This window comes from Hyperolius riggenbachi, chromosome 9 (genome assembly GCF_040937935.1).
Source record: "Hyperolius riggenbachi isolate aHypRig1 chromosome 9, aHypRig1.pri, whole genome shotgun sequence".
Taxonomy (NCBI): Eukaryota; Metazoa; Chordata; class Amphibia; order Anura; family Hyperoliidae; genus Hyperolius; species Hyperolius riggenbachi.
The window spans coordinates 103,678,054-103,966,411 of record NC_090654.1 but is presented as its reverse complement, the minus strand read 5'-3'; positions in this window follow the sequence as shown (position 1 = coordinate 103,966,411).

Sequence of the window (288,358 nt, the reverse complement as noted above, 5' to 3'; positions counted from 1 at the left end):
ATGCCCATCGCTCCCCCCGTTCTCTTCTCTGCCCCCCTAAAAGCTCCACGGGATACTCTTCTGGGTTACCGGAGTCAGGCTTTACTGCATAGGCATTGGTGACAGTATATGCCATTCACTAATCAGTCCACTAATGGGGGGGAAGCGACACATGAACGCACATGGGAGCGTGTGCAGTGGCCATTACGGTGAGATACATATATATATATATATATGCCCCTGGAGTTAAGATGAAGTCTCTATCACATACTGATAGATTAACTGAAAATGCAATATTAATAAAACATAAAATGTCGCCATGTAAGAAAGTGATCTAAACTGACTGGCGACCTTTGATTTTTTTATTGACAATATTGCATTTGCACTTTATTATGCCAGGATTCCTTAATGATAATTATCATGGTTGCTGATGTTTTTATTTGATGGGTACCGCTTTTTATATTATGCATAATATTACAATAATTATCATTGACCCCACTGTTCATACTAGTGTTTTCAGTTATTTTTAATATGCATATTGACAATAAACATTATTTGAATTGAATATTTTTAGTATGGTGCTGTGCTACGGTCCAGGAAATACTTTTATAATGATAATGGTAATGTTGCGTATACACCAAGAGGATATGGACTAGTTCAAAATCTGTCAGATCTATCAACTTTTACTGCCTACTGTACGTGATAGCAATATGGGGAAAAAAGTAATTTATAGAACATATTACACCGGAAGCAATGTACATTTTAAATGTATGCATTTTATATTTTTTTCACAATAGTAGTCCTTTAAGGATAGTTTTTTTGTTTTGTTTTTCGTACTTTTTGTACTTTTTTACACATTTAGCTGCCAGATTCTAGGCCACTGTATAAAGGCTGTCAGAACATGAGACATTTTGGATGTGCACAAATATATTTAAATGCAATGTTTCTTGATAGAGCCTATTACTAAATAAACACTTTGGTAAACAGCCTTTCATAAAAGAACAGATGATTTCTTTTGAAGTGAGTTTCTTTCTCTCTCTCTCTCTCTTTTTGGCTGCCTAACAAAATCTAGGGCACTGTGAGAAGGAGATGCCAGAAGTTTATTGACATAATGTTTTCCTTCACGTCTACGATGGCTTCCTCGCAATGGCAATCTCTCTGTACTTTGCATAACTCATCCACAGTGTGGTTATCAAGCAGAGTACCTCTCCTTCTTTATTTAGCCAGTGAGAATCCTGTCAGCCAATATCCACTCTACAAAGACTTACGCAGTATGCTACAAAGGCATACAAATATACACAAGTGTCCGCCAGTCCCTGCTACTTCAATGGTAAGTATGGCGTTTGATGCTCATATTGCAGACAGAGGCACCACTTTCATATATTGATCTGCACTGCAATCCAGTGCCTCCTTTCCTCTCAGAGAATTTCTATTTTAAGTCTTTTCTTTCAATTGTTTTCCTGTTATAAAAAGTCGGTATGCAAACTCCGCTCACAGCAAAACGGGTTACAAGGTTGATATAGTCGAGAGTGTGGAATAGCAGCCTGAAGCTTTATTCAAACTATTGATGAGTATAAAATATCACAATTGTCCTTTCTTTTTTTTTTTAATGGGGAATTTTAATCGAGATAAAAAGTGCAAGGCTTGTTAATTTGGTTTGAGTGCTATGTGATTTGTAGTAGCTATGAAATGCCCTTGATGTATTAACTTAATAGCTATTTTTAACACAGTGATGGTTAACATGTGAAGTACAGGGTGATGCAATACATGAAGATAGGCGCTCCCAGTCCATGAGTGCAGCTGCATAAGACAATGTAATGTGGACCCGAGGACGCGGGCAGTTCCTGAGAAACGCGTCATTCTTTCCTGTGTCCAATAAAATGATTACCCTTAAAGGGAATGTCCGAGCTCATAAAAAAAAATCTACTTACCCAGGGCTTCCTCCAGCCCCTTGCGGCCGACATGTCCCACGCTGCTCTCAGCCACCAGCCTGGGGTCCTCATCGGTGCAGAGGCGACCTCGCGAGGTCGTCTTCTAATGCGCCTGCGCGAGCACCACTGTCAATCAAGTCCATGTAGTTTGGAGTATACTGTGCAGTTGCAGGTTATCATCTGCACCGGCAGGGACACTGGTCTGGCGGTTGAGAGTAGAGCTGTGGCGTGGGACATGTTGGCAGCAAGGGGCTGGAGGAAGCCCTGGGTAAGTAGATTTTTTATGAGCTCAGACATTCCCTTTAAGGATAATAATTTTATTGAACACAGAAAAGGATGACGCATTTTGCAGGAACTGCCCGCTTCCTCACGTCCAAAGTACATTGTCAAATGCAGCTGCATTCATGCACTGGGAGCGCCTATCTTCATGTATTGCATCACCCTGTAGTGCACATGTTAACCATCACTGTGTTAAAAATAGCTATTAAGTTAATAAATCAAGACTGCAAGGGGCTGGAGGAAGCCCCAGGTAAGTACATTTGTTTTTTTAATGAGCTCGGATATTCCCTTTAAACCTCTTACTTGAGGTAAGACGGTTTCATTACCCACATTTACCCATTGCATACTGCATTGGGGTACCTCCTCCTATTCTGAATACATGAAAGACCACTTTTTTCCTAAGTTTTCTCCTAGGTGGTATTCGCCCACCTTATGAAATAAAATATCTTTCAAGGTACCAGCATATAAGATAATACTCAGAACAATTTTGACACACCTTTTCACCTACTTTGTGGTACTTTTTCAATTGCACAGTGCTGAAAAGTTATTTTAAACATGTACAGAAGATGAAAAAGGATCTCCTACGATCTCCTACATAAAAAAACAATTAAATAAGGGCCATAATGGGGTCAGGGACAGTCAAGGCCAGATTTATACATTTTGTGCCCCTAGGACCAGTATCTTGTGCAGCAGCACCCCTCCCATTACATGTGCAGCCCCCTCTTCCATGTGTATCATGCATTTAGTGTAGACCAGCCTTCCTTAAACTTTTTTAACCCTGGAGGAACCCTGAAAATAACTTTTGGATCTCAAGGAACCCCTGCAAACAATGTTTTGATCTCGAGGAACCCCTACATTTATTTTGCAGGAGGCATGGGCTTTAAAAGTAGGCACGACTGATATTTCACTATCCCCCTATTATAGTGTCCTTCATTATACTGTCTTCTTATTCTATTGCTTTTTGTATTAACGTGATCATTATTATTCTGACCCCTAATTTTAGTGCTTCTTTTTACAGTACCGCCTATTATAGTGTGCTCTGTTATACTCCCCCCACGATGGATGAAAATGCCTAGGAACCCCTGCAGAGAACTCAAGGAACCCTGGTTGAGAAAGCCTGGTGTAGACCCTCTCTTTCATGAACCCTTGGGTATCAGTTTCCCTTTTTCCAATGTTTTGCTCCCCATTTGCCTCCTTATTCCTATGTAGCAACTCCCCGTTTATGTTCAGGTGCCCCCTTGGGCTGCTGCCGCTCAAGTCCCGGGCCTTTGTGGCCTTTCCAGAAATCCAGCCCTGGGAACAGCCTTAAATATGAGAAGCCTATGTGGTCTCCAGTGGAATAACTAAAGAGCTATGGGCCTCAGCGCAAGTTTTATATTGGCTGCCCTCAACCACTCTAGACATAACAATTGATGTGGAGTACCGAAAGGACATCTGTAGTGTCAGAGAGGTATAAAAGTGAATGGAAATGGTATATTAACTGGTTGCCGACCGCGTCACGCCAACGGGCGTGGCTGCGGCGGCAGCCCCAGGACCGCCTAACGCCGATCGGTGTAAAGTCCTGGGGCAGCAGTTTGCAGGAGATCGCGCGCACACTGCGCGTGCATCTCCTACTTGGTGGGCAGGCGATCGCTGCTCGGAAGACTGTTACACTGCAAAACCGCCGTGTATTTACATGTACAGCGCTGCGATCAGCAGCAGCGCTGTACTGGGGACAGCCGTGTGACATGGCTGGCCCCCTGGGGGACAAGAGAACGATTGGCTCTCATAAGCAGAACCCTACAACAGCCGATCGCCGTGATTGGTCGGCTGGGGGGAGGGAGGGGTTGTAAAAAAAAAAAATAGTAATAAATATAAAAAATATATAAATATTTATTTAAAAAAAAATAAACACAGAGGGGGCGATCAGACCCCACCAACAGAGAGCTCTGTTGGTGTGGGGAAAAGGGGGGAGGGGATCACTTGTGTGCTGTGTTGTTGTGCGGCCCTGCAGCTTGGCCTTAAAGCTGCAGTGGCCAACTAAGTAGAAAATAGCCTGGTCACTAGGAGGGTTTAACACCATGGTCCTCAAGAGGTTAATGGTCACTACTATTCAAAGCCTATATAGAAGTGATACCAGCATAGCACCAATAAACAGCTAATACAGTGGCTGAAAAAGGGCAGACCAGAGGGGGGTCCAGGGTCCCTGGTGTGGTAACAACCCGTGCATCCCATATTGCTACCCCACTGCTTGTCTCAAAGCATAATGCCCTGTCAGCAAAAGGAGGCATCTGAAGCTAAAGGAGGCTATCAGGCCTATTTATAGTGACAATTTTGCCAAAACAACTTTTTTTGGAAACCTGCCATATTTATATGAGTGGGTATTTGTTTATTATCATTTTTGTTAGACATCATCACTTTCCAGCAGGTGCCACTTTAATATGGCAATCACCACATACATTATAAGTGGAGATTGCCATATCTGTAAAGCAATGGTCTGCATGATCATTACTTTATGACCAGCAGGTGACTTTCACCACTTTCCCCAAGGCAGGTACAAAAGTCTATAATGGAGATCAGTGGTACTGAGTCAAACATTCTGTTAGTTAGTTTGCAGGCTAAAACATGAAATAGTAGTGGTGCACGGTGACAATGCAAGTTGATGGGCCCGGTACCGCTTCTTATTTTATCAAGGGTTAATTACTGCTGCTGCTGGCAAATTAATGAAGCTGAGGCTTGAAACTTTAGTGTAATTATGGTAGGTAAGCAAAACCTACCACTGTAAAATAAAAAAAATTTAAAAAAAAGATTGCGTCCTTATAAATATGGTGATCTTAAAGTGTAGTGTGATTTTTCAAATTAGATAACAAAAAGGTGGCAACCCTGTTAATAGGTCACATCTTCTTTATGGCTGCTTTCACAGTGAGACGTTACAGGCGCACGTTAGTGCAGCCTGTAACGCTCCCCAACGCACAGCAATGTAACTGCAATGGGCTGTTCACAGTGCCCACGTTGCACTACATTGTAACGCTGCACGTCAATCTAAAGTGCAGCATGCTACGGCTTAACGCGGCTCTTTGCTAACGTCCTCTGCCACCACCACCATGTGTTGCGTTAGGTGCACGTTATGCGACCTTAACATATCAACTAACGCAACGTCTTAGTGTGAAAGAAGCCTATGAGTTGGGACTTTTTACATTCAATATTTTCAGAATGACTGTGCATATAATAATACATACAAGGTTTGCCTCTATTGCTTTTATCTACCGCTGCACCTGCCTACCTGCTGCCCAGGTCTTATTGGTGACATTTGTGGTACTTGTGTCTGTGGAAAACATCATCTGGAAACAACTTCTCATAGGAAGCCACTCCCATGTACCAGAATGTTCCTCTGTGTGCAACTTTGCGGGGGGCACACAGGGAGCACAATGGCTGGCTGGTGGGGTCCATTTGGATGATCAAATTTGATGTTTGCATGGTGAGCTTTAGATATTTTTTGCCTAACACAGGTGATAAAATTAAGGCTAACTAGTTCAGCAATGATAGGAACCAAATGTAAACATCATAAACAGAACTGAGAGGCTTTTAAGCAAAGGGTATTGTCCAAACGATAGTGCAATTGTTGAAGAAAAGTTACCTACAGATGTACTTGGCTAGTTTGCTAATTTGCTGGCATGCTTTAATCCTTTCTTGCTAGAAAGCTTCTCCTTTGTGGACAGATCACAGACAAAACATTCCAGCCCCCAGCCTGTGTCTCTCGACTCTACAAGCAAGGGGAGGGGGAAGAGGCAGGAGGGAGAGAAACACCGTTTGTGTAATTCCTTATCTTAGTAGCTAAGTATTGCTGGAGACTAGAGCTTGTATTTTACAGACAGGAGTTTTTGAATCAGGATTCAAAACTTCCTGTCTGTAAAATACATATATTAGTTTATTGGCTAATTTAAAAGAAAAATCAATAAGGTTTCAGCTTGTAAGCATTCTTCAGTCTCTATTCCTGTTGAATGACAATGTTAGAACATACAATCAGAAGGAGGTAGAGAGAATTTTTTTGCATATATAAGTGTCATACAAATACATTCATTATGAGGTATATTGCAAGGATTGTGCGTTTTTTATGGCAAATAGGACTTTTGGTTTACTCAACACCCACATAGACTCAGATTGACATGGAGAGTTTGTTACGGTCCCTATCCTGTTGATTGTACACTGCTGGAGCCTGAAAATAGTTAACTGTATGTTACTGAGCAGGAAGGGAGGGCACTGGGGGGTGGGGGTGCACAGTGATTCCCGGGGGCGATGGTGGGGGCTTGGCTTTTGTACTGACCACATATGCTATTGCTCCGTTGTTATTGCCTGATGAAGCGGGATCAAACCTGCGAAATGCGTTGTATTGACCCACGGATTATGTAAATAAACTTGTTGTATTTGTCAAACACATTGTAAATTTTTGTGTCTGCTTGGAAAAGGTAAAGTCACCACTGCCTCCTCATGTTTTAAACTCTTTAGGTTCTTTTATCCTTTTGGCGCCTCTGTATCCATACTGCACGTTTTCTGTATCCTTTGTACACACCCAGACCATGCAATGGCCTGCCTGTCCAGCTCTTGCACCTTCTGATGGCTAGCACTGAGGTCCAACAGAAGCACCTTCTCTTCTTCAGGAGTTTGTAGTCATGCCTCATTGCCGGTGTGTAACCGGGTTGTGGCTGGGTGGCATGCTTCTTCCTTCTGCAGTGGGATGCCTGAGTAAAGGAGGAGGAAAATGAGCTGGCCCAATGCTGCTTGCACTGTAGCAGAGGTGGGACCTGAGGGGAGACATATAGGATGTGAGGAGCCTCATTAACCTCCCTGGCGGTTTGTTAAAATCCGCCAGGGGGCAGCAAATACCTTTTTTTAATTTTTTTTTTTTTATGTAGCGAGACAATGTCTCGCTACATGATAGCCGCTGCTGAGCGGCATCCCCCCAGCCCCTCCGATCGCCTTTGGCGAACGGAGATCAAGAGATCCCGTTCAAAGAACGGGATCTCTTGGAGGGCTTCCCCCGTCGCCATGGCGACGGGGCGGGATGACGTCACCGACGTCATCGACATCGTGACGTCAAAGGGGAATCCGATCCACCCCACAGCGCTGCCTGGCACTAATTGGCCAGGCAGCGCACGGGGTCTGGGGGGGGGGCGGCTGCGGCGACGGGTATAGCGGTGGATCGGCGGGTAGTGGCGGCGATCGGAGGTTACACGCAGCTAGCAAAGTGCTAGCTGCGTGTAACAAAAAAAAATTATGCAAATCAGCCCAGCGGGGCCTGAGCGGTGCCTCCCGGCGGCATAGCCCGACCTCAGCTCGGGCTTACCGCCACGGAGGTTAAGGAGGTGTGACGAATTTTACGAATTTCACAATGGTTTCTCTTTAAGGACTGCCCTTTCCTCCTTCCAGTTGAAAGAATAAGAAAGAAAGGTCTGAGAGTGGCATATTAGATGCAGATAAGCATAGGCAATTAATTAAAGTTACATTGAGGATTATTTCAGCAGACTCTCAAGCAATATCACATTTTTCAGAGCGATGGGCTTTACAGGTTTGTGGGTTTAAACCAAACTCATATTTATTTTGAGCTCATTACAGAAGATTATTGAATTATTTTACATCAAAGTCACAATTTAATATCAAGTTCCACCTGCAGATGTTGCTGAAAGTGGAACTAGAAATTGAAGCTTAAATATCTGACAGTTTCTGGAGAGATACAGGGAGGCTGTTATTATTAGGAAATCTGAGCACACAGAGTTAAAGGAATTCTGAATTTGAAAGCATACATTCCAAAAGTTATGCAAAATTTAGTTTGTGTAGTACGTTAATGTTTTTCACATACAAAGGGAAAAATGTCTACTGAGCATACTCGAGGGACATGAAAGTGAAAATTCTCAGGATAGTTTCACAATGGTGCGTTGTGGTGCAATGCACGATTTATGTGACGTTCACAGTACGGCGGGTGCGTTGCGGTATAATGGCAAGCTGCATCTTAACACACTGCATGTAGTGCGTTACTGCAATATGCCCGCAATAACAGTGCAGAATACTTTTCATTGACTGTACTGTATGCTTTACTGTATGCAACACAGCGCACGTACAATGTGCGGCACTGCTTTCCTGCTGCGTCATGTTTCTGCTACTGCTACTTTGAACCTGGCCTAATTGAAAAAGCTAAAATCCTAACTGAAAAAGTAAAGACATTCTAACAGAACTTGTAACCTATTGGAAGCATATTTTTTGCAAATTTGCACAAACAATAAGGCTGGATTAACACTAGGGCCCCATTCACACTAGAGCGTTTTGCCGGCGAATTCGGCAAACTGCTCAAACGCTAGCGCTTTTAAAAGCCCTAGAGTAATAAAACCCTATGGGCCCATTCTTACTTGGGCGATTTGTGCTAATTGCCGCAAGTCGCCCAAAATCGCGAAACGCAAACGCATAGCCTGCACCAGTTTCAGGTGATTTTCCGGTGATCGTGTTTCTGTGCTATAGAAGTGCTAAACGTGATCGCGGAGAAATCGCTGCACGGTCCAGTGATTTTTCCGTGTGAAATCGTGGAAAAATCACTCCCACAAAACGCCGGCAAAAATTGCAGGTGTTTTGCGCTTCTAAGTGTGAATGGGGCCTTAAAGCTCTTTTTGTGAGCGCTTTTTTAAAAAATCACTTCCATTCACTTTCATTAAAATCGCTGTAAAAATCACGTAAAAATCACTGTGATCGTGCATATTGCATATGCAGCGATTTTTATGTGATATTTACCGTGATTTTAATGAAAGTGAATGGGAGTGATTTTTAAAAAGCGCTCAGAGAGCGCTCCGCAAACACAAGCGCTCAGAAAAGCGCTTATAGGTCCAGTGCACACCAAAACCACTAGCAGGTCCTCAAAACGCTAGAGGTTTTGGGAGCAGATTTCAGAGCAATTCTAGGCATGTTTAGAGACGGTTTCTAAACATGCCTCGCGTTTTTGGGAGCGTTTTTGTGTAGCAGATTACAAATATTGTTACAGTAAAAGCTGTTACTGAACAGCTTCTGTAACAAAAACGCCTGGAAAACTGATCTGATGTAGCGTTTTCCAGAGTGGTTTGCGTTTTTCCTACACTTTACATTGAGGCAGAAACACTTCTGCAAACCACAAATGTGCAGCAGGAGGCACGTTTGCGGTTTGCTAAAAAACATAAACTGCTGGTGTGCACCATCCCATTGAAATTCATTAGCCAAGCGTTTTCACAGGCGGAAGCGGTTTGCGGATCACTGCAAAAACCGCTCGGTATGCACCAGGCCATAGTGTGGATCCAGCCTAAATAATCATATGGTTTGTGCACACATATGTTCGCAATAAATTACAATTTCACTATTTTGCAATGCAAACTTGGGAATCCACAAAATTCAGAATTAATTCAGAATCCCATGCCAAATTTCAGCATTTTATTTGGCATTCGGCAATTCCAACCATCGCTAGTTATTAAAATGAATATCGCCATATATTTGTAAAGTAATACATAGTAATGTAGATGCAAACAAAGTGTTCAGATAACTAGTACTGCAAATTGATTTCCCTATCATTTAGTATGAAAACATATATAAAAATAGTTTCACCCACCATGTAATTGTAATAGCCGTGGTACACGCTGTTCTTGTGGTCACAACTTTATAAGCTATACTCTGTACAGCGCTGCGTAATATGTCGGCGCTATATAAATACTTAAATAAAAATAAATAAATAAGCAAATCTGTTTCTTAACACTTTATGTATTTATTTATTTATTTATTTATTTTTTTACCAAACGCAGCCAGACAATAATAATGGAGGGATTTTTTTTTTCGGGGGGGGGGGGGGGGGGGGACACATTTTAATTAGGGTTTTGAACATCTCATAAGCAGAGGTAGTCAACGAACTGCTAATTATTCCTTCTTATGCGCAAATGTAATGCAAAATGTATGTGTAACGATCAGTATCAGCACACAGAGAGAATCTGATTATTTATGATCTGCAGTATCACCAACAATACAGATGTATACCTGATTATTGACACCGATAATACAAGTATAGCTAACCTCTGGACACCTGAAAACATGTAAATGTTTGGTGCAACAGTAATGAGTAGAATCACCTGAGGAGTAGGTGACTCTAACCAAGGAGAGTCAGACTCTACTGCAGTCAAAGGACTCCTAGAGGACAAGTCCCTGACTGGTTTGCAGAAAGGTCCCTCTGAGAGACAGGGGGTCCCTGCAGATGGACTGAACACCCAGGGGGTGGGTGACAGCCAGAAGGGTCGGCCAGATCGGGTCGGCAACACACGAGCAGATAAGGTACAGAGACAGAAGGCTGATTCGGTAATCAGGGACAGGCAGGGTTGGCAACAGGTAATCAGATATGCGTAGGTACCGAATCAGAAAGCAGAAGGAGCGTCAGGAAAGCAATAGGTCATAACAGATATCAAACAAGGCCTAGTCTTGGGTGTGAGGTCCGAGGTCTCAACACCCTGGAACTAGTCTGAAGTATAACACAATAGTAACACAGTGTCCCTAGTCTTGGGTGTGAGGTCTGTGGTCTCAACACCCTGGAACTATTCTGAAGTATAACACAATAGTAACACAGTATCCCTAGTCTTGGGTGTAAGGTCCGTGGTCTCAACACCCTGTAACTAGTCTGAAGTATAACACAATAGTAATACAGTATCCCTAGTCTTGGGTGTGAGGTCCGTGGTCTCAACACCCTGGAACTAGTCTGAAGTATAACACAATAGTAACACAGTAATCTGGCTAAGTGTGGATTCCTAGGTCCTCCTAGTTCAACCACACTGAAAGATCTGACTAAGGTCTGAGTGCTAACACATAAGCATTTGCAACGCCAGACACCCAGCAACTGACAGGCAAGGAGTATATATAGCAAAGCGCTCCTCAGCGCCGCCCAGTTCCCTTCAGCTAATCCCCTGCCACGCTGGGATCAGCTGATCGTCCCGATCAGCTGACCCCTCTCCTATTGGCATAAAGAGCCTGTCTTGCAGCGCGCGCGCGTAGCTCTCCATCTGTGTGCACTACTAGGTTCAGACAAACCAGACGCATGCTGCTGCGGAGAAACCGCCAGTCTGAACGCGGAAACAGCCGCCTCACTGTCAGACCGCGTGGCGTTGTCTCCGCATTCCATTACAGTATGCAGCATGGAACTACGGCCCATCAAAATCAACAGGAAGTGCATTTGATTTGCTCAAATCCCTGCTGCATGCGATTTGCATAAAATTTGCACTTGAGATGGTTTAATTAGCATATCACTGACTATTCCTTCTCATCAGTCCTGAAAGAGAAATGTTACTGCATATAACTTAGCCTACTTTCCCACCAAGACGTTGCATTTTAGGGGACGATATGGTCGCATAACGTGCCCCTAACGCAACGCATGGTGGTGTTGAAGTTGGACGTCAGATTGAGCTGCGTTATGCAGCCCTCAAAGCAGCCGCTCCAGGTTAGTGATAGGAAGTCCGGATCTTTTTAAGGATTCGGATCATTTGAATCGGATCATTGAAAAGATCCGGATCTTTGAACCGAATCATTTTACTAGGGAAGCAGACTGGGTGTGAAATGACTAGCAGGACAGGACTTTCCCTGCACTGTACATTCTGTATGTTCCTGTTTCTTCCAGACAGACATCCACTGTGACCCGAATCTTTCATTGTGATGATCCGGATGATTCGACTAACAAAAAAGATCCGGATCAAATGAACGATTCGTTCATGATCCGGACAACACTACAGTCCCACCACGAGTCACCACAGTGCAGTGAATATTTATTAGCCATGTGGCTGGCCGCTGAAGAGGAGGAGAGACCTCCTCCTCCAACATTACTGAGCATGTGCAAACAGTCTAACGTGGCTTAGCCGAGTATAACGTACAGCATGCAGCACTTTGTTTAAACGTGCTGCGTTACTATGTAACACAACGTGGGCACTGTAAACAGCACATTGATTTTACAGTGCTGTGAGTTAGGCTGCGTTACTGGCTGCTGTAACGTGGGACTTTAACGTCCCACTGTGAAACCAGCCTCAAGGAATAATAAAATTGTTTATTTTTTATTTTTTCATTTATACATTATTTAGTCCGTGTTTGTCCATTGCAAAATCTTATATAACCCTAGTTTACGTTCTTAAAGAGAATCTGTATTGTTAAAATCGCACAAAAGTAAACATACCAGTGCGTTAGGGGACATCTCCTATTACCCTCTGTTGCAATTTTGCCGCTCCTCGCCGCATTAAAAGTGGTTAAAAACAGTTTTAAAAAGTTTGTTTATAAACAAACAAAATGGCCACCAAAACAGGAAGTAGATTGATGTACAGTATGTCCACACATAGAAAAGACATCCATACACAAGCAGGCTGTATACAGCCTTCCTTTTGAATCTCAAGAGATCATTTGTGTGTTTCTTTCCCCCTGCAGCTATCTTCCACTGAAGTGTCAGGCTGTTTCTTCCTGCAGAGTGCAGACAGCTCTGCCTGTATGTAATTCCTCTATATGTGAAAGCCCAGCCAGCTCAGAGGAGGATTTATCCAGCTTGTAAAAGATAAGAGAGAAGAGAGAAGCTGCTCTAATCTAAATAATACACAGGCAATGTGCAGAGAGGGGCCTGGATGGGGGAGATGCATCACAGAACCACAACACTAAAGAACTTGGCAGCCTTCCAGACACAGGCCTGACAAGTCTGACAAGAGAGAGATAAGTTGATTTATTATAGAGATGGTGATAGTAGAACGTGCTGCAGTAAGCCAGAACACATTAGAATAGCTTTTGGAACTTGTAGGATGATAAAAAACAGGATGCAATTTTTGTTACGGAGTCTCTTTAAAGGTTTTTTGAAGTGACATATGACATGATGAGATAAAAGTGTATGTACAGCTCTATTCACACCTGCGTTTTCAAAACGCTGGCAAAATTGCAGGAGTGATTTTTCCGCAATTTCACTCGGAAAAATCACGGAACAGTGCAGCGATTTTGTTGTGATTGCATTTAGCGCTTCTATAGCACTGAAATGTGATCACCAGGAAATCGCCTGAAAATCATTTTGCATTTGCATTTGGCGCTTTTGCCCGTTTATGGGCGATTTGCGGCGACCAGCGCAAATCGGCCAAGTAAGAACGGGCCCATAGGGTTTCATTACACTAGCGCTTTCAAAAAGAGCTTGCGTTTGAGCATTTTGCCGAAATCGTGGCAAAACGCTCTACTGTGAATGGGGCCTACAGTGGCATTCCTACGTAGAACTAGGTTTTCTTCCTGATCTATTTTTCTCACTGTAATTAATAAGAATTAATGTATGCAAATGACACTTTCTCTCTATCCAGACCTAGTCTGACTATGGTGTGAGGCCTGGTGCACACCAAAACCCGCTAGCAGATCCGCAAAATGCTAGCAGATTTTGAAACGCTTTTTCTTATTTTTCTAAAGCATTTCAGCTAGAGTTTTGTGGTTTTGGGTAGCGGTTTTTGTGTAGCAGATTTCATATATTGTTACAGTAAAGCTGTTACTGAACAGTTTCTGTAACAAAAACGACTGCAAAACCGCTCTGAACTGGCGTGTTTCAGAGCGGTTTGCTTATTTCCTATACTTTACATTGGAGGCAGAAACGCCTCCGCAATCCAAAAAATGCCTCAGCCCGGGAGTATGCGTTTCAGCAAAACGCCTCCCGCTCTGGTGTGACCCACCCCATTGAAATACATTACCCTAGCGTATCCGCTGCTGCAAGTGGCTGCAAAAACGCCTGAAAACCCGCTCGGTGTGCCCCAGCCCTGACTCTCAGTCTCTTACTAATAATTAATTACAGGCCATAAAACTCTTTTGTCTCAGAGAACAACTTTTGAGCGCAGGGAGGAGGTAAAAATGGTCAATGCAATAGTTCATAGTTTGTCAGCTGAGACAGAAAAAGAACTAAAAGGAAACCAGAGATGAACGCTTTGGCACAAAATAAGCATATCCCCCAATAGATTTTACAAAATAAATACTATACCTGGTATTTTCGCCGCTCTGGTGTGCTGTTTTTTGGGTTTTTTTTTTTTTTACTAAAACTCCATGCAAAACAGAGTTTATCAGTAAAGCATATTATTTAGTGGGCTGTGTGCAAAATGAAATCACCATTTCTAAAAACCTCTTATATAACTAAGAGGTATAAAAAGGTATATACATATATTGATTAAAAAACATTTTTCAATATACCCTTACATTAGCAGCTCCTCCCATCTCATCACAGCTCTCTGTGATGCTGCAAATATACAGAACAGGAAAGCAGAGCCAGAAGGGGGCAGCTTTGGGCTTGAAAAGACATCAGAGAAGATAGACTCAGCTATAATGATTCCTGTGCAAAGCCAGACTGAATGCTCAGTCTGGGATTTTATCAGGGCTGATAACAAGCAGGCTGAGCAGTGATGGATGAAGCAGAGAGCAGGGTAGATGTTTTATCTAATGTTCCCAATTATATACATGGTAAAATACATGACATGAGGGTGTTTCGTCTCTGGTTCACTTTAAGGAGGATCCTCCAAAGGAGGAGCAGAATTGATACATTTGTTTATTTTGTTAATGTATTTATTTTCAGTTCAGGATTGTTGCCATTTTTACTGGTGGCAGGGTGAATAGGCTAAATATCACTGGAGTACATACCAATTAAAGGGACTCCGAGCAGTGCAGAAACTATGGAAAGATGCATATCATTTTAAAGCTATCTTTCTCCTCTTTCCAATGATATATAAACCACCGCCCTACGCCTTTTAGTTTTCGCTATTTTCGCGATTGAAATTACCGCAGCCGCGATCTCAATCGCGAAAATAGAGAAAACTAAAAGGCGTAGGGCGACGATTTAGGTGTCGCCAGAAAGAGGAGAAAGAGAGCTTTAAAATGATATCCATCTTTCCATAGTTATATTGTATTACACAGGGCAACTTTTTCCTAAAGTCAGCAGCTACATTCTGCTGAATGGAGCTGCTGACACTGGGGAAAGTGTTGTCCTATGTAATACAAGTAACTATGGAAAGATGGATATCATTTTAAAGCCCTCTTTCTCCTCTTTCTGGCGACACCTAAATCGTCGCCCTACATCTTTTAGTTTTCTCTATTTTCGCGATTGACATCGCGGCCGCGGCAATTTCAATCGCGAAAATAGCGAAAACTAAAAGGCATAGGGTGGCGGTTTATATATCATTGGAAAGAGGAGAAAGAGAGCTTTAAAATGATATGCATCTTTCCATAGTTTCTGCACTGCTAGGAGTCCCTTTAAGATAAAAATGGGTATCCAGAATAATTTAATATGTTCTACTATATGTCATTACAATTTAATTTACAATACAATGTATTTTTATTAGTTTGGAACGTTCCACCTTATTTATAAAGACAAATCTGCCCCTTCTCAACATCATATTTAATTTAAACCACCTCTACTCTAGACATGCATAATAGCTTTGGTTTTACAAAAGTTAAACACTGAAAGTGTAACATTTAAAATGAGATTACACAATTCATTAAAAAAAAAATAAAAGAGGAAAAATGGTTATGGTTAGGATTCCCCGAAGAGAGTCATCCTGCTGTCCAGCCATTCAGATTGGTTTGGCAGAGGTTAGAGGTACCCTTTGTGCTCACCTGCCCTTCAGTTCACCGCCAATCAACTGACATAGCTTTCAACATAGGAAATTGCCTTGCAAGGGGAAGAGGGAAATCTCACTAGGGATGCTCATTCGAATTGAAATGTACACATTTCCAATCAGAAATTGGAAATCAGAAAACAGAATTTGGAATTCTGTGAAAATCTAATTTACTTCACAGAATTCGGAAGCATTGGGCCAATCAGAGAGTGCAGAACTTTTCTGCAAAAATCGGATCACTGTGGTAATTTTAGACTAATCACAAGGCTGATTTTTCCTATTTTTATTTTTGCATTCCCTGATGCAAAAAAATTAGTTATAAAATACATTTAAAAAATTGAAAATTAGCATTAATTTCAAATGGGCATTTCCTACCATCTCTAATCTCGCGCTTTCTTACAAATATATTTGTCATTTCTGTCTGCCCAAAAGATATGGGAGCAATATAGGGACACATTACAGTAATATACCTTTATATGGTGACTCAAAGTAACCTGGCTAGTTTTCTGTTAATAAATTGCAGTCTATCGATGTCTCAGCACATATTCTCTGTGAACCCCAAGTTTTCTTCCTCAAAGTACACGTGGGTTCTTATTCAATATTCTGATAGTTTTTACAGTACCTTTAGGCTAATTTCACACCAGGACGTTGCGTTAGAGGGGGCGTTAAGGTCGCATAACGTCCCCCTAACGGAACGCCTGGTGGTGCTGGATCTGGACGTCAGAGTGAGCCGCGTTGTGCAGCTCACTCTGGCGTCAGTGATGCCGTGATGCGCACTCTTGTGCGCATGCGGCATCACGTGGTCCCGCCGGCCAATCGCCGCACAGAGCGGCCGCTCCAGGAAGTAAACACTGCACGTCACAACGTGCAGTGCATATTAATTAGCCATGTGCCTGGCCGCTCTCCGCTCCTCCACAAGATTACTGAGCATGTGCAAGCAGTCTAACGCGGCTCAGCCGCGTCTAAAGTACTGCATGCAGTACGTTGTCTTGTGACGCAGCGTTACAATGTAACGCAACGTGGGCACTGTGAACAGCCCCATTGATTTTTCATTACTGTGCGGTGGGCTGCGTTACAGGCTGCTCTAACGTGCGCCTGTAACGACTCACTGTGAAACCAGCCTTAAAGAATGTTTTGGTACTTTTCAATTGCAGAATGCTGAAATGTTATTTTAAACAGAAATCTATGACAATCTAGGAGAAAACTTAGAAGAAAAGGTGAATAAATAAAGGCCCTTCTACTGCATTGCATGGATGTTGTGAAAATGGGGTATGTTTCTTCTTAATTTTAGCATTACATGCAGGTGTTTAACTAGAAATCACTGGGCCCCCCTGTGAAAATTTGAATGCCCCCCCCCCATAGTTGCCAAATAATTGTAATGGTGCAACGTTTCACCATAAAATAATCGTAATGCAGCAATGTTTCACCATAAAACAATCATAATGGGGCAGCGTTTCACCACAAAATAAACGTAATGCAGCAATGTTTCACCATAAAACAATCATAATGGGGCAGCATTTCACCATAAAATAATCGTAATGCAGCAATGTTTCACCATAAAACAATCATAATGGGGCAGCATTTCACCATAAAATAATCGTAATGCAGCAATGTGTCACTAGAAAATAATCTCAATGTGTGCAGCATTTCACCAGAAAATAATCATAATGCGGCAATGTTTTACCATAAAATAATCATAATGTGGCAATGTTTCACCATAAAATAATCGTAATGCAGCAATGTTTCACCATAAAATAATTGTAATGGGGCAGCATTTCACCAGAAACTAATCATAATGCAGCTATGTCTCATCATAAAAAACATAATGCAGCAATGTTTCACTAGAAAATAATCGCAATGTGTGCAGCATTTCACCAGAAAATAATCGCAATGTATGCACTGTGCAGCATTTCACCTGAAAATAATTGTAATGCAGGAATGTTTTACAAGAAAATAATTGTCATGTGGGCAGCATTTCAGAAGAAAATAGTGTGTACCTGTAAAAAAAATAATTTACTCACCTGGCAGAAGTCTCCCCTCTTGGCTGGCCTCTGGCATGCAGCTCCCCCGACGATCCTCCTGCAGCATATCTCCCGCACTGACAGGCAGAGAGCAGGACTACGGGAAGATGGCACCCGAAGCCCTCTTCTGAAGACACAAATAGTCTCCAGTGCAGGGCTTCGGATGCCATCTTCCCTTAGCCCTGCTCTACTTCCCCGAAGACTCCAGCAGGCTAAGGTGAGCTGCGGGCTGTGGAGAATGAACCGGCGCTATTAGTTGCTGTGGCCAGTTGAACACCTGGGGGGTCCCCCAATCCGGCGGCAGTGCTTTCCCCCCACACGACACCCCTGCTCCTCCTCCCAAAATGGGCCCACAGGGACCCCGGGCCCTCCCTCAGCTGCAGGGGCTGCAGCCCCTATAGTTACGCCATGATCACATGTAATTGATCCATCCACCAGCTAAATCCAAGAGAAAGAGCAATTGTTGCCAAACTCATATGGCCCATGAAACATGCATTCTTTCCATACTTTGCTGCTATACACTGTTTCACTCACCAACTCGACCAATATTAGAATGTACCTACAAAAAAGACAACCAAAACCAATACAATTAGAGTTATTGTCTATATTAATGATGCTATGAGCCAGTCACAGCTATGTCTCGGTTCAGCTACATACACACAATGGATTGAAATGGGCCATGGCAGCCCATGAAGATCGCCTCAACCGAGGACCTATCATGCATCCAGCATGGCAGCACCGACATGACGTCTGCTAAAAATGGCATGCCAGGACTTAAGCAATCCTGCCCACTCCCCTGCCCACGGGAAGGCGCTCCATTACTCACCACTCATTCACTCTTCAACCCCCTGCATAGTAACAGCTGGAGGCTACTCTTGCATCTGTACAGTGTTGGCTGTACATGGATGCACAAGGGACCAAGTACCAATCCCTGCTAGGTGACAGAAGTGACTCCTGGGGCCTGATTCACAAAGCTGTGATAACTCAGTTATCACGCCTAAAAGACTTTAGGCGTGATAACCTTTGCACTGCTGAGTTAGCACCGTTTTGTGCTCTTTATCACGCGCAAAGTCCCGTGCGCAGCGCCCATAGGGTTTTCGCGCGAGTTTCATTTTATCACGCCTAAACTGAGTTTAGGCGTGATAAAGGGCTTTTCACAGGCGTGCAAACACTTTGCACCGCTTTGTGAATCAGGCCCTATGTGTACTAGGCTTTAGTGCAGAGCCTTAAACAAAGCCTGTAACGGAAAAAACTTCCAGGGGGGGGGGGGTACTCACCTCCGGAGGTGGAAGTCTCTGGATCCTATTGAGGCTTCCCCCATCCTCCTCGGTCCCACGGCAGCTGCGATAAAGCTCCCTGAACAGCGGGGATGTAAATATTTACCTTTCCGGCTCCAGCACAGGCGCAGTATCGGCTCTAAACCTCGGAGATAGGCAGAAATAGCCGATCGCTGTTGGGCTACTCTACTGTGCAGGCGCAAGTCTGCTGCGCCTGTGCAGTAGAGCGGACCAGACAGAGATTGGCTATTTTCATCTATCTCCGTGCGGATAGCTGCAACAGCACCCCTGCTGGAGCCAGGAAAGGTAAATAAATCAGGGCTTGTCAGGCTTGTTGAGGGAGGATTCCGGGACACTTCGGGGGAGCCAGTGCTGGACTGCCTGAAGCTACAGGGGTGGGGGAAGGCTCATTGGGACCCTGAGGCTTCCCCCTCCCGAGGTGAGTACCCCCCAGAGGAACTTTTTTTTGTTAAAGGTTCTCTTTAAGAACAGGGCCAGATTTACCATAAGGCACTGTAGGCACGTGCCTACAGGCGCCTAATGATGGAAAGGCAGTTCACTCCCCTCCCCTAGTGCCTCCCTCCAGCCTTCCCTTTGCAGAGTCCTGAGCTGAGTGTAAATGAGGGATTGCTCACCTAACTCTAGTCATTCGGCTGATAAGATCTCCCTCCAGTTGTGGGACACCTCTAGCTACCTAATACTTGGGGCACCTCTAGCTACTTAAAGAGACTCTGTAACAAAATGTTGAGCCTTATTTCTTCTATTCTATAAGTTCCTATACCTGTTCTGATGTGGTCTGTCTTACTGCAACCTTTTCTAGTTGCACTGTCTCTGTAATAAATCTTATCTCCTTTCCTCTGTCGTGTCTGTCGGGCTGAGGCTGGAATGTGTGGAATGTGCAGCACTGCTTGTCATTGGCAGAAGCTTTACACACCCCCTCCAAGCTCTGCATGAATCACACAGTAAGCTGTTCTCAGCCTATGATACTGTGGTTAGAAGCCAGTCATTTGTTTGTAAACACTGCCTAAAACTGTTAATTACAAGCCAGGATTGCAGCAGGGAGTGACAGAAACAGCACAGAGGGGCACAGGGGAACATAAGGAATAGAATGGTATGCTTTTTATTGTACGAATATTAGAGTACAGATTCTCTTTAATACTGATGTTCCTCTAGCTACCCAATACTTGGAGGCACCTATATAGCTACTTAATACTGAGGGTACCTCTGGCTACCTAATATTAAGGGGCACCTGTAGCTACCTATGATGGGCTAGGGAAGTAAGGGAGAAGTGACAGCTGGGGCAGCCAGCACACTTGCTGTGCAGTTCAGGGGTTTGTAGGTTGATGGAGGGCGAAATCTAGGGTGCAAGGATATCTGTGCCTATGGGCTCCTGTGATGTAAATCTGGGCCTGCTTCAGAATTAACAATAAGTAAACAGACCAGTTGATTATGGAAAGACTTGTATAGCAGCTGATGCCATCCATCCATATCTTTTACCTTTTCTTTACTTTTTTCTTGACATTAGCTCATCTTTATATAACCAATGAGTGCTAGCTAAAACTTCAAACACAGCAAATAACAATATGTGACAAAATGACAACTGGAAAGAAGACAGACCATCTGAAGCAAGCTTAAAATAAACTTGCCAAAAACCTCAGACATCAAAAAGTAAGACTATAATAAAAAGAGATATACAGCAGGGAAAATACATATTTATCATATCAACATTTGTTTTTGTAAATATAATGGGGTTATTGCCGTGAACTCTACACCAGTGACCAGATTTACAACCAAAGTAACTCATGCATACAAAAAATCAAATTAACGAAGTACACAAATTAAGTTATGCTTAATAAAGTGGATTGACACAGGGAGCAAGTACTGAACTAGTACTTAATACTAAATAGAAAAACTTTTGTTTGTTCAAGATGCCTCCTGTATGAAGAAAGAAACTAGGCGCATTCATTGTTTAAGTGTGATTTTGACTTTCGGAACCTAAACCTCTTCAGGTTCTGGGGTATTTACCCCTTAAGGTCCCTGACAATTTTGGCTTTTCAGTTATATATATATATATATATATATATATATATATATATATATATACATACACACACACTTGGGGGGAAAGACGCAAGTGCAAAAAAATACACTTTTCTCCCTTCCTGTTTTTCACGACAAGTGCCACAGTTATAAAACACCTCAATCCATAATTTTTGGCTCATCTTGGTTAAAATTATACCATATATGCCATATTTTGATACTAGGGGCTCGATTCACAAAGCGGTGATAACTCAGTTATCACGCCTAAAAGACTTTAGGCGTGATAACCTTTGCACCAGCAAAGTTATCACCGCTTTGTGCTCTAACTCGCGTGAAGTGTACGCGTGTACGTGCGCGCGCAAAGTCCCATAGGGCTTAATGGGAGCTTCGCGCGAAGCGGGGGGCGCGGTTGCGCGCGTAAAATTCGCGCGAGTTTCTTCTTATCATGCCTAAACTAAGTTTAGGCGTTTAGGCGTGATAAAGGGGTTTTCACAGGCGTGCAAAGTGTTTGCACCGCTTTGTGAATCAAGCCCCAGTTGTGCATGTAGTGGACCATTATCTCCTGTGCGTCTGTAGCAATTGGATGCAATTGCTAGTTTGGGGACCTCAGTGCTACACAGATGCATAACTAGGCAACAATACAGTGATGTATCTATACAGCCTTGGGTCCCCAAACTGTCGCCCTAGCATCTGATCGCTACGGCCGGCAACCATTACTGGTGTGAACAGGTCTTAAAGGCAAGTATAGGTGACACATGGGAGTTAATTGGCTTGGTGGGGTTAAACTTCAATGCAGTTTTAAAAAACTATGCGGAATTTCGTCTGAATTTTTTGACCAATCAGAGCCATCGGAAATTAAAAGCCAATCAGAAGTGTGTAAAAGCTGCATTTATTGTTAGGCAGAATTTTTAAGCCAATCAGAAGGATCGAAAGGGATAGACCCATCACAGAAGCTTAAAACACGCTGATTTCTGCATTAAAATTTCAGCACCAGAGTCTTAATAAAAACCAACCAATCCTACGTTAGCAACCAGCTCCTAGCTACCTATCATCAGCTATCCCACCCATTTTGTATATAAGAGAGGTGTGACAGTCACGAAGCTTGTGGGTTTCAGTCTGGTGTTTTGGAGAGAGGAGAGACAGACCCATATTAGTTGTTTCAACATAAAACAATAGTCTTTTTAACCACTTTGTCCTCCTTGACGTATAAAAACGTCAAGGAGGACAGGCGCGCTCCCGCGGCCGATCGCGCGCGTGCACGCGCACTCCCGGCCGCGGAGTCGGTAGCCACGGAATCAATGTATCAGACTATGGAGCCCGATCATTGATTCCTCTCCCCCGCTGAAAAAGCGACAGCTTCTCTCGGAAGCTTCGCTCTTTCTGAAGCGGTGTCCCTCTAAGCGTACATTGTACGCTTAGAGTGACGTCATGTAAAAAAAATCGAGATTGCCATCTTGTGGCCAAAAAGTAAATCTACAAGTAAATGCCCAAAAACATTACAATACACCAAAATTTCCCCAAATAAAACACTTTTATATCCCACCCTCCCAAAAATGCCCACATAAAATGTTTAATAAAAAAAAACAAAAAAAACATTACTATAAAAAAAAAAACACATAAATATTTACCTAAGGGTCTAAACTTTTTAAATATCTATGTAAAGATGAAATATTTCTCTCTATTTTTTTTATAAGCTTGTAAATAGTGATGTATGCAAAACGGAAAAAATGCTCTTTTATTTCCAAATAAAATATTGTCGCGATACATTGTGATAGGGACATAATTTAAATGGTGAAATAACCGTGACAAATGGGCAATACCAATACGTGGGTTTTAATTATGGAGGCATGTATTATTTTAAAACTATAATGGCCGAAAACTGACAAATAATGAATTTTTTCATTTTTTTTCTTATTCTTCCTGTTAAAATGAATTTACAGTAAAGTGGCTCTTAGCAAAATGTACCCCCCAAAGAAAGCCTAATTGGTGGCGGAAAAAACAAGATATAGATCAGTTCATTGTGATAAGTAGTGATAAAGTTATAGGCTAATGAATGGGAGGTGAACATTGCTCGGATGCATAAGCTGAAAACGACTGAGATGTTAAGTGGTTAAAGACTGTATATAAAACAAAAGTCTTTTTAAAGACTGTAAGAGAGAATTAGACTGAGTGTGAGCTATTATTAGTAGTAGCTAGGTGTATTTGCGAGAGAGTGACAGTAGATTGTTAGTTTGAGTGATATATTGTAGTGTAGTGTAGTGTACTAGTAGTTGCTGTGTGGAGAGGGTTAGAGAGAGCCAGCCAGGCCGCAGGCTTAGTGTTTGACAGAGTGAGAAAATTAGGTGATTGATTAGTTGAGTGTAGTGGAAGTTTTTTTTTTTTTTGTTTGTTTTCTAAGTTCATTTTTTTTTTTTTGTTTTCTTTATTTTGTTTTTTATTTATTTTCTTTATTTCACTCCCTTATTTATTATCTGTTTTTAGTTCAAGTTAGTTATATTACTTTGGTTCTGTCACTCATACCCCTTCCCCAATAAACTTTTTTGGCCCCAAAACAAAGGAGCGAGAGCAGCAGCATTTCCCTCCACTCCTAAAAGAAAATGGAGTGATGGTGGTGTTGGTGGATCACGTCACGTACGTGATCAGGTTGAGGGTGGCAGCAGCAGCAGGAGACATTCCGTCCTGATCAGAGATATCTTCCCTGTGTTGGCACGCAGGAAAATTTTGACACAGCAGCAGGCGAACAGAGTTGTTGATTATTTCGATGAGGAACCCTCTACCCAGTCTGAGGAACTTGAAGCTAGTTGCAGCAGCACCAGTAGTGGCCAGGTTCCTCATGACCAGAACCTGACCACAGCTGCTTCTTTTGACGATGTTGCTTCCTCCCAGTACTCTGCTCCAGAATTAAAGCACACATATGTCGATGAGAGAGATGTGCAGAAGGATTGGGAGGAGGCATTGGAGGAGACCGTGGTGGGACCAAGCTAACAAGAAGTGGTGGGTTCTGTGGTGACAGAAATGGCCCCTGTGTTTTCTTCATCCAGTAATCCATCACAAATGGGAGCTTGTGACACCATCAATCAACATCACCACCAGTCAACTACAGAGGTGTTTCGTGGCCAGGTGGAGGGTCCAGAAGAGGGTTCCAGAGCTTTGGTTAAACTGGATGATGTTTTGGATGATGAGGTGGCTGATCCAACGTGGTCGCCGTCTGGTGCGTTAGGCACTAGCAGGCAAGAGCAGCATAGAGAAACAGAGCAGACCGTTGGCCAGCAGCCTGCAAGTTCTGTCGGTACCCACCAGTTCAATGCTGAGCATCAATGTGCTCAAAGAGGGCGCACCACTGTTCCACATGCACGCACGTCCTCTGCATGGAATTATTTTACTGTTCCTGCAGAGGATGAATCCAGGGCAGTTGGTTCTGTGTGCCGTAAATCGGTGTGCAGAGGCAAATCGGGTAGCGGACTTGGCACTTCATAGCTGATAAGCCATCTGCGCAACCACCACAGATGGGAGTTCAAATATGTAAAGAATTACAATAAGATGGGTAGAGGAAAAGCAGCAGCAAAAGGCTCCTCCTCTTCTTTTTCTAGTCGTCCTATCCCTATCCAACCTGATCAGTCCCATTCTACTTCAAATCCCTCTGCATGCCAGGCTAGAAGAGGGCTCCAGACCTCAGCAAGCACCTTATCATCACCCTTGTTCGTTTCCTCTGAATCACCAGTGTTCCAGCGTCAGGCCTCTGTGCCAGAAATGTTGCAGAGGAGGCGGATGCTCCGTGCAACTGATCCCTTTGTTGTCAAAAATAATGCACTCCTGGCAAGGCTGTTGGGCCAACAGCTGCTGCCCTACCAGTTTGTGGATTGTGCCCCCTTCCGCAGACTGATGAACAGTGTTGCTCCACAATGGCGGATCCCCAGCCGCCATTATTTTGCCAGGAATGCTATCCCTGCCCTTCACCAGCACATTGTGGAGTGTGTCGGGTGGTCTATAGATCACGCTGTCGGTGGCAAGGTGCACTTCACTATGGATGGCTGGAGCAGCAGGCATGGGCAGGGAAAGTATCTAACTTTTGCTGCCTACGACAACTCCTGCTGCTCCAAACAAGAATTGTAATCACTGCCGTGGAACCACCTCTAGGTCCCATGGTCTACAACAACACCTTCTGCTCCAAACAAAAATTGTAATGACTGCTGTGGAACCACCTCTAGGGCCCATGGCCTACGACAACTCCTGCTGCTCCAAAAAAAATTGTAATGAGTGCTGTGAAAAAACCTCTAGGTCCCATGGCCTACGATGTTTTAAAAACGATGTTTCAAATGAGCCTGTGAGTAATACCTCGGAAATTTGCAGAAATCCTTTTAAAGGGAACCTAAACAGAGAAGGATGTGGATTTTTCCTTTTAAAATAATGCCAGTTGCCTGACTCTCCTGCTGATCCTGTGTGTCTAATACTTTTTGCCACAGCCCCTCAACAAGCATGCAGATCAGGTGCTCTGACTGAAGTCAGACTGGATTAGCTGCATGCTTGTTTCAGGATTGTGATTCAGCCACCACTAAAGCCAAAGTTATCAGCAGATTTCTTTTTTTTTTCTAAAACCTTGCGCTCCTATCTGAGAGTGACAGGCTATCTCAGGCCCTTGTTATCCTCTTGTCTTAATGCACGGTGCTGCTCCACTTGTGGTTGGCAAGGGTAGGCAAGTCTAGAAGAGAATGAAGCGCTCCATTGTGCATTACCAAAAGAAAGTTTAATCGCAACTTAAAAAGATCTACTTACAAGATCCAGTAAAACAACTCGCTTATTCAGCGGCACAGTCCACCGCTAACCCGCATGCAGATGGGCAACAACGCGCTGTGGCCGGCAGCGCGTTCTCCGATGTCCGGGATGGCCGTCTCGCAATGGGTGTGGGCGTGGCTGTCAGTTAGCGTGCGTATAGCGTCATTACGCGTTTCGGCGCTCTGCGCCTTCGTTAGATGACGACTATACGCACTGCACGCTTCTTAAATCCATCCTCACGGCCGTAGTCATGGCTACGTGGGTGGAACGCTTGTAGATTTGAAAAACTTTATTGACAAATGGACAATTAAATGTGTACAGTATTATTTCAGTACACCTGGTATTAGGTTTCTTGCGCATAAAATAAAAGGACTTATACAATAGAAAAACATTCTCAAAAATGAATTGTCTTTAGTTAAAAAATGTAATTATAATTATACAAACAATTAAGGGAAAAGTTAAAAATTAAGGGGGATTTAAAAAACAGGGGATGATAAAAAAGGGGGGGGGGGGGTGGATAAAAAAGTGGAACGTGATGCGCCGGCTCACAGCGCGCTGTAGGGCTTATTAAAATAACATTGTTATAAGATTTTATTTATGTACAACCCCCCCCCCCCCCCCCCCCCCCGGCTGTAATTAAAAGTTTAAACAGCCTAACAAAAGATTTTATTTCTATATGTGAAATGCTCATTTCTATACATAAAACCCCTGCTGTGATTGGAACTCTTGGTAACCTAGCACAACTCTACAGCATGTAGTTTCAGGACACTGGGGATAATTATATGATGCATCTATAGACCTTACAGAAAACCTATATTCCCAGTTTAAATAATGGGATATCTGGGTGAATGTACTGTAAATACATGGTTAATAGACCTTCCAGTGGGGTAAGGGGCAGGGGGGGGGGGGGGGGGGGCAGGGGAGGGAGGGGAAGGAGAAGGGAAAGGGGAAAGGGATTTGGTAATGGGGAGGATGGAACAGGACGCTTCAATTGGACTGGGATTTTTGTGCATCATTCCTACATGATGCACAGTATGTGCCCTATCAGGATTTTTAACAGGGATGCATTAGGAGACCCATATTGTCTCACCAAGACCAAAGTTATGGCATGGCATGCTACTATGCAAAGCTCTGCCTAGTACATGAAACTGTTATATGTTACTACTGATCATTACACTGAAATGGAAACCCAAAAATTTCCAATCAAGGGTTCGCTTAGGCTCCATGTTGTTTGTGGGGGGGGGGGGGGGTGGCCGGGAGAACGGGGAACAATTCCAAGGTTGGGGGAGAGGGTGGTTAGATATACGGTAATGGATATCTTAAACCTACTACGGACATATTCTATCTTATGGTATACTCACCACCCTCGTCTAATGTGGAAATCTGCTAGGGGGTATAACATCACTGTGGAAAGAGAAGGGGAACAATGTTATAGCTTTTGTATGAATAACCAAATGATGAGCATATCACGTCACAAATATGTTGAGGCCTCTAGACTCTCATTCATTCCATTTGGTTTTAGTGCATTCATCTTAAAAATCCAAAACGTCTCTCTTTCGCACAGTTTTTTGTATCTTTCACCTCGATGGAGATTTTTGGAAATCATTTCAACACCCATAATCCTAAGTGATTCGACTGAACTGTTGTGACACTCTTTAAAGTGTCTGGGGACAGTGTGTTTTTCAGTCCCTTCTAAAATATTGCGCTTATGTTCACCAAGTCTCTGTCTGAGTGGTCGAGTAGTTCGGCCAACGTATACTTTAGGACAACCGCAAGTTAGTACATAGACCACATGATCACTCCCACATGTAATAAACTCCTTTATCTTACATATACTTTGGTTGCCATCCGCTACCTCTAACACCCTATGTTTGAAGAACTGGCAACAACCACATCTCTTTACATGACATCTATAGTTACCCACTATTGACGGAAACATACTTCGGGGTTTCTCTTTAATTTTTCTTATATTGCTCGGTGCAATGGTGTTTTTGATTGATCTTGCTTTCTTAAAAATCACCCCCGGATGGTCTGGGATTATATCCCTCAGTATGGAATCTTGCTTCAGGATTGGCCAATTTTGTGTTATAATTTTCTTTATTTTCCTGTGTGCCTCTGAAAAAGGTGTAATAAATGACACCTCAGAGTGATTTTTATCTTCCATGTTCCCCGTCTTATGGCGAGGTGGCCTAGTTCTGAATTCCTCCAGGGTAGCCTGTATTTGATCTGGTGTATACCCTTTTTCTAAAAATTTGGCTCTTAATATCTCTCCCTGCTCATCATAATCGACATTCAAAATATTCCCAGAAGCCAGTTCTGCAGGTTAAGACGTAATTGTACCTCCGATGTTCTCCCCACCAACAGAGAGCTCTGTTGGTGGGGAGAAAAGGGGGGGGGGATCACTTGTGTGCTGTGTTGTGCGGCCCTGCAGCTTAATCTTAAAGCTGCAGTTGCCCATTTTACTAAAAAATTGCCTGGTCACTAGGGGGGTTTAGCACTGCAGTCCTCAAGAGGTTAAGTAGTAGAGGACATTGTCCCAGTCCTGCCATCAATGTTGTATTCCAGTAACCAATGTGCCATGTTCTTCCTCCCTTAAGACTAATATTTTGGCAAAGTGACTAGTGGCTGTAACATCCACACCTACCCTCTACTCTGCAGCAAAGAGAGAGAGAGAGAGAGAGAGAGAGAGAGAGAGAGAGAGAGAGAGAGAGAGAGAGAGAGAGAGAGAGTTACTGCAGGAGGAAGTGAAGGCAACGGACATCTAATTGGAAGGTTTCGAGTGATTTCATTAATTGGATGTTTGGGGGGCCACATGAGTATCATATTTGCTTTTGTGCACAAGTATTCATTGTCCATTTAAACATTACTACTTCCCAAGTACAGTACAGTTTATCTGCTCTGAAAACTGTCATTGCATGTTATTGCACATCTGCTATATGTATATATTATAACTTATCCAGTGAGTTTCTCTCCTTTTTTAACTTCTGCTAACCATGCAAGCTGATGCACTGCTAGTTGTGGCTGATAAGGAAACATAACAAGATACTGTAATGTAATTCCTTGGCTAGAAGCTTTCTACTGAAGAAGAAGGTGCTGTTTAAATGTTTGAATGCTATTCTGCTACTATTTTTTTTCTGGTAATAGGTTTTATGTTGTAAATCAGGGTTTCTCAACATTCGATGCGCGTACCCCCAGGGGTACGCAAGACCACTGCTGGGGTACGCACAGTGAAGTTGTTACCCGAGAGCAAATAGTGTGGTCCGCACCACTTTTACCCGGAGGGGGGGCGCAAAAATTTCATAGCTTACAAAATACATATACTAGAATCAATCTATAATTCCCTCCTTCTTAGTGCTGCTATTTACAGCTCCCCCGCAGCTTCATGTCGATTCCGACTGCTGAGCTAAGCTTATAATAGATAACACAGTTTTATCAGAGGTGAGAGGTATTACTGCAGCACCCCTCTCCACCAGCAAAATGAACACGTCCAGTACCCCTCCCTCAGGAATGTGAGGAGGAGAGGAGGAAAAACGCACACACAAGCAACACGGGAGTCAGAGTGAAGGAGTGTGAGTTGAGGGTGCTGACTATATGTGTCTGTATCTATGTATAAGTAAGTGTGTGTGTGTGTGTGTGTGTGTGTGTGTAAATGTATGGGGGGTGGGTGTATGTGTGTGTGTGTGTGTGTGTGTGTGTGTGTGTGTGTGTGTGTGTGTGTGTGTGTGTGTGTGTGTGTGTGTGTGTGTGTGTGTGTGTGTGTGTGTGTGTGTGTGTGTGTGTCTAAATTGCCTGTGTGTGATATTTATCTTGTACATATACTTATAGAGAGAGAAAGAGAGAATGTGCTCACCACCCATCACCCTCTGCCAGCCTCAGCCAGCACCACCACCTGTCCCTCACCACCCATAACTTTCTGACAGCTTCAGTCAGCACCATCACCTGTCCCTCACCACCCATTACTTTCTCCCATCCTCAGCCAGCACTATCACCTGTCCCTCACCACCCATCACCCTCTGCCAGCCTCATCCATCACCATCACCTGTCCCTCACCCCCCATCACCCTCTGCCGGCCTCAGCCAGCACCATCACCTGTCCCTCACCACCCATCACCCCCTACCAGCCTCATCTATCACCATCACCTGTTGTTCACCACCCATCACCCTCTTCCAGCCCCAGCCAGCACCATCACCTGTCCCTCATCATCCATCACCCCCTACCAGCCTCAGCCAGCACCATCACCTGTCCCTCACCACCCATTACTTTCTCCCATCCTCAGCCAGCACTATCACCTGTCCCTCACCACCCATCACCCTCTGCCAGCCTCATCCATCACCATCACCTGTCCCTCACCCCCCATCACCCTCTGCCGGCCTCAGCCAGCACCATCACCTGTCCCTCACCCTCCATCACCCTCTGCCAGCCTCAGCCAGCACCATCACCTGTCCCTCACCACCCATCACCCCCTTCCAGCCTCATCCATCACCATCACCTGTCGTTCACCACCCATCACCCTCTTCCAGCCCCAGCCAGCACCATCACCTGTCCCTCACCACCCATCACCCTCTGCCAGCGTCAGCCAGCACCATCACCTGTCCCTCATCATCCATCACCCCCTACCAGCCTCAGCCAGCACCATCACCTGTCCCTCGCCCTCCATCACCCTCAGCCAGCCTCAGCCAGCACCATCACCTGTCCCTCACCACCCATCACCCTCTGCCAGCCTCAGCCAGCACCATCACCTGTCCCTCACCCCCCATCACCCTCTGCCAGCCTCAGCCAGCACCATCACCTGTCCCTCACCACCCATCACCCTCTTCCAGCCCCAGCCAGCACCATCACCTGTCCCTCATCATCCATCACCCCCTACCAGCCTCAGCCAGCACCATCACCTGTCCCTCACCACCCATTACTTTCTCCCATCCTCAGCCAGCACTATCACCTGTCCCTCACCACCCATCACCCTCTGCCAGCCTCATCCATCACCATCACCTGTCCCTCACCCCCCATCACCCTCTGCCGGCCTCAGCCAGCACCATCACCTGTCCCTCACCCTCCATCACCCTCTGCCAGCCTCAGCCAGCACCATCACCTGTCCCTCACCACCCATCACCCCCTTCCAGCCTCATCCATCACCATCACCTGTCGTTCACCACCCATCACCCTCTTCCAGCCCCAGCCAGCACCATCACCTGTCCCTCACCACCCATCACCCTCTGCCAGCGTCAGCCAGCACCATCACCTGTCCCTCATCATCCATCACCCCCTACCAGCCTCAGCCAGCACCATCACCTGTCCCTCGCCCTCCATCACCCTCAGCCAGCCTCAGCCAGCACCATCACCTGTCCCTCACTACCCATCACCCCCTACCAGCGTCATCCATCACCATCACCTGTTGTTCACCACCCATCACCCTCTGTCAGCCTCAGCCAGCAACATCACCTGTCTCTCACCACCCATCACCCTCTTCCAGCCCCAGCCAGCACCGTGACCTGTCCCTCACCACCCATCACCCTCTGCCAGCCTCAGCCAGCACCATCACCTGTCCCTCACCACCCATCACCCTCTGCCAGCCTCAGCCAGCACCATCACCTGTCCCTCACCCCCCATCACCCTCTGCCAGCCTCAGCCAGCACCATCACCTGTCCCTCACCACCCATCACCCTCTGCCAGCCTCAGCCAGCACCATCACCTGTCCCTCACCCCCCATCACCCTCTGCCAGCACTCTCACCAGTTTCTCCCCACCCAGCATCCTCATCTACCTCTCCCCATCCAGCACCCTCATTCTCCCAAGCGCAAATGGCAGCATCTTTACTGCTGGGAAGGAGCATCCCTGTGGAATGTGTGTTGTGTGTTCTGATTTGAGCAGAAATAACACCTGATCCCCCAGAGTGCACTGGGAGGAGACAGCTTTATGACATTAGTAGGAAGGCAGGGCTGCATACCAATATACAGCAATATTTAGATATAGGAAGAATTTCTGATGCTGAAACCAGGATAATTAACGTAATATTGGGTATCCTGAATAATGCATTACATTCTGCTAGTTAGTTACAATGCCTCATTCAGCTCCTTCTTTTTTACTGTAAATGTATTGATTGTAGACTTATCTTTTAATTAAGTCCATACAGTAATGTATCATGCATAAATTCTGTCCTGTGTCCTAATCCCCAGAACAGAACAGCTTCCATTTTGTGTTCTGATCAAAGCAGGCCTCTGGAAATAACTCAGTAGAACATTTTACATTCATGTAATTTTTTGTATAATAAAATAAGGATTTCATTTTCTGCCATCTTCTTGATCCCGCTACTTCCTGTCGCACACAAATTTTCATTTTGCCACTTAGAGGCAGGTGAGAAAGTCTTCAGCAATATCAGCATAAATATTCACATTTTATGTCAAGCTCATTCTGATGAATCAGCGGAAGGTACAAGCAACACTTAAGGATTATTGTGTGATGTACATGAGGAATTTACAAAATATAGCAGTCTTACTTGATTATGATGCAAAATGTACAAATTCCTGCAAAAAATGACTTTAATGATTAAAACTCCTACATTTTATTATCCTCTCCTACTTTATATGTAAATTTCTGACTACTCCACTCACTGATTATTTTTATTTGCATTTCTGTAGTTGCTTTTTACTGGATTTAAAGGGGTTTTCCGCTTTTAGCAGTGACGGTATAGTGAGGGATATCATGCCTTTCGTATTGGGGATGTGGAGTGGACAGCTCGGGGATTAGAAGAAATCTCAGAAATGAGTATCTGAACATCTTAGGTCAAAATGTTAAAAAGGCAATTAAAGAGTATGTCTGGTAAAAAACACAGACCCTGATGACACGACAGCCTCTGTCCTAATGATGATAGATCGAGGTGGGGTGTCTCAGGCTTCAATACTCACCTGATCAAATGTCATCAGGTCACTAGTGACGCTCTGTCCCCCTTCTTGGGAACACAGTGGTGGCCATGTTTCCGAAGTCTGCTCATTTTAAACCTTTGCCTACATTGCAGCTGCCCGCCAACAGCTCTGCAGCTACCAATTAACCACTTGAGGACCTAGGGCTTTCTACCCCTTAAGGACCGGCCACTTTTTTCCATTCAGACCACTGCAGCTTTCACGGTTTATTGCTCGCTCATACAACCTACCACCTAAATGAATTTTGCCTCCTTTTCTTGTCACTAATAAAGCTTTCTTTTGGTGCTATTTGATTGCTCCTGCGATTTTTACTTTTTATTATATTCATCAAAAAAGACATGAATTTTGGCAAAAAGATTTTTTTAACTTTCTGTGCTGACATTTTTCAAATAAAGTAAAATTTCTGTATACATGCAGCGCGAAAAATGTGGACAAACATGTTTTTGATTAAAAAAAACCCATTCAGTGTATTGGTTTGGGTAAAAGTTATAGCGTTTACAAACTATGGTGCAAAAAGTGAATTTTCTCATTTTCAAGCATCTATGACTTTTCTGACCCCCTGTCATGTTTCATGAGGGGCTAGAATTCCAGGATAGTATAAATACCCCCCAAATTACCCCATTTTGGAAAGAAGACATCCCAAAGTATTCACTGAGAGGCATAGTGAGTTCATAGAAGATATTATTTTTTGTCACAAGTAAGCGGAAAATGACACTTTGTGAGAAAAAAAAAAAAGTTTCCATTTCTTCTAACTTGCGACAAAAAAAAAATGAAATCTGCCACGGACTCACCATGCCCCTCTCTGAATACCTTGAAGGGTCTACTTTCCAAAATGGGGTCATTTGTGGGGTGTGTTTACTGTCCTGACATTTTGGGGGGTGCTAAATTGTAAGCACCCCTGTAAAGCCTAAAGGTGCTCATTGGACTTTGGACCCCTTAGCGCAGTTAGGATGCAAAAAAGTGCCACACATGTGGTATTGCCGTACTCAAGAGAAGTAGTATAATGTGTTTTGGGGTGTATTTTTACACATACCTATGCTGGGTGGGAGAAATATCTCTGTAAATGACAATTTGTTAATTTTTTTACACACAATTGTCCATTTACAGAGATCTTTCTCCCACTCAGCATGGGTATGTGTAAAAATACACCACAAAACACATTATACTACTTCTCCTGAGTACGGAGATACCACATGTGTGGCACTTTTTTGCACCCTAACTGCGCTAAAGGGCCCAAAGTCCAATGAGTACCTTTAGGATTTCACAGGTCATTTTGAGAAATTTCGTTTCAAGACTACTCCTCACGGTTTAGGGCCCCTAAAATGCCAGGGCAGTATAGGAACCCCACAAATGACCCCATTTTAGACAGAAGACACCCCAAGGTATTCCGTTAGGAGCATGGTGAGTTCATAGAAGATTTTTTTTTTTTGTCAAAAGTTAGCGGAAAATGACACTTTGTGAAAAAACACAATTAAAATCAATTTCCGCTAACTTGTGACAAAAAATAAAATCTTCTATGAACTCGCCATACTACTAACGGAATACCTTGGGGTGTCTTCTTTCTAAAATGGGGTCATTTGTGGGGTTCCTATACTGCCCTGGCATTTTAGGGGCCCTAAACCGTGAGGAGTAGTCTTGAAACGAAATTTCTCAAAATGACCTGTGAAATCCTAAAGGTACTCATTGGACTTTGGGCCCTTTAGCGCAGTTAGGGTGCAAAAAAGTGCCACACATGTGGTATCGCCATACTCGGGAGAAGTAGTACAATGTGTTTTGGGGTGTATTTTTACACATACCCATGCTGGGGGGGAGAAATACCTCTGTAAATGGACAATTGTGTGTAAAAAAATCAAAAGATTGTCATTTACAGAAGTATTTCTCCCACCCAGCATGGGTATGTGTAAAAATACACCCCAAAACACATGACACTACTTCTCCCGAGTACGGCGATACCACATGTGTGGCACTTTTTTGCACCCTAACTGCACTAAGGGGCCCAAAGTCCAATGAGTACCTTTAGGATTTCACAGGTCATTTTTGTTTCAAGACTACTCCTCACGGTTTAGGGCCCCTAAAATGCCAGGGCAGTATAGGAACCCCACTAATGACCCCATTTTAGAAAGAAGACACCCCAAGGTATTCCGTTAGGAGTATGGTGAGTTCATAGAAGTTTTTATTTTTTTGTCACAAGTTAGCGGAAATTGATTTTAATTGTTTTTTTTCACAAAGTGTTATTTTCCGCTAACTTGTGACAAAAAATAAAATCTTCTATGAACTCACCATACTCCGTACGGAATACCTTTGGGTGTCTTCTTTCTAGAATGGGGTCATTTGTGGGGTTTCTATACTGCCCTGGCATTTTAGGGGCCCTAAACCGTGAGGAGTAGTCTTGAAACCAAATGTCGCAAAATGACCTGCGAAATCCTAAAGGTACTCATTGGACTTTGGGACCCTTAGCGTACTTAGGGTGTAAAAAAAAAGTGCCACACATGTGGTACCGCCGTACTCAGGAGAAGTAGTATAATGCGTTTTGGGGTGTATTTTTACACATACCCATGCTAAGTGGGAGAAATATCTCTGTAAATGACAATTGTTTGATTTTTTTACACACAATTGTCCATTTACATAGAAATTTCTCCCACCCAGCATGGGTATGTGTAAAAATACACCCCAAAACACATTATACTACTTTTCCTGAGTACGGCGGTACCACATGTGTGACACTTTTTTGCAGCCTAGGTGCGCTAAGGGGCCCAACGTCCTATTCACAGGTCATTTTGAGGCATTTGTTTTCTAGACTACTCCTCGCGGTTTAGGGCCCCTAAAATGCAAGGGCAGTATAGGAACCCCACAAGTGACTCCATTTTAGAAAGAAGACACCCCAAGGTATTCCGTTAGGTGTATGGCGAGTTCATAGAAGATTTTATTTTTTGTCACAAGTTAGTGAAAAATGACACTTTGTGAAAAAAAAACCAATAAAAATCAAATGCCGCTAACTTTTGACAAAAAATTAAATCTTCTATGAACTCGTCATACACCTAACAGAATACCTTGGGGTGTCTTTTTTTCTAAAATGGGGTCACTTGTGGGGTTCCTATACCGCCCTGGCATTTTACAGGCCCAAAACCGTGAGTAGTCTGGAAACCAAATGTCTCAAAATGACTGTTCAGGGGTATAAGCATCTGCAAATTTTGATGACAGGTGGTCTATGAGGGGGCGAATTTTGTGAAACCGGTCATAAGCAGGGTGGCCTTTTAGATGACAGGTTGTATTGGGCCTGATCTGATGGATAGGAGTGCTAGGGGGGTGACAGGAGGTGATTGATGGGTGTCTCAGGGGGTGGTTAGAGGGGAAAATAGATGCAATCAATGCACTGGGGAGGTGATCGGAAGGGGGTCTGAGGGGGATCTGAGGGTTTGGCCGAGTGATCAGGAGCCCACACGGGCAAATTGGGGCCTGATCTGATGGGTAGGTGTGCTAGGGGGTGACAGGAGGTGATTGATGGGTGTCTCAAGGTGTGATTAGAGGGGGGAATAGATGCAAGCAATGCACTGGCGAGGTGATCAGGGCTGGGGTCTGAGGGCATTCTGAGGGTGTGGGCGGGTGATTGAGTGCCCTAGGGGCAGATAGGGGTCTAATCTGATAGGTAGCAGTGACAGGGGGTGATTGATGGGTAATTAGTGGGCGTTTAGGGTAGAGAACAGATGTAAACACTGCACTTGGGAGGTGATCGGACGTCGGATCTGCGGGCGATCTATTGGTGTGGGTGGGTGATCAGATTGCCCGCAAGGGGCAGGTTAGGGGCTGATTGATGGGTGGCAGTGACAGCGGGTGATTGATGGGCGGCAGTGACAGGGGGTGATTGATGGGTGGCAGTGACAGGGGGTGATTGATGGGTGATTGATAGGTGATTGACAGGTGATCAGTGGGTTATTACAGGGGAGAACAGATGTAAATATTGCACTGGCGAATTGATAAGGGGGGGTCTGAGGGCAATCTGAGCGTGTAGGCGGGCGATTGGGTGCCCGCAAGGGGCAGATTAGGGTCTGATCTGATGGGTAACAGTGACAGGTGGTGATAGTGGGGGATTGATGGGTGATTGATGGGTAATTAGTGGGTGTTTAGAGGAGAGAATAGATGGAAACACTGCGCTTGGGTGGTGATCTGATGTCGGCTCTGCGGGCAATCTATTGGTGTGGGTGGGTGATCAGTTTGCCCGCAAGGGGCAGGTTAGGGGCTGATTGTTGGGTGGCAGTGACAGGGGGTGATTGATGGGTGATAGGTGATTGGCAGGTGATTGACAGGTGATCAGTGGGTTATTACAGGGAAGGCCAGATGTAATTAATGCACTGGCAAATTGATAAGGGGGGGGTCTGAGGGCAATCTGAGCGTGTGGGCGGGTGATTGGGTGCCCGCAAGGGGCAGATTAGGGTCTGATCTGATAGGTAACAGTGACGGTTGGTGATAGGGGTGATTGATGGGTGATTGATGGGTAATTAGTGGGTGTTTAGAGAAGATAACAGATGTAAACAATACATTTAGGAGGTAATCTGACGGCGGGTTTGCGGGCGATCTAATGGTGTGGGTGGGTGATCAGATTGCCCGCAAGGGGCAGGTTAGGGGCTGATTGATGGGTGGCAGTGACAGGGGGTGACAGGGGGTGATTGATGGGTGATAGGTGATTGGCAGGTGATTGACAGGTGATCAGTGGGTTATTACAGGGAAGAACAGATGTAATTAATGCACTGGTGAATTGATAAGGGGGGGGTCAGAGGGCAATCTGAGCGTGTGGGCGGGTGATTGGGTGCCCGCAAGGGGCAGATTAGGGTCTGATCTGATAGGTAAAAGTGACAGGTGGTGATAGGGGGTGATTGATGGGTGATTGATAGGTAATTAGTGGGTGTTTAGAGGAGAGAATAGATGTAAACAATGGATTTGGGAGGTGATCTGATGTCGGATCTGCGGGCGATCTATTGGTGTGGGGGGGTGATCAGATTGCCCGCAAGGGGCAGGTTAGGGGCTGATTGATGGGTGGCAGTGACAGGGGGTGATTGACGGGTGATTGACGGGTGATTGACAGGTGATGGACAGGTGATTGACAGGTGATCAGGGGGGATAGATGCATACAGTACATGGGGGGGGGGGGTCTGGGGAGAATCTGAGGGGTGGGGGGGTGATCAGGAGGGAGCGGGGGGCAGGGGGGGGATAAAAAAAAAATAGCGTTGACAGATAGTGACAGGGAGTGATTGATGGGTGATTAGGGGGGTGATTGGGTGCAAACAGGGGTCTGGGGGGTGGGCAGGGGGGGGTCTGATGGGTGCTGTGGGCGATCTGGGGCAGGGGGGGGGGGGGGAAATCAGTGTGCTTGGTGCAGACTAGGGTGGCTGCAGCCTGCCCTGGTGGTCCCTCGGACATTGGGACCACCAGGGCAGGAGGCAGCCTGTATAATACACTTTGTAAACATTACAAAGTGTATTATACACTTTTTATGCGGCGATCGTCGGGTTAACATCCCGCCGGCGCTTCCGTATGGCCGGCGGGATGTTGCGGCGGGTGAGCGGCGCCAGGCGGAGGCGGAGGATCGCGTCACGGATGACGCGATCGCTCCGCCCATGCCCATACAAGGACCGCCGCATTTTGTCAATACGGCGGTCCTTGCGGCGTCCACTTCCCGGCCGCCAATTGTATATACGGCGGTCGGGAAGTGGTTAAGCCAGCGGCCGAGCTGGGGGTGGGACACAGCAACACAAATGGGTATGGCCAGAGCCTCAGCTTAGATTTTGTAAAATACTCAACACAGCCCTAATATTGAGGGGGCGGAGAGCTTACCTGCATGGAGGGATGATGTCAGAACAGGTAAATATTTAAACCCCACCCCACCACCACCACCACCAATCTACTATCATTAAGACAGAGCCTGTCATGAAGGGCTACAACAGCAGAATCCATGGCCAGCGGCTGCACTGCCTCCTGCTCGCCGGACAAACTGCTCCAACTGCCAGGCCACCTGCTCCTCCCGCACACTGAGTCACGTCCTACGTCCACGTCACTATGCGTTTCGGGGACCTTCCCCCTTCTTCAGGACTAACCTGACCTGATTGACTCACCTGATGAAGAGGGAGGGTCCCCAAAATGCATAGTGGTATAGGACGTAGGACACACTATCGGTGTGCGGAAGGAGGAGGCGACCTGCCAGTTGGAGCATGCAGTTTGTCTAGCGATCGGGAGATAGTGCAGCCTCTGGCCATGGCTATTCTGCTGGGACATTACTCGTTGTTGGCACACACAACCCCATATACTTCCACCGGGAGTTAAATACAGGGTGGGCCATTTATATGGATAAACCTTTATAAAAATGGGAATGGTTGGTGATATTAACTTCCTGTTTGTTGCACAGTAGTATATGTGAGGCGGAAAACTTTTCAAGATGGGTGGTGACCATGGCAGGCATTTTGAAGTCGGCCAATTTGAATCCAACTTTTGTTTTTTCAATAGGAAGAGGGTCATGTGACACATCAAACTTATTGGGAATTTCACAAGAAAAACAATGGTGTGCTTGGTTTTAACATAACTTTATTCTTTCATGAGTTATTTACAAGTTTCTGACCACTTATAAAATTATAAAACTATATTGCTTTTGTGTGCAGTGAAGCTCTTATTAAAATGTAATACGCTATGTATGCTCGTTGTTTCTTCGGTTTGTTTTAGAGTGCCTCTTCACCTAATTCGCAGCCTGATACATAGTGTATAGTGAGAGGTTGATCTCACTGTGTGGGCATTGGGCCGGATATTATTGGATTGACTCTGTGGGTCATTATGTAAGTGCTGATCCCTATGGTTGTGGCTTACAGTGTGCATATTTTCAGTATGTCCTTTATATGTTACAAACGGACTCCTGGGAAAGAATCTATATAAAGATGTCAGTCAGCATTCCTACTCTTTTTCACGCTACTTTGGCAGTTGGACTGAGTAACTGCAGTTTCCTGATTGGCTGAGTGGCGTCTGCTGGCCAGATAGAGGCAGGATATTGCTCTAGCTGGAAGTTAGCAATTGTGTTTGTTGCAGTTGGCATTCAGTTTAGAGGTGGTGGGGTGAGTTCCCTGGAGGTGAGAGGTCCAGGGCTTGCCCACACTTCCCTCTGGGTGTCGCATAGTGGTTTGGGGGCCCCAGCGAGTGAGAGAGACCTGGGGCCCCGGGCTGTCATGTGGACCAGTGTTTGTAACTGCAGTTTAGTAAGTTCTTTTGTAAATGAAGAAATATTTGAGAATCCCACATGAGGAGTAGTAGTCCAAAACATATCAGATTTTCACTGCCTACTATTAGTGGCAGCAACATAGGAGCCAAAAAATTGCAATGCATTTCTCTCTGGCAGAAATGTACATTTACGTGTATGCATTAAATTTTACATTTTGGGGCGATAGTTGTCCTTTGAAATATTTTTATAAAACGTTTACTAAAATCCTCATCAAATAAAAACTGAATATGCAAATAAAAGCCATAAGTACTTAAATTGTAAAAAAAAAAAAAAACTGAGCAAACCTCTGTCATGATTTACATATCCAAATATTGCTTTTTTTCTAGTACAATGTCACCATACCTCAATGGCTCTTTATAATGGGGGCTGTTGAACATTAGGAAGCTAATCTTGGAGTCATATTAGCATCTGCAGGTCCCCTATCAGAAATGTGTTTCCGCTATAGGGGCATATCAAGGTCAAACACTCCCAATACTTTCACAGGAACTTACAGTAAGTCTCAGTCCACATTTGTGCGGATGCAGAACGGAAACGGAATGCGCATCAGTCCATTCTGCACCTGCTTTGTGCAAATACACTACATCCGTTCGGTGTCTGAATTGTTGCTTCGTCGGTCCGTACGCATCACCGCACCACTGTCTCGCTGTCGCCACTCGACCCACCACTCGTCCCACGATTGGTCCCTTTAGCAGCCCAGGGGCCAGCAGAAGCATGGCTCTCCATAGGCTGCAACAGGCCAAGTTTCCCTAGCAACAGGGAGAGTTCTCATTGGTCTAACATGAACCAATGAGAAGTCTCTGGGTTGCTGAGGATTTCCATTGGTCTGCTGCAGCTCCACTCAACGATGGGGACATCTGAGTAGAGAGGGAAGCCTTAATAGGATCCTGAGGCTTCCCTCTCTTAAGGTGAGTATCTGATTTTGATCCTGAGCTTTGGCTTGGTATCGCTTTAAGATTCAGGTATGTCACATGCAATCCACAAACACTAGCACAGCATTCCCATATTTACTTCTCTGAAAGGGAAACAGACAGTTTAATTACATTTCAGTCAGCTTTTGTTAGTCTTATACACCAGCTTAGGCACCCCAGTCATCTTCCTCCTGCTTACTATTTCTGGCACTGCTACTGTTCTTGAGTCCAACTTTAAAGCAAACCTGAAGTAAGCTTACATTTGTCCTTATTGTAAATGATTGTATCTGTAGCACTAATGCTGAGTAGAACTTTCCTGGAGTCCCGAATTTTTATTTGAATGTGAACATTGGAAAACCTAGACCTGACGTTAACATACAATGGCTCCAGTTCCTTCAGCTGAGCTCTTACACGGGAGAGGAATGGCCTTTAAAAAACGTGTTATCACTTGCAAATTGGAAATCGAATTTCTGCAGAAATACTGCAATTTAGCCTAATCACAGAACTAAGAAGCATTGGATCAATCAGAGAATGCAGAGTCAACTTGGAAGTATTTAGCCAAACAGGAAATTCAAAAATGCCCCCCCCCCAAAAAAAAAAAAACTCATCCGAAATCTGATTTCTGCCGAAATCCTGCATCACCACAACTCAGTATTTTTAGACCAATCACAGAACTCAGAAGCACTGGACCAATCAGAGAATGAAGAGTCAACTCTGAAGTATTTAGCCAATCAGAAAATGCAAAAAATGATCAAAAAAAAAAAAAAACCTTCAGAAATCAGAACCGCAAATCCGCGAATTGGTAATCAGCATTGGCAGAAAAAGAAATTTCTGTGGAGTCAGAAATCAGCATTTACCGACCCTAATAAACACTGTTTTGTTAGCCATTGGAATAAAAAATAAATTAAATAAAAAAGGAACACAAGCAAGTTCTAGGTAGGACTGGTACTATGTGTGCACATCTCATCATGACACATGTCAGTTCAGGTACACTGAGGTAGCCTTTCACTGCTCTTTAGAGTTTCTGGTGAAGTTTGAAATTGTTATCATCACACTTTTTCGAAAGCTGAATCAGCTTATGGAAGTCTCAGAATGTACCTCTATATAAGTGTAGCATTCAGAACATAGTGTATTAAATACTTAAACTTCAGCCTTTCCATTTCTGTTGGCTTACCGTCTCCAGCTCATCTTTTGTGCTCATCTGCAATAATGTCTCTTTTCCATTTATCTTAGTCTCATTCTGTATAATTTGCACAATGCCTGAAAGAAGTCTAGACTGCTGGTTGTTCTCTTGTCATAGCTCTGCGTCTCTAACATATATTTTATAGTATTCTCTGGTGCGGTTGATGCCCAGCAAAGATGGTAAACATCAACATTTTATGTTTAAATTGTGAACTAAAACGTTGCACTTCCATCATCAAAATAGAGTGCCGGACTGCACAGAGTATAATTGTAACCCTCTCAATATCGGTAGGCTCTGGGCCCTTGAAGTGAGAAACAGGAAAAAAGGGCGCATGCGGCAAGTGGACTAATCTCACCATCATAGGCACTGATGCAAAATATCAGTATTTTGGCGCTGATATTTGCGCACCCATTAAATATCGGGCACTGCTAGAGCACCAGCTATATATCGGGCACTGCAGGTGCCCAAAAGCCAATATTTTGCGCCCTCCGACATTTTACCTTTTTTTATGTGTGGTGCGATCATGGCATCACACCGTGGCTAGTGGGGGGAGGGGCGCTTTTAGGTTGGTAGTGTGTGCTGGGGGAGTTAAAGGAAACCAAAAGATTTCAAACTTACTCCAGCCCCATAAGCGCATCTGAGTGCCTCGCTGTCTTCCCGTGGTCTGCGGTTCTGCAATCAGCTACGGTAACTGGCCCGTCCCCTCAGTTGGGGTCTTCTGTGTATGCATGCCCAAATTTCAAGGCGCCTGTGAGGATCCGCTCAGCTGGCTGCACTGGCAGACAGCTGTTTGACCATTCCTCTAGTCTGTGGGCTGCAGGTCTCTGAAAGAGAGACCTGTCTTCCCATTGCAAGTTTCTGGTCTGTTCTGCTGCTGAGGAATTTGCATACATTCGTTATGCAAAACCCCTACCTGCCTCCTTTGATGACTGGCAGTATAAAGAGCTATGTTTCCCAGAGTCCTTGGCTGGTCATTCTTTCAGGGTTTGTAGTAAACACTCCTAGAGTGTCAGCCATGCTACTTCTTGTTAACCCCCTTGGCGGTATGAAAAATACCGCCAGGGGGCAGCGCAGTAGTTTTTTTTAAAAAAAAAATTTTTAAATCATGTAGCGAGCCGAGGGCTTGCTACATGATAGCTGCTGCTCAGCGGCATCCCCCCAGCCCCGCCGATCACCTCCGGCGATAGGCGGGATTTCCTGGAGGGCTTCCCCCGTCGCTGACGTCGGGGGCGTGATTGGGAGACCCGATCCACCCCTTGGCGCTGCCTGGCACTGATTGGCCAGGCAGCGCAGGGGTCTGGGGGGGGGGGGGCGCGCGCCGCACCGGATAGCGGCGATCGGGCGCGCGGCAGCGGCGATCGGGGTGCTGGCGCAGCTAGCAAAGTGCTAGCTGCATCCAGCAAAAAAAAAATTATGTAAATCGGCCCAGCAGGGCCTGAGCGGCACCCTCCGGCGGCTTACCCCGTGTCACACACGGGGTTACCGCCAAGGAGGTTAAAGTTAGCTTAGAGTAATTCATGGGACTGCACTAGGTCGTTTCCCTAGTGCAGTTAGGATTGCACATCTGTTTGTTTGTTTGTTGCGATTGTCCTGTCCCAGCGGTGGTCGACAGGAAATCGTTCTGTGTGTCTGGGTGCTAACCAGAACAGCGGTTGTTACTGGTAGCCCCTTCTGATCTGTCTTGCCTGGATCGCACTCGCCTTGCGCTAGTGCTGTGGATCCTTCTGTTCTGTCTTCCTGGATCGCACTAGCCTCTAGCGCTAGCGCTGTGGATCCTTCTGATCTGTTTTCTTGTTCCTGAGTTTAGATCGCACTAGCCGCTAGCGTTAGCGGCTGTGAATCTTTCTTATCTGTGTTCCTGCTTGGATCACACTTGCTCTGGCGGAAGAGCGGTGGATCCTTTCTGCCTAGTTCTTGTTTCTTGTTCGTCTGTCTTGTCTGATACGGGCGCTTGCTGTAGGCTCGGTGAGGTAACCGTTAAGCAAGCGTTCACGTTCTTTCTTTCGTGTTTGTCTGTCGGTGGTTAGTTAGGCGTGCTTGTCTCTGTTGTGCTTAACACGCGGAGACCGCGCATAAACGCGTTCGCTGTTGCGAATAAGTGCGGTGTTCGCGTTTAGTTAGCGTTTGTTATTTTCTTTATCATTCTCATTGTATTATTTGCTGTGCCTTTGCTCCTCTTGTGTTCTGTTCTAGTCTAGTCTTGTGTCACTTCTGGGGATCGCCTTTCTCGCGATCACGTTCCTACTTTTGTTTCTGCTGATATGTGTTCACCGTCGCAGGGTCGCGACTAGATTGGTGAACACACATTCGTCCTGTCCCTGTGCTCTTTCTCTTTATGGGCTCTTCAGCCCAGCATTGTCTTGATCTGTACAATCCCCATCTGGCATCTGTGGCCGTGCAGCGATTGTGCTCGTCTGCACTCCACAGCGCCATCTGCCGGTGGGAATTGCCCTCTGCTGGTGCATTGCACCTAGCCTGGGTTCACCCAATTATACGCTTGTGGAAGGTTTTCGCTGTGTCAGTGCGCATCTCGTGCGCTGACCACGAAAACGATTCTGCAAACGTTACAGAATGACCAGCCCAACCGAAATTCCCAGGGCAGAGGGAACCTTCGATTTGCTTCAGATGTCGTTGCCTAAGACAAAAGCATATGTGGATCCTATTATAGGTAGGATCGCACACTATATTAAAGCAGTTAAAAAATCGGTGCTCGTCCCTGACCCCCACCCATATGGGGATTATCTTGATACCGGGTTGTTTGAACCTCCATTTGCCTCATGGGAAATTGGGGCCTTGTTGGAGGAATTTGATTTTGATTGGAAGGCCTTTTGCGATTTTTACAGCGGGCGGAGTGAGCTCCAGTGAGCGGAGGAGGCATGGGGGGCTACCTACCTAAAGGCCCGTATACCTACCTACCCATCTACCTACCTAAAGGCCCCTATACCTACCTACCTAAAGGCCCCTATACCTACCTACCCACCTACCTACCTAAAGGCGCCTATACCTACCTACCTACCTACCTAAAGGCCCCTATACCTACCTACCTACATACCTACCTATACTTAAGGCCCTATACCCTGCTACCTATACTGAAGGTCCCTTTACCTACCTACCTAAAGGCCCCTATACCTACCTACCTACCTACCTAAAGGCCCCTATACCTACCTACCTAAAGGCCCCTATACCTACCTACCTACATACCTACCTATACTTAAGGCCCTATACCCTATATACCTATACTGAAGGTCCCTTTACCTACCTACCTACCTATACTAAAGGCACATGTACCTTACTACCTATACTGAAGGCCCCTATACCTAGCTACCTACCTATACTGAAGGCACATATACCCTGCTACCTATACTGAAGGCCCCTATACCTAGTTACCTACCAATACTGAAGGCCCATTTACCCTGCTACCTAAACTGAAGCTCCATATACCGTGCTACCTAAACTGCAGGCCCATATACCCTGCTACCTAAACTGAAGGCCCATATACCCTGCTACCTAAACTGAAGGCCCATATACCCTGCTACCTAAACTGAAGGCCCATATACCCTGCTACCTAAACTGAAGGCCCGTATACCCTGCTACCTATACTGAAGGCCCATACCCTGCTACCTATACTTAGGGCCCTATACCTTGCTACCTATACTGAAGGCCCCTATACCTTGCTACCTATACTGAAAGCTACCCATATTGAAGGCACCCATACCTAGCTAGCTATACTGAAGGCACCTTTACCTTGCTACCTATGCCTGGGTACCTATACTGCGGACAACTATACCACGGATCGCACAATTCTTATGTGCAGGATTCGTTAGATTCAGGATTCGAAAGGTTCGAGATATTCGAGAACCTTTTTAGATTCGGATCCGGATTCGGATTCTAAGAAATTGTGGATTTGTCCCATCCCTACTATGTACCTTCTGATTAATTCCGATGAATGTGACGAGGGTGATGTGGATCTGGTGATTTATGTATGGCAGACGATCTTGGATGAATTGTGCACACACACCAATCTATTGATCTCAAGAAAGAGGTAAAAAAATTCCCTTTCTGTTTCTGCTCCTGTTCCATCTGCAGACTGTGCTCACTATGGTTGTTCATCCTTTGTTAAGTGTGCATGGGAGCCCCCGTTTGAGAAATGGGAGATTGAGGCCCTGGTCAATGAATTGGAATGTGATTGGAAATCGTTTTGCAATCATTACGTTTCTAAAAATGAAGCAGTTTTCCCTACCCATTACACTACAACAACTAATTAAGGTATGGTCATACGCTCATAAACTCTTGACTGTCACCGGTCCCACTACACAAATTCCACTGTGGGAGAATGCCAGGCTGCCGGAATTTGGGAAACTTGAGGGCCACAATTTCTGGATCAAGAGGGGAGTCCTGTATCTACATAACATTATACAAAATAATTCTATTAAATCATTCTCTCAAATGGTCACAGACTATAATTTACCCACCACTGCATTTTATAAATACTTACAACTTAAGCACGCCTTATTTACCCAATATGATAATATCCCTGTCTCCCCTGAAAACTCTGACATTCTCAAAATATTGCTAGGCCCTTCCCCCAAACAGCTCATCTCTGCATTTTACCACTCACTTATACTACCTTCTGCCCAACTTAAGGCCCACAAGTGCAAACTGCTTTGGGAAGCTGACATAGGCAACATTTCCGCTGACGACTGGGATGAAACTTTAGAAAAGGTTACTCAAATTTCACCCCACAAACCTGACCGGCTACAATATCTCTATGTTTTGCATAGAGCTTATCTCACCCCAGTTCGTCTTGCCAAATTCAGAATGAGTTACTCGCCCCACTGCCCCAAATGCATAGTGTCCCCGGGCACCTTTTTTCACATGATGTGGTCCTGCCCTAATATCAACACCTACTGGCAACAAATCATTAAATTTATGCATGATCATATGGGCTGTCCAGTAGAATGTACCCCCCAATTATGTCTATTAAGCATATTCCCAGATACCTTTTCTGATAAATATGCAAAACTTCTGCTATTAGCTGTCCTACATCTGGGTCGTAAACCAGGGGCGTCGCTAGCCCTATTTTGGGGTGGCACGTGCCCCCAATCTGTCCTGGGGTGCCACGGATCTCCGCCCGGCTGCCCCCTCTGGCAGCGGCTCCCTCCAGCCGCCGCCGCCGCGTCACTCAGACCGCAGGATCAGGCGGCGAGCCGGCGACCAATCGTGCGGGTGCTAGGACCCAGTGCCCGCACTGATATGCGGAAGTGACATCACTTCCGCATATTAAGCGGGTGCGTCCGGCGCCCGCTCTTACTGGTCGGGTCGCCGCTGATCCTGAGGTCTGCTACGAGGTAAGGGAGGTGGGGGGAGCGGCGGCGGCTGGAGGGGGGCCTCCCTGTCACTCACTCACTCCCTAAAGGGGCTCCCTGGCACTCACTCACTCCCTAAAGGGGCTCCCTGGCACTCACTCACTCTCTAAAGGGGCTCCCTGGCACTCACTCACTGCCTAAAGGGGCTCCCTGGCACTCACTCACTCCCTAAAGGGGCTCCATGGCACTCACTCCCTAAAGGGCCTCCCTGTCACTCACTCACTCCCTAAAGGGCTTCCCTGTCACTCACTCACTCACTCACTCACTCACTCACTCCCTAAAGGGGCTCCCTGGCACTCACTCACTCCCTAAAGGGCCTCCCTGGCACTCACTCACTGCCTAAAGGGGCTCCCTGTCACTCACTCACTGCCTAAAGGGCTCCCTGTCACTCACTCACTGCCTGAAGCGGCTCCCTGTCACTCACTACCTAAAGGGCTCCCTGTCACTCACTCACTGCCTGAAGGGGCTCCCTGGCACTCACTCACTACCTAAAGGGCCTCCCTGTCACTCACTCACTGCCTGAAGGGGCTCCCTGGCACTCACTCACTGCCTGAAGGGGCTCCCTGGCACTCACTCACTGCCTGAAAGGGCTCCCTGGCACTCACTCACTGCCTGAAGGGGCTCCCTGGCACTCACTCACTGCCTGAAGGGGCTCCCTGGCACTCACTCACTGCCTGAAGGGGCTCCCTGGCACTCACTCACTGCCTGAAGGGGCTCCCTGGCACTCACTCACTGCCTGAAGGGGCTCCCTGGAACTCACTCACTGCCTAAAGGGGCTCCCTGACACTCACTGACTACCTTAAGGGGCTCCCTGGCACTCACCCACTACCTAAAGGGGCTCCTTGGCACTCACTCACTACCTAAAGGGGCTCCCTGGCACTCACTCACTGCCTGAAAGGGCTCCCTGGCACTCACTCACTGCCTGAAGGGGCTCCCTGGAACTCACTCACTGCCTAAAGGGGCTCCCTGACACTCACTGACTACCTTAAGGGGCTCCCTGGCACTCACCCACTACCTAAAGGGGCTCCTTGGCACTCACTCACTACCTAAAGGGGCTCCCTGGCACTCACTCACTGCCTGAAAGGGCTCCCTGGCACTCACTCACTGCCTGAAGGGGCTCCCTGGCACTCACTCACTGCCTGAAGGGGCTCCCTGGCACTCACTCACTGCCTGAAGGGGCTCCCTGGCACTCACTCACTGCCTGAAGGGGCTCCCTGGCACTCACTCACTGTCTGAAGGGGCTCCCTGGCACTCACTCACTGCCTAAAGGGGCTCCCTGACACTCACTGACTACCTTAAGGGGCTCCCTGGCACTCACCCACTACCTAAAGGGGCTCCTTGGCACTCACTCACTACCTAAAGGGGCTCCCTGTCACTCACTATCGGGGTCCCTGTCACTCACTACCTAACTGGAGGCGCCTGTCACTCACTAGCTAACCTGGGGGTCCCTGTCACTCACTACCTAACTTGGGGGGCTACCATATTAAGGGGGCATTCTGCCTATTTATGTGAAATGCTGTCTATTTATGTGCCTCATGACTGCTGAATTTGTCTTGTTGGGAGCCTTATGATTTGTTGGGGGCCTCAAGATTGCTGAATTTGTCTTGTTGGGGGCCTCATGATTTGTTGGGAACCTCATGATTGCTGAATTTGTCTTGTTGGGGGCCTCATGATTTGTTGGAGGCCTCATGATTGCTGAATGTGTCTTGTTGGGGGCCTCATGATTTGTTGGGGGCCTCATGATTGCTGAATTTGTCTTGTTGGGGGTCACATGATTGCTAACTGCGAGACTATGGGAAAAGCTGAATCCTTATCATATGAGACAATAGCATTAAACCTACTTTTTTAGCTTTTTAAAACAGAAAATAAAACTGGGAGGTTCTAAAAAATTGAATACATTTTTCAGGAGTAGGATGGATGAAATTGTTTATCTTCACAGTTTATTTTCAACTTGGATTTTCCATAATGTTCATGTATGAGTTAAAACGTTTGTACAGTATTTAGTTTAAATTGCGGTTGCCACTTTGCGATAGATAAGTGACTTTTGGATTGCAGTTTGGGCACTCGGCCTCCAAAAGGTTCGCCACCACTGTCATAATCTAATGTCCCACCATTGCTAGGTTCATGTAAATTTGTCTCCACCCGGCCGTTACCACACCTATATTCTGGTCCATGGCCCACCCATTTTTCGGTGCGGCACGATAAGCACGCGTGATCCTCATATTTTTGGCATGCTAACTGCAGTGTGCTGAATTCTGCTGCCTACAGTATGTACAGTATACGCTGTTCTCTAGTGCCTGCACTGTGTGCTGATTTACCTCCAGTGTGTACAGTGTAAGGTGTTACTCTGTGCCTTTACTGATTGTAAACCAGCTATATTGTATGCTGATCCCTGCTACTTTCAGTATGTACAGTATTAGCTGTAAAGCCTGGTACACACATACAATTTTGATTAGCCATTTTTAGCTCTGTTCATAAAATTTATTGTCTGTTGGCCCACTTACTGCACGGGGGTGGTAAAATTAGGGGGTCAGTGATTGACCAATCAAAATTGTATGTGCGTATACATCTTTGATCTATGCCCATACTGATTGTAAATTATCCAAATAAAGGACAGGGGGCTCCATCCAATATTTCGATGGGCAGGCCCGTTATCTGTAGCTTACACCGCTGCTAAGTTCATGTACATTTGGCCCCACCCATGGTCACGCCCACTCACCGCATGGCCACGCCCATTTTTTGCCGCATATACCTCCCCGTCTGGTGCCCACAGGTGCCCCCGATCTCCAAGGACCCTAGAAACGCCCCTGTCGTAAACTACTAACTAAGTACTGGATCACTGCTAATGTTCCCTCCTGTGGCGAATGGATTAGGGCAGTCAACTTGGTCCTACCCCTAAGAAAGGCGGTTGCGCAACGTAGGGGCACAATTGCTAAATATAATGCTACTTGGTCCACCTGGACTAACTCCAGAAGAACACAGCTCACATGATGTGGTCTCTTGTGCTTGGGCAGATTCAAGTGATAATGAGTGCTAATGATGAGCATTGGTAACTTGTCAATAACCTGACACTATAACATACTGTATGTCCAGATTGCTTAATAATACCCTCTATATGGCGCATCTCCACAATACTGTTTGTTCGCCTATGTACATGTTATTGTTTATTTTTCAATGTTGTTTTTTATATTGAGCTTTGTACCAAAATTGTGGAATGAGAATGTACCATCCTGTTTATCACCTCAATAAAGCTCAATGTTGGAAAAAAAAAAATGAAGCAGTTTTGTATGCGTGCATTGAGTCTGCATGCACTTTAATCAAGACTGGTGAATGTATCTCTGACTTTGTGAGTCCGTTGTTTGACGTGTGGAGAATGATTTTGGATGAACTACATGCGCTTCAATCTGTTAATTCCTGTAAAAGCACATTGTCGGCGGACGATTGTTCCAATCCTCTGGATTTGAAGAAAGTGAGTTTTGAGTGCATTTCCTTTCCCAAAGCAGCTGATTGTTTGAAGTCTGAGTGCAAGTCGTCCAGAGCAGTTGCTTGTGTGGAAGTTGAACCAGTGCGGTCTGATGTCGCCACCGCACGTATGGCTGCAAAATGTCTATGGGGTCCTTTGTTCTCTGAGATCATCTATTTATGAACCTGCTATGGGGAAAATTCCTAAGTTATGCAACTTTAAGAAAATAATTGATGTGTCTAATAAAGTTCCTTGTGTTGTTGTCTCAACTTTGTCTGTAAATGAACATATGCTTCCCGCTGTTCACACTGGTGGAAGCACATTGCCTGATGAAGGTTGTTCCAATATTACTGTCCTGGACAGTTTGCAATTTCCTCCACAGGTTTCGGAGAATTGCGCTTTGGAAGTCTCGGTTTCGCAACCTAAAGCGATTGGGGATTCGCAAATTTTGCGTTCTGTCTCCTCGGATTCAACATTGTTAGCTGAGTCTAAGAGTGAGACAGCACTTTGGTTTTGTGAACCTGATACTGAAGCACCTTTGCTCTGTCCAGAGAAGATGTCTCTGAGCCTGCCCTGTATCATGAATAAAGACATTATGTCCACTCGCATTGACATTTGTACTGACTCTCCACCCAGCACTCTGGATGAGTCAATATTACCTTGTTTAAAATCTCCTGCAGTGACCCTAGAGGCTCGTCTAGGTATTGCAACCATTATTACCTGTTTCTCTGCTATTTTAGAATTACAGTCTGGTTTGACTGCTATGGAGGAATCTCCCTGCAGTGAAACGAAACTCAGAAAGCCAGAGTTAGTTTCACTAGATATTCCTATGTATCCTTGTCCTGATGATGAAATTCAGTCTCAGTTTATGGTGGAACTTTCCCTGGGACATCTGCCCTGTCCACAAAATAAAGTTCAAGTTTTGCCCTGTAACATGGATAGTTCAGAATCCTTCTTAGAAAGCTTGAAAAATGATGTTCCTGAGGTCTTGTCTGATGTCCTGGAGACCTCCGAGTTCCTCCCAAAGGGTGCAGAACTTGTAGGAGAGGTCTCCTGCCCCCCAAGTCCTTCTGAGGTGTTGCCCACTATAGTAGGCATTGCTGCCTTGCTGGCTACTTTTTCAGCTCTGGTGGGGCTTCAGTCGTGTGTAGTAAATGCTCCTGAGGTTTTGTTTGATGTTCTGGAGGTCTCCGAGTTCCTCCCAAAGGGTGCAGAACTTATAGGAGATGCCTCTGGCCCCCCAACTCCTTCTGAAGTATTGCCCACTTCAGTAGGCATTCCTGCCATGCTGACTACTTCTGCAGCTCTTGTGGAGCTTCAGTTATGCGTAGTCAATGATGAGTGTTTGTCAGATACCATTACAGTCACTGAGACTTCTAAGCCTGAGTCCGAGTCTTCTTTTAAAAGACCAGTACTTGTGACCACTACTCGTGATGATTCTCTGCCCTGTCCTGGTTTTGGTCTTGTCGTGTCGGACTCTGAGGTTGGCACTAGTTCCCCGACATGTCCTGAGGTTTCTCCTGTGCTGTTGTACCCCAATGTGCTCTGTGACCCAGAAAGCCCAAGTGTGCCTCGGTTACCAGCATACTCCGACGCTTCCTTGGTGGAGACATGCTCTGATGTTGCCTGCCTGCTTGCATGCCCAGAGGTGGTCCCTGAAAGTCCTGATCTTGGTGGGTGTCCTGGTAATTTTGAGTCCAGAGTAATCATAGGCTCCATAGGGGTTCTTGGTAGTTCTCCATGTGGGCCTGATGAGCGTTCTGGCCTCTTGGGATCTCTGTGGAGCTTCAAAGGGTTCTGGGAGATTCTGGGGAAAATTTTGCTTGGTACCCTCGATAGGATCAATAGTGGCTTTTGTGTTGAAAGAGACACTTCGAACAAGTATTGTGGCAGATTTGGTATTTTCGGACGCTCCCTGGAAGATGGTGGGTATTGTCTGGAGGGTGTCGATGGCTTCTTCTCTGGCATTTACAGTCTTGATGGGTGTTATGCTGAGACTTGTAGTACTGATGGGCATGTTTCGGTGGCTTCTGCTTCCGATGAGGTCAGTTTCGGGTGGACTGACTCTGGAATTGGGCCTTGTCGGGCTGTCCCGACCTTCATGAGTCTTCAGTTAGAGTTTCGTGGAAATACCAGTTTTGAGGGACGTCTGGAATCCGTCCCTAAAGAGGGAGGTACTGTGAGGATCCGCTCAGCTGGCTGCACTGGCAGACAGCTGTTTGACCATTCCTCTAGTCTGTGGGCTGCAGGTCTCTGGAAGAGAGACCTGTCTTTCCATTGCAAGTTTCTGGTCTGTTCTGCTGCTGAGGAATTTGCATACATTCGTTATGCAAAACCCCTACCTGCCTCCTTTGATGACTGGCAGTATAAAGAGCTATGTTTCCCAGAGTCCTTGGCTGGTCATTCCTTCAGGGTTTGTAGTAAACACTCCTAGAGTGTCAGCCATGCTACTTCTTGTTAAAGTTAGCTTAGAGTAATTCATGGGACTGCACTAGGTCGTTTCCCTAGTGCAGTTAGGATTGCATATCTGTTTGTTTGTTTGTTTGTTGCGATTGTCTTGTCCCAGCGGTGGTCGACAGGAAATCGTTCTGTGTGTCTGGGTGCTAACCGGAACAGCGGTTGTTACTGGTAGCCCATTCTGATCTGTCTTGCCTGGATCGCACTCGCCTTGCGCTAGTGCTGTGGATCCTTCTGTTCTGTCTTCCTGGATCGCACTAGCCTCTAGCGCTAGCGCTGTGGATCCTTCTGATCTGTTTTCTTGTTCCTGAGTTTAGATCGCACTAGCCGCTAGCGTTAGCGGCTGTGGATCTTTCTGATCTGTGTTCCTGCTTGGATCACACTTGCTCTGGCGGAAGAGCGGTGGATCCTTTCTGCCTAGTTCTTGTTTCCCGTTCGTCTGTCTTGTCTGATATGGACGCTTGCTGTAGGCTCGGTGAGGTAACCGTTAAGCAAGCATTCACGTTCTTTGTTTCGTGTTTGTCTGTCGGTGGTTAGTTAGGCGTGCTTGTCTCTGTTGTGCTTAACACGCGGAGACCGCGCATAAACGCGTTCGCTGTTGCGAATGAGTGCAGTGTTCGCGTTTAGTTAGCATTTGTTATTTTCTTTATCATTCTCATTGTATTATTTGCTGTGCCTTTTCTCCTCTTGTGTTCTGTTCTAGTCTGTCTTGTGTCACTTCTGGCGATCGCCTTTCTCGCGATCGCGTTTCTACTTTTGTTTCTGCTGATGTGTGTTCACCGTCGCAGGGTCACGACTAGATTGGTGAACACACATTCGTCCTGTCCCTGTGCTCTTTCTCTTTATGGGCTCTTCAGCCAGGCATTGTCTTGATGTAACGATCGGTAATGCACAGAGAGGATCTGATTACCAGTGATCTGCAGAATCACTGGGAATACAGATGTATACCAGATTATACGTGATCTGCAGTATCACTGATAATCCGATATACTAGCTAACCTCTGTTCACCTGAGTAGAGTGTAGTGTTGGGTGTAACAGTAACACTTAGAGGACTAGGCCTCAGTGCAGCAAGGAGTACTGCACAGATTCCCTCCGCAGACCTGAGCTCTCCAAGACGGGAGGAGTCAGACTGACAGTAGGAAGGACAGACTGGAAGTAACCTTCAGGAGGAAGGATTACTAACAGAGCGAGGAACCGCCTCTAACAGTAAGGTCGGTTCTCGAAGTCGGACAAGCCAAGTCGTACACACACGGACAGATAAAGTACAAGATCAGGAGGCAAAGGCGGAGTCAAAGTACAGGCAGGATTCAGCAACGGGGTATCAGATATATCGGGGTACAAAATCAGGAGGCAGAAGCAGAGTCAAGGAACGAGCCGGGGTTCGGCAACAGAGTATCAGAAATATCGAGGTACAGGATCAGAGTTCAGAAGGGTAGTCAAGGCAGGCAAAAGTCATAACAGATAATCACAATCAAACTAGTACTTTAGCTATCAAAAGTATCTAGCTAAGTGTAGGATTACAGCTCCAGCTGGTCCCGGCACACTTGCGGATCTGACTACGGATCTGGGTGCTTCCACGTATGTGATCGCACGCCAGACAAAGAGCAAGTGAACAACCAGCAGTATATATACTCTAGGACCTTTCCAGGACCTCCCTAATTGCTGGTCCAATGGGAGCAGTGGAATTTGTCAGCTGACCCAGCTGGTCAGCCGACTCCCTTCTAACTGCTATTTAAACTCTGCCTCTGTGCTCGCGCGCGTGTAAGTCTGAACCTTGGTGGACTAGCAGTCCCAGCCACACCAGTACTGTCATGCAATGTATCTAGTGCGGGGGCCGCCTCTGATGCGGATTCCGCCATTACCAATGCGGATTCAGCCGTTACCAAAGCGGATTCCGCCACACTGCCTATGCGGCATGCGGCGTTTTTTCCGCGTTGTGACGCCATGCTGGACGCGGAAACAGCCGCCTCACCCTGAGAGACGGCGGCCTTTCCGCGTTTCCTTACAGTACCCCCCCCCCCCCCCCCCCCGAGGAGTGGACTCCGGACAACTCCTACCAGGTTTCTCGGGATGCAAGGTATGAAACTCCCTCCTTAACTCGTCTGCATGCATGCGTGAACCCGGTACCCATTGTCTCTCCTCAATGCCGTACCCTTTCCAATGTACGAGGTACTGGACCGAGTTTTGTACCGTGCGGGAATCTAAAATCTTTTCCACTTCATATTCAGGTTGGGCATCTACTAACACAGGAGGAGGCGGAGTGGGACCCACCTGGACTGCGGGTTTAAGAAGTGATACGTGGAAGGACCTCACTCCCCGCATGCTGGTGGGAAGATCAACGGTATATGTGACCTCGTTGATCTTCCTAGCAACCGGGAATGGACCCACGAACCTGGGACCAAGTTTGTCAGAAGGTTGTCTCAGGGTCAAGTGACGTGTGGATACCCAGACCAAGTCCCCTGGTCGGAACCTCCACTCCACTGAGCGTTTTTTGTCAGCTTGACCCTTCTGACTCAGAAATGCCTTTTCAAGGTTACTTTTTACCATCCCCCAAAGGTCCCTAAATGACTTTTGCCAGACCTCCAGGGCTGGGAACGGAGTGGAGACCACAGGAAGTGGGGAGAACTTAGGTGATCTCCCCGTTACTACCTGGAAGGGAGAAAATCCAGAGGATGAGTTCTTTAAATTGTTCTGAGCAAACTCTGCGAAGGGCAAGAACCTGACCCAATCGTCTTGCGCCTCTGCGACATAGCACCTCAAGAACTGCTCTAAGGACTGGTTTATCCTCTCGGTCTGGCCATTAGTCTGAGGATGATATCCTGATGAAAATGATAGCTTAATTCCCATAAGCTGACAAAAAGCCTTCCAAAATCGGTAGACAAATTGGACTCCCCTATCAGAGACTATGTCTTCAGGAATGCCGTGCAATCGAAAGACATGCGTAATGAATAACTCGGCCAATTCCTGAGCCGAGGGGAGTCCTTTCAATGGCACAAAGTGGGCCATTTTGCTAAAGCGGTCAACTATGACCCAAATGACCGCCATGCCTTCGGATCTGGGAAGTTCACCCACAAAATCCATGGACAGGTGGGTCCATGGCTCACTTGGGGTGGGCAAAGGCTGCAGAGTGCCGACAGGTGCCAGCCGGGAGGGTTTGCTCCTGGCACATATCGCACACTCCCTCACATACTCCTTACAATCCGCTGCTAGAGAGGGCCACCAGGCACATCTGGCCACCCGATCCTGTGTTCTAGATGCCCCTGGATGCCCAGCGTTCTTATGCATATGAAACATCTCCAGTACCTGGAGACGAAAAGGTAGAGGGATAAATAGAACCCCTGCGGGCTTCCCTTCCGGGATGTCCTGCTGAAAGGGGATGAAAGTCTACTTCCAATCCTCCCAAGTTCCAGTTGCTGCCAATATGAACCTCTGGGGAACAATGGTCTCGGGAACGGAGGGCTGTGCTGTCTCTGCCTCAAAACACCTGGACAACGCATCCGTCTTAACGTTCTTGCTACCTGGAGTGTACGTAATAATGAAACTAAACCTCGAGAAAAATAGCGACCATCGAGCCTGACGAGGGCTCAACCTCTTAGCCCCCTCGATGTACTCTAAGTTTTTTTGATTGGTGTAAACCGTGATGGTATGCTCAGCTCCCTCTAACCAATGTCGCCATTCCTCGAAAGCCAATTTAATAGCCAAGAGCTCCCTGTTGCCAATATCATAGTTCCTTTCTGCAGGGGAGAACCTCCGAGAAAAGTAAGCACACGGATGCATTCTACCCTGCAAACCTGACCGCTGAGACAGCACAGCCCCCACCCCAACCTCCGAAGCATCCACCTCAACAATAAATAGAAAGGACATATCCACATGTCTGAGGATGGGTGCTGAACAGAATAGGCTCTTCAGGGTGGCAAACGCCCGTACAGCCTCAGGAGACCAGTGAGTGGTATCTGCCCCTTTTTTTGTAAGACTGGTAAGGGGAGAGATGACCGTGGAGTACCCCTTAATAAATCTCCTATAATAATTGGCAAAACCGAGGAAACGTTGGAGGGACTTTAACCCAACCGGCTGAGGCCACTCTAGAACTGCGGAGACCTTGGCGGGATCCATAGCCAGGCCCGTGGTGGAAATTATGTACCCCAGGAAGGAGACAGAAGTCACCTCAAAAATACATTTTTCAAGTTTGGCATACAAAGAGTTCTGCCTAAGCTGATTTAACACAAACCTCACATGGGTTCTATGTTCGGAGAGGTTGTTGGAGAAGATAAGGATGTCGTCAAGGTAGACTAGAACGAATCTCCCCAACACCTCTCTGAATACCTCATTGATGAGTTCCTGGAAAATGGCCGGGGCATTACAAAGCCCGAAGGGCATTACCAGGTACTCATAATGCCCATCTGGAGTATTAAAGGCCGTTTTCCACTCATCGCCCTTTCTTATGTGTATGAGGTTGTACGCGCCCCGCAAATCCAGTTTGGAAAAGATCTTGGCACCAGTGATTTGAGTGAACAAATCTTCTATCAGAGGCAGGGGATAGCGATTTTTCACTGTAATTTTGTTAAGGCCGCGATAATCAATGCAGGGTCGCAGGCCTCCATCTTTCTTTTTAACAAAAAAGAACAACAACAACAACAACAAATAACATTTGTAAAGCGCTTTTCTCCCGTGGGACTCAAAGCGCATAAGCATGGCTCCGACCATCGTGGTACAGGGGAAGAATTTTATAAATCTGGAAATGCCAGGCTAAACAGGTGGCTTTTCAGTCTGGATTTGAATAGCTCCAGGGATGGTGCTGTCTTTACTGGGTGTGGTAGGGAGTTCCAAAGAGTAGGGGCAGCATGACAGAAGGCTCTGTCTCCAGATTTTTTGAGGTGCACTCTGGGAGTGACCAAGTTTATAGAACTTGCTGATCTGAGGTTGTGAGAGGTGTGGTGCAGCTTCAGCAAGTCCTTCATGTATCCAGGGCCCAGAAAAAGAACCCGGCTCCAGCAGGAGACCGGGACGGGCGAATGAAATGAAACCTTTGGTCAAATTCTCACGGATATAATCCTGCATGGCCAATTTCTCGGGTCCCGACAAATTATACAAATGGCCCCGAGGAGGTACACAACCTGAACGGAGATCGATGGGACAGTCGAAAGGGCGATGTGGGGGCAGTTTGTCAGCTGCCTTGGGACAAAATACATCGGAAAATTCTGAGTACTGGTCTGGCACACCTCCCACCTGTATTTTAGTTTGCCCCAATGTTACCTTTCCCAAACACCATCGAGAACAATGAGTTGACCAGGAAGTTAGCTGACCCGTGGCCCAGTCTATTTGAGGTGAATGAGTTTGTAACCACGGCATACCTAGGATAATAGTGGAGGTGGACATCTGTAACACAAAAAACCGTAACTGTTCCCCATGTAATACCCCTATGGCGACTTTCACCTCCGGGGTCTGTGACAGTGGTCGCTCTCGTTGCAAAGGAGAATCGTCCACTGCTGTGACCAGAATGGGGGGACTTACTGGAGTGAGGGGAATACCCAACTCCTGAGCAAATTCAAGATTCATAAAGTTAGCCGCTGAGCCAGAATCAATAAATGCTTCAGTGGCTACTGACTTATTCTCCCATGTAATGCAGTGTTCTCCCCAGAAATTTTTTCCAGCCGGGTGGCATGAAAAAGTAGCCGGGTGGCATGAAAAAGTAGCCGGGTGGGGCAATATGAGAGAATGCAGGACCAGTGCTTCTGTGCGCAACTCTGCTTACAGCATAGGAGGTGGTGAGTCGGTGACAGCCGGGTGCTCATCAAAACTAGCCTGGTGGAGCACCCGGCTAAAAGAGCCTGGGGAGAACACTGTAATGGTACAGGGGAGAAGCAATTTCTTCTCTTTGAGGGGTGAAAATTGTGTGCCTAGGGTGTCACCCCCCCCACTACTCCTAGGCAAAGTCGTTTACCGACTTGTTAGGGCAGTTACGCACCCTATGCCCTGCCTCTGCACAGTATAGGCATAGTCGTTCCGTCATCCTCCGCCTTCGCTCCACCTGGGTCGGTCTTGACCGACCAATTTGCATTGGCTCAGGTGGAGGCAAGGCCGGAGAGGGCGAGACAGGCGGAGATGCTGTTACTGAGGATGCAGCGGATGTTGCTGCGTACGAAGTCACCCTGACACGGTGACTGCCCCTAGCCTGCCTCTGATGGCGTAGCCTGCGATCAACTCGAATGGCCGATGATATGGCCTCATCAACTGTCTTAGGCTCGGGTATGGTTAACATTAGGTCGGAGACCTCCTCCGACAACCCAGACAAGAAGTAATCCATCAGGGCAAAGTTGTCAAATCTAGTGGTGACTGACCACCTACGGAACTCTGCCGCATAATCCTCGACCGAACCTCTGCCTTGCCGCAAAAGTTTGAGCTTCCGCTCTGAGGACGCAGCAAGGTCAGGGTCGTCATAAATTACGGCCATGGCCTTAAAGAATTCCTCTACGGAGGTCAGAGCAGTATCGGTAGGAGGCAGGTTATATGCCCATGACTGGGAGTCACCAGTCAGCAAAGTTTTGACAAAGGTGAACCGTTGGGTCTCAGTCCCCGAGGATCGGGGTCTCAACTCGAAGTACGAAAACACTCTACTCCTAAAATTCCGGAAGTCAGACTTGTGGCCAGAAAATTTATCAGGTACAGGCAGGCGAATGTCGTCACTAGGAGGGGATCGCACTGAATCAACTGACGTCTGGAGGGTACACACTGAGCCTGATAGGGCATCGATTAAGGCTTTGTGCTGGCCCAGTGCTTGATGGATACTGTCCACCGAAGTGGCAAGCGCAGTCAGTGGATCAGCGCGCTCCATCTGTCTTTTGGTCTGGCGTTCTGTAACGATCGGTGAAGCACAGAGAGGATCTGATTACCAGTGATCTGCAGAATCACTGGGAATACAGATGTATACCAGATTATACGTGATCTGCAGTATCACTGATAATCCGATATACTAGCTAACCTCTGTTCACCTGAGTAGAGTGTAGTGTTGGGTGTAACAGTAACACTTAGAGGACTAAGCCTCAGTGCAGCAAGGAGTACTGCACAGATTCCTTCCGCAGACCTGAGCTCTCCAAGACGGGAGGAGTCAGACTGACAGTAGGAAGGACAGACTGGAAGTAACCTTCAGGAGGAAGGATTACTTACAGAGCGAGGAACCGCCTCTAACAGTAAGGTCGGTTCTCGAGGTCGGACAAGCCAAGTCGTACACACACGGACAGATAAAGTACAAGATCAGGAGGCAAAGGCGGAGTCAAAGTACAGGCAGGATTCAGCAACGGGGTATCAGATATATCGGGGTACAAAATCAGGAGGCAGAAGCAGAGTCAAGGAACGAGCCGGGGTTCAGCAACAGAGTATCAGAAATATCGAGGTACAGGATCAGAGTTCAGAAGGGTAGTCAAGGCAGGCAAAAGTCATAACAGATAATCACAATCAAACTAGTACTTTAGCTATCAAAAGAATCTAGCTAAGTGTAGGATTACAGCTCCAGCTGGTCCCGGCACACTTGCGGATCTGACTACGGATCTGGGTGCTTCCACGTATGTGATCGCACGCCAGACAAAGAGCAAGTGAACAACCAGCAGTATATATACTCTAGGACCTTTCCAGGACCTCCCTAATTGCTGGTCCAATGGGAGCAGTGGAATTTGTCAGCTGACCCAGCTGGTCAGCCGACTCCCTTCTAACTGCTATTTAAACTCTGCCTCTGTGCTCGCGCGCGTGTAAGTCTGAACCTTGGTGGACTAGCAGTCCCAGCCACACCAGTACTGTCATGCAATGTATCTAGTGCGGGGGCCGCCTCTGATGCGGATTCCGCCATTACCAATGCGGATTCAGCCGTTACCAAAGCGGATTCCGCCACACTGCCTATGCGGCATGCGGCGTTTTTTCCGCGTTGTGACGCCATGCTGGACGCGGAAACAGCCGCCTCACCCTGAGAGACGGCGGCCTTTCCGCGTTTCCTTACAGTACCCCCCCCCCCCCCCCCGAGGAGTGGACTCCGGACAACTCCTACCAGGTTTCTCGGGATGCAAGGTATGAAACTCCCTCCTTAACTCGTCTGCATGCATGCGTGAACCCGGTACCCATTGTCTCTCCTCAATGCCGTACCCTTTCCAATGTACGAGGTACTGGACCGAGTTTTGTACCGTGCGGGAATCTAAAATCTTTTCCACTTCATATTCAGGTTGGGCATCTACTAACACAGGAGGAGGCGGAGTGGGACCCACCTGGACTGCGGGTTTAAGAAGTGATACGTGGAAGGACCTCACTCCCCGCATGCTGGTGGGAAGATCAACGGTATATGTGACCTCGTTGATCTTCCTAGCAACCGGGAATGGACCCACGAACCTGGGACCAAGTTTGTCAGAAGGTTGTCTCAGGGTCAAGTGACGTGTGGATACCCAGACCAAGTCCCCTGGTCGGAACCTCCACTCCACTGAGCGTTTTTTGTCAGCTTGACCCTTCTGACTCAGAAATGCCTTTTCAAGGTTACTTTTTACCATCCCCCAAAGGTCCCTAAATGACTTTTGCCAGACCTCCAGGGCTGGGAACGGAGTGGAGACCACAGGAAGTGGGGAGAACTTAGGTGATCTCCCCGTTACTACCTGGAAGGGAGAAAATCCAGAGGATGAGTTCTTTAAATTGTTCTGAGCAAACTCTGCGAAGGGCAAGAACCTGACCCAATCGTCTTGCGCCTCTGCGACATAGCACCTCAAGAACTGCTCTAAGGACTGGTTTATCCTCTCGGTCTGGCCATTAGTCTGAGGATGATATCCTGATGAAAATGATAGCTTAATTCCCATAAGCTGACAAAAAGCCTTCCAAAATCGGTAGACAAATTGGACTCCCCTATCAGAGACTATGTCTTCAGGAATGCCGTGCAATCGAAAGACATGCGTAATGAATAACTCGGCCAATTCCTGAGCCGAGGGGAGTCCTTTCAATGGCACAAAGTGGGCCATTTTGCTAAAGCGGTCAACTATGACCCAAATGACCGCCATGCCTTCGGATCTGGGAAGTTCACCCACAAAATCCATGGACAGGTGGGTCCATGGCTCACTTGGGGTGGGCAAAGGCTGCAGAGTGCCGACAGGTGCCAGCCGGGAGGGTTTGCTCCTGGCACATATCGCACACTCCCTCACATACTCCTTACAATCCGCTGCTAGAGAGGGCCACCAGGCACATCTGGCCACCCGATCCTGTGTTCTAGATGCCCCTGGATGCCCAGCGTTCTTATGCATATGAAACATCTCCAGTACCTGGAGACGAAAAGGTAGAGGGATAAATAGAACCCCTGCGGGCTTCCCTTCCGGGATGTCCTGCTGAAAGGGGATGAAAGTCTACTTCCAATCCTCCCAAGTTCCAGTTGCTGCCAATATGAACCTCTGGGGAACAATGGTCTCGGGAACGGAGGGCTGTGCTGTCTCTGCCTCAAAACACCTGGACAACGCATCCGCCTTAACGTTCTTGCTACCTGGAGTGTACGTAATAATGAAACTAAACCTCGAGAAAAATAGCGACCATCGAGCCTGACGAGGGCTCAACCTCTTAGCCCCCTCGATGTACTCTAAGTTTTTTTGATTGGTGTAAACCGTGATGGTATGCTCAGCTCCCTCTAACCAATGTCGCCATTCCTCGAAAGCCAATTTAATAGCCAAGAGCTCCCTGTTGCCAATATCATAGTTCCTTTCTGCAGGGGAGAACCTCCGAGAAAAGTAAGCACACGGATGCATTCTACCCTGCAAACCTGACCGCTGAGACAGCACAGCCCCCACCCCAACCTCCGAAGCATCCACCTCAACAATAAATAGAAAGGACGTATCCACATGTCTGAGGATGGGTGCTGAACAGAATAGGCTCTTCAGGGTGGCAAACGCCCGTACAGCCTCAGGAGACCAGTGAGTGGTATCTGCCCCTTTTTTTGTAAGACTGGTAAGGGGAGAGATGACCGTGGAGTACCCCTTAATAAATCTCCTATAATAATTGGCAAAACCGAGGAAACGTTGGAGGGACTTTAACCCAACCGGCTGAGGCCACTCTAGAACTGCGGAGACCTTGGCGGGATCCATAGCCAGGCCCGTGGTGGAAATTATGTACCCCAGGAAGGAGACAGAAGTCACCTCAAAAATACATTTTTCAAGTTTGGCATACAAAGAGTTCTGCCTAAGCTGATTTAACACAAACCTCACATGGGTTCTATGTTCGGAGAGGTTGTTGGAGAAGATAAGGATGTCGTCAAGGTAGACTAGAACGAATCTCCCCAACACCTCTCTGAATACCTCATTGATGAGTTCCTGGAAAATGGCCGGGGCATTACAAAGCCCGAAGGGCATTACCAGGTACTCATAATGCCCATCTGGAGTATTAAAGGCCGTTTTCCACTCATCGCCCTTTCTTATGTGTATGAGGTTGTACGCGCCCCGCAAATCCAGTTTGGAAAAGATCTTGGCACCAGTGATTTGAGTGAACAAATCTTCTATCAGAGGCAGGGGATAGCGATTTTTCACTGTAATTTTGTTAAGGCCGCGATAATCAATGCAGGGTCGCAGGCCTCCATCTTTCTTTTTAACAAAAAAGAACAACAACAACAACAACAATAACATTTGTAAAGCGCTTTTCTCCCGTGGGACTCAAAGCGCATAAGCATGGCTCCGACCATCGTGGTACAGGGGAAGAATTTTATAAATCTGGAAATGCCAGGCTAAACAGGTGGCTTTTCAGTCTGGATTTGAATAGCTCCAGGGATGGTGCTGTCTTTACTGGGTGTGGTAGGGAGTTCCAAAGAGTAGGGGCAGCATGACAGAAGGCTCTGTCTCCAGATTTTTTGAGGTGCACTCTGGGAGTGACCAAGTTTATAGAACTTGCTGATCTGAGGTTGTGAGAGGTGTGGTGCAGCTTCAGCAAGTCCTTCATGTATCCAGGGCCCAGAAAAAGAACCCGGCTCCAGCAGGAGACCGGGACGGGCGAATGAAATGAAACCTTTGGTCAAATTCTCACGGATATAATCCTGCATGGCCAATTTCTCGGGTCCCGACAAATTATACAAATGGCCCCGAGGAGGTACACAACCTGAACGGAGATCGATGGGACAGTCGAAAGGGCGATGTGGGGGCAGTTTGTCAGCTGCCTTGGGACAAAATACATCGGAAAATTCTGAGTACTGGTCTGGCACACCTCCCACCTGTATTTTAGTTTGCCCCAATGTTACCTTTCCCAAACACCATCGAGAACAATGAGTTGACCAGGAAGTTAGCTGACCCGTGGCCCAGTCTATTTGAGGTGAATGAGTTTGTAACCACGGCATACCTAGGATAATAGTGGAGGTGGACATCTGTAACACAAAAAACCGTAACTGTTCCCCATGTAATACCCCTATGGCGACTTTCACCTCCGGGGTCTGTGACAGTGGTCGCTCTCGTTGCAAAGGAGAATCGTCCACTGCTGTGACCAGAATGGGGGGACTTACTGGAGTGAGGGGAATACCCAACTCCTGAGCAAATTCAAGATTCATAAAGTTAGCCGCTGAGCCAGAATCAATAAATGCTTCAGTGGCTACTGACTTATTCTCCCATGTAATGCAGTGTTCTCCCCAGAAATTTTTTCCAGCCGGGTGGCATGAAAAAGTAGCCGGGTGGCATGAAAAAGTAGCCGGGTGGGGCAATATGAGAGAATGCAGGACCAGTGCTTCTGTGCGCAACTCTGCTTACAGCATAGGAGGTGGTGAGTCGGTGACAGCCGGGTGCTCATCAAAACTAGCCTGGTGGAGCACCCGGCTAAAAGAGCCTGGGGAGAACACTGTAATGGTACAGGGGAGAAGCAATTTCTTCTCTTTGAGGGGCGAAAATTGTGTGCCTAGGGTGTCACCCCCCCACTACTCCTAGGCAAAGTCGTTTACCGACTTGTTAGGGCAGTTACGCACCCTATGCCCTGCCTCTGCACAGTATAGGCATAGTCGTTCCGTCATCCTCCGCCTTCGCTCCACCTGGGTCGGTCTTGACCGACCAATTTGCATTGGCTCAGGTGGAGGCAAGGCCGGAGAGGGCGAGACAGGCGGAGATGCTGTTACTGAGGATGCAGCGGATGTTGCTGCGTACGAAGTCACCCTGACACGGTGACTGCCCCTAGCCTGCCTCTGATGGCGTAGCCTGCGATCAACTCGAATGGCCGATGATATGGCCTCATCAACTGTCTTAGGCTCGGGTATGGTTAACATTAGGTCGGAGACCTCCTCCGACAACCCAGACAAGAAGTAATCCATCAGGGCAAAGTTGTCAAATCTAGTGGTGACTGACCACCTACGGAACTCTGCCGCATAATCCTCGACCGAACCTCTGCCTTGCCGCAAAAGTTTGAGCTTCCGCTCTGAGGACGCAGCAAGGTCAGGGTCGTCATAAATTACGGCCATGGCCTTAAAGAATTCCTCTACGGAGGTCAGAGCAGTATCGGTAGGAGGCAGGTTATATGCCCATGACTGGGAGTCACCAGTCAGCAAAGTTTTGACAAAGGTGAACCGTTGGGTCTCAGTCCCCGAGGATCGGGGTCTCAACTCGAAGTACGATAACACTCTACTCCTAAAATTCCGGAAGTCAGACTTGTGGCCAGAAAATTTATCAGGTACAGGCAGGCGAATGTCGTCACTAGGAGGGGATCGCACTGAATCAACTGACGTCTGGAGGGTACGCACTGAGCCTGATAGGGCATCGATTAAGGCTTTGTGCTGGCCCAGTGCTTGATGGATACTGTCCACCGAAGTGGCAAGCGCAGTCAGTGGATCAGCGCGCTCCATCTGTCTTTTGGTCTGGCGTTCTGTAACGATCGGTGAAGCACAGAGAGGATCTGATTACCAGTGATCTGCAGAATCACTGGGAATACAGATGTATACCAGATTATACGTGATCTGCAGTATCACTGATAATCCGATATACTAGCTAACCTCTGTTCACCTGAGTAGAGTGTAGTGTTGGGTGTAACAGTAACACTTAGAGGACTAAGCCTCAGTGCAGCAAGGAGTACTGCACAGATTCCTTCCGCAGACCTGAGCTCTCCAAGACGGGAGGAGTCAGACTGACAGTAGGAAGGACAGACTGGAAGTAACCTTCAGGAGGAAGGATTACTTACAGAGCGAGGAACCGCCTCTAACAGTAAGGTCGGTTCTCGAGGTCGGACAAGCCAAGTCGTACACACACGGACAGATAAAGTACAAGATCAGGAGGCAAAGGCGGAGTCAAAGTACAGGCAGGATTCAGCAACGGGGTATCAGATATATCGGGGTACAAAATCAGGAGGCAGAAGCAGAGTCAAGGAACGAGCCGGGGTTCAGCAACAGAGTATCAGAAATATCGAGGTACAGGATCAGAGTTCAGAAGGGTAGTCAAGGCAGGCAAAAGTCATAACAGATAATCACAATCAAACTAGTACTTTAGCTATCAAAAGAATCTAGCTAAGTGTAGGATTACAGCTCCAGCTGGTCCCGGCACACTTGCGGATCTGACTACGGATCTGGGTGCTTCCACGTATGTGATCGCACGCCAGACAAAGAGCAAGTGAACAACCAGCAGTATATATACTCTAGGACCTTTCCAGGACCTCCCTAATTGCTGGTCCAATGGGAGCAGTGGAATTTGTCAGCTGACCCAGCTGGTCAGCCGACTCCCTTCTAACTGCTATTTAAACTCTGCCTCTGTGCTTGCGCGCATGTAAGTCTGAACCTTGGTGGACTAGCAGTCCCAGTCACACCAGTACTGTCATACAATGTATCTAGTGCGGGGGCCGCCTCTGATGCGGATTCTGCCGTTACCAATGCGGATTCCGCCGTTACCAAAGCGGATTCCGCCGCACTGCCTATGCGGCATGCGGCGTTTTTTCCGCGTTGTGATGCCATGCTGGACACGGAAACAGCCGCCTCACCCTGAGAGACGGCGGCCTTTCCGCGTTTCCTTACACTTGATCTGTACAATCCCCAACTGGCATCTGTGGCCGTGCAGCGATTGAACTCGTCTGCACTCCACAGCACCATCTGCCGGTGGGAATTGCCCTCTGCTGGTGCATTGCACCTAGCCTGGGTTCACCCAATTATACGCTTGTGGAAGGTTTTTGATGTGTCAGTGCGCATCTCGTGCGTTGACCACGAAAACGATTCCGCAAACGTTACAGCGCCCTTAATTAACGTATACCTTAAAGTGTACCTGAGATGGGGGGATATAATAAATTATACATACTGGCCCCTTCCAGGCTAATTGCTCCCTCAACATCCTTCAGTCGGGGCCAGTCGGAGCATGTGCAGTCCGGCTGCGCACTCCTTCCGCTCGCGCTCCCATCTCCGGGAACGTTCAGCTTTTTTTGGAAGGTTTAAGCAAAAATGTTGAGTTTAGCAGCAGTGCGTAGTACTGAACACAGCTCCACAGAGCACAATCTCACTCCCCAGACCCTCGCCAACCCCCCCCCCCCCCGACCTTACCTCTGCAGTGTTTAGGCAAATTCTTTTGCTCATTTGTGAGAGGCTGACCTTGCACAGACATCAGAAGTAAGTAGTTAGTCTGCAAATGATCTTGCCAAATCATTTGCGATGACGATGTCTACAAAACTTGTTCTTTGTGAGTCTTTTATCTCCTACGATTGCATATTGTCCCTCAGGGGCATAAGTAGACATAACAGGGCCCCCCTGTAAAAATGATAGCATGGGACCCCCTTGGTCCCCAAACCCCATGCGGGTCATGTGATCAGGAGCCGGCAAATGGAAACAGAGAGTGTTCTGCTGTGAAGCAAATCTGAAAGCAGGAAAAAACATACACTTGCGCTACTCACTACTTTGCATGGTGGGAGAAGGTGGCGGGGACGGTTTTTGTAAGCAAATGGGGAGAAGTTGTTTTTTGCTAATTTGCTGCATTTGCGGTTGGGGAGAGGCAGGAGGAGGGGCCCCCAAAGCCTCTGGGCCCTCTGCAATGGCAGGGGTCATCCATGTTGCCCTTTATCTCAGTTCTAGTATATGCATGTTTTAAACCACAATTTTTATACCTGTGACCTTCCTTTCTTTGTTGTAGTCAGTTTTCATCATCACCGCTCACTTACTGTTGACATTTAAACAGAATGCATTGAATCATGAAATATGAGAGGAGTGTGAAGGACAGACTGACACAAATCCTTGTATGTCTTGTTCCCTCTGTAGCTGCTGCAGTGTACATTATATTTCATGTAATGGGAGTTTGAGAGAAGATCTGTAGACAGCTGTGGTGTTCACACATACATCAATTATGCTGCAGGAGGAAGAGGTTAATGCCCTTGGACAATAGCAGTAGGTTCATAGGCTTAAACTAAACTTTCCACATCAAATTATTCACCATGTAGCCAGTCCTTCATTAAAGGAATACTTAAGTGAAAAAAAAAATGATCTTTACTCACCCGGGGAAGCTGTATGGTGCCCTCGCAACCCCGCTCTGATCGTCCTGTCCCCGTCGGCGGCTACTTCCGTTCCCACCTGCTATATCACCCTCTATGCTGCTATAGCATATATATATACGCTATAGCAGCAAAGAGGGTGATATAGCGGTTGGGAACGCGGAGAATCACTCGCGTTCCCAGCCTGTCGGCGGCTGTCGCCGAACCCAGAAATAGCCGCCGGCGGGGACAGGAGGATCGGAGCGGGGCTGCGAGGGCACCATACAGCTTCAGGGGGCTGAGGGATGCCCCGGGTGAGTAAAGATCTTTTTTTTTTTCACTTAAGTATTCCTTTAAGCAGAGTGTAAAAAAAACAAAGGACCCTTATTCAATTCACTTTTTTTTCAAGTTTTCTCCTAGGAGATAATTTTTTTTCTATTTAAAATAACTAATCCAGTACTCTGCCATTGAAAAAGTACCAAAAAAAATAGGTGATAAAGTTCTGGCAAAACTCTTTGGAGTATTTTCTTGCTTGCTGGTGGCTTAAAGGTTAGCCATACACTTTTCTAGTCGATATCTGGCTGATTCGATCACTCTGATTCAATCTGCTAGAAATCAATGCAGAAGGTGGCCCGATAACTCACTCAACTTGTTTTCAACCGAAATCGGTCGATTAGATTGATTGGTCCAGATGAAAAGTCTACCGGCTGCGGTTTCGAGAGTTTCTGATTTTTGCAGCCCATGCATCCATCTGCCAGCCATCAGACAGGTGCAGAGGTGTATCTGGTTGGAACAGATGCCCCATTTTCCTCTAAGTCTTGTTTTCTTTTGTTTGAGATTTAATCATGCTTTGTAAAGACCTGATGAAGGGTTAATTTAGCCCAAAACAGACCAGTTTTGTTGCCTGAAAACTTTATTAATAGTGCACACTGTATCGCCTGCCATTTTGTCAACATTGTATGCTCTTCTGCAATTTATGGATATTTTGTCCTTAGAAGATGTTTTTCCCTTTTGACAAACAAAAAGTTTTTATCCAGATTTTTGCAATTTTTTGATACAATAAAATTTGATACAAAATTTTGGTTTGATTGATTTGGCGTGGGCTTACAAATTAATTGACCGTCCTAATTACACATGTGATTCTTCTTGAGTGTGGGGACTTACTCGAATGATGACACCTGTTTCAAAACAAATCAATTAGGACTTACTCCCAACTAGAGTTGAGCTGAAATTTTCGAAATTTCGCATTACTATAATTACGCATGCGAAATTCGCGATTACGATGCGAAATTGCGGTAGCGTAATTGCCATTAAAATCGTAATTGAAAATACCGTAAGCGTAATTTTCAATGCGAAATTTCGCGTTTCGTTCATGCCGTAATTTCGCATTAAACGCTACCGTAATTTCGCGTTAAACCGTAACGCTCCGTATAATCTAAAAAAGCCGCCGACTTTAAGGGTTAATAGCAAAGCCCCCTTAAATGCTAAGAGCCTCAAATTTGGAGAATATATTAAGGAGATCAGGAGGAATAAGAGGAAAAATTTTTTTTTCAAAAAGACCTTATAGTTTTTGAGAAAATCGATGTTAAAGTTTCAAAGGAAAAATGTAAACATTTAAAAACCCGCCGACTTTAACGGTTAATAGCAAAGCCTGCTTAAAGTTTAGGAACACCAAATTCCCAGGGTATATTAAGGGGATCAGTGGGAATAAGAGGAAAAATTTTTTTTCAAAAAGACCTTATAGTTTTTGAGAAAATCGATTTTTAAGTTTCAAGGGCGAAAATGTCTTTTAAATTCGGAAAATGTCAGTTTTTTTTGCACAGGTAACAATAGTGTATTATTTTCATAGATTCCCCCAAGTGGGAAGAGTTTTACTTACTTCGTTCTGAGTGTGGGAAATATAAAAAAAAAACGACGTGGGGTCCCCCCTCCCAGACCTCTTTAACCCCTTGTCCCCCATGCAGGCTGGGATAGCCAGAATGCGGAGCACCGGCCGCGTGGGGCTCCGCACCCTGACTATACCAGCCCGCATGGTCCATGGATTGGGGGGGTCTCGGAAGGGGAGGGGCAGCCAAGCTTTCCCCCCCCCCTCCGAGCCCTTGTCCAATCCAAGGACAAGGGGCTCTTCTCCACCTCCGATGGGCGGTGGAGGCCGCGATTTCCTGGGGGGGAGGTTCATGGTGGAATCTGGGAGTCCCCTTTAAAAAGGGGTCCCCCAGATGCCCACCCCCCCTCCCAGGAGAAATGAGTATAGAGGTACTTGTACCCCTTACCCATTTCCTTTAAGAGTTAAAAGTAAATAAACACACAGACACTTAGAAAAAGTATTTTAATTGAACAAAAAACATAACCACGAAAAAAGTCCTTTAATATTCTTAATTAACCATTAATACTTACCTGTCCCTTTAAAAGCCAGTTCCCACGCAATATCCTCGGAAATATACTAAACAGTTACAATATAACAAAGTTATTACAATGTAACAACTTTGTTACATTGTAACTACGCCGCACCCGACGCCACTCGCCGCTCAGCCGCCGCACCCGCACGCACCCGACAGAGCTCTGAGCTATATAGCTCAGAGCTCCCTAAGCATCTTTGTATTTGGGCTCCAAGGAGCCCCATTGGTCCTTAGCAGACCAATGGGGTTCCTTTAAATCAGAAGGAACCCCATTGGTCTGCTAAGGACCAATGGGGCTCCTTGGAGCCCAAATACAAAGATGCTTACAGAGCTCTGAGCTATATAGCTCAGAGCTCTGTCGGGTGCGTGCGGGACGCTAAGTCCCCGCCGGCTCCCGCTGCCTTCCCCACCTCTCCCACATGTCACCCACATGTCACCCACATGTGGGTGACATGTGGGTGACAGATGTGGGCGGGGTGGACAGCGGGAGCCGGCGGGGACTTAGCGTCCCGCACGCACCCGACAGAGCTCTGAGCTATATAGCTCAGAGCTCTGTAAGCATCTTTGTATTTGGGCTCCAAGGAGCCCCATTGGTCCTTAGCAGACCAATGGGGTTCCTTCTGATTTAAAGGAACCCCATTGGTCTGCTAAGGACCAATGGGGCTCCTTGGAGCCCAAATACAAAGATGCTTAGGGAGCTCTGAGCTATATAGCTCAGAGCTCTGTCGGGTGCGTGCGGGTGCGGCGGCTGAGCGGCGAGTGGCGTCGGGTGCGGCGTAGTTACAATGTAACAAAGTTGTTACATTGTAATAACTTTGTTATATTGTAACTGTTTAGTATATTTCCGAGGATATTGCGTGGGAACTGGCTTTTAAAGGGACAGGTAAGTATTTATGGTTAATTAAGAATATTAAAGGACTTTTTCGTGGTTATGTTTTTTTGTTCAATTAAAATACTTTTTCTAAGTGTCTGTGTGTTTATTTACTTTTAACTCTTAAAGGAAATGGGTAAGGGGTACAAGTACCTCTATACTCATTTCTCCTGGGAGGGGGGGTGGGCATCTGGGGGACCCCTTTTTAAAGGGGACTCCCAGATTCCACCATGAACCTCCCCCCCAGGAAATCGCGGCCTCCACCTCCACCGCCCATCGGAGGTGGAGAAGAGCCCCTTGTCCTTGGATTGGACAAGGGCTCGGAGGGGGAGGGGAAAGCTTGGCTGCCCCTCCCCTTCCGAGACCCCCCAATCCATGGACCATGCGGGCTGGTATAGTCAGGGTGCGGAGCCCCACGCGGCCGGTGCTCCGCATTCTGGCTATCCCAGCCTGCATGGGGGACAAGGGGTTAAAGAGGTCTGGGAGGGGGGACCCCACGTCGTTTTTTTTTTATATTTCCCACACTCAGAACGAAGTAAGTAAAACTCTTCCCACTTGGGGGGAATCTATGAAAATAATACACTATTGTTACCTGTGCAAAAAAAACTGACATTTTCCGAATTTAAAAGACATTTTCGCCCTTGAAACTTAAAAATCGATTTTCTCAAAAACTATAAGGTCTTTTTGAAAAAAATTTTTTCCTCTTATTCCCACTGATCCCCTTAATATACCCTAGGAATTTGGTGTTCCTAAACTTTAAGCAGGCTTTGCTATTAACCGTTAAAGTCGGCGGGTTTTTAAATGTATACATTTTTACTTTGAAACTTTAACATCGATTTTCTCAAAAACTATAAGGTCTTTTTGAAAAAAAAATTTTCCTCTTATTCCTCCTGATCTCCTTAATATATTCTCCAAATTTGAGGCTCTTAGCATTTAAGGGGACTTTGCTATTAACCCTTAAAGTCGGCGGCTTTTTTATATTATACGGAGCGTTACGGTTTAACGCGAAATTACGGTAGCGTTTAATGCGAAATTACGGCATGAACCCACTGTAATGCGAAAATTACGCGAAAATTACGCTTACGCGAAATTTCGCGAAATCCTTCTTCATTACGATTATGTACTTACGGCCATAATCATAATTACACTAATTACGCAAAATTTCGCGAAATCGTAATTAGGTCATTACGCTCATCTCTACTCCCAACTACTGTATCCTAAGCACGGCAGTTTCAAGAGTGGCAGAAGATCAACAGCCCATGGCATTGCACTGGATCTTGCAACTCTGTGGTTTGATAGATGTTTAACAGACTGAATTCTGAAATGTATTGAAAATCTGTTCCTAGTATTTGGCACACATCAAATAGATTCCTGTCGGAACTGATCTGACAGGAATCTGGTAGGACTCTATCTAATGGTCAAATCTGATGGCCACTTTAAAAGGCATTTTATTGATAAGGTTGAAAAATATCACCTAGGAGAAAACATAGGAGAAAAGGGTAATTAAATAAGGGCCATTATCAGAAGACATCCTTACAGGACTCCATTACATTCTCTGGAGCTCCAAATTAAATTGTTATTACAAATGGACAGGCAGATTGGACAGTTTGAGGAGTAACTGCCCATACATATTAGTTGGATAAATAGTAGGAACTGGGGTTGAGTCGCTAAATGCCAGTGTGAGGCTTGGCAGATCTCTCATATTCCTTCAGCCCCTATACGCCAATCTAATACCATGCTTTTCCCCTAAACAACAGGCTCCGCATGAACAGGAGATGACCAGTTGCACCTACCCAACTATGGTTACCCCACAGGACTTCAGTGTGCAAGGTATAGAGGCCGGGAAGACTGGAGTACCACTAGAACCACACTAGACAGATACAGGCAGAGAAATCAGACAGTCTAAACAGGTCAGCAATAGTTGATCAGAGTAGCATGGTACAGAATCTCAAAATGTAAGCAAATTTAGTATAATCCAGGGATCATATACGGCAGATCATAAGTATCGGGGTACAAAAGGTTCAGATAAGAGGATGGACATGAATTTAGAGATAGAAAGGTACAAGTTTCTGGTGGCATTGTACAGGGATACAGTTATACAGTCCATGTATTTAATTGGTTGAGCAAATCCACCCTGCCACCCTTCAAAAGCTAGGTACTGCTGGTAAATGCTTGCTATTTTCCTCTTTGGGGTGAATTCACTTTCCTACAGTAAAACTGCCATGCGCAGACAGCTCACAGTAATTTTACCGGTACTTACACCACTAGAGTAGTTTGTGTACCAATAACATTTTACCATGGGATAGTGAATCAACCATTAGGTTTGGATAGCTTTGTGTTATTTCTATTGGGATGCAACAGCATAGGTTGCCCGTAGGTGGCATTAGTAGATCTGCCTACCCAGGGGCATAGCAATAGAGGTTGCAGAGGTTGCAACCACATCAGGGCCCTTGGACCAGAGGGATCGCTCCTCAACTACAGTATTAGCTCTCTATTAGTCCTGTGCTCATGATAATCACTTCTATAGATACTTTGAATAGTGGTAATCATTAACTGTAACTGTTCCCCAGTCCCTTTTTGCATCTCTGATACTGTAGTTGCCATTGGCAGGTTTTGGTGCACCGTATCAGTTATTATACAGAGAGTGCTTGGGGGGCCCCAATGTAAAACTTGCAACGGGGCCCAGAGTTCTTTAGCTACGCCACTGTGCCTACCACTGTACTCTGCTGAAAGCTTGCACACAAAGTCACACTGAACACCTGTTTCCAGAGGTGGGTAACTTTCAAAAGAGGTTAAGAAAGAAAGTGAAGTTAGGCTTCATATTTAAAAAGAAACTCAAGTGAAAATAACATAATTACATTACATTCTGAAATGTATCACTGGTGGTGACATTGTTCTGCCAGGTGATCTGTATGGAATGTTCGTTTAATGAGAGTTCTATGCACAATGCTAAGGGCGATGTTGCTTGCTTGGCAGTCGGAAAAAAATGTTATTTCTCACAATGCACCGAGTTTTACAGACAGAAAACTGTCAGGACCTTTGTCATGACATCACACTGTGGGAGTTTTTTTTTTCCACAATATCAGCCATACAGACCCCCTGGTGATCTATTTGAGAAAATGTAAAGATTTCACATTGGAAAGGGGGTATCAGCTAATGATTGGAAAGAAGTTCAATCCTCGATTAAAGTTCCTCTTTAATATGCAGCACGGTGGCGTAGTGGTTAGCTCTCTCGCCTTGCAGCGCTGGGTCCCTGGTTCGAATCCCAGCCAGGGCACTATCTGCAATGAGTTTGTATGTTCTCTCCGTGTCTGCGTGGGTTTCCTCCGGGCACTCCGGTTTCCTCCCACATCCCAAAAACATACGGATAAGTTAATTGGCTCCCCCTAAATTGGCCCTAGACTACAGTACTTACACTACATAATATAGACATATGGCAATGGTAGGGATTAGATTGTGAGCTCCTTTGAGGGACAGTTAGTGACAAGATATATATACACTGTACAGCGCTGCGTAATATGTTGGCGCTATATAAATAATAATAATAATATGTATATTTAAATATGTATCAAAACAATGCCTCTTTTTTTACTTTGCAGATAGGAATGCGGGTTCTGGCTCTTGTTATGATTATGCTGGGATAGATATTACACAACCTGTGTCTTGTATTGGCGGGCCAGACACATTCTGCAGCCATTCATAAGCCAGTACTTACTGTTTGGTCTGAGTGCTTATCATTTTCCTCGTTGTCTGAAAAGCTTGTCTGAAGATGTTGGGGAAGAAAAATTTAAAAGGCTGTAGTAATAAGCAACTGTCACCATAAAGTGCCAGTTGTCACAAATTATTTTATTTCCTCTGTTGCAACTGCAGACCCTGCCTACCATATGCTAAGACTAAATCCCAACATCTCAAAACAAGACTGTAGATCCTACAAAAAAATAAAAAATCAAGACTATGTTGTACTCCAGTCTTCAAAAATTAGATAAGTATAATAAGTATTATATTGAGAGTGATTCTTATTTTTTATAGTGGTGATCAGTTTGATCGTCTACCACCTAGGTTCTCAACGTGTGGTACGCGTACCCCAGGGGGTACTTCTGATGGTTCCAGGGGGTACTCGGGCTTTATATACTTAACCAAGAATAACAAATTTGTAGAAAATGATAAATCCTATTTAAACACCAAATTAGTGTTTTAGCTATTTAAAAGCAATAGTAAAGGCTTGGAAATCGTTTAGAACCAATTATCATGTACTAGCTTTAAATATATATTTGTCAAGGGGTACTTGTGATAATGTTTACCATGCTAAGGGGTACTTGGTGAGTACAGGAATTTAAAAGGGGTACATACCAATAAAATGTTGAGAAACACTGGTCTACCATAATCACCTTTAAGTTATGATTTACAACTGTGTTCATTTTATTTTTGACTGCTAGTAGTTGACTGCTAGTAGTGAATGTACTGAAAAAAAGCGATGATCTGTCACCCATTTACGTGTTGTGGAGTGGATCACCACTTGTGAAAGTGGCTAATGTCCACATAGGTGTTTGAAACAAAGACCCACTGGACACTATTGCATCCTCCACTTTCAATATGCCATTTGGAGATCTGTAACTGGCACTGTGTAAAAAGAGCCCAAGGCCGAGTACAGTAAAAAAAATGAGATACTTAATTTTAGAAGAGAGAAGCCTCAGGATCCTCCAGAGGCTCCCCATGTCCTCCTCCAGACCACCAGAAGTTCGGGTCCATGCTTCTCTTCATGCACCAGCACTAGTACGGCCGTGCCTGCACAGTAGCCAAGAACCGCTCATGGATGCGCTCATTCATGAAGAGCTAGAGTTGAGCTGAAATTTTCGTAATTTCGCATTACTATAATTACGCATGCGAAATTTGCGATTACGATGCGAAATTAGCGTAGCGAAATTGCCATTAAAATCGTAATTGAAAATACCGTAAGCGTAATTTTCAACGCGAAATTTCGCATTTCGTTCATGCCGTAATTTCGCATTAAACGCTACCGTAATTTCGCGTTAAACCGTAACGCTCCGTATAGTATAAAAAAGCCGCCGACTTTAAGGGTTAATAGCAAAGCCCCCTTAAATGCTAAGAGCCTCAAATTTGGAGAATATATTAAGGAGATCAGGAGGAATAAGAGGAAAAAATTTTTTTTCAAAAAGACCTTATAGTTTTTGAGAAAATCGATGTTAAAGTTTCAAAGTAAAAATGTATACATTTAAAAACCCGCCGACTTTAACGGTTAATAGCAAAGCCTGCTTAAAGTTTAGGAACACCAAATTCCTAGGGTATATTAAGGGGATCAGTGGGAATAAGAGGAAAAAAAATTTTTTCAAAAACACCTTATAGTTTTTGAGAAAATCGATTTTTAAATTTCAAGGGCAAAAATGTCTTTTAAATGCGGAAAATGTCAGTTTTTTTTGCACAGGTAACAATAGTGTATTATTTTCATAGATTCCCCCAAGTGGGAAGAGTTTTACTTACTTCGTTCTGAGTGTGGGAAATATAAAAAAAAAACGACGTGGGGTCCCCCCTCCCAGACCTCTTTAACCCCTTGTCCCCCATGCAGGCTGGGATAGCCAGAATGCGGAGCACCGGCCGCGTGGGGCTCCGCACCCTGACTATACCAGCCCGCATGGTCCATGGATTGGGGGGTCTCGGAAGGGGAGGGGCAGCCAAGCTTTCCCCTCCCCCTCCGAGCCCTTGTCCAATCCAAGGACAAGGGGCTCTTCTCCACCTCCGATGGGCGGTGGAGGTGGAGGCCGCGATTTCCTGGGTGGGGGGTTCATGGTGGAATCTGGGAGTCCCCTTTAAAAAGGGGTCCCCCAGATGCCCACCCCCCTCCCAGGAGAAATGAGTATAGAGGTACTTGTAGTACCCCTTACCCATTTCCTTTAAGAGTTAAAAGTAAATAAACACACAAACACATAGAAAAAGTATTTTAATTGAACAAAAAACATAACCACGAAAAAAGTCCTTTAATATTCTTAATTAACCATTAATACTTACCTGTCCCTTTAAATAAATGATCCCACGCAATATCCTCGGAAATGTTCTATCAGTTACAATGTAACAAAGTTATTACAATATAACAACTTTGTTACATTGTAACTACGCCGCACCCGACGTCACTCACCGCCACCGCCGCCTCCGCGTCTGCGCTGCAGGACCCGACAGAGCTCTGAGCTATAGCTCAGAGCTCTCGAAAGCATCTTTGTATTTGGGCTCCAAGGAGCCCCATTGGTCCTTAGCAGACCAATGGGGTTCCTTCTGATTTGAAGGAACCCCATTGGTCTGCTAAGGACCAATGGGGCTCCTTGGAGCCCAAATACAAAGATGCTTCTCAGAGCTCTGAGCTATATAGCTCAGAGCTCTGTCGGGTCCGTGCAGGACGCTAAGTCCCCGCCGGCTCCGCTGCCCTCCCCCCTCTCCCACATGTCACCCACATGTCACCCACATGTCACCCACATGTGGGTGACATGTGGGTGACAGATGTGGGCGGGGTGGACAGCGGGAGCTGCGGGGACTTAGCGTCCTGCACGGACGCGTATGCGGCGGCTGAGCGGCGAGTGGCGTCGGGTGCGGCGTAGTTACAATGTAACAAAGTTGTTACATAATAACTTTGTTACATTGTAACTGATAGAACATTTCCGAGGATATTGCGTGGGATCATTTATTTAAAGGGACAGGTAAGTATTAATGGTTAATTAAGAATATTAAAGGACTTTTTTCGTGGTTATGTTTTTTGTTCAATTAAAATACTTTTTCTATGTGTTTGTGTGTTTATTTACTTTTAACTCTTAAAGGAAATGGGTAAGGGGTACTACAAGTACCTCTATACTCATTTCTCCTGGGAGGGGGGTGGGCATCTGGGGGACCCCTTTTTAAAGGGGATTCCCAGATTCCACCATGAACCCCCCACCCAGGAAATCGCGGCCTCCACCTCCACCGCCCATCGGAGGTGGAGAAGAGCCCCTTGTCCTTGGATTGGACAAGGGCTCGGAGGGGGAGGGGAAAGCTTGGCTGCCCCTCCCCTTCCGAGACCCCCCAATCCATGGACCATGCGGGCTGGTATAGTCAGGGTGCGGAGCCCCACGCGGCCGGTGCTCCGCATTCTGGCTATCCCAGCCTGCATGGGGGACAAGGGGTTAAAGAGGTCTGGGAGGGGGGACCCCACGTCGTTTTTTTTTTATATTTCCCACACTCAGAACGAAGTAAGTAAAACTCTTCCCACTTGGGGGAATCTATGAAAATAATACACTATTGTTACCTGTGCAAAAAAAACTGACATTTTCCGCATTTAAAAGACATTTTCGCCCTTGAAACTTAAAAATCGATTTTCTCAAAAACTATAAGGTCTTTTTGAAAAAAAAATTTTTCCTCTTATTCCCACTGATCCCCTTAATATACCCTGGGAATTTGGTGTTCCTAAACTTTAAGCAGGCTTTGCTATTAACCGTTAAATTCGGCGGGTTTTTAAATGTTTACATTTTTCCTTTGAAACTTTAACATCGATTTTCTCAAAAACTATAAGGTCTTTTTGAAAAAATTTTTTTTCCTCTTATTCCTCCTGATCTTCTTAATATATTCTCCAAATTTGAGGCTCTTAGCATTTAAGGGGGCTTTGCTATTAACCCTTAAAGTCGGCGGTTTTTTTATATTATACGGAGCGTTACGGTTTAACGCGAAATTACGGTAGCGTTTAATGCGAAATTACGGCATGATACGACTGTAATGCGAAAATTACGCGAAAATTACGCTTACGCGAAATTTCGCGAAATCCTTCTTCATTACGATTATGTACTTACGGCCATAATCGTAATTACACTAATTACGCGAAATTTCGCAAAATCGTAATTAGGTCATTACGCTCATCTCTATGAAGAGCAACGCGACCATGATAATATATTTGACAAGCTTGTGATAGATATGTTTTGGGGGTCTCTGCATGGCAACTGTGGGGGCCAGAATGGAGTGCGTGGGAAGCCTCTGCAGGATCCAAAGGTTTCCCGCTTCTTAGGAAAGTATGTCAGTTTTTTTCATTGTACTCCGCCTCGGGTACACTTTAACCACTTCAGCCTTCAGTCGTTTTTCACCTTATGCATCTGAGCAATTTACACCTCCCATTCATTCTCCAATAGCTTTATCACTAATTATCACAATTAATTGATCTATAGCTTTTTTTTTTCCACCCCCAATTAGGCTTTCTTTGGGTGGTACATTTTGCTAAGAATTATTTTTTTCTAAATGCATTTTAACAGGAATACTAAAAAAAAAAAAACTTGAAAAAAAAATCATTATTTCTCAGTTTTACTATAGCTTTAAAAGAATACATACTACCATAATTAAAGCCCACACATTTTATTTGCCCATTCGTCCCGGTTATTACATAATTTAAATTCTGTCCCTATCACAATGTATGGCGACAATATTTTATTTCAAAATAAAGATGCATTTTTTTTTCAGTTTTGCGTCCATCACTATTTACAAGCTTATAATTTAAAAAAAATTACTAATAGACTCTCTTGGCATGCATAGTTAAAAAGTTCAGACCCTTAGGTAACTATTTATGTTTTGTTTTTTTTTAATTGTCATTTTTTTATTATGTTTTAGTTAAAAATGCTAATTGGGTATTTATTGGGTGTGGGAGATAAACAGTTAATTTTAAATGTAATTAATTGTGTTATGTGTGAAAAAAATGTATGCACATGTAGTTTTACTATTTGGCCACAAGATGGCCACAGTCATTTTTTATTAATTCCCATCCTGTAAGCGAGCTTACAGGAAGTATAAGGAGGCTGTGATTTTTTTATTATTTTTTTTTGCTCGGAAAGAACAAAGCTTCTGATAAGAAGCTGTCGGTCTTTCTATGGGGGACTTAGATCAATGAATGGGAACTATGTTCCCATTCATTGATCTCCGGGCTAACGGGGGGAGGCATGCAAATCCACCGATTGGTCTATATATGTATTTTTTATTTCTGTTTACTATTGCCTATCATATGTAATGGATATTGCAGTGTTTGATTGTATTAATGGTAATTTTATGTATCCATATATATATATACATATTTTTTTTATGGTTATACTGGTTATTTATGGATTTGCATGTTGTTGCATTATTTTATTATCTTTAATGTAGATTACTTTTATTTTTATATGTCAATGTATTTATGAAGCGCCTCTTTGATGTTTATAGGCACTTAATTTGGCCTGAGGGAGTGAGCTAGATCCCACGAAACGCGTTGCCTGTGCTTAATTATTATTAAATCTCTTTAACCAAAGTGATTTGTCGTCTATGAGGTAAGCCACCTCCTCTTTTCAAATGTCATTGTTTTTAAAGTGTTTTATACACCAACTGGGCACCTCTTCACCTCTTGCTATATAGCATTGCTCATGTGCACCACAACATGTGCAAAAATATGCAGTCTGTCTGAGTTTTATAAGGTTCTCATTTGTTAATCACAATCATGCGCTAAAGCCTAAAAATGCTCACACAAAACAAGAGTCATACAAATCTATTAACTGATCAGACTAACTTAATGCTTTCTCCTTAGGTGCTGGCACACAGGAGCAACAGTACTGTAGCCAGAAGCATGCCCATATATGTCTTTTTGACTAGTTCTAGTCAAATTTACAAATGGGATGCAGAGCAGCACAACAGAGGGGAACCCACTCAAACAGAAGGACCAGTAGGTATTAGGACCCCATAGTACACACACTGGCATTTGTAGTTTGGGGCTAGTTCAGGTGTCTTTAATTAATTCCATAGAGGAAGTGGATCCTCAAGGCAGACAGAATGTCATAAATGGGTTTGTGCTGGTCATACAAATCTTTGTACGTCCAAATAAGTCACTGAAACTGTGACATTTGGGTTGATTCACTCAACTTATCTTGTGCGTTATCTCACCTTACTTATTTTTCATGTCAACAACAATTAGAGATAATTGATGAGATAACTAAAATGAAGCACTAACTTTTAAAAGATAACCTAGTGCATGTGCTACGGGTTATTTGAATAGTATTAAGGGGCCCATACACCTAACGATTTACCCGCCGATATACGGCCGATTCGATCCCAGTGATCGAATCGGCTGTGAAATCGCCGCGCACACTGCTGACAGAACGATTGATTTCCGTCTGAAATCGATCGTTCCCGACGATTCCCGTCGATCCGTCCGTGCGGAAGATTTACCGACATTTACCGACAGAGTTGTTAGTTCATCTCAATACCACAAACAACCAAGCTATGATGGAGACAGAAGATAGGAGGGAGACACTGGATAGGGAAAAAAAGGAGAATTCCTTCTCTATGTATATGCTTGGGTGGACTACTTGTGTATGGTGAGCCAGTGAATTAATGGAAAGTCTATGAATAGAAGATATATAAGCACAACTTTTTTAATTGACCTGAGGAAGCGGGCAGGCACCCATGAAATGCGTTGCCTATATCTTGTTTATAAGATGTATAAGATAAATATCTTTTTCCAGTCATACTGGTGTCGAATTTTCTACAGAGATAAGCAATTGCCTCTATCCCCCTTTTTTATATAATTATGGATATATAGAAACTATAGATACTGTATATATTGAATGCCTCCACCACCACAGTAGTTTAGTTAGTCTTGACCTCCAGATGAGGTGTTTTCAGCTTAACAGTTTTTAACTATAAAGTTTTCAAAGAGTATCTGGTATGGCCTGGAGAACCAAGTGGGGACAGTGAATTGTGGTTGCAAATATATGCATTCCACCTTTGTGAGCATTAATCACATCTGCTTTTAAATATTACCTTTTTACGCCTAATTTTCCTGCACCATTGGGCTCCTAGCAATTCTATTTTTCTTTAGGGGGTCCCAGGTACCTGCCATAAAGATCATAGATACTTAGCCATGTTGGTGAAATGTAAGAGTTTGAAGAGGACAGACCTCCTCCAGCCTCTTCAAATGAGTTAGACTACTGCAAGCAAGAAGCCTTCTATGAACAGTGGTGTACCTACTGGGGATGCAACCCCATTGGCTGCAGGGGGGCCCGGGGCCGCTCTGGGGCCCGCCAGCCATGTGCGGGGGAAGCGCTGCACCCCGATTGTGGGACCCTCCAGCCAGGTGTGGAACTGGCCGCGGCGTCTAATAGACGCCGGGCCAGTTCAGTGCCCGCAGCCTCGCAGTCTCCCAGGAGGCAGAGCAGGGCTACAGCAAGATGGCTGCCGAAGCCCTGCACTGGAGACTATTTATGTCTCCAGTACAGGGCTTCAGGAGCCATCTTGCCGTAGCCCTGCACTCTGCCTGTCAGCGCGGGAGATGTGCTGCAGAAGGATTATCGGGGAGCTGTGAGCCAGATGCCAGGAGAGGAGACCTGTCAGGTGAGTGAATTGGTTTTCTTTTCACAGGTGAAATTGTTTTTTTTTTTGGTAACTGCTGCCCACATTTCTATTTTCTGGTGCCTGCTGCCCACATTACGATTTTCTGGTGACTGCTGCCCACATTGCAATTTTCTGGTGCCTGCTGTCCACATTACGATTTTCTGGTGCTTGCTGCCCACATTGGATTTTCTAGTGTCTGCTGCCCACATTGCGGTTTTCTGGTAACTGATGCCCACATTGCGATTTTCTGGTGAATGCTGCCCACATTGCTATTTTCTGGTGTCTGCTGCCCACATGGCGATTTTCTGGTGTCTGCTGCCCACATTGCGATTTTCTGGTGAATGCTGCCCACATTGCTATTTTTTGGTGTCTGCTGCCCACATTGCAATTTTCTGGTGTCTGCTGCCCACATTGCGATTTTCTGGTGTCTGTTGCCCACATTGCGATTTTCTGGTGTCTGCTGCCCACATTGCGATTTTCTGGTGTCTGCTGCCCACATTACGATTTTCTGATGACTGCTGCCCACATTGCGATTTTCTGGTGCCTGCTGCCCACATTGCGATTTTCTGGTAACTGCTGCCCACATTGCTGTTTTCTGGTGTCTGCTGCCAACATTGCAATCTTCTGGTGTCTGCTGCCCACATTGCGATTTTCTGGTGTCTGCTGCCCACATTGCGATTTTCTGGTGTCTGCTGTCCACACTGCGATTTTCTGGTCACTGTTGCCCACATTGCAATTTTCTGGTGACTGCTGCCCACATTGCGATTTTCTGGTAAATGCTGCCCACATTACGATTTTCTGGTGACTGCTGCCCAATTTACGATTATTTTCTGGTGACTGCTGCCCACATTGCGATTTTCTGGTGACTGCTGCCCACTTTACGATTATTTTCTGGTGACTGCTGCCCACATTACGATTATTTTCTGATGACTGCTGCCCACATTATGATTATTTTATGGTGACTGCTGCCCACATTATGATTATTTTATGGGGAAATGCTGCTCACTTTACGATTATTTTATAGGGAAATGCTGCCCAATTTGCAATTAATTTCTGGTGAAATGCTGCCCAATTTACGATTAATTTCTGGTGAAATGCTGCCCAATTTGCAATTAATTTCTGGTGAAATGCTGCCCAATTTACGATTCATTTCTGATGAAATGCTGTCCAATTTACGATTATTTTATGGTGAAATGCTGCCCAATTTACGATTAATTTCTGGTAAAACATTGCTGCATTAGGATTATTTTATAGTGAAACGCTGCCCCATTACGATTATTTGGCGCCTATGGGGGAACCCCATCCTCATTTTTGCAGGGGGGCCCAGTGATTTCTAGTTACGCCCCCACCTATGAACAAGACTGGAGTCACTCTGTAATCATGGCTGCTGATCAAGATGGACATCCAAAACACATCAATATAAAATATTACTACAACCTCTATGTTTATTGATTCAAAGTTTTACACCTTCAGGAGTGGCTGGATGGTGTACTGGTTAAGGGCGCAGATCCAAGTTCTGACATAGGAGACCAAGGTTTGAATCTTGGCTCTTCCTATTCAGTAAGCCAGTATCCAATTCAGTAAGAAGTCCTTGGGCAAGACTTCCTAACACTGCTAATGCCTACCGAGCGCTCCTGTAGTGGCTGCATCACAAGCGCTTCAAGTCTGACAGGAGAGAAGAGCTATACAAATGTGGTTTATTTATTATTATAATATGCCACGTATATGTAAAAAGGGCACCAGAGATAGCTGCTACTAAAATATCGGCAAAAGTACCAGTATTCTACTAGTTAATTCTGATAGTAAAAAATTGGTACCTTAACTGGTATCTGTAATGATCCGCTCAGCTGGCTGCACAGGCAGACAGCTGTTTGACCATTCCTCCAGTCTGTGGGCTGCAGGTCTCTGGAAGAGACCTGTCTTTTCTTTGCAAGTTCCAGACCTGTTCTGCTGCTGAGGGATTTGCATACATTTGTTATGCAAATCACCTAGCTGCCTCCTTTGAAGGCGGGCAGTATAAAAGCCATATTTTCCCAGAATCCTTTGCTGGTCATCCTTTCATGGTTTGTTACTGAGAAACACTCCTTGAGTGTCAGCCTTCCCTGTTGGATTGTTAAAGTTATCTTAGAGTAATTCTGGGGACTGCACTAGGCAGCTCCTCTAGTGCAGTTAGCTCTTATCTGTTTTGTCTGTGTTGCTTCTCTGCTGTGATTGTCCTGTCACCAGCGGTGGTCGACAGGAAATCGTTCTGTCTGTCTGGGGATGCTAACCAGAGCAGCGGTTGCTACTGGTAGCCCCTTCTGTTCATCTGTCTTGCTTGGATCGCACTAGCCTCTAGCGGTAGCGGCTGTGGATCCTTCTGATCTGCTTTCTTTGAGTATAGCTGGAGCAGCGGTTGCTACCGGCTACCTCATCTGTTTGTCTTGCTTGGATCGCACTAGCCTCTAGCGGTAGCGGCTGTGGATCCTTCTGATCTGCTTTCTTGGAATATAGCTGGAGCAGCAGTTGCTACCGGCTACCTCATCTGTCTGTCATGCTTGGATCGCACTAGCCTCTAGCGGTAGCGGCTGTGGATCCTTCTGATCTGTGATCCTGTCCCTGAACCCGGATCACACTCGCTCTGGCGGAAAGAGCAGTGGATCTGCCCTATCCTGTTCCTGAACCCGGATCGCACTCGCTCTGGCGGAAAGAGCAGTGGATCTTTCCTATCCTGTCCCTGAACCCGGATCGCACTCGCTCTGGCGGAAAGAGCGGTGGGTTGCCTGGGTCTTCTAGTCAGGGCCGTTTCTAGGGCCGTGCGGCCCGTGCCGCTGCCCTGAGCGCAGAGGAAGGGGGGCGCTGTGATAGCGGGGGAGCCAGAGCCGCGGTGAGGGCAGCCCGACCTCTCCCTCCCTCTCCCCGGGCCGCCCTCCATGCTCCCCCCTCGGACTGCAGGCAGCAGAGTTAGCGCGCAGGGAAGCGCTGCTGTACACAGTTGTTACTCACCTCCCTGGATCCGATCGCTGCTCCCGCCCTGCTGGTCTCCTCTCTGCCTAGTCGCTGATACACACGCTGTCGCTGCGTTCTGTTTACACAAGAAGCAGCCACGTGTGTATCAGCGGCTAGGCAGAGAGGAGACCAGCAGGGCGGGAGCGGCGATCGGATCCAGGGAGGTGAGTAACAACTGTGTACAGCAGCGCTTCCCTGCACGCTAACTCTGCTGCCTGCAGTCCGAGGGGGTAGCATGGAGGGCGGCCCGGGGAGAGGGAGGGAGAGGTCGGGCTGCCCTCACCGCGGCTCCGGCTCCCCCCTCCTCCATTATGAGGGGGCACCTACCTACTTAACCTATACTGGGCAAGCTACCTATCTATCCTATACTGGGGGGCACCTACCTAATCTAACCTGTACTCGGGGGCAGCTACCTATCTTACCTATACTGGGGGGCAGCTACCTATCTAACCTATACTGGGGGCAGCTACCTATCTAACCTATACTGGGGGCAGCTACCTATCTATCCTATACTGGGGGGCACCTACCTAATCTAACCTGTACTCGGGGGCAGCTACCTATCTAACCTATACTGGGGGCAGCTACCTATCTATCCTTTACTGGGGGGCACCTACCTAATCTAACCTGTACTGGGGGGCAGCTACCTATCTAACTTATACTGGGGGGCAGCTACCTATCTAACCTATGCTGGGGGGCAGCTACCTGTCTAACCTATGCTGGGGGGCAGCTACCTGTCTAACCTATGCTGGGGGCGCAGCTACCTATCTAATCTATACTGTGGGCACCTACCTAATCTAACCTATACTGGGGGCACCTACCTAATCTAACCTATACTGAGGGGCAGCTACCTAATCTAACCTATACTGGGGGGAAGCTACCTATCTAACCTATACTGGGGGCACTTATCTAACCTGTATTGGGGGCACCTACCTACCTAGCTAGCCTATACAGGTGGCAACTATACTGGCTACCTATACTGGGGGCACCTACCTAACTAACCTATACTGGGGGTACCTACCTATCTAACCTATGCTGGGGGCAACTATACTGGCTACCTATATTGGAGGCACCTACCTAGCTAACCTGTACTGGGGGCACCTACGTATCTAACTTATACCGGGGGGGGGGGGGGTGCCTGCCTATCTAACATATACTGGGGGCAACTATACTGGCTACCTATACTGGAGGCAACTACCTGGCTAACCTATACAGGGGGCAACTTTACTGGCTCACCTATGCCTGGCCACCTATACTCGGGGGGACCTATAGCTGGCTACCTATACTGGGAGGGCGCAATTTTTACACCCTCGCCCTGGGTGCATTTTAGCCTAGAAACTGCACTGCTTCTAGTGCACACAGATGGAGAGCTACGCGCGCGCGCGCGCTAGAAGACAGGACCTTTATGCCAGCAGGAGAGATATCAGCTGATCAGGACGATCAGCTGATCCCAGCAGAACTCCTGATTGGTTGAGTGGCTGGGGGCGGCGCTGCGGAGCGCTGTAGTATATAAAGATCTTGCTTGTCAGTTGCTGGTTGTCTGCCATTGCGAATACTTACGTGTGAGCACTCAGACCTCAATCAGATCCTACAGTGTGTTAGAACCAGGTGGACCTGGGAATTCACACTTAGCCAGATTCCGCTCTTGTTATATGCTGTGTTATACTCTAGACCAGTTCCAGGGTGTTGAGACCAAGGACCTCACACCCAAGCTTAGGATTACTGTGTCATTGCTGTGTTATACTCTAGACCAGTTCCAGGGTGTTGAGACCAAGGACCTCACACCCAAGGTTAGGGTTAATGTGTCATTGCTGTATTATACTTTAGACCAGTTCCAGGGTGTTGAGACCAAGGACCTCACACCCAAGCTTAGGATTACTGTGTCATTGCTGTGTTATACTTTAGACCAGTTCCAGGGTGTTGAGACCAAGGACCTCACACCCAAGCATAGGATACTGTGTTATTCTTCAGACTAGTTCCCGGGTGTCGAGACCAAGGACCTCACACCTCAGACTAGGATTGTGTTTGATATCTGTTATGACCTTCTGCTCTGTCGACCTCTTTCTTGCTTTCTGATTTGGTACCTCTGCCGATCTGCCTTCCAGTTGCCAACCTTGCCTGTACCTGGTTACCGAATCAGCCTTCTGTCTTTGTACCTTATCTGCTCGTGTGTTGCCGACCTGGCTTGCCCGACCTTTCTGGCTGTTACACATTCTTCGAGTGTTCAGTCTGTCTGTACTACCCGTGACACTATTCCACCAAGTGTCAGTTAGCTGCAAGGATCTCCTGCTCCTCAGAGAGTCCTTCCTGCAGTGCAGTCAGTGGCCTCTATCCCATAGGAGTCCCCTGGCTGCAGTACAGTCTAAATCCTAGTTACCAGGGAATCACTGGCTGCAAGATTATCTCTATTTCCCTCTCTTAAAGAGATAGTCCCTGCACAGCTGAGGGCCACCTGCTCCTCAAGTGGTCTCTGGCCGAAGTTATCTGTGTCTCCCGCCCCACGGGAGATAGCCTAAAGTTGTTCCAAACACTTACACTTTATTAGGTGTCCAGAGGTTAGTCATACTTGTATTATTGGTGATTCTGCAGATCATCCATAATCAGGTATACATCTGTATTGTTGATGATTCTGCAGATCATCAATAATCAGATTCTCTCTGTGTGCTGACACCAATCGTTACACGTATAAAGGTGTATTTTTTTCAGTTTTGTGTCCGTCACTAATTACAACCCCATATATACAAATATAACAGTAATATAGCTTCATGCCATACATAGTAAAAAAGCAGAGGCTCTAACGTAGCTATTTATGTATTTTTTTTAAATGGTGTCATTTGTTGGTAACTATGCAGGTGGAGGGGCAGGGGAGTGGAGAGGGAGGTGTTAATTTATTTTTATTTAATTTATAGTATGTAAAATGTGTAAATGTAGTGTAAAATTTCTTTTTTTTACTTTTGGGTGTATTTTTATTTTTTATCACTAGGTGTCCTCATAATCACTGTTCCTGTGAGAAAGAGACAGTGTTCTTACAACAAAGATCATTCGCTTCTCATTGAAACCATGATCTTTGCTTATGGGCACTTTGATTGGTTCAGGGAGGTCTTCTTCCCTTTCGCCAACATTGGCTCCACGGGTTCTGATTGTAGGCGCGGTGGGGGTGGTGGGCGGGTATTGCTATTTCAAACAGCAGTGGCTGCGGGGGGGGGGGGGGGGGTTAAAAACATTCAGTAGTCTGTTAACAGGGACCTAACCCTATAGACATCCCCCCTACACATACCGCCTAACCCTATCTGCTGATATTTTGGCACCCACTATTTGTAGCCACAGTTTGTATAATGGGTGTCCCTGACACCTTTTTTGATAGGGCTCCTCCGATGCCAAAATTACCACTAATAGCTGCTAACCATAGCTGCTAACCATGGCTATTAACTTTGGTGCCTATAGCAGCACCTTTCTTTGCCTGCTTCACTATATGCCTACCTCTGTGTATGCATTCATAAACTAAGCAACTAACTTTTGACTGCACAATTTTGAAGTGCCAACTTTTTAAGCTTCATCTGTTTTGCTTGTGTCAGGCCCTACGTTGTGTTTAAACAGACTTGGTGGCTAGCATTTTTTTTTCAGTTTTGCGTCCATCACTATTTACAAGCTTATAATTTAAAAACAATTACTAATAGACTCTCTTGGCATGCATAGTTAAAAAGTTCAGACCCTTAGGTAACTATTTATGTTTTTTTTTTAATTGTCATTTTTTTAATTATGTTTTAGTTAAAAATGCTAATTGGGTATTTATTGGGTGTGGGAGATAAACAGTTAATTTTAAATGTAATTAATTGTGTTATGTGTGAAAAAAATGTATGCACATGTAGTTTTACTATTTGGCCACAAGATGGCCACAGTCATTTTTTATTAATTCCCATCCTGTAAGCGAGCTTACAGGAAGTATAAGGAGGCTGTGATTTTTTTATTATTTTTTTTTGCTCGGAAAGAACAAAGCTTCTGATAAGAAGCTGTCGGTCTTTCTATGGGGGACTTAGATCAATGAATGGGAACTATGTTCCCATTCATTGATCTCCGGGCTAACGGGGGGAGGCATGCAAATCCACCGATTGGTCTATATATGTATTTTTTATTTCTGTTTACTATTGCCTATCATATGTAATGGATATTGCAGTGTTTGATTGTATTAATGGTAATTTTATGTATCCATATATATATATACATATTTTTTTTATGGTTATACTGGTTATTTATGGATTTGCATGTTGTTGCATTATTTTATTATCTTTAATGTAGATTACTTTTATTTTTATATGTCAATGTATTTATGAAGCGCCTCTTTGATGTTTATAGGCACTTAATTTGGCCTGAGGGAGTGAGCTAGATCCCACGAAACGCGTTGCCTGTGCTTAATTATTATTAAATCTCTTTAACCAAAGTGATTTGTCGTCTATGAGGTAAGCCACCTCCTCTTTTCAAATGTCATTGTTTTTAAAGTGTTTTATACACCAACTGGGCACCTCTTCACCTCTTGCTATATAGCATTGCTCATGTGCACCACAACATGTGCAAAAATATGCAGTCTGTCTGAGTTTTATAAGGTTCTCATTTGTTAATCACAATCATGCGCTAAAGCCTAAAAATGCTCACACAAAACAAGAGTCATACAAATCTATTAACAGATCAGACTAACTTAATGCTTTCTCCTTAGGTGCTGGCACACAGGAGCAACAGTACTGTAGCCAGAAGCATGCCCATATATGTCTTTTTGACTAGTTCTAGTCAAATTTACAAATGGGATGCAGAGCAGCACAACAGAGGGGAAGAAACTCAAACAGAAGGACCAGTAGGTATTAGGACCCCATAGTACACACACTGGCATTTGTAGTTTGGGGCTAGTTCAGGTGTCTTTAATTAATTCCATAGAGGAAGTGGATCCTCAAGGCAGACAGAATGTCATAAATGGGTTTGTGCTGGTCATACAAATCTTTGTACGTCCAAATAAGTCACTGAAACTGTGACATTTGGGTTGATTCACTCAACTTATCTTGTGCGTTATCTCACCTTACTTATTTTTCATGTCAACAACAATTAGAGATAATTGATGAGATAACTAAAATGAAGCACTAACTTTTAAAAGATAACCTAGTGCATGTGCTACGGGTTATTTGAATAGTATTAAGGGGCCCATACACCTAACGATTTACCCGCCGATATACGGCCGATTCGATCCCAGTGATCGAATCGGCTGTGAAATCGCCGCGCACACTGCTGACAGAACGATTGATTTCCGTCTGAAATCGATCGTTCCCGACGATTCCCGTCGATCCGTCCGTGCGGAAGATTTACCGACATTTACCGACAGAGTTGTTAGTTCATCTCAATACCACAAACAACCAAGCTATGATGGAGACAGAAGATAGGAGGGAGACACTGGATAGGGAAAAAAAGGAGAATTCCTTCTCTATGTATATGCTTGGGTGGACTACTTGTGTATGGTGAGCCAGTGAATTAATGGAAAGTCTATGAATAGAAGATATATAAGCACAACTTTTTTAATTGACCTGAGGAAGCGGGCAGGCACCCATGAAATGCGTTGCCTATATCTTGTTTATAAGATGTATAAGATAAATATCTTTTTCCAGTCATACTGGTGTTGAATTTTCTACAGAGATAAGCAATTGCCTCTATCCCCCTTTTTTATATAATTATGGATATATAGAAACTATAGATACTGTATATATTGAATGCCTCCACCACCACAGTAGTTTAGTTAGTCTTGACCTCCAGATGAGGTGTTTTCAGCTTAACAGTTTTTAACTATAAAGTTTTCAAAGAGTATCTGGTATGGCCTGGAGAACCAAGTGGGGACAGTGAATTGTGGTTGCAAATATATGCATTCCACCTTTGTGAGCATTAATCACATCTGCTTTTAAATATTACCTTTTTACGCCTAATTTTCCTGCACCATTGGGCTCCTAGCAATTCTATTTTTCTTTAGGGGGTCCCAGGTACCTGCCATAAAGATCATAGATACTTAGCCATGTTGGTGAAATGTAAGAGTTTGAAGAGGACAGACCTCCTCCAGCCTCTTCAAATGAGTTAGACTACTGCAAGCAAGAAGCCTTCTATGAATAGTGGTGTACCTACTGGGGATGCAACCCCATTGGCTGCAGGGGGGCCCGGGGCCGCTCTGGGGCCCGCCAGCCATGTGCGGGGGAAGCGCTGCACCCCGATTGTGGGACCCTCCAGCCAGGTGTGGAACTGGCCGCGGCGTCTAATAGACGCCGGGCCAGTTCAGTGCCCGCAGCCTCGCAGTCTCCCAGGAGGCAGAGCAGGGCTACAGCAAGATGGCTGCCGAAGCCCTGCACTGGAGACTATTTATGTCTCCAGTACAGGGCTTCAGGAGCCATCTTGCCGTAGCCCTGCACTCTGCCTGTCAGCGCGGGAGATGTGCTGCAGAAGGATTATCGGGGAGCTGTGAGCCAGATGCCAGGAGAGGAGACCTGTCAGGTGAGTGAATTGGTTTTCTTTTCACAGGTGAAATTGTTTTTTTTTTGGTAACTGCTGCCCACATTTCTATTTTCTGGTGCCTGCTGCCCACATTACGATTTTCTGGTGTCTGCTGCCCACATTGCGATTTTCTGGTGTCTGCTGCCCACATTACGATTTTCTGGTGACTGCTGCCCACATTGCAATTTTCTGGTGCCTGCTGTCCACATTACGATTTTCTGGTGCTTGCTGCCCACATTGGATTTTCTAGTGTCTGCTGCCCACATTGCGGTTTTCTGGTAACTGATGCCCACATTGCGATTTTCTGGTGAATGCTGCCCACATTGCTATTTTCTGGTGTCTGCTGCCCACATGGCGATTTTCTGGTGTCTGCTGCCCACATTGCGATTTTCTGGTGTCTGCTGCCCACATTGCTATTTTTTGGTGTCTGCTGCCCACATTGCAATTTTCTGGTGTCTGCTGCCCACATTGCGATTTTCTGGTGTCTGTTGCCCACATTGCGATTTTCTGGTGTCTGCTGCCCACATTACGATTTTCTGATGACTGCTGCCCACATTGCGATTTTCTGGTGCCTGCTGCCCACATTGCGATTTTCTGGTAACTGCTGCCCACATTGCTGTTTTCTGGTGTCTGCTGCCAACATTGCGATTTTCTGGTGTCTGCTGCCCACATTGCGATTTTCTGGTGTCTGCTGTCCACACTGCGATTTTCTGGTCACTGCTGCCCACATTGCAATTTTCTGGTGACTGCTGCCCACATTGCGATTTTCTGGTAAATGCTGCCCACATTACGATTTTCTGGTGACTGCTGCCCAATTTACGATTATTTTCTGGTGACTGCTGCCCACATTGCGATTTTCTGGTGACTGCTGCCCACTTTACGATTATTTTCTGGTGACTGCTGCCCACATTACGATTATTTTCTGATGACTGCTGCCCACATTATGATTATTTTATGGTGACTGCTGCCCACATTATGATTATTTTATGGGGAAATGCTGCTCACTTTACGATTATTTTATAGGGAAATGCTGCCCAATTTGCAATTAATTTCTGGTGAAATGCTGCCCAATTTACGATTAATTTCTGGTGAAATGCTGCCCAATTTGCAATTAATTTCTGGTGAAATGCTGCCCAATTTACGATTCATTTCTGATGAAATGCTGTCCAATTTACGATTATTTTATGGTGAAATGCTGCCCAATTTACGATTAATTTCTGGTAAAACATTGCTGCATTAGGATTATTTTATAGTGAAACGCTGCCCCATTACGATTATTTGGCGCCTATGGGGGAACCCCATCCTCATTTTTGCAGGGGGGCCCAGTGATTTCTAGTTACGCCCCCACCTATGAACAAGACTGGAGTCACTCTGTAATCATGGCTGCTGATCAAGATGGACATCCAAAACACATCAATATAAAATATTACTACAACCTCTATGTTTATTGATTCAAAGTTTTACACCTTCAGGAGTGGCTGGATGGTGTACTGGTTAAGGGCGCAGATCCAAGTTCTGACATAGGAGACCAAGGTTTGAATCTTGGCTCTTCCTATTCAGTAAGCCAGTATCCAATTCAGTAAGAAGTCCTTGGGCAAGACTTCCTAACACTGCTAATGCCTACCGAGCGCTCCTGTAGTGGCTGCATCACAAGCGCTTCAAGTCTGACAGGAGAGAAGAGCTATACAAATGTGGTTTATTTATTATTATAATATGCCACGTATATGTAAAAAGGGCACCAGAGATAGCTGCTACTAAAATATCGGCAAAAGTACCAGTATTCTACTAGTTAATTCTGATAGTAAAAAATTGGTACCTTAACTGGTATCTGTAATGATCCGCTCAGCTGGCTGCACAGGCAGACAGCTGTTTGACCATTCCTCCAGTCTGTGGGCTGCAGGTCTCTGGAAGAGACCTGTCTTTTCTTTGCAAGTTCCAGACCTGTTCTGCTGCTGAGGGATTTGCATACATTTGTTATGCAAATCACCTAGCTGCCTCCTTTGAAGGCGGGCAGTATAAAAGCCATATTTTCCCAGAATCCTTTGCTGGTCATCCTTTCATGGTTTGTTACTGAGAAACACTCCTTGAGTGTCAGCCTTCCCTGTTGGATTGTTAAAGTTATCTTAGAGTAATTCTGGGGACTGCACTAGGCAGCTCCTCTAGTGCAGTTAGCTCTTATCTGTTTTGTCTGTGTTGCTTCTCTGCTGTGATTGTCCTGTCACCAGCGGTGGTCGACAGGAAATCGTTCTGTCTGTCTGGGGATGCTAACCAGAGCAGCGGTTGCTACTGGTAGCCCCTTCTGTTCATCTGTCTTGCTTGGATCGCACTAGCCTCTAGCGGTAGCGGCTGTGGATCCTTCTGATCTGCTTTCTTTGAGTATAGCTGGAGCAGCGGTTGCTACCGGCTACCTCATCTGTTTGTCTTGCTTGGATCACACTAGCCTCTAGCGGTAGCGGCTGTGGATCCTTCTGATCTGCTTTCTTGGAATATAGCTGGAGCAGCAGTTGCTACCGGCTACCTCATCTGTCTGTCATGCTTGGATCGCACTAGCCTCTAGCGGTAGCGGCTGTGGATCCTTCTGATCTGTGATCCTGTCCCTGAACCCGGATCACACTCGCTCTGGCGGAAAGAGCAGTGGATCTGCCCTATCCTGTTCCTGAACCCGGATCGCACTCGCTCTGGCGGAAAGAGCAGTGGATCTTTCCTATCCTGTCCCTGAACCCGGATCGCACTCGCTCTGGCGGAAAGAGCGGTGGGTTGCCTGGGTCTTCTAGTCAGGGCCGTTTCTAGGGCCGTGCGGCCCGTGCCACTGCCCTGAGCGCAGAGGAAGGGGGGCGCTGTGATAGCGGGGAAGCCAGAGCCGCGGTGAGGGCAGCCCGACCTCTCCCTCCCTCTCCCCGGGCCACCCTCCATGCTCCCCCCTCGGACTGCAGGCAGCAGAGTTAGCGCGCAGGGAAGCGCTGCTGTACACAGTTGTTACTCACCTCCCTGGATCCGATCGCTGCTCCCGCCCTGCTGGTCTCCTCTCTGCCTAGTCGCTGATACACACGCTGTCGCTGCGTTCTGTTTACACAAGAAGCAGCCACGTGTGTATCAGCGGCTAGGCAGAGAGGAGACCAGCAGGGCGGGAGCGGCGATCGGATCCAGGGAGGTGAGTAACAACTGTGTACAGCAGCGCTTCCCTGCACGCTAACTCTGCTGCCTGCAGTCCGAGGGGGTAGCATGGAGGGCGGCCCGGGGAGAGGGAGGGAGAGGTCGGGCTGCCCTCACCGCGGCTCCGGCTCCCCCCTCCTCCATTATGAGGGGGCACCTACCTACTTAACCTATACTGGGCAAGCTACCTATCTATCCTATACTGGGGGGCACCTACCTAATCTAACCTGTACTCGGGGGCAGCTACCTATCTTACCTATACTGGGGGGCAGCTACCTATCTAACCTATACTGGGGGCAGCTACCTATCTATCCTATACTGGGGGGCACCTACCTAATCTAACCTGTACTCGGGGGCAGCTACCTATCTAACCTATACTGGGGGCAGCTACCTATCTATCCTTTACTGGGGGGCACCTACCTAATCTAACCTGTACTGGGGGGCAGCTACCTATCTAACTTATACTGGGGGGCAGCTACCTATCTAACCTATGCTGGGGGGCAGCTACCTGTCTAACCTATGCTGGGGGGCAGCTACCTGTCTAACCTATGCTGGGGGCGCAGCTACCTATCTAATCTATACTGTGGGCACCTACCTAATCTAACCTATACTGGGGGCACCTACCTAATCTAACCTATACTGAGGGGCAGCTACCTAATCTAACCTATACTGGGGGGAAGCTACCTATCTAACCTATACTGGGGGCACTTATCTAACCTGTATTGGGGGCACCTACCTACCTAGCTAGCCTATACAGGTGGCAACTATACTGGCTACCTATACTGGGGGCACCTACCTAACTAACCTATACTGGGGGTACCTACCTATCTAACCTATGCTGGGGGCAACTATACTGGCTACCTATATTGGAGGCACCTACCTAGCTAACCTGTACTGGGGGCACCTACTTATCTAACTTATACTGGGGGGGGGGGGGGGGTGCCTGCCTATCTAACATATACTGGGGGCAACTATACTGGCTACCTATACTGGAGGCAACTACCTGGCTAACCTATACAGGGGGCAACTTTACTGGCTCACCTATGCCTGGCCACCTATACTCGGGGGGACCTATAGCTGGCTACCTATACTGGGAGGGCGCAATTTTTACACCCTCGCCCTGGGTGCATTTTAGCCTAGAAACTGCACTGCTTCTAGTGCACACAGATGGAGAGCTACGCGCGCGCGCGCGCTAGAAGACAGGACCTTTATGCCAGCAGGAGAGATATCAGCTGATCAGGACGATCAGCTGATCCCAGCAGAACTCCTGATTGGTTGAGTGGCTGGGGGCGGCGCTGCGGAGCGCTGTAGTATATAAAGATCTTGCTTGTCAGTTGCTGGTTGTCTGCCATTGCGAATACTTACGTGTGAGCACTCAGACCTCAATCAGATCCTACAGTGTGTTAGAACCAGGTGGACCTGGGAATTCACACTTAGCCAGATTCCGCTCTTGTTATATGCTGTGTTATACTCTAGACCAGTTCCAGGGTGTTGAGACCAAGGACCTCACACCCAAGCTTAGGATTACTGTGTCATTGCTGTGTTATACTCTAGACCAGTTCCAGGGTGTTGAGACCAAGGACCTCACACCCAAGGTTAGGGTTAATGTGTCATTGCTGTATTATACTTTAGACCAGTTCCAGGGTGTTGAGACCAAGGACCTCACACCCAAGCTTAGGATTACTGTGTCATTGCTGTGTTATACTTTAGACCAGTTCCAGGGTGTTGAGACCAAGGACCTCACACCCAAGCATAGGATACTGTGTTATTCTTCAGACTAGTTCCCGGGTGTCGAGACCAAGGACCTCACACCTCAGACTAGGATTGTGTTTGATATCTGTTATGACCATTTTGCTCTGTCGACCTCTTTCTTGCTTTCTGATTTGGTACCTCTGCCGATCTGCCTTCCAGTTGCCAACCTTGCCTGTACCTGGTTACCGAATCAGCCTTCTGTCTTTGTACCTTATCTGCTCGTGTGTTGCCGACCTGGCTTGCCCGACCTTTCTGGCTGTTACACATTCTTCGAGTGTTCAGTCTGTCTGTACTACCCGTGACACTATTCCACCAAGTGTCAGTTAGCTGCAAGGATCTCCTGCTCCTCAGAGAGTCCTTCCTGCAGTGCAGTCAGTGGCCTCTATCCCATAGGAGTCCCCTGGCTGCAGTACAGTCTAAATCCTAGTTACCAGGGAATCACTGGCTGCAAGATTATCTCTATTTCCCTCTCTTAAAGAGATAGTCCCTGCACAGCTGAGGGCCACCTGCTCCTCAAGTGGTCTCTGGCCGAAGTTATCTGTGTCTCCCGCCCCACGGGAGATAGCCTAAAGTTGTTCCAAACACTTACACTTTATTAGGTGTCCAGAGGTTAGTCATACTTGTATTATTGGTGATTCTGCAGATCATCCATAATCAGGTATACATCTGTATTGTTGATGATTCTGCAGATCATCAATAATCAGATTCTCTCTGTGTGCTGACACCAATCGTTACACGTATAAAGGTGTATTTTTTTCAGTTTTGTGTCCGTCACTAATTACAACCCCATATATACAAATATAACAGTAATATAGCTTCATGCCATACATAGTAAAAAAGCAGAGGCTCTAACGTAGCTATTTATGTATTTTTTTTAAATGGTGTCATTTGTTGGTAACTATGCAGGTGGAGGGGCAGGGGAGTGGAGAGGGAGGTGTTAATTTATTTTTATTTAATTTATAGTATGTAAAATGTGTAAATGTAGTGTAAAATTTCTTTTTTTTACTTTTGGGTGTATTTTTATTTTTTATCACTAGGTGTCCTCATAATCACTGTTCCTGTGAGAAAGAGACAGTGTTCTTACAACAAAGATCATTCGCTTCTCATTGAAACCATGATCTTTGCTTATGGGCACTTTGATTGGTTCAGGGAGGTCTTCTTCCCTTTCGCCAACATTGGCTCCACGGGTTCTGATTGTAGGCGCGGTGGGGGTGGTGGGCGGGTATTGCTATTTCAAACAGCAGTGGCTGCGGGGGGGGGGGGGGGGGGGTTAAAAACATTCAGTAGTCTGTTAACAGGGACCTAACCCTATAGACATCCCCCCTACACATACCGCCTAACCCTATCTGCTGATATTTTGGCACCCACTATTTGTAGCCACAGTTTGTATAATGGGTGTCCCTGACACCTTTTTTGATAGGGCTCCTCCGATGCCAAAATTACCACTAATAGCTGCTAACCATAGCTGCTAACCATGGCTATTAACTTTGGTGCCTATAGCAGCACCTTTCTTTGCCTGCTTCACTATATGCCTACCTCTGTGTATGCATTCATAAACTAAGCAACTAACTTTTGACTGCACAATTTTGAAGTGCCAACTTTTTAAGCTTCATCTGTTTTGCTTGTGTCAGGCCCTACGTTGTGTTTAAACAGACTTGGTGGCTAGCTGAGCAGAATAGATTCTGGGATTTTTAAAATGGTTGTCATAATTTGACTTGTTTACACGGATTGCCTAATAAATATCACCGCATGGCAAGCACTCCCATTAAAAAGATTGGTGGCTAGAGAAAAATCATATTTTATCCAATCATTAAATAGCACTTATTTTAATGAGAGAAAAAAATCCCTTTAAAATGCAACTTTACCACCCAGGGAGGTTTTCTAAGGTTTCAATTCACAAAATTGTAAGTCATCTGGATATAATTGTGATATATTCAGCCAATAGCCTGGAATGTTAATCTTGTCCAAATTACATTATTGACTACAGCGATAGAATTAAATAATCATCCACAAATCCAAGTAATGGAATAGTTCAGTTTGACCAAATTCTTAATAAAAAATTAAGTAAAGGGATACAGATAATTTACATTAAGTGCTGGCAACACATTTCTGCTTCTTCTTTTTTTATTATTATACCTCAGCAATCATATATATTAAAGCAGTACAAAAGCGAAATGAAGAAAGCCGTTCAGTATCTACAAAAGTCACAAAAGAAACAAAGGGGTGCAGGGGTTCGAAATCGGAAGAAAGGGTGCAGGAGCCCTTACGGAAAAAATGGTGCCGCCATAGGCGCCCATTATAAAAGGCGCAATTTGTGGCAAAGGACATAAATTTGGGCACTCAGCAGCACTCGCTATCAGGCGCCTGATCGGGCCAAAATTGACCATCCTTGATGCAAATTGCGGCTTTTATAATGGTCGCAATATGCATCAAGCAAGGTAAATTTTGGCGCCTGGAGGTACCTAATTAGTGGCAGTGAAAGTAAATTTCGGCGCCCCACAGCATCACGAGCGCCGTGGGCTTGCGGAGATGCTAATTGCAGCATTGCAAAATAGGGAAATTTACTTTCGCTAATCAGAAATATACTTTGCTTGCCGCATATTGCGGCTTTGTGCCGGGGGTAAGTTAAGGTTTAGGAAGGGTGGTAGGTTTATAGGCCTTCGGGAGGTGGGGTTAGGGTTAGGCACCGCAGGGGGGGGGGGGGGGTCTTAGGGTTAGACACCACCAGGGAGGGTCTTAGGGTTAGGCACCACCAGGGAGGGGTCCTAGGGTTAGGCACCACCAGGGGTGTCTTAGGCTTACGTACCACCGGGGAGGATTATGGTTAGGCACAACCAGGGGAAATTAGGGTTAGGCATTGGTAGAGTTCTGTGTGAGAGTCAGGTTGGTTTCGCCATAGTAAAATATTGGTAAACATTGCCAATGTTTCTGCAGTATTGCATTTTTCCTTGTGCATTTAATGTAAGTCAATGGAAAAGCAGAAACATTGAATTACATTAGATGTGTAATGAAGACAAAATCGCAAATTCCGCATAACTCATGCAAAGTCAAAAAATTGGGATGATTCCTCTTGGGTGAGATTCCAACCGTCAAGGTTCTATAACGAGAGAGACCAGGAGCCCGATGGTGCAGTATTGTTAGGTTAAGTTGGTATAAGTAGGATAGTAAAATATACGCACAAGTGTGGGTTGCACTCCTGCAACTACCGACAGCCGACCGAGCTTATGGGAAATTAACCTTTCCCGTTCTGTGCCCCAGATCCGCTTGGCAGGTACTCATGGTCGCTCTCCTTAGGTATTTGGACACTGGTGTACCATTTACTACCCTGAAGGGTTGGACTACAACTGAGAGAACTTTTTGGAGGCGCCAAGAATATAACTATCTTAAATCATAAGGTATAGGAGTAATTACAACTTACCTCCATAAATGAACAAACCATATGGGTGAAATTGGTTTTAATGATGCACAAAAAAGACAGCGCATTTCATGGGTACTGGACCGCTTCATCATCAGGTCAATAACAAAATGTCTAAGTCTGTAGCAGTCTTAGCTGTAGGCGCCCACAGCTGTGACTGCTACAGACTTAGATACTTTGTTTTTGACCTGTTGAAGCGGTCCAGTACCCATGAGATGCGCTGTCTTTTTTGTGCATCATTAAAACCAATTTCACCCATATTATTTGTCCATTTATGGAGGTAAGATGTAATTACTCCTATACCTTATGACTTAAGATAGTTATATTCTGCGCACCTCTAACAAGTTCTCTCACATGCAAATTCAGATAAGTGTGTGAACGTGACCATACTCCAAACAACCAAAAACCCAGTTCTAGTTTATTAACCCTTAGATTGCTGCAAGCATATATATAGGCATTTCTGTGTGTACGCATCTATACGCCTCAGACATCGAAAGGTATTTTAGTACAAAACTACTTTTGCCTGGCATGGACGTCTAACGGCGTCTTTTCCTCTTTATTCCTGTGCCAGGGATGTCTAAAGTCATTTGGTACTAAGTTTTGGGTCAGTGCCCACTTTCTACTTGGCTTGAGATATGCATATAATTCAAAGTTGATGCAAATGTATCTAATTGTTACTGCAAATCTATGCAGTTTGAAAATGGACCAATAAAATATTTCCACTGCAAGATTTGATTAGTCCAATTACCTTTTAGATTTCCATAATAATTAGCTTAGTTCTGTTTCATAGTAATTATCATAGCTCTCAGTCACCTCAAATGTATTTGCACCTCAAGGACAATCCTTGTGACTAATGTGGACTTTGTTGCATGTACATTTAGGAAACATTTAATAAACCCAATTCAAATAGAACTGGCACTGGCATGTAGTTTTCTTAAAAATATACTAGAAGTCTAAGGGTTAAGGACATTAAGGAATATTTGAAAAGTATGATATTAGCAACAGTGGAGGGAATACACTGATTTAGAGTGGTATCTTGGGCACCCTTCGATCAGTTAGCAGGATTACAACGAGCAAAAGAGAAAATGAAATGAGAGATTAAAGTGCACCTGAGACGGGAAGCGTCTTGGGTACCATACTTACCTGGGGCTTCCTTAAGCCCCCTTGATGCTGCTCTTCCCTCACCTTCTCCCCGGGTGGCTCCAGTCACCCGCAATAGTGCCTGAAAGTCTGGCCAAGTCGTGCTTCTTCGCACATTCGTTACACGGCCAGGCAAGCTCCCCCGTCGCGCTCCAGTGGTTGAGTGTTCTGGGCTTGCGCAGAACAACTGCTACTATTACTACAAGTGCACCCTACCAAGTTAGTGTGAGTGCGGCACTCTAGCCTCTCAGATGGCAGTACTTCCCCAGACGATCACTCTGCACCATGACACCCTCCTACAAAGGACTTGCCCACACCCTAGATATTTAGAGTTCTGCTTGTCCTCCTTGTTCTACATGTATGCTTCTCTTACCTGTGCATGCTTCTCTTACCCGTGTCACTGTAAATTCTCATGCTGTCAATGTTATGACCTCAATTCACTAAGCTTTATTGAACACTGTATTGAACATTTGATAATTTACCTCATGAGTAAAATCTAATTTTGAATTCACTAAGGTGTTATAAATTTGTGGAATGTTTTATCGATAAAATGTTCAATAAATCTATAACACCCTAGTGAATTCAAGTGTTTGATAAAGCTTAGTGAATTGAGGCCTATGTCTGTCTATATACCACTACCATTGCCATGTGTACTACAAACAACTCCAGGTATGCTATTTTATGTACTTAGTGAATAAAGATGATTCTGAGCACTAGGTTCAGATGGACTGTGGCTAAAAAATGGTCTGGTATTTAGAGGCCCCAAATGGATGAGGCCATATACAAAGAGACCCCAGGTGTCCAATTACAAACCTGCAACCGCAAACAAGGTTTCCAGAGTCCATATATAGGAAGGAAGACAAGCACTGATTGGTTGCTGTAGAGTCCAAGGGCGTTATATGATTGGCCGTCACATTTTCCAGGAAAAGATGTTACTGTGGTCAGCACTTTCCAAATATGTCATATTCATGATAAATGTATATTTCGACTAAACATGAACAGCACTGCTACAGATTCATGCCTGCACATCTAACTGCCTTGTCAAGCACATTTGTAATCTTTCTCTGAACATTTATAGCAGCCGAGATTTCAGTCGTCCACCTCTGGCTAGCGCAGGCTTCCAATAGCTGACTTATTGTGCACATTTTGGAGGAGGAAAAAAGCGTCAATGGACTTTTAGCTGTGAGATGAAGATCTTTCTGCATGGCTGCCCCCTCAAATGGGAGAGGGGGGGAATTCTGGGAGAACTGACGAGGTATCCTAAGGGTGGCTAATAAAAATTCAGCTGCTTAGCAGGAGAGGTATAAATTGCATTCAGACACAACTTTGTCCGCTGGCTAGAATATCAATCAGAGCCCTCTAATGGGGTCATCCTTATTAAACACAGAGGCCTCTCCTGACTGCAGGTATACCGTTCCTCTTGGAGCCTAAAACATTTTGAATTAATAAGCATAAAACACTGGTTTAAAAAAAAAAACGACGATGTAGAAAGATGTGTCCTAGAAGTTTTAAGAAAGCCATTATTCAATGACAATATATGTACCTAGACACTGGCAGCCTTTTAAAAATAATGGTTTATTTATCCTGCCAACATGTGTTGAATGCTAAAGACTTAGCACTGGGATTGAGGCTTCTGCACTCTTTTTTTAAGGTCATGTGACTAATCTGTCAATATCATATGACCTGGAGAAGGACAAAAAGATAACCATGAGCATTCCTTAGAACACTGCTAAGGTTGCCGCATAGCTAAAGGGTGTTATTAACTATGGTACTTCAGGGCATGGATGCGCTTTTGGCAAAAAGTAAATCACAAAACCATCAAGCTACGTTAAAAATGCGCATGCTGGGTAACACTTATTATACTACATTATATAGCGTTATATTGTTTTTATGACATTGAAATTATTATTATTATTATTATTATTATTATTATTCAAAGGCTTTGTTAAACAGACAAATAGAATTTTGCCCCCCTAAAACAGAAGGTATTTGCGTTTGTTCAGGTTGGAGTGAGCTTTGAGGTGTCCCACAGTGCATCATTGCTGAATATGCAAAACATTTAATTGTTGTCCCTGTAAGCTAGCCACACCTCCAGGACCGCTGGAATGCAATGATGTGTCAGCTTGTTATTTGTACACAGCCACAGTAATCCAACATGCATACAGACTGTTTCGGATTGGTTGATCCTCATCAGTGCATGGTATTGATTAATATGGCTCTATAGGGTAGGACTTGAAACACCCAGAGTTCCAGATTGCCCAGCAAGCTCATGGTGAACCAAAACTCCTAGTAGTGTGTAAGGGGCTGTGGGATCAAATACCCTCCTTACACTCCTAGGAGTTCTCATCCACCATAAGCTTGCTAGGCAATCTGTAACTCTGGGTGTTTCAAGTCCTAACCCATAGAGCCATATTAACACTTATTTCTCCAAGGGCATAGATATTTGTCTTTGCAAGTCAATGAGGAGTGAACGGGCAGTGAAAATTGCTCTAGTCCTGAGGTGATTAATCCATGCCATGCACTGATGAGGATCAACCAATCCAAAAAACAGTCTGTATGCATCTTGGATTAGTTTAGCTCCGTAATTTTAACAAGCTGAAACATAATTGCATTCCAGCAGTTCTGGAGGTGTGTTTAGCTATCAGGGACACAAAGGGATGATTTGCTTACTAAGCAGTGATGCATTGTGGGAGACATCATATGCTCACTCCAACCTAAATAATCACAAATACCTTCTGCTTTAAGAAGGCAAAATTGTGTTTTGCATAGCATTTTAGTAAGAGGCAGGGTTGCCCATCACTATTCGCAAATTCAAATTTACCTGTGATCACGGGTTGTTTTTCATGAATCCAGACTCAAATTCGATTTCGAAGATCGATACCGATCTCAAATTCGAATGTATCCGGAAAGTGACACTCAAATTCGGCCGTGATCACCGTGATGACGAATCTGGATTGCGGTATCCAGGGGATGACATCATCGGGCCAATCAGAAGGCCCACTGCTGAGGCCCTAGCAACCTGGCCCTCCCCTCCTCTATATAAGGCGGCAGCCATCTTAATGAGCCCGTCCTTGCTTGTGACTCTGCGGTACTTAGAGCATCTCCAGTGCTGCTGTTGGTCTTAGCAAGTGCTTTTCACCTTGTAAACACAGCGTTTAGCATCCTACACACCTCCTGAACCCATTTATTGTACTGATTTATTGATAGTTAGTGATTTGATTGTTATAGTTCAGTCAGCTAGTGTAGTGTACTGTATACTGTGCTAGGCTAGTGTTAGGTCTGTGTGCAGGCTAGGGCCTGCGAGCCTAGGTAGCCTTAGCCTACTAGCTTAGGTAGGTTAGGGATTATAGTTAGCTGTTGTGTACTACTAGTTTAGTTAGTTTGTACTGTTAGTCTGTAAGTTTATTTAGTGACGCAGCTGCAGTAGTGTGTTATGGCCCATACTCACGAGGGACTTTTGTCGCCTCAACACGCGGCGCGCGCGTGTTGCGGCGACAGGTCGCCTGTGAGTATGGGCCGTCGCACGCACGCGCACCCCGAACTGTCGCCCGTCGCTCATGTCGCCATGCGATTGAAACTTTCAATCGCATGGCGACAGTCGCCGCCGCACCTCCCCCGCAACTGTCGCTAGTCTGCGTGAGTACGCGGACTAGCGACAGCAACCTCCATTGTGGTAAATGGAGCTTCCGGCGGGGGGAGGAGGAACGTCGGCGACAGCTTCCGTCTCGCCGCTGGTCCCTCTTCCGCGTGTGTACGCGGAGGGACCTGGCGAGGAGCTGTCGCCGGCCTGTCGCCCACACGCTCACATGTGCTGGCGACAGGCCACTTCTGCAGCCCGTGAGTACGGGCCATTAGTTACTTTACAGGCCAGCATCTGTTGTGATCTGTGACTGCATCTGCCTGACCCTATTGATTGTGTCCGTGTGTGACAGACTTTTGTTGTCACTGTCTGCCACACTAGTTATCGACTACTGTCTGTAGACTTAGGGATTATAGTTAGTAGTAGTTGTGTTACCTACGTACCAGTTTACTTAATTTGTACTGCTAGTCTGTCAGTTTATTTAGTGCCACAGCTTCACTACTGTGTAATAGTTACTTTACAGGCCAGCATCTGTTGTTTTCTGTGACCGGCATCTGCCTGACCCTATCAATTGCGTCCATGTGTGACAGACTTTTATTGTCACTGTCTGTCACGCTAGTTATACTAGACTACTAGTAGTAAAAAAACAAAAACCTTTCTTATTTTTTTGTCACTCACCACCAACCTAGACGAATAAAGTTTATAGCCTTTCCCACCATATATATATATATATATATATATATATATATATTTTTTTATTTTTTTTTTCTTATTGTATTTCTATATTATTGCACAATGACTGGCAGAGGTAGAGGGCGAAGCACCACCAGCAAGCAAGCTCGGGAGGATGCCTGCATCAGCATGATCCTGGACCCACAGCTGAAAGGGGAAGGTGGGTCAGTTCCTGCTTGCTGGAGACACTGAGCAGCGAACAAGGGAGTTGCAGCAGATCCTTGTTCGGCGATTGGAGGAAGCCTTCCCCTAGCCTTCCACCCCCTCTGTCCCTGTCCAGCCAGCACAGCAGCTGGTGCCTGCAGCCAGCAGCAGCATCAGGCGCCCAGGAGACCTGCTGTCCTTGACTAAGGCACACTACATGATGGTAGAGCAGCCGAGAGAGGAGGTGCATGCAGCAGCATCCTCCTCTCGAAGTCACAGCCAGCGCCTGACCCGGATGGTGGCCGATTACATGGGGTCCTTCAGCAGGCTTGACAGCAGCGAGGAGCCTGTGGACCACTTGGAGTACTGGGTCGAGCTTGCAGATCTGGAGTGAGCTGGCGCAGTACGCCCTGGAAGTCCTGTCTTGCCCCCCTTCCAGCGTGCTGTCCGAGAGGTGCTTCAGTGCAGCCGGTGGGCGTGGTCACCGAGAAGCGCTCTCTCGTCTGTCCCCAGAGTCCATGGACAGACTCACATTTTTGAAGATCAACCAGGCCTGGATTGAAGGCACGTTCCAGGCACCTGTTGTTTGTGAGAGGATGACATGAGGTGCCTGGGAATTATTTTTTCACAACATCAACCTTCAGTCCCCTACTAATGTGTCCTGGTTTTTCTGTAGGTGCTGTGGTACCACAGCTAGGTGCCATGGCCCGTTACATTGCCTGCTGCCACACGTCACTCCTCCTCCTGCTGCTGTATTTAACCTCCTGCTGTCTGTGTTCCCACCGCCAGGGTCCACAGAATTATGTGCTGCTGCCATGCGCCACTAGTTATTATGCCACAAATTTAGCTATGCTGTTGAAGACAACATTTTAAAACAATTCTGTAAAGGAAAAAACATTAAGTTGGGTACAAGAGGAAGAATATGAACAAAAAAATTAAGAAGAAGAGGATGGTGAAGAAGAAAAAGAAGAACCAGGTGAAGAAGAAGAAGAACCAGGTGAAGAAGAAGAACCAGGTGAAGAAGAAGAAGAACCATGTGGTGAAGAAGAAGAAGAAGAACCAGGTGAAGAAGAAGAAGAACCAGGTGGTGAAGATGAAGAAGAAGAAGAAGAACCAGGTGAAGAAGAAGAAGAATCAGGTGAAGAAGAAGAATAACCAAGTGAAGAAGAAGAAAAACCAGGTGAAGAAGAAGAAGAACCAGGTGGTGAAGAAGAAGAAGAACCAGGTGAAGAAGAAGAAGAATCAGGTGAAGAAGAAGAATAACCAAGTGAAGAAGAAGGAAAACCAGGTGAAGAAGAAGAAGAATCAGGCGAAGAAGAAGAAGAACCAGGTGAAGAAGAAGAACCAGGTGAAGAAGAAGAAGAACCAAGTGAAGAAGAAGAATAAGAAGAACCAGGTGAAGAAGAAGAACCAGATGATGAAGAAGAAGAAGATGAAGAACCAGATGATGATGATGATGATGATGATGACGACGAAGAAGAAGAAGAACCAGGTGAAGAAGAAGATGAAAAACCAAGTGAAGATGAACCAGAAGAAGAAGAAGAGGAACCAGGTGAAGAAGAATAAGAATAAGAACCAGGTGCCAGTGAAGAAGAAGGTGATGAAGATGATGGCTGGTGAGAAAGAAGATGGTGAAAAAGAAAAAGAAGACGGTGAAGAAAAAGATGGAGAGAAGAAAAAGAAGAAGGTGAAGACAGTGAAGAAGAATAAACAAACAAATACAGAAAAAAAAATTCCATCCATTTTTTTTAATCATACCTCCACATATATGTGGTTGCCCTTTAAAAAAACCAAGATGCTTTAAGGCCATTCAAATTTGTGATCACAACTCGTTATCCGAATTCAATTCGTGATCACAACTCGAATTCGAATCAAATTCTATGGTCGTAATCACGGCCGAATCCGGATTTGACCTGGACCCGGATTTGAATGTACTCTAATCGAATTTGGGTACATTCAAGCAACCCTGGTAAGAGGGCTTTTTGGTCCTTTGTAGCCCCTTACACACACCTAGGAGTTTTGGTTCACCATGAGCTTGCTGGGTAATCTTTAAACAGACAAACTAAACCAACGATGTACAAGTCCCTAGCCTCTTCTCCCCATTATTGCATACAATATTTGCCTCTCCTGTGGCAGTTGCAGGGAGAGAGTATATGGGAAAGCCACTTTTGCACTGCCATTTTAATTGGTACCTGAACTCACATGTAAGTTGATTCACTATCCTATGGTAAAACTGTCATTGCTTAGCTAAGTCATGTTACACAAGTAATGTAATGTGCATCACAGTAGCAATGCAAGAATTACCCATGTACCATAGTTTGCTTCGATTGCAAAATGCACGCAATTCTCCCAGGCACTCAAGTGAGAAAACCGATCCACTCTAGAATTGGCTGTTCTCCCTAGAACACAAGTTACTCAAACTATGTAAAGTGCATTAGTTTGCATAGTATTCATAAAAATTAACATGCATGGTCGTTATTTAGTGAATAGACCCAATGGTATGCAATACTGTGCCTATTCTGTGACCAGGGGCGGATCTTGTAGCAAGCAGTCTGAATCACATGATGCAGGTGGCTTCTTCCTAGGGGCGGTGCCAGGCTAAAACCAGAAGTGTTGTATGTGAGGCGACGCGCTGCCCCTTCTCCTGTCGCCTGCCCACCAGCTGTTCATGGAGGGAGAGAGAGAGGAGGACTGTGTCTGACTGTGACACAAAGGCAGTCAGCACAGCAGCTGGCCCGGGAGCAAGGACGTCGAACAGTCGCCTCCGCCGAAGGAGGGGAGACCCGCGGCCACTGGGAGACTGGCCTGGTATGATGCAGCAGGAGGAGGTAACGGGTGTGTGCCGTTGAGTGAACCAGGCCAGCCAGCCTGGTGGCACCGCAGTGTCTGAGGTCTGTCCAAGTTGGAGGGAGGAAGAATCAGTAAGAGGCTTAATGGCGGGGGGAATCCTTGTCCCCATAATGTTTGATTCAGGTGGCAAATAGTCCAGAACAAGTGATGATCATAATCAGCTGATTACGATTAGAGTTGGGCCGAACGGTTCGCCTGCGAACGGTTCCATGCGAAATTCAGTGGTTCGCGTTCGCGTCCCGCAGGCGAACCTTTGCGGAAGTTCGGTTCGCCCCATAATGCACATGGAGGGTCAACTTTGACCCTCTACATCACAGTCAGCAGGCCCAGTGTAGCCAATTAGGCTAAACTAGCCCCTGGAGCCCCACCCCCCCCTTATATAAGGCAGGCAGAGGCGGCCATTACGGTCACTCGTGTGCTGCCTGCGTTAGTGAGAGTAGGGCGAGCTGCTGCAGACTGTCTCTCAGGGAAAGATTAGTTAGGCTTAACTTGTTCCTGTCTGGCTGCATACCTGTTCTGTGAACCCACCACTGCATACCTGTGCTGTGAACCCACCACTGCATACCTGTGCTGTGAACCCACCACTGCATACCTGTGCTGTGAACCCACCACTGCATACCTGTGCTGTGAACCCACCACTGCATACCTGTTCAGTGAACCCACCACTGCATACCTGTGCTGTGAACCCACCACTGCATACCTGTTCAGTGAACCTGCCACTGCATACCTGTTCTGTTGAGGGGACCCGCCACTATATACCTGTTCATTGAACCCACCACTGCATACCTGTGCTGTGAACCCACCACTGCATACCTGTTCTGTGAACCCACCACTGCATACCTGTGCTGTGAACCCACCACTGCATACCTGTTCAGTGAACCTGCCACTGCATACCTGTTCTGTTCAGTGGACCCGCCACTGTATACCTGTTCATTGAACCCACCACTGCATACCTGTGCTGTGAACCCACCACTGCATACCTGTTCTGTGAACCCACCACTGCATACCTGTGCTGTGAACCCACCACTGCATACCTGTTCAGTGAACCTGCCACTGCATACCTGTTCTGTTCAGTGGACCCGCCACTGTATACCTGTTCATTGAACCCACCACTGCATACCTGTGCTGTGAACCCACCACTGCATACCTGTTCTGTGAACCCATCACTGCATACCTGTTCAGTGAACCCACCACTGCATACCTGTTCTGTTCAGTGGACCCGCCACTGTATACCTGTTCAGTGAACCCACCACTGCATACCTGTGCTGTGAACCCACCACTGCATACCTGTTCTGTGAACCCACCACTGCATACCTGTTCTGTGAACCCACCACTGCATACCTGTTCAGTGAACCTGCCACTGCATACCTGTTCTGTTCAGTGGACCCGCCACTGTATACCTGTTCATTGAACCCACCACTGCATACCTGTGCTGTGAACCCACCACTGCATACCTGTTCTGTGAACCCACCACTGCATACCTGTTCAGTGAACCCACCACTGCATACCTGTTCTGTTCAGTGGACCCGCCACTGTATACCTGTTCAGTGAACCCACCACTGCATACCTGTTCTGTGAACCCACCACTGCATACCTGTTCAGTGAACCCACCACTGCATACCTGTTGTGTTCAGTGAACCCACCACTGCACACCTGTTCTGTTCAGTGGACCCGCCACTGTATACCTGTTTAGTGACCCCGCCACTGCATACCTGTTGTGTTCAGTGAACCTGCCACTGCATAACTGTTCTGTTTAGTGAACCCGCCACTGCATACCTGTTCTGTTCAGTGGACCCGCCACTGCATACCTGTTCTGTTCAGTGGACCCGCCACTGTATACCTGTTCAGTGAACCCGCCACTGCATACCTGTTGTGTTCAGTGAACCTGCCACTGCATACCTGTTCTGTGAACCCGCCACTGTATACCTGTTCTGTTTAGTGAACCCGCCACTGTATACCTGTTCTGTTTAGTGAACCCGCCACTGCATACCTGTTCTGTTCAGTGGACCCGCCACTGTATACCTGTTCAGTGAACCCGCCACTGCATACCTGTTGTGTTCAGTGAACCTGCCACTGCATACCTGTTCTGTGAACCCGCCACTGTATACCTGTTCTGTTTAGTGAACCCGCCACTGCATACCTGTTCTGTTCAGTGGACCCGCCACTGTATACCTGTTCAGTGAACCCGCCACTGCATACCTGTTGTGTTCAGTGAACCTGCCACTGCATACCTGTTGTGTTCAGTGAACCTGCCACTGCATACCTGTTCTGTGAACCCGCCACTGTATACCTGTTCTGTTCAGTGAACCCACCGCATCAGTGCGCATACCTGTGCAGTTAAGTGAACCCACCTACCTACGTGAGTGCACGCAGTGTGATATACCACTCCGTGCATACCCGATATGGACAAAACAGGTAGAGGAAGAGGTAGTGCCAGAGCCAGAGGAAGGCCACCCGGCAGGTCTGCGCGAGGTCGTGTAAATGTAATTTCGTGTGGACCTGGCCCACAGTACAGTGCTCGGAAGAAGGCACGTCCCATCACCTCCCAAGATTGTCAGGACGTGGTTGAGTATTTAGCGACACAGAACACCTCATCTTGCTCAGCTTGCATTTGACACTTCGCAAGAACTATTTAGTGGTGAAATCACTGATGCACAGCCATTGTTGTTACAGCCAGATGAATTTTCACCAGCTCATATGTCTGAGTTACGCGGCAACACTATGGATGTAACGTGTCAGGAGGATGAAGGACCTACTGATGGTGCAAGTTTGGATTTGTCTGAGGCAAGCGAAGCTGGGCAGGATGACTACGATGATGACGGTAATAGGGATCCTCTGTATGTTCCCAATAGAGGAGATGAAGAGGGGGACAGTTCAGAGGGGGAGTCAGAGAGTAGTAGGAGGAGAGAAGTTGCTGAAAGAAGCTGGGGCAGCTCTTCGTCAGAAACAGCTGGTGGCAGAGTCCGGCACCATGTATCGCCACCTATGTACAGCCAGCCAACTTGCCCTTCAGCATCAGCTGCTGAGGTCCCCATAGTGCCCACATCCCAGGGTGGCTCAGCGGTGTGGAAATTTTTTAATGTGTGTGCCTCAGATCGGACCAAAGCCATCTGTTCGCTCTGCCAACAAAAATTGAGCCGTGGAAAGGCCAACACTCACGTAGGGACAAGTGCCTTACGAAGGCACCTGGAGAAAAGCCACAAACAGCAATGGGATGGCCACCTGAGCAAAAGCAGCAGCAGCACACAAAAGCAAAGCCACCCTCCTTCTCCTCTTCCTCCTCCATCAGGTGCATTATCTGCTTCTGCCGCTTTCTCCCTTCCACCTTCACAGGCACCCTACTCCACTCCGCCTCTGCCCTTGAGCGCTTCCTGCTCCTCTGCCCACAGTAGCAGTCAGGTGTCCGTGAAGGAAATGTTTGAGCAGAAGAAGCCAATTTCGGCCAGTCACCACCTTGCCCGGCATCTGACAGCTGGCGTGGCGGAACTGTTAGCTCGGCAGCTGTTACCATACCGGCTGGTGGACTCTGAGGCCTTCCGTAAATTTGTGGCCATCGGAACACCGCAGTGGAAGATGCCAGGCCGCACTTATTTTTCGAGAAAGGCCATACCCCAACTGCACCGTGAAGTTGAGAGGCAAGTGGTGTCATCTCTTGCGAAGAGCGTTGGGTCAAGGGTACACCTGACCACGGATGCCTGGTCTGCCAAGCACGGGCAGGGCCGCTACATTACCTACACAGCCCATTGGGTGAACCTGGTGGTGAACGATGGCAAGCAGGGCGCAGCGGACCAAATTGTGACACCTCCACGGCTTGCAGGCAGGCCTCCTGCCACCTCCTCTCCTCCTGCTACATGCTCTTTGCTGTCCTCCTCCTCCTTGGCTGAGTGGCAGTTCTCCTCTCCAGCTACACAGCCCCAGCTCCGCAGGGCCTATGCTGCATGCCAGGTAAGACGGTGTCACGCCATCTTAGACATGTCTTGTCTCAAAGCGGAGAGTCACACTGGAGCAGCTCTCCTGGCTGCTCTTAAGAAACAGGTGGATGAGTGGCTGACCCCGCACCACCTGGAGATAGGCAACGTGGTGTGCGACAACGGCAGCAATCTGCTTGCCGCTTTGCATATGGGGAAGCTGACACACATACCCTGCATGGCACATGTCATGAATCTAGTGGTTCAAAGATTTGTGGCAAAGTACCCTGGCTTAGCGAATGTCCTGAAGCAGGCCAGGAAGTTCTGTGTGCATTTGAGGCGGTCTTACACAGCCATGGCACGCTTTGCGGAAATTCAGCGCAAAAACAACATGCCGGTGAGACGCCTCATTTGCGATAGCCCGACTCGCTGGAACTCGACCCTGCTCATGTTCTCCCGCCTGCTAGAACAGAAGAAAGCCGTGACCCACTACCTCTACAACTACAGTAGAATGAAACAGTCTGGGAAGATGGGGATGTTCTAGCCCGACAACTGGACACTGATGAAAAATGCATGCAGGCTCATGCGGCCGTTTGAGGAGGTGAGCAACCTGGTGAGCCGCAGTGAGGGCACCATCAGCGACTTAATTCCCTACGCTTACTTCTTGAAGCGTGCTGTGCGTAGAGTGGCGGATGAAGCTGTGAATGAGCGTGACCAGGAACCGTTACGGCAGGAACAGGCATGGGACCAATTTTCATCAGACCCAGCTGTTTCCTCAACACCTGCGGCAGCACAGAGGGGGGAGGAGGAGGAAGAAGAGAAGTCGTGTGCAGAAGACGAGTCAGACTCAGAGGATGATGAGCAAGGTGTTTCTTTGGGGGAGGAGGAGGAGGAGGAGGAGGAGGAGGGGACAGCGGCAGGAGAACAACCTCAGCAGGCATCGCAAGGGGCTTGTGCTGCTCAACCTTCCCGTGGTATTGTTCGCGGCTGGGGGGAGGAGGTTGACTTACCTGACGTCACTGAGGAAGAGCAAGAGGAGATGGAGGGTACTGGATCCGACTTTGTGCAGATGTCGTCTTTTATGCTGTCCTGCCTGTTGAGGGACCCCCGTATAAAAAACCTCAAGGGGAATGACCTGTACTGGGTGGCCACACTACTAGACCCTCGGTACAGGCACAAAGTGGCGGACCTGTTACCAACTCACCGGAAGGTGGAAAGGATGCAGCACATGCAGAACCAGCTGTCAACTATGCTTTACAATGCCTTTAAGGGTGATGTTACGGCACAACGCCAGCAAGGTACCACTGCCACTAATCCTCCTCCCGTGTCCACGCAGTCAAAGACAGGACGCTCCAGCGATCTCATGGTGATGTCGGACATGCGGACGTTCTTTAGTCCAACGCCTCGCCGTAGCCCTTCCGGATCCACCCTCCACCAACGCCTGGAACGGCAGGTAGCCGACTACCTGGCCTTAAGTGTGGATGTAGACACTGCTGTGAACAGCGATGAGGAACCCTTGAACTACTGGGTGCGCAGGCTTGACCTGTGGCCAGAGCTGTCCCAATTTGCCATCCAACTTCTCTCCTGCCCTGCCGCAAGCGTCCTGTCAGAAAGGACCTTCAGCGCAGCTGGAGGCATTGTCACAGAGAAGAGAAGTCGCCTAAGTCACAAAAGTGTTAAGTACCTCACCTTTATCAAAATGAATGAGGCATGGATCCCGGAGGGCTGCTGCCCGCCCCAAGACTAAGTCAGTCCCCGCACACACAGCATCTCTGCCTGCACGCCGTGTGACTGGCTGCCTGGCCTGCCCCAAGAAGACTAAGTCGCTCCCAGTCCCTCCACACAGCATGTCTGCCTGCAGGCCGCTTGACTACCTTCTCCGCCACCACCAACAGGGTCCGGGACTCCAGGCGGATTGCTGAATTTTTTAGGCCGCTGCTAGCAGCGGCCGCTGTAATAATTTTTCTGGTGCGTGTACATGACTGCCTAATTTTTCTGGCTGCACTGCGGGCAGCTGCAACAACAAAAGAAAAGGCATGTACATGCGCCCATTCCCCTTCGTGATCATTACCTTGCCGTGGCGAAGGGGCTTGCGTATCACAATGAAGCAATGACCGGCGCCTAGATGAGTGTCTCGGGGGGGCACACCCACGATAATAAGGTCGTTGCCTCATTGTGGTCAGACCAAATTTGATCAGCTGGACAGTCACTGTTCTTTCATTCAGCTACATCAGCCAGGCGACCATATGGGCTGTAAAGCCACCAAAACCTGCACTCTCGCCATGGTGCGCACCAGTCCAGCACGGCCGTCACTATACAAACAGCTGTTTGCGGTGCGTTACACGGTGAGTTTGGTGTGTCAGTGTGAAGCAGTACCTTAATTACACTACCTGATTGATGTATACACATGCAAGATGTTTGAAAGCACTTTAGGCCTGTCATTTAGCATTCAATGTGATTTCTGCCCTTAAAACGCTGCTTTGCGTCAAATCCAGATTTTTCCCCGGGACTTTTGGCATGTATCCCACTCCGCCATGCCCCCCTCCAGGTGTTAGACCCCTTGAAACATCTTTTCCATCACTTTTGTGGCCAGCATAATTTTTTTTTTTTTTCAAAGTTCGCATCCCCATTGAAGTCTATTGCGGTTCGCGAACTTTAACGCGAACCGAACCTTCCGCGGAAGTTCGCGAACCAGGTTCGCGAACCTAAAATCAGAGGTTCGGCCCAACTCTAATTACGATTACGCACAATTATGCGTACATTTTTTCCAATTACGCCTATACGTAATTACAGATTGTTAATTCAGTTGACTTTGTATTATCATTTGTAATTATGCATGAATTTACACATAATTTACGTGTAATTTTGTGCCGAATTTGGCGGAGAATAGTAAGCCCCCCCCCCCATACATGCTATTAATACCAAAATTACTACATATGTTAAGGAGAATAGTGGGTGCAAGTCAAAAAGTCAGAAAATCTATTTTAAATATGCAAAGAAAAGTGGTTTTTAACTCTGAAAAATGACAGTTTAAAAACATTTTTTTTTTGTATTTTCTCAAACACTACAAGGTCTTTTTGAACAATTATTTTTCTTAATTTATACCCACTACTTTCCTTAAAGAGGAATATAACCCTGCATTTCAACTTTGCTCTAAAACATTATTTACAGCATATTATATTCAAAAAGCATTTTTTTTTTACTAGACCAGCAATGGAAGGGTTAAACACAGAGGTTTAAAGTTCCGTGGAGAGATATGCAGAAGTTCAGATTGTTACATTCTATTTAGTTAAATGTATCTATTGAGAAATGTTACACACTCTTTGGCTGTCCTCCGACTCCTTCTCAGCCAGAGACAGTGAGTCACATTCAACACTTAGATACATTTATGTAAACAAAATGTATCTATGTCAGCTTCGGATGCGTCTGCAGGAATCTCCAGGAACTTTAAAGCACTGTGTAATCCTTCCAATGCTGGTCTAGTAAAAAAAAAAATGCTGGTTGCATATAATATACTGTAATTAATGTTTTAGAGCAAAGTTGAAATGCAGGGTTATATTCCGCTTTAACATATGTAGCTATTGTGGTAGCAATAGCTTTTATGGGGGCTTTGATATTCCTCTCCAAAGTCGGCACAAAATTATACGTAAATTACGTGTACATTCGTGCTTAATTACGAATGCTTACAATTAACTACGAAATGAAAAACGCTTTTCCCAATAATTTCGCATTACGATGCGTAATTACGCATAGGCGTGATTTCTGCTCATCATTATCCAGAACCGGCCCTGTCTGTGACTGGACAGTCAATTAAAATGTTGGTGAAAATGTTTCCAATCTCTGCGGTTTGCACAGGACCATTTGTAGTTACACAGCCAGCTAATTGTAGGGAATAGGATATTTACCCACGTGTGCACAGGGCCGGGCCGAGGCATAGGCTGGAGAGGCTCCAGCCTCAGGGCGCAGTGTAGGAGGGGGCGCACAATTCACTCAGCTGTCATTCCTAATTGTGTTTGAAGCAGAAAGAAATAAGAAAAGAGGATACATAGCATTGACTGCAGCCAGATAACTAGATATTAAGGTGTTGGGGAGGTTGAGGGCCCTGTGGCACCTCTTAGTCTAATAGCAATCAGTGTGTGACAGCTGGGGTGGCAGGGATGGAGGGGCGCACTTTGGTGTCTCAGCCTTGGGTGCTGGAGGTCCTTGTCCCGCCTCTGCGTGTGCACAGTTTTAAATCTTTATGAACTCAACACAAATTCACATTTTATACTTTGTGTGAATTTGGACATGCTTGAAGTATTTACATGTGTTATTACTGTTTTGATAAAGACTGTTGCAATGATCATGGGGAATACAAACTCAACAGTTCTTTATTTCATTTCTGATACCGGTTTCTGAAGGTTTACTGTGTCTTCACTCAACTTTATTCACTATCCAAAACTAAATTATTTTCTCCCGGAGAAAGTGCTTTAGTGAAATATTAAACTCAACAAGTAGCATTTTTTTCATTTCTGTTTATCTCGAAAGATATTTTTATATGAAGGATTTATCCCTCCGATTCCCATCTAGACAACAATATAAACACAGTGACACAGACCTTGAGATGATTTTGATTCTTAAACAAGAATAATGTGAAACTGAGTTGTGCGTTTGATTATTCTGCAGCGCGTTGCAGATCACCATGTTATTCGCAAACATCATATACTGGCTGCAGATTACATCTGGCTTATCTGAATGTTTGCAGATAGGAATGGTGGCTATTCTGGGCAGAGGAGACAGCTCTATCAAGCTGTGTGGACACTTTTAGTGCGAGTGTCACAGGGTTCCCAGGTGTCTGGGTAAAACGAAGAATACAGATTACTGGAGCAGGCATGACAAATGGCAACTGCTGTCATCTCGCTGTACAAGTCCTGGTTGAAGATTGACTTTCAGTAAAGGAGACCCTAATGTGCCAGGCCGGATTTACACTTTTTTCCGCCCCTACCCTAGGCCAACTTTCTTGCAGCTCCCCTTCCATGTGCAGCAGCACCCTTCTGACACTATGTGCAGCCCCCTCTTCCATGTCTAACATTCATGTACAGCAGCCTCTTTCAGTTACATACAGAACCCTCAAGCAGCAGCTTCCTATTTCCATAAGTTGCTCCTTATTTGCAACCTCTGTATTCCATTTGCAGCTTCTACTTTCATGTGCAGAAATCCCTCTTCCATGTTCAGCCTCCCCTTGGCCAGATGCCACCCAAGGCCCGGGCCTTGGTGTGCTTTCCAGAAATCCGGCCCTGCTAATGTGGTAACTGTAACAGCCAGAGGCATGGTTCAGAATGCATTTTACTCGAATGGAGGCATCCCAAAATATCAAAAACAATATAGAAGGTAGGTTACACTTAATTCAATGATGGGCAATACCAAACGATAGAAAAATTAACTCAAATTACTATAACACTTAATGACTCATTTCATAGGTGTCATCCAGCTTCTTCAGGTCAATAAAAAGTGTCTGGAAGTAAGTGTTGATGAGCTCGGAGCACCTACCACGTTGTCAAGTGTTATAATAAATTGAGCAATTTTTTCATCATTTGGTGTTGTCCATCACTGAAGTATATGCCTACCTTTTATTCTGTTTTAAAATATAATTTTTGGGGGGCACCCCATTCCAACACCAAGTACAAGGGTATCTGACCCCCAAGGAGTGTTTATATTGTCAGGTTTATTGCTTTTATGGTTTGCCTACAAGTTTCCTATTGGGTAGTGACCAGACCCATGCTATGGAGGCTACCAAATGCTAGTTTGAAGATTGAATCGCTTCACCGTGGTTGCTATCATTGCAACCCAAGTTTGTGAGTTCCCCTTGTCACTCTTGTCAGACCCCTTGTCAGGATCTGTGCATTTGTGATCCTTCTGGTGGCAGCACTGGTGAACTTTGGTGCAGACTTCCACTGTCCACCAGCAGATGGCTCTCCTCTTACTGGGAGATGTTCAGTTCCCTGGCTCGCCAGCAGATGGAACTGTGAGAAGTGATGAACAATCGCCTGATCAATATGCTGGGTACTTAAGAGTGGACTTCCAAGCAGCACATTGCTAGATCATTCTGGTACTCTTGCAGTGTTGTAACTCTGGCCATTTTCCTGTGCTACCTGATCCTTGTTCCTGAACTCCCGGTGTTGACCCTTGCTAGTCCGACTATTATCTTTGCCTACTGCCTACTGTTTGTATTACTGTATATTCTGATTGCCTGGTTTGATTATTGCCTGTCTGACTTGTCTCTTGTATGCTGATTAGGTTTATCCACTTCTGTATATATATTGTGCAATTCATGTTCCTGTGTGTGGCTATCAGTTGGTTAGAGGGGTTTTAGTATTGTGGTTCATCGTGTTTGTCACTGATGTACGATTGTATGTGTATTGAGGTTGTACATTTGAATTGCTGAACCTATGCAAATGAACACATTTTCACCTTCAAGTCCAGCCTGTGCAGACCTTAGTATTTTCTTACATGTGATTCCTTGCTCCTGCCATGTCTTGATAAGAATCTGCATATGCAGATCCTTCTACCCCTCTTCTATTATATATTTATACCATTATTTCACTTATTTGGGGCTCATGGTCTCCTTTTGTTTCTCTCCTTAGGAAGAAATATACAAGTTCCTACAGAGTTCTCTCAGTGTTCGTAATGTGCCTTACTTAACAGTAGCTTAGTCATACCTATTAACCGTACCTCCCAACTTTTACAGATGAGAAAGAGGGACACTTAAGCCATGCCCCTGCCACACCATTGATCACGCCCCGTCACAACCCTAGTCACGCATACCATAAAGATTTCATAAGAAAAATATGTTGTTTTATAATTCAAACCACACTGGTTCTTTCTATCCTGGTTCATTTTCCTTCATATTAACATTTTAAAATTAGAAATATATCAATTTAAGTGACAGGAATTAAGTTTAGAGTCAATCAAACACTTTTTTTTAGTAGAGAAATATATATATTTACATAGAAAGAGGGACAAAGTCCTGAAAGAGGGACAAATGAGGAGAAAAGAGGGACAGGGCTCCCAAAGAGGGACTGTCCCTCCAAAAGAGGGACAGTTGGGATCAATGCTATTAGCTCACAGCTTTTTGAAATAAGAAACCTACCACCCAAAAAAGCCTACATGGTGGCAAAAAAGACTAGATATAGATCATTTCATTGTGATTAGCAGAGAGAAAGCTATCATTGAATGAAAGGGAGGAGCGCTGAAATGTGGATGTGCAGAAAAACACAATAAAAGGCAGTCAGAATTTGCATGGAGAGGTATGAATGCTGCCTCTGTGTTTACTTTTCACCACTTGTGAGGCAATCTAGTTGTACAGTCTTTGGGCAATTTTACAAAATGCTGAGTAAAGTCACTATCAACAATTTACAATGCGATTTACTATGATTGTTTAAGTCCGCCCTCACGCTACATAAATGGTGAAAGGATTGCCTAAATATTACACCCCATGATAGCTGAGCGTGTGGTCAGCATCAGCATAAAATATCCTCTGTATTCCTGGCTGGGCCGCTTCTTTGTCCTCCTCCTCACTTTTTTTAGATGTTCTGGTAAATTCCACGGGGACACTAATTAATTCCGTAGGCCTGACGGAGAAGTCTTAACTCAATTAATGGGAAGTTCCTGTAGGGCCTGGGACCGTGTCCAATGCTCATTCATCATAGCACAATATTCTGGAGATGGCAGAGACAAGGGCAGAGAGCGAAGATGGCAGAGCGTGCGAGCGTGAGATGGCTCAATACAGGAAAGGCATGGCACACAAACTTATTTATACCTCCATTTTATTGACCTTGTGCACTGGCAGATAGATCAGGCGGGAGGAATCATATATCCAAATGATAGCAATGAGTCATGGAAAACTGCACATCATTTAACCATGGAATGACCATTCCAGCTTGACACATGCAAGCTGATTCATTAATTGAAGTAAATTCCAGATGTAAACAGGGCTTTGATAACTGATAAGACCCACTTAGTTATCTGAGATTGCTTTTTCTCTGCTTTTGTGTACCGAGCCGCATTTTAAGTTCTAACTCGTTTTTTTTCTAAAACCCAACACTGTCCTTGGATGAGATGACAGGTCCAGCAATATTCAGCCAGGTCAGCAGGAATATCATGTGCAAAGGATTGCATCAGGCACCAATGGACAATGTGTAGGCTGGAAGATCCTATGCAGCTTCTGTTGTTTCTCTCCTGATAAAAGCTGTGTCTAGTCACAGCCTTGCAGGCCTCTATCTATATACAGTGTAATAGTTCTCAGCTAGGTTCAGTGCCCCTGTAGCATGGCTTCTAGCATGTATGTGTAGGAACCCTGATGTGATAGAGCAGTCTAGTTCAGTGCTTCCATATTGTCAAGTTGGGCAATTGCAGAGGCCCCTAAGCTCCTTAGGGCGCCACAAGTTAGGGACTGTCGAGGTCACACATTTACTGTCGCTACTTTATCAAAATCTAAAGGACACATTCATTTTCACCCAGGACCCTTTTCTGCCTGAAACCATCCCTAGGCAGATGGGCATTGCTTAGATTGCGTGAGTTTAAAAAGAAGCATTGATTTGCCCCTGCTGGCTCTTACGAACAATCTTAGAAAGTTTGCAGCACGTCACTACAAGTTTTCCAGGATTTGTGGGATATGTGGGTTCTGTTTGGTGTTGGGGTTTGAAATTCGTGATCCTGCGAAGTATGCTGAACACCACACTTCAAGCAAGTAGTCAGGGTCACGTGGTTGTAGTCCACATCGCACTCCACGTGACTTCCAGACGGAAAAGGGAAGCATTGGGGTCACATGAAGCACAGTGTGAGTGACCTCTACATGACCCCGTCCGCGAGCTCGGTGCTAAAGTGCGGTGTTTGGCTTTTCAAATTGAGTTTTCAAATGCAGCATCCCAAATTCAAACACCAACACTAGTTCTGGTCAACCATGGCAAGAGGAGTTTGCATGTGAAACAAAATACAACCCTAAGGCCTGGGGTCCACTAGAGTAATTTCAGCTGCATTTTGGATCACTGCTGATCCCAAAATGTGATACGTTGATTAAAATGGAGATTGAAGTGAATCCACAGGAGTGGTGTGGCCAAATAACAATCGTGGGTCTTGCAGCATTTTTGGAGCACTTGCGCTCCGATGGAAAAGAGAGGACTGCTGCAAAATGGCTTTTGAATTGTTTTTCATGTACTAAACAAAGTTTTAAGAGATGCTGAGCCTACACAGTTGAGTGCTACCCATTATTATTCATATGCCTGGCAAATGTTTTTTGCTACCCATTATTATTCATACGCCTGGCAAATTATTCATACGCCGGGCAAATTTTGACTAAAAGTTACTTTTATTCAACCAGCAAGTAATTTTTCAACAGGAATTGACATAGGTGTCTCCCAAAAGATAATAAGACAATGTACAAGAGGCATTATTGTGAAAAAAAACCTTCTCAGCTTTTATTTACATTTGAGCAAAAAGTGTCCAGTCCAAAATTATTCATACCCTTCACAAACTGTCACAGTCTGTGGGAAAATCCAAAGTTCTATACCATTCCAAATGATCCAAGCCGTTCTAAAGCATCCTAATTACCCTGACTAATTGGGTACAGCTGTTTTAATCAACTCAACAGGTGAATATCAGCAGCTCTCTGCAGTTGGTTTGTGGACAGTCATGGCTAAGACAAAGGAGCTCAGTGAGGACTAGGAATGGCCCGAACCTCCGATTTTTGGTTCGCGAACCGGGTTCGTGAACTTCCATGAAAGGTTCGGTTTGCGCGAACTTTCGCGAACTGCAATAGACTTCAATGGGGAGGCGAACTTTGAAAACTAGAAACACTTATGCTGGCCACAAAAGTGATAGAAAAGATTTTTCAAGGGGTCTAACATCTGAGTTTTTGCATGGATGAGTGGGATAGGCGCCAAAAGTCCCGGGGAAAAATCTGGATTAGACGCAAAACAGCGTTTTAAGGGCAGAAATCATATTGAATGCTAAATTGCAGGCCTAAAGTGCTTTAACCACCCTGGCGTTCTGATAAGATCGCCAGGGAGGCTGCGGGAGGGTTTTTTTTTAATTAAAAAAAAACTATTTCATGCAGCCAACTGAAAGTTGGCTGCATGAAAGCCCACTAGAGGGCGCTCCGGAGGCGTTCTTCCGATCGCCTCCGGCGCCCAGAATAAACAAGGAAGGCCGCAATGAGCGGCCTTCCTTGTTTTGCTTACACCGTCGCCATAGCGACGAGCGGAGTGACGTCATGGACGTCAGCCGACGTCCTGACGTCAGCCGCCTCCGATCCAGCCCTTAGCGCTGGCCGGAACTATTTGTTCCGGCTGCGCAGGGCTCAGGCGGCTGGGGGGACCCTCTTTCGCCGCTACTCGCGGCGGATCGCCGCAGAGCGGCGGCGATCGGGCAGCACACGCGGCTGGCAAAGTGCCGGCTGCGTGTGCTGCTCTTTATTTGGTGCAAATCGGCCCAGCAGGGCCTGAGCGGCAGCCTCCGGCGGTGATGGACGAGCTGAGCTCGTCCATACCGCCAGGATGGTTAAAACATCTTGCATGTGCATACATCAATCAGGGAGTGTAATTAGAGTACTGCTTCACACTGACACACCAAACTCACTGTGTAACGCACCGCAAACAGCTGTTTGCGTAGTGACGGCCGTGCTGGACTGGTGAGCACCATGGCGAGATTGCTCTTCCTCACTCAGTGATGTCAGGTAATGTCTGACTGCCTTATCAACTTTCAATGGTTCTTTCTTTACCATTGTTAAAGCTTACATCTATTTTTTTAAATACTTGTTCTGCTTGTTGTTCAGTACCTGCAACGAGAATCTTATGGAGGGCAAGTCTGCCATTGCGAGTGACCACGGCTAATGGCCGGGGAATCTTGGTTCGATTCCGGTCCAGAGTGGGAGCCTAAGAAACGGCTACCACCCCCACACATCCAAGGAAGGCAGCAGGCATGGCATGCACGTCCCAAGGTAGTGACCAAAATTAACATTACAAGAGGACTTTCGAGGCCCTGCTGTATATGTGAAATGAATCAACTTTAAATCCTTTAACGAGAATCTGTTATGGAGGGCAAGTCTGATAGTGCCTTCACTGCGACACACCAGGTTGGTCACCTCCTCAAGGAGGCGAGAATCTGTTATGGAGGGCAAGTCTGCAATTGTGAGTGACCACGGGTAATGGCCGGGGAATCAGGGTTCTATTCTGGTCCAGAGTGGGAGCCTGAGACCCATGCTGTATAAGTTATGTGCCTGCCTTGACCGTGCTTTGCAGACCAGGCATCTGTGGTCAGATAGACCCTTGACCCAGCGCAAGACGAACCACATCGAAAGCATTTGCCAAGAATGTGTTATTATGGAGGGCAAGTCTGCCATTCATTCAACTGTTTGAAACTTTCTATGGTACTTTCTCAGTACCATGGTGACCACGGGTAATGGCCGGGGAATCCTGGTTCGATTTCGGTCCGGAGTGGGAGCCTAAGAAACGGCTACCACCCCCGCACATCCAAGGAAGGCAGCAGGCATGCACGTCCCAAGGTAGTGTCCAAAAATAACAATACAGGAGGACTTTCGAGGCCCTGCTGTATATGTGAAATGAATCAACTTTAAATCGTTTAACGAGAATCTGTTATGGAGGGCAAGTCTGATGGTGCCTTCACTGCGACTCACCAGGTTGGCCACCTCCTCAAACCGCCACATGAGCCTGCATGCATTTCGCATCAGTGTCCAGTTGTTGGGCCACAACATCCCTATCTCCCCAGATTGTGTCCTTCTACTGTAATTGTACAGGTACTGAGTGACGGCTTTCTCCTGTTTTAGCAGGCGAGAGAACATGACCAGGGTCGAATTCCAGCGAGTCGGGCTATCACATATCAAGCGTCTCACCGGCAAGTTGTTTCTCCGCTGAATGTCCGCAAAGCGTGCCACTCAACACAACAGGTAGGTATATGCAGTGATGAGGTGAGTTCACTGAACACAACAGGTAGGTATATGCAGTGATGAGGTGGGTTCACTGAACACAACAGGTAGATATATGCAGTAATGAGGTGTGTGCACTCAAAACAACAGGTAGGTATATGTAGTGATGCGGTGGGTTCACTGAACACAACAGGTAGGTATATGCAGTACTGGGTATTACAATGTGCACCTATCACACACACAGGTAATCACTGAATGTGCTGGGCCTGGCTGGCAGTGGCACACACACAGTATGAATTAGCAAGGCTGTCTATACAATACAAGTGTCAGTGGGAAACACACAGTAAAAAAAATTGATCACAAGAACAAGATTAGCTCTCAAGAGAGCTGTTGTGGGGTGCTATTTTAGCAATAAGAATCAGCAAGGAGCAAGCTAACAAGCCTACAACAGCCTAACTAATCTTTCCCTATTAGAGAGTCTGATGCAGCTGTCCCCTCTCTAATGCATAGGTGGGATTTGATTAGGTGTGACTATTGCTGAGAACTAATCTGGATTGCAGGGATGCTGCGAAATGTATCAATATTGGTGCTGAGGATGTTTGAATTAAGAACTAGGAAATAGGTGTCATGGATGTTGTGCAGATTGGTTGTATGTATCCCTGGAATGGGCGTGATGAGAAGATCCCTATGGAAGATGTAGATGAAAATGCATGAAGCTGCCTGCAGAAGTGCAGGCCGCTTGGAGGCTAATGGTGGCAAATGGGACAGAAAACGGGGAAAAGGGATAGATATGAGTATAAAAATGAATTACATATTTAACAACTAAAACATTTATAATCACCATGAAGAAAATAAAAACAACAAAGTGGCACCAGATTATTAAACTTTATACAGCACGAACTCTGAGACTCTATTGTTTCTATGACATGTAGCCACGTTCCTGGATAGTACTATCTATAACATCAGAAGATGGATCTGTGGAGCAAAGTCACATTAAGGATATAGAGCGCAGAATCAGAAATGACTCAGAGGAAGGCGTGGAAGGAAGACAGTTTTGTTTTAAATAGAAGAGGGTGTTCCCATTATGACCCAGTCACAGCGTCATCACACTGACGAAGCTCACGTTGGTGGGCGTAACGCGTATGTGGGCGTGGCCAATACGCTGGTGATGGAGGGCTGCTCCAGGCGTCTGCACGAAGGGGATGCATGACAGGGTACAAGCCGGCTAAACATCATACACACACAGGTACCTGTATACTGCGGGACGCCGCAGTCAGAAGCCTTGACGACCATCAACTGAGGCAGCGAGAAGGTAATACCTTTATGCTGAGGGAAACATTAGAGGCCATACAGCCGTGTGGAGAGCCAGAGGGCTCATGATGGTATGGTGTGTCGAGGGAAGCCTATGATTAACTCCATAAGGAAGCGTTGAAAGATATGTGATATGCAGAGGTTGGGCGCAGTTGCTGAAGACATACTCTGAACTGTGACAAAGTGTTGCATGAGGAATCATTACATTGTATATTCCGGAGTGAATACAGATAGGCGGACGTGCCTTGGCGGAACTGTTGTCATGCAATCACCTCCATTTGTTTAGCCAGTAGGGATTGGAAAATTCTATGGTTGATGAATGAAGGTTGGATGTGTATGATGTGACCAGGAGCGCTCCTGTTAGTCCAGCGTGGGATGGGAGTTTTAAGGGGTAGGGGTCTGAGGGAAAGTATTGTTGTGTATAATCACCTTTGATATAATAAAGATCTATATAGTAAGTGAGTGGCGGTCCATTAGTGCATATGACCTTCTCTAATGCAGGCAGAGTGAGTGTAATGGCCGGCGGAGTCTGCCTTATATAAGGGGGGCAGTGGCTCCAGGAGAGAGTGTAGCCTGATTGGCTACAATGGGCCTGCTGACTGTGATGTAGAGGGTCAAAGTTGACCCTAATGGTGCATTATGGGGGCGAACCGAACTTCCGGGAAAGTCTGCCTTACATGGCGAACGCGAACCACCGGAAGTTCGCCTGGAACCGTTCGCCGGCGAACCATTCGGGCCATCTCTAGTGAGGACCTGCAGCTGCGCATTGTGGCTGCTTGTGAGCAGGGCCGGGCCGAGGCATAGGCTGGAGAGGCTCCAGCCTCAGGGCGCAGTGTAGGAGGGGGCGCACAATTCATTCAGCTGTCATTCCTAATTGTGTTTGAAGCAGAAATAAATAAGAAAATGGGATACATGGCAGTGACTGCAAGCCAGATAACTAGATATTAAGGTGTTTTGGAGGTTGTGGGCCCATGGGGGCCTGTTAGTCTAATAGCAATCAGTGTGTGATGGCTGGGGTGGCAGGGATGGAGGGGCGCACTTTGGTGTCTCAGCCTTGGGTGCTGGAGGACCTTGTCCCGGCTCTGCTTGTGAGCAGTCAGGTAAGGGATACCATTTCTAAATGTTTTCTGTAATAATCAGTATAAGCTCTAACAGCACAGAAGTCAGTATTTTATTCAGAGTGTGATCACACGTGTCTTTGTGCACAGTATAACACAGGAGTACTCCTATGTGATAGCCCTTGGCTGTAGGGACTATCACTAAATAGCGTGGTCGTACAGGCAATGTCGGAACAAGGTCGGTCAGGTAACGGTACAATATCGTCAGGCAAATACGTAGTGAGTAAACTAGCCAAGGTCGGTAACAAATCAGATGAGCGAAGGTACAGAATCAGGAGGCAATATCAGAGTCGGGGTCGGGCCGAGGTCGGCAGCAAATGGATAGGCAGAGTACAGAATCAGGAGGCAGAAGAATAGTCGAGAGTTCAGGCAAGGTTCATACACAATAAGGATATACAATAATGTAATTACAATTACGATAGATAATTGCCGGATCAAACACACCAGGAACTGACTAAGGTCTGAGAGCTTAACCGCAAAGTATCAGCAACAGCAGACAATGAGCTACTGACAGCTCAGGTTTTAAATACAGACAGGTAACCCCCCAGTTCCGCCCAGCGCACCACAGCCAATCAGCAGAGAAAGTCAGCCCATCATTGTCAGCTGACCGGGAGGTCAGCTGACCCGCCTCCTAAATGCATAAAGGTCCTGTCTCCTGGTGCGCGCGTGCACTATTCTGTCCTGATGCACCCTGGAGAGACTTGTTCTGCCGGAGAGAGATGAGGAGGAGGACGCGGCGGGATCCGCCATGACGTCAGACACGGGAGCAGCGGCCGCGCCGCTCCCCGCTGCAGAGGTAACAATATTCCTAACATTTTCAAGTTCCAGTGGCTACAGTGCAAAGTATTATTAAAAAAAATACAAGATGTTCAGCACTGTGGAAAATCTCAGAGGACGTGGTCGGAAACCAAAAGTGACACCTGTGCTGGTGTTAGGATTCCTCCTGTGACGTGTTCTATCCATTGCAGGTGGAGCCGCAAATGGACGGTTCTGGCTTGTCAGTCTGCATTCGGTTGCGCATTCACAGTGAGTCACTTTGTCATTTGCAATTGCTCTGCAGTTCTGGACAGCTCAGAATGTTGTCATTTTTTCACCAATGGTTTACTGCAGCTGAGCTGCAGCCAGATAGCCCTGGATTTCCTGCATGCATGTTCTTGCATAGTACTGCATGCATTTGTTATGATGGTCTTTCAGCTAGCAAATGGTATTCAGGCCAGCACAGGATTGAGTGATTACCATTCAGCTGTGTGGAGATTTACATGCTTGCATCCATTGGCTGATGCCAGTATAAAGGCCTGCCTCTCCTGCTAGACCCCGACCCGTCATAGTCTCAGCTCTGTCTAAGCTGTTACTGGGTCCCTTGATATTGTAAAATATATTCCTTGTCTTAGTTCTGTTATCCTGTGGAGCTACGATTATATATTTCCCACGGGGACATATACACGTACTCCTTCTAGTATAGAGGTTTTGTATTGCCTTGCCTTGTTCGCTGTATTGCTCCAGTTCCTAGCCAGTCTTCCTTGCTTATGTTATATATCTGTTCATCTCCGATATATACATATGTTAGTCAGTCGCTTGTAGTTTCATTGATAGCTGTAAATTGTAATACACTAGAAAATCATATCTATTGCATATTTGTCTGTGTATTACGCTTGCCTGCCTTTTGACGCTGCTATTGCCTGACGATTCTGTCCTGTCCTTGTGAGGTAGCCATTGCTGTGGTTGCTATTGGTTACCTCACTCTTGTCTTTGTGAATGCTTGCTGTCACTGAGGTATTGACTAGATTAGCTAGCATTCATTCTGTCCTCCTAGTCCTGTCCTTGCAGGTAGCCATTGCTTTGGTTGCTATTGGCTACCTCACTCCAGTCTGTCTTGTATCTGTCTGAATGTTTGCTATCGCAAGAGAAGCGCAAAATCGCACTGCGCTGTCATTGCGTCTTATCAGAAGCCCAGAGCTGCAGTTGCTCTGGGCAGCCTGTGTAGCCTCTTCCATTATTCAGCTCTCAGCCTTGTTGTGCTGGCTGGTCAGAAAGTATGACCCCCCGCATTACAGCTGGTCAGGAGGATAGTGAAACAGGTGAAAAAGAATGCAAGTATCGCCACCAGTCACCAATGCCTTCCTGGTGAATCTGGGCTCTGCTGGTGGCAATGTCTCAAGGCAAACAATCCAACGGACACTGCACACTGCTGGGTTCCACATATGCAGACAAGAAGGATGCCACTTCTCAAGGCACACAAAAGCTTGCTTGGCCTTAGCAAATGCTCATCTGGACTAAAAAGGAGACTTCTGGTCTTCTGTGCAATAGTCAGATGAAACAAAAAATGTTATTGTTTGGTCACAATGATGTTTCCTTCATTTGGCATAAAAAAGGAGAAGCCTTCAACCCAAAGAACATTATCCCCACTGTCAAACATGGGGGTGGGAACCTAATGCTTTGGGGATGTTTTTCAGCCAATGGACCTGGGAACGTAATCACTGTAAACAGCTCCATGAAAAAAGAGCAATACATGAGGATTCTCAACAACAACAGCATCAGGCAGTCTGCAGAGAAACTTGGCTTTGAGCACCAGTGGACATTTCAGCATGATAATGATCCAAAACACACAGCAAAAGTGGTGAAGAAATGGTTAACAGACAACAACATTAACGTTTTGGAGTGTCCCAGCCAGAGTCCTGACTTGATTCCAATTGAGAATATGTGGAGAGAGCTAAAGATCAGGATGATGGCAAGAAGACACTCCAACCTGAAAGATTTGGAGCTCATTGCTAAAGATGAATTGGGAAAAATACCTGTGGAGACATGCAAAAAGCTAGTCTGTAATTATAGGAAGCATTTGCTTGTTGTAATAGCCAATAAAGGCATTTCTATTGTCGCCATGTCACTGATTGGCCAGGCTGCGCAGGGGTCTGGGGCGGGGGGGGTGGGGGCTCGGCGCGGCGGGTAGCGGCGAATCGGCGGCGAGCAGCGGCGATCGCGTACTACACGCAGCTAGCAAAGTGCTAGCTGCGTGTAGGAAAAAAAATTATGCAAATCGGCCCAGCGGGGCCTGAGAAATCCTCCTGCGCAGGTTACCCCAAGCTGAGCTCGGGATAACCGGCAAGGAGGTTAAGTCAACATTTGCAAGGGGTATGAATAATTATGGGCAGCACTGTATATATTTTTTGTCTGAAGACTTGTATACTTTAACCACTTTGTCCTCCTTGACGTATAAAAACATCAAGGAGGACAGGCGCGCTCCCGCGCGCTCCCGCAGCCGATCGCGCGCGTGCACGCGCACTCCCGGCCGCGGAGTCGGTAGCCACGGAATCAATTTATCGGGCTATGGAGCCCGATCATTGATTCCTCTCCCCCGCTGAAAAAGCGACAGCTTCTCTCAGAAGCTTCGCTCTTTCTGAAGCTGTGTCTCTCTAAGCGTACATTGTACGCTTAGAGTGACATCATGTAAAAAAAAATCGAGATTGCCATCTTGTGGCCAAAAAGTAAAACTACAAGTAAATTCCCCAAAACATTACAATACACCAATATTTCCCCAAATAAAACACTTTTATATCCCACCCTCCCAAAAATGCCCACATAAAATGTTTAATAAAAAAAAAACAAAAAAAAAACATTACTATAAAAAATAAAAAAAACATAAATATTTACCTAAGGGTCTAAACTTTTTAAATATCTATGTAAAGATGAAACATTTCTCTCTATTTTTTTTTTTTATAAGCTTGTAAATAGTGATGTATGCAAAACGGAAAAAATGCTCTTTTATTTCCAAATAAAATATTGTCGCGATACATTGTGATAGGGACATAATTTAAATGGTGAAATAACCGTGACAAATGGGCAATAACAATACGTGGGTTTTAATTATGGAGGCATGTATTATTTTAAAACTATAATGGCCGAAAACTGACAAATAATGAATTTTTTCATTTTTTTTTCTTATTCTTCCTGTTAAAATGCATTTACAGTAAAGTGGCTCTTAGCAAAATGTACCCCCCAAAGAAAGCCGAATTGGTGGCGGAAAAAAACAAGATATAGATCAGTTCATTGTGATAAGTAGTGATAAAGTTATAGGCTAATGAATGGGAGGTGAACATTGCTTGGATGCATAAGCTGAAAACGACTGAGATGTTAAGTGGTTAATGAATGCACCCACACACATGATACTTTGGTTGACCACATGACTGATACTGGCCTTTTTTGCTAAACATCTACTGAACTTTCATAAAAATGTCAGACCGCACCTGGATGAAAACTTTAATGGCTTTTTTTCTTTTGGGCTGAGCATGGGCTGAGTGTCACGTAACCATGGCATCCTGTCCTGTGGTGAATTACAGACTACAATCCCTGTTACACTGGCACACCACCAGCTGAAATATACCGGCTTAAACAGCATCAATAAGCTTTGTTTCAGCGGAAATCGCTCTCCGATGCCTATGGACCATCTGCAGACAAGGAACTGTAATGATTCATAGCAGAACATAATAAATTATTCAGAATATGCATATTTTATCTTAATTATCCCAGCTTCAGCATCAGAAATATCTATATATTACTGTATTCTGGTATGTAAACCCCACCATTCCAATGATGTTTAGCAGTGATGAGCGTTTTTGCCAAAATTCTTTTCACATAAATTTTAGTGAAAATTATGTTAAATTAGATCTTTGAGCGAAAATACCATCAAAAGTAAGTTTTGTTATTTTTTTTTTTCACTTTTTGCACTAGAAATATAGATTTTTGCGTTTTTAGCATTACATTTTTTTCCGGTAAAAAATATCGTTTTTTTTCTGCATTTCCACATTTTGCGTGTTAAAATATCCATTTTTCAATACAAGTTTTTTTTCTTGTTTTTTTTTTTTTTTTTCAAAAATGTTCTTCAAATCGAAAATAGCATTTTAGGTGTAAAAATGACTTTGGCGAAAATTCGCAAGTAACACTGATGTTAAGTCTAGGCTAAGATGTCATGAATTCTTCTGCCCCCAGAGTACTCTGGGTGATCATGTGATGTTCATGCTCACATCACAGAAAAAAAACAAAAACAAAACAATGCATTCCATGATTCACATTGCCAGCAGTAAACATGCCAATGCCTCTGATAAATTTAGGATGAGGTAAGATTTTAAAGTGGGCAAACATTGATTGAATAATTTATAAATTAACTAGATGAAAGTCGTTAAAAAATGGGGGCTCGGCTTTGACCGCAACCCCCTACACTGCCTCTCTCCTTCAACAGCTGCGCTCACACAGCCGCGCACGCCCGCCCCCTGCACCCGATCTCTGCTGTCCCAAGTCCACCCACATGCCGCGCATGTGCAGTACACCAAACGCATGGACACAGGGACTGAGGACGCAGGGACACAGCCGCTTTATTATATGGGATATTGTAAAAATAAGCGATTCTATTTATTAAGTTATATTTAATTAAGTTCCTCTTTAAGTTAAATGGCTATGGCTAGCTTACCTGATCTCGAAAATAATTAAACAAATGACAATCCAGCTCTCTACGTTTTGTTGGTAGTGACCCACCTACTGCATACCCAGCTCTGTATGCTCCTTCAAAGGTGACCAGGAGGGAGCATAGAGAGCTGGATGGGCAGTGCCATCCAGCCCACCTATCCTCCTCTCTTTGCTATATGCATGGAGCTGGGCTGGTCTCTCTGCCAATGGAATATAGAGAGCTATATGTGTGGCCTGGATAGGCAGTTTTATTAAGCTCGCCAATCCTGCATTCTATGCATTAGTGTGGCTCCAGGATGATGGATGCAGTCTTGTGAACTTGTGATAGTTGCCTATCGGCGCACTGACACCTCTAGGCTTCTGCCTATTGTGTCTAGTGCTGAATCAAACCCTGAGGCCCCCTTTCACTCGCATTTTCATTGTGTTGTTTATCTCCCTTTACCGCATGGTTACGCTAAAGCAATGAAAGTCTATGGGACATTTCATACCTAATGCAGTGCGAAGCGTTGCACCAGAAGCATTGCACCTGACACGAAAGCAACAGCACATTACTGGTCAACATGCAGGGCAATATACGGTCACTAGAAGTCATGTAAGTCAATGGTGCCGCATGTATTTTTTTTGCGTTGCGCATGCACAAAAGTGTAATGTTTCATTACACTCCCATGCAATTGTTATTTCGCACACAGGAAGTGAGCGCTAGTGAGCCTCACTTATCGTTTGGCTTGCTGCCAGAAGGGAGATTACTGCACATTTCCACTGGTATCTCCAAAGCCTATTTTAAGCATTGCCATGGCACCCAAAACACGGGTTGCTGGTGTGAAACCGGCCTGACTCTCCTGCTGGAGGAATTTAAAGTGTCAAGTGTTATTAAGGAATCATAGGTAATGCTAGTAATGTCCTTTTCAAGACTTGCAGAAAGCAAAAATGGCCGTTCCATGAAACAGAGACAACACATTCTGTAACTCTGTTCAGTATGGAGAGATGACATTGTGCATTAGTTAAACAATGTTATTTAGCAAGCAATGTAGAACATGACAGGGATGAGGTCAAGTGAAGGAATATTTCATTCAGTGTGGTTTTATCATAAACTAAGGTAGACAAAATGTCCAAGTTCATAAATGTCAGAGAAAAAAGTAGCTTCCATATTGAATAAACACTCACAATCGCATAATCACATTCCAAAGACTTTCATTCTGTAGTTTTTCAATCTTCAAGTTGCATGATGTGAATTGTTGTCAAACCAGCAGGGCAAACATGTAAAATCAGCACTGTGTGTCAATATTAAGTAGTGTCACAACAAGGTGACTATGCAGGTCAGTGGCTCCACCATCTATAAACCACTGAGGCGACTCCCCACAAGCAGCTACAAAAAAAAGTCATAGACTGCTCACGTCAAAAGCCAACAACCAAGTTTTACATTTCCTCCCCAATTCCCCAGAAACTATGCTTTGCCTTTTAAACCGTTGTTGCAGTGGGTTGTGGGACTCCACTTTTTGCACACCTGGAAACTGCCACTTCTTCTTCTGGATTCTTTTTTATAAGACCTATAAGATAGGTAGCCATACATTGCTCGATGTGCTGCCAGATTAACCATTAAATAGATACATTCTGTCACGATCGGTGTAGCAGAGAGGGTCTGATTCTCGGTGATCTGCAGTATCACTGGGAATACAGATATATATCCGATTATTGATGATCTGCAGTATCACCGATAATCCGATATAACGCTAACCTCTGAACACCTGAGTAGTGTGAGTGCTTGGTGCAACAGTAATACCGTGAGGACTAAGCCTCAGAAACAAGTGCCGTACAGTATGAAGTACTGCAGCAACACAGATTCCTTCCGAAGGCCTGGACTCTCCCAGGGGAGGAGTCAGGCGGAGCGTAGGAAGGACAGAACGTGAGTGACACCTAGGAGAGAGTGTCACTAACAGATCTGGGAACTGCCTCTAACAGTAAGGTCAGTTCTCGAAGTCGGGCAAGCCAGGTCACAACACACGGACAGATACAGTACAAATTCAGAAAGCAGAGGCGGAGTCTAATAAACAAGCAGGGTTCGGCAACAGGGTATCAGAAATATCGGGGTACAGAATCAGGAATCAGATGCAGAGTCTAAAAGCGAGCCGAGGTTCGGCAACAGGGTATCAGAATGACAAAGTACAAGATCAGAATACAGAAGAATAGGAACAAGCTTGGGGAACCTGAGGAGCGAGTTCCCAATGAATACAGGATGGGCCCTGAGGCAGCAAATACAGAGCTGGCCCTGTGGAGCAGGTGCCCAACAAATACAGAGCTGGCCCTATGGGGCAGGTGCCCAGCAAATACAGAGCTGGCCCTGTGGAGCAGGTGCCCAGAACATACAAGGCATGAACTATCTCCTAGCGATAGAGACAGTTCTCAGGGTCGGGAAGGCCCTGGGGAGCAGGTGCCCAGCGAATACAGAGCTGGCCCTGTGGAGCAGGTGCCCAGCACATACAGAGCTGGCCCTGTGGAGCAGGTGCCCAGCACATACAGAGCTGGCCCTGTGAAGCAGGTGCCCAGCACATACAGAGCTGGCCCTGTGAAGCAGGTGCCCAGCACATACAAGGCAGGAACTATCTCCTAGTGATAGAGATAGTTCTCAGGGTCGGGAAGGCAAGGTCGGCAACTCACAGACAAACAAAGTACAGAATCAGAAGACAGAGGCAGAGTCAGGGGCTAGCGGAGGTTGGCAACGGAGAATCAGAAAGGCAAGGTACAGAGTCAGATATCAGGAGAGTAGTCAGACAAGCAGGAAGTCATAACAGATAATCACAATCAAACTAGTACTTTAAGCTATCAACAGAATCTAGCTAAGTGTAGGATTACAGCTCCAGCTGGTCCCGGCACACTTAAGGATCTGACTACAGGTCTGAGTGCTCCCACGTATGTGTTCGCAACGACAGGCAACCAGCAACTGACCAAGCAGCAGAATATATAGTTGCTGGACACTGCCGCCCCGCCCGAACCATTCAGCCAATCATGAGTCCTGCAGGAATCAGCTGACCTTCCTGATCAGCTGACACTTCCCCTGCTGGTATAAAGGTCCTGAATTCAGGCCCGCGCGCGCATAGCTCTCCATCTGCCTAGGTGCACAAACAGACAAACAGACCCAGCCACACCAAGCACACGCTGCTGCATGCAAACAGCCGCTTTGCTGTCAGGACATGCGGCAGCTTTTCCGCGATCCACCACACAACCAGACGCATGCAAACCGCTGCGTACGACGCAGAGTCAGCCGCCTAGCTCTTTGCACACGCGGCGGCTTTCCTCGTTTCCTCACACATTCCCTCACTAATCAAATTAGGATGCACCCAAACACTGGCACACTGCACAATAACCTCCAATAGATTTCAACATGAATTTTTTTGAAAATTCTCCTGCTCCCCCCCATGTGTGTGTGCGCGTTCCCCCATGCACAATGTGCAGTGTTGAAGGCTCACTTGTCCACCGGTGTAAATCCTGGCCTCCTTAGGTGTCAGGCGTCATCACGAGTGCCTGTACCATGTGACAACACCACATCTAATGACATCACGTGGTAAGGCTCTTGCAGTAATGCTGGACACCGGAGGAGGCCATGTTTCATGCCAACATGACAGGTGAGCCTTCAGTACTGCACATGTGCGTGGGGGGAACGACGGCTGGTGGTCCGGTTGGAGGTCTGTCAGTCCATCATCAAGATTTTAAATTTTACACTTCTGTGCACCCAATCAAGCCCTTGTGGCCAAGATCTTCCAGCATTCCTGATCGACCCTTTCGACCGATTTCAGCCATAAATCAATGAAAACATTGATCAGATGGTCATGTTGCAGTATCATTTTTCCACCTATCCGATAAAATTATTGGATTTAAAGGTCAATTGGCAAGCAAAATGGAGTGATGTATGGGAACCCATAGAGTCCTTTACTGCATTTGAGCATGTCTGCGATTAAAGGAACACGATCCCTGTCCTTTGCTGCAACACACACATTTTACACAGCTCGATTTTATGCCCTTGAACTCATAGATTGAGCAGACAATGATGTACGATTTTTAATCAGAATCTTGAATTTCTCTGCACGCTCCTTGATTATCTTCTAATACAGGGGCGTAGCAATAGGGGTTGAAGAGGTAGCCACTGCATTGGGGCCCTTGAGCCAGAGGGACCCCGAAGGGCCATCCTTCAACTACAGTATTAGCTCTCTATTGGTCCTGTGCTCATAATAATCACTTCTATAGATACTTTGAATAGTGGTAATCATTAACAAACTGTTCCCCATCCTCTTCTTGCACCTCAGACACTGTAGTTGCCATTGGCAGGTTTTGGTGCGCCGTATCAATTGCTATGTATAGAGTGCTTGGGGAGCCCCAATGTAAAACTTGCACCGGGCCCACAACTCCTTAGCTACGCCACTGTTCTAATACTTATAATTTTTTATATGTCCTGTTTGTTTTTGGCAGTTCCTTTATCCCTACAATTCTCTCTGTAGAAACTTGACTTGGTTGCACCACTCAAAAAAAAACAAAAAAACAAAAAAAAAACAAGGTCACCTTGGTAGTCATTGCACAGTACTGTAGATCTACTGCAATTCTAATATTTTCATAATTTGCAGGGAGGGAGGGAACTATTCTTCCCTTCACAATAAACAGTACTAGAGCAAAGAAGGAAGGATTTGGTCGGTAAAGAGTTAAACTTACGGACTCCAGTTTTATTGTCACAAGCTATAAAAAGCAAGCTCTTTTCAGACTGCTATAGAATAGCCTTGAGCTGTGAGCGGAGTGCATTATGTAGCTGCCCCCATCTCACCCCCTGTCTCCATGCTGAAACCTGGCTGCAGCTAGACAGAAGCCGGACATGCTCAAAAGAACTTGAAATTGCCAAGTACTCTGTGCCGTTTTCTGTGTCAGTGGATCTATCCCAGAAGTGTCATGGAGCTGACTCTAGCTGTCAAGCCATGTCCTCCTCTGCAATAAACAGAGTCTTGTGTGTTTCCTGAAGCTTCAAAACCAGGCTGGGCTAAAAATGTCTCGGTGGAGGCTTTGCAGGTATCAGGGCCCACCAGAAGCTCCCTATTCAAAAATAAGCAGAGAATTGCACAGAACTGGTGTCTCCTCAGTCACATTTCTTTTCATCAGTCACATTTCTTTTCATATCTGGAGATCTTTTTTTAGTTATAAATTTCAATCTGTAGCAACACAGAAATTAAACTGGTAGCTCCACACCTAAATCTCCTGCTTGGTGAACTTTAGTCAATAGAAAATCTGTTTTCAAGCAATATTCTCATGGATATCTTGACTGCCTCAATTAAGGCCTAGACATTATGGTGCCTGGACTGGATTCAATCAATGAATTGAAAAAGTTAATGTAAATAGTGGGTATTTGCCTAATCACGCAGGGACGTCACTTGCATAAGTAGTTATTCCCTCTCTTAATACAAAATACTTTGAAAATGGGCTTGGTTTCCTTCGGATATTTTGGGGCATTTGTAATAATCTGGTTGTATAGCATGGACTAAAAACACACATTCAGTAACATACTGTAACTACAAATCATGGAACCTAGCAGCAAAACAGTAAAAGCCTCCCATCCATGTTTACACTTCACATTGCCTTGTCCCTCCTCCCATGGTGACCCCCCTTCCCCCCAGTCATGAGGTCCACCTGTCAGGGATCATTTAAAGGAGAACTGTAGTGAGGTATATGGAGGCTGTCATATTTATTTCATTTTAAGCAATACCAGTTGCCTGGCTATCCTGCTGATCCTCTGCCTCTAATACTTTTAGCCATAGCCCCTGAACAAGCATGCAGCAGATCAGGTGTTTCTGACATTTTTGTCAGATCTGACAAGATTAGCTGCATGCTTGTTACTGCAGGCAAATGGCTCATCAGGGCTGCCAGGCAACTGGTATTGCTTAAAAGGAAATCAATATGGCAGCCTCCATATACCACTCACTACAGTTCTCCTTTTAAAGTCTCCTCTGGTGCGCTCATATATTTTCACTAGAAGCCACATGGCACTTTTGTTTGGTTATTATTGAGCTGAAGAAGTGGGGGAATGCCTACGAAACGCATTGGGCTTGATTCACAAAACAGTGCTAACTGATAGCACGGCAGTTTTCGCGCAAAACAATAATGTTTTTGCGCGCAAACGTGAATTTTCGTGCTAAACCGGTATCGCTTTCATGTGAAAATTCTCATTTGCGCGCGAAAAATGTTATCATTGCGCATGAAAATTCACGATTGCGCGACATGCGGAAATTCACGTGAAAACATCCAAGCCAAGCTCCAGACATTGATTCTAGGTATTTTAATATGCACTGGGGCTTGGCTCTTTTGTAACTTAGCACTGAATAGTGTGATATAGTGTAGGTTTACAGGTTGAGGTTAGGATAAGTTTTAGGTGGGTTAATGTTAGGGGATAGGATAGTTGGAGAATATTGTTACTAGACAGTCACAGAGAGGAGAGTAAAATTAGGTGCTTAGGAAAGGGATTACTTTGAGAAGTACGTTCAGGTTAGGCGTTTACAAAGGGGTTTACAAAGGAAAGGGGGGTTAGGGTTTGACATATGGCAAGCTGATTGTAGAATATTGCTGATATTCTACCTACTGGTGATACCCGGATCCCAAATGAACACATATATACTAGAAATGTAAGTACCATGATGCCCGATTCTCTCTCATAACTGTGCAGCTACTATGACTCCTTTACCCATAACAAGAGTGGCCACAGCAACATGTACACTGGGGGAGGGGAGGGCCTGGAGTAAAGGGATCAGAGGGAGAAAAAATAAGAAGTTAGGACTAAGAAGACTCTAGGCTGCAGAAGCAGCTTTTTCAGTAGTTAGACAGCTCCAATTTAAGGAATGTTATTAAAAATTAGAGATGGCCCGAACTATTCGCCAGCGTGTGTTCATGTTCACGTCACCAGGCGAAATCATGGCGTGTTCGACCCGCACCCTATACATCATCATGGAGCCAAACTTTGACCCCTCACTCCAGAGTCAGCAGGCACATGGCAGCCAATCAGCTAGCACTGACTCCCCCCCCCCCCCCGCCCCTATAAAAACGCCAGCACAGCAGACATTTTACAGTCTGCCTGTAGTTGCTGTGAGTGAGAGCAGAGAGAGAGCTACACTGCAGATAGGAAAAAGTGTTAATTCTGTGTCACCACTGAGTTTCTTGCTGTTTGTACGGTGTCCGGAGCACCCAAAGAGCCCTTCTAAGGGCTGGTAATAGGTGTTCTTGCTATTGTGATATTGCAGCTCTGTGTGTCTGACGTTCCACAGTGCTCTGTCTAATGCAGGTGTGCACTGTGCACACTGCTGCTACTGCAGTACCTTGCACAATACTATCCTCAGTGCTATTTTTGTTCTCTTTTGAAATTGTTATATTACATTTCTCTGTGTCCATTGACTGTCCAGTGCATTGACTTTAGCTGGTGGACACAGGTGTGCACACTGCTAGTGCTGGTCCAGCACCTTGCACAATACTATCCTCTGTGCTATTTTTGTTCTCTTGTGCTGCTAGTGCTGGTCCAGTGTCTGGCAGAACACACCTCATCATAAGTGTTATTTTTGTTCTCTTTTGATATTGTTATATTGCAGTTGCCTGCTTCCAGTGACCAGTGGTGCTCGAATAACCCCAATCACGAATTCGAGTGATCATGAATTCACCCACTTACGAATTGACTCGTGATCACAATCACTAGTAGAAAGGGATATCTGACTCGAGTGCGGCTTTGAGTCGAATAAATGCATGTAATCATGAATCACGAGTTGATAATCGTGATTAAAACCGACTTTAATGGTTAATAGCCAAGCCCCCTTACATTCTAGAAACACCAAATTTGCCAGTTATGTTAAGAAGAACAGTGGGAACAAGAGGAACTTTTTTTTTTTTCAAAAAGACCATATAGTTTTTGAGAAAATTGATCTTAAAGTTTCAAAGAAAAAAAGTATTCGCAATTAAAAACCCGCCAAAACCCGTCAACTTGACCGTTAAAGATGGCGGGTTTTTAATCACGAATACCGACTAGTGATCACGAGTAACTCATGATCACGAGTCGGGTAATGAGTGCAAACATGAGTGCATTTGTGATCGGCATTCGTGATCGAGAGCCGATCCCTAATGCCAATTACGACCTTGTGATTGCAAAAAATGACTCGTGATCATGAGGTCGTGATGAGCAGCTCTGTCAGTTACTGTCCAGTGCAGTGACTTTAGCTCGTGGATACAGGTGTGCACACTGCTAGTGGTGATACCGCACCTTGCACAATACACCTCATCATAAGTGTGATTTTTGTTCTCTTTTGATATTGTTATTTGAAATGCGCCGTGTCCAGTGCACACGTTAGCTAATGGTTGGAGAGCGGTCTGCTGGTGGTCATAGTAGTGCACTGACTACATAATCCAGTAATCCTTTATCAAAGTTAACATGCCTTCTCAGAGTAGTATAGTGAGCGCTTCGAACCCGCAGGGGCTCAGGGCAGGAAGAGTGGAGCGCTCGTCATTGCCAATTAGCAGGCATACGTTCGCTATTCTACTCTGATAAGGCGTGCTAACTTTGATAAGGCGTGCTAACTTTGATAAGGCATGCTATTTGTCTTAGTGAGTCAACCCCATAGTGTTAACACCTGTGTTTAGAAATTAGCTGCTCTGCCGAGGACTGCCGAGATTCCTTATTTGACACCTCTGAGAGATTAAATTACACTTGTGGTTAGTCACAGATGCGGGGGGATTAGACAGGCTAAACTCTCTAAATACATAGAGGTTGCATTTCTCTATGTTTTTCTCCTGTCCTTTTGCAAGAGTTCACGTCCACTTTAAGGATGACGGTTCAGAAAATTCTGCGTTCTACTTTTTAAGTTGCCATTGCCAAATGCATAATACTGATAAAATTACCAAGAAAATCATTGCACTGTACAGTTAATTAGACTGCCATCTTGACAGGCATCCTTCCTCCACCATCAGAACCTTTCCTCCAGTTCCACATATTCCCCAATGAAAACTCTCTCTGGTCCCTTCCTGCAGCTCCTCTAGTTTCAGGACCCCTGTGCTGTGGACAGTTCCTTTCCCCTAGCATTAGTCTGCATTTCCTTACATGAAACTAGTACCAAGGCTAGCGACAAATGAAGTGGAAAGTCTTCCTCTACTGACGTCATTATATAGTGCAGTGCCATACTCAATCCGGGAGAAGTAAAAATGACAAATATGTCACTAGCCCACCATAAATCTCAGCCATGAAATGCATCAGAAGCTGTGATCGGCTGAAATGTGTAGGGAAAAGTGTAAGCATGTTTCATTATACATCGGCAGCCATCAAACCGCTCCAGCTGACACAACATTTCTCAGAAAGAGTCATGGAGCTGTGCAGTGCAATGTTCAGTGAACAGTTCTATATTAACACTGTGCATACAAGAGTGTTTAGGGAGCGAGTAAAGGATATTTTGTTTCTATTTTACTTATTTAACAACTGCACAACAAAGGGGTGACAAATAGCACCCCTATGCAGGTAAAAACAAAACACTCAATGGAAAATATGTTTTAATGGATAACAGAGTCCTCTTTCACCCCAAAGGCTAATGTTCTTAATGTGCAGTTGCCCCCCCACCCACCGCCTTCTATTTTCAGCCACCTCTTCCATGTGTAACATCCATGCACAGCTTCCTTGGACAGCAGCTCCCCCTCCCATGTGTGGCTTCCCTGTCCCTGTTTGCAGCTGTCCAAAGTCCACATGAGCAGCAGCTGTGTGGCCTTTCCAGAGATCCCACCCTGAACAGATAGAGAATGCCGCCCTCCCCACTATCCAATCTTGCTGTAGTTCCTACAGTAACTGCCTGGGAATCTAGCCATTGTTCTATGTGAATTTACTGCCAATGCGCTCCAGTGTTACCTTTCTCTGGGCCAATGTGGATCATCATCATCAGCAAATTCAAATACGCCATGGTGTGAAAATAAAATCTGAGTTTCCCAATAGGGTTCATTTGAATGTACTGCCTAATATTTCCTTGGGTGAAGATAAATAGAAAAATGGGTAGCCTTGGCAAGAAATGCAAACGTGATAATAACTGGGTACCCAAGGAGAACAGATGTGAGAATGGCCTTCTCCAATAAATCCAAGTATGACAGATGAAGAAAAAAACCAGAGGAATAGTGACCAATACAAAGATGTTGGTGCTGGAAACTACTTAAAAATCCAGACGTTTTTATCTAGAATATTTTTTCATGATGTGGCCCTTTATGGTGAATAGGAAGGGGTTTAGAAATTGCCTCTTTACACTATTTACTTTGTTGGGGAAGACTTTATCACTGCCTCATTAAAGGAAATTTTAAGTGAAATTTAAAGTGGCCAATTACTTACCTGGGGCTTCTTTCAGCCATCTGAAGCTCTCCTTGTCCCTAGCCATCATTACTCGCTGCGCCAGTCCTCGTTACTCCCCCGCGCCTCCTCCATTGTGCTCCCATGGCCAGGAGTGTTCTGTGCTTGATCAGTAATTAAATTGCTACTGTGCATGCGCAGAATGCTCCAAAGCACAGACGCGCAGTCAAGAACAGTGCAGAATGACAGCAAAGGACCAGGAGGACTTCAGGAGGCTGGAAAGAAGTCCCAGGTAAGTAACTGACCACTTTCAATTTCACCATTTCTTTTAAGTTGATCTTTCCCCCAACCTTCTTTTTGGGGCACCCTGAGGTAGTGAAGAGCCCCTTGCCCTGGAAGTGAAATATAAGCTGAGCAGCCCATTGAAGAAAAAATGTACAGATCTGTTACCCTCCACTTATATGATATCTTGTAGCTTAAAGCCTCAGTTCAAGGCTCATATTTTTAAATGCATAGTGTGTGCACTTCACCTTAATTTGCATTGCAGAAAGTTTTGTGCAGTTATTTTCCTTGTGTTTCCTGTCCAGATGGGTTTACAAACCTGACTTCCTGTGCTGATTTAAAGTGACTCCGAGCTCACCCAAAAAAAGAAAGTTGTACTCACCAGGGGCCCAGTGCTGGTCGGGAGGTCCCACGCCGGCGTCCTGGCTCCTCTCCTTCTCCCCGCTCCGGAATGGCTGACAGGCCGCAGCCCGGGCGACACTCGGCAGAGTGTCGGGCTGCTCCTTCCGCGTATGACGCGGCTGACGTCACACGCCAGCCGCCTCACGTCATCACGGCGTCAGCCGCGTCATACGAGGAAGGAGCCCCTGGTGAGTACAACTTTCTTTTTTTGGGTGAGCTCGGAGTCTATTTAAGATACTGCTGGTCTGGACTGAATAGCAGTCTATGAGCTGTCCAAACTTCCTCCCCCATTCCATCATCATCCAAACAATGTCATCAAAGAGGAGTTGGTCAGAGACAACAGCCAGTCTTTTCCTATGAACACAGAGCTGATTCTCCCCACAGGACTGAGCACAGGGAGGAGGTGGATATGGTCAGGGGATTGCTCTGTTCAAAGGAAAGCGCACTATACCTTGAGCATAGATCAGTGGGTCATGTAAGTGAATCAGCAAAAATGGGCACCCACAGCCAGTATGGGTGCCACCATAGACTGTAATGTTTATTGCAGCTATAGTGGCCCCCAGTGGGCAATTTGGTTGTTGGAGGCGACGAGATAGCCAAAGCATCGGAAATGGGAGGGACAGATAGTGGTGGGAAAGGAAGAAAATATCAGTGGAAAGACAGGTAGTGGTTGAAAAGGAGGAAATTATCAATGGAGGGACAAGAAGTGGAGGAGGTGATAAGTGATCGGGACATAGTGTCCGTCTCTTATGTAACTGAACCCCACATGACTACTAAAGGGTTAGCCATAGTTGGGGAAGAGGTAGGTTAATGCCAGGAGTACAGTAGGTAGGGTTAGTGTGAGAAGGTTAGGTTGAGGGTTAGAGTGATATTAGAATATTGGTAAAAGCACTGATATCCTACTATTGTAGTGATGCAGGGACCTTTGCACTATTAGATATTGCAAGGCCCAACCAAGTGTCTCAGCATGCATGACCGCTAATTGCACCTTAAATCGTGTTAAACAATTTGCACCGAAACACAAAATTACGTGATGGAAATTTAATTTACGGAATTCAAAATGATTGTCTGTCAATTACAAAATTACAAATTCGCGACATAGTGGCAAAATTTGCATCCGTAATTACGGAAAGACGGAATTACGCAAATTTCGGCTTAACACTAACTATTGGTATTAGCCAACACCCAATAGTAGAATATTAGTAATTTTACCAGTATTCTACTAGCAGCTTCTCCCGTTGCCCACATTTCTGCATGTATGCATATGCAGACCTTTATCTTTCATTGTAAATGTTCATTCTATGTAGAATTCTATTCTCTAAACTGGTGATCTGTGAAGATGTCAAACAAGGTCTTTGAAACAAACACTACTGTTCTCCATATCCCCCATGGGAAGTTGTGATCAGTTCTAATTGCCCATTTATAAGTATTGCAAACATCACGAGTGCATAGCTCTAAACTGTCCCTTTTTTGGAGAGGCAATCCCTCTTTGTGGGATCCCTCTGTCCCTCTTTCTTCCTCATCTGTTCCCTTTTCAGGACTTATGTACAGATCTATGTAAAATGTATTTTTCTACTTAAAAATGTGTTTACCGTAATTGATGCTAAACTGTATTCCTATCCTTTAAATTGTTATTGTGCTTAAATGTTAACATAAAAAAACAAGAAAACTATGTATTTTGATTACAAATTCTTTGTGCTATGTGGAACTAGGGGTATAGTATAGGCGTGCTTAGAGGTGTGGTAGGAGTGTGTCTTAACAGTGTGTCTCTCTTTCTTACCTCAGAAAGTCAGGAGGTATACTAGTGATGATATATAATAGAAAAGTAGCAGTTGTACAAATGTAGTCAAACCACCGAAAACTGTCTTTGTAGACATAGAAATAACTTTTTAAAGTGCCCATTTATAAATATGCCCCATAGAACATGTAGAGCCATATTCACTTAAAGTGGATCCGAGATGAACTTTTACTCATTGCATAATTGTGTTCCTTTCCTATTGTTTATAGGGCATTCCTCAAGCCAAATACTTTTTTTGTTTTTGTTTTAATACTCTAATTCCCTATAACCTAAACAAGCCACACCCACAGGTTTTCAGAGAGCCAAGGCACTTTCAGACAGTAGCAAGGGCTCATGGGAGCTCAGTCTGGGCAGGAGGAGGGGGAGATATTACTAGCCAGAGATCTCAGAGGCAGAGGGGAGGAGGGAGGAGGAGTGGGATTAGGTTTTTTTTGCTCAAGATGCAGATAAGCCTGCCTCTGTGTAATGTTTACAAACAACATGGCTCTGTCATTGTATCACAGTAGGAAATAATTATATTCTATTAAAGCTGTTTGCAGTTAGATTTGCTGTGTAAACTATCTAAATTTTAGATAAGATATATAGACAAGTTACTTGTTATAGTTAGTTTTTCATCTTGGATCCACTTTAAAGAGAAACCGTAACCAAGAATTTAACTTCATCCCAATCAATAGCTAATACTTCCTTTCCCACAAAAAATCTTTACCTTTTCTCAAACGAATCATTAGGGGGCTCTGTATGGCTGATATTGTGGTGAAACCTCTCCCACAGTGTGATGTAAGCGCCTCACAGCACTGAGGGGCTGACATCACACTGTGGCAGCCTTGTTGCATTGTGGGAAATAATAGCTGTTCCCAACTGCCAAAAAAGCAAGCAGCAGCTACTTCCACTGACATCACCTGCCAGCAGTAGAAATGTTGCCCTATGATAAATTTCAGACTGTAAATCAGGGAGAGGAAAGATTTTACAATGGGCAAACACTGACTAAATCATTTACACATATATATTCAGTAAAGATGCCGTGTGACGGGAGTGCAGGCTATGTAGCGCGTGTTGCACCCTTAATTCCCCTGGTTGCCAGGGTAATGTGGGCTATGCAAGAAGCTTCACCTGCATAGGATGGCTATATGGGCACATACATGGCAGATGAAATTCGATGTTGACAAATGTAAAGTCATGCATTTTGGACATACTAATGGTCTAGCACCATACAAAATAAATGGGATACAGTTGGGGACATTACATTTGGAGAAGGACTTAGGAGTACTCATTGACAACAAGTTAAATAATCGTACTCAATGCCAAGCAGCTGCAGCTAAAGCGAACAAAATTTTGGGATGCATTAAAAGGGAAATAAAAACTCGAGATGCTAGCATAATATTGCCCCTGTTTAACTCTCTAGTAAGGCCACATCTGGAATATGGAATTCAGTTCTGGGCACCACATTACAAAAAAAGATATTGCAGTTTTAGAGCAGGTGCAGAGATGAGCAACAAAATTGATACGTGGGATGGAAGGTCTTACTTATCAAGAAAGGTTAGATAAACTGGGTTTATTTAGTCTAGAGAAAAGATGCCTTAGAGGGGATCTAATTAACATGTATAAATACATCAGAGGGCAATATAATAGCTTGACGGATGAGCTTTTTGTCCCTAGGCCTTCTCAAAGGACTAGAGGACATGATCTGTGCATGGAGGAAAAACGTTTTAGCCATTTATTTAGGAAAGGGTTCTTTACAGTAAGAGTGATTAAGATGTGGAATGCATTGCCACAGGAAGTCGTTATGGCAAACTCTATACCTGCATTTAAAGGGGGCTTAGATGCTTTCCTTGCGTTGAAAGACATCCATGGCTACAATTACTAGGTAATGCCTAATGATGTTGATCCAGGGATTTTATCTGATTGCCATCTGGAGTCGGGAAGGAATTTTTCCCTTTAGGGGCCAATTGGACCATGCCTTGTAAGGGTTTTTTCGCCTTCCTCTGGATCAACAGGGATATGTGAGGGAGCAGGCTAGTGTTGTACTTTATACTGGTTGAACTCGATGGACGTATGTCTTTTTTCAACCAAAATAACTATGTAACTATGCATTACCCCAGCCATGCAAGTGTTACCCAGATAATGGGGGTTGCTGTAATTATGCAATGTAACAGTAACAGTAAAATTGCAAAGTGCTTCCTTCACATAGAAACTTAACTAAAGTTTACTGAATATGGCCCATAGTTTTATAATTACAACCTTATGGGTATATTGCAGATCCTTTGCGTCTTATAAACTGAATGACTAGATTTATGGCACAAAGTAAGAATTCACATTTGAATTCGCAGATTGCGCATCTGTACTATTTGCAATTAATATATTGAAAGTACCTTGCAGGCTTGTGTCTTTAGTTCCTTGCTGACAGGAGATTGGAAGTTGCTACCATATGTCACAGTTAATCAGCTGACCCCACCTACCTTTTCCCTCTGCTGGAGGCTAGCAATCTCCCTGCAAATGCATGCAGCCTGAAAATGTGCTAATCAAATTCCACCTTCCATTTTCAAGCTGCATACATTTGCATTTAGAATGTGCATAATCCTGCATCAACTCATAATTATTTGCATCTAATTGACCATACCTACTAGCTACTAACCGCATTAAATATGGGAGGCTTACGTAGGTCTTTAAGGACATACTCTAAAGGTGCATACACACATCAGACCATAGTCTTTGGAAAATGAAAGATCACAGACAAATGTTACCCCCTTCCATGTAGTATGAGAGCCAACTTTCCATCAGATAAAAATCTTTGCAAGATGCTGCACACATTCAACAGATCAATATCTGCAAAAGTTCTGTTCCTGCAAAAAAAAACGTCCCTGCAAAATGCATTCATAGTCTATGATATCTGCAGATCTGATACACACCTTGTTTAACAGACATTCATCTGCAGATCAGACAATCATCTGCAGATCTGAAGATCCATCCTGGTGGATCTGATCTGCAGATGAAAGTCTGTTAAACAAGGTGTGTATGATGATCTTCAGATATCATAGACAATGAATGCATTTTGCAGGAACGGATCTTTTGCAGGAACAGATCTTTTGCAGATACTGATCTGTTGAATGTGTGCAGCATCTTTGTGTGCAGCATCTTGCAAAGATTTCCATCTGATGGGGAGTTCAGCTCAATAGAATAGACCGTGTAGGTATGGCTCTCATACTACGTGGAATGGGGTAAAATTGGTCTGTGATATTGCCTTTTCCAAAGACTTTTATCTCAAGTGTGTATGTAGCCATAGATTATGGACGGTATTGTATACTGGTCCATATGAGGTGCCATACCAAGAATTTGCACATGGCAGCTGGCACTATAAACTCTAAGCCTTCCTCTGCACATGACAATTGTGCACAACAGATAAAATGGTTAAATAAATAAGTAATTAATATAAGTGACTCCTTTTATGTTTAAGCTGAGCTGTCCTTTAGAGAAGTAATCTGGTTAATGTAAAGTTAATTTAACGTTTTAAGTGGTATCTGCTGCAGGGCAGCACTGGAACAGGTTCAGCTGTATGCAGTCTGGAAGTGTCATTTGCAGTCCTGCAGCATTTCTATGTTAATAGATTGTCCGATGATGATCTCATCCTATAGCCCAACCTCGATGATGTCAGCCTACCGCACTGCACTTTCATCAGAAACCATGACTTGCATTTTGCAACAATAATTGCAGCTCTGTGATGCCTTATTGGACTGCAGATTCTGCATTGAAGATGAACTGTGATACAGACGTACCTGGCATGTGTTTCTGCTTTGTTAAAACGAATCCCACCGCCATATTGCAGATTTATTTACGTTAAAAAATCTGGATACCATGCATTTCTTTCTTTGCTGGTTTTTCTTTTCTTTGCTGGTTTTGTGCCATTGCTGGCCTCACACAAACTGTAAGTTGCTTCCATATGGTAATATATACTAGCCATGATGTGTTTCCTTAGCAAAAGCAACCTTAGGGAACTTTGCCTAAACAAAACACTGAGGTATGACGAGGAAGCAGGAGTGATGTCATACAGATACATTCTCCATACAGAGTCAGGAAGCCAAGACACATATATGGGGTATATACTAGGCATATATTAGTCCAGTCCCTAATGGCTCATTCCTATGAGACAACACATACACAAATTTGATTTCATGCCTGTGTTCCTGATGCACAGTGGGGCCCAGTTTAGCACAAACATTGGCACCAGTGCACATCTTCTTTCTTTTGTGCGTGAGCGCTTCCTTTTACTGGCAAGGCATGGTTCAGAACTGGTGCATTCCCATTTCAGATTCACTTGTGCATGCATGACCACAGTGCATCCAGGGCCAGATTTAGGCCAAGGCCACCTAGGCCATGGCCTAGGGCACCACAGGAGCATGGGCACCAAAGCAGCAGCAAAGCAGGGCACCACAGGAGCAAGGGCACCAAAGCACCACCAAAGCAGCAGGCCGAACTTATCATTTGCCTTTGAAAACTTGTAAATGCTGCACTTCATGGAGATTAGGCAAGCGCCTGATCATGGTACTTGCTCTCTGTCCACATTTGCATTGTGGCTGGCGGGCTACGGACTTGGGCAGCAATGGAGACAGAAAGGAAGAGGAAGTTTCTGCACTGGAGACAAGCGAAGAAATGAGTGACACAGATGGCTGCTGCGGTGTGAAGGCGAGCTGGCTACCTATACTGAAAGGGGAAGGGGGGAGGGGTGGGGAGTGAGAAAAGGAGAAATTAAGGGAGTCATCTGGCTACCTATACTAGAGGGAAAGGAGGGAGGAGTCGTCTGGCTACCTATACTAGAGGGAAAGGAGGGAGGAGTCATCTGGCTACCTATACTAGAGGGAAAGGAGGGAGGAGTCATCTGGCTACCTATACTAGAGAAAGGGGGTCATTAGGTTACCTATAATAGAGGGAAGGGGGAGGGATCATCTGGCTACTTATACTAAAGAGGGCGGATGGTGACAGCGGCCTTGGGTGGGAAAGAGTACAAATCCGTGCATCCTACGGATTTTTCAACTGCTGAACCAGTTAAATATTAAAATGATAAAAGAATAACTCTGACCCTGTGGAATTTGAGGTTCAGGCGGTGGAGCTGTCGGAACGTTTGATAAAGAGGGGATATCAAAATAGAAGTATAGAACAGGCATTAGAAAGAGCCAGAGCAATACCTCGTGCCCAAGGAGGTTTCATTTTATATTTGATTATACTCCCATGTCTAGTCAGATTCATCAAACGATGCGTAGTCATTGGCATTTGTTGTCATTGGATGAACATTTAAAGCAGATTGTTACTAAACCACCTAAGATTAGTTTTAGGAGAGGCAATAGCATAAAACAATGTTGGTTCATAGCGAGTTCAAACCTATGCAGGATAAATAAAAGAATTGGTTGTTGGATGACAAATTGGAAGGCAACTTCCCTTGTGGTCATTGTTTGGCGTGTAAGTCCGTTAGGAAAGGTAAAGTGGTCCAGGTAGGAGGAATTACATGGCATGTGAAGGAATTCATTAATTGCAGGTCCAGATATGTGGTGTATTACGTTTGGTGCCACTGTGGGAGATTCTACATAGGGAAGTCCATTCAGCCACTTTGCAAAATAAAAGATCATTCGGGAGCGGCGTGGGTGCACGCCCAGGGCTGGCCCTAGACTTTTTGCCGCCTAAGGTAAATTTAGAAAAAAATTGTATTGTAAGTGGACGGCGATGCAGGAAGTGACGTCAGTGGAGCACACGCTGGAACGCAGAAAAGGTGAATCCTCCCTGCCCGTTCCTCTTACTATCGTCCATCGGCTGCTTCCTATTTACAGCTGGAGGGGAGTGCAGATCGGGGGACCCAGGCGAGGGAGGAGGGGGGTCCGACCCCCCTCCCCACCGCTAGGCCCAATACCCCCATCCTGCCCGCTACCCCTCCAGCTCGGCGGCCGCCCCCCCCCCCCCCCCACACCCACTGACGGGCGAGTGCCGCCCCTAGAAGTTTTCCGCCTGAGGCAAATGTTTCACCCTGCCTCATGAGCGGGCCGGCCCTGTGCACGCCGTATGATTGCTCATGTCAATTCTAAACATGGAGGCAGTGCAGATTGCCTGGAGGTAGCTGGCCTTATAAAAGTCTCGGATATGCCGAGAGGGGGTTTAAGGGACGAATTATGATTACATAAAGAGGCCTCTTTGATATCTATGACCAATGCCTTGGGGAGTCTGGGTTTCAATGACAGAAATGAAATGTCAGCTTTTTTTAAATGATTGTAATGGTTTTATCTCATTGAATTGTATGTGTATGTATATCACCTCTGTCCTGCAAGGGTTAATACTTGGTCATAACCTTAGGAAATGGTACTGCCCCCATTACTAGGTATTTAGGTGGGGTGGGAAAAGGAAGAGGTGAGTCTTCGTGTCCTGAGGAAGCTTGGGATCACGCGAAACAGCTGTCGACACAGGCGTGCTTGTAACCTGTTGCCACTATTTCCCTTTACATTTGTAGCAATTTTGGTGGCACCAGCATGTATGGGGGCTTTGCTATTAACTGCTAAAGTCGGCATAAAATGACGTGAAAATTATGCGATCTTACGAATGGATTACACTAAGGGTCAACACACACCATACAATCTTGGTTGTTTAATCTTACCACTTTTATGTATTATAAGAGCTTATCCAGTCAATCAATCAAGGTATTTTCAATCTGTTGGCCCTTATACTACATAGATTTTGTAAATCTGTACAACCAAGATTGTATGGTGTGTGTTGAGCTTTAATCAATTGAATTTCCAATTTGTAATTACATATGGTCATAATTGTGAAAATGCATGCAACATTTTTGCATAATTATAATTAGCAGATTATATTCATTAATAAAAATCTACCTTTTTTAAAATGGCAGTAGGTATACAATGGGCCTGATTCACAAAGCAGTGCAAAGTGTTTGCACGCCAGTGAAAAGCCCTTTATCACGCCTAAACTCCGTTTAGGCGTGATAAGAAGAAACTCGCGCAAATTTTCCACACGCAAAGTTTTGCGCGCGCGCAGCGCACCGCAGTGCCCATTAAGGCCTATGGGACTTTGCGCGCGCGCATGCGCGTTTGCGAGGGCAAAACTTTGCGTGCGGGACTTTGTGCGAGATAATCAGCACAAAGCCGTGCTAACTCAGCGGTGCAAAGGTTATCATGCCTGAGTTATCACCGCTTTGTGAATCAGGCTGAATATTTCAATTGCACGGCTGCTGTTGTAATATGAAACTGGCTGCTGCTGAGACCAGAGCTTTTCATTCATATTGTCACAGTAGCCAAAACAGGTATATTAGCCTCTGTTAAAGCATTTAAAATTCCAATAATCCAGCATGGCCCGCTCAGTGAAATCAGCACTTAGGCCCATGATGGACTGAGAAGCCTGAATCTACAACCTCCTTCACAAACAAGCAGAACAGGCTCAATCCAGAGACTGTTTGGCTGCAACATTCCTTTCAATCTGCAGCGTTTTAATTTCCTCCCTCTTGATAGATAGTCAGTGACTGCAGTGCTCCAATAGATCATGATACCAGTTTATTTCTCTGCATTCTGATCACCCCACGCTAAATTCAATACATAATTATACTGTACGTCCGCGGTCAAGGGAAATAAACATCCATGCACGGGAGAGGACTGGGTGGAGGGCGGGAAGTTCCCACGGCAACAATCAATAGTTCAAAGGTTACAGGGTTGTCATCTTCTTGTGACTTTGGTCCTGAAAGCCATTATTCATAGCTGCAAAACAAGGGAGGTCAGCCGAGGTACAGACCAATTACACAACATAATTGCAGCAGCAAGGCTTTCTTGCTGGCCCAGAATGGATATTTATGGGGAAATAGGAAGCTGAATAGTGGCTGTGCATGTCATCATGCTGTAATAACAGGGTTTCTCAATGCCTGAGAGAAAATTGTGAATGAAATGAGCACTGTTTTAAAAACTGCACACAGCAAAGTATGTATGACATCTAGGAGTATAGTAATGATATGTACTCTGACGCCCTGTCTGGAGACCTGTTACAGGCACTTTACCTCAAAATACATACTATATTTGTGTCGGACTTTTTTTCCGTTTCTGTAAACAGGTGAATTAAAATTCCAACTCTAGGAGAACAGATAGTTTTTGTTAGTGCAGAAAGGGGAAATAACCTTTTTAGAGGTTTAACTTTTTCAAGCCCCTGTTTTGGTCCATTAATGTATGACCAAGAGAGAAGCTCAGGAGTTCCGTTCAGTGCACTGCTATCTCCAGTTATATCTACTCCAAAGCACTTATAATGTGGAAACAGGATTTTTTTCCTTTCTGCCCTAGCCCTTATCACAGACTTCTGAGTCTCTCTTACAGTCCCAGACATGGCCCCCATGCTGGTTCCATTAGGCCTAATAAGCCATCACATGACTAGCTTCTAGAGCCCAAATAATCAGGCCTGGGCCTCCCATGATCAGGGCCGGGCCGAGGCATAGGCTGGAGAGGCTCCAGCCTCAGGGCGCAGTGTAGGAGGGGGCGCACAATTCATTCAGCTGTCATTCCTAATTGTGTATGAAGCAGAAAGAAATAAGAAAAGGGGATACACAGCAGTGACTGCTGGCCAGAGAACTAGATATTAAGGTGTTGGGGAGGTTGTGGGCCCTGTGGCCCTCTTAGTCTAATAGCAATAAGTGTGTGACAGCTGGGGTGGGAGGGATGGAGGGGCGCACTTTGGTGTCTCAGCCTTGGGTGCTGGAGGACCTTGTCCCTGCTCTGCCCATGACGCCAGGTGATGCCACTTCCTTAGGTGGCGTCATGCGCCAGGCAGCATCCCACCCACCTCCCTCCCACCCATGGCCGGATTTGTACTTTTTACCGCCCTAGGCCAACTTTCACCAGCCGCCCCATGACCCACAGCACCCCACACACCACCCCCAGTATGACCTATATCCACCCCCTGCCCTGCACCAGGAAATAATTTTTTATTATGGAAATAATATTTTAAAGCTCTTGTACCTACTCTTAGGTATGTCTTTCCCTTCTAGTGATGCATCAGCCACATAAATGTACCTGATCTGTGCAGCTTTTCATTGGATTCTGTAGTGAGAGCGGTATGTGGAGGCTGCATTATTTATTTCCTTGCAATATCAGTTGCCTGGCTGTCCTACTGATCCTCTGCATTTAATACATTTAGCCACAGACCCTGAACAAGCATCATCAGATCAGGTGTTTCTGACATTGTCAGGTCTGACAAGATTAGCTGCATGCTTGTATCTGGTCTGATTCAGACACTACTGCAGCCAAAGAGATCTGCAGGGCTGCCAGGCAACTGGTACTGTTTAACTTTAAAAGCAAATAAATATGACAGCTTCCATATATCTCTCATTTCAGTTGAACTTTAACATCGTCAGTCACTGTAACGTCAACCTGTTCTGGCCAGATCAGGTCCATTTATGTGACTGATGCGTCACTAGGAAGGAGGAGGTGGGGAGGAGTGGTAGTGTGCTTGGCACTCTTGTACAATCAGACTGAGGAATCAGCCAGGTAGCTATTGGTTTATATTGAGATACATATACCACTTTAAATTTAAAGCGGAACTGAAGATAATAAAAAAAAAAGTTTCACTTACCTGGGCCTTTTGCAAGCCCCCAGCAGCCGTCCTGTCCCGCGCCAGTCCTCCACGCTCCTCTGTTCCCCTCCGCTGCTCCATTTCGTTCCTAGACTTGTAAGTCGAGGGGCCATTGCGCCTGTGCAGCCCTGCCAAGAGTATCATTTTTTACACGTTCCTGTCTGCAATAGCGCTATTGCGCACTGGAATAGGAAGGAGGATACGCAAGGCCAGAGCCGCGCAGGCACAGTGGCCCGAGGGCGAAACCAGAAGTAGCTGGCGGCGGGAGAACGGAGGATCATAGAGGACCGGTGCATGACAGGACGGCTGCTGGTGGCTTGCAGAAGCCTCAGGTAAGTGAAACTGTTTCTTTTGCAACTATCTACTATCTTGAGCTCCACTTTAAGCTACGTACCCACAATACAATTTTTTGAACAAGTTTTCTAGCCACTATTTTTTTGCGCAACAAGCGATCATTTCTGTGAGCTTGCATCGTAGGTGCGTGATCAGGGAAAACAACGCTTTGCAACGCACGGTGATAATGATCGTCAGATCTTGAATATATACCCGACAAGACAACTCCCATGCAAAGTGGAGCGATCGTTTGAACTCTCGTTCAAGCCCATCGCGTGACATTGTATGTTCCCACGGGAAGGAAGATAAACCGGAGAACGCTTGTTGGCCGAGTAGAATCGCTAATCGTTCTCCGATCTATCTAGCAGTGAGTACAGGGCTTGAGAACACCTTGTCTGCGTGTTATACTGCAGAGGTCAGACAGGACAACAGCTTAGACCAGAACTTCAGAAAACAGACAGACTCTACCCTGAGTCCCGGGAACTGCTCCCCCTCCTCCTTCCCTCGCATCCCCCCCAGCATTCCAGCACAAGCAGGCCGAAAATTCATTACACACATTCTTACCCACACAGAGGCAGTCAGGTTGTAGTGATGATCCATTTGCACAGTGAGTGTCCCTCTGAGCAGTGGCTGTATGATTAGCCTGGGGATGCATTTTAAGATAGCAGCGGCGCTGGGGCAGACATGTCTGTGATCATGTGACACACCGACAGCGAAAGGACACGTGGCTGGCAGGGAAGATCCTGGTGTGGTGGGGACACCGTACAACATCAACTGCTGCACAGAGGAGCAAAGTGTACACAGCACTGGGGACATGGAGGAGCCTTGGAAGCCTGAGGACCAGACCAATCCCCATGCAGTCTCCCTGGCACGGGCTGCCGATTCCCAGCTTGATCATCATGGGCGCAGGCTGACAGGCAAGTAAAAGCGCGCCCAGACGTTCAGAGCAGCATCCACACTTGCTGCTGCTGCTGCCTCCAGTCTTGTTCCAGCCTCGCTGGTTTGCTTGACCGTCATCTCCCCGCCCCCTAAAGTTTCACACGTGGAGGAAGAAGATCTGCTGTTAGATTACGAGTCAGTCAGCGCTGTGTTCCTCGGTCTCCAATTTCCCGGGTATCCTCTCTACTGACCTGCTCAGCTCCTCCCCTCAGTGTCAGAGTGAAGGAAAGGGGCGGGAGTGCATTGCATGCATGAGAGAAGCGAGGAGAAAGAAATCCGTTTTGCCCAGAGAAGCAATTAAGAAACAGCTGATCTTCGAGAGCTGCAGCACCGCCCCAGCCTTAGCTCCGCCCCAGTCCCAGGCCTCGGTGGCCTGCCCACAAATCCGGCCCTGCTCCCACCCTCCACTGGTTTACCTTCTTGAAACAAGCGGTGGCCGCCTCCTGCAGAAGGACAATCTCATTGAGCCCCCCTTGCCTGCTTCTAGATCTCTAGGAGAGCAGTTGCCATAGCAGAGCTTATACTGGAAGTACTTCCTGTATACTTGCTGCTATGGGAGTTGCTCTCCTAGAGGCCTAGAAGCAGGTGAGGGGGACCCAGTGAGACTGACCTGCTGCAGGAGGTGCCTGCCGCTTGTTTCAAGACGGTAAACAGCGATGGCTGGGGAGGGAGGAGGGTTGCAGCAGGCTGGCTATATTGGGGAACCCAACCTGGCTAACCTATACTGAGGGAACCTACCTGGCTAACCTATACTGGGGGAACCTACCTGGCCACCTTATACTAGGAGAACGTACCTGGCTAACCTATACTGGGGTAACCTACCTGCCTACCTTATACTGGGAGAACCTGCGCATCCGCACAAGTTGGCTTCAGGCTGCAAAAAGTCTAGAATCAGCCCTGCAAATAATAAACAGTCGGCTATCACCAAAGCTACTTTTGATGCTGGCTAGAGCAAGATGAACAGAAAATGTATTTTTGTACATGGTATTTGGAGAAGACATATGGTTATGGAATAATCATCAGCTGTGGTTGTTTTTAGGTCAACATTACTGGTGAGATTTCAGAGTGCATTTGCCATGACATTGGGCTCTATTCACAAAACTTCTCATAAATTACTTATTTATCGTCTAATTGATAAAAAATAACCTTTCAGCACATTTGCAAGCAAAATAATCACTAAAAGTAAGTTGTTTCTGATTAACTTCATCTCAATATTATTTTTCTTAATTATATTTTTGCTCTTTGGGTGCTTAAAAAAGTAACATAGATAATGTGAAAACAGAGGGAAACAGGTAAAAAAGCTTTGTGGATCATGTCCATGCTAGTGGAATATTGTTAAATTCACCAATATTCTACTACTTAATTCCAATAGAAAAATATTTGTAAAGATTACTGTTATTTTACTATGTCTTAACCTACCCTATTCTCACACAGAACCCTCCCTCTACTGCACCAATGACCTCCCTTTACCGATGCCTAACCCTAAGACCTCCCTCTGCCATACTGATGCCTAACCCTAAGACCTCCCTCTGCCATACCGATGCCTAACCCTAAGACCTCCCTCAGTGCCTAAGTGTTCTAGCCACTTGGTACGGTGACTACTGGCTGTGGCACACCCCACGTCCTCAGAACATGTTTGTTCCTCGTCCAGTATACCCATTGTTGTTGAAGAAAAGAACGCTAGAAGGAGCCTTCGTGGAGAATTACAGTATGGGCCCATTTATGGGAATTTGTTGCGTTTCCCCGCATGCAAATTTGTTTGGGAAATGCAGCCTATTGAAATCAATAGGCTTCCCACTGATTCACATGTGGGGAAAAAAGCGGCATGTTGCATTTTTCTGCATTGCACATCTGAATCCCTATAGCATGCATGGCACAGCTAGAGGGATTTGAATGCATCTTGCATCTGATCTGTGCTGGCAGTGCATTTTGCAAGACACATGCCAAGCACAGAGGAAACTGACCCCGTGAATTTTTCACCATGTGGGTGATTTTTGTGCAGTTCCTGGAGTTACCCTTTAAGTTAAAGTGGGTTTTGTGACCAAGGCCGGACTTATACTTTTAGCACCCCTAGGCCATTGTTGCTCCCCTTCCAAGAGCAGCAGCCCCTCTTCCATGTGTAGCAGGCATTTACAGCAGCCTCTCACTGTCATGTACAGCTCTCTTGAGCAGCAACTTCGCTTTTCCTTCCTCAGTTAACCCTTCTACTACATAGATTTTGTAAGATTGGACCAAAAAAAAGATTGTATCATTAGTGGCCACCATTAAAAATTATTTGATATCACCATGTAATTAAAAAAGCTCTTTTATTGATGATCAGTTAAAACATGGTTTCTGAACAACTTGCACAGTGACAGCCCTTTTTCAAACTGAAAAGCTGATCAAGCTTGAAAAAGAGTGCATTGCCCAAAACAGCAGGCTGTCACTGTACATATGAACATAACACATGTGAAAAATGCAATAGAACTGACTGTCTGTTTAAAATTAATGGACTGTTTCCATCTAGCAGCGCTTGACTTCAGGATGACCAACAGATCCAACAGACCCCAAGTCAGTCTCAATCTAAAAGACTTTTGCTCAGACTTTTCCAGCTTGTAAGCTACTTCAAAAACTGTGGGCCATATGCAATTCACTTTTTCACCTGAGTTTTCTCCTAGGAGATAATTTTTCATCTTTGATTTAAAATAACTTTCCAGCACTTTTCAACTAAAAAAGTACCAAAAAGTAGGTGAAAAAGTACTATCAAATTTATTTTGAGTATTTTTTTGCTTTCTGGTGGCTTAACCACTTGCCGACCGCGCACTCATACCGCGCGTCGGCAAAGTGGCAGCTGCAGGACCAGAGACGCAGATCTGCGTCGCCGGCTGCAGGCTAATTAATCAGGAGACAGCCGCTCGCGCGAGCAGCTGTCTCCTGTCATTTCACGGCTGGGAGGCTCCGTGAATAGCCTGCGGGCCGCCGATCGCGGCTCGCAGGCTAAATGTAAACACAAGCGGAAATAATCCGCTTTGTTTACATTTTTACAACGCTGCTACAGTAGCAGCGTTGTAGTAGATCAGCGATCCCCGGCCAATCAGTGGCCGGGGATCGCTGTCACATGACAGCGGGGAGCCTGTTAGAGGCTGCACAGGACAGATCCGTTCCTGTGCAGCCTCCGATCTCTCGGGGAAGGGAGGGAGGAGAGGGAGAGGGGGAATCCTGCGGTGGAGGGGGCTTTGAGGTGCCCCCCGCCCCGCCACCCACAGCATGCAGGAGCGATCAGACCCCCCCAGCACATCATCCCCCTAGTGGGGAAAAAAGGGGGGCGGTCTGGTCGCTCTGCCTGTCATTTGATCTGTGCTGGGGGCTGTAGAGCCCACCCAGCACAGATCTGAAAAAACAGCGCTGGTCCTTAAGGGGGGGGGGGGGGGGGTAAAGGCTAGGTCCTCAAGTGGTTAAAAAGCATTTTATTTACAAGTTTAAAATTATCACCTAGGAGAAAACTCAGGTGAAAAAGTGAATTGCATATGGGCCAGTGAATTTAAAATGATCTACTAGGTTGTATCTACCTACAGATGCAAGCCACAGCTGCAGAACGTGCACAGGGTCTGTCTATCAGTAATTACCACAAGCCACCAGTTGGATGCAAGTCATTGGGCCTGATTCTTAAAGCGGTGCTAACCCAGTTAGCACACCTAAAAGACTTTAGGCATGATAACCATTGCACCATGCTGGTGAAAAGCCAGTTTAGGCGTGATAAGTTTAGGCGTGATAAGTTTAGGCATGCTAAGTTTAGATAAGTTTAGATCGCACGCAAAGTCCCGCACGCAAAGCAGCGCCATTAAACTCTATGCGAAGTGCACCAGACTTTGCTAGCGCAAAACTTTTGATCAGCTGTGCACTGCGGTGCTAACCCAGTTGGTGCTTAAACTTATCATGCCTAAACTTATCACACCTAAACTTAACATGCCTAAACTTATCACACCTAAACTTATCACACCTGCTTATCATTCCTAGGGCTCGATTCACAAAGCGGTGCTAACCCAGTTAGAGACTTTAGGCATGATAACCATTGCACCACGCTGGTGAAAAGCCAATTTAGGCGTGATAAGTTTAGGTGTGATAAGTTTAGGTGTGATAAGTTTAGGCATGCTAAGTTTAGAGAAGTGTAGATAGCGTGCAAAGTCCCGCACGCAAAGCAGCGCCATTAAACTCTATGCGAAGTGCACCAGACTTTGCTAGCGCAAAACTTTTGATCAGCTGTGCACTGCGGTGCTAACGCAGTTGGTGCTTAAACTTATCATGCCTAAACTTATCACACCTAAACTTATCATGCCTAAACTTATCACACCTAAACTTATCACACCTACTCTTATCATGCCTAAACTGAGTTTAGGCGTGATAAAGGGCTTTTCACCAGCGTGCTAACTGTTAGCACCGCTTGTGAATCAGGCCCCTAAACTGAGTTTTCACCAGCGTGCTAACTGTTAGCACCGCTTTGTGAATCAGGCCCATAGAGTCCTCCTCAGTAAGCCAAATAGACCAGTGCTTGACCATGCTCAGTGTCTAGCAAAATTGTAATCAGCAGTAGCACATAATACTTCTAAATGTATGGCTCCCCACCTTGCAACATCATTATCCTCTAAAACTTCATGGCAGCACATTGCACTAAGCTCATCAAGTCAAAGAGACAGAGTATGTCACTCTAGTGGGTGGTGTGAGATCTACCCAGAAGTCCTTTGTTATCTACCGGTAGATCACAATCTACCTAATGGCCCCCCCTGATGTAAAACGTGCTTTTCCTGGGCTGTGCAGAGTGTTGGCAGAGGAGTGTAGGCTCACCTGTCTGTTGGCGTGCTCCTCCTGTGTCTTCTCTTCATCGCCACCGAAGTGGCTGTGTCCCGTGGCCCAACAGCATGTATGTAGAGATGGCCCGAACGGTTCGCCGGCGAATGGTTCCAGGCAAACTTCCGGGGGTTCGCGATCATGGAGAACTGCAAATTTTACCGGAAGTTCGATTCGCCCCCTTAGTGCACCATTAGGGTCAACTTTGACCCTCTACATCACAGTCAGCAGGCATATTGTAGCCAATCAGGCTACACTCCCTCCTGGAGCCACTCCCCCCCCTTATAAAAGGCAGGCAGCGCCGGCCATTTTACTCACTCGTGTGCCTGCAGTAAATAGAGAAGGGACAGCTGCTGCAGACCCTTATAGGGAAAGATTAGTTAGGCTTTTGTAGGCTTCCTAGCTTGCTCCTTGCTGATTCTTATTGCTAAAATAGCACCCCACAACAGCTCTTTTGAGAGCTAATCTTGTGATCTATTTTTTTTTCTGTGTGTCCCACTGACATTTGTGTTGCATAGACAGCCTTGATAATTCATCCTGTGTGTGCCACTGCCAGGCCCAGCACATTCAGCAACTACCTGTGTGTGTTACAGGTGCACATTGTAATACCCATTACTGCGTATACCTACCTACCTGTTGTTCACAGTGCACCCACCTACCTACGTGAGCTGAATGCACGCAGTGTCACTGTGCCTGTCCGCTACCTGTCTGTGTGCGACAGGTGCACATTGTAATACCCATTACTGCATATACCTACCTGTTGTTCACACTGCACCCACCTACCTACGTGAGTTGAGTGCATGCAGTGTCACTGTGCCTGTCCGCTACCTGTCTGTGTGTGACATGTGCACATTGTAATACCCATTACTGCATGTACCTACCTACCTGTTGTTCACAGTGCATATCTTTCACTTGAATGGATGGCAGACTTGCCCTCCATAACAGATTCTCGTTACAGATAGTACAGTCTATCAGTGTCATCTACAGCAGGGCCTCGAAAGTCCTCCTTTTGGTCACTACCTAGGGACGTACATGCCATGCCTGCTGCCTTCCTTGGATGTGTGGTAGCCATTCCTGCTCCTTTGCCCACAGCGTGCCTGCTGCCTTCCTTGGATGTGTGGTGGTGGTAGCCGTTTCTTAGGCTCCCACTCCGGACTGGAATTGAACCAGGATTCCCCGGCCATTACCAGTGGTCACTCACAATGGCAGACTTGCCCTCCATAAAAGATTCTTGTTGCAGGTACTGAACAGCAAGCAGAACAAGTATTTAAAAAAATAGATGTAAGCTTTAACAATGGTAGAGAAAGAACCACTGAAAAATGATAAGGCAGTCAGACATTACCTGACATTCCTGAGTGAGGAAGAGCAATCTCACCATGGTGCGCACCAGTCCAGCACGGCCGTCACAACACAAACAGCTATTTGCAGTGCATTACACAGTGAGCTTGGTCTGTCAGTGTGAAGCAGTACACTAATTACACTCCCTGATTGATGTATACACATGCAAGATGTTTTAAAGCACTTTAGGCCTCCAATTTAGCAATAAAATGTGATTTCCGCCCTTAAAATGCTGCTTTGCGTCCAATCTTGATTTTTCCCCGGGACTTTTGGTGTCTATCCCGCTCATCCATGCCCCCCTCCAGGTGTTAGACCCCGTGAAACATCTTTTCCATCACTTTTGTGGCCAGCATAAATGTTTCTAGTTTTCAAAGTTCGTCTCCCGATTGAAGTCTATTGCAGTTCGCGAATGTTTGCGCGATTCGAACGTTTGGTGAAGGTTTGCGAACCCAGTTCACGAACCGAAAATCGGAGGTTCGGGCCATCTCTACATGTATGTGGTCACATAACATACGTGCCACCAGGTCATGGGGTACAGGTGCTCTGTCAGCAACGGAGAGAGAACACAGGAGGAGCGTACCAGTGGACCGGTGAGCCTACACCTATGATCTATATGATGGTCGAATCTGGTGGCCATCTATATGCATCTGGCCACTGGAGATGCTCATTTGTATTCCACGGAAATGAAATTTCCGCATTTCCAATCGGATTTCTGCAGAAATGGTGCATTTCTGCAACTTGGTAATTTTAGCCCAGTCAAAGAACTCGGAAGCACTGGACCAATCAGAGAATGCAGAGTCAACTCAGATGTATTTGAAAGAATGACCAAAAAACTACTCGGAAATCGGAATTGGAAATTGGAAAACAGAAATCAGAAACCCACGGAATTGGTAATCGGCATTGGTGGAAATCGAAACTTCCACGGAATCAGAAATCAACATTTCCAATCATCCCTACTATAGAATTGAACTGCATCCATTCTTTAAATGGCAACTAGCGAAAGGATAAAAACATCATAAGAGCAACTAGACAATAAATTAATGGATTGCTGAGCAGAGGTCAATCTCTCTTTTTTCAATGCACTTGTTTGAATTGAAAATACACATTCTGGTAGTTTAGAATTATTTTAATTTTTTTTTTCAGATTATTTCGTCAGTCAATATTTTTTTCAAGGCAAAAGAAGTGTCAAATCAGGCCAAATTGATAAAGCAGTGTTTTAACTCTGATCTATATGACTGAAAACTGAAAACGTTCAACTGCACTGGCCAGAAGGAGACGGTGAACAATGACATGTCAGCCACATCAACCTAATTAAAATGCACAGTGAAACCCATTACCATGAAATAAAAATCAAGTTTCCAAACAAATTAAACATACATACCATTATTAAATGGTCTGCTGGGAAATTAGTAACAATAATGAAAGGGATGCTAGTGTGTTCTATAACATTAATTAACAGAACATTTCTTTATTCACCTTTATTGGAGAGAAATGACCTTATGTTTGAGGGAGAAAAACAAACACGGGTAATCGACACAATCTTATTATCTTCAATGAAGAGCGCAGTTCTCTATTGTGACTGACTATATCACATGCAGGTCACACAGGAGGATGATGATGTACTAATTAAAACACCTGGAATAGCTTGTAGTCAGTCTGGGCATTCTCCTGATAAAGAAAAATCTGTTACACCAAATGCAGTGCCAGGAAATTAGCTGAAGGGCCTAGCAGAACTGACGTGGCACAAAGACAGTTCTTTACAAATAAGAACAGTGAAAACTTTTCTCGTAAAAAGTACTCTTCAGCAAGTCAGTAGTATCACATTGGGTTATTTGATTCGTGCACATGCCCCAAATCATTTCCAGAATACCCTGAATCTCACTCTGTTACACTGCCAAGCACATCTTGGAACATGTTGGCAGGTATTTGCCTCTCACATGCAAAAAGTGTGCAGTGATAATTTAAGCGCCGGAGAAAGCCGCTAGTGGAAAATCAGTAAAATTACCAATATTTCACAACTTAATTTTGATTATTGACTTTTTACACCAATTCTCTACTATATATCCCATGGTAGTTTGGGTGCCTCTATGTCCATGCCCATGTCCATAGCCATGATTAGTTCTGTGATAATTTGGGCGCATGAGGTGCCTGATAGAATAGCAGACACCAGGGCCAGCTGTTATACAAACTGTTTGCATATGTGTCTCAGCGCCAAGGAAACAAAGTGGCAACAATGTCCAGAGTTCACAAACAGGTAAATTATAAATGATCAGCGCAGAGTGCAAAAACAGAAGACGAGTCTTCAAAGAATAAGAGCAGACAAATCTCCATCACAATAAATATTGGGGTCACAGCACAGCTTTGCATTCATGGATACCCAGAAAAAGGAAAAAGGCTTACCAGCTGGTAATAACCCACATTATAAGGTTGTATCAACGATTTGGTAGGACTTTAGGAAGCAACAGTCTGTCCAGGATCCACCAATTCAGCAATGATTCATCTCACAAATGGATATCATTCCCTAATGGGAAGGAGACAAGCGGCACGGTTAGACTGTCCTTTACCACTGACCCATGCACGTGTGCAACTTTCTCGGGGTTCCCATTGCATGGGCCCCGTATGTAAGTTTTGTTTTTATGCTATTTTTTATGCAGTTTTTACTATGAAAACTCTATATTAAACGGTTTATACTTAGAGTTGCCCTTTGTTCGTTTTTTATGATGTTTACTACTGATATCCATTCATGAGATGAATCATTGCTGAATTGGTGGATCCTGGACAGACTGGTGCTTCCTGATGTCCTACCAAAGCGTTGATACAACCTTATAATGTGGGTTGTCACTAGCTGGTAAGCCTCTTTCTTTCTTCTGGGTATCCATGAATGCAGAGCTGTGCCGTGACCCCCATACTTATTGTGGTGGAGATTTGCCTGCTCTTATTCTTTGTTGAAGACTCATCTTTTGTTTTTGGACTCTGCGCTGATCATTTGAAATGTATATGTTATACAAACTGTGGCTACAAATAGTGAGCCGGTGCATAAATTACCTAATTTTCCTCCATTGTTTTTGCTTTAATCTTCTGTGGTTCTCAGGTCCTTATGAAATGTCTGCTTTGCTCACCACCACCCATACCACTACTGTTATGTGACACAAGGGGCAGTGTGTGTTGCACATTGCACTGGTCTGATATAAAGTGCTGGCCCTGGCTCAGCCTGTTACAATGCTGTGGGGGATCTTGAGATGCTAGATTTCCTCTGTTGTTCCCATGGAACTTGCGGAAGTAGCTGGAATGATCTGACGTCACAAGAAACATAATATAGTATAATATGAACAGCTGTTTTAATCCCCTGTGTCTGAATGTACTCCACAAGTCCATCGCCAACTGGAATTCTCCACAGTATTTAATGATTATAATTTATTACTACAATGTAAATGTTTCTGACTGTGATTTCTATTTATATATGTCAATGTATTCTAGTATTATTTTTGTAAGGTATTATTTAAGACTCTTAACCTTCTTACGACCACCTAACGCCAATTGGCGGTCGCAAGGTGGCAGCCCCAGGACCATGTAACGCCAATTGGCGTCAAGTCCTGGGGTGGGGAATGTTCAGGAGCTGGTGAGAGAAGAGGGTATGTTGCCAATGCAGAGTCTGGCTGATTTATGGGTCAGATGGTGAGCTTGGTAAAGAATTTCATGGGACACCTTCAACTTGGGAAGCCTTTTCTAAGTCTGATTCTACTTACTGGAACTGGAGGAGGTGGTGGCTATACATTGGCTGATGAGATAAGGCAGGATTTAATGTTTATGAATTTAAAGGAGTTGGAGGTGGCATCCGAGAAGTATTAAAACATTTTGGTGTTCCAAGCTCTCAGTGTGCCACACAAAGACACTCATTATGACCTGATGAAGCGGGATCCAACTCCTGAAATATCTGAAATATTCTGAATATTTATTGTTTTCTTTAGTTAATTTGCTATTGGTTGACTTTTTTTTCCACTTTTTCTTGATTAAACTGTTTTTGGACATTTTAATACTTCTGGGGAACTTTCTCCCACCCCTTTATGTCCTTACTCCCATAGGGGACAGTCTCAATGGTAACCAGCATTTAATATCTATATTGATAGGTGAACAGAGGCGCCAGAAGGATAAAAGTACATAGCATTTTTTAAAAAATTGCTGTGAGGAAGTGGTGGACTCGCCTCCGTTAAAGCAGACACCAAGGACTGTAAATATATAGATATACACATTTATTAAAAATTCACCTAAAGATGCACAGCCTACTTCTTCAGGCAATAAGCAGGGGATAAACAACAGCAATTCAGTTATAGCAAGCAGAGCGCCTCTGTCTGCTTGCTATAACTGAATTGCTGTTGTTTATCCCCTGCTTATTGCCTGAAGAAGTGGGCTGTGCCCGCGAAACACGTTGCATCTTTAGGGTATTTTCAATAAATGTGTATAACTATATATTTACAGTCCTTGGTGCCTGCTTTAGGCGAGTCCACCACTTCCTCCCAGCAATTTAAAAAAAAAATGTATGTACTTTTATCCTTCTGGCACCTCTGTTCACCTACCAATATATTTGAGTCCACCCCAGGTGGAGTGATGATCTACCCGCCTTCTTCCTATCTACATAGAGCGACTTCTTTATCCTGAGTGAGGACAGGTCTAATCTCCTCACCTGCCTAATGAGTGGTTACCTAGGTGGTAACCCGTGTTTGTGAGTATTACCATCTCACTGTTTCATTTATCCAATCAATTTTGACATACTACACCATATTGGGCTCTAGATTTCTCTTCAACTTTAGCATTTAATATCTATTCAATCACATTTTTTTATTTTTTGAAGACCAACCACCTGGATCCTAGGATCACCTGTTGTTCTATGGGGAGACGGACCAGTTCTCTCCACAAGCGCATCACTGTGGTTGCCATTATTGCAACCCGGATTTGTGAGTATTATTTTGTACCACAATTGTCCAACATATCTGACATACTACACTATATAGGGCCTAGTGTCTCTCTGTTTTTTGTTTCCATTTCTGGAAGGCACATCCTGACCTCTGCAATCCCCACATAATGTTTTACTTCATGTTTGTGTCTCAAGTCTTAGAGTCTCAATAATGGATCAGGCGTTAACATCTCTTGCTGTTTTATTTAAACTAAAGTGATGCTGGGACTTAACAAATATTTTTTTTATGTAGAGCAGGTGGTTTAGGGGTCTTGGAAGGACTCCAAGAAGTTTGTCAGTAAAGGTGACTTTTGAATTATTGTTGAGGCTGATTCACAAGTTGGACATTGTTTGCAGGTACGCAGACGAATGTTCTTTTCCATTAGATGTATTGCTCAACTCTCAACTTGCTCAAAATTCAACTGCTCAAAATATAATTTTTGCTAAGCAGAATCTCTGTCCATCCACTTGAGGGTGAGTTTGTCTAGATTCATCAGCTAAAGGCAGGCATAGTTCAAAATTACTTTACTTTGTCAAAATGTGCACTCAAAAAATTACAAAAATAATAAAAATAAAACAACAACTAGACAATATCACATAACAGAGAAATAATATAAAAACTGGCACCTACATTACTAGCTAAAGTGTTGAGTTCCTGGAAGCGTATACACTACTATTTTCCCCATGTCTAAACATAACTAGTTCCTTGTGTGGTGAATGTGTTGCTGTGCTGCACGTACTCAGGGTCAGGGACTTGCCAAGCCTCTTCAAGTCTTCAGGAACCCAGCCTGTGTATCCTCACATCTTCATGCTGGAGAAAGAGAGAGAGGAGCTGGTGTCTCTTTTTATATAGTCTTCTTATCCCAACTACTTCCAAAAGCCCAACCACAACTGGACAAAGGCAGGAAGCTGTAATAGGGTTAGATGTACTCCCAGCTTTACATGCTCAGTGACTAAAGCGACAATATTCTTAGCTCCTAGCTCAGCGCTACACTATGGCCCTCAGTCTGTGGGCTGTAAATCCAGCCCACCGCTAGGCAGCTGGATTCCTTTACTCCCTTCCTCCCTCCTTGCAGAGTCAAAAGTGGAAGTAAACCGAGCGTTAACACCTACTACTCTCCACTTCCTGCATTGGGTCTCCATGGCCACAACGCATCACGTGAGATGCCAACAGGACATGCCAATGTATTACACATTGGCACGCCCTGACGGCATGTCATGTGTTGCATGTCACGTGACACCCTGTGCCCATGGAGACTTGATGCAGGAAGCGGCGAATAGATGACTGGAAACCCTTGGTTTCCTGCCACTCGCAACTCTGTGGGGAGGGAGGAGGGAAAGAATTTTAGGAATGTGCCCCACAGTCTGCAGCATGTGGCCCATGCCGAGCAAAGTTTGCGCAGCCCTGGCCTAGCTGGTAGACATATTTATTCCAGTTGATAACTTTATATTCATGTGGCAGAAATTCCAAACCACTGACATATCATAGCAACGCATGCGTTATCCTGGTGGCACACATGATGCTAATGGTTAACCTGCGGCACATACCCGGTGGTAGTGGTGGTGAAATTTACTGTAGTTTACTGCATCAGACCCAAAGAGACTACACATGCAAAACTTGCAATGAAGTGTAATTTCAGTTTAAACAAATTTGGAAAGTTGTAGCTGACTGAAAACTGAAATGGAAACATGCTTGTTAACAACATTAGATTGCAAAAAGTCTTTCAGAGCTCTGATTACCGGTAATGTTTGGTGCAATTTTCAATTACAGTGGAATTTTACTTTCAAAAATGAGACCAGCAGATGTCGGATAGATGTATGATACCATTCAGCTGGTGTTCGAGTTTACCCATGTCCACACCTGATGAAGGCCAAAGCCCCATAACATAACAAAAGTTCTGGCCTGTGGAGTGCCTCCTTCTGTGAATCAGATATTACACAGTGTGTTGCAGGGGTGGTGTACCTCCCAGAAGGAGTGCACTGGCATAGCGCTCTCCTGAAAAGGATCAAGCGAGCAGGAGCTTACAATTCATACAGAATTGGGTTGGAGTTTAACCATGTCAAAAACTTCCAACTTGAAAGGTACCTTTTAAACAATGCAAATTGCCTGGCTTCTGCCTCTAATACTATTAGCCATAGGCCCTGAACGCGCATGCAGATCAGATTTTTGACTTGATTTGTCACATGCAAATTGCAGTAGTGTGAGTTAGACAGTACTGATGTATTAAAGATCAGCAAGATGCCAGGCAACTGGTATTGTTTAACATAAAATAAATATGGCATTCCTTATCCCTCTCACTTTAGGTGTCCTTTAAAGGGACTCAGAGCTGAAAAATTTAAAAGATTTTATATATACCTGGGGCTTCCTGCAGCCCTATCCGCTCTGATTGCTCCCACACCGCTGTCCTCCGCTGCCTGCAGCTTCAGGAACCGGGTCCCATCACTGACATCAGTCGTGGTAGCCAGCTACACAGGAGAAGTGCGCCTTGTACGTATTTCTCCAGCAGCTGGAGAGATATGCAAACAGCGCACTTCGCTTACATTAGACTGGCTCCGACTGACGGAAGGGTAGGGACCCGGTTTCCGAAGCTGCGGGCAGCGGAGGACGGCGGCGTGGGAGCGATCAGAGCGGATGGGGCTGGAGGAAGCCCCAGTTACGTATACATTTTTTTTTTAATTTGTCAGCTCTGGTACACTTTAAGGGGTTCACACACTTTTAATTTATATGTATATATGATGAAAACCTATATCAATTTGCACATTAGACTACCTGACTGTAAAATAATTCCAGTGCAAACATACCCTTACATCTAATAACACATTCATTTGCAGAAAACTTTCTGTTATGTAAGGGCTATGAAAATCTGGCATTGCCTGCCTTAAAAAATGACTGTTATTAGCGCTGGTCTCAGCAGGGTTTGAAAGCTTTCCAAAAAGAATATGAGGAGCTACTGAAATATGTCAATACTAATACTTGAATGCTGAAAAAGGAACCAATGTGATTGGCACAGTGAATTATTTCTTTTCCACTGGGTAATTTTGGATCATTTTTTTTCACCACTATCTGGAACAACTGGGGGTTTCTAGAAGTGCACATCTTTATTTAGGTTTTTAGTTTTTTGGGTTTTTTTTGTAACCTGACTAGACGCCATCCTGTGTCATCTTATTTATGTTTTATTTAGCGTATTGTACTGTGCATAGTTTGACATCTTGCAATAGAGACATACTCCTAAATGTTATGATGAGTTCCAATGTGACTGTCTGACAAACCCTGTGCGCTTCACAGCGTTCCCTGAACCACAACCTTTGTCTGCAATTATGTTGGATGATGACGATCTTTGTTGACTAGAAGCAGTGTACAAAAATTAAAGATGCATTAAGAGGAAATTGGAATGGTAGATAAATAACTTAAATATAAACATTTTAAAGTGCTTTTCTCAACCAACTTGCATTTACCGCTGATTTTTCTATCAAGGGAGCCCAGCCAGCTGCCAGCTCCTGAGTTATCTCTCTGATGACTCCCATAATCCTTTGGGAGATAAGAGGTTGGCAAACCTTCCCAATACTTCTTGTATCATTTAATGGACTAACTTATAGTGGAGTTTCCGAAACTGCAGAGCACATCTTATTGCACCAGTCTGATTTACGTCTTGTCAGCGCAAGCGATGAAGTAGTTAACCCAATATGCTTAGGTGATCTGTTCTTTACACCCTTCCGTTGCCAAAACTTGGTCAGCAGAATGTTAAACCAAAGGAAAAGGAAAGAGGAAGGCAGACATCTGCCCCTCCAGACTACACAGAGATACACAGACTCAAAGAGTGATATAATAATGCTAAACATTAACGCTTATACGCTATGCGGGGGGAGAACTGCCAGACACTCGCGGAGATAAATGGAGAAGATTAACAGTGGAATAAATACATTACCACTGTGAATAGCACCATTTATTGCGAGAGGGGGGGAATTAAACAGGCATTATAAATTGTCTCTGCACATCTAGAGTGGAATATTGATTACCAGAACACACAGATGGACTTGATGTTCTGATCTCTATGCAGATTAAGAAAGACTGGCATATCTCAGGTGAAACAGTACCATCAATTAACACACAGACACCGGCTTAAGCCATTGCTTGTGAGTTATATTAAAGATGCCCTAATTTGGGTTGGTTAAATTAATGTTAAAAGCAATGCCAAAGCCTTTAATGTCTGTGATGTACCCCTGGAGGTAGCTGCCAGGCTGTGGCTGCCAGACATTAATTGATTGTGTCACATAGTCTACCACCAATGTATAAGAAATGTATAAAGAATCACTAACAGGTCCTAATGATTGCGTACACCTTCCATCACATGATCTTGTCCACCATTCATGACATATTACTCCAAAATAGTTCTTGCACTCCTGTCCAGTCAAACGCAGACACTTCTGAAAATCCTTCACCTTACTCCAATACACTGCACTGCTCCAATGTGGGGAAGAACAGGCTTGTCTACATAGAAAAGGAGCGCTGCATAGTGTAGTATCAAAAGGATATATTTATTGAGCAAAACAATTGAGTACTTACAGAAATTCAAATAAAAACTTGCTTATCAGCGGTGGGCCAACCGCTTATCTCCCATGGTGGCAGATGTATACGCGCTGTGGCCAGCAGCGCGGACTCGATCGGCCAAATGCTCATCTCACAGGGGGGTGGGTAGGGCCTAGGTCCGGCGTGCATCTGACATCATTACGTGTTTCGGCCAGTTGCACTTTCATCAGATGATGTCACACCTGTTTTATATGCATCCAGCACCGTTGTCACTGCGACTGATGCTAAACAGTTTTGAATAACTTTATTGACTAAGATATAGCACGGACGGAGTCGTGTGCGGGCAAAAGCTTAACCATTTGAGGACCCAGCCTTTACCCCCCCTTAAGGACCAGCGCTGTTTTTTATGATGTGTGCTGGCTCTGCAGCCCCCAGCACAGATCAGGTTGCATGCAGAGCGATCAGATCGCCCCCCTTTTTTCCCCCCTATGGGGATGATGTGCAGGGGGGTCTGATCGCTCCTGCTGGCTGGCATGTTGCGGGGGGGGGTCACCTCAAAGCCCCCCCTTAGCGGCGAAATTCCCCCCTCCCTCTCCTTCCTCTCACCCCTGGTGATCGAGGCTGCACAGGACGCTATCCATCCTGTGCAGCCTGTGACAGGATGTCCTCTGTCACATGGCGGCGATCCCCGGCCGCTGATTGGCCGGGGATCGCCGATCTGCCTTACGGCGCTGCTGCGCAGCAGCGCCGTTCAATGTAAACAAAGGAGATTAACGTCTCCTGCATGTACATTTAGGCTGCCAGCCGCGATCAGCGGCTCGCAGGCTATTCACGGAGACCCGCTCCGTGATCTAACAGGAGCGGCCTTTCCTGATTAATTAGGGAGGCACCTGGCGACGCAGATGTGCGTCGCTGGTCCTCCAGCTACCACTTTGCCGCCGCACGGTATGAGTGTGCGGTCGGCAAATGGTTAATTATGCCACTTGGGCTGTGAAAAGTTTCTGGTCCACAGCGCGTAAACATTGTTATAAAATACAAATATAAAATACATGCATACAATCTAATTTCCTACTATGACATCCTGACACATCTTTGATTAGAAAAATATATATATATGCATAGGATCTAAATTCATAGTGTGATGACCTAATGCGTCAATACAACATAAAAAGGTCATAAAACATCATAAAACTGCAAGAGATAAAATAACACTCAATAATGATCGAATACAATAAGCATGATTCTTATTGTATTCGATCATTATTGAGTGGTATTTTATCTCTTGCAGTTTTATAGTAGGAATTTTAGTAGGAATCTTGCAGTTATATAATAGGAATGTTTAGCATTAGTCGCCATGACAACGGTGCTGGATGCGTATAAAACAGGCGTGCAGTGCACATGACGTCATCTGATGAAGGTGCTGAACCTAGGAATCGGTAGCTCACCATCCTCCTGCTAATGCTACTTATGGGATAATTTCCTCCCACAGCCTCTGGGCTACTCACTGTGCAGTAGACAAGCCATTTGAAACTTGGCATGTGTGATTTGTAAATTGGGAATGCCCTTTTATGCATGAATGCTTCCTTTTACTGGGCATGAATGTGCAATTGGAAACCTGTGCATGCCCAGTTCAAAAGCACTCACGCATGGTCACGGGCATTTCCTGGAGAATATTTGACTGAGGAAATAGTTGAATATTGAAGATGTTGGGAATGTGAGGTACCTTAAAGACAACGAGCAGCAGGAGGATGGTCAAGATGTTGGGAATGGGAGGTACCTTAAAGACAACGAGCAGCAGGAGGATGGTTAAGATGTTGGGAATGGGAGGTACCTTAAAGACAACGAGTAGCAGCAGGAGGATGGTCAAGAGCAGGTAATCTTGCCCACTATTGGCTTAACACACACCTTGGACCTTACTCACAATGTATGTCCTTCAAAGGAGAACTTTAGGGTTGTTTTAAGGGGTGTGTAGGAAAACTTGACATTTAACCCATTGTAGATAACAAGCCAGTGGGCCATTAAAGGAAGAACAAAAATTAAAGTAAACAAAGCAGACTACTTAAAGGAAACCTGAATGCTCTTGGTAAAGCTCAGCTAAATCCAAATTTGAAAAAGATGAATTCTAAAAACAATCATGCTGACGTAGGTGAATTAAAGGCATAATCTTTGGAACTGGATCTGAACTTTACAATTAAATAATATACCGTATATACTAAAGTATAAACACTCCCAACTATAAGCCGACCCGCCCAACCGAGTATAATCAGGGCTGTTTTAAGGGGCCCTGTGGCCCTGAAGCAAACTATAGCATTGGGGCCCGCCAGTGCAAAGCTTCCCCCCCCCCCCCCGCTATTACCCCTCTGCTCCCCGGGCCCTGCAAGCAGCCATAAATATTATTAAATACTATTAGTCCCGCGGGTGAGCAGACGGGCAGCGGCTGTACTATGAGACACGCTGTCTCCCTCCCACTCTATGACCCGGCGCATCATTTGTAGACACCCGCCGGGTCATAGAGTGAGAGGGAGACAGCATGTCTCAGAGTACAGCCACTGCCCACCCGCTCCCCCGCTGATAAGTATAGTTAATTATGGCTGCCATTATAGCTGCAGGGCCCCGGGGAGTGGGGGGAGCAGGCAGAATGGAACAGGGTCGCGCTGCAGGGGCCTTAACAGAGTTCGGGGCTCCAGGGTAAATGCCCCCTTTGTCTCTATGGTAGCGCTGGCTCTGAGTATAATGGCAAAGCCACAACCACAACACCACTCACAGCCATGGCTGGCCACTACCATATATTAGAAAAGCAACATAAATTCAGCAGATTGCAATACTAAGCCAGAACATAGGCCTGCAATGGAGATGGACATGCTCCTGTTGCAAGGAGTGCAGAGCCACATAGTCATGTATCTAACACTTTATTAAGGAATGCAAGGATTCTTGCCACTAATTAGACACTGTCCCTCTATGCCTTTCAAGGCTACAACTCGAGATGAGGTTAGCTGGGACGTCCTATGGAAATGTCAGATGATACACCACCCTACATATAGTGGGGGTAGATTTTTTTTTTATTTCATGTAGTTATCATAATAGAAAATAGAGAAAGAAGCATGAATTAAAGTAAACCTGTGATGTTTTGCGAGTAACATCTTACCTTGAGAGGGATAAGCCTCAAGCCCCTCCATAGTCTTCCATCATCTTCCTTTACCAAGTCTTTCAAGGAACAAGGACCCCCAAAGCATGGCTGACTGCACCTGTGCAGTTGCATGGACCCGCCTAGGCTTCAGTGGAAAAAGCCGTGCCCATTGGATCCATTCTACTGTGCAGACACACAGGGCCGGATTTGTACTTTTTACCGCCCTAGGCCGACTTTACCATCTGTATGTGCGTTATCTCTGTGTGCCCCAAAGAGAATTCCCTTACTTTCCATCATTGGTTTCACAGACAATAGCTATTTTAGTAATATGCATATAGATTATAAGTTATGTTTTCCTTAAGAACTTTTATGTTATGCTTGCCATTTCGTTAATGATGGACCCAGTTAGGCTGATGTGTTCCTGCAGCATAGAGCTTACAAGTCTTGCTGGAATGACACAAGTACAGCACAGAGTTTTCAAAGGTTAAAGCTGTCCTTGTAGATAGGGATGGCTGCATAGGACAGCTTTACTGCCCCTCAATGAGCCGCCCCTATATTTCTAGTGCCCTAGGCCATGGCCTATGTGGCCTTGCCAGAAATCCGGCCCTGCAGACACAGGCGGCTCACACGTGTGCAGTAGCACGGACTCAATCAGGCTTGGCTTTCTCTGTTGAAATCTAATCGTGTTCCTTGTCAATGGTTTTTGCGGGGGGCAGCGCTGTAACGGGCCATGGAAAGAGAATGGTGGAAGCCTCTGGAGGATCCCTCTTCTGAGGTAAGCAACCAATTTGGACACATTTTTCCTGGTTTGGTATCCTAGTAGGAAAGCATTGTTGTTCAGAAAGAACATAACAGGTAGACTAAAGTTTGCTCATGAAAACCTATGCAATAAACGGATATTCTGGAAAATTTGCTTTGAACAAATGAGGCAAAGTAGAGTTGTTTGGCCACAGTAACTTTAAACGATAGACCGTTTAGCCCTAAACGAGATGTACATGTCTTTCAAATACTGTTTATTATATAAATGTACATTATTAGCATATTAACTGAGCTCCACCCACTGTCTATGTCCTATCATCTTTAGTTTGAAGAGGCTCAAGGCAGCAAATACAAAAAGGGAAACAAAAAGCTTGACATTACCTATGATGAAAGTGCTGTGTGCATATAGGAGGGTGCTAGATAAGGAAAGCCAATCCATGGTTTAGAGGGGTTCTCTGGCATGTATAAAAAACAAAAACTGACACTTACCTGAGGCTTCTATCGGACCCTTGCAGCTGTCATGTCCCGTGCCGTCCTCCTACGATCTTCCGTTGCCCGCCGCCAGCACCTGTCTAATTTGTATTCATCTAATTATACGAATAGAACTGTGGCTGCCACGCCCATGCTTGCTCCCGTATCGGGATCTTATGGCAGTACAAGAAAACTTTGTACTGCCTCTGCACAGTAAGCTCCGGATGACGTGCGGGAGCCAGCACGCACGCAGCCATGGCCGCCCAGCCGCAGTTCTATTCATCTAGTTAGTCAAATAATTAGACCAGTGCCAGTGGCGGGGAATGGAAGATCGCAGGAGGACGGCGTGGGACATGGCAGCTGCAGGGGGCCAATAGAAGCCCCAGCCAGGTAAATGTCAATTTTTGTATTTTTATACATGCCAGAGAACCCCTTTAAGGCCAGAAATGATAATCCCCACTCCTTCCAGATGGTAAAAATATCAAAAAGCTTTATTAGTCATCCATTAAAAATACAGCATAGAACTTGGCAGCACAGGAGCTGACGCGTTTCCAACCCCACTGGGTTCTTAGTGGTACCTAGAATGAAACTGTGTAACCAACCCTTATATACCCACAACTCCTCCTCCATAGCAGCAAACTGAAATTCTTGTCTAATGTTCAAATTAGCACTTTAAAAAAAAACAATCCGAAGTCAATAGGTTGCCACTGGCAACAAGAACAATATCCCTACATGAGGCTTTCTGAGTACCCAGCTATAGTTTATAGCAGAAAATAATCTTTTCTGATACCCTCCAAGAAAGCACACCAATTCCCAGAAAACGCATTTTGCTAAAATGTTGTAATATTTGTTTTTCTTGGAATAATACACTAATTATGTTTACAGTTCTAACCAAGGGAATGCTTCCAAGTTCACAGTTATCGTATCAATATTGCGAGCATTGTGTAACTATTAAGCAGGCGTTCCTTTTCCAGAGAGTTCCAAAGAAATAGAAATTGATGCCATTTTCCTGGAACGTTTTCAGTACACAAAACCACATTCTCAGCTGAGCCACTAAGACTGGAGAACACTAGAGAACAGAAGTGACCCCAGCAAACCTCCAGTTTATATTATCTTTGGCTATTCAGCAGCAGAAGCTGGAACACTTATAATGTGGGCCATATAAGAACACAATGGAGTTGCTGAAAGGCTATTTTGTTTTTAATAAATCAAGGCATGGAATGGATTTATAAGGATTACTGTAATGCAGAGGCGTAACTGGAAATCACTGGGCCTCCAGCAATAATTTGTATACCCTCCCCCACGGTTAACAGTATTAACATCCCCTCAAAATTGCAATATTTCAATCAGGTTAAGTTTTATTGGGTAACCTTTGTGCCCCATGCCTCCAATTCTGTGAAAAAGAAAATGTTATGAGTAGGGCCTGGAGTCTGGACAAGGTTCTCCAGCACTAGAGGTAAAGATTCCAAAGTGTGCCCCGCCCCAACTCCGGACTGTGCCCGGCCATGTGTAGGTAGCAGATGTGGTCCCAGTATTATGTAGTCCCCCCAGTATAGGTAGCAGATGTGCCCCCAATATTAGGTAGTCCACACCCAAATTTAGAAAGTCAGATGTTTCCCCAGTATTAGTTGTCCAGTTTAGATAGCTAGATGAGCCCCCAACTGTACCCACCCAAGCGTTGATAGCAGATGTGGCACCAGTATTAGGTACGTCCCCCTTCACAGTATACATAATCAGATATATCCCCAGTATTAGGCAGCCCCTTCCCCAAGTTATATAGTCAGATAAGCTGCCACTATTAGGCAGCCCTCCTCCCCAGTTAAGATAGCTGGATGTACCCCCAGTATTAAGCAACCCTCCAAGATGCTGAGTCGCAAGTGGAGTATTGTATAACTGCTTCCAGGGACAACTCTAGCCATTTTGTCACTCCAGGAGAGGAAACCTGTGGCTCACCCCACCCCCAAGGTGCCCCCCCATGAAAATAATCATAATGCGGCAGCATTTCACCAGAAAATAATCATACTAAAGCAGTGTTTCAGTGCAATACTATGGGCCACCAATCTACTGCCTCTATACTACTGTGTCCAATTGAAAAATGTACTATTAGATTATAATTTTGATACGTTTTTGCCATGGATTAATCAAAATTTTAATCGATGTGGGTGACTGAAGAATCTGTTGGTAAAAATGAATTCATGTATTGACAGCTATAGATTAGGGTTACTGATAACAAAATTGGGGTGATTAAACTGTGAGGGTTAAGTGTGCGGGGGCAAAGTACAGAGCGACAAGCAGGGGTGTATCTGGGTAATATAGAGTCTATGGCAAACTCTAAAATTGCGCCCCCACCCCCCAATCAGAGCCCCCTTCCCCTCTAATAACAGCATCCTTTCTCGCATACATGTCTTAAGGTTACCTGTATTTTTTGGCCCTGAGTATTGCTGAAGTTACTTTTTGGGATATATCTCTTCTTATTCTCTCTTTGTCCTCTTTTCTAACACTAAGCCAAGTGCACCCTATATACAGTAGCCATGTTCCCCAGATAAAATGATCTGAGGTCTCAATGATGGCGAGGCATGGGGGCAATGGTGCTGTGGTGCCCATGGCACGAACCATGTCTGCATCCCTCTAGATACGCCTTTGGCAACAAGGAACATTTGTATTGTGCTTTTCTCCTGGCCGACTCAAAGCACTTGAGCTTCAGAAACTAAGACTCACTCAGTAGGCAGTAGCAGTGTTAGGGAGTCTTGCCCAAGGTCTCCTACTGAATAGGTACTGGCTTACTGAGCAGGAAGAGCTAAGATTTTCTGAGGTTTGAACCCAGGCCACCTGTGCCAGAGGCAGAGCCCTTAACCATTACACTATCCAGAGAGAGGGGAGAAACACACGTATTTATTTAGCTTTACTGTATGACAACAAGTCGGTCAGCACTGGGGGAAGGGGGGGAACAAAGGTGAATGAGGGAGAGAAGTGGAGTGGAGAGATACTGAGGATAGCCTGAGAGAGAAGAGAGCTTATCTGTATTGCAGTCCCACATCACACAGAGGCACCTTGCCTGTAATGTGACTCCTGCCCCTGCCAATCTCTCGCACAAGCTGCCTGCAGCTCTCCTGCGGCCATATGCAATTCCCTTTTTCACCTGAGTTTTCTCCTAGGTGATATTTTCACAATATGTAAAATAAAATGCTTTTTAAACTGCCAGCAAGCAAACAAATACTCCAAATACTTTTTACAGTATTGTTTCACCTACTTTTTGTTACTTTTTCAATTGCAAAGTGCTAAAAAGGGATTTTAAATTGAAGGTAAAAAATTATCTCTTAGGAGAAAACTACAGAGAAAAAGTGAATTGCATATGACCCCTGGGGCCATATGCAATTCACTTTTTCACCTGTGTTTTCTCCTAGGTGATATTTTTAAACTTGTCAATAAAATGCCTTTTAAGCCTCCAGAAGGCAAGAAAATTATTAAAATAATTTTGATAGTACTTTTTCACCAACTTTTTGGTACTTTTTTAATTGAAAAGTACTGAAAAGTTATTTAAAATCAAAGATGAAAAATTATCTCCTAGGTGAAAACTCAGGTGAAAAAGAGAATTGCGTATAGCCCCTGGAGTCTAGGGACTGTCGAAAACTTTTCAACCTGTGTAATACCTTATCTAGCTGTCCACATGCAGGGCCATATGCAATTCGAGGAGATAAGAAGCTGAAAACATGCGAGCTTCTTATCTCCTCACATCGCTCAGGATTTACCGGCAAATTCAATTGCCAGTTTCACCTGAGCGATGTCCTTGCGTAAAGGAGCATAACTCAGGCGAATACTAGGTATTCGCCGAGCGATGCTCCTGTGTGGCCAGCAATGTGGAGCGAGGCATTTGTGCCGTGGAGCTGTCCTTCAGCACCACAACACTGCTGCCTCGCTCCCGGGAAGATGCGCGCGCATCGTCGCAAGAGACAGCGCATCGTTGCAAGGCTCATACCCGCCGCCCGTCGCCTTCTGCCGCTCGTCGCTACCGCGGGACCTTCAGAAGATACATACCTCCATCGTTCCCGTCTCGCCGCATGTCCCACGCCGCTCCTTCGCTCATCTCTGTGACTGTGAGTATTCTTGGAGCTGGCAAAGCATCTTTGAGTCTCCCGCCGGGGCTCCCCATTCATCCACTAGGTGGCCCAATGAGAATCATCCTGATTCTCATTGGTCCAATTAGAATCAGGATCATTCTCATTGGGCCACCTAGTGGACGAATGGGGAGCCCCGGCGGGAGACTCAAAGATGCTTTGCCGGCTCCAAGAATACTCACAGTCACAGAGATGAGCGGAGGAGCGGCGTGGGACATGCGGCGAGACGGGAACGATGGAGGTATGTTTTTTTGTTACATTTTAAATAGGTAAGGAGTCAAAGCTGACTCCTTTACCTATTTAAATCACTGGCATCTGGGGTTTCCTTAGTAAAGGAGGCTCCCAGATGCCAAAATCAGCCCGCTGACAGCAGCAATAGGTCTTTTCGCCTGCTCAGAGCAGGTGAAAAGTTAGCACCTATGTTTGCCGGGAAGCATCGCTTCCCGGGGGGTGCAAAATGCAATTGCATAGGGGGAAAGGAACTTGCTGGGCGATTATATCGCCCAAGCGAGTTCTTTTCCGCCCTAGGGTGTGTTAAATGCAATTGCATTAGGCGACCTTGCTGATGCCTAATTTAAGAACTCGCCAGCACTTAGCGCTGGCGAGTTTGGTAATTGCATAGGGCCCGCAGTCTTTACAATGGTGAGAGAGTAGAGTTTTTTTCTACGGACTCTGCAGGAGGCAAGCCTGTGCTCTGCATCATGGTGTGTACATTTACTAGCTTGCCAGTCCCCTGTAATTGCAAATTGTACTTTTATTTCCCTCAACCAGCCTAGTGCTTGACATTGCCTTATACAAAAACCTCAATGCATCAGGCACTGTATCGGCACTAAATTATTAAATGAGAGGCAGCCTGGGGGGAAATCTCCCTCTTCCCTCCTTGGCCAGTCCATTCTGGCATGCCTTGTGGTTACCTAGCTGCTTCAACAGAAAGGCACCATCCTCCTCTTCTGATCTGTCTTTTATTTTTCTCTCTCCCAGCATCATGGTCATGAAGAGGGGCGGGACAGGAGTGCACAGACAGACACACTGCAGATCCCGAGATAACACTAATTAGGGAATGCCATACAAAGTTATGTTGTAGACAAAAAGGTTGTAGATTCCTTATCATTGGCTGAGCAGATGCTTTCATTAGAACTTTTTCTCTCATCGCCCTTAGTTTTCAGTCAAAGGATAGGAAAAATACACCCCCCCCCCGGAATGCCCTCTCTAGATAAATCTCCCACTCCAGGCAATTGCCTTATCTGCTGGTGTCTAGAGGCGCCTCTGAGTACTACTCACGTCTCCTCTTTCAGCCTTTCTCAGGCACACAGACAGCATCTCCTTTCTTCCTCTGGCGATGCATGTAATGAGAGACACCACTGGAGATAGAGGGGAGATGCTGCAAGCCTGCGTCAGGGCTGAAAATCCAGGTGCAAAGAGGAGATGTGAGAAACACTTTAGCTCTGCTTGCGACTTTAAATATGGCTAGGCAAGGGGGCGGGGGCACTCGGGGGGGGGGGGGGTGCATGGCACACCCTGAGGTCTGTGCTTCCAGAGGCTAGTGCCTCCCCAGCCTTTACCTCGGCCCTGCCCTAGTTATGAGATAGCCACTGTGCCTCCAGATTTAAGCAGAAGAGTACAGGTACACACTGCTCTGGATGGACAAGTACACACTGTTCTCTTAAGTGTAGCTATGTGCTGTACAGCTTTCCTTACATGACATCAGGAAATGGAGCTGCAATCAGATTAGCTGTACGGTGTGGGGCTTCACTGAAGGGAGGAGTGTGGACCTGTTCCGGTGGTGGAAGCATGTAAAGTATCGTGCTTAGCTGCGCTACTCTGCATGGCTCCCTTTTCCTCCAGGCCCTCCCCCACTCACTGTGATCACACTTGCTATTATTATACCCCTGCTGTAATATATATGCTGCGGTGCTTAACCACTTGACCACTACAGGTGATGTTTCCCTTATGGATCAGAGCAATTTTCACATTTCAGCGCTCCTCCCATTCATTCGACAATAATTTTATCACTACTTATCACAACAAAATGATCTATATCTTGTTTTTCTCGCCACCAATTAGGTTTTCTTTGGGGGGTACTTTTTGCCAAGAGTTATTTATTTATGTTATATATAAATGCATTTTAAGACGAATAATAAAAAAAAAACTGTACAAAAATCATTATTTCTTTGTTTTCAGCCATTATAGTTTAGAAATGAAACGTGCTACTGTGGATAAAAGCCACACGTTTAATTTGCACATTTGTCCTAGTTAGAGCAGGGAGGGAAGCCTCAAGAGGATCCTGAGGCTTCACTCTCTTTAGGTAAGTATCTCAATTTGTACCCAAGCTTCGACTTGGTAACACTTTAAAGAGACCAGAGGTTTTGGTCCTAAATGAGTTAAAGAGAATTTCTATTGGTTTTTCAACAGCGAAGAAAAGACAAGTCAAACAAAACAATTTTGAAGCATTCCAAAGAGGGACACAAGGTAATAAACAATACATTACAAACATGACACATATGTCCTTTTTCACCATGTCATATTTGGTATTTACCAGATGAAATTAAAATAGGTGATTAAACAAAGGATAAAAATACATACCCTATAAAAGTGTTCAAAGATTTGGGAGGAAGGAATCTACCACAAAGCATATCAGGAGTTGCGTTAATCTGTATTATACTTGCTCTTTGATAGTGAGTAGGGATGATTGGAACGATCAAATTCCGTTCCGCGGGAATTCACGGATTTCGCCAGAGCTAAATTCCGTCGCTATGAGAATTCCGCTGGACTTTTACGGATTTCCGCGGAATTCCGGATTCCTGCGGAAAAATTTTAATAATCGCAAATGGAACCTTGTTTATGCTATGTGGTAGCCCATAGACCCTATTGACTGTTCCGTTAGTCCTTTTTTCCCTTCCTCCCTCCTCCCTCTCTCCTCCCAGAGGGAGGAGGGTCTCATCTTCCAGGGAATTGTAGAATTTCAAAAGCCAGCTTACATACCTTGGCCAGGAATTGAACCCAGGTCTAGTGCTTGGTAGGTAGCTCTCTTCACCACTATACCACCACCAATACTACATGCTGAAGGCAGCCTAGCATGTACCATTGTGATATATCCAAGAGAAAAATGAGCTTGCTTAGGGATTTGTAGGATTTTAAAAGCCAACTCACATACATTGGCCAGGCCCAGGATATATCACAATGGTACATGCTAGGCTGGCTTCAGCATGTAGCATTGTAGTGTGTTGTGTTGGTGGTATAATGATTAGGATAGCAGCCTACAGAGCGGTAGGCCTGGGTTCAATTCCTGGGCCCGGCCAATGTATGTGAGTTGGCTAGTGTTGGGCGAACACCTGGATGTTCGGGTTCGCGAACGTTCGGCGAACATGGCCGCGATGTTCGGGTGTTCGCGCCGAACTCCGAAAATAATGGAAGTCAATGGGGACCCGAACTTTCGTGCTTTGTAAAGCCTCCTTACATGCTACATACCCCAAATTTACAGGGTATGTGCACCTTGGGAGTGGGTACAAGAGGGAAAAAATATTTGCAAAAAGAGCTTATAGTTTTTGAGAAAATCGATTTTAAAGTTTCAAAGGGAAAACTGTCTTTTAAATGCGGGAAATGTCTGTTTTCTTTGCACAGGTAGCATGCATTTTGCCGCCATGCAGTCATAAATGTAATAAAGATAAGAGGTTCCATAAACAGGGACCGGCAACGCTAACCCAGCAGCAGCACACGTGATGGAACAGGAGGAGGCGCAGGAGGAGAAGGCCACGCTTTGAGACACAACAACCCAGGCCTTGCATGAGGACAAGAAGCGTGCGGATAGCATGCTTTTTGCCGCCATGCAGTCATAAATGTAATAAAGATAAGAGGTTCCATAAACAGGGACCGGCAACGCTAACCCAGCAGCAGCACACGTGATGGAACAGGAGGAGGCGCAGGAGGAGAAGGCCACGCTTTGAGACACAACAACCCAGGCCTTGCATGAGGACAAGAAGCGTGCGGATAGCATGCTTTTTGCCGCCATGCAGTCATAAATGTAATAAAGATAAGAGGTTCCATAAACAGGGACCGGCAACGCTAACCCAGCAGCAGCACACGTGATGGAACAGGAGGAGGCGCAGGAGGAGAAGGCCACGCTTTGAGACACAACAACCCAGGCCTTGCATGAGGACAAGAAGTGTGCGGATAGCATGCTTTTTGCCGCCATGCAGTCATAAATGTAATAAAGATAAGAGGTTCCATAAACAGGGACCGGCAACGCTAACCCAGCAGCAGCACATGTGATGGAACAGGAGGAGGCGCAGGAGGAGAAGGCCACGCTTTGAGACACAACAACCCAGGCCTTGCATGAGGACAAGAAGCGTGCAGATAGCATGCTTTTTGCCGCCATGCAGTCATAAATGTAATAAAGATAAGAGGTTCCATAAACAGGGACCGGCAACGCTAACCCAGCAGCAGCACACGTGATGGACACACAGAGTGGCAGTAAACACAATGCTATATAGTGTGGGTGAGCGGTGTACTACTATTCCCAGCAGCGACACAGAGCACAATGCTATACAGGGTGAGCGGTGTACTACTGTTCCCAGCAGACACACAGAGTGGCAGTAAACACAATGCTATATAGTGTGGGTGAGCGGTGTACTACTATTCCCAGCAGCGACACAGAGCACATTGCTATACAGGGTGAGCGGTGTACTACTGTTCCCAGCAGACACACAGAGTGGCAGTAAACACAATGCTATATAGTGTGGGTGAGCGGTGTACTACTATTCCCAGCAGCGACACAGAGCACAATGCTATACAGGGTGAGCGGTGTACTACTGTTCCCAGCAGACACACAGAGTGGCAGTAAACACAATGCTATATAGTGTGGGTGAGCGGTGTACTACTATTCCCAGCAGCGACACAATGACCGGGGGACCCTGGCTAGCCTGGCTGGAGAGAGAACTACCCTGCCTGCCTACCCAAAGCTAAACCCACGGACAAATGGCGGAGAAATGACGTGGATCGGGTATTTATTTACCCGAACCACGTGACCCGTTCGGCCAATCAGAGCGCGTTCGGGTCCGAACCACGTGACCCGTTCGGCCAATCACAGCGCTAGCCGAACGTTCGGGTAACGTTCGGCCATGCGCTCTTAGTTCGGCCATATGGCCGAACAGTTTGGCCGAACACCATCAGGGTGATGTTCTGCAGAACCCGAACAGTGGCGAACACTGTTCGCCCAACACTAGAGTTGGCTTTTAAATTCCTACAAATCCCTAAGCAAGCTCATTTTTCTCTTGGATATATCACAATGGTACATGCTAGGCTGGCTACAGCATTGTAGTGTGTTGTGTTGGTGGTGTAATGGCTAGAAGAGCAGCCTACAGAGCGGTAGGCCTAGGTTCACTTCCTGGGCCTGGCCAATGTATGTGAGTTGGCTTTTAAAATCCTACAAATCCCTAAGCAAGCTGATTTTTCTCTTGGATATATCACAATGGTACATGCTAGGCTGGCTTAAGCATGTAACATTGTAGTGTGTTGTGTTGGTGATATAATGGTTAGGATAGCAGCCTACAGAGCAGTAGGCCTGGGCAGGGCAGTTTCTAGGCTAAATTTCACCCAGTTCGAGAATCAAAAAATATGCGCCCCCCCCCCAGGGCAAAAAGAGCGCCCCCCCCCCCTACCCCCAGCCAGGGAGTCACACTGTTAGACCATCACCATGGTGGGTTCTGACCACCAGCCCAGGGCAAAAAGAGCGCCCCCCTCCTCCTCCCCCAGCAGCCACGTCAGAAAGAGAGAGGCAGTGCAGTACATAGACTGCCTGCCTTACTGCCTACTTACCATGAGGTCCATCTCATGGCAGGTGGAACTGGAAGAAGGCGCCGGGCCAGGATCGGTGGGGGTCCGGGCGGTGGACCATGGAGGTGCTAGCGGGCAGCGGCAGCCAGGGCCAAGGCACACACTAGCAGCAGTGGCAGCGAGGAGCCCGAGTCCGACTGGCCACAAAGATTCCACCTTCTGAGGCTGGGCTCCGCCGCACACTGCTGCTGCACAGTAGGAGGAAACATCTGTGACAGGATCTATGTCATTGCGCGGCCGCTCCTGTCACGTGACGTCAACACGCAGGAGCGCCCAGAAGGATCTAGGAAGCCAGTGATCGCTCTGGTGCACAGCTCCTCCTGCCTCTCGCTGCACTGCGTCCGCGTCACCGGCTCCTAGGGTTGCCACCTTTTTGACTGAGAAAATACCGGCTTTGGGGTGTGGCCTAAAAGTGGGAGGGATTTGTTACGGCCCTTTTTTAAAGAGAACCCGAGGTGGGATTTCATTACGTTACTGGGGCAGAGAGGCTGGTTGTGCACACTAAGACCAGCCTCCGTTGCCCCATCGTGTGCCTCCAGGACCCCCCTGCGCGCCGCTATACCCCCCGCAGTGCTGGCGACACGCAGCGTGTTGCCAGCACAATGTTTACCTATGCGCTGTCTGTCAGCGCCGCTACCCCGCCTCCTCCGCATCGGCGCTACCCGCCCGTGTCCCGTCCCTCCCGCTGATGGGAGGGTAGTGACGCGGGCAGGTAGTGCCGATGCAGGGGAGCGGCGCTGACAGACAGCGCATTGGTAAACATTGTGCTGGCAACACGCTGCGTGTCGCCAGCACTGCGGGGGGTATAGCGGCGCGCAGGGGGGTCCTGGAGGCACACCATGGGGCAACGGAGGCTGGTTTTAGTGTGCACAACCAGCCTCTGTGCCCCAGTAACGTAATGAAATCCCACCTCGGGTTCTCTTTAAAAAGTAAACTAGAAAATTACAAAAATAAACATTAATGTTAAATAGTTTAAAGAACACCATTAAGGGAAAAAATCTCCCCTGGTTGGTACTTACCTGGGGAAGGGGAAGCCTCTGACTCCTAATGAGGCTTCCTCCATCCTCCTTGGTAAGCCCGATACTATGCTGGGACCCCCGTTGTCGCTGCGCGCCGTATCAGCTTTCCACTTGGGCTGTGGCGAAAATAGCCGAGCCCGATCAGGTCTGCTCTACTGCGCAGGCGCCTGCAAAGTAGGCCAGACCCAATCGGGCTCAGCTATTTCTGCCAGAACCTGAGCGGGAAGCCGCTAGTGCACATGCCAACAAGCAGCCACAAGGAGATCTTGGTGGGTCCCAGTCAGAGCCGGATTAAGGCTAAATGGGGCCCTAAGCAAAGTAATTGATTTGGGCCCCCCCATCATGTCGTAATAGAATCAGAAGATGCAGCTGCACAGCAACATGCCGCACACACCGGGGCAGCCGAGCTACTGGTTGCTATGGGCAACAGCCCACTTTCCTCTGTGGGTGCACAATGCAGGTAATAGCAGCGGCAAAATGCAGAGTGAGAAATGAATGGCTGGGACATTTGCACTCAGGGGCTGGGGCACCCCTGTGAAGAGGGCGCCAGATATCACAGCAGCAGCACTTTCCCCCTGCATCTCCAGCCTGGCAATAGCAGAAAGCTCTGGACACCGCCAAACCGGAAGCCGTTCCCCAGACAGAATTACATAACCACTCCCACCACCGAACAACCAATTTCCTCCCAAACTAGACAGCCACCATGCAGCCTCCATCCCAGTGAATACGATAGTCCAGCAGAGAAGGCAGCCGCAGCGGGGGAGAATGACAGCACCAGATGACTCACATTCACCTATTGCGATCCAAGCAATAGAGGTCCCGTTATCCAGAGCCCATCTGTCTCCTCTAGAGTGCTGCCGCTCTGTTACTACTACTATTACTACTTCCTACTTCCTGTCTGATCTGAGAATCAGGAAGTTCAGAGCGAGTGGCTGCACTGTAGAAGAGACAGATGGGTTTCAGATGACGGGATCTCTATCACTTGGATCATGGATAGGTGAGTGAGCGTTTGCCATCTGCTGCTATCATTCTTGCTGCAGCTGTGGTTCTCTGTGGGAAGGGAGGGAGGAGTGGGCAGCGGCAGAGCGCACAGTAGCAGGCGGGGGACCTAGGAGGAGAGCCTGGCTCTGAAGACAATCAGAAGTGTACGGCATCATTTGACAAGACAAGACAAATAACATTTATATTGTGCTTTTCTCCTGGCGGACTCAAAGCGCCAGAGCTGCAGCCACTAGGATGCGCCCTATAGGCAGTAGCAGTGTTAGAGAGACTTGCCTAAGGTCTCCTACTGAATAGGTGCTGGCTTACTGAACAGGCAGAGCTGAGATTTGAACCCTGGTCTCCTGTGTCAGAGGCAGAGCCCTTAAAGGGACTCCGAGCAGTGCCTGTAGGTATGCCTTTAAGCATATCCACAACTAATTAATTACATCCTCACACCTACCAGGATGATGCTTGTAATTATATCCCCCTTGGTTCCTTATATTTCATTGCATTGTGCTGAGTCGAGCTGCCGACTTTGGAGAAAAGTCGTCCTGTGTAATACAATGTAACTATGGAAAGATGCATATCATTTTAAAGCTCTCTTTCTCCTCTTTCCAAAATAGATAAACTGCCACCCTACGCCTTTTAGTTTTCACTATTTTCGCGATCGAAATTGCCATGGCTGCGATTTCGATCGTGAAAATAGTGAAAACTAAAAGGCATAGGGCAGCGGTTTATATATATCGTTGGAAAGAGGAGAAAGAGAGCTTTAAAATGATATGCATCTTTCCATAGTTACTGCACTGCTCAGAGTCCCTTTAACCATTATACCATCCAGCCACTGCGGACAGCCTGGCGAGGGCTGGTTTATGTGCTGATGGGGCCCCTTTGACTCTGAATGGGGCCCCATGCGACTGCTTTTGTTGCCTGGTCGGTAATCCGGCCCTGGTCCCAGTGCTTGATCCCCTCTACTGCGGAGGATAGGGGGAAGTCTCTTGAACATCCAGAGGCTTTTCCCTCCCAAGGTAAGTTCCCCTTAGGGGCACTTCTTCCACGATCGATAGATAATTTCCAATCACTGCGGTAATCGATCGGATGCAAGTGGTCCTGCCCCGTTAATGACCAAATAACTGGTAGCCAAGTCGATCAGATTACCGGAATTGACCTATATTTCGTATCGATCCCATCGAATTGGCTAGCAGGAATTGGGCCATTAATCGGTATGACTGATTGTTTCTGCCTGATTACCACAGAAATGATCAGCTGCAGAATTGTATCATTAACGGGCACCTTAAAGGTAGCTATACATCAGCAGATTATGGGCAGATTCGACAAAGAGACAAATGTATCTCTATTTGAATCTGATTAGAGATAACTTTGTCTCTAGTTGTAGCTGTCCATATACTGCAGGCCGATTCCCGGCCGATTTCCGCATGAAATCTTCAGGGAATCGGCTGAGCTGCCGAGTCTACCCTGCCGCTGCCCCCCAATGTATAAATGTGACCTCCCCGTGTGTGTTTGTGTGTGCATTTATATTGCCTATCCTGTAGCAGCCTCTGCATGGTGTCTGTCCATCTCTCCTGAGTCTATCAGCCGCATACACACTGGCGGTGCAGTGTGTAATGTCAGACGCTATGCACCGCCGGCGTGTATATAACTGTTAGAACCCGAAGAGATGGGCGGACACCACACGGAAGGTTGCTACAGGATTGTATAAATGCACACACTACATTACGCCGGCAGGGGTTTCGTCCATTCTGAAATCAGCCGCCGTACCACTGCACACTTGACAAACCAATTTCGGCCCGAGATCTTGCGCGATCATCGATGCGACCAATTTTAGCCCCCAAATTGGTCGCTTTGTCGGTCAGGCATGCACTTGGTGGGACAGATTTTCATCCAATTTGATTATAATAATCGAATTGGATGGTCAATTGGCCACCAAGTCGCCTGAAGTATAGCCCCCTTAAGAGTCTGAAAGGGGGGATATGGGCTGATAGAGGGTTGGGGTCGGCAAAGAGGGGGGGGAAGAAAGAGAGGGGGGGGGGAGAGAAAGACTCACTGTGTGTGAACTGTGTGACTCTGGTTCCTGCTTCCTTGCTGTAACACAGCACTTCAGTTGTGACAAGTGGTCTGGGGGACCTCTCTCAACTCTTATCACTGCTGCTTATCAGGGTTAATAATTCACTGGGCTTATTCAAATCGAATGGATTTTTGCATTTGTGTAAAGAGCTGACACCATGCTTGATTTTTTTTCAATGTGACCACAGACTGTTCCGATTCTGCTGCCTGGGGGGCTAGGCTGGCTCATTGCACTGCACGCATCGCACAGAAATGACGGCAGACACATTCCAGCTCACACAGAAGCACAGTAATTAGTGCTGGCTCTGCTCAAGTCTCTGTACCTCTGTCATTTCTTTACCTCCACACACAGACTGTGAGCCGGTGACTAGCTGAGCAGCTCACTGCAAACAATCGGACCAGGAAGACAATTCACAGGATGCATCAGTTCACAGGATGCATTGCACGGAACGCTGCTCAGGGAAGGCTCACAGATTCTCAGTCTGCTCGGCTCATCCCTCCCCGAGAATCCTTACTGGTGATTGGCTGGCAGTGACTGGCCAGCCAATCCAAGAACAGAGGAGGGAGAACTGTCTCCAAATACTCAGCAGCAAGGAGCCTGGGCTAATTTTCTGGCAGATAACGTGCCAGTGAAACTTTTATTCCGGCGCCCCCAATCTGTCACACTCATGGGCGCCCCGTTCAGCAGAACCGGCTGAACGGGGCAAGAAACAGCCCTGGGCCTGGGTTCAATTCCTAGGCCCGGCCAATGTATGTGAGTTGGCTTTTAAAATCCTACAAATCCCTAAGCAAGCTCATTTTTCTCTTGGATATATCATAATGGTACATGCTAGGCTGGCTTCAGCATGTAGTGTTGATGGTATAGTGGTGAAGAGAGCTACCTACCGAGCACTAGACCTGGGTTCAATTCCCAGCCCAGACCTGGGTTCAATTCACGGCCAAGGTATGTAAGCTGGCTTTTGAAATTCTACAATTCCCTTGTAGATGAGACCCAGAAGGGAGGGAGTCTATTGTGTAGAAATCCTTCTTATTAGGTAGACATCAGTTAGGGTGGAAAAAAATTTGAATTCCGTAAAATTCCGCGGAATTCCGTGTCGATCCGCGGAAATTCCGAAATAGAGCTATAGCAATTCCGTTCTGTCACTTCGGAACCGGAATCACCAAATTCCGGCCGGAATCGCGGAATTTAGAATTCCGCGGAATGCAGCGACCATCCCTAATAGTGAGCTCCTGCCCATTTTCCATTACAGCAGATGACCAGGGCACTGGTTTCACCTCTGGGGCTTGATTCACAAAGCCGTGCTAACTCATATCACGGTCCCACTAGCATTTTGATACAACGTGCATAATGTTTTTCATGCCCAATCGCGAATTTTCACGTGGTAATGCGAATTTTCACGCAAAAAACCGTTATGCACGTAATAGCATGCGCAAACCGCTAGCTCGACCATGATATGACTTATCACGGCTTTGTAAATCAAGCCCCCGGGAGCAGTATCACTGTGTGGGATTTGAAACCGCTTGTATAGGGTCAATTGCCAGTCCAATTCCCACACACCAGTTGTCCTCATTGGCGCCAGACGCCAGCTCGGTTCTCGGCGCTGCAGCCATGTCAAAGAGCAAGTATAAGGGCCTGTTTCCACTACACTCAGATTAGTTGCAGAATGGATGCAGAAAAACTGACTCCAATGAATACCTGCATCAGAAAAATCACGTGTAGTGGAAACAGGCCCATAGGCATTCATTAGTGTCAGTTTTTCTGCATCCATTCTGTATCCAATCTGCGTGTAGTGGAAACAGGTCCTAATGCAGATTGCTGCAACAACTCTTGATAAGGTTTGCAGCCACATTGTCATCATAGGGCGAATCTTGTCTGTACTATCTACAAGTGCCAACATATGCCTGTGAAGGATGCAAATGTAACATTAGCCAGAGATGCAGTGCTTTAGAAAGATGAGAGGATAGTGCATACTGGAATAATATAAAACAATTTAAAATGGAGGAAAGCATGAACTTACCTCCAAAGAACAATAGTCATAATAAGGCAAAAACTTTATTGAGCTTACCAGAAAGCATTTCACGTGGCCTCCAACTTCATCAAGTATGTAATGAGCCTAATGGCCTGAAAAGCGGAGACTAAGTATCCAAGCACCAGATAAATGATAGACCCTCTTCCTAAGTGGATAGGCAGAGTAATTCCACATATACAAACACTATCAGGACTAGATGTTTACTCATTTACACATGGAAGTGAGAAGTGAAATACTAAAAGTAGATAGACCTCATGTATAACTGGATGAGCTGCGTTAATGAGAGTATACAAAACCAAAGTGAATTAAGTGAGGGTTTTCTGTAAAACTGGCACAGACATGATACCTAAAAGTGCATACTAGTGCTCTAACAGATTTAGTATACAATATGGAACACTATGAACTGGAATTAGACTCTAAAGCTCTTTGTCCTACATATTCAGAAGAGGCATATTACACTTGGAAGAGGCATGAGAAAATTTCTGTGGTCAGAAAATGACAATGTTAGGGTCACTATGCAGATAAATGACTTTATTGTGCTGGACAGAAAACAGAACAGGAAGCTAGTACTCTGTGTACTAAAGCTGAACAGGAAATTGGCACCTAGAAAACAGAGTGCTGAGGCCAGATGACTGAGTACTTAGACTCTGAAGCAGGACCTAGATGCTGAAATTCTTAACCTGAGGGATTGAGGTGAGAGCCAAAGGTGTAGTAGAGCACAAGATTGATACTGGAAATAAATCAAACTACAGGGAACTAAAATCAGGTGACATTTTAGATCCATAATTGGGAAAAAGTCAATACAATAGACAATTCAGTGGCAGAGGCAGGCAGCTAGTTAACAGTCCACAGTGGGCCGAGGCCAAAAATATGAGGTAAGGTGAAACCCATGGCACATCATTTTCAAGTCTTCTGCTGGAACGGATTGGAAAAGGAAGTGGTTGCTCCAAAGTGAGGGAAGATACAAGCAGGGTTGTGGAGTCGCAGTTGAAGTTGTGGAAGAGTTGGAGTCTGAGCAATTTTGGGTACCTGGAGTCGGTGGTTTAATAAACGGAAGAGTTGGAATCGGATGAACTCCACAGCCCTGGTAAGCATTAGACTAACGAGTTGCAGTCAAGGAGTCAGAGTTGTAACAATTTTGGGTACCTGGAGTTGGAGTCAGAGTCAGTGGTTTAATAAAGTGAGTCGGAGTTGCATGATTTTTGTACCGACTCCACAGCCCTGGATACATGTATTGAATACTCTTACACATAACGTATTGAATAAGGACTTCAACTTTAATTTTCTTATAGGTTGGAGTTCTCCTTTAAAGAAAACCTGAACTGAACATTAAAAGTCAAAATAAGCATACACAAGTCATACTTGCCTTCCATGTAGTGTACTCCTCAGTGTCTTTCTCCTCTCCCGCGTCCTGTTTGTTCACTGTGATCAAGGGAATTTTCCGTCCTCCATTTTGAAAATGGCCATTACCCATAACAGCTTTCTGGTCAGCACACAGTTAAACTGTAACATCGCCCACTTGAGCCATAGGGAAACATGGACATTACCTGGTACATCAGTTTTCCTCTCAGCTATAACTGACAGCAACTGATATTTTACTGACAGCAACTGATATATTTCAGATCTGACAAAATATTGTCAGAACTGGAAGGGATTATTGTCAGAAGAAAATGGTGAGCTTCTGAGAGGAACTGATGGCAAGGTAACTATGTAATGTTCATTTGAAGTTACCTCATGTGTTTATCTATATATATAATAGACTAAGTGCCTCAACCTTCAAACAAGAAGAAGAAGTACTTTGCATGAGAAAATGTATGCGTGCTCAAACACCAAGTTTAAGGCCTCTTTTCCACAGACTGTTGAGCTGTGTGCTCAGCAAGCAGTTACCAGGCAGCAGTGAGCAGATACCAGGCAGCAACAAGCAGTTACCAGGCAGCAGCAAGCAGTTATCAGTCAGCAGTGAGCAGATACCAGGCAGCAACAAGCAGTTACCAGGCAGCAACAAGCAGTTACCAGGCAGCAGTGAGCAGTTACCAGGCAGCAACAAGCAGTTACCAGGCAGCAACAAGCAGTTACCAGGCAGCAACAAGCAGTTACCAGGCAGCAGCAAGCAGTTACCAGGCAGCAGCAAGCAGTTACCAGGCAGCAGCAAGCAGTTACCAGGCAGCAGTGAGCAGTTACCAGGCAGCAGTGAGCAGTTACCAGGCAGCAGTGAGCAGTTGTGAGAGTTTGAGAGCCATTTCACTGCCTATTCACAGTCCATGGAAAAGAGGCCTTACCCTAGCAAGTCTGACATTGCAAATCTGGCCTAATTGGCTATTCATGAGGCAATGCTCATGCAAATGCATGCACAAACCAATACCACAAAGCAATCACCCTGCTACATGCTACATTAGCACTATCCGGCTTAGTGCACACCAGAGCGGTTCGGCAGCGTTTTGCGATCCACTTGCGGCTGCGGATACGCTTGGGTAATGTATTTCAATGGGCTGGTGCACACCAGAGCGGGAGGCGTTTTGCTGAAACACATACTCCCGAGGTGAGGCATTTTTTGGATTGCGGAGGCGTTTCTGCCTCCAATGTAAAGTATAGGAAAAACGCAAACCGCTCTGAAAAACGGCAGTTCAGAGCGGTTTTGCAGGCGTTTTTGTTACAGAAGCTGTTCAGTAACAGCTTTACTGTAACAATATATGAAATCTACTACATCAAAAACGCTTTACAAAACCGCAAAATGCTAGGTGAAATGCTACAGAAAAATAAGAAAAAGCGTTTCAAAATCTGCTAGCATTTTGCGGATCTGCTAGCAGTTTTTGGTGTGCTCCAGGCCTCCAGGAGCGCCACGGGGAGGATTCCCAATACCCCCTTTTTATACAACTAGGGGGACCGCAGGGTCCCAGGCTCTCTCACTGCCTGAAAACCACAGCGGCACCCCGGAGGGGGAGGCTAGGTGGCGTGGACGACCCCCCCCCCCCCCAAGTGTGGCCAGCGCCGGGGAGAGCCGTCTGCACCCACCTTCCAATATTAAAAACAGGCACTTACCTTAACGTCCACTGCGTTCTGCTACATGCGCATTAATTTGGGGGCACCACATGAGAAAGGAGAGAAGCATGGGTCACCCCGAGCTTTAGAGCTCAGGGCTGGCTCACATACAGCACTCCAGAGGGGGGGGGGGGGGGAGTACAGGCGCACTCACTCCAGGGTTCACACCACCGGAGCAAGCCATCCACCACCTGCCTCCAAAGGATACAAACTGCACAAAATGCTTTCCATGAGAAAATTAATGCGCATGTAGCAGAACCCAATGGACGTTAAGGTAAGTGGCTGTTTTTAATATTAGGAGGTGGGTGCGGGCGGCTCTCCCCAGCGCTGGCCACGCTTGTGTGTGTGGGGGGGGGGGCGGCTGCGCCACCCAGCCTCCCACTCCGGGGTGCCGCTGTGGTTCCCAGGCAGCGAGAGAGCACTTTGCAGTATTGTTTTTTTGACCCTGCATAGTTTGGCATGCGAAAGCAAATGCATATTTGCATGAGCATTGCCTCATAAATAGCAAATTAAGCCGGATTTGCAAAGCCAGACTTGCTAGGGTTAAACTTGGTGTTTAAGCACGCATACATTTTCTCATGGAAAGCCTACTTCTTCTTGCTTCAAGGTTGAGGCACGTACTCTATTAGATAGATAGATGCGGCGTATGCTACGACGCAGGTTGGCTAGTTTTAAATATTTTTACTCAGTACAGGTTCTCTTTAAACATGCTTATAATGATGTATGTTCCTCTTGAAGGGCTATTAGCCAGACTCTTCTATGCACCTTTAAGTTTGTGGTTCACTGCTTAAATAATGTACACCACTTAAGGTTAGACAGCACTTGATAAAGGTCATTGAGACCAAAATGTTGTACCTGCTGTACTGTTATTTATACATATCAAGTAAAACAATTTTGCAACACTTATTTAGCTGACTACCTCAGCAGCAACTAGTATACCAGCAGAGAAATGGATGCAGGAGTTAACATGTCTGCTCTTTTATACTCCTGGTTGGGGCCATGTATCAAGTGATCAAAGAGCTCAGTGGGATGTCTGCCACCACAAACATGGTTTAAAGAGTTCCCCTTCTTGTCCCCAGACCAGTGCATTATGGGATACCTCTCCAAATGTTGCCTCAAGCATTGCTGTTGTTTGGTTCAGACTCTTCTGAACTGAATGACTGGGATTTGTGATAAATGTGACTGCTCCGTGTAGCCACCCCTTCCTGGGCTGGCCATGCCACACTGCCTCTTGGGAAGAGAAGCGAAGCCAAAGTAAAACCTCCCCAAATCAGTATGCCAAAGACAAAGGTGAGGATGGTGGTGGTGGTGGGGGGACTAAAACGTGCTACAAAAGGGTTGCAAGGAAAAATGGATGCAAGTTTCATTAAAAAATATTGTTAATATCCATTTTGTTAATAAAACTGTAACGATCGGTGTAACACAGAGAGGGTCTGATTATTGGTGATCTGCAGTATCACCAAAAATACAGATATATACCTGATTATTGATGATCTGCAGTATCACCGATAATCACATATATTACTAACCTCTGGAGACCTGAGGCATAAGAGCGTTTGGTGCAACAGTAATACTTTGAGAACAATAACAGGAGGACAGGTACAAAGGCAGTAAGGAATACGGCTAGAGAATGAGTACCTTTCAGCAGCCTGAGAATCTCCCACAGGGAGGAGTCAGACTTGGAGAGGAAAGGACCAGAGCGTGAGTGACACCAATAGGAGGATGTCACTGACTGATCTGTGAACTATCTCTTAACTGAGGAGATAGTTCTCAAGATCGGACAAGCCAGGTCGGCAACACACGGACATACAAAGTACAAAGACAGGAGACTGATTCGGTAATCCTAAGGCAAGTAGGGTTTGGCAACAGAGTATCAGATATAGTACCGAATCAGTGAACAGAAGAGTGGTCAGGAAAGCAGTAAGTCATAACAGATAATAAACGATGCCTAGTCTTGGGTGTGAGCTGCGTGATCATCAACACCCTGGAACTAGTCTGACATATAACAGAATGGTAACACAAGTCCCTAATCTTGGGTGTGAGGTCCTTGATCATCAACACCCTGGAACTAGTCTGAAGTATAACAGAATGGTAACACAGATTCTGACAATAAGGTCTGAGTGCTTCCACGTAGTGATCGCAACGACAGACAACCAGCGAATGACCAGCACCCGGTATATATAGCCCAGCGCTCTCCAGCGCCTCCCCTAAGTGCTGGACCAATGGGAACTGGTTGAATCGTCAGCTGACCGGCTTGGTCAGCTGACTCCCTTCTGGCTGTCATAAAAGTTCTGCCTCTCAGCGCGCGCACGCGTCCTTCTGAACCTGTATGGACTATCAGTCCCAGCCACACCAGACATGAATTGCGTACCACCCGCCGCGCTGGACGCGGAACCAGCCGCACCGCTATCAGGGTATGCAGCGGTTTATCCGCGTTCAGCCATACTGGCAGATGTAGGCCTACGCGTGTAAACCGCCGCGTTGGATGCGGAATCAGCCGCCTTGTTCTGAGCACACGCGGCGGCTTTTCCGCGTTTTCTCACAAAAACATTGTTGATATCTACCAATATTCTTTGTTTTCAAAGTGCAGATGGTGTATGTAATTGTAATAATATTGTCAAATTAACATTGTTAATAATAATAAAAAAACAGTTTAACCTAACCCTACTCTCACACAGACCCCCCCCCCCACTCCCGATGCCTAACCCTAAGACCTTCCCTAGTGTTGCCTAACCCTAAGACCCCCCCACCGGTGGTGTTCGACACCTAGCCCTAAACGTTCCCCCTACACAAACACCCCTACAAATGTATAATGAGTACATACAAATGATTAAATATTTGATAAAGTAAAATATGTACATACAAAAAAATTAATGTTACAAAAACTAAAACATTGCAAAACATTTCAAAAACTTTAATGTTCTAATGTTGGAAATATTTATGGGGCGCCCACATTTCTGCTTTGGGCACAGTATTAACCATATGTGCATTAGCGCTTATAGGTAGCCCAAATCGTCCATTAGCCCCAGGTATCCAAATTTTCTGCTTCCGCTGGTAACTGCCCCTCCCCTGGGGGACACCGTAGGTGGGGTTTTGGTGGGGGGAGGGGGGGGGGCTGATGAGGGTGTGGGTCTAACTGCAGGCTGCAAAGGGGAGCCTGCTTTTCATTTGGCTAAAAAAAGGGGTGTGACAGTCACATGACCATCACTGTTTATATTGGAATTCTGGTATCAAAAGGCTGTTTTCTAGCTGTATGTTATTATTGCTTTTCTAGTGGAGGGAAGAAGAGGTCATCAGATTAATCATTTTTTTGGCTGCTGAAAAGCTTCAAATGAATGAAGTCTTTATTTGTATATTAAATTGAGCTTTGATAAATTCCCAGAATTTTAGCTCAAAACATTCTTTTGCAGCCAAAACAGACTTTCCCCTCAGCCCGTCGTATGCCTTTTATTCCTCACTGTACGCTGAATGTCCAGACAGTCTCTGGTTATTTTTATGCTCTTTCTTCAGGATATTGGCAGAACATCTGTTTTTGGGCCTCTACTACACTGCCAATGATGAAACATCAGAAAACAATTAGGAAATTGAGTTGTGTGACTGAGGGATTGTGTTATATCCAGACTGATCAACAATCTTCCTAATGCCATGGCTCACGATTTCGTAGGCTTGCCCAATATAATCATATTACACCGTATTTCACAGACAAGGAAATCTGTTATAAAGTAGCACTAACATTCCATAACACATTTACATATAATAACATTTATGAGTTAATGGCGAATGTATTGAGTTCATTAAGTGAAAACGAAATTCCTGGAAGATAAAAGAAGTGCTTGCCTTATCCCACCCCATACACTTGTGTGGTTTAATAGGATAATAAAATATTCAATATTGTTTTATGCCTTACATTAGCTCCACAAGGATTCATCATAGGACTGCTGGAGCGCTATCCTCCAAGTCTCAGGCAATATGTCGGCAGTTTGTCGCACGTTAAGCAGGCACTCCGCAGCAAGCTATTGACAAAAACTCATCATATAGGGTTGATGTATGGAGGTCTAACCTGGCCCATCATGGCCACATTCTATAATATAACAATACTGGGGGCATATATGGGTATCAAATATTTGGGAACACCTCTGGCTAGTGGCTACTTAATCCTGGGGGGGCACTTTTGGCTATTTAGTGCTAGGAGGACACCCCTGTCACTTGTTACTGGGGGGAAGGGGCGGAAACAAAAACTGCAGATTCTGCAGTTAGGCCCCTTCCCCACCTGAACACAACACATGGCACTTCCATTTAGATGCGATTTTCAGGAAAGCAATTGTGATTCCAATCAAACAATGAATGGAAATCGCAATGCATTTGTGTATTTTGACATCAGACATTGTGATTTCGACATCAGACAGTGCAGTCTATGCATTTCTGATGTCCCCACCAGGGCCGGATTTACCATTAGGCACTGTAGATACGTGCCTTCAGGTGCCTGTTGATGGAAAGGGGGCTCACTCCCCTGCCAAGTGCCTGTCTTCCTCCTTCCTTCCTCCTTCCCCATGCACAGTCCTGATGAGAATGAAAATGAGAGGTTATTCAATCAGGGGCACCTCTAGCTACTTAATATTGAGGGTTCTTCTGGCTACCTAATACTAAAGGGCACCTGTAGCTACCTATGATGGGCAAGGGAAGTAAGGGAGAAGTGACAGCTGGGCCAGCCAGGACATTTGCGGTGCAGTTTGGTGGGGGTTTGAGGGTTCATGGAGGGCAAAGTCTAAGGTGCTGGGACATCAGTGCCTATAGGCTCCTGTGAGGTAAATCCTGGTCCCCACGGATCTCATTGCAGTTCGGTAAATGTGGCGAAAAGTGCAGCAAGTGTGTAAGGGGCCTAGTATGCTAGATTTAGAAGGTATCAGTTATTTGGAGGTGCCCAAGTAGAGATAATAAAACAATCATATGAAGAGATAAGCATAGGATTTACCTCACTCATACATTAATTCACTAACCCTGCTGAATTCTGATATGACTCACGTGAAGGCAGCAAACGGTTGCCACTTGATAACACACTTTAGGTTGATTCACTAAGCTGCGCTGCACTGTAACTTAAATTGAGCAGCGCAAGTTAAAAATCCTGTGTGCATGCTATGCGCAGTACTGCTGCGTAGAGTGCCCTGCTAACATACGTGCGCTCCTTTGAAAGTGCAGCCGCTCCTTTATCCCCCCTGGTGGTCTATTAAAAACTGCCAGGGGGCAGCAGAGCAGTTTTTTTTTTTTTTTTTTAAATCATGTAGCGAGCCCAGGGCTCGCTACATGATAGCCGCTGTGCAGCGGCATCCCCCCGCCCTCTTTGATCGCCTCCGGCGATCTACGATCAGGAAATCCCGTTCAAAGAACGGGATTTCCTGGAGGGCTTCCCCCATCGCCATGGCGATGGGCGGCATGACGTCACCAACGTCATCGACGTTGTGACGTCATTGGGAGTCCCGATCTACCCCTCAGCACTGCCTGCCACTGATTGGCCAGGCAGCGCACGGGGTCTGGGGGCGAGCGGCGGCGGCTAATCGGCGGGTAGCGGCGGCGATCAGAATGCACACGCAGCTAGCAAAGTGCTAGCTGCGTGTTGCAAAAAAAATCATGCAAATCGGCCCAGCAGGGCCTGAGAAATCCTCCTGTGCGGCATAGCCCGAGCTCAGCACGGGCTTACCGCCAGGGAGGTTAATCCCACCCTAAGCCTCGTCGGGGCTATTGGCTTTGTAGGATGTGATCCCCGAACTCTAATTGGCCCAATAGGCTGCCTATCACATGCCGTGCTCACATGTTTACAATGAAAGCTAGATATGACAGTGCCGTTTCTAGTAGAAAAGAAAAATAAGGTAGGAAATGACGTCAGTATGGGCTTCAGTCAGAGACAGTAAAGAGGGAAATGCCTGGAACAGTTTTCTCTTTATTTACTATATAAAATTCATTGAAATCAAAACATGGACAGCCCAATACATATGTTATGTAAGTAGAACAAGTATTTATCTACTTATATACCGTATGTGTTTTTCCTGGGATAGTATGGCTGTCCCTGCTGCTTTAACCAGTAATACAAAACCTAAATTTGCTGCTATAATGTGTAGAAGAGGGAAAGGGCACACAGCCAAATTGGCAAATTACAGTTAAAATGTATGGGGATGTACCTGGCCATTTATAAAACATCTGTTTGTTTTACTGAAAGGGATGCAGTTTTTTTCTAAACACCATAATACAGTTATATCCTAAGGTAATTTTAAATACCAGCAGTGCTTGGCGGTGTGCATTATGGGTCTACACACCAGCTAAATGGGTTGTTACAATTGCTGCCTATATGGGCCTTGTTTATGTCAAACATTTCAGAACATCTGCCCGGCTATGAGGTAGTTTTTGTTTACAGCTGGAACAAAGGGAAACGTGTGTTTGGTTACAGTAAACTGAAGTGTCCCTGGCCGGCCATTTGGGATGATGTGAGGTAGTGTGTGCTGCAGTAAACGGCCTGTGTCAGCTCTGCTTACAGCTATGATGCACGCAAGCTGCCCTTCTCTCTCTGCAGCTGCTTGTGCAGTTAATAATGCTGTAAAATCTAACAGCCTGCATTAATATTAATATTCCTGCATTGTCTCCTATAGACCTGTGTCCTTTTCCTGACCTGGTATTTATTTCCATGTGGTATATCGGGAAGGTCCTCCTCCCCCCTTCCATAGTTGCCTTTATTATGTTGACATTGAAAAGATATGGCCCTGTGGCTTGGAGGCCGGCTCATTTGGGTGTATGTGAGGTAATTTTTAGCCACACTTTGTGCCCTGTACCTAAGAAAAGGGATGGCCTGCCCGCAATAGCTACAAGCAGCAAGCTAATTTTTGACATTTCCCAAAGCTGAATATATTTCTAATCTCACTACCACTGTGCCATCACTTTTTTATTTGCAAAAATATCCATAAGAATTTTAACTTAGCACATGAAACAGTAATCAGGTGACTGGTGAAAACTTCTATAAGCAATCCCCAAAACTCCAGGTACGCAGTGGGGTCTGGGGAAATAACTTAGAGGCATAACAGTCTGAGAAAGAGTGGGGTGGGTTGGAAAGAAGTGGAGGAGAATAAAGTCAAGGTGGGCATGTTCACAAATGACAAGTGGTCTCATGGCTTGTAAATTACCATGTAGTGTGGCCTTTCTCACGATTCCATACCTCTGCAGTTTCCCAGCTTTCTAGGGTCTCAGCAATACATCCAATGCTCCTTCATCATAGTGCTTCCTACTTTATAGAGCCTTTGTGCTAATTGTGCAGCACAAGCTGTTCAACTGCCATAAATTTTACTGCTGGTTCATGTATCCACCCCATTGATCTATCAAAGGCACTAATATTATGAACAGTAATAGCTGAATTTGTCAGAATCTGAGCTGGACTTGTTTCATGGAATTTACCTCAAAAAGTTAGAGGAACTACAGTCTGGCATAACATGCAATACAAAGACATTCCCCCACTTTGAATTGCCTGCTTTTGTATCGAAATAATGTAATGTGTGAAAAGATCACAAGTCCCTCAGCTCAAAGCTCAGCAGTGATGGAAACTGACATTGGATGGGTATATTATATCATCACGTTAACTGTAAAAGCTCTTCAGTAACAAACAAAAAAAACAAAAAAAATTTAAAAAATAGCTCTCTTCTACTAATGATCAGTGGAGCTAGAACATGGAATCTCTTTGCTGTGTTTGCTTTTATCTTATCTCCTGCAATTAGAGATCAAAGAAACGTCTGGAGCTTACTGCAGGGCAGTAGGGAAAAGCATCAAATGCAAAAGGAAACTTTGTCTATTAACCCTTTCAGGCACTCAAAAACAAAAGTAAAGGTAGCCATACACTGGTCGATTTGCCATCAGATTCGACCAACAGATAGATCCCTCTTTGATCAAATCTGATCAGAGAGGGATCGTATGGCTGCCTTTACTGCTAACAGATTGTGAATCAATTTCAGCCTGAAACTGATTCACCATCTGCTGAGCTGCCGCCTGTCCCCCCCCCCGCATACACTACCTGAAGCCTGGCCCCGGGCATCTTCTCTGCATCACGGCATCCGCGTATAACTTTCTGTCACTCCAGTGACAGCGGAAGTTCAAATAGAGCGCCCTCTATTTGTACTTCTGCTGTCACTGCAGTGACACAGGAAGTTATACGCGGATGTCGTGATGCGGAAGGTGATGCGGAGAAGATGCCAGCCGGGAGCCGGGAGGTGATGCGGAGAAGATGCCAGGAGCCAGCTTCAGGTAATGTATACCTGTGTCGATCGTACACTGCTAGCAATGCGCTCCCTACCAGTGGGCGAACGATGGTAATTTCCCGCATGGAGCGATCAACGGGACCGATCTATTTCGGAACGAAATCGATCAAAAATTAGCGTTTAGCGTGAACGATTTGACAGCAGATTCGATCCCAGTAATCGAATCTGCTGTCAATCAGTGGGTAATCGGCCTAGTGTATGGCCAGCTTAAGTTTGTTCCAAGAATTTCTCATGCTGCTAGCCATTAGGAGTAGAGATGGTCAATGAGATGCAAAAACAAATATCCAATCTGATGCAGATTTTGTATGCAAATGTATGCAGCTTGAAAATGGACCAATTGTATTCTACTTTGGTAGAAAACCACTGTACAAAGTGAGCTAGGATAACATGGGGATGTAAACATTTTCATGGAATTATATGAGCCATTTGCAGGGGCATTTTCCCACGATTCCCGGGTTTCCGTCACAGAGCATTCACATTTTTCGCTCCTTTCTTTGCATTTGTTTTAAGATTTTTCAGATGCGGTGGAATACATCATAATTATTAATGTGCACATCATGCGGGAAATAGAAGAAGGCTGTGTGATTTAAAATAGCGGGAAAAAGCAAATGCAAAACACAAACTAATGCTAATGACGTGCATTTTCCAAGTGGGGCCATTGACTTAAAGGCCAGTGCAGCCGCGTGCATTTTGATGTGGGCGGCAAAATGCACAGGATTCAAGCAAGTGTGTCCCCTGCCTTTTTGCAAAGTAATATTTAAACCACCACAAGCACTGTCCTCTCTTTCACTTAACCGCTGCTAGATTGGAACAGGAATGCCCACCCGACTCTCAGATCTATCTCAGATTTCTAATCAGACTGAGCAGGGAAGCCTGCTGCAATCATCCTGGCCATGGCAGACACCCAAATGCACATGCAACATTTCCACTGATTTCAGTGGGGACAGTTGGGAGCTATGGATGTAACAGCAATTTTGTAGCAATTAGCTGTTTGCTACTCTTAAATAAGCCCCACAGAGTTAAGTCTGGAAAGGTTTTATTATATTTAGTAAAACCCTCTCTCCTCGTCGCCCAGCACTTTCCCTGGACACTCGCTACCTCCTACCTGGGCACCCTGCCCAACTTACTGGCCGGATTTTTAGATGTGGTTTATCATTTCCTCCTCTTAATGAAAACTGCAGTATCTTGTCTCAAGGAGAAATGAGAGTCTGATCGGGCTAATGCTCTTTAAACACTGGTGTGAGCCAGCTGAGCAATTACAACTAATAAACCCCGAAGAAGGAGGGAGGAGGCGGCGAACAGCGGTTCAGACGTCAGCTCCTGCTGCTGACTGCCAATGTTTTCATTAAAGGAACTAATGTCACTTCATGCAAACATTTCATACAGAGCTTTTTCTCAGAGGCTGGGAGCAGGAGTACTTTCTTGTTCATGTCTTTTTGTTATTTTTTCTTTTTTGCTAAGGGAAATGCAGTGGTCATGCAGTGAAGCGGTGTTGGAATACCCACTGAGTGCTCAGTAGATGCAGTGGATCCAAGGCCTGAAAGTAAGCCTGAAGTAACATTATAAAAAATGGGAAAAAAAAGCTTTACGGCAAGCAGCTTGCACCATATGGTTATAACCAGGGCCATAACAATAGCCCTTGCAAGGGATGCAGCCACAGAGGGGCCCTTAGGGGGAAAATCCTGAGAGGGGTCCCCTGGCTCTGGGGCCCTCCAGGGAAATATTTAGGGACAGGAGGGGGCGCAGTGCAGGATGGGGGGACAGCAGGCACAAACAACAGTGGGGAGGGGGACACAACTCCCCCCCACCCTCGGGCTACCATCAGCACTCCCCCCTCCGGCAAAGAAAGCTGGGAGGGCCTCATCCAAAGTATTGCAGGGGGCCCAGTGATTTCAAGTTACGCCCCTGGTTATAACTCAGTTATGCATCACCTGTGATGAACCTGATTGGGTGGCCTTATGTACAGTCAGTGACCAATTTTTCTGGACCCAACCGGAGACGGGGCAGGAGAGGGGATAGAGGGGGCGGGTGGGCCAATGTCAGGAGGTAGGCTTGGGATATTATATTACATACCAACACAGATTAATGTTGAAAAAAAAATATAGGGCAAGGAGAGATTCGCTGCTGATTTTTACAGAGCAGCATTAGAACCATCCTAATAAATTCCCGACACAATAAAAAAAAATCACAAATCATTTTTGGAGACATTACCTGCATGTCTGTGTAGCCCCTAGGTGGTGCTGTTTCATTGTTTTCCAAAATGCATTGCCTGCCCCTAAACAGAGTGGAACTTTTAGAGCTGATTTTTGTTTCCCGAGGGAGGAGTGAGAACGGGGAACAGGGTGTGGAGAGGGAAGAGAGTGGTGTGGGAAGGACACAGAACTGAACCCCTCCAGCCAGACTGTTGGCACAGGACAAAAACATTGCTGCGGGTGAGAGTACCTCCATCATCTGAGAGGGAAGGAGAACATTCATCTGGACAGAGGGACTTGTGGACTATCTGCCTGCATTCTGACCCAGGTTCATCTGAGACTGTGGACAGCAGTGATTTGGTGAGAGGCCTCACGGCCATGTTTATTTCTGACTGAAAGCAGAGAATTGATTACAGTTTCTATAGGAGCCATAACAGAGATCCCTTTTTCTTTTTCTGGATTTATTGCTGACTCTCAGGATTGAGAAACCCTTTATTTTTATCCTCTCTTTCGGAATACATTTTATATAGTTTGCCTTCATTCCCTGTGGATTACAAGTGCCCTCTTTAAAGGGACGGAGCGCTCTCAAAGGGCCCCAACGCCGGCCATCATAGAACTTATATAGCCACTGGCCAGTGGATAGACAGGGACTTAAAGTGATAGACAGACTTATCCCACACTCAGTTTATTATTGCATGTTTGATGTTTATGTGTTTGCTGTTTATCTAAATTCCGCTCTAACAAGGCTTCATATGCTATTATTAAAGCCGCACTGTTAGTGGTTTTACTATGATTATTGTCGGGTCCAGTTTCTGAAGTGAGTTGCAGCTGGTACGGTAGGGAACCCAAATCTATCTTCAGCCGCTCCTTAGGGGGTGAGTGCTACATCTGCACCGCCACAGCACCAATACGCTGCATATGCGCAAGCAGCTTCCTACTGCTGCATAGGTGCGGACTGAACTTTCTAATGCTCAGTACATCAGCGCATGTACACGGACGTGAGTAAGTAACTTTTACTTTATTTCTCCTTACAGGTTTATTATTAGCATTGTACCCCCTATTTTATCTGTGGGTTTATCACTGTTTTGAGGAGGTAGGCACAGAGCATGGGAACCAAGTGTGCGGCCACAGAGTCCAGTGGCAGGGACATTTGGCAGCCCATATGGGAGATTTGTCGTCCACCTGGGACATCTGGCGAGGACATATTTGTGCCTGGGATGGGGGGGATCCTAATTCTGGGACATATCCCAGGTAAACTGGGATGTCTGGTCACTGTACTTTATGAATAGTACACACAACAGTCTTCTGAACGGATTATTCTTGATTTGTCAGAATTCTAGCAGTTTATTTATGCAGGAAAAGCTGTCATACAGTATGTGTATGTTTTAAGTTTTAATGTTCTATGCAAAATTTCATTGTAAACTGTAAAGTTAGAGTACTTTTTTTTTAAAATATTGCTCTATGACATCTCAGCATATTCCAGGCAGTGAAACTCATAATTATATAGTTTTAGTTAAGAAGCAAAACATTATTTGATTATGCTACAAGAACCTTTCAAATGTCAAGGTTAGACAGCGCAGTATGTGCAGACAGAAAGCAAGTTTAAAACTCACATTACTACAGCAGACATATATATACATTTTGCTCAGTTATTACACATAAATATTATTACATCTAAATATTAATAATCAAAACAGTCCTTCTAAAGAAAGAAATAATTATTGTTAAATCCTATAATTACATGTAATTGAATTTATTATAGTTAAAAGCTGGATTATACCAGAATGATAGATGAGACAGTAAACCTTTTCATAAGATTGTTTTAGTTCTAAAACATTGTCGACATGTTACAAGGCCATCTCAGCTAGCTGAACACTCATAGCTGATAACATATGCTATGTTTTGGGAACAGGCCTCATAAAATATAAAACAAAAAGAAGGGGTTTTCCCAATTAGTTAAAGATGTTAAAATGGTGACATCTGGCGGTTGAAATTATTAAAGTTATTTCTTCATAAAGGCAAATATATAGAACATGATTTTATATTATTACATTTTAATGTGCAATTATATCTTATATGATTAATTGTTTTAAGAAGAATTATATAATAAGCTTTATATTTAAATGAGTATATTAGAAGCCCTGTGTACTTCAATAAGCATTACATTACTATATCTGTAATTCACAGATTGTTTGGGTCAACATGCCCTATTTCTTGTTTGGGAAAGAACACACATTCCAAACTAATTAGCAGAAGGAAACATTATCAGAAATGCATCATAAATGACATTGTTTAATGTTTTTGGAAGTCCAATGTCTGGGGCAAAAAAGTCAAGCAGCAGACAAGATGGATGGTGACGTCCATTTTTAATTAACTGCGTCAGAAATTACCCTATATCAAATGTCAAAATGTCGAACACTCCAAATGACATTAATTCCCACAAGATAAGGTAATTAAGGAATTTATAAACAATAATATTATGACTTAGGTATTCAAAACATGATGACAGAGAAGGGGTAATATGCTTAATATTTTGGTGATTTACTTTATTAATTTTTTAGCATTAAGTTCTGATAAGATGTTAGCAAGAAGTTTTTTTAGAAGTTATTTTTTATGCTATTTCTTTAAGAAGATTACTACAAGTTTTACACAGCTACTAGATACACAGCTATTGATACAGATGAGACTACTTTTGATCTTATTCTACATAACAGAACTGTTACTGTATATTCTTTTTTGAATGTACTTAGAGGATTGATGATTGCTTGGCTATAACGGTCATGATGAGATGGAATACTGTTAGAAGGAAACACTACTTGGAACTGTTCATATTTTGTGTATATGCTGTATGATAAGCAAATACATTGTTTTATATAAAATCAAATACTGAGTGCTCTGATTCATTTTAAGGTACACCGTCAATCTATAATTACTGTTATAGAGGGTTCAGACCCCGCTATGCCGGATTTATATGATCGCAACACTTTAAAGGCTGGTCCTTTACTGAGTTAGCAATCTTGAAAAAGGCAAGAACCGCTCAGGTTTTGGACAGATTGTTTCTCTGTATAAGCATGCTGCTTGGCTATCTGCTGACCAGCATGTTCTGGTCAATGGAGATAGAATAGGGGGGATGAGCTGCCAGTGTTTGTGATGAGGAATAGCAGTAGTGATCGGGCATAGTTTTCTCACATGTCTGATCACTACTGAGCAGTCAGCAGACAATGGGGGTCACTTTTTTATTTTAAATGTCACCTCAAAAGGATCACAAAGTGGTTCCCATGTCTGGGGTATGCTAGGGGTAACACATGATTGCCAAGTGCGACTGGTGGCGCCGTAGTATGGCAGCCGCAGCTCTTGGCTTTCGGACACTATCCCCCCTCCCTCCTTCCAGAATCTGTATAAGCCAAAACCAATTCCGCGTACAGCTCCTTTGTACTTGAGAAAATAATTATTCTGATTCAGTGTTTGTGTCTGTCTGTTAGTATGTTTGTTCAACTGGCTGTTTTTTTTATTTTTGTTTGTTTGTTTTTTTGCCTGTTAGTGTCACAGTTTGTTTCTATTGGGGTTTTATTTATTTGGGGTTATTGGGATGCTTTGGGGAACGCTAGGAACTCTGAACTATTGGGGTGACTAAATCTAGGGAGTACAGGGAAAAGCGGACACACTGAAGTGGTACAGGGAAGCTGGGAGACACCATGGGAGTAAAGAGAAGTTGGAGCACTCTATGTTGGTACAGTGAAACTGAAGGACCACATTAAGAGTACAGGGATCCTGGAATACATTATGGGGTAGAAGAAAAATGGGACGCACTGTGGGGACACTGAGAAGCTTGAATACACTATGGGGGCTAAGATATACTATGGGAGATAGTAGAAAGTTGAAAAACAATATTAGGGAGGGAATGAGAAGTTTGGACAAATTGCACAGATACAAATGCGTAGTACACACAATAATGCAATTTTCCATCATATTGGCAGTCAAATCAATTATTTCCGACAGCTCCGATCTGATTCCTGATCATTTTTCTAATTGATTTTCTGATCCCTTCTATATGAAACCAATAAAAAAATGATTGGGAATCTGATCAGACCTGTTGGAAATAATCAATTGGACCATCAATTTGACAGAAAATTGCATTGTGTGCGCTAAGCACTGAAAGTTTCAGACACATGAAAGAGGGGGGTGGGGGGGAGTAAGTAGGAACCTGGGAAATAATATAGGGACACAAGCTTGGGAGTAGCTGGAAGCTTGTACATATTATGGGGACATTGATAAGCTAAAAGGTCACTGTGAAGCTGGGGCGCTAGGAAAGTGTACAAGAGAAATCGCCGCCGGGAGACTTGGGCGCAGGATACAACCGGTATATGGCTTATCCTGCTGCTGCACAAGTCCCGGTAGCGTTAATAACTATTCCCCCTGCAGGTCCACGTGGATGCTGGTGAATGATGTAATTCGGCTTCCAGCTATTGCTGGCGGCCAAATTACAGTGTTTTAAAAGTACCGGTAATGTCAGCTCCGTCTTCTGATGCCGCCGAAATTACTCATTGTGCACCGCTACATCCATAATTCCTATTATGTTCTATGGTGGCACCGGCTGCGCCCAAATCACCTGCGCTAGATTCCTGATGTTCGCTAGGAAACCGGAACTAGTGGAAGCAGTGACACAGTGATATACTGTGTAATCACACTCATTGTGTTACATGGGCAGATTGGGGAGGAGTATTTTAATCAGCTAGCTGCTTCTATTTTCAAACCTGCACTTTTAAAAATGATCCGTGCGATCTGATTGGCTTACCTCTCCTCTAGTTTGTGTGCCTGAAGACCCCAGCATGACGGACTTCCAGAAATAGACTGTACTTTGCAATGCTGCTCTGCAGTGGAGCACAAAATGAAAGGGCGTCGGTAGCAGTGATGTGCCAGATGTATCTCACTTCCTCGCCTCATTTGTCACAATAACGGGAGATACGTCAGTGACACCGCACTGCTCCTAACTAATCTATTATCAGCAATGAGCACTAATGTATATGTATAGGTTGTATATCCCTGGGCTTCCATTTTTCACCTGCTCTTTGGTGCATTGCATGATGCGCGGCATAAATAATACACACCACATAGGGAACATATTACTGCCTGCTGATATATGCATAAATGCAGAAGTATATTTATGTAGCATAGATATCGCTGGAACAAAGATAATTCTGCAATTAGGAAAGCTCTCAAGAGACTACTTAATCAAGTGTGTTCACATTCCTCCTTGCATGGTGTTCACGCTTTATAATGATCCGGAATATTCACAATCGGCTTACACATCATAAGCAATCTCGTAAAGGCCAGGGAAGGTCTAATGGCTGCATTCTCCATGTTCGTTATTACAAGGAAAAAAAAGCATTTTAAAGGGGGTTTCCGTTCCCATGTAAAGGAGGATGTATGTCTGTAGAAGGAGTTCTAGTAGAAATAGTAGTAGTCATAGGCATCACCCAGACTGTACCTAGTTTTAAAGTGGACCTGAACTCTTGCACAGGACAGGAGGAAAACAGAGAGAAATGAACCCTGCATGTATTTGAAGGGAACCTAAACTGAGACGGGTATGGATTTTTCCTTTTAAAGAGACTCTGTAACTTGAAAAAGATCCCCTGGGGGGTACTCACCTTGGGTGGGGGAAGCCTCGGGATCCTAATGAGGCTTCCCACGCCGTCCTCTGTCCCACGGGGGTCTCGATGCAGCCCTCTGAACAGCCGGCGACAGACCCGACTGTAAAATCAATATTTACCTTTGCTGGCTCCAGCGGGGGCGCTGTGGCTGCTTTCCGCTCCGAACTACACGGAAATACCCGATCTCAGTCGGGTCCGCTCTACTGCGCAGGCGCCGGAAACTTGCGCCTGCGCAGTAGAGCAGACCCGACGGCGATCGGGTATTTCCGTGTAGTTCGGAGCCGACAGCCGTCAGAGCGCCTGCGCAGGAGCCAGGAAGGTAAATAATGACGTCATCTTGTATGGAGGGCTGCAGCGAGACCCTTGAGGGACGGAGGACGGCGTGGGAAGCCTCATTAGGATCCGGAGGCTTCCTTCACCCGAGGTGAGTACCCCCCAGGGGATCTTTTGATGTTACAGATCCTCTTTAAAATAATACTAGTTGCCTGACTCTCCTGCTGATCCTGTGTCTCTAATACTTTCAGCCACAGCCCCTGAACAAGCATGCAGATCAGGTGCTCTGACTGAAGTCAGCCTGAATTAGCTGCATGCTTATTTCAGGTGTGTGATCCAGCCACTACTGCATTCAAAGAGATCAGCAGGACTGCTTTTAAAGAGTTTAGCCTGTTAATCTCCTCTGCCATGGCAGAGCAGCTAATTTTTAAACACAGATGTCAACAATATGCCTGCTTCTATGACAACAGGAAGTAGACACACTGCAGAATTATTGCAGGATTTGTATCAGCTGTTGCAAAGACATGATTTTCTTCAAAGGAAACATCAGGCTAAAAACGTAAACTCAGCTTTACCCACCTGGGGGATTTCTCCAGTCCCTTGCAGCCGACTGTCCCATGCTGATCGCTCCACTCTCAGCTGCCATCCCGGGCTCCCCGCACACTTTTCAGGCCGACCTCAAAGTCGTCCTTACTGCGCCTACGTGAAGCACTGCTGTCATGGCCACGTTGTCCGTGGCATACTGCGCAGACTGAGTAACTGTAAGTAAGGGCTTTTGAAAATAAAGAAATCCCTGAGAATCCCCCACAAGGAGATGAACTAGTCTAAAAATGTCATATGTGTCAGACTTTTACAACCTACTGTAAGTATCAGTGTCATAGGAAAAAAAGTAATATACTGTATAATGCATTGTACATTTTATACATATATTTAATATATTTATATTTTACACATTTATTTATTTATTTTTATTTTTATGATAGTGGTCCTTTAAGTACCAGAGCTCGATAATCTCCAGGGCTCATGCAACTTCCACATAACTCCCCTGAAAAAAAGTTTTGGCTTTTGAAAAAGTTGTCAGTAGTGTTTGCTTGACCCATCGTTTTTTTCCCAAGCAAACAATACAATAGCAAGAACTTCATTTCTCTGTTTCAAATTGTCTGACTGCGACTTGGCTCTGGAGCGTCAAGGGAGTCTTTCTTTTGTTTTCCAACCAATATTTTTGCCATGATCTAACAAAACAATTGTGCTGGCTTCGGAAATGAAATAAACATTCTCCCTCACTTCCTCTAAAGCCCGCTAACAATTTTAACACATCACAGAAAAACAATTCAGCATTCCTCTTAACTCGGGTGAAAATTCACCTTTTGTGGCAATTTTGTCAACCACTAAATATTTCTCTCCCAGCTGTTATCATAAAAGCAGGTTAAGCGTTTTATATTTATTACTTTACAGCCAGGCATTGTATTTTCGTCACAGGACAATTTTAAGAACAAGGCTCTAAATTCAAACATCCTTCAACAATGCGGCCGCATAAGGGACATTGGTGACAGCTTGTAATGTAACATTACAGCCCAACGCTAAACAAAGTGATTGTTCGAGGCGTTTAAACACTTGAGTTGTGTTGTTTCAAAGTACCATTTTTTTTTTATTTAAAACTTTTTCAATTGATTCTTTATTCATTTCATTTGTGCTTTGTTTTTGGTAGTGTGCAGTGAAAATCTACACTAGAATTATGTTGCGCAGAATTAGTTATGTAGAACAAAAAGGAAATAATGCCAATTAGCATTTAAAATATAAGTTCTGTTTCTAGAAAATCTCTGCATGCTGGGCCTGCATACAGAAGAAAGAAAAGGTTGGAGAAATTAAAATAGTAACCCTAAGATGGAGGCAGAACAGTAAACGTACGTCAAAAAAGGGCATCGCCTCTATTACCAGGCGGCTCACCTACGACAATTGCCAGAATGGTCCGATTTCACGGTTCATACTAAATGGGGCTTTATAGAAGCAAAGAGTATATACCCAATCTCCTTATCTGCCCTAATATGGTCTCAAACTCCCCCCAAAATCCCTACAACCCAACTGCTACCCACCGTTAAGTTCACTCTGCAAATTTGGAAGTCTACAGCACAAACAGCTAATCTCAGATCCTCAATATCCCCTTTATACCCGATCCTAGGTAATCCTGCCTTTCTCCCAGGTACTGCTGAGGATTTTATGGGACGATGGTTTACTTTTAAGTATTATACTCTCAGTAAATGGACGGATACTCTTACTGGTAAACTTATTACAAAAAGTAAACTAGAGGAAAAAATAACATTCACCACACAAATTCATATGGAATATAACCAAATTTATCATTTCTTAAAAACCTATACTAAAGGAGTGACTCCTATACCTACCCATACCCCATTTGAACGTATTTGTGACACTAGGGTGTAACGATCGGTGGGCGCAGAGAGTATCTGATTTACCGGTGATCTGCAGTATCGCCGGAAATACAGATATATACCAGATTATAAGTGATCTGCAGTCTCACCGATAATCCGATATACAAACTAACCTCTGTTCGCCTGAGTAGAGTGTAGTGTTTTGGTGTAACAGTAACACTAGGAGGCCTAGGCCTCAGTGCAGCAAGGAGAACTGCACGTATTCCTTCTGCAGACCTGAGCTCTCCAAGACGGGAGGAGTCAGACTGACAGTAGGAAGGAAAGTCCGAGAGTGACACTCAGGAAGAAGTGTCACTAACAGGACTGGGAACCGCCTCCAATCGTGAGGTCGGTTCTCGAGGTCAGACAAGCCAGGTCGTACACACACGGACAGATAAAGTACAAATACAGTAGGCAAAGGCGGAGTCAAAGTACAGGCAGGGTTCGGCAACGGGGTATCAGATATATCGGGGTACAAAATCAGGAGGCAGAAACAGAGTCTTGGAACGAGCCGAGGTTTGGCAACAGAGTATCAGAAATATCGAGGTACAAGGTCAGAGTTCAGGAGGATAGTCGAGGCAGGCAAAAGTCATAACATATAATCACAATCAAACTAGTACTTTAGCTATCAAATATCTAGCTAAGTGTAGGTTTACAGCTCCAGCTGGTCCCGGCACACTTCAGGATCTGACTACGGATCTGGGTGCTCCCACGTATGTGATCGCACGCCAGACAAAGAGCAAGTGAACAACCAGCAGTATATATACTCTAGGACCTTTCCAGGACCTCCCTAATTGCTGGTCCAATGAGAGCAGTGGAATTTGTCAGCTGACCCAGCTGGTCAGCCGACACCCTTCTAACTGTTATTTAAACTCTGCCTTTCTGCTCGCGCGCGTGTAAGTCTGAATCTTGGTGGACTATCAGTCCCAGCCACACCAGTACTGTCATGCAATGTATCTAGTGCGGGGGCCGCCTCTGATGCGGATTCCGCCGCACTGCCTATGCGGCATGCAGCGTTTTTTCCGCGTTGTGACGCCATGCTGGACGCGGAAACAGCCGCCTCACCTTGAGAGACGGCGGCATTTCCGCGTTTCCTTACATAGGGGACATCAAAAAGGTCTAATTTCCTCAATATATATCCTGCTCTTAGATAAATCGGGTAGTCTCAAACCAAATCACCCTTATATGTCTAAATGGGAACATATTGTTGGTCAATCTCTGACTTCGGATGACTGGATAGCTATATGGGACAATGCTAAACACACTTCGATGTGTACCCAAGTGAAGGAAAACATTTATAAGATCTTATTTCGCTGGTACAGAACTCCTGATATGTTGTAAAAAATGTATCCCGATGTTTCAAGCAATTGTTGGAGGGGATGTAATAATCTGGGCACACTAGAGCACATCTTCTGGTTTTGCCCAATTATACAACCACTCTGGGTTGACATACAAGCTCTAATATTGAAGATAACCAATATCTCCATCCCCTTGGATCCTATCCATATGCTGCTGGGCAAACCTGTTCCTGGTACTAGGCGACATTCTATGAAACTTGCCACACATATACTAACAGCCACAAGATTAGCTATAGCATCGCAGTGGCGTAATAATGAGGCTCCAACCATGCCTAAAATCATAGCTAAAATACAGTGGACTAAACTTATGGAATATCTCACAGCTCTTCTTAGGGATACTGAACCTCAACATGAAAAAATATGGAACTCATGGGAACTCTATTTCTCGAATTATATCCCCCCTTGATATCATAAAGCTCGATAACACCAATAGCATATCGATAGATAGTCACCCTTATAGATAATACTGGAACTATATGACCCTAAATATGCAAGTAATGTACATCTACTATGGCTGGGGTCTCCAACCTTTTTCGGCCTGGGGACCGGTAACCGTCCAAAATTTTCTCTGGGGCCCGCGGGGGTTGGGGGGGGGGGGGGGATATTCGCGGCGGCACAGCAAGCACAGTTGCCCCAGTATAGGGAGCTAGTATAGAGACCCAGTATAGCTAATATAGTGCCCAGTGTGCCCCAGTATAGCTAGTATAGTGCCCCAGTATAGCTAGAATAGTGCCCCATGTGCCCCAGTATAGCTAGAATAGTGCCCCATGTGCCCCAGTATAGCTAGAATAGTGCCCCAGTATAGCTAGAATAGTGCCCCATGTGCCCCAGTATAGCTAGAATAGTGCCCCATGTGCCCCAGTATAGCTAGAATAGTGCCCCAGTATAGCTAGAATAGTGCCCCAGTATAGCTAGTATAGTGCCCCATGTGCCCCAGTATAGCTAGAATAGTGCCCCATGTGCCCCAGTATAGCTAGAATAGTGCCCCATGTGCCCCAGTATAGCTAGTATAGTGCCCCAGTATAGCTAGAATAGTGCCCCATGTGCCCCAGTATAGCTAGTATAGTGCCCCAGTATAGCTAGAATAGTGCCCCATGTGCCCCAGTATAGCTAGAATAATGCCCCATGTGCCCCAGTCTAGCTAGTATAGTGCCCCATGTGCCCCAGTATAGCTAGTATAGTGCCCCATGTGCCCCAGTATAGCTAGTATAGTGCCCCAGTATAGCTAGAATAGTGCCCCATGTGCCCCAGTATAGCTAGAATAGAGCCCAATGTGCCCCAGTATAGCTAGTATAGTGCCCCATGTGCCCCAGTATAGCTAGTATAGTGCCCCAGTATAGCTAGAATAGTGCCCCATGTGCCCCAGTATAGCTAGAATAGTGCCCCATGTGCCCCAGTATAGCTAGAATAGTGCCCCATGTGCCCCAGTATAGCTAGAATAGTGCCCCATGTGCCCCAGTATAGCTAGAATAGTGCCCCATTTGCCCCAGTATAGCTAGAATAGTGCCCCAGTATAGCTAGAATAGTGCCCCAGTATAGCTAGAATAGTGCCCCAGTATAGCTAGAATAGTGCCCCATGTGCCCCAGTATAGCTAGAATAGTGCCCCAGTATAGCTAGAATAGTGCCCCAGTGTAGCGCCCCATGTGCCCCAGTATAACCCCCATGTGCCCCAGTGTAGGCCACCCTCCGCCCCGCGGCCGTCGCTCCTGTTACCTTATGAGCTGGCGGCCGCTGCCTGTCACAGATTCCCGTAGCCGCTCTCCTCCGTGCAGCATCTTCTATTTACAGCAGCGCGTCGCACGGCTGCTGTAAGGAGGGAAGGAGGCGGGCAGCGGTTCCCATGATAACGGCGAACGGCGTTTATAACGATTATATAAATATAACTACGTTCGTAATAAGTGTTGTAAAACATTAGTAAGTATACCTAAAATTTTACTAAAACTATACCTAACCTTACTCTCTCACAGAACCCTCCCTGTACCTATTCCTAACCCCTAGACCCCCCTGGTGGTGCCTAAACCTAAGACCCCCTTGGTGGTGCCTAAACCTAAGACCCCACTGGTGGTGCTTAAACCTAAGACCCCCCTTAGTGACCGCTTTATTGTGTGGAGAATAATGTTTTACAAACAGTAAAGGATAAAATATATTACAATTTACGTTACGTACTGATCGCTTTATTTTGTGAATAATAATGTTTTATAAACAGTAAGGGATAAAATTTTAAATAACGTTTTACTTAAATAGGATAAATATGTTTAGTATTTTTGTTTAGTATTTTTATAAACGTTATTCGTCACGGGCGCATTTTTTAAACGTAAATCATCACAAGCAGTTATAAAACATTAAAATCTCCGGGCGCCGCTTGTAAAACGTTATTATTCTCCGGCGCCCTTTTTTCCTGTTCGGTGCCCATTAAACAATATTTATAATGGGAGTGAATGGCGGCGCCCATTTTGTCCACTAGCTGCCTGCGCCCTTTTTTCCTGTTTCCGAACAGTAGGCCTAGAGATCCCAGTGCAAATCCACTGGGCAAAACTAATTCTTAAAGTGATTCTTAAGTGAAAACAAAGTGAAGAGATAAACAACTATATCTATCCTCCTCCTCCTAAAAATTACTTTTAGGCCTCTTTCACAGTGCGACTTTAAAGTCGCAAGTTATAAAAAAATTTAACGCAGAGTAACGCACAGTAATGGAAAGTCTGTGCGACATTCACAGTACACACGTTACACTAGTGTGTAACATGTAGCGTTAGTAGAACGTGCTGCATGCTGTGCGTTTAGGAATGAATATGCTGCGTTACTTGTGTTGCACATGCTCAGTAATATTTTTTTTTCTTTTTAAAAAATGTTCCGCATGCGCCGTTTTCGTTCCATAGTAAATACATTTTCTAACGTCGTGTCTGTGAAAGTGTATATGCTTAGCGTTACAGCTGCGTTGTGCGACCTTAACGTCGCATCAAACGCAACGTCCTACTGTGAAAGTAGCCTTAGATATCCCACAATTTTATGTTATGTTTAAAAACTTAAAAAGCAGATTTATTGTTTTATCTCAGCTGAATGTCTGTCTCTGTGTCTCAGAGTGCTCCAATATATGAACTATTGACCTTTTTTATCTATCATCTCCTGGCAGAGAACTGGGCTTCCTAGAGGGAAGTATTTTATGGCTGTAATTCCTCATCAGTAGTCTGACTGGGTCCCGACTGGAGAGAAACTGTCAGTTGCATAGCAGAATATTAACTCTTTCAGGCAGAGAAAGAAGAAAAAACTCACAGCATATTTATTTGTGTGCATGGCACAGTACATACATGTCTATCTCATCATGTCACATGTCACTTAAAGTGTACCAGAAACCTCACACAGTTAAGATTTGATACTTACCCGGGGCTTCCTGCCACCCCATAAACATGTGTGAGTCTCTCCCCATCCTCCAGTGGTCTGCTGTTCAGCTGTGATCAGCCCCGGTAGAAGGAAATAGGAGGTTGATAGGCGGGAACTTTCCAGGAAGCCTGCAATCTTCCTGCCTGAATATTTGACTTTAGCCAAAAGTCAAATATTTCAAGGAGTGATTACGGCGACCAGAGGGAATTGTTCCAACCAACACACAGAAGTAGGTGGATCCGACATGTAAATACCTCTTTGCTCACCTAAGGTAGTTTTGTCTGACTGTTTTGGGCTAGTCCAACTCCTCATGGGGGATTCCCAGTGTTTTCTTTGTTTTCAACAGCATTTCCTGAACAGCAGTTGCAAACTGTAACTAACAAAATAGTGTGCAAGTGAGTGGGGAGGCTGGCTGGTATCTTACTATTTTGGCATATAACTGCCTACTTTTTTGCGATAGTGGTCCTTTAAAAAGGAACTCCAGTGAAAATAAAGTAATAAAAAAAAGTGCTTCATTTTTACAGTAATTTTGTATAAATGATTTAGTCAGTGTTTGCCCATTGTAAAATCTTTCCTCTCCCTTATTTACATTCTGACATTTACCACATGGTGACATTTTTACTGCTGGCAGGTGATGTAGCTGCTGCTTGCTTTTTTGGCAGTTGGAAACAGCTGTAAACAGCTATTTCCCACAACGCAACAAGGTTCACAGTCAGGAAACTGCCAGGACCAGGGTCATCAGAGTTTCTAGTGGGAGGGGTTTCACCACAATATCAGCCACACAGAACCTCCTGATGATCTGTTTGTGAAAAGGAATAGATTGCTCATGTAAAAGGGGGTATTAGCTACTGATTGGGATGAAGTTTAATTCTTGGTCACGGTTTCTCTTTAAATGACAATTGGCAGCCGAGTCCATTGTTCCCTATTTTATCCCACCCAGTGGACCTACTTATTCGTTCCTAGCACCACCATTGCTCCTTCCTTCTTTGTAAACAGAGAATGCGTAGCTGGGCTGTTGGCTAACACCACATCTGTACAGCATAGGAGGAGCCCTGCACTGTCACTCACAGGATTGAATAAGAAGGGAAATTGTGAGTGTGACATTAAGGGGAAATTGTGAGTGTGTTACGGGCCTTGCTAATGTGGACTGGTGTAACTCATATAATAGCTCAAAATAAATTATTAACCTAATTGTAATATTATGTGCATGTTTGATGTAATTTATCATTACCAACTTTTAACTAGTAATTGTCACCAAAAGAGTTAAAGGGAACCTTAAAGCGGAATATAACCCTGCATTTCAACTTTGCTCTAAAACATTATTTACAGCATATTATATGCAACCAGCATTTTTTTTTTTACTTGACCAGCATTGGAAGGGTTACACACAGAGGTTTAAAGTTCTGTGGAGAGATATGCAGAAGTTCAGATAGATACATTTAACTAAATAGAATGTAACAAGTGATTAATGTTACACACTCTTTGGCTGTCCTCCAGCTCCTCAGTCAGAGAGATGAGTCACATTCAACACTTAGATACATTTATGTAAACAAAATGTATCTATGTCAGCTTCGGATGCGTCTGCAGAAATCTAAAGGAACTTTAAAGCTGTGTGTAACCCTTCCAATGCTGGTCTAGTAAAAAAAAAATGCTGGTTGCATATAATGGTTGCATATAATATACTGTAAATAATGTTTTAGAGCAAAGTTGAAATGCAGGGTTATATTCCGCTTTAACTGAGAGGGATATGGAGGTTTCCTTTTAAACAATACCACTTGCTTGTCAGTCCTGTTGAACTCTTGTTGCAGTAGTTGCTGAATCACACACCTGAAACAAGCATGCAGCTAATCCAGTCTGACTTCAGACAGAGCACCTGATCTGCATGCTTGTTGAGGGGCTGTGGCTAAAAGAATTAGAGACACAGGATCAGCAGGAGAGTCAGGAAAAATCCATATCCTTCTCAGTTTAGGTTCTCTTTAAAGAGACTCTGTAACATGAAAAACCTCCCCTGGGGGGTACTCACCTCGGGTGGGGGAAGCCTCCGGATCCTAATGAGGCTTCCCACGCCGTCCTCTGTCCCACGGGGGTCTCGCTGCAGCCCTCCGAACAGCCGGCGACAGGCCCGACTGTGACTTCAATATTTACCTTTGCTGGCTCCAGCGGGGGCGCTGTGGCTGCTTTCGGCACGGAAATAGACGGAAATACCCGATCTCCGTCGGGTCCGTTCTACTGCGCAGGCGCCGGAAACTTGCGCCTGCGCAGTAGAGCAGACCCGATGCCGATCGGGTATTTCCGCCTACTTCGGAGCCGACAGCCGTCAAAACGCCTGCGCAGGAGCCGGGAAGGTAAATATTGACGTCACCGCTGCACGGAGGGCTGCAGCGAGACCCCTGAGGGACGGAGGATGGCGTGGGAAGCCTCATTAGGATCCGGAGGCTTCCCCCACTCGAGGTGAGTACCCCCCAGGGGACGTTTTGTCGTTACAGTTCCTCTTTAACGCTGGAGGGCAAATGTTGTGCTGTGATATTTATGAAATGTCCTGTGTACACATACTTTTCAGTAGTAAAGAGGGGGAGTACAGTCCAATTTTTATATGCTTGACATCCAACCACATAATACTAACAAACTACTATGTGACTGTGGGCCAGTGCACCTTAAAAAACACTAGCGTAATCGCAAACGCTCAGCGCTTTTTGAGGTGATTTTCAGAGGGATTCTAGGCATGTGCCCAGTGATTTTCTAATCATGCCTAGTGATTTTTGTAGTGTTTTGGTTTACCGTGGTTTTTTTTTTTTGTTACAGTAGAGCTGGAACTGAAAAGCTTCTGTAACAAAAACGCTTTGAAAATCATCCTGTTCTAGCTCTTTTCAGAGCGATTTTCCACTTTCCTATACATAACATTGAGGCTGAATCGCCTCAGAAAAGCGCAGAAATGCTGCAGGACCTGCGCTTGCGTTTGGGAGAAAATCACATCGCTCTCGTGTGATCCATCACATTCAGATATATTAGCCAAGTGCTTTTCAAAGCGCTAGCAGTTTTAATAGCGCTCAGAAGCCCTGTTGGTGTGCACCAGCCAAATAACCGTAATATTAATGAAGGAACCTTAACGTTAACCCAAAGCTAATTTATAACGTATTGTTACTGTGCAACCACAATACATCCAACATGTAAATGCAGTAATCTGATTTTAAAAGACAAAGCACCCATTATCACGAGTGAACTGCAGTCACACAGAGAGTGCTGACATGGTGGTCAGGAAGGAGGTATACCGGCCTCTAGGGATGGTCGGAAATAAGTGCCAATTTCCGTTCCCGCGGAAAATCTACTTTCCGCCATTGCTGATGACCTCTACCGATTCCGCTTTCCGCTTATGACTTCCGCATTCCGATGCGGGTTTTGGCGGGAAATTTCTGCCAAATTTAACATTGATTTTCTCAAAAACTACAAGGTCTTTTTTAAATATGTTTTTCCTCTTGTTCCCACTTGTCTGCTTAACAATCCCAGAATTTGGTGTTTCTAGCGCCTACGGGGGCTTTGCTATTAATCTCTAAATTCGACATCATACCGCATATTGGTCAAATTTTCTGCATTTTACATTACAGTCAAAAGTGGCCTACTTTGGTGGTTTATAGCAAAGCCCCCGTAGGAGCCAGAAACAACACATTTTCAGGGTATGTTAAGAAGAAAAGTGGGAACAAGAAGAAAAAAAATATTTAAAAAACACTTTGTAGTTTTTGAGAAAATTGATGTTAAAGTCGGCAGAAATTACAGCGAAAATCCGCATTGGAACCGCTATTTAGAGGTTAATAGCAAAGCCCCGCCATAGGTGCTAGAAACACCAAATTTTTAGGTTATGTTAAGCAGAAAAGTAGGAACAAGAGGAAAAAAATATTTCAAAAAGATGTTAAAGTTGGCGGAAATTTCCGCGGAAATCCGCCTACCGCATTTGCATTACTGATTTCTGAATTTCGATTCGGAAATGCAATTTCCGATCGGAAAGGCGGAAATTGCATTTCTGCAGATTCCAAAAGAGCATCCCTACCAGCTTCCACCTGTCCTTCCCTTTGCATGAAGGGTGGGCAGAGTCAATCGGGTGACCACTCTCTTCTACGGATGAGCAGACAGAAGCAAAATTCAGTGTAGATTGAGGCAACACTGAAACTGAGTGCGAGTTGACATGGGTTACAGCAGTGGGGGTTAACCACTCAGACCACTGATGTAATTAGTGCTAATTATATTTTTTTTTACTGGAGGAAACCTAGGATCAGCACCATGTAAAGCGCGTGCCTCCTGTCTTTTTCAGACATTTGCTATTACTTTTCACTGACAAAGAAGCTGAGGAATGGTACTTTACCTCTACATTCTGTTCCTCAGTTTCTTAAATATTCTCACAGCCTTTTAGTCACCTTATCCTTATCTTGTCCCTTTAGTATAGAAGCATAATGGCATGGTAATTCACTAAGAGTTTATTTTATTTGTAATACAAACCTGTCCAGATTTTCATATTTGTGACATTTTTTTAATGTGTCAATTAGGTCTGTAAATTCTAGCCCTTTACAATTCTGCTCTAAACATGCTCAGACCTACTTGTGATGACAATCCATACAGCACACACCCTGCAAGACACTGCTTACAACACCTTGTAGAACACTGCATAAGTCACCCAGAGTAAGCATCTAATAACACTATGGTGCTGATTTATCAAGCCAAGGGATTGCAATTTTCAGGCTGGATGTGATTGCATCCTGTCTACCAGAGGCTAATTAGAAAACGTGGAACCCACTAGGGATGGTTAGAAAATTTCCATGAAAATCAGTATTCCGTGGAGATGCCGCATTACTTCAACTCATACATTTTAACCCAATGACAGAGCTGGGAAGCATTGGCTTAGTCCAGTGATAGGCAAACTTGGCTCTCCAGCTGTTAAGGAACTACAAGTCCCACGATGCATTGCAGGAGTCTGACAGCCACAGTTATGATTCATAAAGGCAAATGCATTGTGGGACTTGTAGTTCCTTAACAGCTGGAGAGCCAAGTTTGCAGATCACTGGCTTAGTCACAGAATGGAATTTTTTTTGCCAAAAATCGGAATACTGCCAACATTTTTGACCAATCACAAGACTTGGCTATTACCTTAATGTTTGTTAGGACATCAGCACTCCCACATGCAATAGGTGTGCAATAGTACAGGAAAGTTAAGCTAGACAGACCAAAGAGAGTGAGCGCCTGTACATAAACACTGCCCCACCAATACAATGTACAAAATAACAACTTTTATTGAACAATAGAAAAATCCATCATAAAATCATCAAATATAACTAACCTCTAATTTATATCAAATACCTGCACTGCAAAGAAAGCCCAAATCAGGGTTCAAAAATTGAACCCCAATAATGGGCAGAACGACCCGGGTCGGACTAATAAGGAAGTTGCCTGTGAAAACCAATGTTTGGTGCTCAAAAGAGTAAGTAGGAAGTAGGAACCCATAAGGGAATAAATAATGCTCAAAAAACAAATTATATATATTTATAAAGTGATAAGTATATCATGGTGGGCAGGCACACAGTAACTGGTGACAGGTAAAGGATAAATGAATAATATACTATACCAGCCCAGGGTCACCACCACAAGGTATAAGTAAAGCAGCAATGGTTGCAGCCAGAGGGAGGCACAGGAAGGCTCCACGCGTGGCATGGTCCACGTGATCACTTCGTCAGGAGCTAAAAGCTGTCACCAGTTACTGTGTGCCTGCCCGCCATGATATACTTATCACTTTATAAATATATATAATTTGTTTTTTGAGCATATCACTTTATTCCCTTGTGGGTTCCTACTTACTCTTTTGAGCACCAAACATTGGTTTTCACAGGCAACTTCCGTATTAGTCCGACCTGCGTCGTTCTGTCCATTATTGGGGTTCAATTTTTGAACCCCGATTTGGGCTTTCTTTGCAGTGCTGGTATTTGATATAAATCAGAGGTGAGGTTATATTTATGACATTATCATGTGGCCATATAGGTGTTTTCTAGGGGTTTTACCTCTTTTTAGATGATTTTATGATGGATTTTTCTATTGTTCAATAAAAGTTGTTATTTTGTACATTGTATTAGTGGTGGAGTGTTTATGTACAGGCGCTCTCTCTCTTTGGTCTATCAAGACTTGGCTATTACCGAGTTTTACCAAATCTTGTTATTGGCCATGGTGTTTCATCGGTAAACCCCCACATTCTCTGATTAGTCTAATACTATCTAGTATTTCCATTTTCCGAGTCGGAAATGGGAAATTTTAGGCCAATCACAAGACTCAGAAATATTTAGTAGTATTGGACCAATCATAGAATTTGGAGGTTTACCACAGAAATCGGAACACCACAGAAATGTTAGGTCAATCACAAGACTGGGTAATACCAGTATCCAAGTCTTGTGATTGGTTTGAAATATCCGTGGTATTTTCCAATTTCCACAGAAATTTCGACTAGGAAGTATTTGACCAGTCAGAGAATTCAGTAGTGTATGAAGGATGTCCGCATAGTAGTTGACATCCACAAAATATAGTGTATGCGCTTAAACAATTTTTCTTTTTAAAATGACAACCTTATTAACAAAAATGGCAAAAAAAAGAATCCCTTTCTGCGAAAATCGAAGATCAGTATCAGAAATTCTGATTTCTGTGGAAATCTACAGAATCGGTAATCGGAATTTTCTCGGGATTGGAAACTGGCGTTTCCAACCATCCCTAGAAACCACAGCTCTTTGCATCCCAGGGGCCATGCTTCATATACACATATACCCATGCACGGTCAACTATTCCTATTTTGGGAGTTGTGTTATTCGATGGACAGGCTGCACACTCTTTTTCTTCTATAAATAAATGTTTGGTAGCCATGCACTGTGATGCTTGTGAATGTAACGATTGGTGTCAGCAATAACAAGGTTCTGATTATTTGGTGATCTGCAGTATCACCAATAACACAGATACTATATCTGATTATATGGTGATCTGCAGAATCACCAATAATACAAATATAGCAACACAGAGAATATCGAGACCTTAGTAACACTTTATTGTAATGAGTGTAGTGATTGGTGCAAACGGTAAATACTGACAGATTTGACTATACCTCACCAGAGGAGCTGGTGGGCACTGTCAGTACAGCGAACACCTCACCAGTGACAAGGGCTCACTGGTGAGTAGAGAGGTCAGACTGATCGAGTCGGTAACAGACAGGCAGATACAGTACAAAATCGGAAGGCAGAGAAGTAACGGTAAAAAGGCAGGATTCGGCAGCAATATCAGATGGGCTAAGGTACAGAATCACTGAGCAGAGAGAGGAAACGATAATCAGGCAGAGTCGGCAATAAGATCAGATGGGCAAAGGTACAGAATCACTAGAGAGTAAGAATAGTCAGAAACAAGCCAGAGTCATAAACAGATAATAACAATATAATGCACAATCCTATCACTGTGTGAAATCCCCGCTTTCCTCCCGGATCAAAGCACACCGGATCTATCTAAGGTCTGAGGGCTAACACGAAGTATTCGCAACAACAGACAGCGAGCTACTGGCAGCTCGCTGTCTTTATGCCGGCAGGGGACTCCCAGGCACGCCCCCCCCCCCGCCAGCCCGGCCAATCAGGGGCGAGGAGCGCTCCCTGTGACATCAGCCTCCGAGACGCGTAAAGGTCTCGCCGCTGGCCGCGCGCGCGCATAGCTCTGATGCTGTGCGCGGGCGAGAGCCCCGTGCAAGGCGTGCGAGACTGAGGGGCGGGGATGGCGGCGGCGGCCACACTGCTCTCCGTGACCGCTGCATCCCCGCCGCTCGTTACAGTGAAATTATGTTTTCAAAATACTGGGAATTAAGGTTCTGACTCAGGAAGCTTTGATTTTCTCCACCAATTTGTTTTACTAGAAGTGTTCTATGTTGTTAGCAGCAGGGCCGCCATCAGAAATTTTGGGCCCCCTCACAAATCATCAGTCCGCCCCCCCCCCCCCCCCCCAAACTGAGAAATGTGCGTAGCCATTACATGTTGGCAGAGCTAGTTGGAGGCTTGCTGTCCACAAATTAATCACGAATAACCACGGTGGATACTCGTGATTCAAGTTAGCTCTAATTGCCACAGCTGAGCGGCTAGATGCGGCGGGGTTAATTACCCAGACCGCCGCTCTCCGCCCAGCGTTTCAAAGAGGTGCAAGTTTCCGAATGGACGCGTTGCAAGCCTCGATATCGAGCACTTCCTCCTTCAAGCCGGAAGGAGGAAGTGCTCCATCATTTTTTTAGAACCTCCCAGTTTTATTTTCTGTTTAAAAAAACTAAAAAAGTAGGTTTAATGCTATTGTCTCATATGGTAATGATTCAGCTTTTCCCATAGTCTCGCAGTTAGCAATCATGTGACCCCCAACAAGACAAATTCAGCAATCATGAGGCCCCCAACAAGACAAATTCAGCAATCATGAGGCCCCCAACAAGATGAATTCAGCAATCGTGAGACCCCCAACAAGACAAATTCAGCAATCATGAGGCCCCAACAAATCATGAGGTCCCCAACAAATCATGAGGCCCCCAACAAGACAAATTCAGCAATCTTGAGGCAATGAGGCTCCCAACAAATCATGAGGCCCCCAACAAGTAAAAATTCAATCATTAGGCCCCCAACAAGACAAATTCAGCAGACATGAGGCACATAAATAGACAGCATTTCACATAAATAGGCATAATGCCCCCTTATTATGGTGGACACCTCTCACCTGGATTCTGACAGGGACCCCCAGGTTAGGTAGTGAGTGACATGGAGCCCTTTTGGGTAGTGAGTGAGTGACAGGGAGCCCCTTTAGGGAGTGAGTGAGTGACAGGGAGCCCCTTTAGCTAGTGAGCGAGTGACAGGGAGCCCCTTTAGGGAGTGAGTGAGTGACAGGGAGCCCCTTTAGCTAGTGAGTGAGTGACAGGGAGGCCCTTTAGCTAGTGAGTGAGTGACAGGGAGCCCCTTTAGCTAGTGAGTGAGTGACAGGGAGGCCCTTTAGCTAGTGAGTGAGTGACAGGGAGCCCCATTAGGCAGTGAGTGAGTGACAGGGAGGCCCTTTAGCTAGGGAGTGAGTGACAGGGAGGCCCTTTAGCTAGTGAGTGAGTGACAGGGAGGCCCTTTAGGGAGTGAGTGAGTGAGTGACAGGGAGCCCCTTTAGGGAGTGAGTGAGTGACAGGGAGCCCCTTCAGCTAGTGAGTGAGTGACAGGGAGCCCCTTTAGCTAGTGAGTGAGTGACAGGGAGCCCCTTTAGCTAGTGAGTGAGTGACAGGGAGCCCCTTTAGTGAGTGAGTAAGTGTGACAGGGGGCCCATTTAGCTAGTGAGTGACAGGGAGTCCCTTTAGCTAGTGAGTGAGTGACAGGGAGCCCCTTTAGCTAGTGAGTGAGTGACAGGGAGCCCCTTTAGCTAGTAAGTGAGTGACAGGGAGCCCCTTTAGCTAGTGAGTGAGTGACAGGGAGCCCCTTTAGCTAGTGAGTGAGTGACAGGGAGCCCCTTTAGCTAGTGAGTGAGTGACAGGGAGCCCCTTTAGCTAGTGAGTGAGTGACAGGGAGGCCCTTTAGCTAGTAAGTGAGTGACAGGGAGCCCCTTTAGCTAGTGAGTGACTGACAGGGAGCCCCTTTAGCTAGTGAGTGAGTGACAGGGAGCCCTTTTAGCTAGTGAGTGAGTGACAGGGAGCCCCTTTAGCTAGTGAGTGAGTGACAGGGAGGCCCTTTAGCTAGTGAGTGAGTGACAGGGAGCCCCTTTAGCTAGTGAGTGAGTGACAGGGAGGCCCTTTAGCTAGTGAGTGAGTGACAGGGAGCCCCATTAGGCAGTGAGTGAGTGACAGGGAGGCCCTTTAGCTAGGGAGTGAGTGACAGGGAGGCCCTTTAGCTAGTGAGTGAGTGACAGGGAGGCCCCCCCCAGCCGTCACCGCTGCTTCCCCTACCTTGCCAGGCTGCCAGCAGCGTCAGACCTCAAGATCAGCGGCGACCCGACCAGTAAGAGCGGGCGCTGGACGCACCCGCTCTATATGCGGAAGTGACGTCACTTCCGCATATCAGTGCGGGCGCTGGGTCCTAGCGCCTGCACTATTGTCGCCGCCTGATCGGGGTCTGACGCGGCGGCGGAGGCGGCGGCTAGAGGGATGGAGGGAGGGAGCAGCGGCCAGGGGAGGTAGAGCGGCGGTCGGGCGGCACCCGCTAGGGCCGCGGCGGGGATGGGGCCCCCCTGCAGGCCCGGGCCCATGACGGGAGTCACGGATGTCCCCCCCTGATGGCGGGCCTGGTTAGCAGTCTTCCTCTAACGTTGCCTGAGGAATTGTGTCCATGTTGCTTGCAGCACTGTTTCTGTGTGGATTGCAGTCTTCTCTCTCTGTGTTGGTTGTAGAGATGCTGTCCCCAGCTCCAGAGCTCAACTAATGTACACTGTCTATATTTACCGTATATACTTGGGAGTGTGCTGAGGATTGGATATGTCAGTGAACAAGCAATTTCAAACAAGCTCTAGCAGGGGAAATAGAGGGAGGACAACACTGCAAGCAAGCTGACAAGGTTATTCTACTGTAGAAAGATGACAACATTTTTTTATAGGGGATATGTAGCAGATGAAGACAAAGATCATCTTACAGAAGAAATACAATATTACAGTACCTGTGTGGTTTATTGTGTTTAACAGTTACTCTTAAAGTTTACCAGAAAGGAAATAAAGTGGCCAGTTTAGATACTTCAGTAGAGGTAAGCCTCTCGATATTCCAGTTCTGGGACTAAACCACCCCCTCCCCTTCCACCCCGAACTTCATTGACAAGGGCTTGTCGATCGAGCACACCTGAACTGTGCAGGCACGGACGCTTTGCTCCTGTACAGTGGCATGGAGTTCATTGAGTCAGCTTTTTTCTGTCAAGCCCGAGCATCTCCGAGGTAAGTATTTGACTTTTTTCTCCATTCAAGTTACAGGTTTGTCTCAAGGCAAATGTGAAAATAGTCTGGTCTGAGGGAAAAGCCTGAACACATTTGACAGGGTAAGGGTAGATTGCTCTATTTATGAGGTGTTCGGATAGTGTTATTAGGCTGAGAGCACACTGTCCATTTTCTGTGTGTTTTTCTGCATGTGTTTTCTGCACACCATGGGCCATATGCAATTCACTTTTTCACCTGGGTTTTCTTCTGGGTGATATTTTCACAGCTTGGCATAAAATGCCTTTTAAAGGTACTCCGAGCACCTCTCATGCCTTTAAGACTCCGACCAGTACTGCAAAGTACTTAAAGATGCATACCTTTCTGTAGCTTTACTCTCCTCTTTCATTTGATGCCTGAATCGCTAGTTTTCGTTCAATTTCAATTAAAAAATCGCGGCTGCCATCTTGGCTATGTTATAACGTCTAGGTCACCCCTGTCTTCTCTGTTAGAGAAGTGCATCACTGAATGAAGCAGGAAGAGGAAGTGACCCGCATGGCCATTGCAAGAAGCTCCTTGAGAGGCGTCATAGCATGACTTTGTTGGAAGTCGTTTGGCTTAAAGGCATGCCCATGAAAGGTGCTCAGAGTCCCTTTAAACAACCAGCAACCAAGAAAACACTAAACAAATTTGATAGTATTTTTTCACCAACTTTTGGGCACTTTTGCAGTTGTAAAATGCTGAAAAGTTAAAGTTATTTTTTTTTAGAGAAGATGAAAAAGTATCTACTAGGAGATAACTCAGGTGAAAAAAGTGAATTGCGTATGACCCCATGTGTGTTTACATATGGGAAAATGCACCCATTTATTCACAGCAGCGAATATAATTGATAGCAGTGCTGCATTGCTTTTAGTTTTATGTTTCTCTGCATGTGAAAGACCCATTTTAGGGCAGGTTCACACTATGAGCAATTGCCCTTAGTTTACCAATTGCTAGCGCTCAGCAAAGCGCTAAATCAGTGCCACCCTATGAGGGTGTTCTCACTGCAGCATTTTGATTTTGACAAAATCGAAAACGTGCTCCCTGTACTATTTTTTGAATAATTGTTCTTAAAGGAATGTGCAAAAACACTCCTAATTCCTTAAAAATTGCTCTGAACATGGCTTTACAAAATTACAATTGCTAAGCATTTAGTCATTGTGATTGCATTTTGTGTGAACTAGGCTGAAGTGGGAACATTGATTAACATTAATTCTCACTTTTCCTATGCAGAAAGCGCTCATGAAAACAGACAAGTGTGTTCACAACCTAAGGCTGGGACCCCACTTGTTAAAATCATGCTTTTTTCCACATAAATCGCAGTACAACTGAAAACCAATGTTAGGGCTCTTTCGCTTTTTTTAAAAGCACTTTAAAAGCGCTTGTGTAATGTTGCTCTACGTGAGTGTTCTCACATGAGCAACGAGCTAAGCGCTGTAAAAAAACACTTTGAAAAGCAATATTGTGTGCGCTTTTGCTCATGATGTATATTAATTACATTCAGTTTCAGGTCAAAGAGTTCACTTCCTGATTGTCTTCAGGAAGAGCAAGTAGTTTTGAATCAGGATGATACAATTTATTGGCTAACTTAGAGATAAATAAGCGGTAAGCCTTGGGCTTATAACAAGCCTTCGTCGAACTTGGCTCCTGACAAAATGTGAAAACCACAGCTTGTATACAGTGTACTGACCTACAGAGGAGAAACATTCTTTAGCAAACATAAATAAATGTAATTAGATGTCTTAACTGTTACTTCAGGAGGCTTTCCCAGGCAGGGGCGTAACTAGGTCCCACTGGGCCCCCCTGCAGAAATTCTGAGCCCCCCCCGGGGCCCGCTCAGGGCCGTTTTGGGGGGCTGGAAGGGTCACAGCATGAGGGGAAAGCCATGCTGCACTTCGGCGGGGAGGGGGGACGGTCCCCAACCCCTCCCTCACCTCGGGTTCTCCCCTCTGCGATCCCCTCCAGCATCAATATCATTGTGTGTGCAGCGTCGAGCAGTGGCAGATACATACCTTCCGTGCGCTCCAGCGTGGGCGTTCCTCTCTTTCTAGCCTCTGACGCGACTTCCTGTATAAACAGGAAGTCGCATCAGACACTAGAGGGAAAAACGTCCACGCTGGAGTGCACAGAAGGTATGTATCTGCCGCTGCCCGACGCTGCACACACAATGATATTGATGCTGGAGGGGATCGCAGAGGGGAGAGCCCGAGGTGAGGGAGGGGGAACGGGACCGCCCCTCTCCGCCGAAGTGCAGCATGGCTTTCCCCTCATGCTGCGACCCCTCCAGCCCCCCAAAACGGCCGCGAGCGGGGCCTGGGGGCAGGGGCTGCAGGCCCTATTGTTACGCCAGTGTTCCCAGTCAACCTGGCTAAATTGATAAGATCAACCGTTTCCTCAACATAACAACATATGTTATGTTGAGGAAACTGTTGATCTTCACATTTTGTCAGGAACCAAGTCCGACGAAGGCTTATTATAAGCTGAAAGCTTACTGCTTATTCATCTCTAAGTTAGCCAATAAATGGTATCATCCTGATTAAAAACTCCTTGCTTTTACTGATGGCTAACACAGCACAACATTCTACTGCTTCTTCAGGAAGAAAAATGCAAATCAACAGACAAAAGCGCCTAGAAAGGCGCTTCTAAAAATCGCAAATCACTCAGAAAGCGGAGGGAAAAGAGCTTTAACAATCGCTCACAAAAACGCTCAACGCTCAATTGTGCTGGTGACGTATAATGCGAACAAGGCCTTAGGGCCCTTTTCCACTACACAGCTGAATCGCAAAATCGCAAATCGCTAGTGATTTTTAAATTGCTAGGGTTGTTACTTTATCATTGAAATCATGAGAAGTATTTTCCACTATATAGTTACATAGTTATTTTGGTTGAAAAAAAGACATAAGTCCATCGAGTTCAACCAGTACAAAGTACAACTCCAGCCTGCTCCCTCACATATCCCTGTTGATCCAGAGGAAGGCGAAAAAACCCTTACAAGGCATGGTCCAATTGGCCCCAAAAGGGAAAAATTCCTTCCCGACTCCAGATGGCAATCAGATAAAATCCCTGGATCAACATCATTAGGCCTTACCTAGTAATTGTAGCCATGGATGTCATTCAACCCAAGGAAAGCATCTAAGCCCCCTTTAAATGCAGGTATAGAGTTTGCCATAACGACATCTTAATCACACAAATAAATGGCTAAAACGTTTTTCCTCCATGCGCAGATCATGTCCTCTTGTCCTTTGAGAAGGCCTAGGGACAAAAAGCTCATCCGCCAAGCTATTATATTGCCCTCTGATGTATTTATACATGTTAATTAGATCTCCTCTAAGGCGTCTTTTCTCTAGACTAAATAAACCCAGTTTATCTACCCTTTCTTGGTAAGTGAGACCTTCCATCCCACGTATCAATTTTGTTGCTCATCTCTGCACCTGCTCTAAAACTGCAATATCTTTTTTGTAATGTGGTGCCCAGAACTGAATTCCATATTCCAGATGTGGCCTTACTAGAGAGTTAAACAGGGGCAATATTATGCTCGCATCTCGAGTTTTTATTTCCCTTTTAATGCATCCCAAAATTTTGTTAGCTTTAGCTGCAGCGGCTTGGCATTGAGTACGATTATTTAACTTGTTGTCGATGAGTACTCCTAAGTCCTTCTCCAAGTTTGATGTCCCCAACTGTCTCTCATTTATTTTGTATGGTGCTAGACCATTGGTACGACCAAAATGCATGACTTTACATTTTTCAACATTGAATTTCATCTGCCATTTATGTGCCCATATAGCCATCCTATCCAGATCCTGTTGCAATATGACACTATCTTCCTGAGAGTTGATGATTCTGCACAATTTTGTATCATCTGCAAAAATAGCAACATTGCTCACTACTGCATCCACTAGGTCATTAATAAATAAATTCAGGGCCGGATTTGTACTTTTTTCCACCCAAGGCCCAGTGTGAGCAGCTGCCCCCCCCCCCTCCATCCCCAACCCCCACACACACACACACATTTTTTTTCAACGCTGCCTTTTAACCTTTGAAATAAACCACAAAATGTTGCTTATTTATTATTAACGCGTGTGTGCGTGTGTGTGTACACACGCATACAGTTCAGATGCCCTTAAAGGATATATGAGGTAAAGTAAAGCAGTTAAGCTTTACTTGCTCGGTCTTCGTAGATCCCCTAGAAGTCTATTTGCTCTAGTGCTGATGTTCTGCTGTCCTCCAGGCTGCCACTGTCCCCTCTGTAAGATTGCCAACCCCCACCTGGTCATGCACGCCTCTTGTGATCATGCTCCCAGAGCATTATGTGCTTGCGCTGTTCACAAAGAATGCATCCGTTCATGGAAGTGCGATCACGAGAGCCACACAGCATATCCACACATGCACAAAAGTCTGCAACACATCCATGGGTGGGTGTTCTTACAGAAGTGATAGACAGCAGCAGCCTGGATGACAAAACAACTTCAGCGATGGAGCAGAGAGATTTCTAGGGGGCCCAGGTAAGTAAAGTTTCACTTATTTATTTTACCTCATATAGCCTTTAAAGAAGCAGCCATACCTGGGGGCTTCTTACCAATCCCCATAAGGTAGATGGCTCCTCTGTTGTGCTAGCCGGGTTGTTGCTGCGCTGTGACCCCTTTAATGCTTCATCCAGCGCATTCTCTAGCCTCTCTGGTGTCAAACCACGGTGCCAACTAGGGATGAGCATTATGATCGGTACCTCTGTTCTGAATGCTTTGAAACAGAACGCAAATTTAAACTGATGCACTCCATGACAACAGGGGTTAATTCACCCTTGTCGCAAACTCTGTGCGCTTCCTTCCATATAGCATTTCAGCTCTCCAGCTACTTTATCATTCACAGTTGGAAGAGCAGAAATGCAACGTGCAGAGCAGCGATGATGAGGGCGAGTTATCTGAACTTCCGCAGTGCGCAGCAGTTTAAATTTGAGCTCTGTTCATAACCATTTAGAACAGCGGTACCAATTGGAACGCTCATCCCTGCTCCCAACAAATAAAAATCAGCAACTCCTTCAGTGAATGTGATTTTAAAGTAACCTTGATAGGGGAAAACAAGTTCAATTTTAATTACCTGAGGGTTCTTTCAGCCTTTCATAGCCTTACAAGTCCCTAGGTTCCCGCCTGGTCCATTCAGATGTGTTGATACACCCTCTGAAATATGATCTCCTTGATTGGGCTCCCATGGGGAGGAGCATTCTACTAATGCTCAGAACGCTCCCAGCAGTTGGAACGTGATCGAGAAATCGCACGACCTGGGTTGCGCATGTGCCTTAGCCATGACTGGTCTAGTGAACAAGCTTTTGAAGAGGGACAGCATAACAGACAGGGAAATCAAGGGACCTGTAAGGCTATAAGGGGCTGGAAGAAGCCCCAGGGAAGTAAAATAAAACTTTTTCCAGTCTCAGGGAAACTTTAAAGGAAAAAGATTTATACTTACCTGGGGCTTCCTCCAGCCCTCTGTAGTCCGTCTGCTTGATTACCACCATTCTCCCACAATGAAGTAAGTCCGCAATCCAGCCCAGTAGCACGCCAGAGTGCATGTGCGGTAACGGGAGGGCCCTGCTTGAAATACCATTCAGAGCATTTTGTTCAAGCACCGAGTTGGCAAAACGCGCATGCGCAGAACATTCCCTGCACACATGCTGTAAAGTGTGACTAAATAAGAAGACAGAGAGCATGGGCTGGATAGGGCAGAAGCAGAGCATTAGGGCACCACAGTCAGCAAAGACAGAGTATGGGAACTGGTAAAAAGCCCCCGCACGTATAATTACCTAATTAATAATAAAATAAGTTACATACATTAAAAAAATAGCATTTGGGTTCTAAAGTGGAGGGGGGCCTCAGTAAACCTCACCACCCAGCATTTGTCATTCTACCTTTGATTTTGCAGTCAGTGACACAGACAGACATGATGCTCCAGCAGGCTATTTCTGACTGTATGTTCACTTACAGTCAAGTTTGCAGGTGCAGACACTGAAGGCTGGAGCCAGGGCTGTGCACGGCAGATAGTTAAGGAAGGAAGGTCTCGTTCTTCTCGGTGCCTGCACTCTGGGGCTCTCAAACAACCATCAGCCCCAGCGACACCACGAGACCTCCCCATCCACAAAAGTCTCCTGGCCAGCGCTGTGCTGACGTGACGTCACGTCAGTGAAGTTGACTGACAGAGGGGGCGCCCTGTAGCAAGATGCGCTCACTCGCTCTCACTGCCCGCCGCAAGTTGGTAGATTGGAGCTGGCTGCCTGGGACTCGAGAGCGAGAGAATCTGCCTAGAGTCCCTAGTACTGGCTTGCTGCCAGGTCACAAGTGCAGCCAGGCAGACTCGCTCGAGTCCAGACAGCTAAACTATGATCGCACGCCTCTGATCTCCTCCTCAGTCCTCCGGGTCCCGCCTCCTCCTCGTAGCCAGGCAACCACAGCTGCCGCCTCCACCTCACACATACAGAACGGCATGCAGGGCGGGCGGCTGCAGACAGACAGTTGCTGTTTGCGGGCGGCTCAGTTTACTATGGATAACCTGTCTGTCACCTGTGGCCGCCCCAATAAAGGTAGCAAATTTCATCGCCCTAGTCCTGGGCTTTGGAGGCCTGCCCACAAATCCGGCCCTGAATAAATTGAAGAGCACTGGACCCAGTACAGACCCCAGTGGGACCCCACTGCTAACAGTCTCCCATTTTGAATATGATCCATTGACCACAACTCTTTGTTTTCTGTCCATTAGCCAGTTCCCTATCCAAGCACACAGACTCTTCCCCAGTCCTTGCATCCTCAACTTTTGCACCAGACTTTTGTGGGGAACAGTGTCGAAGGCCTTAGCAAAGTCCAAGTATATCACATCTACAGCATTCCCAATATCCATATTAGCATTCACTACCTCATAAAAGCTGAGCATGTTAGTCAAACAGGACCTGTCTTTAGTAAACCCATGTTGATGCTGAGAAATAAGATTATTTTCTACTATGAAGTCATGTATAGTATCTCTTAGTAACCCCTCAAATAGTTTGCATACAACTGATGTTAAGCTTACAGGTCTATAATTTCCTGGATCTGATTTTTTGCCCTTCTTAAATAATGGGAAAACGTGGGCTTATATTTGGAAATCTCAAATGGCAATCGCTTTCTGGAGCGATTTTTAGAGTGATAATGCAATGCAAATGAAAAATCGCAATCGCATAACAGAATTAATGAAAAATCGTAATCGCTGGCGTTTGTGATTTGTGATTGCAATTGTTAGGGCCCTAGTGAATGTGAGGTTCACAGGTGAATGTGATTTTTGCATGCAGAAAAAAAAACTTGTCTCTTCTTCTATAGTAAATTATCAGCTGCTGTGGAGTAACGCACACCTTTTAACGCACAGAAATTAACAGCACGTGCGAAAAATCACGTCTGGGAAAAACATGTTTTTCAATTGGGTGAATGTGGTCTCAGCCTTAATTCTTATTTCTTAATTGCCATGTACCCCACATGGCCAGGGATGTCCATAGCATAGTGGCCTCTGGGGGGCTCACTGTGTCCACCAAACTGAGTTGGTTGGGACACACAAGACTATTCACTATGGCTAGATTCCACCAAATACAGCTCTAAAAGGGAACATCATTCCGTTTTTTTTCTTTCTTCTTTTTCCTTTCCTCAGAGTTGAACATGTTTTGTACCTAAGAAATCTGCCTGCTATACAGTAACTGAGCCCGAAAATGAAAGCACTCACACCAAATGATGAACTATGGTAACTATTGAAGACTGGAAGTGCCAAAGCTTCCTGCAAGTCTCTCAGTTTGTGCAGGCGTGGAGAACAAACAATTATTTCAGATCTGTGCAAGCAATTACTTGTGCAAGAAAAGGAACATAACTTGACTATCTGTACTGAAAAGTGTTACAGCACAGAGTACAGACTCCTTATTAGAAATGTGCTACAACTTGACCTTTGTCAGCCCATAGGCTGCTGCAGATCGGCCTGGTTGGCCTGCCTGTGTGTGGGGTTCATTTACATTGGAAGTGGTGGCTCATTGCTTGGTTGTTGTCCAGATGCTGTTCCATTTGTTGCCCCCTTTACATTGCACATGGATATAGCTTTGGTCCAGATTATGTTCCATCTTATGCTGTGTTTATAGTGCAGAAGTACACAATTGTTTGTGAAGGCCTGAAGAAGGGTCTACCCGAAACAAGTCGACGTTGTCGTCTTTCTAAACAATTGATCTTGCTATCTTGTTGTTGCACCTTTGTATGGGATGTTGTGTCTAAAGATGAACCTCTTTGAAGATTTGTAAACCAATTTTTGCACATTAGATACATTGAATAAGTAAGCTCGTCTTTATAAAAAAACCTTTTTGTTCTCTTCAAATGATTTACTACGTACTTATCCTTGTATTTATACTGGTGAATAACTGGTATCGTGGTGCACCACTAAGGATACGTTTTCTTCTAGTCTCCTAATCTACATAAATGCAGATTAAAAAGGCAAAAGTAATTTTAAATAATATTAAATTGTATAAAACATGTATGCAGCATTTATGCATATTACAGCAGTTTTTTATCAATAGTGGAATTTCACACAAAGAAAAGAACCTGTAGGATGTTATAGTCATGTGACCTACTGACTGTCACCACTGGATCGCAGACTAGATTACAGAAGACTTTTTCATTGATGAGTAGGGGTTAGCAAGATCAGTTTTGAAAAAAAAAAAGAGAAAATTGTCCCAGAGCATGCGGGGGGCGCAGGCCGCACAGAGAGGGTCACCTCTCCTAAGCCATAGCCTCCTGCCAAAGCGCTCAATGCCAATCTCCATCTTCCCTACACTTAAACCGGAAGGAAGATGGAGAGGTGGCATGGAGCACATCGGCGGCTTAGATGAGATAACCTCCCAGCATGCTATGGGACAATTTTAGTTTTAGCTAAACTGATCTGGCTCATCCTTATTGATGAGATCATACAGGTCCCTTTCATTTCACTGCTTTTCTTTAACATAAATTTTTGCAAAAACAAAACAACACAAACTGGACGTAACCTAATCATTCTTTTAGGAAAGAATCACATTTGTTTGAACTGCATCCATTTTCCTGCAATGCAAGTTTGCATTAGAATTGACAATTCATGTAAGTCTAACTAAATCAACGGATTTGTTCATATGAAGTGTAAACTTTTGCATGCATTAAAAAAGCTGAAAGCCTTTCTTTGGACACCTCATGGACGCCTTAATTTTTGTTTTGTTTTGTTTTGTTTTTGTTGTCGTTGCTGTGATGCTTTAAAAAAAACACATTCAAAAATGTGTGGATGTTTTTCATACATTCAAGTGTGAGCCCGGCCTTGGTAGAATTTATTTATACAGACATGTACATCAAAAAAAAAACCCAAAAACTGGGGAAAGTATACAGTCAGAAAACTAGTTCCAAAATAGGAACTGTCCTACTTAAAAGCAACCCGGGTGAGAGACAGATGGAGACTGCCATATTTTTGTTTTTCTTTTAAACTATACCAGTTGCCTGGCAGTCCTGTTGATCTCTTTAGTTGCAGTAGTGTCTTCATCACAGACCTGAAACACACACACAGCTAATCCAATCACACTTCAGATAGAAATGCCTGATCTGCATGCTTGTTCAGGGTCCGTGGCTAAAGGTACGTACACACGTTCAACAAAGTGCACAACCAACACCACAGTATAACCGAACCAATGATAAATCGTTTACATGATTTTCCGATTTATTTTAATCGACCAACTGAATGACCAACTCATTAACATACAGTACTGCTTTTGCAAGTAAAAGAACGGACTGTACGACATGGCTACATTCAAAACAAGTACGTCCTTCAAATGACGTTGTACACACAAGGCCAACTGCATGATATTAGCTCAACAGTCGCGTGAGTTGAGCCGCCTTGTCGTCTAGTCATTTGCCATACGTACACACACCTGATTGTTGTCCAACACACCAACACACACGACAATCGGGCGGTTTGGTTGAGTGTGTGTACAGACCTTAAAAGTAGAGGTAGTGGATCAACAGGGCAGCCAGACAATGTACATTGTTTGAAAAGGGTTAGAGAGGAACTGCAGTGAAAATAACGTAATGAAAAGAAGTGCTTAATTTTTAAAATAATTATTTATAAATTATTTAGTCAATGTTTACCCATTGTAAAATCTTTCCTCTCCTTGATTTACATTCTGACATTTATCACATGGTGTCATCTTTACTGCTGGCCGGTGATGTCTGTGGAAAGAGATGATGCATTTTTGGTACTTTGAAACAGCTGTTATTTCCCACAATGCAACAAGGCTCCCACAGTGTGATGTCAGAACCCTGGTGCTGACACCACACTGTGGGAGGGGTTTCACCACAATATCAGCCATACAGAGCCCTCTGATGGTCCGTTTGAGAAAAGGTATAGATTTTTCTTGGGAGAGGGGGTATCAACTACTGATTGGTTACAGTTCCTCTTTAAATATGTGCCTCTCACCTCAGGTTCCCTTTAAAGAGGGTTGGTAGTTGTGTGAGAATGAGTATGGGGGCATCTGAGGTGTTATAAGGAGATCAGTTAAGAATCTTTATAACCACCCTTCTAGCTGAAACCAAAAGCATGTGGAATAATCTTACAAATGAAATGAAGTTCGCTCAAACGTATTAATATAGATACTAAATAAGAGAAAGAACAGCTTCATTATGCAAAAATTGTCGCTAATCTAAATTCAGCAGCGCTTGAAACAACAAGATCTGACACATTTGATTATTTTATGATTTGCGGATAAAAAGCGGAGCCTGGCAGGGAAAGTTTTCCCAGGGAAGGGTGTAGGCACTCCTCAAACAAGCAGTATTGTGATTTAAGTTTAATATTGCCGTGTGCGCCTGTGCCTTGTTCTGGCTGCTCCCAGGTGACTGCACAATGCGCACACAGAACTCGCACATAAATATACCATCCACATCTATTATCATCAGCCACTCTGGACTGCGCTCTCCTTTGTGCAACAGAAAGGGAGATAATTGTTCATTTTCTTGCGCTCTACATTGCTGCAGCGTTTTACTTTTCAGCTAAATAATATAATAATAATTTACCTTCATCTAGTCTAAACTAGCAATTTTGCTTGGTGAGGTGGCTTATAGTTCGGCTACATTGTCCAGATTGGATAAATTAAAAAGAAAGGAGACAGCGGTTTGGGTATTATTGTAAGTGCAACTGTCAATTATTTTATACAAATAAACACAAGGTTGGGGTAGCACACAGGGACTGTTCCTATTTCCTGCCTTTTTGGAATGTGTATCATGTTGAAATTGCAATAACATGAGCTCAGGGGCCATAAAAATACAAAACAGGAAATCGGTGATGGAGCAGAGTGGTCTGTACACGCAGATAGGCACCCAGTATAACAAGTTAGAACTCTTAAAGTGGACCTGAACTCAGAACGTCCTCTCTGCTCTGAAAGATACACAACAGCATAATAACCTTTAGGCCTCTTTCACAGGGGGATGTTAAAGTCGCACGTTATAAAAAATTATACCGCAAACTAACGCACAGCAATACAAAATCTGTGCGACATTCACAGTGCACACATTGCGTTGTGTGTAACGTGTAGCAACATTTAGAAGGTGCTGCATGCTGTGCGCTTAGCAATAAATCTGCTGCGTTACTTGTGTTGCACATGCTCATTAATGTTTGTTTTTGATTTTTAAAGTGACGCATGCGCCGTTTTCATTCCATCAGTATGCAACGAAAATGGCGCACCAAGAGACACATAATGCAGTGTAAAATAACATCCGATTTCATAACCTACATGCGCTGCGTTATTGGCACGTTGTGCGACTTTAACGTCGCATCAAACGCAATGTCCCACTGTGAAAGAGGCCTTAAACAAAAAACATTTCTTTGTTACAGCTGATACAAGTCCTAAAATAAATCTGCACTGTTCCTACTTCCTGCTTCCATGGAAGCAGACATATTGTTAACAGCCTGTGCTTTCAAATGAGCTTATCTGCCATCTCTGTCATAGGCAGTTATGTGGCACAGGGGAGAGATCAGATTACAACTTGTGATTAGACAGAAATGAGGAATTAAACAGTCTAAACTCTTGAAATACATACAGGGTGCATTCCTCTTTATTTTCCTTCTGTCCTGTGCAAGAGTTCAGGTCCACATAACTGAAGAAAAACATGCAGAGATAAAACATTCACCACCATCAGGAAATGCAGCTTGCTTAGGAAAGGGAGGAACATAGAGAATACAGGAAGCAACGATCCCAAAAATATCATCATTACATTTATTTATTTTTTTCACACAGTGACAACTTGTGGTTGTTGTACTATACTGCACTTTAAGGTAATAATGTTGCTAAAACAATTGTCTCTCACTGAAGTATCGGTAAGAATAGATCAGATGAATATTCAGTGGGAGCCTATGGCGGCTAGCAGTGTGTGTGTGTGTGTGGGGGGGGATTGTTATGGGGTGTTTTGTCTTTATTGCAGCAGCAGGGACAGGTAAGGTTAGCCATGGGTGATAAGAGGGTTAAAGTTAGCCATGGAGTGTTAAGGTTAGACATGGGGGGAGAAGGTTAAGGTTAGCCGTGGGGTGGGGTTAAGGCCAGCCATGGATGGTTAAGGGTCAGCGGGGAGTGGTTAAGTTTATGCATCGGTAGTAGGAGGGATCAGTTTGACAATAAGCTAAGGTTTAGCTGAAGTAAAATGCTGGTATCTAATACAGATCAGTTTCTCCATTTTAATAGTAGAATATTGGTAAATTACTATCTGCATTTCTGGGCGCCAGAATTTCAGGTTGCCCTTTTTTGTTATATGCATAAAATAGCCTCTGCGACCCCCACCATCACAGGGGTTCCAGAAGCTGGAGGGGGGCAGGAGTGGGAGCTGGGGGTTGGTCAGTGGAGTGTTGTACATTACCTCCTCCCGGCAGCAATACAGGTCCTCTTCACTTCCTGTCTAATCAACATGCAGCTTCCATCCCTGTCACATGTCATGGGACAGAAGGCGCATGGTGATTGGCTGGCTGCACAGCACTTTCAGACTGCAGAGGATGTGATGAGGGTGATGTATAATGCTCCACTCCACTGACATTCTGCATTATGTTCAGGACCGGGCCCTGCTAGATATCAGCCTGCCCTCCTTCTCCTGTGATCGAGGTCTGTACTGGCCCAATGCTGTTACACCCCAACCTAGACTGAATTAGATTGCAGGTGCCTGATATAAGGGGGTTATGATTTGCCACCCTCACTGGGGTCATATCAAATCATAGTCAGGATTGCTGAGAGGCTTGTGAATCACTGATTGTGCGACTGTAGCTGCAGCCAAAATCAAGGCCATCTCTTGGGCAGGGCTACCACCCTAGGCGCAGACCGGTAAGTAGAAAAAGGGGGCGCAGGCAGAAGGACATAACTGCTAGGGACCTGGTGATGCGCGGTCCAGCCAAATGGAAGAAGACAGAAGATTACCAGAGCGATCACCTTCCTTGACTCCTCCTGGGCTGCCGGTGTCAGACATCAAGTCATCATCACGTTACCACAGCATGATGACACCTGATGTCCTGTAGCGGTACTGCAGGCTGTCAGTGCTCGGCGCCCATGGAAGAGTCAGCTTGCTGGGGCTCTCTTCGCCTGTGTGTGTTCTCCTGGTCCCTGCTTCCTCCTGGATGAGCGGCTGGTCACTAGTACGTAGGCAGATCTACTTGTAGCCTGTGGCTGTGTGACTGTCCTTAACCACTTCAGGACCACAGTCTTTTCGCCCGGCCCCATTCACAGTGCACGCGTTTCCAGACGCGTTTTGGAAACGCGTGTGGGAGGCCGACATGCACGACATCAGACAGTGCAAAGAGTGCTGATGTTCACACTCCATGCGTTCCAGACCTGTGCGGTCCGGGAACGCATGCTGCATGCATTTTTTCAGTGATGGGATCAGCCACGCAACGCACACAAAGGCGGATGGCGTGCGTTCGCATGCGTTGCGTTCCGCACGCATGGCCGTCCGCGTTTGTAATGTGAACGGGGCCTAAGGACCAGAGCTTTTTTTTCTCGATCATACAACCTACTATCTAAATGAATTTTACCTCCTTTTCTTGTCACTAATACAGCTTTCTTTTGGTGCTATTTGATTGCTGCTGCGATTTTTAGTTTTTTTTATATTCATCAAAAAAGACATGAATTTTGACAAAAAAAATGATTTTTTTTAACTTTCTGTGATAAAATTTGTCAAATAAAGTAAAATTTCTGTATACATTTTTGTCCAAATTTATTGTGCTACATTTCTTTGATAAAAAAGATGAAAAAAAAAACATTCAGTGTATATTTATTGGTTTGGGTAAAAGTTATAGCGTTTACAAACTATGGTGCAAAAAGTGAATTTTCCCATTTTAGAGCATCACTGACTTTTCTGACCACCTGACATGTTTCATGAGGTGCTAAAATTCCAGGATAGTATAAATACCCCCCATTTTGGAAATAAGGCATCCCAAAGTATTCACTGAGAGGCATGGTGAGTTCATAGAAGATTTTTTTTTTGGTCACAAGTTAGCGGAAATTGACACTTTGTGAAAAAAAAACAATAAAAATCAATTTCTGCTAACTTGTGACAAAAAATAAATCTTCTATGAACTCGTCATACACCTAACGGAATACCTTGGGGTGTCTTCTTTCTAAAATGGGGTCACTTGTGGGGTTCCTATACTGCCCTGGCATTTTAGGGGCCCTAAACCGTGAGGAGTAGTCGCGTGACGCGATCGCAGCATAACCATGCCCGCCGCCGCATTTTATTGACATGTTTAAAAATGTTATTGACAAATTTAAAAATATCACCTAAGAGAAAACTCAGGACAAAAAGTTAATTGCATATGGGCTATTATATCAGAAGTTTGTTTTTTTTTCTTTCACTCCAGTGTCACTATACCAAAGGTAGCAATTGAGGACGATAGCATGTATAGGGGCTTTGCTATTAACTGCTCATAATTACGTAAAATTACAAATAGACTATGCAAAATCAATTGCCTATCCAAACTGTAATTACATATGGCCGTAATTGCAAAAAATTGGGCAAAATTTCACGTAATCATAATTAGCAGATTATAATCATCGCTATTGCTTTATGTGGAAGTTATAACTCACACAAGTCAAGGCCCCATTGTAAAAGTAGCCTACAAACACAAATCTGTGTGGTGTTTCCTAGACAACATCATCTTGTGACGTTAAGCAAACTGCAATTGAATTATTATTACCAACTTTATGACTCTTCTATAACCACAGGGTTATTATTATTGTTGAACTTTTGGCACACAAAAAACATGTTGCAGCTGAGACCGCTAAAATAATGAAAGACAATAAAGGCTGCGGAAAACTGTTACAAAACTCACAATCTGTCAGGCGCTGTTACAATAACAAAGTTGTAGTTAGCCACATAAGAAAAACAGCACCGTTATAAAAATCTGGCAAAGGAATCATCTTTGCGACTAAACTACTGGCTTTGTACACACTTCTACTTGCCGAACCATAAATAATATATTCAGTATATATACTTCAAGGCTGTCTCTAAAACTAATATACAAGGCTGCATGTTTACTGAGTAGTTATATCATTTCCATAAAATGGTTAGATTCCCTTCAAGTCCCATTACATAATATCAGTGAAAACTCTATAAGTTTAGATGTCCTGAAACCCATTGAAGATTTTATTCCGTCTGAATACCTCTAGCAAAAATTGGACAGATGACTGCAGAGGATTATGGGGAAGTGGATTTGCTTTATACTCATCCAATTTTGTGTAAGTGCATAACACTTGTGGAGAACATCTTTGTAAAAAAAAAAAAAAAAGAATACATATATATATATATCTCTATAGATATCCAGACCTTTCCTTCTAGACACCTGCAGCTGCACATTCCTGCTTGATAGCTAGCCGCTCTGCTCCCATACAGCTAAATGTACTATATTTAAGTAATCGCACAACCTGTTCCAAATACCTGTGTTTACCTTCTCTATCTTAAACTACTTCCCAAGACTGATTCTGTTTTAAGTGGAAAAAAAGATTACCTTGTGCATTCAAATAGTCAGTCTGCATTGCACACACATTTTTCTGCCTGATTACATTTTTTTTAATACTTAAGATGACAGTGTAAAGATATAACTCACATGGGGGTTTTATTCACAAAGCTTTTCTGTTGAATGACCTCATCTTACTCATGAACTTACAGTTTATCTCTCCTTAAATTACTTAACTCCAGATGTATCTCTCCTTGGCCCATATGCAATTCACTTTTTCTCCTGAGTTTTCTCCTAAGAGATCATTTTTCATCTTCTCTTTAAAATTCTTTTTAGCATTTTGCAATTGAAAAAGTACCAAACGTAAGTTGAAAAAGTACTAGCAAAATTATTTTATATTTATTTTAATATTTTCTTGCTTGCTGGTGGATAAAAAAAGCCAATGTGTAAAATATCACCCAGGAAAATTGAATCCTCATTTGTTTATCTCATGAATTAGCTCTCCTTATTTGTTTATCTCATGCCTTAGATGTCCTTACAGTTATGGCCAAAAATAAGTAAGCTTTGTGCATCAACCCTAATGTGCATTAAACATTCACTATAATAATGATGGTGGCAAATGATGTTGATTTAGACATACTGTAATTCATTTATCTTAAAAAAAAGAGGAAATATAATGACATTTAGTAGCACATAATAAATTATTTTGCATACCCATTTTTACCTTAATTATCCTAGTTTCAGCATCAGACATGCTTCTATATATTGCTGTATATAGGTATGTAACCCCACCCTCCCAGGGTGTTTACCCAAGGCTATGTGTCAAGCAGCACCCCACCACCACTCTGGGAGACCATGTGATTTTCCTGCTCACTTCATGGGAGGTAAAGATGCCTTTAATACATTTAACCACTTCACCCCCAGCGGTACGGATTTCTCCGTCCCTTTTTCCACCCTGTTACCACCAAGGGACGGAGAAATCCGTACCTGATGCCGCTCTCGCCGCTGTCCGCACTTCCGCTCGCCTGTCCACGCCCCCGCGCTCGTGCACGCCACCGTCCGCTCGCCCGGAGATCAATGAACGGGAAAAACCTTTCCTGTTCGTTGATCTCTTCCCCCCGCAATGATCAGCTGCTTCTACGAGAAGCAGCGATCATTGTGAGACAAAAACAGTGTCCCAGCCTCCTAACCCTTCCTGCAAGCATACTTCCTGTACGCTTGCAGGACGTATAAACAAAAAGTTACTGTGGCCATTTTGTGGCCAAATAGTAAAACTACACCCTAAGGCCCGGTTCACATTAGCGGTGGCTATCCGGAATAGCCGTGCCGGAGCCGCACCGCATGCTGGCCGGACGAAACGGACGCACGGCATAGCAATGTAAGTCTATGCCAGGGTTCACATGTGTCCGTTTCGTCCGGACCGGAGCCGGACCGGATCCGGACTCCGGTGTCCGTTCCAACATGCGCTATTTTTTGGTCCGGCTCCTCCGGCAGCCGTATCCGGGGCGGAGCCGGACTGCACCATCCGGCCAATGGAAACCAATAAGAACCGGAGAGCGCACAACACACTGGCAAAAAATCCGGATGTTCTACCCCACTTCCTATGAGGATTGTTGCGGCGATATTGTATCGGGGACACATGGGCAACCATTTTGGAGTGGAGCAGCACGAGCTGGAGATGTTGGCAGCATGTTGGAGGTGGAGGTGAGTGCTAAACAGCGGAGGGCCTGATTCCACAGGTCCCCCTTCTGCTGACCTCCCAGACCCCAACATTTTTTTTTGTTTTTATACAGGTTGTTATCTCTTTAAGAATCCGGATCCGGACCGCAACCGTGTTCATACCGCACGGAAACCGTATGCAACCGGACCGGATCCGGACAGGAACCGTACGGTTCAGGTCCGATCCGGCTCCGGTGCGGTCCGGACATCCGGTGCGGTTTTTGCAAAACCGCAAGTGTGAACCGGGCCTTAAGCATTTTTCATATACAAATACATTACTTTTACACTAAAAATGAACTCATTACCACCTACACTCCCCAATTTTTTTTTGTAATTAAAAAAAATAATAAAAAAATTACAATTAAAAAAAATACATAAATAGTTACCTTAGGGACTGAACTTTTTAAATATTTATGTAAAGAGGGTATAACACTGTTACTTTATAAACTATGGGCTTGTAATTAGGGATGGACGCAAAACTAAAAAAAATGCACCTTTATTTCCAAATAAAATATTGGCGCCAAACATTGTGATAGGGACATAATTTAAACGGTTTTATAACCGGGACAAAAGGGCAAATACGTTTCATGGGGTTTTAATTACAGTAGCATGCATTATTTAAAAACTATAATGGCCGAAAACTGAAAAATAATACATTTTTTCCCACATTTTTTCCTATTTTCCCATTAAAACACATTTAAAATAAAATAATTCTTGGCCTAATGTCCCACCTAAAGAAAGCCTAATTGGTGGCGAAAAGAACAAGATATAGTTCATTTCATTGTAATAAGTAATGGTAAAGTTATAGACGAATGAATGGAAGGAGCGCTGAAAGGTGAAAATTGCTCTGGTGCTCAAGGGGTAAAACCCCTCAGTTGTGAAGTGGTTAAGAATGTAAATTGGGGTAAGGTAAGATTTTAAAGTGGACAAACACTTACCACTATTACCAAAAAAAAATACATGTGTACACATACTTATAAGAAGTACTTTTCTCCCAAAGTAAGATGCCCTATAAATTCTCCTATGTTGTTGTCACCTACAAAAGGAATTATATAGCTAAGTGGTGTAGAAGTGAAATCGCCGCCAGGAGACTTTGGAGTAGGATACAGCGATATATGGCTTGCCCTGCTCCTGCACAAGTCCCGGCGGCATTAATTACTATTCCCCCTCCAGGTCCACGTGGATGGTGGGGGCTAATGTAATGCAGCTTCCAGCTATTGCTGGCGGCCGAATTACAATGTTTTAAATGTAACTTCAGCTCCGTCTTCTGACTGCATCGAAGTTACTCACTGTGCGCCGCTATAGCCGTAATTCCTATTACGGTCTATGGTGGCAAGTGGCACGGCTGTGCTCAAATTTCCTGCGCTCTAACTGACGTGCTCGAACTAAGAGGTCTGCCAGGTTTAGGGCTAGTCCATCTCCGCATGGGGAATCCTCAGTGTTTCCTTATTCTTTACAAAAGCACTCCCTGGAAAGGATCTTTACAAAGATTCCAGCCAGCTTGTCCACTTAAATAAAAACCTCAGAATGCCCCACAAGGAGATGGCTGGCCCAAAACCTGTCATATTTTTACAATTACTATTGTAAGTGATCGGAAAAAAGTAATTTATAGTGCAATGAACTCTGGAGAAAATGTACATTCTATACACATGCATAAACATGCATTTAAATTTTACAATGTTTTTGTGATAGTGGTCCTTTAAGCAGTAAACACACATATATATATACAGTGCTGCCCGTAACTATTCATACCCCTGGCAAATTTAAACTTAAAGTTACTTTTTTTCAACCAGCAAGTAATTACAGAAAATAACCGGGGACGGCTCCAGGAATCTTTTAGGGGGTGCTATGCAGGTGCTGGATCTCTTTTAAGGAGGAGCTGTTAGGTATAGGGTCTCAGAGAAAAAAGCACACATATATCAGTAGCTAAATATTGGCTGTACTTACATTACATATGCATTTCACTGTCCACGTTTGGATTTCACAGAATTTTTATATAGTATTTGCAGAGAATGATGCTCCTGACAGCTCATGGCAGGTTCCATGTTTGTCTGTCTTGTATGAAGCCAATTGTGATGTAATATCCTCCCTTACCCTGCTTCCTGATGATTCGACTCACAAAAAAGATCAGGATCAAAGATTCTAATGGTTCATGATCCGGACAACACTACTGTGCAGTGAATATTAATTAGCCATGTGACTAGGAACAATAGCGGACTCCTGCAGTATACTCTAATGGAACATGTGATTTTTCAGTGCTGTGAGTTGGGCTGCTGCTGTAACATGAGCATGTAACTTCTAACTGTGAAAGCAGCCTTAGGGCGGGATAGGGAAATGAAGGGGAGGACCAAGGGAGTGCAGTGGGGAGAAGAAGCAACCCCAGAATGTTTTGCAGTATCTGTTATGCGGCCTGCCGGCCTCCTTAGGAGCTTGGGAATAAAGAGCCTTGCTGTTCAGCAAACATCAAAGTAAGAGAGATTTTTAACTTCAGTATTGCCTTTTTGGCTTCCTTCTAAACTGTTTAACACAGGAGAATAGAGGTTTAATTTAGCTTTTGCAGCCTGACAGTTACTCTTTAAGGGTTGCTGTGAACTTGCAGAGTGCGAATCGTGCCACTGAAAAAAAACAGGGGGTGTGGACAAACACAGGGGGCATGGCCAAAAAAGGGTGTATCTATCTAATGAAAAGTGGGTGTGTATAGGTAATATAGTTGCCCAAGTATAGGTAGTATAGTTCCCCAGTATAAGTAGTATAGCTGCCCTAGTTTAGGTGGTATAACTGCCCCAGTATAGGTAGTATAGCTGCCCCAGTATAGGTAGTATAGATGCTCCAGTGTAGGTAATATAGCTGTCCCAGTATTGGTAGTATAGATGCCCTAATATAGGTAGTATAGCTGCCCCAGCATATGTAGTATAGCTGCCCCAGCATAGGTAGTATAGCTACCCCAGTGTAGGTAGTATAGACGCTCCAGTATGGGTAGTATAGCTGCCCCAGCATGGGTAGTATAGCTGCCCCAGCATAGGTAGTATAGCTTCCCCAGTGTAGGCGGTATAGCTGTCCCAGTGTATGTAGTATAGCTGCCCCAGTATGGGTAGTAGAGCTGCCCCAGTAAGGGTAGTAGAGCTGCCCCAGTATAGGTAGTAGAGCTGCCCCAGTATAGGTAGTAGAGCTGCCCCAGTGTAGGTAGTAGTGCTGCCCCAGTATGGGTAGTAGAGCTGCCCCAGTATAGGTAGTATAGGTGCCCCAGCATGGGTAGTATAGCTGCCCCAGCATGGGTAGAATAACTGCCCGAGAATGGGTAGTATAGCTGCCCCAGTATAGGTAGTATAGCTGCCCCAGCGTAGGTAATATAGCTGCCCCAGTATGGGTAGTATAGATGCCCAAGTATAGGTAGTAGAGCTGTCCCAGTATAGGTAGTAGAGCTGCCCCAGTATAGGTAGTAGAGCTGCCCCAGTGTAGGTAGTAGAGCTGCCCCAGTATAAGTAGTAGAGCTGCCCCAGTATAGGTAGTAGAGCTGCCCCAATATAGGTAGTAGAGCTGCCCCAATATAGGTAGTAGAGCTGCCCCAGTATAGGTAGTAGAGCGGTCCCAGTATAGGTAGTAGAGCTGCCCTAGTATAGGTAGTAGAGCTGCCCCAGTGTAGGTAGTAGAGCTGCCCCAGTATGGCTAATAGAGCTGCCCCAGTATGGGTAGTTGTAAGGATCCCTCCTGAAGCGTATTCTGTCCGTTGCAGTGGAGCTGCAAACGGACAGTTCTGGCTTATCTGCTTGCATTCGGTTGTGCATTTGCAATGGGTCTCATTGTCATTTGCAATTGCTCTGCAGTTCTGGGCAGCTCAGGATGTGGTCATCATTCCACCAATTGCTTGTTGCAGCTGACCTGCACCTAGATGGCCCTGGATTTCCTGCATGCATGTTGTTACATAATACTGCATGTATTTCTTATGGGGTCCTTTGCATTCACTTTGCATTCACAGCCAGCTAGCAAATGGTAATCAAGCCAGCTCAGGATTGAGTGATTACCATTAAGCTGTGTGGAGATTTGCATACCTGCATCCATTGGCTGATGCCAATGAATGCATCAGCCAACTATGATACCGTCATAGTTGTCAGTACGCTGATCTGCTGGGCACCTTGTTACTCTGTATAGTTCTGTTATTGTAGTTCTATGCAACCTTATTTTTTGTGCTTTAGCTAGTTCTTGATAAATATGTAAGCAGACTGTGAGAATCTGCTCAGCTGCCTGTGCAGACAGGCAGCGTTTTGACCATTGCTTAGGTTTGCTTGCTGCAGGACTCTGGAAAGGAGACCTTCTGTCAGTTGTGCAGCTTGTGTTGCTGAGGGATTTGCATACATTAGTCATGCAAATCCGTTACCTGCCTTCTTTTGATGACTGGCACTATAAAAGCATTCTGCTCCCAGAATGCTTGGGTGGACATTTCCCTTCCATGGTCTGTTCCTGATGGACACTGCTGGAGTGTCAGCCATTGCTATGTAGTATACACTCCTAGTGAGTGTCAGCCATGCTACTTCTCGTTGAAGATTAGTTTAGAGTTATTCGTGGGACTGCGCTAGGCAGATTCCCTAGTCTAGTTAGGATTGTATTATTTGTATTGCCTGTTCTGTCTGTCTGTGGGGTGCTAACCAGAGCAGCAGTTGCTACTGGTAGGCCCTTCTGTTCTGTCTTCTGGGATCGCACTAGCCACTTTTCGCTAGCGCTAGGGATCCTTCTGTTCTGTCTCCTGGGATCGTGCTAGCTACTTTTCGCTAGCGCTGGGGATCCTTCTGTTCTGTCTCCTGGGATCGCGCTAGCTACTTTTCGCTAGCGCTGGGGATCCTTCTGTTCTGTCTTCTGGGATCGCGCTAGCCACTTTTCGCTAGCGCTTGGGATCCTTCTGTTCTGCTACTCTGTACCTGGATCGCGCTAGCCACTTTTCGCTAGTGCTGTGGATCCTTCTGATCTGTCTTCCTGAATCGCACTAACCGCTAGCGGTAGCGGCTGTGGATCGTTCTGATCTGTGTTTCTGCTTGGATCACACTTGCTCTGACGGAAGAGCGGTGGATCCTTTCTGCCTAGTTCCTGTTTCACGTTTGTCTGTCTTGTCTGATTCAAAACGCTTGCTGTAGGCTCGGTGAGGTAACCGTTAAGCAAGCGCTCGCATTCTCTGTTTCGTGTTTGTCTGTCTTTGGTTAGTTAGGCGTGCTTGTCTCTGTTGTGCGTAACACGCGGAGACCGCGCACGAACGCGTGCACTGTTGCGAATGAGTGCGGTGTTCGCGTTCAGCTAGCATTTGTTATTTTCTTTATCTTTCTCTTTGTATGATTTGCTGTGCCTTTGCTACCCTTGTGCTCTGTCCTGCTCAGTCTTGTGTCGCTATTGGCAATCGCCATTCTTGCGATTGCGTTTCCTACTTCGTTTCCGCCATTGTGTGTTCACCGTCGCTGGGTGGCGACTAATTTGGTGGGCACACATTGGTTCTGTTCCTTTGCTCTGTTCCCTGTGGGCTATCCAGCCCTGCCTGATTGTACCTTGTCCCGGATCTGTACAATTCCCATTTGGCATCTGTGGCTGTGCAGCGGCTGTGTTCGCCTGCACTCCACAGCGCCATCTGCCGGTGGGAATTGCCCTCTGCGGGTGCATAGCACCTAGCCTGGGTGTCCGCAATAATACGCTTGTGGAGGAAATCCGCCGCGTCAGCGCACGTCTGGTGCGCTGACCACGGAGACGATTCCACAATCGTTACAGAATGTCCAGCCAAACCAAAATTCCCAGGGCAGAGGGAACCTTCGATTTGTTTCAGATGTCATTGCCTGAGGCAAAGGCATATGTGGATCCTATTATAGGTAGGATCGCACACTACATTAAAGCAGTTAAAGGGTCTGTCCTCGTTCCTGACCCCAACCCATATGGAGATTACCTAGATACTGGGTTGTTTGAACCGCCATTTGCCTCATGGGAGATTGGGGCCTTGTTGGAAGAGTTTGATTTCTATTGGAAAGCCTTTTGCGATTTTTATATCGCAAAGAGCGCGGATGACCTGAATGATTGTCTCGACTCTATGTACCTTTTGATCGATTCTGATGAATGTGATGAGTGTGATGTGGATCTAGTGATTTATGTGTGGCAGACTATTTTGGACGAATTGCACACACACCAACCAATTATTTCCAATAAAGAGACACCATTGTCACATGATTATTCCTGTCTTGCTGGGGTAAAGCAAGTGAGTTTGGACACTGTGCGACCTGAAATGAATGGGTGTGCCTCGACTGTGGACACCTGCATGAATTCTGATGGAGTTTCTCCCGTTTGTTTAGAGGTTAAATCTGTGCGATCTGATGCCTGTTTCTCAGATGTTCCTGTCGATTGTGATCGGCGTGAGTGTGTCAGTTTTGTCAATGATTTGTGGGATCCCTTGTCGTGTAAAAACAGATCTTCTTCTCTCAGTACTACTTTAAGATCCTCCATCTATGATCTTGCTATGGGGAAAATTCCCAAACTATGCAGTTTCAAGAGTAAAATTAATATGATTCCTCATGTTGTTGTCACAACTTCTCCTAACATTGTTCAGTATGAATGCTCAGACCTAGTCAGGTGTGAATGGGAGCCCCCGTTCCAGAAAAAACAGCTCGAAGCGTTGTCGCATGAATTGGAGAACGATTCAGAGTCGTTTTGTGAGTACTACATTGCCAGAAGTGAATCTGTCTTGAGAGCATGTATAAGTTATGCATCCGCCTTAAGAGAAAAAAAGGGGTGTGAATTTGACTTTGTGAGTCCGCTGATTTGTATGTGGAAAATGATTCTGAATGAATTACGTGTACGTCATTCAGGTGACGTTTGTAAAGGTACATTGTCAGCTGGCGTTTCTGAGATCCAGCAATCCAGCCTAGAGACCTCAGAATCCCTGTCTTTGGAGTGTTCGGTTTCGCAACCTAAAGCGATTGTGGATTCGCAAATTTCGCGTTCTGTCTCCTCGGATTCGACATCATTAGCCGAGTCTAAGGGTGAGACAGCACTTTGGTTTTGTGAACCTGACACTGAAGCACCTTTGCTCTGTCCAGAGAAGATGTCTCTGAGCCTGCCCTGTATCATGAATAAAGACATTATGTCCATTCGCATTGACATTTGCGAGTCTGATTCTGAAGTAAGTACTGACTCTCCACCCAGTAATCTAGATGAGTCAATAGTACCTTGTTTAAAATCTCCTACAGTGTCCCTAGAGGCTCGTCTAGGTATTGCAACCATTGTTACCTGTTTCTCTGCTATTTTGGAATTGCAGTCTGGTTTGACTGCTATGGAGGAATTTCCCTGCAGTGAAACGAAACTCGGAAGGCCAGAGTTAGTTTCACTAGATATTTCTGTGTATCCCTGTCCTGATGATGAAATTCAGTCTCAGTTTATGGTGGAACCTTCCCTGGGACATCTGCCCGGTTCACAAAATAAAGTTCAAGCTTTGCCCTGTAACATGGATAGTTCAGAATCCTTCTTAGGAAACTTGAAAAAGGATGTTCCTGAGGTCCTGTCTGACCTCCTGGAGATCTCCGAGTTCCTCCCAAAGGGTGCAGAACTTGTAGGAGACGTCTCCTGCCCCCCAAGTCCTTCTGAGGTGTTGCCCACTTCAGTAGGCATTGCTGCCTTGCTGGCTACCTTTTCAGCTCTGATGGAGCTTCACGCCTGTGTAGTCAATGATGATATTATTGTCACAGAAATTTCTGAATTTGTACCCGAGTCTTCTTTTGAAAGTCCAGTGTCTGTGACCTCCACTCATGATGATTCTCTGCCCGGTACTGGTTTTGGTCTTGACGTGCCGGACTCTGAGGTTGGCAGTTCCCCGACATGTCCTGAGGTTTCTCATGTGCTGGTGTACCCCAGTGTGCTCTGTGACCCAGAAATCCCAAGTGTGCCTCGGTTACCAGCGTACTCAGATGCTTCCTCGGTGGATACATGCTCTGATATGGCCTGCCTGCTTGCATGCCCAGAAGTGGTCCCTGAAAGTCTTGATCTTGATGGGTGTCCTCGTAATTCTGAATCCGGAATTGTCATTGGTTCCATGGGGGTTCTTGGTAATTCTCCATGTGAGCCTGGTGATTGTTCTACCCTCTTGGGATCTCTGTGGAGCTTCAAAAGGTTTTGGGAGATTCCGGGAGAGATTTTGCTTGGTACCCTGGATAAGATCAACGGTGGCTTTTGTGTTGTAAGGGACACTTCGAACAGGTATTGTGGCAGGTTTGGTATTTTTGGACGCTCCTTGGAAGATGGTGGGTATTGTCTGGAGGGTGTCGATGGCTTCTTCTCTGGCGTTCACAGTCCTGATGGGTGTTATACTGAGACTGGTAGTACTGATGGGCTTGTTTCGGTGGCTTCTGTTTCCGATGAGGTCGGTTTTGGGTGGACTGACTCTGGAATTGGACCTTGTCGGGCTGCCCCGACCTTCATGAGTCTTCTGTTAGAATGGTTTGGAGATATCAGTTTTGAGGGTCGTCTGGAATTCGACCCTAGAAGGGGGAGTACTGTGAGAATCTGCTCAGCTGCCTGTGCAGACAGGCAGCGTTTTGACCATTGCTTAGGTTTGCTTGCTGCAGGACTCTGGAAAGGAGACCTTCTGTCAGTTGTGCAGCTTGTGTTGCTGAGGGATTTGCATACATTAGTCATGCAAATCCGTTACCTGCCTTCTTTTGATGACTGGCACTATAAAAGCATTCTGCTCCCAGAATGCTTGGGTGGACATTTCCCTTCCATGGTCTGTTCCTGATGGACACTGCTGGAGTGTCAGCCATTGCTATGTAGTATACACTCCTAGTGAGTGTCAGCCATGCTACTTCTCGTTGAAGATTAGTTTAGAGTTATTCGTGGGACTGCGCTAGGCAGATTCCCTAGTCTAGTTAGGATTGTATTATTTGTATTGCCTGTTCTGTCTGTCTGTGGGGTGCTAACCAGAGCAGCAGTTGCTACTGGTAGGCCCTTCTGTTCTGTCTTCTGGGATCGCGCTAGCCACTTTTCGCTAGTGCTGGGGATCCTTCTGTTCTGTCTCCTGGGATCGCGCTAGCTACTTTTCGCTAGCGCTGGGGATCCTTCTGTTCTGTCTCCTGGGATCGCGCTAGCTACTTTTCGCTAGCGCTGGGGATCCTTCTGTTCTGTCTTCTGGGATCGCGCTAGCCACTTTTCGCTAGTGCTGGGGATCCTTCTGTTCTGCTACTCTGTACCTGGATCGCGCTAGCCACTTTTCGCTAGTGCTGTGGATCCTTCTGATCTGTCTTCCTGAATCGCACTAACCGCTAGCGGTAGCGGCTGTGGATCGTTCTGATCTGTGTTTCTGCTTGGATCACATTTGCTCTGACGGAAGAGCGGTGGATCCTTTCTGCCTAGTTCCTGTTTCACGTTTGTCTGTCTTGTCTGATTCAAAACGCTTGCTGTAGGCTCGGTGAGGTAACCGCGTTCTCTGTTTCGTGTTTGTCTGTCTTTGGTTAGTTAGGCGTGCTTGTCTCTGTTGTGCGTAACACGCGGAGACCGCGCACGAACGCGTGCACTGTTGCGAATGAGTGCGGTGTTCGCGTTCAGCTAGCATTTGTTATTTTCTTTATCTTTCTCTTTGTATGATTTGCTGTGCCTTTGCTACCCTTGTGCTCTGTCCTGCTCAGTCTTGTGTCGCTATTGGCAATCGCCATTCTTGCGATTGCGTTTCCTACTTCGTTTCCGCCATTGTGTGTTCGCCGTCGCTGGGTGGCGACTAATTTGGTGGGCACACATTGGTTCTGTCCCTTTGCTCTGTTCCCTGTGGGCTATCCAGCCCTGCCTGATTGTACCTTGTCCCGGATCTGTACAATTCCCATTTGGCATCTGTGGCTGTGCAGCGGCTGTGTTCGCCTGCACTCCACAGCGCCATCTGCCGGTGGGAATTGCCCTCTGCGGGTGCATAGCACCTAGCCTGGGTGTCCGCAATAATACGCTTGTGGAGGAAATCCGCCGCGTCAGCGCACGTCTGGTGCGCCGACCACGGAGACGATTCCACAATCGTTACACAGACTTGCTAATATATATTTATCCGTTAGTTGAGTCATTTGTTATTTTTCGTATTATTGTGTATTGCCTAGTTCCATGCTTGATGGACGTTCGCTGCATCCGTGGTGGATCAGTGAAGTCCATTATCCAGATAGCTTGGATTCTGCCATCACCACGTTGGTGACTGTAGTATTCCTGCTACTCTAGTTTCTGATGGCCAGATTTATCAAGCGTGTCTGAGACAAAATATTATTAGGTTTTTAGAAATCTGTGCAGAACTGTCTCAGACATCCTAAGAAATCACTAGATAGTGTAGAATCCTTCTTAAACTGTTAAGAATATGAGGAGCTAGGAAGGTCTCTCAGGCAGTGCAGTGTGTGAGGGGAATTGCTGTTGCTGAGGTAACCAACACACCTGCTGTCAGCAAGCTTTGAGTGAGGGGGGAGGAGCCCTTCACAAATCACATCTAGCCTGCACTATCTGTAGAACTGCTAATGAGCACTTCTTAATCTTAACTGTGGTGTAGCTCTAGAAATCCACACTAAACTGCTGTTATTACATAGGCTTTAAGAAGTTTCTTACTATCATGCAGAACTGTTCTTCTGCTGGTTAGAACAGTTTTAGAAGAAAAAACTGTCGCTAATGCTTTGATAAATCTGGCCCTGAGAATGTAACTATAGGCTGCAGTTGCTATTAGTTACGTTCTATCCTGTAGTCTTGCCTGGGTGGATGCTTACTAGTGACTGTTGTTAGCCTGCTTGCTCTACTTCTGTAGATGTGACTGTGAGCTGCAGTTGCTACTAGTTATGCTCCAACCTATAGTCCTGTCTTGTACCTGTCTGAATGCTTGCTATCGCTAAGGCAGCACAGTGCGAACTAAGGCAGCGCAACATCGCACTGCGCTGCCATTGTGTTTTATTTGTAGCGATATCGGAAGCCCAGAGATGCAGTTGCTCTGAGCAGTCTGTGTAACCTCTTCCATTATCCAGCTCTTAGCCTTGTTGCGCTGGGTGGTCAGAAAGTATGACCCCCCAGCATTACAGTAGTATAGCTGCCCCAGTATGGGTAGTAGAGCAACCCCATTATAGGTAGTAGAGCTGCCCCAGTATAGGTAGTGAAGCTGCCTTAGTATAGGTAGTAGAGCTGCCCTAGTATAGGTAGTAGAGCTGCCCCAGTATGAGTAGTAGAGCTGCCCCAGGATGGGTAGTGGAGCTGCCCCAGTATAGGTAGTAGAGCTGCCTCAGTATGGGTAGTAGAGCTGCCTCAAGCTCCCCCCTCCGTTCCCGCGGCCGACGCTCGTGTATCCTTCTGAGCTGGCAGACGCTACCTTTATGAACGTTCCCGCCGCCACCTTCTCTCCTGTGTCACAGGCGCTCCCCGTCTCCTCTCCCTCTGCAGTTTGATAGCTACAAGAAAATGGCCGCCGATGTCCCATTTTCTTGTAGCACTGCTCTAATTACAGATCGGGGCGGCGAGCGTCGACACAGGGGTGCTAAGTAGGTGCTTGGTCTATTTTTGGGGGTGCTTCAGCATCCCAAAGCACCCCCCTGGCGCTGCCAATGGAAATTACATAGGTGTCTCCCAAAAGTTAATAAGATGATGTACAAGAAGCATTATTTTGGGGGAAAAAAACATTTCTCAGCTTTTATTTACATTTGAGTAAAAAGTGCCCAGTTCAAAATTATTCATACCCTTCACAAACTGTCACAATCTGTGGGAAAATCCAAAGTTCTATACTATTCCAAATAGTCCAAGCTGTTCTAAAGCATTCTAATTACACTTATTAATTGGGAACAGCTGTTTTAATCAACTCAACAGGTGAAAAACAGCAGCTCTCTGCAGTTGGTTTGTGGACAGTCATGGCTAAAGGTGGCCACACACAATACAGTAAAATGATCCAATTTCACAGCAATTTGATAAATATGATCGGATCTCCCGAAAAAAAGCTTTTTTTTTTCATTCAAGTGAAAAATCTGATCGGATTTCACGTTTTTTTCCAATTTTTATCGATCCAGAATGCTGGAAATGTTTCTTCAATTTTTCTAAAGATTGTATGGTGTGTATTACATTGTCAATGTATTAATATACACACCCTAGCAATTTTCTTAGAGTTTCCAATCATTTTTATCATTATTGGAGAACAATTTATCATATGTGTCTGGTACATTGGTCATATTTTTTAAATGCAATTCTTTAATTGAACAGATATTTAAAAAATTGTACGGTGTGTTGCCAATTTTAGACAAAGGAGCTCAGTGAGGACCTGCGGCTGCGCATTGTGGCTGCTCACAAGTCAGGAAGGGCTACAAGGCCATTTCTAAATGTTTTCAAGTTCCAGTTGCTACAGGGCAAAGTATTATTAAACAATACAAGATGTTCCGCATTGTGGAAAATCTCAGAGGACATGGTCGGAAGCAAAAAGTGACACCTGTGCTGGCCATTAGAATAGTAAGAGAGTGAAAAAAGAATCTAAGGATCACCACCAATGCCATCCTGGTGAATCTGGGCTCTGCTGGTGGCAAGGTCTCAAGGCAGGGAATCCACACTGCTGTGTTCCACAGATGCAGACCAAGGAAGAAGCCACTTCTCCAGATAAGGCACACAAAAGCTCACTTGGTCTTTGCAAATGCACATCTGGACAAAGAAGAAGACTTCTAGTCTCCTGTGTTACGGTCAGATAAAACAAAAATTAAATTGTTTGGTCACAATAATGTTTCCTTGATTTGGCGTAAAAAGGGAGAAGCCTTCAACCCAAAGAACACCATCTCCACTGTCAAACATGGTGGTGGGAACCTAATGCTTTGGGTGGTGTTTTTTCAGCCAATGGACCAGGGAACCTAATCACAGTAATTGGCATCATGAAAAAAGAGCAATACATGAGGATTCTCAATGACAACATCAGGCAGTCTGCAGCGAAACTTGGCATTGGGCACCAGTGGACATTTCAGCATGACAATGACCCAAAACACACAGCAAAAGTGGTGAAGAAATGGATGGCAGACAACAACATTAACGTTTTGGAGTGGCCCGGCCAGAGTTCTGACTTGAATACAATTGAGAATATGTGGAGGGAGCTAAAGATCAGGGTGATGGCAAGAAAACCCTCCAACCTGAAAGATTTGGAGCTCATTGCTTAAAATGAATGGGCAAAAATACCTGTGGAGACATGCAAAAAGCTGGTTTGCAATTATAGGAAGCGTTTGATTGCTGTAATGGCCAATAAAGGCTTTTAAATTGATTATTGAGAAGGGTATGAATAATTTTGGACTGGACAGTTTTGCTCAAATGTAAATAAAAGCTGAGAAATGTTTTTCTTCCACAATAATGCTTTTTGCACATTATCTTATCTTTTGAGAAACACCTATGTCATTTCCTGTCAAAATAATTACTTGCTGGTTAAATGAAAGTAATTTTAAGTCAAAATTTGCCAGGGGTATGAATAATTATGGGACGCATTGTATATGTATATACATTATTTTTTCTTTTAAGTAAAACAAATAATGGGAGGGTGTTGGTGTGTGAAGATATCTCTCCTCTGCCATATTATAAGCATTAATACAGTCTAATAACTTTTTATCGGGTTTATAAAGTCATAAGGTGATCTGATAGAACCAAAGTAGCAACACTACTCAAAAACCCTGTAACTAGCTACCCACCTCGATATATTATCTGCCTACACTGGAAATGGTTCTGTCTTCCTAGCAACTTTACAGAGAAAAAAATGGTTTTCAGACAGCAAAAGCAGACAAACTAATAGAGCTTGAATGGAGTTAAAGAAAGTATCACCCTGTGGAGAATAAGCCAGGCTTAAAGTCAAGTATGTAAAGTGCATGTATTATTCAAAATATAGTCTTTATTGAATTGTAAATTAGAATTCGCCAACTTGTGAATCATACAGCATTTCATAGAAACCCCATGGATTCAATAATGTAAATGGTCAAGGTCACACCAGGCACATACATGCTTTAATAGCAAGCTGTGATGAAAGAAGCTCTATGCAGATGGAGAGAGAGCTTGATAAAGACATGGGTCTGGCGTCGGCACTTCACATATACTACATCCAAAGAAAAATAACATACTAACATAAGTGTACTACAGTAACAAGAACTGATAAGCATAGCAACCAGATCATTGTTAGGCCACACTTGAAGGATATACCGATACAGGTTCTGCATTGTTCTATTGCTTCCTCCGAGGTTCCACAAGTTGATAACACTCCTTAATAGATGCTTTAAAACCACACTACAATAAAAAAGGCACCATCATTTGCAGTGCATATACAGTATGTTATTTCTGCATGTGGATGCCACACAAATGATTAAATCACCTGAAAAACACTAACAACTGATATTCAGTGAATAATCTAAAACAAATCAAGTCCAAACTGGACTGACACACATCTTTTAAAACAATTACTAGACATAGAGTTAGTACACTACTGGTATCTGAATAGTCACAAGAATCAGAAGAATAGTCATACATAGATGTAAGATAGTGGTTAATATAAGGTTTAACAGTTCACCTATCATTACCTTGGAATATGTGGGCTTCATTGGGAGCAGAGCCGGTTCTGTCATGAAGCACTTGCATCAGGTGCAGAGATTACAGGGGCAGCATTTTTGTACTGTGAGTGAGGTGAAGAGGTCATCATTGGGGAAAAGCAGCTTGTTGTGCTGTGTGAGGAGTCTGACAGTGAGTGAGGAGCGGGGAGGCAGGGAAGCAGCAGTGTGTTCATTTGAATTAAATGAATCAGAGTAAAGTTTCCGGTGCTGTACGCATCCTCACAAGTTTACCTCAGGCAGTGAAAGGTCTAGGACTAGCCCTGATTGGGAGTAATATATATATATATATATATATATATATATATATATATATATATATAATTTTTTTTTCTTTTACTGATATTTTATTTGCAGATATACAGGCAAAGAAAAATATTTAACAAAGTTCCTAAATAACTCTGCTCCCCTCCCAGCCTCATCTCTCTGCGTGCATTGGGTATCTTATGTATACACAGAATATAAAAGTAATGCTAATACAAATAATTAAGATGATTAACAGATAAAAGATTATTTGAGGTCGTATAGCTTGGACATAATGTTCAGATTTCATCAAACGTTTGAGGACAATTGCAATTCTAATAAGTTACAGTAGTTCATAGCAAGTCAAGGTTTTCCAGTATGTAACTTAGAAGACCATGAAAAGATGGGGGATAAAATGATCGTTTATTGGCCATCCAGATTTTCCTCCTGCATTTTAGGATCACTCTGGATTTGAGTGGTGATTATCAAATTCTCTTATCGCATCAAATCGTTTTTGGCTGGCTGACAAATTTCTTCCCTTATCACTTCTATCTTCAGTTAAGATATTTTTGTAACAAAAGAATTTTCTTCAGCTGATTCCAAAATGTCCAATCACCTTGTCCTGTTCCCCTTATTGGGCAGAATAATTTGACAGGCAGTTTATGCGCCCTTTAATCAACAAACTGTAAAAGTTCTGGTAACTTGTTTTTGTGAATGATCAAAAGAATGTTATACTGTAAATACAGACAAAAGCAAAATATCAGACTATACATGCAATGCAAGAGCGTAAATTAGTACAACATAGCATATATCAAAGAACAGATATGCATGATACAGCGAGCAACTTCTGACATAGAATGATTGCTGCAGACCAGGAAAACATCACATCAGGAACTATGGATAAGAACATGTACAGAAACATAGTATAAATGGCATGATGAATGAATCTGAGTAGAATTCAAATACAGATCTTGGAGCATGTGACATGTATACTGCCGAATATACATGAGCAATGACCTAGCATAAAGATCTATCAACATGCATGCATACAATTAATATATACATTCTACATTGCAGATAAATGATAAGGTTTGACGTACCAATGATGCTTGGATTGGTGGGGATCAGAGGCGGGACAAGGTCCTCCAGCACCCAAGGCTGAGACACCAAAGTGCGCCCCTCCATCCCTCCCACCCCAGCCGTCACACACTGATTGCTATTAGACTAAGAGGCGCCACAGGGCCCACAACCTCCCCAACTCCTTAATATCTAGTTATCTGGCTTGCAGTCACTGCTATGTATCCCCTTTTCTTATTTCTTTCTGCTTCAAACACAATTAGGAATGACAGCTGAATGAATTGTGCTCCCCCTCCTACAATGCGCCCTGAGGCTGGAGCCTCTCCAGCCTATGCCTCGGCCCGGCCCTGGTGGGGATGAAGGATAGATGGATGTGGATGCAACAGTACAGTGCAAATATAGGAAAATATCATAGCTCCTAAATATCCCTTTTTCAGAGGGACAGTCCCTCTTTGGGAATCCAATCCTTCTGTCTCCCTTTCTTCCTAATTTGTTTCCTTTTCAGGACTGCTGCACAGATTTGTATATGTATATATAAAAATATGTGTAACTGACTTAATTCCCATTATTTAAGATGATATATTTCTTATTTTCAAGTGTTATAATGAAGAAAAACTAATTAAGATAAAAAGAGCCAATGTGGTTTGAATGATAAAACTACATCTTTTGCTTCTGAATTCTGTGATATGCAGGACAAGGGGTGTGGTGGGGGCGTGGTTAGAGTATGACAGGGACGTGTCTTAAAATGTCCCTCTTTTTTATCTTAAAATGTTGGGAAGCACGGAAATATGGCTACAGGCATACAGAACAATCTGCTTCCTTATCACAGAGGATCTACTTCCTGCTCTGTCACATGACTTCAGCAAAGAACACATGCTAGCTATTTTAAAGGTGTCCACAAGAAGGTGTAGAATTCAAATATATTGATTAATATAATCTGGCTTTGGGCAGACAGCACACACCTGGAAATTCTGTTTATTAAAGCTTATTAAATCTTATAAAAAATCTAAAAAGCATATGATTTGAGAGTTAAAATTTGGACTTTGAAATATCAAAAGATAATATTTTATGCAAAGGACTAATATGTGACAACCATTTAATACCATATTTTGCCCAAATTTGGGTATCAGTGATTTTAATTACATTAGTGCGTTTAGGGTTACTCCATAAAGGTGCATATGGCGAAAGTGTGTTAGGTTTTTATTTATTCTATATTCTATTCTTATTTAATTTATTCTTACTAATTTCCCAAACCTTGAAGGCCAATATCATAAGTAAGGTAATGGAAGATAATTATGCTTGTATGATAAGGGGAAAGAGGGAGTATATGATTGATTAGAAAAAAATGGTGTGGGGAAGAAATGAGGGATAGAGAAGGGAACTGAAATAGGTCAGGTAAAAGGACAAAGAACATGAGGGAAAAAAATAAATAAAATCAATGACTGGAAGGACTGGACAGAAACCATCTAAACCAGAGATGTCAAACTCCAGACCTCAAGGATTGAGATCCTCACACATTTTTGGCACAGCCCAAATTAAATGATGGTTTTGAATCAGGAAAGGTGGTTCATCAAGTAGAACACATTTCTCCAGTTCTTAGTCCATCCTATACACGACATGGAAATGGCCATCTAAGGCCTGGTGTTCTACAATAAACAATGAGATGCAATAAAATAAAAAGTGTATACTAGAGAATTGTTTTCCACAACAATACCTCCTTTAATGAATGAAGTAGACTTGTTCAACAAACAATAATAAGTAGGTGTGGCTCCCAAATACCCACTAGGAAACAGGTTCATTAAGGCCTGGTTCACAATGGCACGCAAAAAGGTCAGTTTTAGCAGACCATACCCGAACGGATCCTAACAAATGCAAATGGTTACAAAGGTGGATCTGTTCACATTGCTCCTGTACAACAGATTCGTTTGCACGTTCCGCCAAACAGAGAGCATGTTTGGGGAGGCTGCGATAATTTTGGAGCAACGGACACATCACACTGACCACAGGCTAACGGACCAGATCAAAAACTGATGCCAAATATTTATGGATCCATTTTTGATCCATCCAGCGTGAATCGGCCTTATTAAAATATAGTTAGGCATCATGCCCACCAATTAACAGGTATCACATCTCTATGTCCCCATATAGTGCCTTGTCTGTATGAGACGCATTGCTCTTTTGTGTTGCCTGCAAAATAGAAGATATCATACTTGCCAAAAAAGATTGTACCTCCTTATGCAACGGGACATTTTTTTGTTCCCTTGAAGGATGCAGATGTAGAGTTGTCTGTGATTTTGCTTACTGGATATGACAGATAGACTGTTTTGGGGGAGTAACTTAACAAGGAACTACTGGATATAATTTAGTGAATAAAAGTGTGTATTTTTTACAATATTCATTTATTATAAATAATTTAGTCCCCTTTGTGCAGTGAGCTGTAATATCAGTTGATTTCCCAGAGTACTCTGGGGCAGAAAGCTGTGTGGCATCAAGCTTAGGGTTAACATCACCAGGAGGGCGGGACTACATATTAATATGCAGCAATATATAGTTTGGAATTGTTTCTGTTGCTGAAACCAAGATAATTAAGGTAAAAAGAGGTATCCTGATTTTTTTTTATGTTCTGCTATGAGTTATTACAGGTGTTTTTTGTATTTGAATGTATGCATACAAGAGATAGCAATGTGAGAAGTACAGTAAGCTTATTATAAATATGGGGGTAAAAGTGTGAAAACATTGAAACATTTACAATAGTTAGATTTAGCAAACAGTATGTATGAAACTGTTAGTATACATATCATCATAATTTAAAAAACTAATGAATTATGGTTTTGTTAGTAAAATTATGCAGAATTAGGTTACTCTTTATTTCTACCCTGAAAGGGTTCTGAAAAGCTGAAGAAAAGCTACAGGGTCTTTAAAGTGGACTTACTAGATGTGTCTAGTAAAATCACATAACATGATTTTGAGCATATGTGCTAATGTGTTTAAATGCACTTCACAAGTTCCTCCTAACACACAATCTGGTAAATGTTTATGCCAGCTACAAGCCGGCAAAGTTAAAGTTTGCAGTTGTGTTTTAGGCCTGGAACCCACTGAAAACCGCAAACGCAAAACGCAACCGCTAGCGTTTTGTCTGAGCGGTTTGCAAGCGGATTCATGCGCGTTTTGGGTTGTGTTTTGCAACATTGTATTTTTTTCCCCAGCGGGTGCCTAGCGTTTTGCGTTTTGCGTTTTTATCCTGATTGGTCCTGTGAATTATTTTTAATTTTGTTACAGTGTGCTGAACCGCAAAACGCTAGCAAAACCGCTCAGTTTAGGTTTTGCTGAGCGTTTCTGCTAGCGTTTCAATACTTTACATTGAAGCGCTAACGCTCCCAAAATGCTGCAGGTCCTGCGTTTGCGTTTCTGGGAAACGCAAACGCTCCTGTGGAAGTTGCCCCATCCATTAACATTAGCCCAGCGTTTTGGCAAACTGCTAGCGTATCGCAGTGCTGCCAAAACGCTGCCAAAAGCGCTCCTGTGGGTTCCAGCCCTTACTGATATTATTCAATGAAGAGCATCCAAACCATCTGACACTATTTAAATCTATTTTTAATTTTGGTCTGCTGCTCACATCCGGAGGACTACACAGCAGACCTTAAAGAGAAACTGTGACCAAGAATTGAACTTCATCCCAATCAGTAGCTGATATCCCTTTTCACATGAGAAATCTATTCCTTTTCGCAAGGGGCTCTGTATGGTTGATATTGTGGTGAAACCCCTCCCACAAGAAACTCTGAGGACCGTGGTCCTGGCAGTTTCCTGTCTGTGAACCTTGCTGCATTGTGGGAAATAGCTGTTTACAGCTGTTTCCAACTGCCAAAAAAAAACAAGCAGCAGCTACATCACCTGCCAGCAGTAAAAATGTCACCATGTGATAAATGTCAAAACGTAAATCAGGGATTTACAATATTTTACAATGGGCAAACACTGACTAAATCATTTATACATAATTATTGTAAAAATAAAGCACTTTTTCTATTACAATATTTTCACTGGAGTTCCTCTTTAAGGAACATGAGTTCAGTAGCTAATCGTAGACTTTGTGGCCTTTGCAGTCTGCTCTGCTGCATTCTGAATTCCTTGGATACCCTGGAAATTGGTCAGTCTGCATCACATGATGCAGTGAAACAGGAAGTAGAAACAGAGATGTTGCTGACCTGCTTAGTGTGCCAGACTTAAAGAGGAACTCCAGTGAAAATAACATGAACAAAAGTGCTTTATTTGTACAATAATTATGTATAAATAATTTAGTCACTGTTTGCCCATTGAAAAAACCTTTCCTCTCCCTAATTAACATTTTAACACCATTTATTATATGGTGACATTTTAACTGCTGGCAGGTGATGTCAGTGGAAGGAGATGCTGCTTGCTTTTTTGGCAGTTAATTACAGCTGTTATTTCCCACAATGGAACAAGGCTCCCATACTGTGATGTCACCTGACATCACAATGTGGAAGGGGTTTCAACACAATGGGCTTGATTCACAAAAGAGTGCTAACTGTTAGCACGACCGTTTTCGCACGAATTTTCGCATTGCGTGCGATCGCGAATTTTATGCAAAACGATAACGTTTTTGCGCGCAAATGCGAATTTTCACGTTTGCGCATGAAAACCGTTATCGTTTAGCGTGAAAATTCACGATAGCGCGCAATGCGAAAATTTGCGCGAAAACGGCCGTGCTAACAGTTAGCACTTTTTTGTGAATCAAGCCCAATGACATTTAGCAATTCTGGTAGGGTTTAGTCATGTTTTACTTCATGAGGTTAATGATGAGGTAATTCGTGAAGTAATTTGCATTAATTTTACCGAAAATAGCTATTCTCATGGAAATTAGGGGACATGTTAGCACATAATTTACCGATAAGTTTAAAGGGAACTTAAACTGAGAAGGATATGGATTTTTCCTATTAAAATAATACATGTTGTCTGGCATCTTTCTGATCCTCTGCCTCTAATACTTTTAGCCACAGCCCTTAAACAAGCATGCATAACTGGTGCTCTGACTGAAGTCAGACTGGTTTAGCTGCACGCTTGTTTCAGGTGTGTGATTCAGCCACTACTGCAGCTAAAGACATCAGCAGTAGAGTCAGGCAGCTGGTATTGTTTAAAAGGAAAACTTTATATTCCTCTCAGTTTAGGTTCCCTTTAACACCTGCCTGTACCAGGAGTTAATGTCAATTTGTATGCATTTTGCAGTTTTTAGTGGAGTTCCTAATTGCTGTTTTAAGCCTCATCTACACGTGAGGATCGCCTCTTCCGAGTCCCCACACGTGCCCGCCGCATCCCCGCTCGCCGCGCGTGCGCCGCATTCGATTCCCCCCTCGTCCCCGCCCGCGCCGCTTATCTTCCGCTCGATTCCTTGCCACTGTCCCCTCGTGGGGAGCGAGCAGGGAATCGGCGGAAGCAAGATCCGTCCTGTCGGATGGATCTTGATAAGGAACATCGCGGCCGCATCTACGCGTGTAGATGCGGCTTTAGTGTCGTTCCTATTCAGGCTGTGAATCAGAAAAGAATAGTAGAAATAAAACTCCAAATATTTTTTTTTAACAGTCACATTTTATTGAATTTTTTAACAGAGAATCAGATACAACACTGGTGAGGAGACACCAGAACAGTAACCCCCCAAAACTCCAAATATTTACTGGATTTTTCTTAATAAGGGATGCCTATAAATATACTTTTCATAAGTTGCTATATAATTAAATACACCTTCCGCCTCAAAAAAAACAAAAAAACATCTTCCAAAGACTATCCTAATTTATGGAAGACAATTACACTACTATCATTTATTTACTGCATGCTTACCGCTGAAATACTTCCTGTTTTACCTCACTTTATGCATTTACCTCATGTTTGGAAATGGAGAAAAATCTTTCAGAATTGCTAAAAAACAAAAGAGGAAAATACCGCATGAGGTATCTTACCTACAAAAATCCATTTACCTCACATGGCTACCAGAATTGAGGCCAATATCATGCAGAGCCCCCTGATGATCCGTTTGAGAAAAGGAGATTTCTCATGTAAAAGGAGGTATCAGCTACTGATTGGGATGAAGTTCAATCCTTGGTCACGGTTTCTCTTTAATAACTTGTGTGACCACCTCTTTTTCACATTTTATGGAGAGGGGAAGGAAAATAAGCCAAGGGTTATTCAACAGGGGGCACTGGGAAGCTTTGTGTATACTGTGTGCAGTGCACTGCAGACTGCCAAAGAGTTTCATTAGCCACTTCAGGGTACCAGGGTTTTTACTCCTTAAAGAGACTCTGTAACAAAAATTTCATCCGGTTTTCTTCCATCCTACAAGTTCCAAAATCTATTCTAATGTGCTCTGGCTTACTGCAGCACTTTCTACTATCACTATCTCTGTAATAAATCAACTTATCTCTCTCTTGTCAGACTTGTCGGCCTGTGTCTGGAAGGCTGCCAAGTTCTTCAGTGTTGTGGTTCTGTGATGCATCTCCCCCCTCCTGGCCCCTCTATGCACACTGCCTGTGTGTTATATAAATTAAGGCAGCTTCTCTCTGCTCTCTTATCTTTTACAAGCTGGATAAATCCTCCTCTGAGCTGGCTGGGCTTTCACATACTGAGGAATTACATACAGGCATAGCTGTCTGCACTCTGCAGGAAGAAACAGCCTGACACTTCAGTGGAAGATAGCTGCAGAGGGAAAGAAACACACAAATGATCTCTTGAGATTTGAAAGGAAGGGTGTATACAGCCTGCTTGTGTATGGATGTATTTTCTATGTGTGGACATACTGTACATCAACCTACTTTCTGTTTTGGTGGCCATTTTGTTTGTTTATAAACAAACTTTTTAAAACTGTTTTTAACCACTTTTAATGCGGCGGGGAGCGGTGAAATTGTGACAGAGGGGAATAGGTATGTTTACTTTTGTGTGATTTTAACAATACAGATTCTCTTTAAGGTTCCTGACAATGTTGGCATTTCAGCTGTCCTGCTATTGTTACAGCAATAACTTGTTAGTACCTATACCATCAAAGTGATACATACATTGTTGTTGTTTTTTCAGGACAAACTAGGCTTTCTTTTGATAATATTTTTTTTCAAGTATTTTTAAATTTCACAGGCACTTAATCACAGACAATTAGGTGTAAATGCAAAAATTACAAATGTTTTCATGTTTCCCCATTCATAATTTTTACATGACAAGTGCCATGCTTGTAAAACACTTCAAAATACATTCCTTGGCTTTTCCCGGAAAAAAAGATACCATACATGCCACATTTCATCACTAGTTGGGCATGTAGCATACCATTATCGTTAGCCTGTGTGTCTGTAGCAATTCCATGAGATCGCTAGGCCGCACAGTTGGGTGACCCCAGTGCTGTACAGATGCATTGTTAGGCAACAACATTTCGATGCGTCTATATAGCATTGAGTCCTGAGCTGTTGCCGTAGTGATCACATCCGATCGCTATGGGCGGCAGCCATTACATGTGTCCATGAATCTTAATGCCGCATATAGGTGACTCAAGTGGTTTGTTAGTCTGGTAGGGGTTAAAACAGGTACCACAATGACATATAGTAAAATAAAATATGGGTTTCTGTTTCTGCTAATTTACCAACAAACAAAACATTCCACGGCGATGCACCTTGCCAGCAGAAAAGATGTTGTCGTCTGTGATAAATTTAGGAATGAAAGTCATGATAAAGAAAGATTTTACATGGGCAAATATTCACAAAATAATTAATAAGGTAAAAAGATAAGTAATTGTATCAATTAAGTTATACAATTCCACAGAATGAGTCGGCACCTCCAACAATTATAACTCTCTCACATGTAAAATATAGAGCTTTATTGGGTATCCGTTTAAAAATCCATAAAAGGTGTCAAACTGTGCGAGGCTGCTACCAGTGACAGCTCCCTGTTTCAGATCTCCTGGTCTTTCCTCAGGCTGGACAGCCCCACACTGAAACCACCTGCTTTGGGAACACACCCGCAGGGGCGTTTTTCCCCATGTTTCCTGGGTCTTTGTTGTAGTGCGTTCCCGTATGCAGTTGTGTTTTTTAACCTGCAATTCTTTGCGTTCGTGCCACAATTTTTCGGATACAGTGGGATACATTGCAATTATGAATGCATGCATCATGTGGAAACAAGCAGAAAGCTGTGCAATTAAAAAAACATGCAGGAAAATGTGAAAGCAAAATGTGAATAAATGCTAACGATGTGTGTTTCCCAAGGGGGCCATTGACTTTAATGGCTGGTGCAGTGACCAGCAAAATGCACTTGATTCTAGCAGGTATGTTCCCTGCCTTAATGACTATCTGCTAACATTCCTCTGAATTGGACACCACAGCCTGAGAACAAATGAGGTGCCTGGCTCTTCTACTGACCACATATGCTATTGCTCCGTTGTTATTGCCTGATGAAGCGGGATCAAACCTGCAAAACGCAATGCATATTTGGAGTTCATAAATAAAATATATTGACTATCTTTACTAAAGTCGTTGTGTGTCTACTTTGAGGAGGTAAGTCCACCACTACCTACTCTATTTACCAAGAATTTGGTTTTTAAGCTCATTTAGCTTCCTTTTATCCTTTTGGCGCCTCTGTTCTCCTGCATAATATTGAGTCCACCCTGGGTGGAGGGTTGAACCCCCTTTTTGTCATCTACAGAGAGTGACTTCTTATTCCTGAGTGGGGTCCGGAAAATCTCCGAACCTGCCTTTACATTGGTTGCCTAATGGTAACCCTGGTTTGTGAGTATTAATATTTACTCTATCTAGTAACCATTTACCAGTACATATTACACTATTGGGGCTCTTGGTGTTCCTTGTTTTTATGAGAACAAATGAGGAACATCTGTAATATGTTTGGTGCTCCTGTCAATGCCCTGACCATGCAGTGCATGACCACCATCAACACTTAAGGGGAATAATAATTTTAACACGTAAGATTGGATCTTTGTATACATTCCTTGGTAAGTGGAGCATTTATGTTTATGACTAGGGATGTTTAATGAGATGCAAATCATTTTGAGTTGATGCAGGGTTATGCAAATGTATGCAGCTTGAAAATGGATTTGCATAATGTTGCAGAAACTCAAAATGATTTGCATCTCATTGACCATTCCCATTTATGCCAATCTGTTTGAGGCCAGGAACCCACTAGGAGCGATTACTAATCGCTAGTGATTTGAAAAAGCTCTTGCTAATGCAATGCTATGGGGGATTTTTATAAAATCACATCGCTCAAGTTGTATCACAGTCATGGCCGGATTTCAGGCAAGGCCTTATAGGCCATGGCCTAGGGCACCAGGGAAGCAAGGGGGCGGTCTGTGGGCAGCAGGGAGGTAGTAGCAGTTAGCCTGCCAAACATTTGTCTTGCTACACAGAGTTTGCACATAACATCGGGTGGCTACAAACAGCCGGATCTAGCACTCGGGGGATGAAGGGGCAGCGAATGGGCACTTACAGTGATCTCTGAGTCGCCTGTCACTCACCAAATGTGCTACTCGCCAAGGAGCTTACAATTGAATCCCTGCCATTCTAATCAATAACTGTCCTCAGAAGAGCCTACAATCTAATCCCTGCCATGTTGCAGGGTGGGGGGGGGGGGTTAGGATGCTGTCGGACCGCGGGCAGCTGGTGATAGTGGCCTTGGGCGGTAAAAAGTACAAATCCGGCCCTGATCACAGTCATAGCATTACATTAGCAAGAGTTTTCAAAGCACTCAGAAAACGGCTACTAGGGGGTTTCTGGCCTGAGAGGGGATGGAACCTGCCTGCAGATCCAGCCGCTTTATAATGTTCATGGTAGCCTCAAACAGAAACAACAACCAAAGTAATTTGGAAGACATGCTGAAACTAAAGTAGCAGCAAAATGCTACCTGTTTGGAAGGTGCTTTGTTTATTTAAATGTACAGTTTAATCACACCGCAGCTCTGTGTCAGGAGGGAAGCATCACAGAGAAGCTGTCTTGACTAAGCTCTGGAACAGTAACCGATTATCAAAGCCTTTAGTTTTCATTTATTCTAGGAGGCAACTTTCTTATTTGACGTTTTTCCTATTAGTAATGAGCCCAGACAGGAGATATGACAGCTCTTCTGCTTCACACTGACACTTTGCACTGATAAAGAAGAAACAGGAATAAATATAAAGTACCTCTGCCTGACAGGTTAAACTATCAAGAAGGTAAACTTACAAGGTTGTAGATTTCCGCCGTTAAGTTAACAAGGTGTTGGAGAGCCTGATATCTGAACACTACATGGCTCTTCATGATCTCTTTAGACACCTGGCCACCCCTCCTTTTCCTGCTTGGTCTTACCCTAGCCTTTTCTTTCACCGCTACCTACCCCATCTCCTAGGCCAGTGGTGGCAAACCTATGGCACGTGTGCCAAAGGTGGCACTCTGAGCTCCCTCTGTGGGCACACACGCTGCTGACTGCCACTGCCGCTATATTGCAGAGTTGTGGGTTTTTTCATTATTTTTTTTTCATTATTAAGATACTCCCTCTCTCCTTCAAAGATCTCCAGAGAGGCAGGTAGGTGAGAGAGGAGTATTTCTGGCCGAGAATAGCAGCAGAGACAGAGGTGCACTTCAGTAATTGGTAATTTCTGCATTTCATACGTGGAGGATAAATGCTGCATTTCATACGTGGGGTAATTGCTGCATTTGATACATAGGGGTAATTGCTGCATTTTAAATGTAGAGTGGCCTTTAATGTATGAGTTGTTTTTTCTTAACTAAAACCGCAGTTTTCAGGATAAGTTGGCGTGTTGGCACTCTGTGACAAATAAGTGGATTCTGGGTCGTAGTTTTGGCACTTAGCCTCTAAAAGTTTTGCCATCACTGTCCTAGGCCTACATCAGCATTAAAGGACAAGTTCACAATTGTTTAAAATGTCTTCCTAAAGCTTCGGACACAAGAGGGTTCTCGGCCAACGTGGCGGTGATGATAAGAAACAGGCATTTTTTGTAGACCTGCTGGGACCAACCCAAAGATTTCTGTTTATGTGTTGGTATTATCCCAAGATGTCTTAAGCATGCTCAGAAAATCACTGCAAACTTACCGCATTTGTGAAACCACCTGTAACCTTTTAAACAAAGGTATAGATAACACTCAGGGCCAGATTTATCATAAGGCACTGTAGGAAGGTGCCTACAGGCGCCTGATGAAGGAAAGGTGTCTCACTTCCCTCCCCAATTTCCTCGCTCCTGCTTTACCCATGCAGAGTCCTAAGAGTGTAAACGAGAGGTTATTTACCCTATGCTCAGCATTCCACTGACAAGATCTCCCTTCAGTCAGGGGCACCTCCAGCTACCTGGTACTTGGGGGCACCTCTAGCTACTTAATACTGAGGATAGCTCTGGCTACGTAATAGTAAAGGGCACCTGTAGGTACCTATGATGGGCAAGGAAACCAAGGGCCCATTTCCACTAACCATGAATTTGCATCCCATCGCATCACACCCAACATGAGGCCAATGCATGTCAATGGAGTAGTTTCCATTGCATGAGAATTTTCAGATTCAATGCAATGCGACCTGGGAAAATAATTGGATGTATGCTGCAGATGCATACCTATGATTCAGCTGCCGGGAGATTTGGGCACAGGATAAAGCCAACAAAGGGCTTACGATGCTCCTGCACAAGTCCTGAATTATTATTCCTCCTCCAGGCCACCATAGATAGTGGGGGAAAGATGTAATTCAGCTTCCAGCAATTGCTAGTGGCTGAATTACAGTGTTTTTGTAGTAATTTGTGCTCTGTCTTTTGAGGGTGCCCAAATTACTCACTGAGCGCCGCTATGACCTTAATTCCTATGGTGGCGCTGGCTGTGTCCAATCTACTGCGCTGTTTTAACAGCACTTGGCTGCAGATATCCGCAGCACACATCCAATTCCCCTAGGCAGTAACAGATGGCAGCATCCGGACTTCCAGAAGACAACCGGAAGTCACCGGAGGCTAGTTGCGGTGCAATGCAATGCGATCACATCCGGGCAGTGAAAATGGGCCCTAAGGGAGAAGTGACTGCTGGGCCAGCTAGCACAATTGCTGTGCAGTTCAGCAGGTGTTTGGTGTTTGTAAGTTCATGAAGAGCGAAGTCTAGGGTTCCAGCAGTGGCGTAGCTAAGGAGCTGTGGGCCCGATGCAAGTTTTACAGTGGGGCCCCCCAAGCACTCTATACATAACAATTGATACGGTGCACCAAAACTTGCCAATGGCAACTACAGTGTCAAAGATGAAAGAAGGGGATGGGGAACAGTTTGTTAATGATTTCCACTATTCTAAGTATCAATAGAAGTGATTATTATGAGAACAGGACCAATAGAGAGCTAATAGTGTAGTTGAGGGAGTGTCCTTGGTGGCCCCTCAGGCCCAAGGGACCCGATGTGGTTGCAACCTCTGCAACCCCTATTGCTACGCCTCTGGGTGCCAGGACATCTGTGACTATTGGCTACTGTTATGTAAATCTGGGCCTGCTAACACTGGAATACTTTTTAGGAGACACCAAGATAAATATAATTATGAAAAGGACACATTTCTTCTAAAGAGGATGTGAGGAAAAATATAACGGAAAAAATGGTCACAAACTTTAATGGTATGAGGCGTCTCACAGGCCAAAGTCTGGGTTACAAAGTTAGCATTTTGCTAAAATACAACACAAGACAGAATAAAGACTTCACACCTGAGGAAGCTTGCTTTGTCAGGTAAAACAAGTAGTAGTCTGCTTTATATTTTTGTTCAGACATTCATTATTTTGGAAAAAAGTCATCTATTTAATAATTTTACTTTACAAAACTACCTCTTAACCCTGAAGCTAATCCGTTATCCCTTGCCCTCATAAGCTGTGCACTGTTTAAATGTAATGGTCTTTAGAGGGTGACAATGTGGGATGCACAGCCTCAGATTAGACGGATGATGAAATGCGTAGGCTAGAAAGGTAGGAAGTGATGAGCATGTAACAATAGAGGAGATGTCCTCAATTCTTATATGCTTTTTTTTACATCTATATTTGTGAGTAGTGCTACAATTTTATCTCACAGCTTATAGTTTTGCACTATGAGGCATGCTTTAAGCTTTAGATGACTACTGGATGGTGTGGATGAGGGGATAAGGAATAGCGTTTTGATCCTACTAAACCTATAGCAGTGTGTACAAGTGGGGTGTCCTTCCTTGTGAAGAGTGCGGAGTGGAGCAGCTTGCCAGTTGCCAGTGGGATTCCAGTTCATGCTAGCCGCCACCAATTAGGCTTTCTTTAGGTGGGACATTATGCCAAGAATTATTTTTTTCTAAATGTGTTTTAATGGGAAAATAGGAAAAATGTGGGGAAAAAAATAATTATTTTTCAGTTTTCGGCCATTATAGTTTTTAAATAATGCATGCTACTGTAATTAAAACCCATGAAATGTATTTGCCCTTTTGTCCCGGTTATAAAACCATTTAAATTATGTCCCTATCACAATGTTTGGCGCCAATATTTTATTTGGAAATAAAGGTGCATGTTTTTCATTTTTGCGTCCATCCCTAATTACAAGCCCATAGTTTATAAAGTAACAGTGTTATACCCTCTTGACATAAATATTTAAAAAGTTCAGTCCCTAAGGTAACTATTTATGTATTTTTTTTAATTGTAAATTTTTTAAAAAAATTTTTAATTACAAAAAAAAAAAAAAATAGGGAGTGTGGGAGGTAATGAGTTAATTTTATGTGTAAAAGTCATTTATTTGTATGTGAAAAATGTGTAGGGTGTAGTTTACTATTTGGCCACAAGATGGCCACAGTAACTTTTTGTTTTAATGCGACCTCCAAGCTTCCTTCCAGAAGCTTGGAGGAAGAATAAGGAGGCTGGACACGTGAGTTTTTTCTCACAATGATCGCGCTGCCCATAGGAGAGCAGCGGATCATTGCGGGGCTTAGATCAACGAACGGGAATGGATTTTCCCGTTCCTTGATCTCTGGGGGAGTGGGCGGCGGCGTGTTTACTAGCGGCGGGCGGCGTGTTTACGAGCGGGAGCGCGGGCAGCGTCGGGAACGCGGAAAGTACGTATTTCTCCGTCCCTGGTTGTTAAAGGATGGAAAAAGGGGCGGAGAAATACGTACGCGCGGGGGTAAAGTGGTTAAAGACACCAACACACTTTTTAGCCATTTATAGGCCGCGGACCTTTGTTTATTGGGGGTTTACAAAAAATGAACAAGAATATAATAAACCAATGTTAACCAACCATAAACTTCACACCAAGTGCTTGGTCACATGACTCCAGCAACCACCGTAAGGCACCAACATACTTTATACCAAGTGCTCGGTCACATGACTCAAACAACTACCATAACTTACCGCCATAAAATGCACTTTTCCCACCATAAGATTTATCAATAGGATCCTCACACTTCACACTCTTTAGGCCATTTATAGGTTGTGGACCTTTGTTTATTGAGGCTTTTAAAAACTTGAATCAGAATATAATATAACCAACCATAAAATTGACACCAAGTGCTTGGTCACATGACTCAAGCAACCACCATAAGGTACCACCATAAAAGTCCTCATCAGAATCCTTACATTTCAGTGGGAGACATTAAAAAACACTGTCCTCCCACTTTAGCCTGAGACCTTATCTCCCAATAAGTATGTGCCTGCTATGCACTATGAAATAAGTGAACAGTAACAATTTAAAAAATAATAATAACATTGGGTAGGGAGGGTGGGAGGCGAGCTTCTCCAAAGTTCAGAACTCTGTGCCACTGTGTAGATGTGAGTGTTGTACGAGGTATCTTAAAGTGAATGGGAACCGCATTTAAAAAAAAAAATGAAGCAAATACTTACCTAAGGAGAGGGAAGGCTCTGGGTCGTATAGACTCTAGAGCCTTCCGTCTCTTCTCTCGGTGCTCTCTATCCTGTGCTAGCTCCCCCCCCCCCCCCATTTCAATCTTCCATCGAAAGGGTATTTGGAAGTCATGTCCTCCCGAAGGCGTGTGGCTCCATACTGCACACATGTGAGCGTGCAAGAGAGCGTTCTTGTGCAGGCGCAGTACAGGGCCGCCCTTCTTCAGGAGCAAGCGGGCTCCCTGAAGACTTCTGAAGCCTCCTACGGCCGGGTAAAGCAGTATTTGACTAATTTAGTCAAATACTGCTACCGGGCGAGCCAGCACTGGATCGATGGGACCAGGAGAGGAGCCGGAAGGCTCTATAGGACCCAGAGTCTTCCCTCTCCTTGGGTTAGTATCGGTAATTGTAATTGGAAGTGCACCTCTTGGAGACAAAATTGGATCACCCAATCACAGGTAGCTACCACTGCTCAGCTCCCCCTCCTGCACTATCTCCTGGCAACAGCATCTTCTGGGTGTTGAGGAGAATTTTCAACCTAAAATACAAAAAAAGGAACAGCCAGAAAACAGCACAAGACCTTATAACACTGAACTATTTAGGTCCACAGCATTCCCATGTGTACTGTAATCCTATGTTGAGCTGGAGTCCTTCCATTCTCTGGAGAGTGGAGATGTCTGTGGGCCTGTTCCATACACACAGCAATCCCTTTGGAGAGAAACAGACCCTTTTTTCCATTTTTAGAACGGTACACATAATACACTCATCCACTTTCAGTCTTGTTAAATGTGCCCATGTTTTAAAAATTGCTTTTGCATTATCTGTTATCTGAAAATGAAGTCACTTTCACTAGGGGCTGCACATAATCACCGGTGATTATGCAATTCCATTTGTTGTCTCTAAGATGGTCCCCACTGTACTGTATCCAATCTTTAAATCACTAAATCTCTCTGCCTCCGCTCTATTTTACACTCTGCTTTTGTATATTCAATTCCTGTAAGCATGAGACTAATGTATCACCAGCCACATCAACCTGCCTCTCTTCAAAAACCAACAAGGGGAGGATGATCCAGCACTTTCTCCAACAATAAAAGAAAGAGCGAGCATTAATGGTGGAAAATTCATCTTTACAAGCAAGAGCTGCATCCAAACAGCCAAGGATTGTTATACAGACAGATAAATACTCTCTGCTGGAGCTTGAGATGACGTCCGTCTTATGCAGCACATATGCAAGAATATTAGCAAGGCTTTTCTGCAAAATAAATAAAAATAAATAATTGATGCAGAGCAGAATAGATCTCCCTGTTCAGAAGCCCTCAACAGTCATGTGCCTGACAGATGGTAAAAGCATCTTATGGATCTTTATTCTTTAAAGCGGACCCAAACCAAACTCTTTTTAATTCAAAATATTAAGTTGCACCACTCTGACACATACAAAGATAAATAAACACTCCTTCAAGCCTGTGAGCATTTCAGCGCATGCTTTTCACCCTTCTCTTTTCATAACTAGGGTTATACAGGTGGCAGCCATTATCAATTCCTCCTTTGCCGGGCACCATCTACTCCACCAGTTTGCTGGATAAGGTCCCGGCAATATGAAAGGAAGGGAGGGGTTCCTCCAATAAATGTAAAATATTTTATATTTGTCATCATGTAGCTGAAAAAAGGCTGCTATTTATTACTATAATTTAGAAAATAGATTTTATTTCTGAAATCTTGTATTTTTAATTTGGGTCCACTTTAAGCTGTCTAGCCTATTACAGTGTAGTTTCACTATCTGTGTTTTGCAATGCATTGCTCAGTGAGTGCCCTCAGCCAAAATCCAACAAAGACCCCAGAGGAGTTCAATGAGTGGGACAGGTTACCTTTTAAAGATGGCTTCTAGGTTCCACCATAAGTCAACCTCCGCTGGACCCCTAACCTCTATCACAGGGGAGGGTTGGAGAAGAAGGCCGGGAGCTATGGGGCCTTCTTCACTTCCTGTTCCATTTATAAAAGCCATGCAGCCATCCAACACGTGATGCAATGGCTCCTGGTCAGTACACGTGATGCAATGGCTCCTGGTCAGTGAGGGGAGATGTCAGCTGTCATATGACAGCTTAATCTCCCCTCTCGGGTGCGCACGATCACGGCGGGACGCGGCGTTTACTGCGGCATAGAGCCTACATCCAGTCTGAGTTGCAGCACAACCTGCTGGACTTAGATTCGTAATGTGTTGGTCCCCAAAAAGTTAAGGATTAATTAGGGTATCTTGCCAGTACAAAACCATTATATAGGTATACTGTAAATGATATGGCAACTATTTAAGTGGTCACCAGAACACCAGAACATTTGTTGACAAGCTAATAGTAAAGCTTTGATAACAAACCTGCAATCTTTGCATATCCTGATATCCTGAATGTAAGTGAACACTAAACATTTGTTTTACACACTCATACATTGCAGAATGGGCTTGGTGCAGTGCATTGTCAACCTCAAGCAGACAAGCTGCAGTGTTCTGACACCAATAGAGAAACCCTACAGTTTGCAATCTGGGAATCTGGGTTCCTAGCCTTAAAGTGGATCATTTTTTAGATGTTTTACAGACTACTTGTTACTATACCTCTGCACTGGTAATATAAAACATCACATGCAGTGCATAGGAATTACAAGAAATGCAGTTTTGTCACTAATGTGGAAATACACGGACTCAGACCAGGATTGAGGAAAGAACAACAAAGGTTTATTGCAACAGCAAATAGCATCAAACGTACATTGACTTCATGCACAGAAACCAGGCAATTAAATAAGAGAATATGCAACTGCAAAGGAAACCATACACAGGACTAGTAGTAGTAGTCAGGGATATATATACACTAAGTGCTCCTTGCATATAGTGAATATGCAAGGCAGCCCTAAGTATATATCACTAGTGTGCACACTAAACCCTGGAACCTGGTTAATATATATACACACAAACAATATACAATATATACATACACAAGGCAACTAAACCATATATCGACAGGTAACGGGTAGTCCTACAAGCAAGGTCAAACCAGAGAATCATACAGTGATATAATCGCTAGGCAAAAGATGAATCAGGGAACAGCAAAAGGTCATATACAAGGCAGGTAACAAGAGCAAGGCAGGGAAGGCTAGAACACGGAACAAGACCAGGAAACAGGCTTTATGAACTAGCAGTGAACTGGTCGGCTGAAGCTGATTAAATGGAGTGTTGGGAGGTCAGATGACAAAGTCCATGTGATCTCAGACCTGCCCTCATTAGCAGTCTGCAACAGAAATGTTCCTGAAGTAGAGACCTCTGCTGGTGGGCAGAGAGCAGTTCAGGCTGCATAATCCCTGAAGAGACTGGTGACATCTGCTGGTGAGACATAGGAAGTTCATCCAAAGAGTTAATGATACCAGCAGACCGTGACACTACTTTTATTATTACCCCTCTTTTACTATCTGTATAAACACTAACATATGTAATGCAAAAATTTCGTAATTCGTAAAAAATCGTAATTCATTTCTTATTTAAACGTGATCAAGAACCGTCATTTTGTAATTTTTACGTAATGTAAATGTTAAATTGCCACTGATGTTAAAGGAGAACTGTAGTGAGAGGTATATGGAGGGTGCCATATTGCTTTCCTTTTAAGCAATACCAGTTGCCTGGTTGTCATGCTGATCCTCTGCCTCTAATACTTTAAGCCCTCGACCCTGAACAGGCATGCAGCATATCAGGTGTTTCTGACATTTTTTGTCAGATTTGACAAGATTAGCTGCATTCTTGTTTCTGGTGTGATTCACTCTACTGCAGTATTGCTTAAAAGGAAATCATTATGGCAGCCTCCATATACCTCTCACTACAGTTCTACTTTAAGGGAATAGTGGGAACAAATTAAAAAAAATGTGTTTTCCAAAAGACCTTGTAATTTTTCAAATAATCGATTTTGAAAATGCAAAGGAAAAATGTTTTTTAAACTGTCTTTTTTCTGAGTTTAAAAAACATTTTTCCTTAGCATTTTTAAAATCAATTTTCTCAAAAACTACCATGTCTTTTTGAAGTATTTTGTATTTACTATTCCCATTGACAAACATAGCAATTTTAGTAACAATAGCAAATATGGGGACTTTGCTATAAACCACTTATTTGGCACAAAATTATGTAAAATGTAGAGTAATTATGCGCAATTCCAAATGGATTACGCAAAATCAACTGAATGTCCAAATCGTAATTATGTATGGCCATAATTGTGAAAAATTACACAAATTACACAAAATTTTGTGTAATTGTAATGAACACATTAAAATCATCTCTAGATAGTAGAGGAGACGACATAGTAAGGGAGTTTGTAGACTTCTGATTTGACACCAAGTATTTCCCAGGTAGCAAGAATTCAGATGTTGATACCCAGTCTGAAAATGCGTTATGCATTCATCTGACAACTCTATTGTGTATAAAGGCAGCTGCATATGAGGAATGCCTCTTGACACTTCCACCAACTTTCAAAACCGGAAGTTGCAAAAACATATTTGCTTCAGAATGTTGAAATTCTTGTAGTCAATTCAAAGAGTAAACTTTGGAGCTGCCCAGTTTCTGGACTAGGCAATGTATGCCATCATTGATCCTAAGAATAAAAGGACAGAATCCACCAAAGTCAACAAGCGGTGCCTGCATGGAAAAAGAAAATAAATCATTCATGACTGGAGGACCCAATCAAAAAACAAAATTGTTATTCCCAAAAAAGGTAACTAAGAGAGTAATGAAACAACTAGGCAACCACAGGAGCCATTGTAGAGCATTCTAACATGTCCAGTGTATGAGAGAGGTTTTCCTGGCCCGTAATGAGAAAACACATAACCGATTATGTCACTAAAAGATGTACCTGCCTGAGACAAAAGCATTTAGAAGTGCCAGAAAGAGCTCCTTTGGGGGTGCATTAGATCTAGCAACCCCTTTGAACTTGCCTCAGCAGATTTTCTTCACCTAGAGAAGAGCAGAGATGGTTATGAATGCATATTGGCTATCTTTGATCACTTCTCTCTCATTTCACACGGGTCTACGTTACATGCCACACATTAGAGAAACAGTAGCAGAGAGTTCCTTTGATTTCATTCCCAGATTTGGAAATCCTGAAAAAATTCACTGTGATCAAGGCAGAGAATTTGAGAACCAACTTTTCTGAAAACTGAGACAATTTTTAGGAGTAACACTTTCAGGGCAGTGCTATATCATCCACAAAGCTGCCCAGTTGAGAATCTGAGTTAACCTCCTTAGCGGTAACCCCGTGTGTGACACGGGGTAAGCCGCCGGAGGGTGCCGCTCAGGCCCTGCTGGGCCGATTTACTTAATTTTTTTTTTGCTAGACGCAGCTAGCACTTTGCTAGCTGCGCCAGCACCCCGATCGCCGCCGCCGCGCGCCCGATCGCCGCTATCCGGTGCGGCGCGCCCCCCCCCCCCCCAGACCCCGAGCGCTGCCTGGCCAATCAGTGCCAGGCAGCGCCGAGGGGTGGATCGGGTCTCCCAATGACGTCCCGACGTCGCTGACGTCGGTGACGTCATTCCGCCCCGTCGCCATGGCGACGGGGGAAGCCCTCCAGGAAATCCCGTTCTTTGAACGGGATTTCCTGATCGCCTATTGCCGGTGGCGATCGGCGGGGCTGGGGGGATGCCGCTGAGCAGCGGCTATCATGTAGCGATCCCTCGGCTCGCTACATGATTTAAAAAAAAAATAATTAGAAAAAAACTGCTGCGCTGCCCCCTGGTGGTATTTTTTATACCGCCAAGGGGGTTAAAGATTATTGCAGATATATATTGTTTTGTAGGTAGCAGGAAAAAAGGGCGCCGGCTGAGGGTGGATTAAAAGGGCACCGCCATAGACTTTAACTACCTTGGCGGTAATGATAAGCTCAGCTCATCCATTACTGCCAGGCTGGATATCTCAGCCCCTGGTGGGTCGTTTTTTACATTTTTTTAAACACACAGCTAGCACTGTGCTAGCTGCGTGTTTAATTCGATTGCCGCCGCTACGTGCCGCGAACGAGCTCCCCCCAGACCCTTAGCGCAGCTTGGCCAATCACCGCCAGGCTGCGCTATGGGGTAGATCGGGAATCCCCCTTGACAGCATGACGTCGATGACGTCATTCCGATCATCGCCATGGCGACGAGGGAAGCCCTAACTGGAAATCCCGTTCAGAGCGGGATTTCCTGTTAGGTATGATCGGCGGCGGCGATCGGACGGGTGGGAGGGATAGCGCAGGGATGGGGGAATCATGTAGATAGCGCTAGGCTAGCTACATGATAAAAAAAAATTAGGTGAAAAAAACTCACCCGCGGCCGAGCGCCGCACAAAATGTATATTTATAGTTTTTGTCATATTATTTCTTTAATAAGTACAGATTTTACGTTTTCAAAGGTATTATCGTTAATAAATGTAAAAGGGTGTTTCTGCAGAGGGAGTGGTTAGGGTTAGGCACCACCTAGGCGGCGGTAAGTTTTAGGCAACACCAGGGGTGGTGGTTAGGGCCGGGGGTTGGTTAGTGTTAGGCGCCACTAGGGAAGTGGTTCATTTTAGGCACCACCAGGGGAGGGTCCTGTGTGAGGGTAGGGTTGGGTTAAGCAGTATTGACGAAAAACGCAATGACATTTAACATTAACTTTTATTTGTTATTATGTCTTGTTTGTTTTTTGCAACAGTAAATATATTAATAAAGCTTCACAATGATGGTTCTCGTTATCAAATTTCGTTAATACCTGGCACCAAATTCGTTAATAATCCCCCTGGGCCCTTTTTTCATGGCGCCCTTTTTTCATGCACACGTCTTTTACATTAGAAGAGGAAGAGAAAGAACAACATAGTGTTTAGCACATATTTCTCATGCGTATAACTGCACAAGGTATTGTGCAACTGGCAATGGGCCATTCTTCCCTTCACAGTATAAGGCTCAACACACACCATACAATCTTGGTTGTTCAATCTTACCACTTTCATGTAGTATAAGAGCTTATCCAATCAATTATTCAAGGTATTTTCAATCTGTTGGCCCTTATATTACATAGATTTGGTAAATCTGTATAACCAAGATTGTATGGTGTGTGTTGAGCTTTAGGCAGAACATGCTGTTTACCACTTGCGCAAATAGCACAACTCACACTATATACATAGAGTACACATAGCTTGCATAATGTACATTGCACTATTTGTAGTTTGCTAGGGCTAGAGCCCTAATGGTTAACTGTTACTGCAGGAAAGCAATACCATCAGACTCACATTAAAATCAGAATACAAATCAGTAATGCATGCTATGTGTTCTTCTTTCCTTGGTACAAATACTGCAGGCTGCAACTGTAGCACAGGCTCATAGTGATGGGTGAACATCAAAATTTCACGTTCGCGAATGAATTCACAAATTTTACCATGAAAATTCACAATTCATGAACCGACAATTAGTGGTGAGCTTATTAGACTTTAATGGGCAGGCAAGCTTCTAAGACTTTCAGGGCATCTCTGCAGCCACAATTTCTTTAAAAAAAAGGTATAAAAAGTGTACCAAAACTCAGACAGTGGCATGGCAGAGGAGGATCAAGTGCGAAATAGTCACCAAAAAATATGTATTTTGCGCAAGCGCTTTTTTAATGGTTGTTTTAAAGAAATGTTAATAGCCGCCAACTTTGGCGGTTAATAGCAAAGCCCCAGTATGTGCTAGAAACACCAAATTTGCAGGGTATGGTAAGGAAGTCAATTGGGACAAGAACATTTTTTTCAAAAAGACCTTGTCATTTCAGAGTACATCGATTTTAAAGATAGAGGAAAAAAGACTATATTTAAATGCAGTAAAATGACAGATAATGTATCAACATGTATATAAATTATTTTGTTGTTGTTGTTTATATGTTCAGAGTGTGGGAAATCCCCCCAAAAAAACCTCCTGAACCTCTTTAACCCCTTGTCTCCCATGCAGGCTGGCATAGCCAGAATGCAGAGTTCTGGTCGTGTGGAGCACCCTGAGCTATACCAGCCCGCATAGTCCATGGTATAGGGGGTAGACGGTGGCATCTGGGAGTCCCCTTTAAGTTTTTCTTTTTCTTTTCCCCGAGTGAAAATTCTACAGAGGGTTAAATTGAAGTAAAAATGCAAACATGAAAAAAGCTTATTTATTTAACTTTAATGTAATTGAAAGCCCATGCATAGTACAATGGCTAGCTTACTTGAAAAGGGGAAGTGTGGGTTGTTTATGAAGTGGGCATTGGGGTGGGAAGAGGATGTCTGAATGTCTCCATAAAAATATACACACTCTTAAAGAGACAAGAATGCCCAAAAACTAGCACCAATCTATGAATAATGATTTCACCTTCAATCAATTCATAAATAATTGGTTAAAGGTGTATTCATTATTCATAGAATGGTGCTATTTTTTTGGGCAGTGAGACGGGACGGGTGAGATGCTCTGCTGCCTAAAAATTTGCAAGGGTCCCGGGAGCACAAGTCAAGGAGAAACCTGGGGGGGGGGGGGGGAGAGACTGGCAGTGCTTGGGTGTGCTGGGGCAATTGCCCAGGTGTTCCCACTGGTAGCACTGGCCCTGAAAAAAGGGCTCAAAGATGCAGATTGATCAGATTCTGGTGATACCTAGTGACCAAGCAGCATTTTCAAAATTACTAATATGGGCAATGTGTATGAGCTAAATTCTCCCTGCCAGTTGCTATATTATTACCCTGGAGCAGGAAGTTCCCCTGCCCATCTTACCCTACCTCTTTATAGGGGTGTACATCCCACTTGAGCAGTGGTGATAATAGTTGTCCTCTAATCATGTAAGCTTGACCTTTACCCTGCTATCAGTTCTGCCTTTCCCGGCGCCAGCCTTTTTTGTCTTTTGGTTTGTACAAGCTAAAATATTTCAGTTATGATAATATCGGAGGGATGATGAAGTCAATAATAAAAATGTAATGAGAAAAGTAAATCTAGCCACATGGAACAGTTTATAAAACATTATTCAGTCCTCAAAAGGTCATCTGTCCAGCATGCACGCTATTTATAATTAGTCTACAGTATTATGTGGATACTTAACCCGGACGGTGAACTTTTCTCCTCTATGGGTTAAAATTACCAGTTGTTATTACTGCAAAATGTTAGCCTTTGCTTGAGCAGTGCTGGCAATGCTGCGTATTATGAGTGGATGCAGCCACACAAACCTCATCACAATGTCGGGTCAGAAGGAAACAC